This window comes from Vicugna pacos, chromosome 20 (assembly GCF_048564905.1).
Source record: "Vicugna pacos chromosome 20, VicPac4, whole genome shotgun sequence".
Taxonomy (NCBI): domain Eukaryota; kingdom Metazoa; phylum Chordata; class Mammalia; order Artiodactyla; family Camelidae; genus Vicugna; species Vicugna pacos.
Window position 1 is genome coordinate 19,254,800 of NC_133006.1, and position 274,214 is coordinate 19,529,013.

The 274,214-nt window shown below is 42.8% G+C and overlaps 7 protein-coding genes, 1 long non-coding RNA gene and 1 pseudogene across 10 annotated transcripts; 5 read left to right on the plus strand and 4 right to left on the minus strand.

The window, feature by feature from the left end:
- Positions 1-10,196: 10,196 nt before the first annotated feature.
- On the plus strand, positions 10,197-29,556 carry CCDC167 (coiled-coil domain containing 167). The gene is made up of 4 exons (XM_031688488.2): positions 10,197-10,277; positions 27,355-27,449; positions 27,656-27,708; positions 29,201-29,556. The coding sequence occupies exons 1-4, from the start codon at positions 10,236-10,238 to the stop codon at positions 29,302-29,304; spliced, it is 294 nt and encodes a 97-aa protein (XP_031544348.1). The 5' UTR covers positions 10,197-10,235; the 3' UTR covers positions 29,305-29,556.
- Positions 29,557-30,727: 1,171 nt separating this feature from the next.
- On the plus strand, positions 30,728-41,709 carry LOC140687706 (uncharacterized). Its single transcript, XR_012062171.1, has 3 exons — positions 30,728-30,826; positions 39,377-39,565; positions 39,660-41,709. It is a non-coding gene; the product is annotated as an uncharacterized lncRNA (long non-coding RNA).
- On the minus strand, positions 31,179-83,855 carry CMTR1 (cap methyltransferase 1). Of its 2 annotated transcripts, none has more exons than XM_015237484.3 (24): positions 83,667-83,855; positions 81,544-81,681; positions 73,096-73,247; positions 71,457-71,615; positions 68,807-68,899; positions 67,257-67,328; positions 66,086-66,180; positions 65,897-65,969; positions 60,833-61,031; positions 59,939-60,057; positions 57,908-58,004; positions 57,459-57,591; positions 56,409-56,588; positions 41,070-41,126; positions 40,247-40,304; positions 39,673-39,741; positions 38,583-38,714; positions 37,579-37,701; positions 36,807-36,898; positions 35,920-35,988; positions 34,562-34,609; positions 33,610-33,722; positions 32,897-33,005; positions 31,179-32,259 (listed from the first exon to the last, which is right to left on the minus strand). In XM_015237484.3, exons 2-24 carry the CDS (start codon positions 81,674-81,676, stop codon positions 32,127-32,129), a joined length of 2,508 nt encoding a protein of 835 aa, XP_015092970.2. In that variant the 5' UTR covers positions 81,677-81,681; positions 83,667-83,855; the 3' UTR covers positions 31,179-32,126. The 2 variants fall into 2 exon arrangements, with proteins under 2 accessions (XP_015092970.2, XP_015092971.2); XM_015237485.3 differs by having other exon boundaries at positions 83,324-83,855.
- An 11,726-nt stretch (positions 83,856-95,581) lies between these two features.
- Positions 95,582-130,580, minus strand: RNF8 (ring finger protein 8). 2 transcript variants are annotated; one of them, XM_006202050.4, is made up of 8 exons: positions 130,335-130,580; positions 122,338-122,466; positions 113,873-114,613; positions 111,606-111,668; positions 109,314-109,403; positions 107,368-107,475; positions 104,855-105,059; positions 95,582-96,071 (listed from the first exon to the last, which is right to left on the minus strand). In XM_006202050.4, the coding sequence occupies exons 1-8, from the start codon at positions 130,443-130,445 to the stop codon at positions 96,055-96,057; spliced, it is 1,464 nt and encodes a 487-aa protein (XP_006202112.2). In that variant the 5' UTR covers positions 130,446-130,580; the 3' UTR covers positions 95,582-96,054. The 2 variants fall into 2 exon arrangements, with proteins under 2 accessions (XP_006202112.2, XP_072801187.1); XM_072945086.1 differs by lacking the exon at positions 122,338-122,466 and having other exon boundaries at positions 130,335-130,565.
- A 5,767-nt stretch (positions 130,581-136,347) lies between these two features.
- Positions 136,348-194,598, minus strand: TBC1D22B (TBC1 domain family member 22B). Its single transcript, XM_006202051.3, has 13 exons — positions 194,386-194,598; positions 182,891-182,947; positions 175,080-175,387; positions 172,663-172,842; positions 172,042-172,112; positions 170,543-170,671; positions 169,267-169,332; positions 166,236-166,350; positions 154,131-154,237; positions 153,595-153,670; positions 151,219-151,346; positions 150,834-150,929; positions 136,348-138,336 (listed from the first exon to the last, which is right to left on the minus strand). The coding sequence occupies exons 1-13, from the start codon at positions 194,439-194,441 to the stop codon at positions 138,208-138,210; spliced, it is 1,518 nt and encodes a 505-aa protein (XP_006202113.1). The 5' UTR covers positions 194,442-194,598; the 3' UTR covers positions 136,348-138,207.
- A 99-nt stretch (positions 194,599-194,697) lies between these two features.
- On the plus strand, positions 194,698-218,788 carry TMEM217 (transmembrane protein 217). Its single transcript, XM_006202052.3, has 2 exons — positions 194,698-194,791; positions 218,106-218,788. Exon 2 carries the CDS (start codon positions 218,207-218,209, stop codon positions 218,783-218,785), a length of 579 nt encoding a protein of 192 aa, XP_006202114.1. The 5' UTR covers positions 194,698-194,791; positions 218,106-218,206; the 3' UTR covers positions 218,786-218,788.
- Positions 218,789-227,966: 9,178 nt separating this feature from the next.
- Positions 227,967-228,749, plus strand: TMEM217B (transmembrane protein 217B). Its single transcript, XM_006202187.3, has one exon. It carries the CDS (start codon positions 227,967-227,969, stop codon positions 228,528-228,530), a length of 564 nt encoding a protein of 187 aa, XP_006202249.2. The 3' UTR covers positions 228,531-228,749.
- An 11,831-nt stretch (positions 228,750-240,580) lies between these two features.
- Positions 240,581-241,111, plus strand: LOC102536478 (ferritin light chain pseudogene; annotated as a pseudogene).
- Positions 241,112-253,656: 12,545 nt separating this feature from the next.
- Positions 253,657-258,289, minus strand: PIM1 (Pim-1 proto-oncogene, serine/threonine kinase). Its single transcript, XM_072945087.1, has 6 exons — positions 257,796-258,289; positions 257,582-257,688; positions 257,423-257,473; positions 256,963-257,329; positions 255,231-255,407; positions 253,657-254,471 (listed from the first exon to the last, which is right to left on the minus strand). The coding sequence occupies exons 1-6, from the start codon at positions 257,875-257,877 to the stop codon at positions 254,314-254,316; spliced, it is 942 nt and encodes a 313-aa protein (XP_072801188.1). The 5' UTR covers positions 257,878-258,289; the 3' UTR covers positions 253,657-254,313.
- Between the last annotated feature and the right edge of the window lie 15,925 nt (positions 258,290-274,214).

Genomic DNA, 274,214 nt, shown 5'->3' on the forward strand with positions numbered 1-274,214 from the left:
TAAGGACATACACTATGCACTAGATAAGTGTCTGAAGGTAGTGGGTCCCAAAGCTAGTTTAACTGTTCACAGGTGTCATCGAGGACCCAGGCTCTTCTAATTTTTTAACTCTACCATCTTCAATGTATCTTCTCATGGTGACAAGATGGCTGCTGCAGTTCCAAGACTCACACCCTCTCCCAACATCTTCTCAAGTAGAAATGAAGGGGTGAGGCAGAGAAAAATGTGTGTGTAGAGTGAGAAGACAGGAAGACTGTTTTCTCATATGTCTCTTAACAAGGAGGAAAACAGTTTCTGAAAAGTCCCATCATACTATCCCTTAAGTCTCATTGCCAGAAGGGGGTCACATGTCTACTCCTGAGCCAGTTACTGGAAGAGGGGACTAGATGGTCATAATTGATTTGTTTCAATCATGATTTATCTCGGGGCTGGGCACATTGACTCCTGAGGAGAACTGGGCTCTCCTACAAAGGAAGAGGAATGCTGTGGCACAGGTGATGGATGTTGTCTGCCCCGCCCCTCCCAATTCCCACTGCTCCCCTCCGGAGCACAAAGGAAACACAGAACTTCAGGCTCCCTTGACCACCCATCTGCCCTCCCACTCCATCTATCTTCCCTTCAGCTACACCTGGGAGATCAGCCCCCAGGGCCACTGCTCCATTGAATTTACCACTGTTCTTCCAAAATCTGCCGCTCTGCCTGGCTTTCCTGTCCCAGCAAATGGCAACACCATCCACTGGTCCGAGGCAGAGAGGTGAGTGGCTTCCTAGACTCTCCCCCTCACTTACCCTCCACATGCCCTCTCATCACCTCCTTCAGATCTGTTCAAGATGTCACCTCCTTTCCATCCCTACTGTGGCTGCTTTGGCTCAGGCCCTAGACCATGGCCACAGCCTCTTAACCTGGTCCCTGCCTCCAGTTTTACCCCCTTCCAGGCCAGGGCTGGGAGTAGAGGCAAGTGAGGCACCTGGGGACAAGGTGTAAGGAGGTGCTCAGTCATATCACGTTGCAGCCCTGCTCCCTACCACTTCAAACTGCAACCAGGCTCTCGCTTCTAAAACATGAATCTGATTAAGATGCCATGTACGCTCAGAACTGCCCAGGAACTCCCTCCTGTCTGCCTTGATAAAGAATTAGACTCCTTAGAATGGTCCAAAGACCCCACCTGTCTTCCCAGCCTCCTCTCTCTATGCATTTCATGCTTCAGTCATTCTATTCTTCCTCATGCCTCCATCTTTGCATCCTGGGTCCTGGGCCTAGAACAGCCTTCACTCATCTTCTGTGCTCCCCTAACTCTTTTTTTTTCTTTTATGAAATATTTAGGATCTACATAAAAGTTATAAATAATAATGAAATTAGTACCCTTGTATGATCAACATCACTCAGCTTAAGAAATAAAACATTACACACACAGTAGAAGTCCCCTAGGCACCTGTCCCCAGTCACACCCACCTCTCCAATAATTGAGATAACCGCTATCCTGCTTTTGATGTTTACTATTTATACAGCATGTGTTTGAATAGTTGAGCAATACATAGTATTGTTTTGAATATTCCGCATGTTTTGAAACTTTAGGGAAATGGTATCACATGGTTTATGTTCCTCTACAGCTTGTTTTATTTCATACAACATTATGTATGTGAGATTTATCCACGTTGATTTGTGTAGCTCTAGATCAGAGGTCGGCAAACTTCTCTGGAGGAGACAGATAATAAATATTTTAAACTTTGTGGGCTGAACAGTCTGTTGCAACTACTCAACTCTGCCACTATATTGTGAAAGCAGCCATAGACAATATGTAAATTATGAGTCTGACTGTGTTCCAATACAACTGTAATTACAAAAATAGGCAGCAAGCTGGATTTGACCTGTGGGCCAGAGTTTGCTGATCCCTGCTTTAGACCATCATTGCTGTATAACTTTTTATTGAAAGGCTATACTACACTTTATTGATCCATTCTTCTATCGATGGGTACAGTTGATTGAATTATTCTTCCTAACTCTTTACTCCACAACTATATAGAACTATGCATTCAAATCCTTTGCCATGTAGAGTAAACAGAGAACGTATCCCTGCCTCAACTTTGAGTTAACTTTGAATTTGGCCTAATGGAATTTAACCAACAGAAGACTAGAGAATGTGGTGAAAACAGAGGTTTAAATGGTTTAGCTTGGCCTCTTGCAGTCCTGCCATTTGACATGAGACAAGCATGCTCCTAGCAAGCCTTTGTCCTTCAGCCTGAGTCCCCAGTGAGGGGTACATGGAGCAGATTCAAGCCTAAGCAGAACCACCCCAGCTAATCTGAAAGCCTGTGAGCAAGAAATAAATGTTTGTTGTAAGTCACTGAGATTTTTTTTTTAGGATTATTTGTTACCCAGTATTATTTCAGCAGTAGCTAACTAATACAAGGGACATTTAAACTATTTCCAGTTTTTTGCTATTGCAACAAAGTACATGATTGTAATATGTCAACTGCAAGTACATCTTCAACTTTTCTAGTTAATGCTGATTTGTTTTCCAAAGTTTTGTACCAATTTACACTCCACCAAGAGTGTGTCAGAGTTTCCATGGTTCCACATCCTTGTCAACACTTGATTTTGTCAGATGTCTGCTGATCTGATGGGTGTGAAATTGCACTGCCTATCTAACTCTTACTCATTCTTTCCTTTTTCTGAGCCTCCTTTCCTAACTCCCCAGTCTGAACTAGGGCCACATTCTCAATGCATCCAGAGCTCCTTATGCTTGCCTCTCTCACAGTGCTGGTAAGATGGCATTGTATTTATCTTTTAGTCTGTCACCTCACAGAGAGCCCCTGTACCCCAGCTCCAGTATAAAGAACACAGTAGGCACTTACTAAATAATTGTTGAGAATGAAGGTTTGATGAGAAACTTGAATCAGGCTGGTCAGCTCTTGCCCTAGGGGAGTATACAAGCTGAGATAACTAACTCATCACAGATACAACACACACATCAAGGTGTATAAAAGGTCAGAGACTGATTGCTTTTCATGTGGGTATCTCACTTGGGCTTTGAATGCTACTTGGTTTTATGCTAAAAGTGTGATCAGACCAAGGTGGGTCTCAGGGGACTAGCAATAGCGAGAGAAGTGAGTGAAAGCTAAACTCTACTGGTCCGAGAATGTTTTGTGAGCAAATGCAATCTAAAAAAGCAGGTTACTTGCATAGTAAATAGCTAGCATTTGTTGCACACTATTCCAAGCACTTTGCACATATATGGAGCTTTATATCAACCCCATGGAGGTAAATGTCAGTGGAGGAAACTGAGAAAAGCGACTTGCCCAAGGTACACAGCTAATGAGTGGAGGAACCTGGATTGATTTGCACTCAGGCGGTCTGGCTTCAGGACCTGCACTTTTAATCACCATCCTTTCCTGCTGTTCTGAAAACCATCACACACACACCCAGGCAATAGAGATCAAGGGGCTTGGCCCCTCCAAGAGACCCCTTCTCTGAACCCCTTTGGATGGCATGGTTTTGTTTGGTGTATCCAAAGGCCAGAGTTTTGACAGATCCTTAGGAAGGCATTTCTGCTGCCAGTTGGCATGATGGAAAGAACACAGGTCTGGGAGCCAGGAGACTTGAGTTTTAATCCAAACTCAGCCAAGTCTTCATTTAGGTTATTTCTGTCACAAAAAGAAAAAAAAATTAATAACTTCAAAACTCCCCAAATGAAGAGGGATGGGTGGTACTGATGGGACACCCAAGGATTGATCCAAGAACTAGACCATGCATTCATTCTGTCCCTTTCTCTCTGGGCTGAGACCAGCATCTCATTCCAGGGTCAGATTCCTGGGAGATGAAATCTGATTGGCCCAGCTTCAGTCAGGCGTTTTTTTCCTGATCCAATAAGCTGTGACAAGGAATGTGAGATCACATAAATCTCAGGAAAGAGGGCCTCTGTGAGCTAGGCAGATATCTCTAGAAGGTGTCTAACAAAGTTACTAATTCACTGTAGACCTTAGGGAAGCCATCTTCCTGGGATTTGGTTTTCTCATTTGTAAAATGAGAGATTTGATCTGTGTCTTGTTCACCATAATATCTTCTATGCCTGGCACATAGTAGATGCTTAACAAATGTTTGTTGAATGAATGGACTTGAGTTATCTCTGTATTACTTTCTAATTCTGATAGTCTGTTTTCTAGAATTCTTACATGTGAAATGTGTGGGTGCTGGGAGATGACAGGGAGGAAAAAGAGGAAGAGGAATATAGACAGACAGTTGTTGGAAAGCCAGCTTAAGCGGTCTTTTCTCCGGGCACCTTTCCAGTGCCAATCCTCTGTCCTCAGGAAGGAGGCTTCTGGATGGAATTTGGCTTCTCTAATGGACTCTGTCCCTGGAGGGATAGTGCCCCTTATAAGCTGTTAAAGTGACTTCCTTACAATAGCCAGCAAAGTACCATTTGGTTTGGTAACATGGTCCAAAGGAGAGAACCCTGGATTTGACTCCAATGTCTAGAATCCAGACTCTTCCACTTATTACATGACCTGGGTGGGTCACTTAACCCCTCTGAACATCAGAGTCTTCATTTCCAAACAGATATGAGAATATGAAGCTCTACTTCATTTATAGGAATTCTCAAGGGATAGTACGTGTAAAATTATCCAAAATAATTGAACTACATTTATGGTGTGTGAGGCACAGCATTATGTGCTGAAATGGATTATTTTGTATAATCCTCACAAGAATTTTATCAGGTACCTACTATTTTATTCCCATTTTACAGATGAGGGAACTGAGGCTCAGAGGTTAAGTAACTTGCACAAGGTCTCCCAGTTGATGAGCAGCAGAGCCAGGTGCCACACTCTGAACCACTAAGCTCTACTGCCTTTATTTACCGCCCAGCAACAGACAGATACATGACAACGTCCTGATAATTACTACTATTATGTCCTGGGGCCTACGCTCCCTTGGATAAGCTAAACATTGAGATTCCAAATGTGTGGACCCAGGAGACCAAAATTTGGAAATAGAACTTAAGAGTTCCCTCAGAGAAAACAAAATAAATAAACAAAGAACCCCTTAATCTACAAACTATATGAATTAAGAAATCTCTGGGCTGTAAGTGAGAGAAGCCCAGCTCAAAACTCAAAAAGGGGGATTTATTGGCCTTCATCCTGGGAGGGGCAAAGGTGAGGCACCAGGAACCTAAGCTCCATATATCCACTCTCTCACCATCTCTCAAATCTCTCCTCCCTCACAGCTGCTGCTTTATGCATGCCACCTGCCTCCCCTCTTACTCCACAGGAACTTCTTTTCACAGAAGAGGGCATAGCCACTGGCAGTTCCAGGATCACACCCCAACAGCTCTGCATCCAGAGCTGGGATGATATTTCATTTCCCAGCTAGAGGTTAAGAATCTCAGTGAAGAACTCCTGTTGGTCTATCTTGAGTTATGTGTTCTCCCCTCCTAAACAACCGCTATGGACCGGACCATGTGGTTCTATGATTGGCTGCCCAGCTTGGGTCATAAGCCCCTATGTGACCAGTGGGAATGTGTCTGTTATCAGAAAGGAGGGGGGCAGATATAAACTCTGGAGGGATCGCTGAAGCCAATGGTCACCTCAATTTGTGTCCTTTCCAACTGGTGACCTCAACCTTTCCTCCTTCTCAATCCACATCTACTAGTAAAAAGTCACCTAATGGGCTATTAGTTTCATATTCCTGTCTCCTTCACAGAGCTTCTGGTGGTCTTTATAGATGGAGGGGTGGGCCTGGCCTCTTCTGCATGCCAGCCACTTCGTTCATGGATGTACCTCAGCTTCCTTGTCTGCAAAGTGGGGGTGACTTAACCTGCCCGTCTTTCCTTTCGTTGCTGTGTGAGGCCCCATAGAGCTAATGGATGTGAAAATTGCCTTAGAAAGAACAAGGTGCCATATTTACAAACACAGGATATATTTATTGATTTATTTATGCACTTTTGTGTTCCAAACAACGATTTGAGGTAGTTTATCAAAATGTACACAATACAGTGGGATAAAAATAGATAAAGTGACAGAGCAAAGGGAAAACAAGGGTAGAAAAAAAATAAAGCCAAGGAGCATGCTAGTACATGGAAACCTATGCTCAAAATCCCTGAACAAGTTTGGATGTACGCTTCCTCATGAGCAAAAAAGTGAGATGCGTGATCAGTTACAAAAGGTACAGTAGCCATAAGGTAAGAACATATATCAGCATTCCGGGAAAGGCCATGTGGCTTTGCTCGGCAGTAATGTCCGATAGAAATTTCTTCCTATCAAGAAGATATTATGGGATGGACTGATCTGCACATTCATTAATATTTAGATTCCTGTCCTTTTATTTCCATGATGTCACCTGATATCTACTTCAGGGTCTCATGTGGGTTCATAATCTATTTATGACTTAATTTAATTTAGCTAAAATTACTGGATACCAAATAAATAGTTAGCAAAAACATTATTTTCATCTCTTTTGCTTTTCTTTCTACTTATGGGAAAATGAGGTGGAGTGCAAGGAATGGTACCTGAGTTCCCCAGTGAAGTATATATGGGACAAAAAAGTTCGAGCATCTTGGCTTAGCTGAAACATATAAAAATCACTAAGACATAAAACTGATCCAAGCAGGCCATAAAGGCACCGCTGCCTTTGCCTCAGAACCTGGGCTATAATCTGCTGTCCTGGAACAAAATTCAAACATAAATCAGTCTCCACTGTATTTTTAACCACCTAGGAAATTCTTCATTTCCTGCCTGAAATGTTTTTGACAGTGAACGATTCCTCTCTCCCCAACTCCTGCTCTGAGAAGGTGCACTAGGGGCAGTGGTGGGGGTGGTGGTTCCAGGTCTGCGCCCCAAGTCAGGCAAACCCAGGATAGGGCAAGGGATAGAAGAATTGACCTAAGGGTCTGCATGACAAATAAAGCAGGGCTGTGGCTAGCCTATACAGTGCTTTTGTCCAGAGTTTGAAAAGGGCACACCCCTGTAGGCACAGCAAGCCCTTGGGTTCCCATCTCTCCTCTGTCTCCACGTAACCCAATCTTGCCTATCCTCAAGGACCTATAGCCTCCACAAAGCCACTCCCAATGTCCACAGCATTCTCTGTTTTTCTGAGCTTCTAATGCATCAACAGTAAGTATCAGACAGCTGGCTTTTAATTATATGATGTCTGACATTCACTATTTGATGCTGTCAGTCTGTCTCTCTAACTAGATTGAAGATATCTTGAGGGTTAGTGATTGGTTCTTATTTTATGTGTCTACCTTACAGCCAACGAGGGTGCCTTACATCTGGGTACTTTACAGATAACAAGGTCACTAAAAACATAATCCTAGAGTGTCTAAGCTATCTTGTTCTCCCACTGTGCTCATTTCACAGACAAGGAAGTTGAGAGCCAAAGTTGAGACATGACCTGCCCAAGGTCATGCAGTGAAAACCTGACCTAGCCAGGAGTGAACCCAGTTCTGTCTGTCAATGCAGTGCTCAATTTCCCTTAAATTAAGCTCTGAAACTCCCAAATAGACAGTTCAGGACCACAGCTCACTGGAAGACAAAGACAGGCAGACAGACAGCTGGCTCATCACAGTAATCCATTTGCGTGTGGGCAGAATTTCCAGCACAAAGCCAAGCAAAGACGCGTTAGGCTCAGCAAACAGTCCCTCTGGGAATCAAAGTTGACCTTTGTATGTACCGGGGGATGGAAGGACTTCCGTGGGTTTCTTGGGGCTCTTTCAGCCACTCTAGCACCACGGGGCTCACCACTGTCTGTAATGACTGGGCACATGAAACTCAGAATTGATGGTCTCAGCAAGAGTCAAAGAGGTGGAGAGGGTGTCACCTCTCTGCGGAGAGAAACTTGTGTATGTTGGTGGCTGCCTTTTGCAATAAACTACGCACACTTGATAGCAGGAAACAACCCAAGTATTTGCCCCAAACTCCTTATGACAGATGCTTTACAATAATGTCAAAGCTGATAGAAACCAACATCAAAACAATAACAATATATGTACAGCAACAATTGCTAAGCGAAATCGTATAATGAAAAGCTGGCAGCAGTCGCATCAGTCCTGCTGAGTCTCTCCTGGTCACTCACAAGCTGTAGAACCGATCACTTAGTAATTCTCACAACGACCCCATAAGTCTGACATGACGAGCTTGTTTTACAGACATGGAAACCAAGGCTCAGCGAGTTTAAGTATCTTGCCCCAAATCACACAGCTGCTAAGTGGCAGAGCTAGGACTGGAATCCAGGTCGGCCTCACTGCAAAAGCCCCCCCCTTTCACTAGGACCCACATAGGCTCTTATTCCAGCTCCATTTCAAGTATTTTGTCCCACTATCAGAACCGTGGGACAAGGTATGGTTTGGAAAATCCAAGGCTCCTTGGGGAGAAGGATGACAGCTCAGCCATCATTTCTCAGGGAATGGGGGAGAAAGACAAGGGACTAACATGAAGGGCACCCAGATCTCTGCGGCTTTTTCTCGGTGCCAAAATGCAGAAGGAACCACTTTTAAAAGAACACAGTGTTTTTCCTCCTCTTCTCACCTCCCCTGGGCCTGTGCCTGTGATAATTGGGAAGCACACAGTCTGGTTTTCTGGGATTGGAACCAATGCTGTGAAGAGTGTTCTGACAATAAATGCTGTTGATTGACAGTTGATGGACAATGTTCTTGGGTAAGTTCTTTTCTGGGCTGGGTGTTAAGCTGAGAGCTGCACTAAACAACTGCTCAGCAGCCTGTTTCCTGTTCAGATAGAATTTACTACACTTTTCCTCTGTAGGCCTTAGCCAGGCTGCCAGGCGAGATGGTATCTCAGGTCCCCTTCAGCTCCATCATTCCATGACTCTATCAAGAAGAGAACACAGATCTGAAAACGTTTTTTTTTTTCCCCAAACACTGAGTTGGGGTTATTATTCATACAGAGAGCTAACTGGTCAGAAAATAAGGAGCTTTGATTCAGTCTCATAATTTTTTTTTAATTGAGTTTTAGTCATTTTACAATGTTGTGTCAAATTCCAGTGTAGAGCACAATTTTTCAGTTATACATGAACATACATACATTCATTGTCACATTCTTTCGCTGTGAGCCACCACAAGATCCTGTATATATTTCCCTGTGCTACATAGTACAATCCAGTCTCATACTCTTTGACTCAGTAATTCCACTTGTGCAAATTTATCTTAAAGAAAGAATTCAGAAGGACAGAGCTTTCTACACAAACATGTTTGCTTTAGCATTATTCACAGGTACTGTCCAATAAAATAGTGTTCAGTACAAGAATGTGGTGTATTCACTTGGTGGCATATACAGCCATCACAAAGGATGATTTCGAGACATGGAAAAATGTATATGACAATGTTTTTCAAATTGCAGTTCAATATTAATGACTCATGAAATAATAGGTCTCCTGCTACCAACTTATGTTTTAATTAAATAGACTAGATTAGAAAATATCTGAGCGCATCACAGGTGGTAAAGGTGTTTATCAGGAATCAGTTATATGAGTAACTGGGCTATGACACAAAATTGTATCTTTTTCATCAGATCATAGTCAAAGCATCTCAAAGGATACGGGTCTACAGCGTACTGTATAACAGAATTACCACAGCATCAAGTACTATGTCCGAGACCAAGACTGGACGGGAATACACAGAAACAAAGACAGAAACTGTGTTGAGTGGTAGGATAAAGGATGGTATTTTTCACTTAGAAGTTTTCTGTGATGTTTGTGGGCTGTTCTTACAATAAAACAAGAAAAATGATAAAAAGGAGGAATAAGAACATAAGCTCATCAGATCCCAAAGAGCCACGGAGCTCAAGATGGGACTTCGGGGAGGAGCAGTGCTTTGGGACGGGCCTTGAAGGCTGGAGAGATCTTGACAGAATGAAGGGGGGGGGAACTGGCCTCAGCTGGGCGGGGTGGTCACTAAAAGGATGAAGAGCACAGAAGACGATGGCGTGAAAAAAGTCTCTCTAGGCTGTTAAGTGGCTTTGAATTAGTAAAGAAAGAGGCAGCTCCACCCCTGGGCGGGCCACCGCTCCTCCCGGGCCAATCTAGTTACTCTCCTCTCACGGCCCGCTAGGCGGAGGCTTCAAATAGTGATTGCCCCTCATAAACATGGCCGCGCCAAGATGGCGACTGCCAGCAGCCCCACCTCCCGCCACCCCGGCGGCCAATGAGGAAGAAGCACGAGTCTTTGCGCATGCGTGGTGCCACTGGTGGGCGCGTCCAATAATGACTGCGGGATTCCGGCAAGTAACATGACTAAAAAGAAGCGGGAGAATCTGGGCGTCGCTGTAGAGGTAAGGGGAGAAATTGGGGGTAGGCTACACCGTTAACTGCTTTCTCCCTGCGGCGGGGTTGTGGTCGGCCAGGCCGCAGGTTGGAGGTAGAGGTGAGGGGAGAAAGCGAAGACGACGTGGGTTTCGGAGAGGAACGCGAGGATCGTGAGAGGGCCGGATGGGGGAACCGAATGTTGGAGAGCCGGACGGCGGGGGTGGGGGTAGGGAGACGAGAGGTGGGAACAGAAAGTGAGGGGACCTCCAGAGGGAAGAGACACGGAGGTGAAGGGGAGCCCCAAACGGTGTGGGACACGGAAATCGTCCCTGAGGGAGACGTTTAAATAAAGGAGAGTCAAAAGGGGCAGGTACTCGGAGGTAAAGGGGATCCCAAAGGGGTAGAAACCTATAGATGAGGGGCCCTCCAAAGATGAGGAAGACCATACTGTTTAATATATTACCGGTGGGTTAAATGTCCCCTGAGATGGGAAATTTTTCCTCTGGGGTCGTGAAGCGTGTAGCTTGAAAATTACTCTGGGGACCTATGGGAATTTGTAGAGAATTCTGGAATGATGGTGTTCCCAAAGAGCTTACAAATAATTATATTTGGAAGGGAAAGAAAATTGATACGTATTGAGCAATTGCTATGTTATTTACACTCTTGGTTAATTCTCATTACAAGCCTATGAGATTTTTATGGATGAGGAAGGGAAATAGGTTTCAAGTAGAGCCCAGGTTAAAGTGGTTGAGGCGCTGAGAATCATGCACAGGTGATTTGCTTTCTGGTGCATCTTGTTCCTCCTGTGTTACAGTTCTTTTAGATCACTCTCCCAGGGGTTGCAAGAAAGATACGGGGTAACAGTCTTCTTGAGCTTTTTGCCAGTTCAGTGATTCTCAAACGTAAGAATATATTGAGAATTATCTGTGTTGTTAAAAATGGAAAGTTGAATTTTCCCCCATCCTGAGTAATTCAGTAGGACTTGGGTATGTAAATAATTTAACAAAGAACCTGCATTGTAGACAAGTAACACCCATGCTTATGCAAGAGGTTTTAGTACCATCCCTTGAGAAATATTTACCTACTTGATAGGAAAGAAGGTTGATGGAAATGTGAATCCCCTTGTAAAAGAGAATATAGATGGTAAAATGAGATGGCACTATGAAGTGGGAAGAGCATAGATTTTATAGCCTGTATTAGGATATGATAAATTGCTATAAGAGGGAAACCCTAGCATTCAGTGGCTTCAAGAATAAGATTTTCTTTTTTTCCGACACGCTGAAGCAGGGATTGGCAGATGTTGTCTAAAAAGGATCAGATAGTAAATATTTTAGGCTTTTTGGGCTGTATTGTTTCTGTTGCAACTGCAGTTGATCCTCATTATTCAGATATTTTGTATTTGTGAATTTGTCTACTTGCTAAAATGTTTGTAACCCCTACTTCAGTACTTGAAAGACTTGTAGTAATTAACAAACTGAAAGCAGTGAGATTTGATTCACCTGAGGCCCACGTGTCCACTTAAGATTGAACAAGGCAATGCTGTGTCTTTCAGTTCTTCAATGTGCTGTAAACAAGTGTCCTTTTTCTGGTTTATTTACTACCATGTTTCTTGCATTTTTTTTTTTATTGGTGATTTTGCTGTTTAAAAACAGCCCACAAGTGTAGTGCTGAAGTACTGTTAGCTTTCCAAAGTGCAAGAAGGCTGTGGCATGCCATGCAGAGAAAATGTATATGTTAGATATGCTTTTTCAGGCATGAGTTTTTGTGCTGTTGGATGTGAGTTCATTGTTAATGAATCAACAATATATATTAAATAAGGTCTCTTTAAATAGAAACACACACAAAACAAGATTTTGTATTGATTAGCTGATAAAAATACTGAGACCAGAGGCTCCTAGGAACCTAACCTGGTTCAGTATTTGCTAATTCATTGTTGGCATCTTTATAAACTATCGCAAATAATGAGAGTCAGCTATACTCAGATAGGCTGTCTTAGCACAAAAGCAGCCATAGACAGTATAGAAATTAATGAGTGTTCCAATAAAACTGTATTTATAGAAACTAGTGGACTGTATTTGGCCCACAGACCATAGTTTGCTAACTCCTGGTCTAGAGTATCAGGACAGTAGTGGTTCTGCCATATTCCTTCCATCTTGTGGCTCTGCCATCCCCCAGGACCTTGTTGTCACCTCATGAATGAAACTAGGTTGCACACCATTGAGGCGTCCACTGATAGGGAAAGAGTGGAGGAAGCACACTCACTGCCGTACTGGGCTCCAAGTGCTCACTCTCTGTTGGTTAAAAAGTAGCTCAGATGCAAGGCCTCACTTACTGCAAGGGAGGTGGCATTCATCAGCTAGGAGGCTGCGAGCCCTACTACAGGGCCATTACTGTGGAAAAAGGGGTGAGTGTGTTTTAGTGGATGGCTGGCAGTCTCCTTAGCAGACTGCATCTTACCTCACAGTGTAGGTTTGAGGATTAAATGAGACAATGTATGTAAAGTGCCTAGAACATGCCTACACACAGTGAATAATCAACAAACAGTGCTTTCTTATCAGTAGCCTTTGTAGTTCTTTTGCGTCCTTCCATCATGGCCCCTTGTTTGAACTTTTGTTTCCTCATCTGTAACATGAAGGACTTGAACTTCACTGGGGGTTACAGACTCACTGACTATGGTCCAAATATGGATCATAGATGATCATAAGTGTCTTTTGTTTGGCTGACACAGGTTTTGTCCAAATATGGATCATAGATGATCATAGGTGTCTTTTGTTTGGCTGACACAGGTTTTAAAAGTGTTTTAATTTGGTGGAGTACATGCTCTCCTAGTGCCTTGTATCAGTCACATTTGCTCACTTTTTTTTTTTTTAGCTTGTCTGATACCAGTATAGATATTTACATTGGCCATCTTGATATCTAGATTACTTTTTGCTTGTATATTCTAAGATTTGAGCTCTGCAACTGTGCACTTGAGGAAAAACTTGGCATCTGACTGTCTCCTCACCTTGTTTCTCTGTTGCCCCCTGCGGATCTCAGTGTTGAATGTGCGTTGGTGCTGGGTAGCAGTAGATACTGTCCTGTTATTAAAAGTCGTGTGCTCAGAGCCAGTGAAGTGGCTTTTAATCAAAAATGTTTGTTGATCTGATGAGTGCAATAAAATCCCCACAAGTGAGTGATCTCAGCACCTGCAGTCTCCACTTGTAATGAAGCAATTACTGAGCAGGCAGCACTCCCCCTGAGGGCTGACTCAGGCCAGGTATATGGGGCAGTCACCTCACAGTACACCCAGGCACCTCACAGCCTTCCCCACTTGTGGCTCCTCTCAAGGCCTTTACATCCAACTCATTTGTCAGCTTATGAGATCTCAGATTTGAAAAAAACTAGGTTCTGAGAGTTAATTCTGAATAGCAGGAGAGAATTATAATTCAGATGAGAAATCACCAGCTTTGGTACTGATTTTCAAGTTGTGTGGAAAGAGGGTAAAGTTGTATTTCAGTCTAAATTGATAGGAGAATTCTGGCTGAGGGAAAGGTTTAATTTCAGTCTAAATGCTGATAGGATTTTGGCTGATGTGAAACCTGTTTTTTAGTCTGATAGTAATGAGCTGTTACTTGGTCATTGTACTTTTTTTGTTTTTAATTGAAGTATGGTCAGTTTACAATGTTGTGTCAAATTCTGGTGTACAGCACAATACTTCAGTCATACAGGAACGTACATATATTTGTTTTCATATTCTCTTTCACCAGATGTTAGTACAAGATATTGAATATAGTTCACTATGCTATACACTATAAGCTTGTTGTTTATCTTTTTTATATATTAGTTAGTATCTGTAAATCTTGAACTCCCAATTTATCCCTTCCCACCCCCTCCCCTAGTAACCATAAGTTTGTTTTCTGTGTTTGTGAGTCTGTTTCTGTTTTGTAAATAATTTCATCTTTTTATTTTTTAGATTCCACATATAAGTGATATCTTATGGTATTTTTTTTCTTTCTCTTTCTGGCGTACTTCACTTGGAATGACATTCTCCAGGTCCATCCATGTTGCTGCAAATGGCATTATTTTATTATTTTTTATGGCTGAGTAGTATTCCATTGTGTAAATATACCACAAGTTCTTTATCCAGTCATCTGTCAGTGGCATTTAGGTTGTTTCCATGTCTTGGCTATTGTAAGTAGTGCTGTTATGGACATTGGGGTGCATGTATCTTTTTGAATTAAGGTTCCCTCTAGATAGATGCCCAGGAGTGGGAGTGCTGGATCATACAGTAAGTCTGTTTCAAGTCTTTTGAGGAATCTCCATAGTGTTTTCCATAATGGTTGCACCAAACTACTATCCCACCAGCAGTGTAGGAGGGTTCCTTTTCTCCACACCCTCTCCAGCATTTATTGTTTGTGGACTTTTGAATGATGGCCATTCTGACTGGTGTGAGGTGATACTTCATTGTAGTTTTGATTTGCGTTTCTCTGATAATTAGCGATATTGAGCATTTTTTCATGTGCCTATTGGCCATTCATATGTCTTCATTGAAGAATTGCTTGTTTAGGTCTTCTGCCCATTTTGGGGTTGGGTTTTTTCCTTTTTCTTAAGTTGTATGAGCTCTTTGTATATTTTGGAAATTAAGCCCTTGTCAGTCTCATAGTTTGCAAATATTTTCTCCCATTCTGTAGGCTGTCTTTTTGTTTTGCTTATGGTTTCCTTTGCCATACAAAAGCTTGTAAGTTTAGTTAGGTCCCATTTGTTTAATTTTGCTTTTATTTCTATTGCCTGGGTAGACTGCCCAGGGGATCATTGCTGAGCTTTATGTTGGATAATGCTTTGCCTGTATTTTCTTCTCAGAGGTTTATAGTGTCTTGCTTTATGTTTAAGTCTTTAAGCATTTTGAGTTTATTGTTGTGTATGGTGTGAGGGAGTATTCTAACTTCATTGATTTACATGCAGCTGTCCAGTTACCCAATACTGTTTGCTGAAGAGACTATCTTTACTCCATTATATGTTCTTGCCTCTTTTGTCAAAGTTTAATTGACCAAAAGTTTGTGGGTTTATTTCTGGGTTCTCTATTCTGTTCCATTGATCCTTATGTCTGTTTTTGTACCAATACCATGCTGTTTTGATTAGCTCTGTAGTATTGTCTGAAGTCTGGGAGGGTTATTCCTCCAGCTTCATTCTTTTTCTTCAGTAATGCTTTGGCAATTCTGGGTCTTTTGTGATTCCATATAAATTTTAGGATTATTTGTTCTAATTCTGTGAAAAATGTCCTGGGTAATTTGATAGGGATCACATTAAATCTGTAGATTGCTTTGGGTAGTATGGCCGTTTTAATAATAATTCTTCCAATCCAAGAACATGGGATATCTTTCCATTTCTTAAAGTCATCTTTAATTTCCTTAGTCAGTGTCTTGTAGTTCTCCACATATAGGTCTTTCACTTCCTTGATCAGATTTATTCTTAAGTATTTTATTTTGGGGGATGCAATTTTAAAAGGGATTGTTTCGTTACTTTCCTTTTCTGACATTTCATTGTTAGTGTAAAGAAATGCCACTGATTTCTGTATGTTGATCTTGTATCCTGCTCCCTTGCTGAAGATTTTATCAGCTCTAGCAGTTTTTGTGTGGAGCCTTTAGGGTTTTCTATATATAATATCATGTCATCTGCATATAATGACAATTTTACCTCTTGTTTTCCAATTTGGATCCCTTTTCTTTCTTTTTCTTGTCTAATTGTTATGGCTAGGACTGCCAATACTATATTGAATAGAAGTGGTGAGAGTTGGCATCCTTGTCTTGTTCCAGATTTTAGAGGGAAGACTTTCAGCTTTCACTGTTGAGTATTAAGCTGGTTGTAGGTTTGTGATAAATAGCTTTTATTATGTTGAGAAATATTCCCTCTATACCAACTTTGTTAAGAATTTTTATCATAAATGGGTGTTGAATTTTATCAAATGCTTTTTCTTTATTGAGGTGATCGTGTGATTTTTGTCCTTTCTCTTATTAATGTGGTGTATCACATTGATTGATTAGCATATGTTGAACCATCCTTGTGTCCCTGGGAATGAATCCAACTTGATCATGGTGTATAATCTTTTTTATATGTTGTTGGATTCTGTTTGCTAATATTTTGTTGAGGATTTTTGCATCTATGTTCATCAACGATATTGGCTTATAGCTTTCTATTTTGGTAGTGTCTTTGGCTTTGTTGTCAGGGTGTTGGTGGCTTCACAGAATGAGTTTGGAAGTGTTCCCTTCTCTCAGTCTTTTGGAAGAGTTTGAGAAGGATTGGTATGAGCTCTTCTTTGTATGTTTGATAGAATTCCCCAGTGAAGCCATCTGGTCCTGGACTTTGCTTTGCAGGAAGGTTTTTTTTTTTTATTGCTGATTCTGTTTCACTTCTAGTGATTGGTCTGTTCAAATGATCTATTTCTTCTTAATTCGGTTTTGGTGGAGTCCTTTTTTTTTTCCTGCAGCTGGACCATTTATCTTGGTGTCTTTAGATGTTTCAACAGCTAGTTGATCTTAAGTTAACAGATATGCAGTGTCTTAGCTGACATCCTTTTTAAAGGGGATAACTTGGTTGGATCTGGTTCCTAGTACAAAAATCTATCAGGTTAGAAAGCTTTTCACTACAGGTTACAGAAAACTGACTTCTGTGACCTAAACAAATAGGAGTATACTTTTTTTTCTCATCCCAGGAAATCTGGAGGGAGGTGGTTATTGGCATTGATTTCAAAGCTCAGCTTTGTCAAGGCTGATATTTCTGCATTATCTAGCTGTTTCCTCCTAGTCGCAAGATAGCTGCCACAGCTGTAGTCGTTATATTCAATTTTAAGTCAGAGAAAAGAAAAGGAATCATAATACTCCTTGTCCCTTTTATCAGCAAAGAATAAGCTCTCCGAGGAGTCTCCCAGCTGACTAATGGAACATCTCATTGGCCAGAGCTGGGTCATGACCACGCCTAGCTGCAGTGAGGCTGGGAGAGCAGCTGTTGAGCTTTTCTAACCTCTGTGGTGGAGGCAGACAGAGGAGGAGGGGTTGGGAATCTATGTTGTGTTGGCCAACTGATAGTATCTGCTAGAGGGAATAAAAGTTAATAGGAGTCACTTGAAATTCACTGGAATTCTTATCCGAAAAAGAGGCCAGGATCAGTGACAGTGAAGGAGAGGTGGTAGGTTGAGAGGAGAAAATGAGTGAAACAGGATGAGCACCAGGAGGAAAGGAGCCTGGACACTTGTAATTATTTGTGTCATGTCAGCCACGGCTGTGAGCTCCCTGAGGGCAGGGAGGGACAGAAGCACTAAGTATGGATGGAAACAGTCTCAGTTCTGGAACAGGCTGTGTACAAGGCTGCTGGCAACCTACCATTTTCTGAAACCAGAGATAGAAGCAGCCTAGTGGACTGTCAATAAATATTACAGAATTGGCTTGAGTGGCTGGAGGAGGCACTTGAACTCTCACCCCTGTCTTCTGGGCCCAGTTGAGTGTTTTGCTGGTCAGAGGTCAGGGGGCCACAGTGGAACAGGTGGCTGGCCGCTTGTCTTGCTGGGGAGCCACCCTGCCAGGGGCTGGGAGAAAGGCTTACGGTGTGCGGACACTGTTCAAGGACAGCTGACCATTAAATGAGCCTCACCTGCTGCCAGGCACAAGCGACAGGTCGCCACTGGGCAGGTGATTTCTCTCTGCAGCCAGCGTCTGGTTCCACTCCACTTGACGGGGGTCAGGAGACTAAAACCTCATTACCTATCGCGGCTGGATGTCAGCATGTGTGGAGTGGCTGTTTGCCAGCATCTTAATTAATGAATTCATAAGGCACGGGGTGGATGCCAATTCTTGAAAAGTGCTTTGAGCCCTTCAGCAATGAAGAAGCTTTTGCTAATTTATCAAAAAATATATATTGGAAAAAAGAAGAGAAAACAAACCTTAGACAATGTTCTGGTCCAGGGACAGCTGAAGGCTCCAGGTGAGGACTGCTTGCAGAGCTGCTCAGCAGGCCAGAAGGTCTCAAGGCCTCAGAGCTTCCACGGGCTTTGGTAGGGCCCCTCACGTTCCTGACCTGGGGCAGGTGGTGACTCTCCAGAGAAGTGACAAGCCCCTTGGCTCTCTGCTTTTCCTGAAAATTGCTCATGGATTAAAAACGAGCGGTGTACTGTCTTCATCTCCCCAGCTTAGGAGAGAAATTTCTGCTGATTTTGGAGCCATGGCAGAGGTTTGTTTTCTGACCCCCGACAGATCCTCCTCCACAGAAGAACATCCCTTAAGCAGTATCAGGGTAATTGGTCCCTTGGGGTTCGAGGCTAGTCACCTGGAAAATCGAGGCCCGTGACCCCCATGTGACTTGGCTGTGTGGCCTCAAGGCCCCCGATGGGAAGCCCCTTCACTTTTGCCAGAGACCATCTGGGCAGGCAGTCTGGCTTCTCTACCCATTACGGTAAACGTCCTGGGGCCTCCCTGACGTGTGAAAATGAGTGGATTTCCAGAAATCCAGTTCCCATGCTGCTGGGGCTGGAGATGAAACAGCTGACACCACTCTCTGGGCTGTGAATTGTTAGCAAGTGAAAAGAAGGCTGTAGGGAAAGAAGGGCTTATCAGGCCCAACTAGCCTACTTTTTTCCTTCTTGAAACCAGGCCTGGACTGCCCTGTGTGTGTTTTGGAGGGTGCTGTGGCAGTGTAAGTGATCTGGGGGTGTAGGCTGGGGTGTCTGTGAGACCGGGAATTGGAGGGTAATTGCCTTCACTGTGAGGACAGACGCTGGGCTCCCGTCTCACTGTCTCCAAGCAAACAGATTTCAGTCAGGTTCTTCCCTCACAGTGAGTATCTGTTATGTGGACAGAAACCAAGCAAAGCCCTGTATAAGATTATTCAGGGTAGAGAATCTGTTAAAGCCAGATCAACAAGCTTATATGAGCTTTGACTGGGATGTGGAATGATTTTGTTCCACAGAACTTTTGTCGTGAATGTTTTCATGAGGGATTTCGGAGAAAGAGCTTGAAGTGGTGGAGAGAGCATATCTCTGAAGCAAAAAAACCCAGATTCAGACCCCAGTTCTGCCACTTCCCATCGGCACATCCTAGGGCAGGTTGCTTAAATTCTCTGTGCGGGAGTGTGCTTCTCTGTGAAATGGGGACAGTCTCTTACTTACAGAGTTGATGCAGACATTGGGGAGCGTGTGGGAAGCTGCCCACAAGCTGCCTGGCTCAGGGTATAAGGAGCAGAGGTTACGCCCAGGAGCTAAGAGTGGCTCAGAGCTGGTGGCTCTGTGCTTTCCCCATGTGGGCGGGGAGCTCCCACTGCCCGGCTCCCCGGGTACTGGCTGTGTGACCCTGGACAAGCTACTTCGTCTCCATGGCCCGAGTTTCCTCATCCACAAAATGTGGACGCTGATGCTACTGCTCAGCTGTTGTGAGCGTTCTGTGAGGGAATCGTGGGAAGCGCTTAGAGCAGTGCCTGGCACGTAGGCCCACTACAGAAGTGTTCGCTGCTACTGGTATTATTGTGGACTTTGGGCTTCTGGATGCTGCTTTGACATGTGCTGTGCCATCCAGACACGCGGAACTCCGTGATTTTAGTTGGGCTCGGGTACCTCAACGCTGTGCTCTTTATTAGGTCTCAGTGTCCAGCAGGAGCAGTTAATGCTCCATGACTGCTGCTTGACTCCTGAGGAGAACTCATTCCCAGCCACTTCTTGTCACTCAGTGCCCAGAAGCTCCCAAGAGCAAGGCCGGCAAGACCGGAAATGACTCCCTAAACGAGAAGGCAGAGTGGCTTGCCTGGCAGTGCCAAGCCCCAAGGGTGCCTCAGCCCTTTCCCAGGAGAAACTCTACCCTGGACAGTGGGTCCTTAGGGAGTAGGCAGGGAGCCACCTCCCAGGCTGTCAAGATGTTCATGGTAGCATCATTCAGCCACCTTCAATAGGAGAGTGACAGCCTGTGGCTCGTGCTTGTCGGCAGAATAGAAGCTGCTGGTGAGGCCTGGGCAGCAGTCAGACCTGGAGCTGGGCCCCTGTGGGGCCCAACCAGACCAGTGTGCTGGGCAGTTATGGTGTGGGAGCTGGCACTCACCTTCCCTGCCCCCAAAGAGGCCTCAATTGGGACTTCCATTCCAGGAGGCTCCACACTCCTGAAAAGACGCCTCCTGGGGTTTCTGGGCGAATTTTATAGTTTCTCTTAACTCAGTGGTTTTATGGCATATAGGACCCAAGGGAGACTTCCGTGAAGCTCTGAGAATAGGGTGTTAGTCCCCAAGTCGGGTGGCAGAGGTGATTTTGCTTAGTGGGCCTGGGGCTACTGAACCGCCTGTGGACGCTTCGGGGAGCACAGAGCACTCAGAGCTGTGTCTGAGGGAGGGATCCTGGAGGAAGGCAGTGGGAAGAGACCCTACCCCTGGTGACTGGAAATGAAGAAGCCTTTCTTCCCTGGGCACGTGCCAGCAGGAGCAATGGCCCCACTTGGCCGGGGTTGGGACCTCTGCTGGCCTTTACTGTCAGTCTGACAGCAGAGTTTCACATTCTTCTGCAGAAAACACCACCTCTGTGGACAATCTTTAGTCCTACGCTTCTCCTCACTGAGCCTGTTCCTCTGCCCACTCACAAAGTCACCCTCCAGGCTCCGATCCCCAAGTCCATGCTTCGATAAGAAAGCCAGCTCCCATCCTGAGTGTGGAGGAATCCCTTGTGGATATTTCCCGATAAAGTACAGATTTCCTTGATTCTGTCTCCTGGGCCTCCCCTGGGCCCTCAGCTCCCTCCTACTTGAAGGATGCTCCTTCCCACTCCCTGCCTCATGTACCTTTCCTCCCTCCCTCCCTCTCCTTCACTTCTTCCCTGTGGGCAGATTTTAGGCACTGCTGGTCTCGAGGTCAAAGGTAGACTTTCCCACCAGGACACCCCGCACACTCACCACCTACTTCCCAGTCCCCTGAACTACTTGCCCACAAGTTTACCCAACACCTACCGCATCCTTGGCACTGTGTGACTTGTCAGAAGGCAGTTTGCTAACTGGTAAGAACTCACACCACTGCCTTTCGGATTCCTTGGGTCCCTCTGCAGCCATGCATCACCTACTGACTGTCATCTCAGTGACTTAGACACACTGTTCTTTTCCCTGTATAAACACAGACACTGGGTGTTCTGAGTATAAACGTGATGCATGGACACTTCTTTTATTCGTGCTATTGTACATCGGGGGCATCCTCTCTCTGACCCCACATTGTGCCTGAATGAGTGTCTCTCTCAGTCCTTACCTGGGCTGTTACTTTACCTATGACAGTCACAGCCAGCAATGCTCCCTCCCTACAGCTCCAGGGAAGTCCCAGCACTGAACCAGTTGGGCCAGCCATGCCCTTCCTGCCAATTGACCTGCTGTCCACTGAGTCTGTTCTGCCCTTAGATGCTGCTCTAGGCCTCTCATCCTCGGCTTCCACCAGGCCCAGTCTCTACAACTTGGCACTGGTTCCAGAACCCCACTCCAGCTTCATCCCCAGGCAAGACCATGAGGTTCTGAGCATGCCATGTCCCGAGCCAGCTGGAGAGGCCGGCTTGTAGAGGCATTACTGTTCTGATGGTCTACCCTGCAGGCCCCACCCCTGCTGAGCCCCTCCACAGACTCAGGATGGCCATATCCGAGTCAGAGGGACTCCCCTTTCCACTGCTGCCAGCCAGTGACCAATAGAGATTTCTCTGCATCACACACCACTGCTTCATCTCTTCTTACTCTTGCCACAAATGAACTCAATAAAAAAAACCCTCCTTTTTATTCCCTAAAGATCTAGTGAAACCCATTCTCTGATAATAATGATAGCAAACAGTGGGGAGGGTGCAGCTCAGTGGTAGAGTGTTAGCTCAGCATGCACAAGGTCCCAGGTTCAGTCCCCAGGACCTCCATTAAAAAAATGTTTTTTTAAAAAAGAATAATAGCAAACACTTGTTAGACCCCCCACTATGTGTGTTAGGCACTATTCTAAGCACCTTACATGTATTGCTTCGTATTGTCTGCACAACAAAATTTTTTTGTATTATATATTTTTATTGACGTGTAGTCCGTTTACAGTGTGTCAATTTCTTGTGTACAGCATAATGTTTCAGTCATACATGAAAACATTTATTCATTTTCATGTTCTTTTTCACCAGATGTTACTACAAGATATTGAATATAGTTCACTATGCTATACACTATAAGCTTGTTGTTTATCTTTTTTATATATGAAGTGTCTGCCAATCTCCAACTCCCAATTTATCCCTTCCCACTCCATTCCCCCTCTGGTAACCATAGGTTTGTTTTCTGTGTTTGTGAGTCTGTTTCTGTTTTGTAAATAAGTTCATCTTTTTTTTTTAAGTTTCCACATATAAGTGATATCTTATGGTATTTTTTTCCTTCTCTTTCTGGTGTACTTCACTTAGAATGACATTCTCCAGGTCCATCCATGTTGCTGCAAATGGCATTATTTTATTATTTTTTATGGCTGAGTAGTATTCCATTGTGTAAATATACCACAAGTTCTTTATCCAGTCATCTGTCAGTGGCATTTAGGTTGTTTCCATGTCTTGGCTATTGTAAGTAGTGCTGTTATGGACATTGGGGTGCATGTATCTTTTTGAATTAAGGTTCCCTCTAGATAGATGCCCAGGAGTGGGAGTGCTGGATCATACAGTAAGTCTTTTGAGGAATCTCCAAAGTGTTTTCCATAATGGTTGCACCAAACTACTATCCCACCAGCAGTGTAGGAGGGTTCCTTTTCTCCACACCCTCTCCAGCATTTATTGTTTGTGGACTTTTGAATGATGGCCATTCTGACTGGTGTGAGGTGATACTTCATTGTAGTTTTGATTTGCGTTTCTCTGATAATTAGCGATATTGAGCATTTTTTCATGTGCCTATTCACCATTCATATGTCTTCATTGAAGAATTGCTTGTTTAGGTCTTCTGCCCATTTTGGGGTTGGGTTTTTTCCTTTTTCTTAAGTTGTATGAGCTCTTTGTATATTTTGGAAATTAAGCCCTTGTCAGTCTCATAGTTTGCAAATATTTTCTCCCATTCTGTAGGCTGTCTTTTTGTTTTGCTTATGGTTTCCTTTGCCATACAAAAGCTTGTAAGTTTAGTTAGGTCCCATTTGTTTAATTTTGCTTTTATTTCTATTGCCTGGGTAGACTGCCCAGGGGATCATTGCTGGGCTTTATGTTGGATAATGCTTTGCCTGTATTTTCTTCTCAGAGGTTTATAGTGTCTTGCCTTATGTTTAAGTCTTTAAGCATTTTGAGTTTATTGTTGTGTATGGTGTGAGGGAGTATTCTAACTTCATTGATTTACATGCAGCTGTCCAGTTATCCCAATACTGTTTGCTGAAGAGACTATCTTTACTCCATTATATGTTCTTGCCTCCTTTGTCAAAGTTTAATTGACCAAAAGTTTGTGGGTTTATTTCTGGGTTCTCTATTCTGTTCCATTGATCCTTATGTCTGTTTTTGTACCAATACCGTGCTGTTTTGATTAGCTCTGTAGTATTGTCTGAAGTCTGGGAGGGTTATTCCTCCAGCTTCATTCTTTTTCTTCAGTAATGCTTTGGCAATTCTGGGTCTTTTGTGATTCCATATAAATTTTAGGATTATTTGTTCTAATTCTGTGAAAAATGTCCTGGGTAATTTGTTAGGGATCACATTAAATCTGTAGATTGTTTGGGTAGTATGCAACTTATTGAAACGTGAAACATTGTCTTTGTTTTATACATGAATAAACTGAGGCACCAAATTAAGGAAGTCACCTCACACGTGGCAAGAGTATAGCCCAGACTCCTTGTTACCACACTTTTCAGGAACTACAATTTTAGGCTTCCAGGAACTTAGGCTTCCCAACTGCTTGCCCAGCTTTGACTGTTATTACAAAATCTTCTGGACATTTGTCTCATTCTGTCCTAACCCATGTCTTCTCGTCCTGGCTGTCTTGTCCTGTGTTGCCTTCAGCCTGGTGGCAGAGAGAAAGCTAACAAAAAACTATAGATTTGTTTCGGGAACCTGCAGAGTGCATAGTCCATGTGCATGTCACTGAGAGTTGACTGATACGCCAACTAGGGGCTTCCTTTAAGCCCCACTTTCTGGGTCCTCTCCCTTATTTCTTGGTTACCATCTTTCTGGGCCAGCTCTGCTCTGTAGACACAACTCCTCACTCCAGCCACAACTAAAAGATGCATCCTGACCCTCTCTCCCTGCCTTCTCTGCAATCAGGTCATCAGCATCTTCTCACCCATTATTATAGCTGCTTGACAACTGGCTTGTGCTTCAGCAGATGCTGCAGGGTGTTTGACTGGCAGTGGGATCACTGTCTGAGGATGGGCTGGTGGCCTACTGAAAAGCCTCCAAACAGTCCCAGGCTCCTCTCACTCAGCCCACATCGAGCAGCTGGGTTATAAAGGAGAACTCGCTATTTAGAAGGGAATCAGGGCTTCAGCAGGACATAAATATTCATAGAGGGAGGTTAGAACTTGAGTTCCTAAAACCTTGATTTGTGTTAGTCTATTATAAGCTCATTAAAAAGTGGTAAGTGAAAGTGGGGTATTTGTGGAACTATAGTTAAATTGGCCTTGTTCAGATAAAGGCCTCCAGCTGCCAGCTCCACAGGCCCTGCCCAGAGCACGACAGCAGACTAGCTCGGCCACCTGTGGTCTGCCAACCTCAATTTAAAGATTTTGCTTAGCATGAGTTCCTGGCCTCGCTCTGGGCCAATTATCCCTTGTTTGGGTCCTTGGTAGCCTTCTAAAGCTGTTTAGGGATGGAAATCCCCGAACTTCCTCTCCAGAATGACATGCAAGCCAGGGCCTGGCCCAAGGGGCGGCAAGGAGAAATCTGGCTGACCTAGGAGTAACACTGGCATTGGGTAATCTACGAAGTACATAATCCATGTGCTTCTGTGTAACTGCTTCTCCTACCTTCCTCCAGCTTCTGTGGGCATGAGGGGAAGGTTTCATATGAGGCCTAGCCCCTTAGCCCCACCTATGCTCAGCCCTACTTATTCCTCCATGGCTACAAACAGCAATTACAGCAGACCAGGCCTTGTGGTGGCCACAAAGGGGAGACAGATGGCCACTAGCCTTCTAGGACGGGAGCTACAAAGGCATCCTTAGAGGCCAGGCAGTCACGTGCACAAGTGGAATGGGCCAGTCTGGGCTAGACTTGAGACCCTTGGGCTTCAGGTTTACATCATCTGCCTCTGGGACTCCCAGAGTTTGGCAAGATGAGGTTGGGACACATAACTGGATGATATAGTATGTCCGCAGCTTCATGAGAGAAGGACTGGTTAATTGGCCAGAAGGAGGCAGTACCTTCTGGCCAAGGACAGCAGAGAAGGCCTCATGGAGGAGATAGAGCCTCAGGAATTAAGCTTTGTGTGGGACCCAGCGTGGAATTTGGTGCCGATTGTGGTTTCTACACCAGGAAATGGAAACAGCATGTCTCGGGGTCCTGAGGGACTGGGCTGTGTGTGTTGGGGGCACTGCTGTGAAGGGTAAGCCTCATGGCAGCCCGAGGCTCCACTAACCGTCACATCAGGCGGCTGCTGTTCCCTGAGCGTGGCCTCCCAGTGCTCATTTCCCGGCAGCGCAGGTTCCTAGATGGCCTTTGGCTTCCCCAGGCACAGGCCCCATCCCTTGGCTGGGGCTGTTTCCCAGGACAGCCCTCCCTTTGGTACCCATTAGCAGGGAAATGACACAACCAGGCAGTTAACTCAAGGCTCTGCAGTTGCTCCCTCCCACAGGGCCCTGCTTCCAGAGCTGGAGTTGCAGTAGGCTGGGGCTGCAGGAAAGGGGGTAGATGGTGTGTAGTTTGAGCTGGGTGTTGGAACAAGGGAAAGTGGCTGACCCAGAAATGTCCAGGATGGGTACTGGCCAGGGAGAGTCTTCAGGGGCAACTCTGACACTGGCCCCAGAACACCTGCCTGGGATTCAGGGATTCATACTTGGCAGTTGTTGATCATCTGCACAGGGGCCACTCCAGAAAGGACAGGAGCATGGAACTGCCTGAGACTGATAAGGGGAGGGGTGTTCCACTCTGAGTCCTCAGAAAAGTCATTCCATTTGAGTGCCCATTCTCCGCATTTGTGAAACAGAAGTTATATTTGCTATCTCTCCCAGGGATGTGGTGAGAATGAGTGAAGTCAAATGGAAAATCAGGTATTAGCGGGACACAAGGCACTGTTCAGTCTGCTGCTGTGAGGGACGCAGGGCCACTGAGCTCCCATCCACTGAAATCTAGGCTCCCACCAGCAGGGCGGCGGTACAGGAAGAGCAGGCCCCAGGCCCAGGGAGGCGGCTGATTGGACAGACACCTGGAGACAGATGAACTTCCAAAGCCAAATGTGTGATGTCAGGACCTTGGGCAATCCAGTCCAGTATTTTATAAGTCATTTCCCCACAACTCAGATTATTTCCCCAAGAACACACCTCTGAAACTATAATCAAAACAAATGGGAGAACTGATACCTTTGGCATCCAGCCTTTCAGGAGCTTTGCTGTTTTGCTCCACAAGTTACAGCTAGCTTGATGATGGTCAATGCTTTTGCATAAGAACCAAATCAGAAAGAAATAAAGTGTCTCTGAGCCTTGTTTTCAGGAATTTTTATTGAATCTCATGGAAAAATGTATATTATTACAACTTAGATTACTTTAAAATTAAGTGTACCAATGTGAAGAAATGGCTCTGCTTTTTGGCCCCTTGCTGTCTGATCGTATGAGGAGTGCTTTGGAAAGGCAACGCCTTCTTGCATCATCTCATTTCACTCTAGGACACGCCTGTGTGGCAGACACCTGCCACATTCAGGGCTCTAGTTGCTCCTGCTGTGGGGCCCAGCTGGGGCGTGTGCTGGGGCGACAGCTGATGAGGGGCCACTCCTACCTGCCTCCAACCCATGTTTGGCCCAGTGGGGTCAAGGCAGCGTTGAGACCCTGGCAACCACAGCTGTTTCCACTGGGGCTCGGGCTGCACCCCGTGGAGATAGAAGACAGCAAAGCATAGATACTGGGGTGGAGATGCAGTCCAAAAAGAATCCTAGAGGCTCCCTCCTCCCTATCCCAGGATCCCAGCTGTTTTGAAAATTGAAAGACTCTGCTCCCCATCTCTGTGTCTTTCAGATTGATGGGTTGGAAGAGAAGCTGTCACAGTGTCGGAGAGACCTGGAGGCTGTCAACTCCAGGCTCTATGGGGCGGAGCTGAGCCCAGAGGCCAGGTAATGCTCCCCCCCGCCCCGCCCCTGTGCCCTGACCCCTATCTGTCCTGGGGCCCTAGCCTTCGACTTCCATCCCCCCATACCCCCTGCCACCAGAGACCTGGGCCCTTGTTCCGTCTGTCCACCCTGCCCAGGTGTGCCAGCTGCCTCTTAGGTGGGAAGAAGGAAAAGGGCTTGAGCCATTTTGACCCCCTCCCCCCTCACAGGAGGTCTCTGGAGAAGGAGAAAAACAGCCTGATGAACAAAGCCTCCAACTATGGTAAGAAAGTCCCCTCCCATTACCAGCCCCGTCCTCCAGTCCCAGGGTCAGGAGAGGGCAGACAGCCCAGGGAGCCCACAGTGATGAGGGTCAAGGGGATTCTTCAGGAGGGAGCCAGCCCCCAGAAAGTTGCTGGAACCCACTGCAGGCTCAGCAGCCTGGAAGAAAATCAGTTTTGTCCCTCTGTTTCAGGTAGACGCAGAGGCCCATGGGTCTGTTCTTCCTCTGTGGGACAAAGGGGGATGGATGTAGCCAGGTCCAGAAGAGATCCTCACATCCACCCTGACTTGGAAGGTCTGCCCTCCCTGCCCCCTCCTCCCAGACCTCCACTCCCTCCCAGGAAGACCCTGGAGTGGGAGTGATGGGAGAAGTGGGATCTAGGGTGGAGGCTGAACCTCCCACTTGGGTGCTGTGAAGGACTACTGTGGGTGGGACAATGCTGCCACCTTCTGGGTGTCCGGGGCAGAGCCAGGTAAAGCCCTGGGAGGACGTGGAGCTGAAGGGCAGTTGTAGGACCTCCCCCCCCCCGCCATCTGTAAGCCCACCCCCCCCCCAGCAGCTTGGGAGGAAAAGGGTCTGCAGAGGCTCTCCAGACTTGTCTTTTTCACCCTGAGGGTCCAGATCTGGCCAAGAATCAATCATAGAATAGTTCAGATGGCAGGCAACCTCCCAGAGGAACCAATTTGAATCAACACTGTAAGCACAGTGCATGTCACATACCCCTAGCTGGGTCCCATCTGGCCTGCCCAGAGCTGGTTCGTAGGTAACCCCCCCCCCCACGACACACACATAGGTAAGGGTGGGACATCAGTTACCCCTCAAACTTAGCAATGTTCACATAAAATTGTAGCATTACCAGTTTAGCCTTCACAGAACACCGGCCACCAGTGTGTCACACGAGGATGGGTACAGTGTGGCTGTAGAAGAACAGTAGGACTGTTCCCTCTGGAGGGGAGCCTGACTACCTTGTGGGCATGGACTGTCCTCTTAGCATCCTAGTCCCTGCTGGGCTGGGCATCCAGCAGAGGGCAGGACTGGAAACACTGGTGGTGTGGCCTGGCCCTGTACCTACTCCAGTGTCAGGCCTAAGGAGGTCCCAGCTGCCCTCAGAGTGTCTAGGTGGCCAGATGAGACACTCTGGAAGGAGGAGCACCATGGAGCCCACCCAGTGACAGGCCAGAGGACTCACCTGGTGATACCGTGCCACCACCTAGCTTGACTTTCAGGTGTGGCCTCTTTGATGACACCCTTTCCTTATACATTCTGTGTTCAACTGCGTTTGGCGAGAAATGGCTGAGCAGCATTGGGTGTTGGAATTTTTTGGGCCAGAATCTGTAGCCAAAAGGTTGTGAGGGTCTGGGCAGATCAAGGAGGACATTTTTATGGATAAGAAAGCGGCTAGGAGTATGTGTACCTATTTGTGGAAGAGCCAGAGGAAGAGGAGAGTAGCAGATGAGCCTAACCACCTGTCTACCACCCTGTTTCCTCCCAGAGAAGGAGCTAAAGTTGCTTCGGCAGGAGAACCAGAAGAACACACTGCTCTCTGTGGCCATCTTCATCCTCCTGACTCTTGTCTATGCCTACTGGACCATGTAAGCCTGAGATTTCTCCACAGTCGGCGCAGGTTTCCCTTCAGCTCCAAGGTCATGGACAAGCAGGCCCGTCAAGCCTCAAGAAGACCAAGGTACAAGGCCATTTCCCCTGACTCAGACACTGGAGCAGGGCTTCCTGTCAGCCCAGCCTCTCCTGCCTCCCAGTCCTGCTGTGGGGCTGTCTCGGGACTCCAGAAGGACTTTGTGCTGGCTTAGGCCAAGGGAAAAGCAATAAAGAACACCCTGGCTGCTCCTATGTGCTGAGTAAATGTCATGGTCTGATGGCAGCTGGGGGCAGTGGGGTGGCACTCAGGAATCAAGATAAGCTCTTGGCCTAAACTCAGAAGGGAGGGAGAAGAGGGGCTGTGAAGGGAAGCCCCCAGCTCAAGTGGGGGAGAAGGCGATAACAAAGTACTTCTTAAGCCAGAACTGTGATGGGAGCCATTTCCAGGGCTTGGGCGCTGCTGGGGCCGAGACAGACCCCACACCACCCCTAGCAAACACTGTCTTGCCCTCTAGTCCATGCCACACTGCCTGTGACTATGGCAGAAAAAAATCTGGCCTGCGCAGCAAAGGGCAGCCTGGGGACTTGAAGGGCTCGTGTGGTGGACCCACAGGAGTGCAGAATTAATCCATCTTTAGGAGGCAGACAAGGCTGATGAGGCCTGGCAGAGCCAGTGAGCAGCAAAAGCCATGGTAATGACCAGACTTAAGGTAAGTGGCCAGTAAACCAGGAGGGGTTTGCAGGGGGGCAAACACAGACATCATCTGCTGCCCCTGAGCACAGCCCCCAACTCTACTCCCAGCACAGGGGCCAGGAGGGCAACCAGAAGGATGGAGGGGCTTGGGAGCCAAGAGCACACCAATTAAGTTAGTAAAAGCATGGAAAGGGGTTACCCTGGGAGCTAAGGCTGTGAAACGTTAAGGGAAGGACACTCAGGGTCAGGGTGACGGAGCCAAGCAATACGTAGATACCAGGCTGTAGGGGAGAACCTGCACCAGAGTGATGGGACTGCTGGAGAGACGCTAGCCTAGAGCAGAGAGGGAGAGAGGCGCCAGGCGTAGAGCGGAGGAAAGGCTGGCCGGGGTCAGGGAAACCGTCCCTCCCCTCCCTCTCTTTCCCTGTCTAGTGGCACTAATTGGTCTGACGCTTCTGTTATTTTAGTAACACAGACTGATCCTGGATTGTCACAGTGCCACATGGAGTAAGCTGTGCGATTTATATAAAGGGGAAGGTGCCTCCCTGCCCTGCTGGGCTGTAGAATCATTCATTCTCCAATCCCTGCTCTGACCAGGTGCTGCATCATTCCCCAGCTCTTCCTTGGGCCCCTCTCTAGCAGCAAGCAGCAGCCTTGGGAGTCCTGAGCTTGGACAAGGCTCTGACTAAGCAAACCGTCTTTTCTCCCCTTTTCTTTAAGTAGCGCTTCCTCCCCCTCACCTCCAGTCCAAGCTGTTTCATCCAAGTGAGTCCCAGACCACAATGCACCAAGGACAAACAGCAGCAGCCCCTGTACAAAGCCACACAGGTATTAAAAATATGTTTATCTTTAATGAGCTAAGATTCTGCAAGACACACTGATTTACCCAGAACTGGGTGGAAATACAGCATCTCAGCTGTGCTGCTGACAATGTGGGGGGAGGGGCCAGAGACCCCTGAGGTGGAGTCAGTTCTAACCTCAGGAGCCTCTGTGCCCTTTCTCCATGGAAACCAGTCTAGCACTGGGATGGGGCCCTAGGGAGCCCATATGAGCATCTCTGAGAGGTATTTCCCATTAAAAACAACCACAGGTGCCCCACCCACCCACCCAAAGCTACAGCCCAGCTTCCCCTCTTCCCCTTCTGCCTGCTGAGACAGAGGAAATGGAGTGACCACGCAAGGACAAACAAAAGCAACAGTATCTCTTATTGGGGAAGAAGAACAAAGGGGGCGGGTAGCAAGGTGGCTGGGGAAATGGGTGCCATGACTGGCAGAGGACTGAGTGCAACCCAACCCTTGAGGTACCCTTTGTCATGGTGAGGCCACTGCTGCTGGCATGTAGAAAGATGCAGGTCTTCGAGGGTGCTTCCTCTCCTTTGAGAGCTGCCCAAAGTTCAGATCAAAAGGGGTGGGGCCCAGGAAGCAGTCACATCAACCACCAGACAGCACTACCTGCATCCTGAAGTGGGGTCCTCATGCCTCCCTTCCCGGCCTGCGGGACTGTCAGAGGTCCAGGCTGGGAAGAACTCCAGGGAAGACCAGGACAGGGTAGGGGGAGGAGACACATCTCCAACTTGGCATCAAAACAGAGCAGGTTCAAAGAAACAAAACCTTGGTTTGTACAGCAGCTGCTCCTGGCCAGCTCACAATGGTGGGCTTCCACCCACTCAGGGTTGGCCCAGTAAAAAGTTGGGCAAAGCAAGGGCATGGCCGCCCTCAGGGCAGTGCACAGAACTCAGAAAAGTGAGTCTACAGGATACAGGAGAGAACAGAGCCAAAGCCCTGATCTCTCTGACACGTCCTCCACTGGCCCCACGTGCCCTGGGCTCTGACCTCAAACCTGCTGGAGGAGCTGCATCCTTCAGGCTGAGTCCAGGCAGGGGAGACAGTTCCCAGGCAGGTCTCTGGGGAGCGAAGTCCAAAAAAGTGTCCCAGAAGGAACTTGTGAGTGTCCTCTGAAGGCCCCTATTGAGCTCTTCAGAGGAAATGCAGAGGTGGCCACCCATCCCTCATGACCAGGCTGCAGTGACTGTGCTTCCCATCCCTCTGAGAGGGAGAAGGAACCAGTATGTGGGCCCAGGTGCAGGGAGTAACAGGGCATTTGGCAGGGGTGGGTGTCCCCTGGACCCTCAGGCGCTGTGCGTCTGGATGAAGGAGAGGACAGCCTCCTTGGACAGCTTGTCTGGGTCCTGGGGCTTCTGGGAGTCATGCACACGGATGCCATCCCCCCACTCCCAGAACAGCCGGCTGGAGTAGCAGATGCTGGGGAGGAGAAAGGAGGTCAGAGGGCAACACCCCCTGGAGCAGGACCTAGAGACCACCACCCACCCTGGCAACTGTTCTTAGGAGTCAGTCTCATCAATGACTCTAGTTGAGGGTCTCCCCTCTGGCAGCCAAAATGTACCAAGTAGGCCCTGCTCCTCCCTGCCTTCCAGAATCAGCTTTCCTAACACATAGCTGCTGCTAATTGCATCCTACTGGACCCTACAATTACTGATATTCCTGGTTTATCTGTCTCTGCTACTCTAATAGAACAGTATTAGTGTGGTGACACACTAGTGTCCGTGGCTAATTACAGGCACAGTAGGGCTGCCGGCTGCTGTTGAAACCTACAGCCAACAATCTGGCAAATGGACACTGGGTCCAAGAGCAAGGCTGTGGGCCCTCAGCATGTTCCCACGCCCAGGCCAGGGTGGGGCCCTTTATTCCCAAGACCCCCAACCTGGTCCTGGGGGTTGGGTCCCACCATCACTCTCTCCATTTCCCCTTGTGGGGAGCCCCTGCATGGGCAGCAAAGGGTCTCAGGGTGCAGGTGTGCCCCAAGAGGATGGGCTGACATCCTGGCAGGAGTGAGTACCTAGGGCTGCTGAGGGGGCAGGCCTGGAAGAGGGCTACTTACTGAAATGGAGCAATGGAGTCTGCAGGGAGGTCAAAGGTAGATGTCTTGGTTTTCTTGTTGTAGAAGAACTTCCTCTTGAAGCTTTTGCTGAAACCCATGGTCCATGGCTCTGATAGGAGGAAAGGGGGGAGAAGCCCAGAAAGGACACAAAATACCCATGAGGGGCAGGTCAAGCCAACGTAGGGCATGCCTCCCTCCACTCCCGTTCTTCCACTCCCCTTTCTCCCACCCAGACAGCAGGCAGGGAGCCTGTGAGAACACAGCCTTCATCACCAGCCCAAAGAGGCTCCAGAGGACGACTAAGATAGTTCTCAACAACCCTACCCCAGTCCTGCCAGCCTGCTATCGGGCGACACCTCTAGGACCCTGGCTGAGGGAGCAGGACTCTTAACCAGAGAGCACGAAGGAAAAAGGATGCTACAGGGGATGCAAATGGCCAAACTTGACTTTCTGGATCTGCTGCTGCCGCTGCCCACTAAGAAGGCCCCTTTCCTGCCAGGAGGACACCGTGTGTGCGTAGACAAGCTGGGCTCTTGTCTCTCCAGCCCCAACACCCAACCCCTAGGACCCACCAAAGAACAGAAGAGGTTCAAGGACATAGTCCTCCTCAACATACACCTCAAAGAAGTGCCAGCCTGTCTGCTGCCTGGCTCAGGCAGGGTGTGGGCCAGTCACCCCGGCTGAGCGTCAGGGAATGATCGCTCATCACCCACCATTCACCGTCCTGACGATGTAGAGGCCAGTGGGCACGAAGTGCCGGTCGTCCCGCCCCGTGTAGCTGAGCTTCGGTGTGTTACTGGAGCCCTTGATGATCTTCATTTCTAACCTGATCTCCCGAGCAGGGAAATGTGCAGGCAGGAAACATGAGAGAGAAAGGAGGCCCTAACGTCAGTCTCTGGCTAATGTCAAAATCACCCAACCACAGTATTTTTACCTCCGTTCAGCATAAGAAACTGAGGCAGAGACTTGAAACGCTCCAGGCCTCATGTCAAGTGGGTGAGTGCAGTGCTGGTTTTAAAGCTCAGGCTCTGAACTAAGCAGTGGAGGCCAGGGAGTAGCAAGTGCCCCTGCTATGTTGCTGCTGTTTGGGGATGTCATGGTGACACCGCTAAGGATAAGATCTGAGACCACGAGTGCCACGGGTCTTAGCCACTACCCATGGCATCAGTGTGGCCACCAAAGAGTTAACGTGGGCGCACTGAGACCTGGCCCAGCTCCTGTGCCCACAGTGGCCACAGCCAGGATGAGACCTACAGACCTGAGCACCCCACACACCGCTAAGAACAGGAAGCAGCAGTTATGCTCCCCCTACTGCCTCCAGGCAGGACCTCTGTCAGCACCAGGAGCTGGGATTTATAGTGTTTCAAGCAGCTTGCTGCTCTGCCCCTCGCAGGGACAGTCATAACTATTACAGTGCCAATGAGCCCATATTTCTGCCTGACACACACCTGCCCTGCTCCCCCTGACAGCTGAATCAGCTCTCAGCCAGGGGACTCTTGGCTGCACGGGCAAGGGAGGTGAGGGGATAGAGGCAGCCCACCAGGGCCAACTCACTGCCACATCCCCAACCCATCTACATACAGGACAGCAGAGAACAAATCCTGGACACTGCCACGGCCCATCCCAGCTCCTCAAATCCTGAGCTACCCTGGTGGAGTCACTCACCTGACAAAAATCTTCTCCATCTCCTCCAGCCTGTACACCTCCTTCACCCTGTGGACAGAGGGAGAGGGGATAAAGGCTTCCTGGGGAACATTTGTCTGGGCAATAGCTGGTAGGCAGGAGGCTGTGCCTGTCCTCACCTGCTGCCTCAGGCCCTCCACCACCCAACCCACCAAGAATGAGGAGCCCCAGCCTGCTACACTGCTGTCCTGGACAGACAAGCCCTAGGTCTGAGCTGCCAAGCACCCCCTCGGGCTTGCCCCAGGGCAACTGGGGAGTGCAGCTACGGTTGTGGAAGACAGGAGGAAAGAGAGAGGAAGATCTGGCAGACATGACTGCCGGCACTCCCAGCCCAGGCCACCATCACCATCACGAGGCCAGACCACCACGGGCCAGGCTCTTGCCCAGGTTCTGTCTACATGGATTTCAGGCCTTTCTGTAGCAAAGTTACTTCCAAATCATCCTAACAGGTCAATTACCATCAGGGGTGGAGGAACCGCTACCCAGGATGCAGAGCATGTTTGACGTCCAGCCCTCCACCTCCCGGGGCCCTTGAACACACTTTTGAAACCACTACTGGGTGAAGCGCAGCAGAGGCAGGGGCCCTGGAAGCTGCTTCTCAGGACCTGGCAGACAGGACACTAAAGCACAGGAAGAAACTACTTAAAGACTTTCCGAAGATGTCTATAAAGTACAATCTCCCTACTGGATTTAATTTTAAGTAGATTTATATTAAAAAGTAATGAAAATGACTTTGATAAAGTATAAGTAGATACCTCAGTCTCTAGTTGTGTGAAGCCCCAAAGATGATAAGCTCAGCCCTCAGCCCAGCCTGTCTGCCCCGATTGCTGTCCTCCTGCAGGGCCTGGAGCTTCCACACCACCTAACATGGCAGAACCCTGGCCTTCTTTCCGTGCACCAAGGATCCCATTATCTCAAACCACCCTTCTCTTTTTCATGTTCAAAAACTCCCGTTCCCTCAGTACCCATTTTTTACCTAAAAAAAAAAAAAAAGAAAGAAAAGGCCAGTATTGATATGCCAATGATCCTCAAGTGTGAATGTGTAGTCAGGTGCTCTCTGAAGCATGTGCATCTACAATGAGGACACTAACCCCTAGGAGTGAACCTCTCCTGTGGAGGTTCGCCCACCGTGACAGGCAGGGCGGCGAGGAGATACCTGGGGCAAAGGAGTCACGTACCTGGCACCCCCAAGCAAATCACTCATCAGTGGCAGTCTTATCTCTAATGCCAACTATGCCTAGTCTCCCCTGAGCCCTCCCACCCCTCACAGGACAAGGGCAGGCACTGGCCAAAAGAAGCAATGAGGAAGGAGGATTTGGGGGGAGAGACGATATGCTCACCTTATGGGATTCATGTCAGGCCGACTGGGCTTGGAAACAGCTTTCACGAATTTCTCAGCAAGCTGAATTCTGTAATCCAAACAGGCTCTGAGAGGCAAGTAAGGGTACCTCTACCAGCACCCCATCCCCAGGACACCAGTGGGAGTATACTCCTGAATCTGCAGCAAAACTGCTCCAACATGCAGCACTCATGTCCACCAGGAAGCCCACCCTGCCCTTCTCCACTGATGTCTTCATGGACGTCCTCACCCCCTCTCTGGATTCTGGCCTCTAATTTCACTATATCTTGGTTGGTTTTCCTTAAATGAAACTTGACCTGTGCTCGGCCACCTCCACCAGAACTTCAAGTATCATCTTGATTGTGTGTGTCTGCTCCACCACCCCAAACCACAAACACCACAGCACACCCACTCAGATCAACCAACTTAGGAGTGACGTCAGCATCACAGCAGTGTAAGACGTTGCTCCTTTTTGTCCCCTCTTTTAAACTGATTAGGCATCATCCACAAGCAACAGTACCTCTGTGAGTTGTGGGGTCCAGATGAACTGACTTAAGTGAGACCACCAAGCACAAAACAAGACCCTCCCTCTCCCCATAAGGCCACCCTCTTGGCTCAACCTTAACACAAACATCACCTCTGATCTGAACAGCTGAGGCAAAGTGGAGTGGGCTGGTACCTATGAAATCAAGGTCCAAGCCCTGGTAAACTAAAGTGCCAACATCAATTTCTCACCCTGCCCTTGAAACCAGTTAGTGGGGAGGAGAGGGGAAACTAAGGATGTCCTTAAGCAGAGAAGGCCTTGGTGAGGGACCAAGCCATGGAGGCTACTGCCATAGAGCTATCCTGGCCGACCCCACCCTCCCTCCCCCAGGGCCCAGGTCAGACCGCTGGTTAAAGTGCTGCTCCCGCACGTCACTGCCATTCAGCACGAGGACATCAAGGATGTGGATCGCACTAATCTTCCGCTGGGCCTTCCCCTAGAAGGATAAATACACTGCCCATCCTGCCAGGCATCAGCCTGGGGCCCCCTCTGCCCACCGTGGCAGGCAGACCACCATTCTGCCTCATCTAGGGGAAGTGAGGGCTCTAAACACAAAATATTTCTCTTGCTTGCCTCCTAGCTGATTCTCAGCACCAGACTGGCCCGTGATTCAGAGTGGACAGATCTGAGGTACTGGGTGATGAGTCCCCTAGAAACTCAAACCCAGCAAGGCTGCTGCCATGGTGCTCCAGCAGGGCCTGGCTTCCTAGTCCAGCCAGCTGCTCCCACTGACTGTCCTGAAAGTTACCTGTATGGCTGTAACAGCCAAAACTCATGGGAAATAATAAGTTGCTTCTTTCTAAGGGATCGTTGGTCAAAAACAGTCAGCAGCTGAAAATACCAGCAGGTCCATCAAGGCCTCTGATGCAGAGATGGTTAAGACCTCCTACACATAAGGAGACTATGGTCCTTCCTACCCGAATAACCATGGCTTAGAGCAACTACCAGAGGAGAAGGAATAATCACAAAGCCGCCTCCCTGTCCTGGGCCCCATCAAGCACCACATACAATGTAATTCAATTAGTTCAGGGTGGCATGGTGTGGGGGGAGGGCCAGGCTCAGCCTGTGGCCCTGTTCCCTAGATAGCAGGGCCATAACGTGAGAACCACCTCTGACCTCCCCTTTCAGCTCATGAACAATTTCCACAGAGAGCAGAGTGTCCCGGGGTAGCTCTGTCTTCAGGTCCAGCTTGACCCAGCGGTCTGACTGGCGACCATCCCACGTGTAGATCTGGGACTTCTATGGGCAGAGAGAAAGGGCCAGGTCAGGCAGGCATAGAGATAGAGGGGTGAGAGGCTCAGTTCTCAAAAGGGCTATCAGTTGGTGGCTACAAGCCGATGGGGCCAGGAAGTGCCAAAAGGAAACGTCAGGGAGAGATTAGTCAGGTATACTTCAGTGATAATGAATAGTGTCTTCCACTGCCTCTGACTCGGTCCTCATGGGTGGGTACAGGCCCAGGGCACCATTCAAGAGGCCTGAGTCCATGATTAGAGGCCCTCAAGAAAGATCCAGCTTGGTGAATTTCTGAAGTGGGTTTGGTCAAGGGTCCAGAGAACAGAGCAGAGAAAGTAAAAAGAGGAAAAGAGGAAATGTGAGAGCACACAGAGAAAGTGAGGAAGAAGAGAGAATACTATACAGAAAGACAAGGCAGAGTGGAAAGAAAGAGCAATGAGGACTTTACCCAATTAAGGCATAGAACCCCCAAGGCTTTCCCTCATCTCACTTTAGACTCTACAGCACCAGAGTAAGGATAGGTGGTATCTCTGCAAGACAGGATGACATGAGGTGGTAGTGGTGTTGCAAAGAAATGGCTGCACGGGCTCAGGCCAGCTTGGCCTGCTGACCACTCTGCTAGTCTAGGAAGCCCCACATCACAAGAAAAAGGCAGTGTTCCCTTGAGCAATGCACAGAGATGAATAAATGAAAGAATGAATGAATGACGCTTGGCTATGTTAGAGGAAGAAAGGAAATGAAGTTTCAAGAAATACCCTCCCTGGAGTCACAACTCATTGTGCCAAGAGAATATGCACTGACTGTGGCCAGCAGTTGTCCAGATACCCACAGACAGAGAGCAAGGTTCCATCACCCCAAGCTGGGTAGGAAGCCAGCTGCAGACTTACCCCCAGGCCGATGAGGAACTTCTGCTCACTGCCAGATACCATGCAGCGGTAGTCGAGCACTGGGCGGATCTTCTCCAGGGTTTTGGAAGTAAGCAGTGTGGGCTTATAGCTGAAGATGTCAATCTCAGTGCCCTGCAGCCCCAGGTCAGAGAAAACACAGCTGGGTTGGGGGAAGGGACAGGCGCTCAGTACAGGTGCCTGTGTAGGGGGCTGGGAGAGATGAGGGACAGGAAGTACTTGCTCTCTGAAACATGCCCCCTGCGCTACCTAACCACGCACTAACTGGGATCTAATTCTGTCTGCTTGGAGTGTTCCTTTAGGACCTATCAGGAGAGGCTGGGAAAGGAAAGAACACCGAGTCCCCAAATACAGATCGATTTACCAGAGCTATAAGGAAATGTCACCAGAATATAAAAGCCTCCCCGCTTCCCCTTGAATAAAACCGAAGGCAAAGACTCCCAAGCAGTTGGTTTGAGAGCAGTTACGTGGTATCTTCACCCCGTTCAGAAAAATTTACACGTGCTATTCTTTTGAGGCCATCATTCTGCAGTTCCTGACCCCACAAAATCAGCACAATGGCCCATGATCTGGGCCAGATTTAAATGAAGCCCAGGGAAAAGTCAGGTGGTAGGAAAACAGAGGCAGAAGAATTCTGAGGACCGCTCACCAGAAATAGAACAGGGAGCCTAGGTTTAGGCAAGCTCCGTGGTGGAGCTTCCCCTGGGCAGCCCCTCCTGGCCCTCTGACCAGCTCCCCTGTCCAAGATCATCCCATACTTCTTCTCTCCCCTGCAGGTACATCTCACAGATTCCTGAACTTGCCAGGCAGTGATAGCCACCACCATCCTTTAGGTGGCAAGAATGCTGAACACAACACATCTCAGGACAAGAATCGTCAGGCAGCCTGGTGGGCTCTCGGGGAACTCAACACTACACCAAAAGTTCCCACCTGTGGTGGTCTCAGCCCAGCCCCTCAGAGCCCAGGTGGTACTGACACAAGCCCCTCGGAGGTCAGGCTTCTGGGGGTCTCAGTAATACCACATCTAATTAGGCCTCTCTAACTTTTTATTTTCACCAGATACCAAACTTGCCTGGATTAGCTCGAAGAACTTAGATTTTGGGTCTGTGGAAGAAGGAGCAACTCGAGCCTGGTCTGGGATCTGAAACAAGATAGCAAAGAGCTTTGGTTTTCAAATGCACTTTGACCAAGGCTGTGTGTGAGTCTATGTAGGCGAGGGGGAGGACTCAGACTGGGGAAGAGAAAGTGGCGTGCAACAAAGGAAGATGGAAAGAGGGGGATGGAGGTGGCTAACTGAGTCACTGCTCCCTTTCAGGCCCTGTGGTAGCACACCCCAAAGTCCACTTCCCTTTCTCTGGGGCTCTCTGTGGTCACTTGCTACACAGGGCCACCAGCAGAAAAATGAGGCCTGTTCACTCACCACCCTTGTCCTTTCTGACCCAGCTGCAGGGCTAACCTGGCAGTGAAAAGAACCAGGGAGGTAACTTCCAACAATGCTGAGCCATCCTGCCCTGGAACGCTGTGAGGGTAGGCAGACATTTTCATGTGTGTAGGGGGGACCCTAAGGTGACAGGGCTGGGATTCGATCCCATTCTTCTGTAAAGCCTCCCTCTCCTGGAGCAACAGTGGACTGGAAAGACACTCACCCCCCAAAGTCGGAGGCACTCTTTCCGGATCTCTGCCTGCCGAGGCTCACTCAGGGTCCTGGGAAAATGAAGCCAGTAAATGATTTAAGCCTCTAAGAGGTATGGAGCATGCCTCCTGTGCACCCTTCCGAACCCTAGAGAGAGAAGTCCATGTGAATGAACGGGCGCATGCGCACATGAGGCCACGTTGCCATTAGCACAGGGTGCTTGTAACACTCACACGGCTCTGCTTCTTGGAGATGGGAGCTCAGATGTACAGAAAATGAGATGACCTCTTCGTCCCACCACAAAGGGAAGGGAGACTACCCTCCTGACCACCGTGGATTCCAGGGTCCCTGCACACCCTTCTTCCAGTTACCCATCAGCACATGCTGGTTCCCCTCTGCTGTCAGAGGCCACATTAAGTCCATCTGGGTGGATGTCACTATGCCCCAGAAAGCTGAATAAGCTTATGCTCGCCCCCTCCCAGAGGTTTCCCTTGACCAGTCCTACCTCTCCTCTCTAGATCACTCTTCATGTCCCCTGAATATTCTGTTTTCTACTCAGGCTATGCCACCCTACATCCTCTGTAACTTAATAACTTTTTTCGTGTATCCTTTTCCTGGGTTACTCTTATCTGTCCAAAGACAAGGTAAGGTCTTTGAGGGCAAGGTTCATGCAACATGCTTCCCTGGCGTCCTGCACCGACTACAGCAAAGTATAAGATAAAAGAGTAGACATTTAAACAATGTTTGTAGAAATGAAATAAATAGCTCAGGCAGAGGAACAAAACAAAAAGATCTTCCCTTGAAATAGGTGAATTTTGGAAAGGGGCAACACTCACGTGTCTTGAACAAAGGCACGGATTTTGGCCAGAGCTTTGATCTGCAGGCTACAGTGGCTAGAAGAAAAAAAATAATTTGATCTCAGGATTATCACAAGACAGCCAAAGACATGAGGACAGAGTTTAGCCAGAGCACTGGCCATCTATGTTTGGGAGGGGCTTGGAGAGTCAAGAGAATCCCCTTGACAACACCCTAAGGTACAGTTACGTGGGACGTGCTAAAGGCTGAGGGTAAAGCAGAAGAAAGAACTAAGTCAAACCCTCCAGACACTCAGATCCCAAGTCCGGCTAAAGGAGGGTTCTGATCTCATCTTTAAAAATTTGAAAGCAGTTGTGAACCGATTCTACCTAACTAAAGCAACAATAGAGCCCAGATCCAGTTCAACTACACACTAAACTGACTCACCTACACTAACGGCTGCCCTTTCCACTTTAGTCTCCACAACTCTTTTAGATACAATGTCTGGCTTTTTATTTAAAAAGTGTAAGATGTGATAGAGGAAGAAAATGTGACCCACTGACAAGATGGGGAAACTGTTCAATAGAACAAGACTCAGAGGTGGTCCAAATGTTGGAATTATTAGACAAGACCTTTAAAATAATTGTGAAAAAGGTATATAACATGCATAAAAAGATAAAAAACTGTATTTTAAAAAAACAAATAAAAATTCTAGAAATGAAAAACATCAGCGATAAAGTTTTATTTATTTTATTTATTGAAGTATAGTTGATTTTTAATATTATATTGGTTTCAGCTATACAACAGTGATTTAAAATTTTTATAGATTATACTCCATTTAAAGGTATTATAAAATACTGGCTATACATCCTTTTAGCTTATATATTTTATATATGGTAGTTTGTACCTCTTAATCCCCTACCCCTATTATCTTAGCACTCCCCTCTCCCCACTGGTAACCACATTTGTCCTCTAAATCTGTGAGTCCATTTCTATTTTGTTATATTCATTCATTTATTTTTTAGATTCCGCATATAAGTGACAACATACAGTATTTGTCTTTGACTGATTTCACTAAGGTTCATCACTCCAGATCCATCCATATTGTTGCAATGGCAGGGTTTCATTCTTTTTTATGGCTGAGTAATATTCCGTTGTATATATGTACTACATATTCTTTATCCATTCAACTGCTGATAGATACTTAGGTTTCTTCCGTATCTTGGCTATTGCAGATAATGCTGCTATGAACATTGGGGTGCATGTATCTTTTCAAATTAGTATTTTTGTTTTTTTCAGTTATGTTCCTAGGAGTGGAAATGCTGGATCACATGGTAGTTCTATTTCCAGTTTTTCGAGGGACCTCCATACTGTTTTCCACAGTAGCTGCACCAATTTACATTCCCACCAGCAGTGTACTAGGGTTTCCTTTCCTCCACAACCTCACCAACACTTGCTACTTGTAGACTTTTTGATGATGGCCTTTCTGACAGGTATGAGGTCATTTCACTGAGGTTTTGATTTGCATTTCTCTGATGATTAGTGATGTTAAACATCTTTTTATATGCTTCTTGGCTGTGTATCTTCTTTGGATAAATGTCTATTCAAATCTTCTGCCCATTCTTCAATTGGGTTGCTTGTTTTTTTTTTGATATTGAGTTATATGAGCTGCTAGTATATTTTGGATATTAACCCTTTATCAGTCATATCACTTACAAATATCTTCTCTTCTCCCATTCAGTAGGTTGTCTTTTCATCTTGTTGGATTCCTTTGCTGTGCAAAAGCTTTTAAGTTTAATTAAGTCCCATTTCTTTACATTTGTTTTTGCTTCCTTTGCCTTAGAAGACTTAACCCCCCACCCAAATTTCTACAATTTATGTCAGAGTGTTCTGCCTAAGTTTTCTTCTAGTTTTATGGTTTCCAGTCTTATATTTAGATCTTTAATCCATTTTGCATTTGTTTTTGTATATGGTGTGAGAAAATGTTCTAATTTCATTCATTTACATGTAGCTGACCAGTTTTCCCAGCACCACTTACTGAAGAGACTGTCTTTTCTCCATTGTATATTCTTGCCTCCTTTGTCATAGATTAACTGACAAAAGATAAAGAGAAAATCTTGAAAGCAGTCAGAGGAAAAAGGACACATGATATACAAAGAAACAATGATAAGAATAATGGCTGACTTCTCACCAGAAACAAGAGAGGTAGAGAACAGTGGAACAGTATCTTTAAAGTGCTGAAAGAAAAATACCTCAAATACTAAATCCAATTAAAATATCCTTCAAAAGAGAAATGAATAATTTTCAAAAGTCAAAAGCTAAAGGAATTACTCTCCAGCAGACTTGTACTTAAAAAGTAGGCAAAAAGAAATTCTTCAGGCCAAAGGGAAATGATTCCAAATAGAAACCTGGTTCTGCAGGAAGGAATGAAAACACCAGAATGGGTAAATATGTCAGTAAATATCAAGGACATTAAAAAAAATTAGATGTACATATATAGGGTGTGTATCTTTAAATCTCTTGAAAAGACCATAGACTGTTTAAAATTTAAATTAAAAGAATTAGATGTACATATATGTGTGTATTTTTAAATCTCCTGAAAGGATTATAGACTGTTTAAAACTAAAATAACAGCAATGTAACATAAGGATTATATAAAACAAGAACACAAGGGCAGGAGTACTATAAACACATTTACTGTAGTAAGTTTCTTACATTGTTCATAAAGCAGAATACTTTTCATGGTAAACTGTAATAAAGATGCTTTCTGTAAGCTCTAGAGCAACAACTTAAAACAACACAAAAGGAATAAAAAAGAAGAAGCCCAAGGAGATAAAAATACTGAATTTGCCACCCAAAAAAGGAAGGAAAGAAGGAAGGAACAGAAAAACAAAGACAGGAAAAACAGAAATCAAACAACCAAGATAAAGTATTTAAATCCAAACGTATCAATACTTACATTCCATGTAAGTGTACTGAACACCCCAAATAAAAGGCAGAGACTATCACACTCGACAAAAAGGTAAGAACCAACCATATGTTATTTACAAAGACAAAGACAGGTTGAAAATAAAAAGACATAAAAAGATAAGCCGTGCTGATGTGGCTACATTAATATCAAAGTAGACTGCAAGACAAAGAGTATTACTAGAGATAAAGAAGGCTATTTCATAATGACAAAAGATCAATTCATTAAGAAGACAAAACGGGGAGGGTGTAGCTCAGTGGCAGAGTGTATGCTTAGCATGCGTGAGGTCCTGGGATCAATCCCTAGTACCTCTGTTAAAATAAAACTAACAAATAAATTAAATAAACCTACTTACCCCCCCCCAAATTTTTTTTTAAAAAAAGACAAAACAATCTTAAATGTGCATGTGTCTAATAACAAAAATCCTAAATATATGAAGTAAAAATTAATAAAATTGAAGAAACAGACAAATCAACAATCATAGTTGAAGACTTTAACAGCCCTCTTTTAGTGACAGACAGAATAAGAAGTAAAAAAATATCATCTAAGATATAGACAATTTGAAAAACACTATGAACCAACTTGACCAAGTTAACATTTATAGAACATTACAGTCAACAGCCACAGTTGGAATACTTGCCAAGACAGATCATATGTTGGGGTCATAAAAAAAACTCAATAAATTTCAAAGGATCAAAATCATACAGAGTATATTCTGAGTACAGGGGGACTAAATCTAATAGTTATCTTGAAAATCCCAAACTATCTAGATATTAAAAACCACAATCTACATAATCCATGAATCAAAGGACAAATCATAAGGAAAACTTTCAAAAATATTTCGAACCAAATAATAATAAAAAGATAACATAACAAAATGTGGGAGATTCAACTAAAGCAGTCCTTAAAGAAAAATATATAGCATTTAAATATATATGAATACATATTTATTGATTTAAATGCTATAAATAAATAAATGAAATTAAATAAATAAAAGCAAATTACTATGTCCTTTATTCTCCTTACTTTGGATTTGCTCTTCTTTTCTAGCTTCTTTGATCTTAGACCCTTTCTTCTTTATATGTATTAAATAAATATAAAGAAAAGGCCTTACATATATATGTTAAAGAGAGATTAATAAAGGAAAATTTATAGTATTTAAATAGAGATATTTTAAACCAGACAAAAACTTCAAAAGAATACAAATGTAGAGATTAATACCCCTCACGAACACAGACACAAAACTTCCTAATAAAATATTAGTAAATCAAATTTAGGAATATATAAGAGTGATACTCATGACCAACTGGAGTTTATCAAAAAATGCAAGATTTGTTTACCATCTGAAAATTATTCAATGTACTGTATTAAAGGAATAAAGAAGAAAAATAATATAATAATTTCCATAGGTGCAGAAAAAGTACTTGACAAAATTAAACATCCATTTATAATAAAAACTCCCAGCAAACTAGGAACAGAAGAAAACTCTTGTCAATCTGATAAAGGGTATCTACAAAAAACCTGCCTCCAGTTAACATCATATTTAATGGTCAAACACTTTATATGTAAAATCAAGAACAAGGCAAAGATGTCTGCTTTCATTACTTCAATTCAGCATCATACTGGAGGAACCAGTCAGTGCAATCAAGCAAGAAAAAAACCGAACTACTTTTTTTGATCCATATGATCCACCAATTCTACCTCTGGGTATTTATCCAAAAGAACTGAAATTAGGATCTCAAAAAGATATGAGCACCCCTATATTCACTGCAGCACTATCCACAATAACCAAGATTTGGAAACAACCTAAATGTCCATTGACAGATGAATGGATAAAGAAAATGTAGTATATACATACAAAGGAATATTATTCAGACTTTAAAAAAAAGAAATTCTGGAATATGCAACAAGAATGAACTTTGAGGACACCATGCTAAAATAACCCAGTAACAAAAAGACAAATACTGCATCGCATTATACAAAGTAACTAAAATAGTGAAACTCATAGAATCAAAGCATGAATGATGGTTGCTAAGGGCTGGAGGGAGGGGAACATGTGGGAGTTACTTAAATCAATGAGCATAACATTTCACTTAAGCAAGATGAATTAAGTTCTAGAGATCTGCTGTACAGCGTAGTAACTATAGTCAACAATACTATATTGTACACTTAAAATTTTGTTAAGAGGGTCTGTCTCATGTTAAGAACTCCTACCACACATGCACACACACAAAAAAATACAGTTGACCCTTGAACAACACCAGTTTGAACTGTGCAGATCCACTTACATGTAGAGTTATTCAATAAATACATACAGTAATACACAATCCATGGGTGGTTGAATCTACGGATGCAGAACCATGGATACAGAGGGCCAATTATGGGATGTGAGCATCCATGGATTTTGGTATCTGTGGCGGGTTCTGAAACAAATACCCCATGGATACTGAGAGATGACTGTAATTTTTAAAAGGCATACAAATTAGAGAGGAAAGCATAAAATCGTTTATTTGCAGAAAATACAATGGTTTTATATGTAAAAAATCTTAAAGGAATCTACCAAACTACTAGAACTAATAAGTAAATTAAGCTTTCACACAAAATACATCATCAGTATACATAAATCAATTGTATTTCCATATACTAGCAATGAACAATTAAAAAAGGAAAATTTTAAAATACCATTTACAACAGCATCCAGACCCATAAAATTCTCAGAAATAAATTTAACAAAAGATGTGAAAGACCTCTATACTGGAAAAGTATAAAACTGCCGAGAGACATTAAAAAGCCTAAATAAATGGACTTTTTTTGTTCATCGATGGGAAGATTTAATATCTTTAAGATGTCAAGTCTCCTCAAACTGACCTATAAATGTAAACTCCACCAAAACTCCAGCAGGCCTACTGCAGAAATTAACAAGCTGATTCTAAAACTTATATAGAAGTACAAAAAAACAAACAACCCCCCCCAAAACCCCTAGACTAGCCAATATAGTCTTGAAAAAGAAGAACAAAGATGGAGAACATACACTATCTGATCTCAAGATAACTTTTTTTAAGGTATACTCATCAAGAGAACATAAAAAAGGATAGACAAACAGATTAATGGAACAGAACAGAGTGCCCTGGATAAATACCACACATACACAGTCAAATAATTTTCAACAAGGGTGCCAAAGCAATTAAATGGAAAAGTATTTTCAACAAATGGTGCTAGAAAAACTGGGTATCTATAAGGGAGAAAAGAACTTCGACCACTGTATCACACCACACACAACAATTAATTTCAGGTGGACTACTGACCTAAACCTATAAGCTAAAACTATAAAGCTTCTAGATGAAAACAGGAGAATATTTTCATGACTTTAGTATAAATGAAGATTTTTTTTTAGAAAGGAAATAAAAATCAACAAAAAGAAAAAATTGATAAACTGGATTTCAGCATCAAAATTTAAAACTTCTAGGCAATCAAATTGAAAAGGAAGAAATAAAATCATCTCAGTTCATAGATGACATGATTTTTTATGAAAAACCCTGAAGATTTCACAAAAAAAGCTGTTATAACTAAGAATCAAATTCAGCCAACTTGCAAGACACAAAATCAATAGGCAAAAATCGGTCACATTCTATACACTAGCAATGAACAATCTGAAAATGAAATTAACAATTCCATCTACAATAGCATCACAAAGAACAAAATACTAAGGAATAAATTAAATCAAGTAAGTGAAAGACTTGTACACCGAAAGCTACAAAACACTGCTGAAGGAAACAAAGAGAGGCATTAAATAAATGGAAGGATATTCTGTGTTCATGGTTTAGAAGACTTAATATTGTTAACGTGACAATACTACCCAAATCTATCTACAGATTCAAAGCAAATGCTATCAAAATCCCAATGGCAGTTTTTTTCAGAAATAGAGAAACCCATCCTAAAATTTATATGGAAACTCAGGGGACCCCAAATAGCCAAAACAATGCTGCAAATGAAGAACAAAGCTGAAGGTCTCATATATCCTCATTTCAAAAATCTTCCTACAACAGTACAGTAAAGCAGTGTGATACCAGCATAAAGACCAATGGAAAACAACAGCGAGCTCAGGAAAAAACTCTCTCATATATGATCTAATGATTTTCAACAAGAGTGTCAAGACCATTCTGTGGGGAAAGGATTTTTTTTCAACAAATGGTGCTGAGGAAACTGGGTATCTACATATGAAAGAATGAAGTTAGATCTTACTTCACACTGTCTATAAAAATAACCCAAAGACCTAAACGTAAGACCTAAAACTATAAAACTCTTAGAAGAAAACACAGCACAGAGGAAAACTTTATGACACTGGATTTAGCAATGACTTCTTGAATGACACCAAAAGCACAGGCAATAAAAGAAAAAACAGATAAACTAGACTACATCAAAACTTAAAATTTCTGTGCATCAAACACAATCAATTCAGTTAAAAAAAAAACCCCACAGAATGGGTGAAAATATTTTCAAATCAAAAGTCTGATTAAGGGATTAATACCCAGAATGTATAACGAACTCCTATAATGCAACAACAAAAATCAAACAAACCAACTTAAAAATGGGCAAAGGGAGGTGTGGCCCAGATGGTAGAGTAAGAAGATCCTGAGCTTATCTCCTCCCATGGGCATACCAAAATTAGAACTATTACAGAGCAGCTATCTATAAGAACAACCTGAAGACAAGCAGAAAAGATTTCCCAGGTATAAAGAAGGCGGCAAAATGAGATGGGCAGGAGGAGTGGAAATATGGTATAGTCAAGACTTCTACCCCTGGGTAGGTGACCTAGAAAAGGGAGGTTAATTTCAACTGCAAAGGTTCTCCCCAAGGACTGGGGCATCCAAGCCCCAGATTGGGCTCCCCAGCCTAGGCACTCTATACCAGGAAAATGAGCCCCCATAATATTTGGCTTTGAGGACCAGGAGGGCTGGCTTACAAGAGAGCTGGAGGGCTATAGGAAACAGAGACTGCTCTTAAAGGGTGCATGCAAATTCTCACACACTCCTAAGTCCTACCACTCAAGCAGTAATTTTAAAGAAGCCTCACCTGACACCCACTTGCTGATCTTGGAAAGCCTCCCAGGGAGACAGAAGGCCACTGGGACTTCCCCTGGGAACACAGATGCTGGCAGCAGCCATTTTGGGGGAGCTTGTTCTACCAGAGGACACTGGTGCAGGCAAGTGCCATTTTGGTGTCCTCCCTGTACCTATTAGTGCTGGGGGCTTACCTGTCAATAATGGGCCAGCTCCAGTCCCAAGAACCCTCACACCCTCAGACAGCTCCCCCAGGACTCAGCCCAACCCATCAGAAGGCTGGCACCAGCCCCAAGACCCTCCTGGGACTGGCAGCCAGCCACAATGGGACCCACCCCACCTACTAGGTAGCTAGCAACCACCACACAAGGCAGGGCCTGGCAGCCAACTGGGTAAGGGGCCAACCCTGCCTACCAGCATGCCCACAGTAGTCAACCATGCCACAACAGAAGCACCCACGCTGCCATACCCCTAGAGCCCATAGCTCTGGTAACCAGAGAGATGTGTACTGCTGTGTCCCATAGGACATCTCCTATATAAAGTCACTTCTCCATAACAGGGAAATGTCACCAACCTATCTAATACACAGAAATAAACACAGAGAATTAGGCAAAATGAGGAGACAGAGGAATATATTCCAAATGAAGGCACAAGAAAAAAAACCCCAGAAGATTTAAGAGAGGCAGAGATAAGTAACTCAATAATAGTACGAAACACTTCACTTCCATCAATGGACAGATCATCCAGAAAGAAAATCAATCAGGAAACACTGGCCTTAAGTGACACATTAGACCACACTGACTTAGTAAATATTTATAGAACATTCTATCCAAAAGCAGTAGAATACACATTATTTTCAACGATAGATGGAACACTTGCCAGGATAGATCACATGGTAGGCCACAAAACAAGTCTCAATAAACTTACAAAGACTGAAATCATATCAAGCATCTTTTCCAACCACAAGGTATAAGACTGGAAATCAACTACAAGGGGAAAAACCTGCAAAAACCACAAACACACAGAGGCTAAATAGTATCTACTAAACAACTTATGGGTCAATGAAGAAATCAAAGAGGAAATCAAAAAATACCTAAGAGACAAATGAAAATGAAAACATAGTAATCTAAAATCTATGGGACACAGCAAAAGCAGTTCTAAGGGGGAAGTTTATAGCAATACAAGCCTACCTCAAGAAACAAGAAAAATATCAAACAATCTATCCTTACACCTCCTTTGGGAAGTAGAGAAAGAAGAAAAACAAAACCTGAAGTTAGTAGAAGAAAACAAAGATCAGAGCAGAAAGAAATGAAATAGAGACTAAATAAAACAACAGGAAAGACCAATGAAAATAAGAGCTGGTTCTTTGAAAAGATAAATAAAATAAATAAACCTTTAGCCAAATTCATCAAGAAAAAAAAAAAAGAAAGCCCAGATAAATAAAATCAGAAATGAAAGAGAAATCACCACCAATACCACAGAACTGTAGAGGATCATAAAAAATTACTACAATTACATGGACAACCCAGGAGAAATGAATAAGTCCCTAGAAACATACAATCTCCTAAGACTGAATTCAGAAATAGAAAATATGAACAGAGTGATTACCAATGACAAAACTGAATGAGTAAAAACAAACAAAAGTCCAGGACCAGCTAGCTTCTCAGGTGAATTCTAGCAAACACTTAAAGAAGAGTTAACACCTACCCTTCTCAAACTACTCTAAAAAACTGAAGAGAAAGGAATGTTTCTGAACTCATTCTACTAGGCCAGTATCAACCTCATACCAAAACCAAAGTTTCCACAAAAAAAGAAAATTACAGGCCAAATATCACTGATAAACACATACAAAAATCCTCAACAAAACATTAGCAAACTGAATTCAACAATACATTAAAAGGATCATATACCATGATCAAATGGGATTTATTCCAGGGATGCAAGGACATAATACCTGCAAATCAATCAATATTAATATACCACATCAACAAACTGAATAAAAATCTTATGATCATCTCAACAGATACAGAAAAAGCTTTCAACAAAATTCAACATCCATTTATAATAAAAATTCATTGGTAGCGACAGAACATACCTCAACATAATAAAGGCCATATATGACAAACCTAGAGCCAAAATTATACCCAAGAGTGAAAAGCTGAAAGTTATTTCCTCTAAGATCAGGAACAAGACAAGAATGGCCACTCTTGCCACTTTCATTCAACATCATATTGGAAGTGTTAGCCACAGCAATCAGACAAGGAAAACAAATAAAAGGTATCCAAATTGAAAATGAAGAAGTAAAACTGTCACTGTTTGCATATGACATGATACTACATATACAAAATCCTAAAGATGCCACCAAAAAACTAGCAGAACTAGTAAGTGAATTCAGTAAAGTTGTAGGATACGAAATATACTGAAGTCTGTTGTGTTTCTGCACACTAACAACCAACTATCAGAAAGAGAAATTAAGAAAACAATCCTGTTTACAATTGCATCAGAAAGATAAAATACCTACAAATAAATCTAACCAAGGAAGCAAAAGACCTGTACTCAGAAAACTGTAAGACATTAATTCATTCAAGAAATTGAAGATAACACAAATGTAAAGATATATTGTGCTTATGGATTGAAAGAATATTGTTAAAATGACCATACTGCCCAAGACAATCTACAGAGTCAATGCCATCTTTGTCAAAATACCAATAGCATTTTCCACAGAACTAGAATAATTCTAAAATGTGTGTGGAACCATAAAAGATCCCAAATAGCCAAAACAATCTTGAGAAGAACTAAGCTGGAGATGTCACACTCCCTAGTTTCAAACTATATTACAAAGCTATAGTAATTAAAACAGTGTGGTACTGGCACAAAAACAGACACGTAGATCAATGGAACAGAACAGAGAGCCCAGAAATAAATCCACATACATATGGCAATCTATGATAAAGGAGGCAAGAATATACAATGGGGAAAAGACAGTCTCTTCAATAAACAGTGTTGGGAACACTGGATGGCTACATGCAAAAGAATCAAACTGGCCTACTTTCTCACACCATATATAAAAATAAACTCAAAACGGATTAAAAACTTAAATGAAAGTAAGACCTAAATCCATGAAACTCCCAGAAGAAAACATAGGCAGTATGCTCTTTGACATCCGTCTTAGCAGTATTTTCTTGGATATGTCTCCTTCGGTAAAGAAAACAAAAGCAAATGGCACTACATCAAAAGCTAAAAAGTTTGTGCACAACAAAGGAAACTATCAACAAAACAAAAAGACGGCCTACTGAATGAGAGAAGATATTTACAAATAATATATCTGATAAGGGGTAGATAATCCAAAGTATACAAAGAACTCATACAACTCAATATCAAAAAAACCCAAACACCTCATTGAAAAATGGGCAGAGGATCTGAATAGCCACTTTTCTGAAGAAGACATACAGATGGCCAACAGACACATGAAAAAATGTTCAACATCACCAATTATCAGAGAAACACAAATCAGAACCACATGAGATATCACCTCCCATCTATCATAATCACTATTATCAAAAAGACAACAAATTAAGAAGTGTTGGCAAGGATGTGGAGAAAAAGAAACATCTGTGCACTGTTGGTGGGAATGTAAATTGGTACAGCCACTATGGAATATACAGTATATAGGTTCCTCAAAAAAACAAAAATAGAACTACCATACAATTTAGCAATTCCACTTCTGTTTATTTTTCTGAAGAAAACAAAAATGCTAATTCAAAAAGATATATGCACCCTTATGTTCACTGCAGCATTATTTACAATACCCAATATATGGAAGCAACCTAAGTGTCCATCTACAGATGAATGAATAAAGATGTGGGGTATATGTGTGTATGTGTGTGTATATATATATCATATACCTATGTGAAGGAACATTATACATACCTATATAAAGAAATATTACTCAGCCATAAAAAAGGGAGTGAAATCTTGCTATTTGCAACAACATGGAAGAACCTAGAAAGGATTATACTAAGTAAAATAAGTCAGAGAAAGATAAATACCATATGATTTCACTTATATGTAGAATCTAAAAAACAAAACAAATGAACAAACATAACAAAACAGAAACAGACTCATCAATAAAGAGAACAAACTGGTCGCTGCCAGAGGGGAGTAGGAGGGATGAGTGCTATTAAAGAGGGAGATTAAGAGGTACAAACTTCCGGTTATAAAATAAACAAGTACATGGATGTAATGTACAGCATTAGGGAACACAGTCAATAATATCAGAATAACTCTTATGGTGACAGATGGCAACCAGACTTATCCTGGTGAATATTTTGTAATGTATAAAAATACTGAATCAGTATGTTGTACACCTGATACTAATATGATATTGTAAGTCAACTTACTTAAATAGAAAATAAATAAATTTTTAAAAATAAAACAAAATAAAAATGAGCAAAGAACTTGAGTAGGTATTTCTCCAAAAAAGATACACAAATGGCCAATTTGCACATGAAAACATACTCAAAATCATTAGTCATTAGGGAAATGCAAACCAAAACTACTGTGAGATACCAATTCATACCCAAGTAGGATGGCTATTATGAAAAAAAAAAATCAGAAAATAACAAATATTGGTGAAGATGTAGAGAAATTGGAACCCTGATGCGTTGTTGGTCAGAATGTAAAATGGTGCAGCTGTTGCAGAATATGGCAGCTCCTTAAAAAGTTAAACAGAACTACTAAATGATCCAACAATCCCACTTTTGAATGTATACCAAGAACTGAAAGCAGAGACACAGTTACTTTGCACACCAATATTCGTAACACTATTATTCTCAATAGCTAAAATGTGGGGGAAACTCAAATGTCCCTCACAGATGAATGGATAAATGAAATGTGGTACATATATATAATGGATTATTACTGAGCCTTAAAAAGGAATGAAATTCTGACATACGCTACAACATGAATCTTGAAAACATTACGCTAAGTGAAATAAGCCAGACACAAAAGGACAAATATTGTATGAATGCACTTGTATGTAGTACCTGCAATAAGAAAATTCACAGAGATAGAAAATATAACAGAGAGTACCAATGGCTGGGGATTAGGGGAATGGGGAGTTCTTGTTTAATAAGCAATTTCTGCTCTGGATGATTAAAAAGTTGGAAATGCATAGTGGTGATGATTGCACAACAAAGTGAATATACTTAATGCCACTGAATCATATTTTGAAAAGGGTTAAAATGGTGAATTTTATGTTATATTTTGCAATTTAAAAAAAGGACTCAACAAATTTTAAACATCTGCTTATCAAAAGACATCATTAAGAAAATAGGCAAATCATAAATTGTGGAAAAATATTCACAACACATTAGACGTGTATTCAGAATATACAAATAATTCCTACAACTTAATAAAAACACAAATCAATTTTTAAATGGTCAAAAGACTTGAAAAGATAACATTAAAAAAGATGCAAATAGCCAATAAACATAAAAAAGGGCTCAACATCCTTAATCAGCAGAGAAATGAAAATTAAAACAATGATACAAACATTACACCCCACCAGAATGTCAAAATGAAAAGACTAACAATACCAAATGTTGATAAGGATATAGAATAATTAAAACTCCATACTTTGCTGAAGGGTGTAAACCAGTACAAACACTTTAGAAAACTATTATCAAAGAGTTAAATATACATCTACTGTATGACCTAGGTTTCCAGTCTTGGGTATTTACCTAAGAAATGAAAACATCGGTCCACCTGTACAAGAATGTTTTAGTAGCTTTATTCATGACAGTCCCAAACTGGAAACAGTACAACGGTCCATCAACAGAAGAATAAATATGGTATATCCATACAGTAGAGTATGGACCCTACTACTCAGCAATAAAAAGGAACAAACCCATACAACATGAATGAATCTCAAAAAACATTACGGTGAGGAGAAAAAAAAAAGACACAAAAGTGTATATGTATGATTCCATTTATACAAAGTTCTAGAACAGACAAAATTAACTTATAATAAAAATCAGAAGAGTGGTTACTTCAAGGTTGACTGGGTAAGGGCACAAAGAAACTTCCCAAAATGATGGTAATTTTTTTTTAATCTTAATAGGGATGTAGGCTACAGGAAAAGATGCATTTGTCAAAACTGACTGAAGTGTACACAGAAGATCTGCATTTCACTTATGCAATTATACCTCAATTTTTTTAACAGAAAGAAAGAAAACTGGTTATAGGATTGCTTAAACACTTTGCATTTGGGAGCACTAAGAAATCCATGCATTTTTTGCCATGCATCCCACACATACTTGTAGCAGATGGCAACATGGCTCAGCAAAAAGAAGTCCAAAAATGTAACAAAGCCTTGGCTTTGCTGATTCAAGGCTGGTCCCGGGGCCTGTTTGTTCCCTCATGTACAACATGCTGAAACTTACTATCTGCTCCACCTTGGTGCCCAGCCTTACATCAACGTAAGAGAGTTCATGTGGTTAGTACTATGGAAAGTTAAAATACTGGGAGATGGTAGATAAGATGGATAAAGACTTCCTCTCCTTCTGATTCTAAGGGCCACCTATACATTCAAGCTCCTCTGAGAGACTTAGGGTTGCACCCTTAGAAATGACCTTTCTAACATCTGCTTGACTCCCTAAGAAAGCATTGCTACTGATTCATTGATACTATGCAATTCTCCAACCTATCTCCAAAAACTTCTCAGTAAGGCTTGCCCACTTAGAAAACTGAGCCAACCGTCACAACTTTAAATTATCATCACTAACAGGGAGTGGGGGAAACAATTAAAGAAGGCTTAAAAAAAAAACAAAAAAACCCCAAAAAACAGAAAACCAGCATTCAGACCAATTTAGAGAACTCACGGACTGGCGAAAGCTTTGGTACTAGAAACTTCCAAAGCATGTTATACACTTGCTTTTCAGCCATCTCTTGCCTCCAAACAGGGGACTTCATAAGGCAACAAACTATGATGGCCTTTTACAAACAGAAGCAATTAAAGGGAAATTACTCCTGCCTCCGAGGACACAGGATGTCTGCTCTCTGTCAGATTTCACTATCGTACTCAGGCTCCCATGGGTAGGGAGGGCAATGCCAGCCAGACTCCTACCAGCCACCCTTGTGACAGTTGAGCATAGGAGCAGGATGAGGGTCCCCAAGGTACCCAAAGTCCCCAGGAGCCCTGGAACAAGCAGACCAACCCCAGTAACCAATTTTTCAAAATTGAAAAAGCGATTATCAAGAGGCAGTCATTCAGTCCTTCATTCTCTGGTCTTCCTTGATACCCTAGTGGTGCCAGGAAAATGAATAAATAAATAAAACACCGGTTTGCTTACCTTTCATTGGACCGTATCATGTAGTCAGTAAATTCATGGTCTCCCTTGATCACCTCCAAGGGGACCACAAGGTTGACATCGGAATCGGTGTTCCGCAGCTGGTTGAGTTTAATATTGACTGAAAAGAGGTACCGTCGTACGTCATCTATGCCCACCTTCAGGCCCTTGCACACCACATACCTGGCAGGAGATACCCTGTCACTTTGCTGAGTAAAGGCTTCTCCCCACATTTCTCCTCCCCAAACCTCTTGCTGAGTCATGAAGCTCAACAGCCTTGTCTATGCACAAACAGCACAGACTGTGTGCTGCAAAGTTCACCTCAAATCCTTCCTTTTTACATTGGGCTGTATTTCAACTATGTCCTGTGCCAGGTTGACTGTGTCACCATCACCTGGGGAGTCTGTGAAGTTAAAGACAGACTCTCCAAGGATGAAGCCCAGAAATCCGTGTTTGTAACAGGCCACCTAGCAATTCAGACAGCCCCATCTTCTCTCAGATCATGCATGGACACTGTGTGCCACTTGAGATGCCAACAATGCCTCAGTTGATGGCCCCCTTGACCTTTCTCAGCCCATGTCCCTTCAGGTGACCAACCCTTCTCTTGATCTCCTTCTCCCTCCTGGGCCAATCCAAGGATCATCCACATAAGTGTGGTGAATAAGGTTTGTGGAGAAGTAGGCAGAGGCTGAATCAAAGGACAAATAAAATCCAAATCGTGACTCCTCTTGGTTTCAATCACTTTATTAATTTTATTTTTTGTTTGTTTGTTTTTTAGGGGAAGGTAATTAGGTGTATGTATGTATGTATGTATGTATGTATGTATGTATGTATTTATTTATTTATTTTTTAACAGAGGTACTGGGGATTAAACCCAGGACTTCGTGCTCACTAAGCACGTACTCTACCTCTGAGCTATACGCTCCCCCTCAATCACTTTTTTAAAATGAAGGTTTTTTACGTAGCTTCAGTGGTCATGCCAGAGATGCACCAGGATTTGCTGTTCTGACATTTAGCCAGCTAGTCTGATTAAAATGGAGAGGAAAGTCTCACCTCTCTGAGTTGGCAGGACGGCTGGTAATCGGCTTAAAGAGACATACTCGTTCAAAGCAGCAGTACAGCAGGTAGATGAGCCCCACGCTGAACGGTGTGAAGAGGTCAAAGGTTTTACAGATGAAGTGGCCTCCTAGATTAGAGAGAAAACACCAACAGTAATCAGCAGCTTCTATCCCAGGAAGTGGGTAAGGTAGTCTCAGGGAACATGACAACGTCAGGGACCCAGCACCTGGGTCTAATGAAAGTCAGAGGCAATACGAGAGAGACAGTTTCAGAGGGGATTTGGGGAATTCTATAGCACTTTTGGCCCTAAATTCCTCATTCAGCCACCTGTCACCTAAATAAGCAGATTTTTTTTTTAACTTCCAAGCCAATCCCTATACATGATCTTGTCCAACACGGCTTCTGGTGGGTCCTGGGTGGGGAGACAGCATAAGAAGTGTCACCTGTCCGGACAACAGACAGCGCCATGAGGAACTGACAGAGCAGCAACTGCTTGCTAAGGATCTCCTGCAGGTTCTCCTGTCCCTCCACGGAGAAACCCTGAAATGAGAGCACATGAATCAGGGTAGAAAAGAGAAGTGGTGAGGACTAAAAAAAGGAATCCCACCTCATCTTCCTGGAGATTTCTTGAAATGTCATTGATCTCCACCATCTGACAAAGATACAGCTTGGTGTTTAAATTATATGGCACGGTCACAGGGCTCATTATGGTGAGATTAGCACCAGGCTCTGGGCCTGACCACCGGGCCAGTGCTGTTTTCCTGCTCTATCACTCCCAGGGATGGAACCAAGTCTGCTCCTCCAAGGAGATGGTCCAGCAAATTTTAAAACTCATGTGGGAATCCAAGGGACAAGTACAGCAGTACAGAGGCAAAATGAGGCTAGTCACAGGCCAACTACAAGATAGGAAACTGAATGCCCTGGTGAGTCCAATGACCCAGGGTGCACAAGTGGCCTGAATACTCTGCATGAGCTCACTCAGCCCCTGGGCTGACCACTGACCAGGGGACCCCAGTCTGGTAACAGGAGAAAAGTGAGCACAACTCTGACAGTCACAGTAATCACTCTCTCTCTGCTGACCAAGGATTTATTCACAAACCCCCTTTCCTGTCCCAAGACCATGGACCCTCTCTCTCCAGTTGGCAGGGTCTCCGGCCAGGGTGTCTGTTCAAAGAATCTGTGCTGCTATTCCTGGGATGGTCTCCCTCCCTGTAAGATCCCAAGAGGGAGCAGACAGCCAAGTTCATACAAGTAAAGGAGGCCAGGGGCTATGTTAGGAAGAGAAGGCAGTTGTTTAATGGGTATAGTTTCAATTCTGCAAAATGAAAAAGTTCTGGAGATGTGAATAGATTCAACAATACTGAACTGTACACTTAAAAATGGTTCTAGTGGTAAATTTTACATTATGTGTTTTTTACCACAATAATTAAAAAAAGAGGCTGGTCTCCATTAAGCTGGCCCCAGCCTAGACAGGTCTCCAGAATCAAAAATGTTAAGCAATGTCTTTCATTTATAGACGCTTCTTAAAATGCATGCCTGTTTAATAGGGTAAATCAAAAAAACAGATGAGGGGGCACGGGTCACCAGTCTACACTGCCTAAGCAGAAGGACAATCCTCGAGTTTGCCACTCGAGCTGACACACTACAAGGCCGCCTCCCAAGCACTATTAGACCCCCACATGTACAGCTAGAGCAGCCCCCCCCCCCGCCCAAGTCTGTCAGTTACTCCCTGCTGTGCACAAAGCTCTGTTGAGCCAGGGCATGTTCAGATCCTATGCTGACATCCTAAACATTTCTCCACCTTTCCACACAGCTACAGCTTGAGAGACCACCCGAGGAGCTCCAGAGGCTTTTCTCAACTTGGCCATGTGGCCCTAGAGTAACTGCCATGTTCTCTGACTCTCTATGTTAATGGTGGCTCGCTCCAGAAAGACGACCTGCAGCATCAGACTACAGGGGGGCTTGCCTCTATGCATCAAGCAGCTGCCCAAAGAATGGGCAACTTGAACATTCACCTTAGCCCAGCCACTAACAGAGTTTCCAATGGATTCCCTGAGCTGCTGCCTCTGGCTATGTGGTCACCTATCAGCCTAACTAGAGGCTTAGGAGTGGCCATGTATAGAACAGCTTCCACCAGAAGCAGCGCCATGGGGACAAATGATAGAAATGTTCTTCCTGGTCAGTTTTGCCTAGCTCATCTTAGTCATGGTCCTCCCTTCAACAGGTCTCAAGGCCCTCTGAAGAAGTGGGCTGAGAAGGCCCACTTGCTCTAAGGTGTCTACATTACAGCCTTGACAAAACTACCACTAAAAATATGTACAAAAAGAATAAAACATACATCATACACTCCTACAATCTGAACAGAGCTACCACCTCCCGGGGCAGCTAAGGGACCCAACAAAACAAAATCAATCCTCAAGCCTCTAACATGATAAATCGCTAAAGCATCACCCTATAAAAAGCAGATCACCTACCCCATCGGCCATCAGAAAGTGGACACCCTTGCGATCTGTGTTATCCAGGACAAAATTCTGAAAAGCAGAGATGTTCTCCGGGCGGGTGATGTCTCCATCTCCATCGATCCCACCCTCGCCTGAGTGAACACAAGATTCACATTTAGCTCACCTGCCCTGTGCATCCCAGGAGCTGAGACACAAGCTCTCTGGGGCTGTGAACACAGGTATCAGGCAGGCCTCGAGGCCCAGGAGAAAAGACCCTGTGAGAAGCAATTCTCTGAAGGACCTGCCGTGTAGTGATGGACCAGGAGGCAAAAACAGGGCCCTGCTGTAATAAAGCAAAGTTTAAAAGGAGTTGACCAGCCAAGAGTCATCAACTAAAACAGGTCTTCATGTTCAAGATTAAAGCTGTGTTTAAACACCTGCATTTAGGAACCAATATCAATTTCTTAGAAAGAACTGTTAACAAAGGACTTAGGGTTTGCTGCCAAGTCATAAAAAGCAAGACACAGTGGAGGGAACCATTTGGGGGTTGCTGAGCTGTCTGCTATGCAGGGCACGCCACACTCAGGACACAGGGCTGGAGATGGGCATGGGGTTAATAACCCTGCCAGTTCTCAGTCGGAGATCAGGCAGTTTCATTATCTCCTATCACCACAAGAGAAGAAAGGAGCAATTAATATGGCTTTGATGAGAGTCTGCCTAGTGAAGTGTTTAACTTGTATCCCCTAGGCCTGGGGTAAAAAGGGACAGTCTAGAGGGAACCAAGACCTTCATGACATGGACTGGGAATCCCAGGCTGAGAAACCTAGGAAAGAAAACATGGCAAGTGGATAATAACTACTTCTGACCTAAAGTCCCCACAGAGACCTGTCCCTCATAGCCCCTGGGTACCCTTCTCCATGTCCCTACCATAGTAGGGTTCGAAGAGTTCACTGGAGGCAGAGTAGAAGTCCTCCAACTTAAAGTCATTAGGGCCCTTCAGAGTCATTCCAAAGCCCTTTGCGTGCCACTTCTTCCTCCACAGCACATACTCCGAAAAGCCACCTGGGCCTGCACAGACGTCAGCAAAGTACAGAAGCTCAGCTTCCCGGTCCTTCACCAGTGGTTTCTGCAAAGACAAGTGGAAGACAGGGAAGGAAGGGAAAAAAGATGGCTCAATGGGGAGCATGAAAGAGAACGCACAGGAAGTAAACTAAGTCTTTCAGCAAGCACAATGCAGAGTTCCTGCCAGGGCCACAATAACCAGGAAATGTATCCTCTGTGATCATTGCTCTCTGGAGTTGCCCATCTCGACCTCAAAATACCCAACACCTTTCACACCACCAAGCCTAGCTCAGATGCCTAATAAAAATATCTTAGTCAGCATCTAAGTGTGCATTTTTTAGTTTCTCAGCATCTTTTCCTTACCATAATCTGCCTGACAAGAGTCCTACTGAGCAGAATACATGTTCTACCCTCCACATTACAGACAGAGAAAAAGAGACACCGAGACCTAAAGTAATCTGTTCACAGCCAGTCTGTAACAAAGCTAAATCAGAATCCTATCAGCCTGACTGTCAGACTCAGGTCTTTCTGTCCAAAGTCTGAGGGGCTCTAACATCACCCCCTCCCAGCCACAGGGCCTATCTTTCCAGACCAAAGCCTCTGCTTCCCTTCTCCCCTTTCTCCTAGGCTCTCCCTTTTTTTCTCCCCCAAGTAACTTTTTATTGTGGAAGAATTTCAGATTTACAGACAAGTTGCAAGGACAAAGTTCACATATACCCTTCACCCAGTTTTGTTAACATCTTATATTGTCATTTGTCAAAACTAGGAAACTAACACTGGTATACTACTATTAACTAAAACCCCAGATTTGATTCAGATTTCACTAGAGCCCTTATTCTGTTCCATGACCCCATCCAAGAAACAACAGTGCACTGAGCAGCCTCCTTTCTCATACTTCCTTCCTCTCTGGCCTCTGCGCCTCTGCTAGCTGGAGCCTGGGGTGGTGCACAGCTGGGAGCTGACAAGATAGAACAGGAGACACTGGTGTGCAGCGTTCAGGCAGCCATCAGAGCACCTGCCCACCTAAGGAATAACTAAATTACAATAATCATTTGAATTTTTATTGGATTACAGTTTTGGCCACTTGAGTGGCTTTAACTCTTAATCTAAAATTTATACTGAATGTAGCACTGGCCCATACTGTGTGTTTATACACTTCTCTTCTACACACCTGGGCCCTAGATGGTGAATTCTACTTGTCCCAACCCTCCACAGCAGATAGGATGTATCATTTGTACTGGTGACAAGAGGCAGGGCTCTAGAGGGGGTAATTGCAGGGGACCCCGATGAACATCTGGCAGGAAGTGGCTGAGACAGCTCAGCCTTCCCTGCAACAGGTTTGGCATGGCTGAGTGCTTGTCCAGAGCTCTGCAACTGCTGGATAAAGATCAGAAAACTCCAGGGGAAACAGTTTTAAGAAAGAAATACTAATGTTCACAGTCCAGGTACTTTCTAGGTGACAAGGGCCTTGCCTCTGATGATAGTTATCTAACTTTATCAAAACAGTAAAAAAAAAAAAAAAGTCTCTAGAGAAAGTGACTTCAGCTAAAAATAAACTTCATCATCCCATGACAAGCCCATGCGGTTTCTGGGATACATCAGTTCTTTCTCCCTTCCCCGCCACTTCACCCCAGCATTCTTCGTTCCTGAGCCATTAATTATTCATATTTTTGGATCACATTCATTTGCACACAAAAAAAGACCTAATGGCAATTGCGAGAACACTATGTAGCACTTCCCAGGCTGCAAAGCGGTCATGAGGCAGGGGTCACAAGTTTAAGGCCTGCACACACTGCAAAGAGGGAAAATCATTTTTTCACCACTGGCCATGCCCTGGCCTGAGGTTCCAGCCTCTCGGGGTGAGCCGCTGGCCCAAAGGAAGACTGGGGAAAGGAAAGGGAATGAATCAATGAAAGTATCTCACCTCTAAAAACAGAGCATAAATGTGATCTTGTTCTGCGATTTTAGGATGTGTGCACAGCCAAAAGGTCTTTTCATAGAAAGGACAGCTGGGGTTCTCTCACCTCTGTACTTACTGGCTGTGCAGTCAAAGGCTAGCACACAATTTATGTCTTTAAGCTTGAGCTTCCTCAACTAAATTGGGACTAATGTAGGTTATTTCTCAAGGCTGTTGTAGGATTAAATAAAATATCCTATGTCAAAGAATTTTATAAACTGTACAATACTAAACAAACGTAAGATGACATTATATTCAACTAGATCAACTTCTTTAGTCAAAACTCCTGTCCTTTTCCATCCTTTTTGCAATGCCTAGCAGTGTTCTATATGCAGTGGGCACTTTATAAGTGTGGTCTAATTTCTTCTAAGATAGCACTAAAAAAATAAATAAATAAAAATAAAAGATAGCACTGAAACTTAAAGATCTACCTTCAGTTTTTTTCTCCTGTTATACTTCACAACCAATGTTTTCTTACCTCAACAATAACCCCATGCACAGAAATCCCTCAAGTAACATTTTAGTTTATAATATGCTTCCATAGACCCAAAGAATCTAAATGCCCTTCTTTCCCTTGCCCCTTCCAATTCTTGTTTACAATGTACTTCCCTACCTGAGCCTCTTTTCTCCTTTTACCACAATCTGCAGAAGCAGAAACACATTGAGAGACCCTCTCTCTGGCTTCCCACCTCTACCCTCTCCACACTTCCTCAAGTTTCAAGTTCTCTACATTCTTATTCTATAATTTGCAAGATCTAAGAGCCACTGAGACCCTAGCAAACCTGGACATGTGCCTGGGGCTTCAGCCACTCCTGAATCTCTACTAGGAACTGCTCTAGTGTCTCTGCTCGCCCTGGAAAACGTACCAAGCCCGCTGGGCTTGGCTGTCCCTCTAGTTCTCAGGGGAAAACAGAGGTGAAAAGAGAAAAAAATACTAAGGGCTGAAGAGAAATCACTTTTTATAGTGGAGTGTAGAAGAACATCTCTGAAAGGGCAATTCTCCACGGCCACCATCAATCAATTGAAGTCAAGAAGCTGCCTGAAGCATTACAAACACAGCTGCCTTTTCCTATGTAACAAACATCTCCACCCTCGATCTGAATGGTACAACCCTGGTGCCTACTTCATTTTCATGACAGCAGAAGACAATAACCAGATACCAGCTGCTGTAGGCGTTTACATTAGAAAGCCCAAAATGACGCTGTGACTTCCCATCAGCTTGACAGAGCTCCTCTGCCAGGCAGGGTTTAAAGGAAATCATTTGGAGTTCAGAAAATTAAATCAACATTGTATCAACCTAATTTTCTCAAGATGTTAATTCCAAAAGCCCTTTTGTGCAGCCTACTGGTACTGGAAAATGGGGATGGAGACCTGGGAGAGAGAAACAACTGAAGGCTGGAGGGGTCTAACTGCCAGTTTTGCCATCATGGAGGAAGCAATTAGGGAGATGAAGCTGAAACATTAAAGAACTTGGAAAATAAGTTTCTTTAAGTGGTGGATAATCAGGGGCCTAGTGGAAGGAGGATGAGTGAAGCAGAAACAGGTTTGGGAACAGCTGTTTCCAGGCCCCTTCACTGTCAAAGAGAACTAACTTTCTAGGACTGGGTAAAAATACTTTGAAACCCTGAAGGGAATGCTAGAATGAAATTTCCTTTTTTCTTTCTCTATCATTATGGAGGGTCAGAAAAAATGAGATGTAGCAAAGCAGAAAATCATTTTGCTCCACCACTTCTTGAGATGGGCCAAAACCTGGTAATTATGATCCTACACAAAGCTTATTCAGAGAGGCAGAAAGGGAAAGTTGGCCACATCTGAAATCACAGATCTTAGAGCTAGAACAAATGCTAAAAACCTTTTGGTCTTACCCTAGCCCTCTGGCAGGTTAGTAAGGGCTAACTTCAGAGATGAGGCAGCTGAGACCGAAAGAAGGTGTGAACCTCAGTGGCACCCGCCTGTGATCTAATTGCTGCACCTCCTGAGCCCCGACCCCTCACTGAACACAGCCCAGATCTTTAGACATGATACTGATTTTAAACAGACCAGTGAAAGAATCAAGATGCCACATTCCATTCAACATCACCCCGAGTACTGCCCTCTAATACCAGAAATAGCAACCAAATCAGATGATGCCTCAAGTTTTGATTTGGAACATAAGCTCACAGTAAGTACTGTATACAGGCATCCATCAGTATCTGTAGAGGGTTGGTTTCAGGAGTCCCTGCAGACACCAAACTCTGCAGATGCTCAAGTCCTTTATATAATATGGCATTATATGGTTGGCCCTCTGTATCTATGGACGCAGAACCTACAGACACGGAGGGCTGAACTGTATTCATACTCTTCTTCATTCATGGTAGGAAGAAGGCAGGACAAAGCTCCGCTATGGCGACTGGCCTCCACACAGCAATGAGCACAGAAAAGCCATACAAATATCTAACCCCTTACAGCTCTCAAATCCACCAGAATGTCCAGAACCTAAGCACACGGGGAAAGGAATCACATCTGTCTCCTTCAAAATTATACTCCTTGTGCTTAGCACTGTGCCTGGCACCAAGTAAAGCCCTGGATAAATACATGTTTAATGAATGCTGAAGGGAGGCCTATGCTGTAAACTCACTGCCTCACGTCCCTGCTCCCTAGGCCTGAATGTCACAGCTGCTGATTTTGTCAGGAATGTCCCTTCTCCACTGCTGCATGCCCCCACTGCCTCCACTTGGAGTGAGCAGTAGGATCTACGGAGTTGGCGGCTGGGACTTGGGGCCTGTATAGACAGCTGCTTACTGGGATACTCCTGGGACCACAGGAAGCACCATGGAAGCCTATCTTGTGGAGCAAAATATATCTCTATCACAAAATACATCTCTATCACATAGCAAGATACTCTTCTAGCATTGCACAAATGGCAGTTTCTGAGCCAGTGGAGCTTAAGCCCATTTAGCACTATGAATTCAGAAGTAAAATCTTGTTCTCACCCCGTAAGAGTCCCGCGGATTTGTAAACATGCGATCAAACACAAAATCTATGTTAGCCATCTTCATTGCAGCCCTGCAACAAAGCAAGACAGAAAAGCACACCTGAATACCAGACATACGGATAGCTGAGGCTCTACTGAAAAGGTGGAACAGTGCACATCAGGGGAGGGGAGGGAAATGTCAGCAAACCTGTTTAAGAAGAAGACTCCTCGGATCATCTCGTAGGGATTGGCCCGGGTCCGAGCTCGCCGCATCTCCTCCCCATCCAGGACATCAAACACACTCTGCCCAGAGACAATCACAGCCTCAAGGTGAGTATCACCCTCCAGGATGGGACAGGAGCCTTAAGAGCATGAGAAGCCCAAGTCACAGCTCTCTAAGAACTAGGCTCCAGCTGTCTCCCAGCTCCGAAATGACCAAATGTGCAATCCTAGACAAACTGCTCAATCACTCTGACCCAACTACCTCACCTATAAAGTGGTTAAAAATAAAAGGGAAGTAAGCACATGCCTGGCACATGGTAAGCAGTTAATAAGTGGCAGAGCCACCTCCTGACACTGCTAACCCTCACAGCAAATCTGCTTTTCCACTCCAGCAGCAACTTCCCAAGGGACCTGAGTTCTGACATAAAGGCCACCAGAGAGAGGGAAGACAAACAAAGACTAGAGTTTTCTGAAGGCATCTGCCTCTCAGTAGGAAACCCTTCTTCCCTAATTTTCTCTCTGAAAAAAGAAGCCTCACTTTGCCTGAGTTCTAGTCACCTTAAGGATATTCCCAACACTATACCTTCTAGAAAAATAAGCTCTGTGAGGGTGGTCTGAGACCTTGTTTTTTCTCCAACCCATTTTCTCCTCAGAGGTTCCCTGGTTCATTCTGCCCCAGGCAAGAGGAGGCTAACATTCAGGGCAGTGTGTCAGGAGCTTCACGCCAACTAGTTCACTTAATTTTCATAACAACCCTGGGTGGTGAGTATTTTCTCCCCAGTTTACAGATGAGGAAACCCAAGCTCAGAGCAGGTAAAGAATCTGGTCCAAGGTCACATGGAGGGGGGAATAAAGCTGCAAAACTAGGATCTGAATTCAGGTCTATCTGATGCTAAACAATGATTCCAAACCTTTCACTACGCCAGGATTGTAATGAACCAATCCACTGAAATTAAGTGGGTCCTTTCATGGCTACTGGCCATAGGACAGTACAACACCATAGGGCAGGACAGTCACCATGAGCTACACCTGCTCTCAGGAAAGAGCTTAGCTAAATTTCAGCCACCCCACAACTGACTCAAAAGAATGGGAAAAGCTCACCACAGCCCATCACACAAAATCTTCAACTCCAGCTCTAGCCACAGAGCCTTCCTTACCTTACACTGCAGCAGACTGTGAAGCAGCTCTTCCCCACAAAACTCTGTTTCATCTTCAATAATCATCTTTCTCTAGAGGGAGAAGAAAACAATCAATAATGACCACGTGAGGATGTATTTAGGGGATGAGTGGAGAAACTAGGGTTCTGAGTGAGTAAAGCAAAAAGGGGCTTGAGTCCTTGCCAAAGAACATCAATTCCCGAGGGGCGGGAAAGAGAAAATCCTAAATCCCTCTGGCTTTACTCCAGATGGCTGCGAGATGAAACAGCCCCCTGGGGTACTCTGACTAGACCACCATATGGAGACAAGACTTACGAACACTGCGGCTGAGAAAAGCAAACAGGAAGGAGACATCCAAGCTGTCTGTCCCTATAGCATGGAGGCAGAAGGATGGGGAAATGCCCCAAGTGACAGAAGCCTGTCCTTCAACCAGGAAGCCTATTCCTCTGTGATCAGTACGAATGCAGGACACCAGGCACTGACTGTGACACTGGTAGTGTCAGAAAACAAGGGTGAGGGAGCATCATGAGATGTCAAGTCCAACCTCATGTCTGAGCGAGGCTACCTCTAAACCACTGATGCTCAAACTTAAATGTTCTAAGGTTTTACACTCTTCAGAATCACTGAGGACCCCCAAGTGCTTTTGATTATGTGGGAGATGTATACACACACACACATATATATCGAGGTTTATTATTAGAAATTAAAACTGAATAAAACTAAATATTTATTATTTCAGTTTAAAAGAACAATGTTGTATCAACATAAATAGCGTATATTTATGAAAAATAACTATATGCACCCCCCTGCAAATTTACTGAGCAGAGTGGCACTATTTTCCATTTCTGCCAACCTCTTAATATTTGGCTTAATATGAGATGGCTAGACTCTCCTGTCCATATCCGCATTCAGCTGGTTGTGATATAACATGTCACAGCCTCTGGAAAACTACTGGACACTTGTGAGAGACTTAAAAGCAAAAAAGGCAAATAACTTTTCAGTATCATTATGAAAATAACTTCGACCTTGCAGATTCCCTGAAAGTGTCCTGGGGATCCCTGGGGGCCCCTACACTAGAAAGAACTGCTCTCTAGACCATGCTGACTTGGTATAGCTATCTACTTTATTCTTACAATTTTCCAGAAGGAGATTTAACAAATTCCCTCTATAACAACTCCCTCATTACTTTCTGAGGACACGGATAGTGTCTCTTTATCTACCTGGAACAGTGCCCAGCAGTGACCAGAATATACACAGATGTATAATAAGCTATTCTAAAAAGGTTCCATGAGGAACACAGAAATTATGCATTGTGTGCTGCTTTGCAAGTTAAAAGACTAAGAGAAAAAAAACCTGTCTGCCACATCTCCCAGGCGCACATCCATAAAGCCCTTGACACACCCTCTTGACACAACTTTATTCCTGCCAGAATGGTCAGATTCACATTTTTCTTAAACTGTGAGTATACAGATGTACATAGCAGACTTGAGGAAGAGAAAAGTCAGGAGATAAGGGTCAAGAACTGGCAGTACATTTTCCCGAAATCCTACCTTTCCCACAACCATCCAATCAATCACTTCCCAAGTGTCAGGAATTTCAGTGGTACATTCTGGGAACCATGACACCTGCTCACAGGCACTGGGCTGCAAAAAAAAAAGAGAGGCAAGTAAGTCAGGAAAGACAGACCCTCAGGGCTATGCCGCAACTCAACAGGGCTTCCCACATCAAGAGGGACACAGAGTGAGAAAGGTCCAGGAAGCTGAAGCCACATGCAGTGTCAGACATGAGAATTGAGAGGCAGAATTCTAAAGTTTAATTTCTGAAGGCCAGCTCCAATTCTGGTTTGAATCCTTAGGAACTTCCCCAACTTCCAAGTTCCTTTCATTTGTTCCAATATTATTTGATGAATACCTACTATAGGCTAAGGGCTCAGAATGCAGAGTTACAAAGACACGGTCCTTAACTCAAGAAGCCTATAATCAGAGCAGAGAAGTACACATAGGATATAAGTCTGTGAGAAGGTAATTACATCAGGAAGACTCAATGCAATCAGTCTCACCCCCTGATGCCTTTCATTCTAAGACAGAGCAGATACTGGCATCTCTAATGCTGCTTCCTCTTAATTTTTCCATTACTTTCCTTTTCAAGCTAAAACAGTGGGTTTTGTCCTAGCTATACATTAGGATCATCTACAGATCTTTTTTAAAGTATTGATGCCTGGGCCCCACCCTCAGAGTGTATGATTCTGTTGGTCTGAGGTTGAGACTGGGTATAAGTACATTTTTGAAGCCTTCAGATAATTCTAATGTGCAGCCAGGGCTAAGTTCACTGGGCTAGAGAGACACGGCTTATAAAAACTAAACAGGTGGCTAACCTGCATGGCAGCTCCACATATTCCCTCCCAAGCAAGTGTGGAGAAGAGATTCACCATAGTGAATTGAAGCAATGAGATTAAAGGTAATATTACATGCTCTGAAAGGCATAAAATGGTATCACAATGCAAGGTCTTGAGGGCAAGCCAACCACCATCAACAGAGAAAAAGTTAAAAACAAAAATTACTGAAGACTTTGTCAATGACTCTGGCAGTGAATCATGGCTTCTCCCCTAATCAAATCCATCACCTTTAAGTATAAATGGTTGTGAATTATAAACATTAAAGAAACAAAAAAGCTCATGCACACTTTGAGTGCTCCTTTGGAGAGAAAAAGCCAACTCAAGACTCCTCATGAAAGTCTGAACATTAAGGCTACCTACACAGTGAACTTTGTCCAAAGCTTCACACCTTGCACTCCACATTCCCAGGCTGCAGTGGTCACTGAGCACCCTCCCTGTGGTGACCCCAAGAAACAGATATTCACCTCAGGTCATCCAGACTCATCTACCTTAAAGAAGTGGCCACCAACTAACAGTTGAGCCAAACTCTTAACCGAAAGATAGGGCATCTTTTGTAAGAGAAAAAGTGAATTATGGTAAATGGTAATTAGGACAGCCTTCCTCAAAAAGGAGTTTCAATAGCTCGCCTCCATTAAAACAGATTGTATGAGCAAATTTCAGATTTCAAGTTTAGCAAAGTTGGTTCTAATTCTGCCCCACTGAGAGGATCAGGACTCTTTACTTGTTTTCACACAAATGAGGACGTGGAAAACACCAAGTATTTCTGAGGTAATAACCTACATCTAGTACCCAATTACAAATGTTTACCCGATTCCACACTTTACCATCTGCAATTCGCTGGTTCTCATCTCCTCACAACTACAAGGTAACATAGCAAGATCACCCCCAGGACCCATGAGATCCTGGCTTGTCAGCATCTTACTCTGACACCTTTTTAGGCTTTTATCATGCATGGATTCACGGGAATTCTTTCCTGAACTGGAACATCAGGGAGACAAATAAAATATCAATTTTCTAGAGTTCAGAGCCACATGTGAAGCTCAACTACAGCAACTATGGCAAAGACGAGACATTCGTATTCTATTTTCTCTAGTTTCAACTCTATAATGGTAATATTTCACCATTATTTTTAGGTGCTTTTATTATACCTACTTCAAATCCTTTGTAGAACAAAGTAGGGTACAAATAAATGAATAAAAATAAACTTTCAACATTATCTGTGCCATGAAAAGAGACATTCTCTTTTCAAAGGGATTTGGGGCTAAAACAAACTGATACCCAAGAAGATAAACAGCCTAAATCCACAATATAAAAGCTATATGGCATAAACAAACAACTATTTAATACTGGGATGTCATAAACCTATGGAGGTGCAAGGACCTTGGAGGCCCCCTGATCCAGTTACTCACACAATGGAAGAGTGGTCCCATTTGGCCCACTTGAATCCTTTCAGTGAGGGAGCTCACTACCTCGTTAGGTTCCTTAGTCACTGGTGGAAAGCTGTATCCATTTATTAAAGTTCTTTGTGGAGACATACTCTGCCCTCCAACATCTTCTACCCACTTGCCTTAGACAGTCCTACATGAAGCAACAGGAAACAAATCTACATCCCATCATACCTCCCCCAGGCTCCTGTTTTCCATTCAGGACACCCCTAGTACCTTCCACGTAAGAAACTAGTTCCAGTCCCCACTACCCTGATCATACTGCCTCTGAAGACTTCCAGTTTGTTAATATAGCTACATAAAGCCACAAATCAAAAACACACAGGTAGCTTTCTTGTCTCCTCCTCTCCACACCGTTACCTCTGGCTCGTCTCGCCAGTCCACATTCAGTTCTTGGTCAAAGCCTTGCAGCGTCAGACCCAAGCCTCGTCGACCTTTCTGATTAGAGGCCTCAACGATGTCCTTCCGACCCTGGCTGTATTTACCCAATCCTTCACCTTCCTTGAAGCCCATCTTAGCCTGAAAAAGAGAAGTAATGAGCATTTATATAAATAAACAGACAGTAACAGAGCACTTAGATAAACAGACATTTATTTAGCCCTTATCATGTGTCACACATTATGCTAAACCCTGAGAAATATAGCTGAGTAAGGCCTAAAGTTTCCTTCTAGCCTAATGAAAAGCAGCAAAAATAAATAACTGCAGTTTAACTGTGGGCCCAGTGGCTGTCTCTTCTGGAGGTGAAAGTCTAGGGCAACCAGAAGTTGGATAAATGAAAGAAGACCTCAGAGCTGTAATTAAAGACACCAAGAGCACATAATGAATCTCACTGGACATTTGCACAACTACCCTTCCAGCTAGTTTGTCTGATGAAGTGAGAAGTGGATCTATAGCAGAGTTGACAAATAGAACATAGTTTAAAACGGAACCGCTTCGAGCGATAACGTCTACCTTAACCTTAGCCAGTCAAATGGGCTTACTAGGCAAGGACAGTGAGGGCTTGTAGGAGCCCTCTTAATCAAGAGATTAATTGAAAAACCACTGTATATAAAACTGAAGTATGGAAGGTACTATAAGACTCTGGAAAGAAACATTTTTTAAAACGTTACAACTAACTAAAAAGCTTACACTAAACTCTAGAGTCACTGGGCCCAGGTACGTACCCCAAAACCCACAGACCTTTGTCTAATAAAAGGGATCCAATACTAAGACCTGATTTCCCCTGAAAGGTCTATATTCCCCATGGAAGGGGTATTACCAGTTTAAGAGCTGGATGAAATTCCTACAGTAGCCACATATCCTTCCCTAGGTCAGAGTCTGACTGAATCACAAACCTCCACATCTTCCACGTCCCCAAAGTTTCTGGCCCCAAACCAGAATTCTGATTATAACTTCAAAAGTGACAGTTCTCATACATAAATGAATCCAACTGAAAATGGAGGAGTCAATTATAATATTCTTGAAGCTAGAAAGAAGGCAAACTTGGATTTCTCTACATACACTAAAGTCTGATGAGGCAAATAAGCAGGTCTTCCTTTTCACCTCCTTCTTGTGATACATCAGTGGGGTATGGAAGTGGGGAAAGCGAACTGGGCCTTCCCATTTATTTTAGGGACCAGGGAGTGAGCAGGATTTTAGTCATTTCTTTTGAAGTCACTCACTAGAGCAAAAATCACAGCATGAAGCCTCTTTATCCACTGACACACATGTAGGGAAGTATGTTCACATGTGCTCCTAAGAATTCATTACTTAAGGAGACCAAAGGGTGATCCAGCTCTGGACAGAATGGGAGAAGCAGCCCTGAGCAGCCACTTCCTATGGATGATTCAAATGTGATACTTCTATCAAGCAGGGGTCACACTCTCTCCACCAAATTGTAGTAGCTGGAAAGCAGAGGGAAAACTCATACCCTAGCTTTGCTTCTTTTCATACCAATACAATTTCTCTTCTCTCACTCTGCTGATGGAGTTTTAGAAACCCAACCCAAGTGCTGACATACCATAAGCTTCTGGGACACACTATTATACATGGAATATCGAGAAGAAGTTCCCTCCACAAGAGAGTCTGCTTTGAATGCATCGTCAAAAGAATCAGAGCTGCGTTGCTTTCCCTCAGTCTCGCTGTCAGATCCACTCAGGCTTATAGCAGATGCTGAAAAAGAAAAAAGGAAAATGTTTTCATAAGTTTATGGCACAAAATAACCTCTAGAAATCTAAGATTCATTTATTTGACTAATGTTCAGTACATGCATTGCACACATAAAGTTCATTAAATGACCCACGTCAAATGTATTCTCTATCTCTTACTAACAGTGTAATCTTGGGCAAGTCACTGAAGGTTCCTAATGGTACCTGACACAAAGTGGGAGTTCAAAAATATCAGTTTTCCTTTCCCATCCTTTCAATTTCTTCCCTTACAAAACTGGGATGATAATACCTTCTTCACAGGGTTGTTTGAAGAAGATTAAATGAAATAATGTATTTTAAAGTACACTGTCAAACATAAGGTGTATTTACTGAAGATAGGATCATTATTTCTGCTGCAGCTGCTGTTTATTATTTGAACATCAATTTCCAAATACTGATACCTGGTTTCATTTTCAACAATTCCATCATGGGACTAATAGCTTCTGATTGTTTAATCTCCTAGTTTCAAGTTTTCACAGTCCTTCAAACTCATAGATAAGAGGGTGGGTCTATAGTACAGCCCCAGGAAAGAGCAAGCTAGCCCAGGGAAAATGGGGGAAGAGCAAGGAAAAAGAGAAGGGGAAGAGGAAGACAGGGCAGGAAGGAAACAAGGAAGAAAGAGAGGACAGGGAGGAAGGGTGCTTCAGGCAACAGCACCAGCTGAAGTGGAGAGTAGAGGAGCTGCGCCTGAACCATCCAGGAGGGAGCTCCGGGCCTCAGTGAGCCAAACCTTTATTTGCATTGGCAACAACCTTGTTGCCAAAGACTCCCAAAAAACCCACCTTAGCAGCTGCCAAAAGTGGTGGGCTACCTGCCTCCTGGCCAAAAGTGGGATGATCCATGATCTAGATAGTGTGACGGGTCTTTCCCTCTCTTTAATAGATACATGAATCTCTTAACTTGAAATATTTCAACCCAACCTAATTTTATTCAGGTAGTTTCTCAGGCAAACCCACACAAATTTGGAAGTAGACTGTATCTCAAAAATTTGGTAAACACAGGGAAAGGGGGTGGGAAGGAGTAAATTTGAGACTTTGAGGTTTACAATGTTAGCCACTATATATAAAAATAAATTTTAAAAAAGTTTCTTCTGTATAGCACAGGGAACTGTATTCAGCATCTTGTAATAACCTTTAATGAAAAAGAATATAAAAAATGAATATATGTATGTATATGCATGAGTGGGGCATTGTGCTGTACACCAGAAACTGACACACTGTGTACTTCAATTGTAAATAAATAAATAAATATTGGTAAACAATTTGGTAAATATTCCCATTGAAAATGGTACAAATTGCAAGCCAGGAGGAATACAGATCAGGAAATAATCCTGATCCTTGATCCCAAGGCTTGAGAAGTTGTACAGTGCTCAACAGTATACAAATCTCATTAATAAGTAACTGTGCTTATTTAAGAATATAATTTTTAAAAATGTCTTCAGTTTATAAATGCTTGTTACTTAGACCTAAATACTTAATAAATTAAACTGTTAGGCATTTCTTTTGGTATTTTAGGGGCATGGTGAAAAAAGTTAGGGCAGCACTAAGAGTGCCAAGAACCAAGAAAACTTGGGAACCTCTACTCTGTACATTGAAATGGTGAAATCGCCAAAGCACATCGTCAGCTGAGTAAGAGAAGACCTTGATTATATTCATGAGCATGGCATCCTAACTCTTGTGTGCTAAAGAGGGACAGTTAGAATATACATTTTTATTTCTTGTAACTGCAAAAAGAGCTTTTGGAAGAAAAGATATACAAGACCAATAAAAGTGATTATCCACACATGTGAGGGTGGAGGCATCGAAACAGAATACAAAAATGATTGCTTGGAACAAGTGAAAATGAAAGAAGTGAAACTTGATATTCAGTTGATACATTTTATATCATTAGCGTTTATACTGGCTATCTTTTTATATTTTTAAATTTATGAACCATGTGAATCTATTATCTATTAAAATCTAAAATAAATGTTAGAAAAAAAAAAAAAACTAACTTAGCAATGCAGCACAATTTCTTTATGGAAGAAAGGAAGTCCCTGAGAAGAGATACTGAGTCAAAGCTTGGCTGAGGGACTGAGGAAAGACAGAGAGCAGCGTGTAAAACAAGTCTTTATATACCCTACGTGGCCACTATACAGGTACTGATAACTTGAGGATTACATCATAATTCTAAAGCCTGTCTGCCCTGGTCCATCCATTTCCCTATGAGAACACAGACTCGCTAAGGAGTGACATTCAGAGAAGAGTAAAGCCTTCCCCAGCACCCCAGGCCTGATTCTCCCTTCCACTGTGCTCCAGCAGCCCCAGAATTCACACCATCAGCACAGCACACATTGCACTGCCTGAAAGCCACATGCCACCCCACAGGACAGGGTCACTCCTGAAGAGAAAGGACTATGTCACAATCAACTTTCTATCTCCAACACCTGGACTGCGGCTTTGCATTTAACAGAAATTAAGTGTCCACTATAGTGAATTTAAAGAACTGTCACCCAGTTGTCATCTTTGCTAAGCACCTACTGAGTATACAGTTCCTTAGGAAATTTCCTCTTACAACACCTCATACATGTAGTGCAAGATGTTCAGCCCTCAGAAATATAAGGAAGGATACATGTCATTATGCATGTGTCCAAATCCATACAGAGTACACCACCAAGAGTGAAGCATAATGTGAACTAAGCACTCTTGGTAATGATGAACTCTGGGTGATAATGATGTGTCAATGTAGGTTCATCAGTTGTAACAAATGTACCACTCTGGTGGCAGCAGGGGGTGTAAGAGTTACCTTTGCACTTTCCTCTCAATTTTGCTGTGAACCTTAAGCAGCTCTAAAAAAATGAGGTCTTTAAATTTTCTTTTTAAAAAAGGCTCAATGACAAAAACAACAAAAAGTTTACGCATGAGGATGGAACACCTACATCCTAAAAGACAACTGAGCTTCCCGGACCATTATTTAGCACTCTGCACACCAGTAGGCCGAAAGAGGACATCAGTCAGGTCTGTCAAAGAACCACAGATATTGTTTAATATATCAGACAACAACTTTGGTTCAGGACCTGTTTTATAAAAGGTCCATGCTATATACAACAGAGTACTACCCAAAAGTAACAACCCTACCCTCAGAGAGCTTAAAAATACATTATCTAAGGTAAATATGCATTTTTAAGGATATAACATTTTGCAAAAGAAAGGCAGATGAACATGTGTGAAAAAATCAGAATAAACTTAAAACCAAAATTCTGGCTCCTAAGCAGTTAACAAGGAGGAATTATGGGTGAGAATATCCCTGAATGAGAGGCATCAAATCTGCCTTCATCCTCTTAAGGTGGCTGTCCAATTCCATCAATAAAGAGCTGACTTGCTAACCAGCACACATCACAGTGCCAGAGAGTGTCACTCAGAAGGAAAGACCCAGAACATTAACAATGAGTAACCATGGAAACGGAGAGGTACGGTGATATTTACTTTCTGTTTTGCCATTTCTGCACCTTCTGGGTGAGAAATAAGAATATATTAGTTTAAAAAAAAGTAAAAAAAAAGCTATAAAGAAATAAAGTATCGTACTAAGCCTTGTGAAGAATTTGGTTCCTTTCCAGAAAAATTTTCAGAGGACAGCAGATTTGAGGGGAAAGACTACTTGAGTAGCTCAAGTCTAACTAAGCCTGGGCCTCTCATCTCTCATTGCCCATGGGGAGGAGAGATGTGCTCTGCAACAGAGAGTTCACATGCTAAAGAACTGTGCTTCCAAAGATGCAGAGTCTCTTCACTCAGTTGCTTCCATGGCTCCAACCTGTACTGCTTAGTACAGGAATAGGGGCAGTTCCCTGAGCACTGCCCTAAAGTTTCCCCAGGGAACCCAGGGATCCAGGGTCCTAGAAGCAACAATGTTAAATCAGTTGTTCTCTCTTTCACTAGCTAACTGGAGATTCACTGGTCTATCTACATGAAGATTAGGAAAGCCTGTTTCCCCCCCTCTTAAAGGACAGTATGCTCTTGGTCCAGCTCTAAGGAGTTGCCAGGCTGCTAGATTTGCTTGAAGATCCATCAGCAGATGCCCATCAATGGTATAAATTTTCCTGGGCATGCACAGTTCCTGCCACCCTCAGATCTCAGAGAGAAGTCTTTTGTTTTCTTTGTCTTCACAACATTTTTGGACCAAGACGACAGGGAGAACCAAATCTGGGTGCAAGGCTCATTATACAAATCATTGGTGGCTCTGGTGCAAAATTCCCAGACCAAACTCTGGCACAAAGATCTTTCCACTCCATTCCTCTTCCCTAGGTGTTACCTAGTATACAGCTGTCCTGTCCAGGTTCTGAGCATGAGGTTGATGAGAGCTAAAATATCATCCTACTTTGTAAGATCAAGAAGAGTGCTGGATAAGCAGATAAGCCTTATTTTTCTTTTATTTCATATGGTATTTGAAGTCAAGTTTTAGCCTGACATGATTTAAGACAAAGTTCCCTAGATTAGTCCTAATGTCCACAGACTGCCATAGCCACTACTCATTTTCACCCCTGGGCCTTTGGGGACACTCTTTTCAGATAAACAGGAGACAACTGTCTTGGCTGCAGCAGAAACTAGAGAGAAGGTTTAGCCTCCCAAGACTGATAAGAATTTAGCAAACACTGAGCAGACAATCTTGTAATGAGGATATAAATTAACAGGAGTAATAAGGTCACTCTATTAAACATTAGTTTCATTAAGAATTTGCCAAAGCTGGGTGGCATTCCCATTTACCTCCCCGGGAGCTCCCCTTCTAAAACCTACGAGAGCGCCCAAAAACATTATTTAGAGTTTTCATTTAAGATTTCTTCTCTACCTGATAGAAATCATTACTCTTTAGTCATTTTAAAGAAAAAGGGCTCATTTTGCAGAGAATGAGAGGTTTCCTAGCTACTGGCAAAATTTTTCACAACAGAACAGTAGGTCAAACATGCCAAGATTAAAAATGACAGTGACAACACACAGGAGGGGCAGCTCCAACCACTAATGGCCAAGGTGAGCGGCACACAGACACAGAAGAATAACTTATGGATTTTAATAAACATCACATCCTGCCTAACAATTGCTGTGGAATACACTCATTCCTGTTTAAACACTCAATTTCTCCTTCATGCTGGACAAATGGTAACTCGTTAGAGCAATTTAAACAGATACCGATAAAGGAAGTTTTTGATTAAGGTCATGAATCTGGGCTGGCAGGAAAACGATGGTGTTTCAAGGAAAATAGCCTATTTAGGGAAGAATTAAACCTGGTAGAGGGGAAGGCACTTTTAGTGTGCTGCCGGTGAAGGAGCCTGGCAACTTCCAAAGCAACATGCTGTGGGAGGCCAGGAGCCCACACCAGAGGCACAACTAAGGAGAAAAGTAAACTGTCTTGGGGTCTAGGCCACAGTTTCCCTGTGAAAAACAAACCAAAAAGAACAAAATGACCTCCATCTGCCTCTCCGTGCTTCAAAAGGTTGTTATTTAATAGCAAATTTCCAAGAGTTTATTTAGGCTTGAAAATGCTTTCAAACTCCTCTTAAAATACTCAAAAGAACATATGATGCCCCAGTGGCCATGACAACATCCCTTTCCTTCTTTAGTCTGATCAGATGTCAGTCTCTGATGGGCAATGCAGCTACCTTGTCGATAATGTAAAATAAACAAACTGATTAAAATAAATAGATCCACTAATGAGTCATCACATTGATCCAGCAGAGGAAACACAAACAAGACCCAGACACACAGAAATAGCAGCTACTGTTTTTTGGGTTTTCTATTTGTACTCCCTACAGAGCATTTTTCAATCATCTGTTCGACAGTATGTTTAGGCGGAAGTGGTTGAAGCAAAAGGAAACACATCTGCTTTAATGCAACGACTTGAATAGGAAAACTATATACAGATCTCAGGGGATACGTAGTTTCTGGGAATACAAGTAAACTACCAGGGCACACTGTCCAGGAGATGCCTAAAAGAGGCGAATACAGAACGGAGGTGGTATAAATGGTAAGTACTTCATGAAATGATCCTCTGTAGACTGGAGGAGGGCTGGGCAAAATGAAAGAGGTGAAGCATTTTAAGCTTCTTGGAAAAGATACTACTGTTGCCTTCTATCAATTCCAGTCAGTAAATATTTACTGAGCATTTACGCCATGCCAGACATGGGGTGGTAGGGGAGAGGGAAGGAGGTACGAAGGGCAGTTGATAAAGACACCAGACTCTGGCCCCCAGAGTTTCTGTGTTAACGTGGAGCTGCCCCTTCCTAGAATTAGCTGACCCAGGGAAATCTAGCAATGCTTGTTTGCCTCTGCCTCCTGCCTCATTTTCTGCAAATGAAACGGACCAAATGGCCCATTGCCAGACACATACAAGGTCCTACCACCTCTAAATTTCCATTCTGTACACACAACAGCAATAGTCAATCCTGACTGAGTCATATGGTGCTACTTCTAGAAGAGGTTAAAGCTATTTGGTACAATGAAGGGAAGTTTGTGGGAGGGAAGGGGATAATCTCCATTTACAGTCACATTTTTAAAAGCCTGAAATTTAAATTATACTGATTCCCTTGAAAGATCCTTAACTATACACCTTCCTCTATCTGGGAGTCTCCCTCTTGAGAGGAAATATCTCCCTATATCTGCTTAGAATCAGATACCTCCACCATTTAAGTATCATTTATCCCCTCAGACATGCTCTCCTTTTCTCCCCTGCAGGCCATTTCTCCCATTACCCTAGAGCACAGCCCAAGGAGACACTCCTTCTTCAAGTTGCTCAAATCCCTGGTGAGAAGCAAAACTCCCTTTCTTCAACAGTCCCTAGAACCAATACGCCCAATATATTTTTGGCTTCCCACTTAATACGCTCAACTACATACACTGTCTTTCTCACCTACCCTAGAATCTACCATGACAACTTTTAAGGTATGTACATCTCCACACAGGTTGTAAAGAGTCTCTCATTCTGCCGGGACCACAGCCGCACCAAATACATCATTAGCTGTAAGGCCTGTTAAGCTTTTCTCTGGACCTGTTTCTCAGTACAGCTGAGTAACTGCCCTTCAATTAGCCTACCACTTGAGAATAAACTGTATTTTCTACCACTCTCAAAGGATGATTCACACTCTCAGTCACCAATCTGTTACCAAATTTCACTCCAATTTACCAATGATCCAGCAGAGGATCCAAAATGCAAGACTACTAGTAAACTGGGTTAAATAGTGTCCAAAAGGTCATGTCCACCAAACACCTGGGAACATGGCTTTTGGAAACAGGGTCTTGTAGATGTAATCAGATTAAAATGAAGTCATAGGGCGGGCCCTCACCCAATGACTGATGTTCTTTTAAGAAAAGGGAAATCTGAACACAGACACACACAGAGGGCAGACAGGCAGAGACTGGAGTTATGTTGCTACAGGCCAAGGAACACCAAGGAATGCCAGCAACCACCGGGAGCTAGAAGAGGCACGGAAGGATTCTTCCCAAGAGCCTTGGGAGGGAGCAAGGCCCTGCTGGCACCTTGATTTCAGACTTCTGGCCTCCAGAAGTGTGGAGAATAAACCGTTGTTTTAAGCTTCCCAGTTTGTGGTACTTTGTTACAGCAGCCCCAGGAAATTAATACAGCTGTCAAGTCAAGGTAAATGCAAATTGAACTACTTCTAATTGTTTGGTATTTCAGGCAAGCTCCGAGATACTTTACCATTTCCACAGAAAGCACCTGTGGAAACCATGGACGTCTATAAGCCTAAAAAACAGGCAAAGCAAAATCCTAGTTTAAACCAGGATCAGTGAAATCCTTAGAGCTTAACATAAACAGTGAACACCGGGATGCTCTAATTCATTCGGTGTTTCTGATCAAAACTGCTAAGGGAATTGAGAAAACAAAAACGCTAAAACCTAAGGGGAATTAGGCCAGATCATTGCAGCAAAGAGCCCAGCCCCGTGAAAGGAGCCCAGGATCATTAACAGCTATTAAGAGCACAGGGCGCTCAATGCACATCACTACCTCCACCTGGTTTAAGGCAGCAAGAGTGCCACCTACTGAAGGACCAGCAACAGAACTAAGACATACCTATAAAAATTCCAATTTTTTATTTAAAATAAGTTCCCCATTCCTAGTAGGAGAATGGCAGAAGGGAAGAGCGTCTATAGCCAATATCTCTGTAAAATTTGATTAATTTTCTTCAAAGGGCAGGGGACTGTATTCTGCCCAATTCAGGCATCAGGAATTCAAATAACCAGATCATCAGTGGCCTCTGACCACACAGGCAAGCTTACCTTTTGCTGCATGATTAACAGAAGATGGAGGTTCATCATCAGATGTAGAGCTGAGGTTCAGGGCAAGCTCTGCAACTCTTTTTTTCTGTTTCTTGATAGGGGCAGTGCATTCTGAATCATTTCTCCTCTTCATTGTTACTGCAACCACAAATCCAGATAGTCAGCTGCCCTTGTCAGTGCCACAGGATCACAGCAGGGATTCCAAAGTATATGCCATCAATGGGATGAAAGTTGGCAACTCCAAACAGCTCCCAGTGCCAGCACTTGAATAGCTTCTTCCTCAGAACAAGGTCCAAGAAGGATGCTAGCCAAGCTCTGGTTTTCAATAAGAGCTGTAAGTTTTACTGGAAAATGTAGTGCTCACAGATCCAGAGGCCTCTAGGCCACTGGTGTCAGATACCAAAATGTCATGGATCAACTCCACAAGCCATAGGGATAAAAAGATCTTGAGTACTTGTTATTCTACACTTTTGATGCAACATTGGCTATGTGTAACAACAATGTATACTGGAAACTAATTATGAAACCTAATGAATATCAACAAATATTTCCAAAGTGAAAAAAACATCCCAGAATGACTGTTTCATCACCATTATTATTTTAACAGGACATTTAAGAGATTACATAATATGATACAAATACTGGTTTTCAGTTTACACCAGGATGTTTGAAAACATGAAAGAATTGGCAAGTTTTTAAATGGAGTAAGGAATGAAAGCAGTGGTTGACTTAGGACTGAGAAAACAAAGAGTGAGAAAGTTAACAGAACCAGAGATAGCCATATTATAGAACTCAGGTACAAGAACAATAATTTTAAGAACAAGAACCCACCTCCACAAAAAAGAATGGAAACAAGCAAGGCACCATGTCCCCATCATCCATGCCCACCGGTAAGCATGAGAGGCAAGCACGAAGAAGAAAAAAAAATGAGATGGAATGAAGTGATAATAAGATTCCTGAAATATTGAGGAATGATCAAATTAAAGAACAAGCAAGAGCAGAGGTGAATACAGTGTGGTTTAAACACCACTGATTGGCTGTAAGAGGACTCAGAACAGAGAAAGGACTCAAAAATGGGAGCAAACAGGTGGGGAGATCAGCTAGGCTGCAATCCCTTGGGAAAGGAAGATGCAGGAGTACAAATAACAGGCTTACAGCACAGGTCACAACAGCAAGAGAGCAATGAAATCCAAAGATACCACTGATCCCCTCATGATTCAAACATGAATCACATATTTCACTTCTTTCCAGCTCAAGGATGAGCCAGTCAACCCAACGCCTAATCTCATCCTTCCTAAGGAGGCAGCCTTTTAAGAGGCACAGGTAGGGGCTACCCTGGGGAAGCAAGAAGAAAAGGAGACGCTGAACCAACAGAAAGCAAAACTAGGCTGAGAGACATTTCACTGTAAACCACGGTCTTAAATCCCAACCTGACCCCTAGAAAGGCCCATAAGATAAGCAAAAAGCGGCCCTCTGATTCTTAGCGACTCTAGGGGAGCCTGGAAGCACCGTAAACTCAACATGAACTGCGTTGGGGTGAAAAGGGGAGGAAAACAGCGTGTGAAAGGCAGGAGATACTAATGCTCCTCCCCAAACCACCTTAGATTTAGGCCTTCCAACTCGCCTCATCCAACCCTCTCCTTTTTCACTGCAGAAAACTGAGGCCCGTGTGGGGAAGACCTCACAGCTCAACAGCACCCAGCTCAAATGACCTACACAGGCCAGAAGAATGTTCCCTGGAAAGGAACTTCTAAGTGGAAGGCAGAAAGCTGGGTTCTACCTGCTGCTCCCCCAGGGGAGGGGTTCCTATGCCCTCTCCAATCTTCTCTTCCTGGGCCTCGGTTTCGCACTGCCACCCCTATTCACAGAGGGAAGAGAAAGCTCCCATCTCCCCGGGCCAGTCTTTTCATTTGAAGATAACGTGTGAGAACGTGTGCGCAGAGACGTTGGTCAGCGGCAACTCCGGATGCGCGGAGCTGGAGGTCTGGCGTTGTGGGGCGGGAGAGAAGCGGCTACGAGGGTCACGACCGCCCGTGGGGAGGCCAACGCGGCGGCGGAGCGGAGGATGCTGAGCCCGCGCGCCCTCCCGCTCGCTACCCCCCCGGCCGCACGTCGGCACTCACGCTGAGGGGAGAGGGCGAGCTGCCAGGGAGCGGAAAGGGGGATCGGGCCGCCGATGCCGCCACCACCAGGCCCTGGCCCTGCCGCTGCCACAGCTTCTTCCTCCCTCAGTTTCGTTTCCCCAAGCCAGCCCGGGTCCGCCGGCCGCGCCGTCGCGCTCGAGCCCCGCCCTGCGGGGCGCGCAGTTTGATGACGTCAGGGAGCCCGCTTTCTCTACGCTCCCAGCCCCTGGCCCCGGGGAAGACCGCTCGGGCTCTGGCCCGCCCCACCCCCTGCCCCGGGCAGTCTAGGGCGCCTGCGCAGAAGTCCCAACGGGAAAAGGATACAAAAACAAAACTAACCGTGGATCTTCTCTTCCGGCTCTAGGGACGAGAAACAAAAATAAAAATCAGAAGGGCCAGGTTCCATCACATCACCTCATCTCTCTTAATCTCATTATTGTCTTCACTTTACAGATTAAGAACAAGTTTAGAGAGGTAAACGGTAAACTGGTTGAGGGCAGAAACCCAGTCTTCTCGTTCACTGTTGTAACCCCAACATCCAGCTCGCATCACATCCTCTACAGATACTGAAAGATCATGAGGAAATAAGGAATGCCGCCTATCCGCCTATGGCGTTTTACCATACGGACACAGATGGCTTCCCATTCCCAACTCCTCTTCCTATCTTCAGAGCAATACGGCCAAAAGTCTGCCGAACATCTTCACTCAGTCACTTCACACTCAATAAATCTTATGTTCTCCCGTAAACCTGCTCTTTTTCCGGTGAATGGCACTACCATTAATCCTGTAGGTCCAACAAGAAATCTGAGGAGGCCCCACCTCCCTCATTCCCCAGAGCCTCCAATAAACACTTTATTGTTTACCTCCTTATTGTCTTTAAAATCTATCCAATCTTCTTCATCCCCATTGCCACAACCCATGCACTCACCCTCTCTCATCAGAATTTCTCCAGTAATCTCCAGATCATTATGCCTGTCTCAGGTTGGGATCCCTCTAGTACATTCTCCACAAAACCAAAGTGATTAAAGAAAAAACTAAAACAAAACGAAAAATACTAATTTGATTCTGCCACAACCTATTAATGATGAAAGCCCATCAACAGCTTCCCATTTCTCTTCAGATGAGGCTAATGTTCTTAAGAGGCCTACAAGCCCCTGGAGTCTGATCCCTTCTGCAGTCATGCCTTGTGCTACCACTCCCTCCTCTCCCCATCCTAGTGTTCTCTTGGTTTCTCAGATATGCCATGTCTCTTGAAAGGGTTCATTCCCCTTCCTAGATTGCTTCTTCCTCTCTGGATAACATCCACTTTTCCCTGAAGTCTGTTTAGTGTCCTTATCTCTGGAAATCATTCCTGACGCCACAAGTCTGAGTGGGGAGTTCTCCTGAGCTCCCGCAGCCCTCCTCTATCGTTGCTATCAAAGCATTTACCAGTGTTGTATAATGACCCATTAATTCCTCTGCCTCCCCACTTGGTTGTAAACTATACAAGAAAGGTAATGTCTGTCTGTCTGTGTTAAATCCGTAAGATTTAATACAGTGACTATTAGGTGCTCAATGGACATTTATTGAATCTGCTGGAAGGATGGCAGATGAATGAAGGATAAGTGATGTGCCCCAGGTCACAGAGGTAGAAAGCAACAAATGAACATTTAAACCCAGGTCTCTTTGGTTCTGAAGCTGAGTGTCTTCCCACCTCACCAGGCGTTCTTAACATGTGTTAAGACATTATTCTTAACATGTATTGGATACCTTTGGTAATTTTATAAAGCTTATGGATCCATTCTCAAAATAATAATTTGAAGGGCATAATATATAATGTATAGGATTACAAAGGAAATCAATTATACTGAAATACAGTTTTTTAAATTATGATATTTTTAATGTAAAGCATTAAATAATGATAGAATGCATCTAAAATATAGGAAAACACTGATTTTAAAAAACATTGATAAATTGGACTGCATCAAAGTTGAAAACTTGCTCTGTAAAAGATACAAGAAAATGAAAAGAGAAGATACAGCCTGGGAGAAAATGTTTGTAAATTATATATCCCACTACAGACTTGTATCCAGAATATATAAAGAACTCTCAATATTCAACAGTATGAAAACAAACAATACAATATTTTAAATCGGCAAAAGATTTAAGCAGATAGCTCACCAAACAAAATATATGGATGGCAAATAAGCACCTGAAAAGATAATCAACATCGTTAGCCATTAGGAAAATGCAAATTAAAACCACAGAAAGACACACACCATTAGAATGCCTATGATTTTTTAAAAAATCTGACAACACCAAGTGCTGGTGAAGAGGTGAAGCAGCTGAAAGTCTTCTCCATTGCTGATGGGTAAGCAAAGTGGTACAATCACTCTGGATAATAGTTTGGCAGCATCTTATAAACTTGAACATGTACATACCGCATTACCCAGGAGTTAAACTTAGCTATTTGCCCTATATATGTGAATCTTAATGTTCACATAAAAACCAAATACAAATATTTATATACAGGGCAGTTCTATTTACAATTACCTAGAAAGAACTCAAATGCTCTTCAGTAGGAAAATGGATAAACAAACGATGGTACATCTATGTGATGGAATACTACACATGCAATAAAAAGGAAGAAACTACTGACAAAAGCAACAACATGGAAGAATTTCAAATGCTGAGTGAAAGAAGCCAGGCTCCAATGGTTACATACTGTATGATTCCATCTATATAACAGTCTGGAAAAGACAAAACTATAGGGACAAATAGCAAGTCAGCGATTATAAGGATTTAGGAATAGGGGAAAGGTTTGATCATAAAGCAAAGTGGGATTCATTCATTAAGGGATTGTTTAGGGTGATGGAACTGTTTTGTAACTGATTGTGGTGGTAGTTACACAAATCTATACATGTGTTAAAACTTATAGAACTGTACATCAAAAAGCCAACTTAACTATGTTTGTTAGTTATCAAGAATATGCAGATTAAAACCACAATGAAATACTTCATACCCACTAAAATGGCTAAAATTAAATACACGGGAAAAAACAAATGTTGACAAGGGTGTGGAGCAACTACAACTCTCATACATCACTTGGAAATCAGTATGGCAGTTTCTCATGAAGTTAAACATCCACTTACTCTAGGACCCAGCAATTTCACTTCCAGGTTTTTTAAAGAGAAATGAAAACATATGCACACAAAAAGACTTATATATGAATGTTCACAGCAGCTTTACTCGTGATCATCTCAAAAATAGGATACTACGTGAAGAAAGTCGAGCATGGGAGAGTATACATGCTATGATTCCATTTATGTGAAGTTGAAGAACAGTCAAAACTAACCTATGGTGATGGAAGAACAGTGATTGGCTCTGGAACAGAGGAACTGACTGAAAAGGAGTATGAGGAAACTTTCTGGGGTGCTGGAAATGTTCTATATCTTGATTGAACTGGTGGTTACACAGGTACATACATTGTCAAAATTCATGGAACAGTTCACACTTAACATCTATGATTTCACTGGATGTAAATTTTACCTCAATTAAAAATTTACATATATGTGTGTGTGTGTGTGTGTGTGTTGTGTATACATGAAAGCAGTAGCTTGGCTTAAATAAGAAAACTAAATTGTGAGATGGTCTTCGACATGCATGTTTTGTTGAAAATTCAATTTTTAATTTTTGTTTTGATGGTCAGAAGTGTTGAAAACCCCCATTTGAGATTCATAGTGATTCATTTTTGCAAATGGAATTATAGCTTTTAGTTTTTTTCTTTTTGAATCAAGGTAAGAATAATGCTTTCTCGAGGAATACTAGAATTCTTCAAGTATGCTTAAATTAAACTCCAACTATTTTTTTTTGTTCTAAGATCAATGAATTCATCTTCAGTTAGGTCAACATCTTAACATCTCTGATTCAGTTTATATAAGAAAGAAATGGACTTCTTTTAAAGACTTCTGAAGTGTTTCAGAAATTTGAAGATTTCTCTTTTCAAAGAAACTGACAGAATTTTGTATTACAATCCCATCTTGGAAAAGCATATCCTCCAGTTTCTTGCATATCAATCACTTAACTGAGAATGTTTTTAAATTTTTTTAGGAAGCATCTATTAAAGTGACCCCATAACAATGAACTGAAAGATTTAACTCAGTCACACGACTGCAAGTATATGCCAGGTAAGCCAATACATGAAAAAAATTCTTTTTCTAGTAACGTCCCAAGAGTGGATTTTCTTTTCATTCTTTCATTTTAAAATTTCAGTTCAAGTAAAACTTCTGCCCTTAGTTTGTAAAAGCACTTGAAGGCATATCTTTGTAAAGGCCAGCAAACTTCTGTGTGGTAGAGAAGGAATTTATATTTTGCTCTCATATCTTTGCAAAAAAATTTTAAATGCGTTTAACTCAAAGATCTGCCTCTGATGAGGTTAATGACATTTATGTCTGTTGACAAAACTTTCTTTTTCAAAGCTGTGAGAAGAATCTTTTTGTCAATGCATGTCTGTGTAAAAAGACAATGAGTGATGCGGAGAGTTTCCTTTCTTATGAAAGTAGCAAAATTAGATGCATTACCAAGCGTCTCAGGTGCTCCTTCTGTGCAGAATATGAAGGTTTCTTTTCAAAGTTTTATTTAGCAAACAATATTTTTACCGTTTTCAAAATGTTCACAGCTTTGTAGTTTCCAAAATAACTCACAAAGTAAGAATTCTTCCTTGATAGTATCAGCATGAGTACAGGAAACAAAAAGAGGGAGCTGGCTACATTGACAGATATCTGTGGAGAGATGTATCTTATTTAGATGCCTTTTTAGGCTAGGCAAATGTAAGATGCTCTTTCAATTTTGCTGACATTATATATCAATTCACATTAATTTTTACATACGCACACTCCACTCTGGCTTTCGTGTTCCAACACATCCGATAATGCAAGTGAAACAATATAATACATGGCTGTCATCATCATTTCCTTTTCTTTGACACTTCATTTTATGTTGGACTTGTGAAAAAAAATACACAAAATAAAGCTAAAATGAAACTTTTGAATCAATTTACTTTCTTAATATTTTTGGAAATAATTTCAGAATTATATAAAAGTTTCAAGAATAACACAAAGAATTCTCAGATACTCTGGACTGGATTCCCCAATTGTTAAAATTTTACATTTACTTGATCATTTTCTCTCTACTTATACACATATACATGTCTTTACATATATGCAATTTTCTCTATTATCATTATACACACACACACATATATTCACCTCTCTCTATAAATACATATTGCTTTTATGAACCACTTGAAAGTAAATTGAAGGCATGATACCTCTTTATCCGTAAATACTAAAATGTTTGTTTCATAAGAACAAGAATAGTCTCTTATTTAACCACAGTATAATTATCAAAATCAGGAAGTTAATAATTGATATGATACTTTAATCTACAGACCTTATTTATATTTTACCAATTGTCCCATAATGTCCTTTGTATTTGTAGTAAATATTTTTTGAATAAATGGATAAAGAAAATGTGAGATAGAATAAGGAAATCCTGCCATTTGCAACAACATGGATACAACTGGAGGGCACTATGCTGAGTGAAAAAGCCAAACAGAGAAAGACGCCCACACGTGGCCAGCAATCCTTCCTGGTTTCCCTCCTGAGCTCTCTCCTGTTCTCTGCAGTAGTTATTTCACACTTTGTCCACCTTCTTCCAACCTCTGATCCCAACACTCCTCCCTTCCTTCACTCTGATCAGAAGATCTTTTCCAGATGTGGTAAATATATATATACACATATATATACAAACACATACACACACACACACACACACACACACACACACACACACACACACAATGGAATACTACTCAGCCATAAAAAATAAAAATAATGCCATTTGCAGCAATATGGATGGACCTGGACATTATCATACTAAGTGAAGTAAACCAGAAAGAGAAAGAAAAATACCATATGATATCAGTTATATGTGGAATCTTTAAAAATGAGACAAATGAACTTATCTACAAAACAGAAACAGACTCAGAGACATAGAAAACAAACTTGTTGTTACCCAGAGTGGGGAAGAAGGGGATAGAGGGATAAATTGGCAATTCAAGATTTGCAGATACTAACTACTATATACAAAATAGATAAACAGCAAGGTCCTACTGTGTAGCACAGAGAACTTTATTCAATACCTTGTAATAGCCTATAATGAAAAATATGAAAAGAAATACATATATGTATATATAAATGAATCACTATGCTATACACCAGAAATTAACACATTATAAACTGACTATACTTCAATAAAAAAACCTAAAAATAAAAAAATACCATAAAACAAGATCCTTTCCAACTTCACACAATGAATAGAAACCAACAGTAGAAAAATTCCTCACCTTTTCTCTCTAACCTATTTCCAGACTCTTCTCTCCATCTATATTCCATTTTTTTCCACTTTTCTCCTGAAATATAACTCCTTATTTCTTATTCACTTCCTAAAGCAGAGCAAATGGTTGTTTTTGCCTCCACTATGGCACTAAAACTGCTCTTCCAATGATCTGGTTGCAAATTTTTAGTTCTTGTCTTACCTGACCAAACACTAATTACCTCTCCCCACAAAACAAAAACCAAAAATAAAACATATGACTGTGCCTACCTGAGCTGAAGTAGTGTCACTGGAGGGTCCCTCAGTGGTCTCCTGGGTGCCTGCCTGCACAGGACTGTGATGTTCTTTTATTATTATTATTATTATTATTATTATTATTGTATCATTGATGTATATTAGTTTCAGGTGTACAACACAGTGATTCAATACTTCTTTCTAAACATCATGAAATGATCATGGTAAGTCTAGTTACCACCTGTCACTACAAAGCAATTACAGTATTATTGACTATATTCCCTATGCTGTACATTACATCCCGATGGCTTGTTTATTTTATAACTGGAAGTCTGTAACTCTTAATCTCCTTCACCTAACTTCCCCCATCTCTCCCATCTCCCCCATTCCATGTGGCAACCACCAGTTTGTCCTCTGCATCTGAGTCTGTTTTTGTTTTGTTTTTCAGATGCCACATATAAGTGAAAACATACAATCTTTGTCTTTCCTGAGGACTGTGGTGTTCTTGTGAAGTGCCAAGGAGCCTTCAAGGCCTGTCCCCTATGCTGAGGACCCATACTTGCCTCCAAGATGCCCTTGAAAGTCCCTGGCTAGAGCTGGATAGAGCCCAGGAGAGTGTGATCTCCAAAGACCTGGTCCCTACATCCTAAAAAGGGGAGGTAAAAGGAGAGGCAGACCAACAAAGCTCTGGCAACCCAGGTCCTGGAGGTGTGCAATTCCAGCTTTGTATCTCAGTGTGAGTCCAGTGTAGCCTACAAGCTCTTTGCCTGGAGATGGAGGAACATGAAGACGCACCCAATATGCCAGGCAGCACTGCTCAACCACTCCCACAGAATGTGATAAAACCTTTTATCAGAAGCTTTGACCCTTTACTAAAATGTAGCTCACAATAGCTTTTTTGTTTTGTTCAGGGTATAAACACTTAAAGCAGTGCCTAGTGAAAAAAGGGTGTCCAGTAACGATTGCTGAACTGAATTTATGGGAAATACCCAGAATTCAAATAGCCACTATATGACAAAAAAAGTCACACCAGATTAAAGTATTCAGAGAACCCAAAGGGAGGTAGACAGCAGGGACAGTGGTTCTAGAAACTGGATCTGAGATAAGGATCTGGGTTAGACTTCTGTAAAGTGACAACAAGCAGGAAATACTACTCCAGAGATTAAATTTATGAGTTCAGGTAACCCCTAGTGAGTACATTTTTGGGGGATGCTGTACACGAAGGAATTCCAACATCTGAGCATTTACTGTACAGGATTCATAGGCCCTTCTAAACTGAAGAAATCAGCTGAACAAGACAGCTATTTTTCATTAACACAAGGCCTCATCTTCTACTCCAGGGCCCCTACTCCTACTGCTTCAACCCCCATTTACAGCAAAAGCTAAAAGAGTTGACCAGGTAGGAAGTTTTACTGGTGCTCAGAAGAACAAGCCCTTGGTCTACGGTTACCAATGGCAACATTCTGCTCAAATCAGGCCCTGCACCTGTTAACAAGACTGCTTCTCTGGGTGCGAGACAGTGATTCCAGGATTCTAATCTTCTTAGGTTCTTCTTAGGTTAGCATCACAATGCAAGTTAGACGTTCCTTCTCTTAATTTCTATGTCAAACAGAGTTAACTGTAGAATTTTTCAGAGGCCTGGAGGAACGAGCTGTTGAGACAAATATACCTAGGGCACCCCTGAGTTACCCTTAGATATGAAGTGAGGAGATCCTACACAGAGTTGGGCTATAAAAAGCAAACAGGCAGTTGGAGAGAGCTGCCCATCCCAGACATTCTTGAAGCTGTGGTGACTGCCTGGATGGTTGTTCACAGAGCAAAGAGGAGAGAGATGGGCTGGAGATAATGAGGGGATTTGGGTCTTTCTATAAAAACAGCAGTTTCCAATCAGAAAAACAGATGACAGGTATCCAGCTAGCCAACCCACAAAGGGCACGTCCCCCATCCTGGCAAAGTCTGATTGCTGGGATGAAGCCTGCCCAGAGGTACAGTGAGCCCTTTCTAGGTTAACGTAATCGGATGGATATGGGACACCTGCCACTCACTGCAAAGCGCTTCACAGAGCTAACTGGCTGCATTCATCTGCTTAATAAAGCCAGAATCTGAAACAAATCCTCTACCCAGTTTCTCACAGCCGTATTGTAGAGAATGCGCCTTTAATTAGAGCCAGACTGCACAGTGGTGGGGCTCAGCTATACTGTGGTTTGGCACTGCAAGGCAGAAAAGTTACCATGTATTTTTCTAGGCAAGCAAAATAAGATGGTGTTTAATATCAGATATCCCTCCAGGAAAAGAACATACTGTGTAGCTCAGAGAAATGATGTAAAAGTTTGAGTTAATTTTTGGCTTGTGTCTTTTTTTTTTTTTTTAAATTAATGGAAGTACTGGGGATTGAACCCAGGACCTCATGCATGCTAAGCATGCGTTCTATCACTGAGCTATACCCACTCCCCCATTTGTCTTTTAATAATATTCAAGTTTATGTTTGTGAGCAGTGCAATAACTGGAATAATTGTTGCTCCATTATTGTGAGTTAGGCCTCACTATGATACATCAGGGTATTTTAGAGATGAAGAAACAGGCTCAGAGAGGTTGAGTAACTTGCCCAAGGTCACACAGTCACTAATGGCAGGGCTGGGATTCAAATCCAGCTAGTCTGACTTAAAATGTTGAAGTTTACTTTTGCTTTGCTTTTCTTTGTTTAAAGTCTGTATTTAAAAGCTCACCTTCGTAACCTGTGTGACACACTTGAGAGGAATTTGGTGTCCTGAAATGAAAGGTTGCAAGTCATTCTGTGTCCAGCAGCCAAGGGAGAGAAGGATCGGTCTGTGAGCTCAGTCTCTGCAGATGGCCTTCAGGCTCTTTGAGTTGAGATGTGTCTCCTTTGAGGATCTCTACTCTAATGATGTAGAAGGGTGTTCGCTGCAACACTGTCTTAAAACAAAGAGTAAAAAGTGGGAAGCACTGGTCCCTGACACGGTAGCCACCTGGCTATGCAAAAACCAGTACTGTACAAAACTACACAGCTCATTTATAGTCACCTAAACATAATTACATGTCACCTAACATAAATTATAAGGACTTCCACGGCAAGGACACAAATCTTACTAGAAATGAAGTTGATTTTCTCAAGCCTATATTTTGTCAAAATGTAAATAGCTATTCATACAAAGTGACAGTTGCACTTTTTCTTGGATGGTTTGGAAGAAGATTGACTTTATCTAGGATACTCTGCTTGGGTTTACTGAAGTTTCATACTGTAGGGTTTTGTGGAATTGGGAGTCTAATTGACTTTGTTCTTATTTCAATGCAGATTATTGGACTTTAATATGGAAGTAACTGCAGATTATTATGGAACCAGACTTACAAGACCATTACTAATGAAACACTTTTAAAAAATTATATCTGTAAATATTTCAAAAAAGAAACAGATTGAGTCTCCTTGATTTTAACAGAGAAGTCCCAGTAGGTGGATTTCCAGATTTTCCTTTTTTCCTTCTACACATTACCACTTTATGGGCTCTGTCATTTTTGTTATTTTGTTTTGTTGTTTTAGTTAAAAGTATATATTCTGAGATTTATTTAATAGGACTTTGAGAGCTGTATGAAAAAGAGTAAAAGGTTTAAAGCAACCCAGATCAAAAACAGACTTAAAAACCACATTATGGTGCAAGTACATAATGGAATAACAGGCGGCTGTAACAAAAAGGAAATTCCTATGTTCTGACACGGAACTATCACCAAGATAAAACTGAAAAAAAAAAAATCATGGTACAAAATAGTGTACAGTTTGTTATTTGTGGAAAAGACAGTAAAGGACTACATGTGTGTTTTGCTTGGACAGACAGAGAAGATATCTGGAAGAACATACAGGAACCCGCAACACTCATCATCTCTGTACAGAGAAGTGGTCGCTAGGGGACAGAATGACAGGCTTTTCACTTTAGGTCCTTTTGTACCTTCTGATTTAAAAACATGTGACCCAGGGGGAGGGTATAGCTCAAGTGGTAGAGTGCATGCTTAGCATACACAAGGTCCCGGGTTCAATCCCCAGTACCTCCTCTTGAAAAAGAAAGTAAAATAAGTAAGCAAACCTAATTACCTCCCCCCAAAATAAATAAATAAAAAATAATAAAATAATAAAAAAAAAAACATGTGACCATATGACCTATTCAAAAAATGCATATCTGAACTCTTCTAAAAATGAATATATGCCCATGCAACTATATAAACACATGTATAGGGGAAATATAAGATTATTACATCAAAATGGTAATTATCTTTTCCTTCTTTTCTCTATTTCTCCAGAATTTTTTAATTTTGTTTCAATGGATATTTTTTAAAGTATTGTTTTCTATGTTTAACTTACTTCTTCCTTGACTGTACCAGTATTTCAACCAGCAATCCTGTTGAGAAAGATCAAGATGAAGACAAGGGACTCCAGAATCCCAATATTCACAGGACTCAACAAAGGAAAAACCTACCACCCCTATGAAACACACGAGATATAAATAAAAAACTACAAAGAATGGTGCTCTAGATGGGCAGTAAAAACTGAGAGGAAAATACCTTTCCATCTGGAAGCAATCACTGAATGACATAATGCACAGCCAGGTTCACAATCCTACTAGAGACAGCAGGATTTCAAATGACTGCTCTTAAACTTCCTGTGTTTTCCCTCATTCTCATTACTGGTAACCAAGGATACCACAGGTTTTCCTAAACTTCTATTTCCCAAACATCAAACTACCTTCCTTTGTTTAAAAAGGGAAGGTAGTAGTGGGGAGGGTATAGCTCAAGTAGTAGTGCGCATGCTTAACATGCATGAGGTCCTGGGTTCAATCCCCAGTACCTCCACTGAAAAATCAAATAAATAAACCTAAACACCTACCCCCTGCAAACAAAACAAAATAAAAGGGAAGGCAGTTTAAAAAAAAAAAAAAGAAACAAATTTTGATTAAAAAAAAAAGTGTATCATTGTCGTGTTTCCTGACATTGGGTAAAACAGAGTTGGAAAAAACCTCAAAAACCCAGCTGAAAGAAGGGAACTCACCTCATCCTGAAACCAGGGAGCAGTGACCCATCCATGGAATGAAAAGCAGACATGCCAATCAAGGGCTTATCAGAGCCCCTCAGCTATGGTGATCTTGGGCGTGGCTTCTTAGGCTGACATTCACTTGAGTCTATCATCTGACACAGTCATTTTCTTGGTTGCAATTTATGAGCTGCCAGTGTTTACTTGTGAGACTGTCTGGAAGCTGGAAGGGAAGGAAGATAAATGCACCAAAGCCCAGCTGAGCAACCGATAGGTTTTACATTTTATTTCCAGGAAATGACACCTTATTTTCACAAAGAAGAGGTATGCCATGCTCTCAAGTAGAGGCTGCCTTCGCCTCTGAGGGCAACCAGGGATACCCAACCTGCCCAAAACAAATGTTAACAGAGGTGCTTCTGAGGTACCAAAACAACAACAACAACAACAAATTTAAAAAGCAGAACAGAAATATATAACCCATTCAACATGTAGTGAAGCAGAGTCTCCTAAGTTCCCTGAAGCAGTCGGTGTGGTGAGTACCGGGGGTGCTCAGACAATGGTGGCAGCAGGGCTGGCCAGCACGGAGGCTCGTGACGGAGAACTTCTTAACTCAGTCTCTGTCCCATGTGGCTCTATCCCGCGCTCTGTCTCAGAGCGGCTGAAGACCTGTCCAGAGAGAATCTTCCACACCGTCCCAAGCTCCCATCGCCTGGCAGTCTTTCATGTGCCCCTGGAGCATGGTCTTCAGGACAGTCTCTTAGCTTTGGAGAAAAAAAAGTGAGATAAAGGAAGAGCCTACATTTCCTTCCCTGGCCTCCCTGCTGCCTCCCTCAGTTTCTTTCCCACACAGCAGCCAAGATGAACCAAGAAAATAGATGTCAGATCTTACGACTCTGCTCCAAGCCTAGTCCTCATTTCTCCCAGAGTAAGAGTGAAAGTCGAAGTCCTTCCAGAGGCTTATAAGGCCCTAGATGATCTGCCTAGCTACCCAACCTCCTGATCTCCCTTCCTACCCCCTCCCCATCACTCACTCCACCCAGCCACACTGGCCTCCTTGCTGTTCCTCCAACGGCCCTAGCACGCTCCCCATTCCTATTCCCTCTGCCTGGGACACCCTCTCCCCAGATGGCAACACGGCCACCTTAAAGCATAAGTAGAGCATTTCTGAGCTTTATTTTATATCCCGTTCTCAGTGATTACCCTCACTACCCTATCAGAACTGCCAACCCTCTCCCCATCACGCCCTATCCCTATCTTGCTTTATTTTTCTCCACAGCACAAACCACATCTAACTGATCAGATCTGCACTTCTCTTTCTATTCCTTGTACCTAGAATATTTCCAGGCACAAAGCTGGCCTTCAATAAATACATCTGCTAGAGGAAGGAAGGAACTAGGCATACAGCAACAGGCGTATGAGAGGTGTGATTCCTCCTCTGTCCAGCGGGAAGGGGTAGGAGATCTATTATTCACTTGCCTCTAGGGTTTTCCAATCACTTCTGCTTCCTTGATCCCAGGGAAGCAGGGATCTTGGTTTCCACACGGGGCACAATAAAGCCACCAAGGAGATTTGTTCCCGCCCTTGAGATTAAGGTCTGGAATGCTCTGGTAGGCAGATTGAGAGGATTATAAAAGTCACTTTTTTCCCACTTCTGGGCATCCTCTGAGGGAGTGGGCCTGGAGCTGGCCATACCTTCAGCCTTGGAACTGAGAGAACCACGCAAGGCTCCCTTCCTCTCCGACAATGGCCTCACCTAATAGCTCACAGGAAAGTACAGAAGCTGCAAGTTCTCTTGACTCCCCTCAAGCAAATTTCCTTGCCCCGCCTCTCACACTAAACTCTTCTCTCTGTAGACAGAGGGTGTATCCGCCTACGTTTAAAGACTAATTCCTCCAGCTGTGCTCTGCATGCCCTCCCCTCCCCTGCCTTCCAGAGAATCTTGCCCTGTCTACTACCTTGGCCTTTCAGTGTCTCCTCTACAGGGTCAGCAACTGAACATGTGCAAATCTCTCATGTTCTTAGAAAACAAATCAAAATGTCCTTTTACCCCACTTCCTCTTCCAAGTACAGTCTTCGCTTGGTGCTGCCGCCTGCCATCTTAGTTGTGGCCAAATTTCTTCAAGAACTTGTCTATTCTTACTCTCCTCTACTCCCTCACCTCAAACTCATTCTCCAGTTCACTGAAAACTGGCTTCTGACCCCATCAGTCCCCCAAACGTGTACTAGATAAAGCCATCAATGTCCTCCACACCTGCTACATCATCCCAAGGGCAATTTTTCATCCTTATCTTGTTTACCTTCTCAGCAGCATTTCACACTGACTCCTCAGTTCATAACCATGCATTTACTGAAGACCCACCAAACACTCTTTCAGGCCCTGGGAAAGAATACCACATAGAGAATGCCTGCCCTCAACTTTAAACATCTAGGGACAATAACACACTAACAATATAATTTCAATCTGGTAAGGGTTTGAAAGAAGTAATAGGGAGGTGTCTACAAGGCAGTGAAGGGGGCGCTACCTCAGACAAGGTTGTGGTCAGGAAGGCTCAAGGCACACCACTCTAATGTCTCTGGATGCCTGTCCCACACTGCCTTCTTTTTCCACCTCTCTTCGGCCACTCCTCATCAGTCTGCCCGGCATACTATTCTTCCACTATCTACCCTTACATGTAGGTGTTTCTCAGGGATAGGGACTTGATACGTGACTCTCATCACCCACAGAGAGGGTACAAAGTGGCTCATTCACTTTCACAGCTCATGATCCCCAAATCCAGTATCTTAACTCAGGTCTGTCTTCTGGGCTCCAGATCCACACACTGAAAAGCCCACTGAACAGCTCCAGTGATGCCCTCAGGTGTCTTCAACTTAATTTTCAGTTTAAAAGTAAACTTATCTCCCTGCCAAACTGCTCCTTATTTCAGTGAATGCACCACTATCCACCCAGCTGCCCTGACCCAAGCCTGGGAGTAATCCTGGACTCCAAGCTCCCTCTTATTCCTCACAGTAAACCAGTCCCACAAACCTGCAGATCTGCCTCCTTAACCACCACTCAAGTCCATCCATCTACGTGCTCCATCACCGCTGCTGCTTCTCTAGTCCAGCCACCATCATCCTTGGTTGGGCTGCTGCCTCTATTCTTGTTTCCATCCCCATTTATTCTCTTCACTGCATCCACATTCACTTATCCAGAAAAACATAAACATGGACAGTCACATCTCCACTTAAAATTTTTTGATAGTTTTCCCACTGCTCCTAGGCAAAAATCTCCAATGCTGTCTAGAAGACCTTCACAATCCAGTCCTGCCTACTTTTCCAGCCTCACTGCTCAACGCTGTCCCAGCACTCTACAGTCCAGCCACAGGGCACTTGTTTAAGCCCAAAAGTCCCCTTGCTTTCCTACTTCTGGCCCCTATTACCTACACATACACCCACATCCCCTTCACTCCCCTGCCTGCCCTTGACCTTTACCAGGTACCCTTGATTTCTCTTATGGTAGCCCTTTACTGTAAGCAGCTTAGGTCTCGCATCCAGACCAAAAGCTCCACGAAGGCAGGGGCTGCATGTGCCTTGCTCACTTTTATCCCCAGCACCTGGCATTTGGTAGATGCTAAGAAGGAAAGGCTGAGAAGAGAAGGAGCGAGGAAGAGGTGTTTCTTTGGGGTTACTTTTGGTTCAGGTTTCATGGGACAAGGGTGAAAGAGGTCCAAACTCTTCAGGGTAGGAAAGCACACAGGCATTCAAGCGTAGCCCTAGCTAGGAACATGAGCATGTCTGGTCTTATCAGAGTTTCTAAGAACCACAGCAGATGGCAGTTGGACAGGACATATACCCAGCTGATGCAGATACCACAATGATGATGTACTGAAGTCTGTGGTGTTGGGAGTAGGAGGCATAAACAGTGACCCCAGTCACTCTCCATGATCAGTCCATGGAAATCTAGAATACCAACTTATTTGAGCTTGCTCTAAAAATATTCTTTATCTAGAGTTAAGTATAAGAATCAAGAAACTCTCGGGGGAGGGTATAGCTCAGTGGTAGAGTGCATGCCTAGCATGCACAAGGTCCGGGGTTCAATTCCCAGTACCACCATTAAAATAAACAAATAAATAAAAACAGAAATTACCCCCCACCCAAAAAGAATCAAGAAACTCTCAAGGGGAAGCTGCTCTGGTTAATGACACCACTCTGTATTCACACATGTGGTCTTCCCGTGGTAAGTTCTTGGAAGTATATCTGAAAAGTAAATCATAAAGTTATGGGGAGGATCCACTTTTTAGAGAGCCAAAATAACTCTCCTATCATTAAAAAAAAAAGAAGAAGAAAAAGAGGGGAGGCATGAGAAAATTCTGCTGTGGAAAACAGTAACAAATAATCTGAATAACCTCCCACTGGGCCGTCAGGGATAGCCAGAGCTGCTCACGCCTGCTTCTTCTGATGCTCCAGCGTGTATTCGTGTTCCTTCTCCAGGCCCTGTTGCCCTGCCTGGTGGCCAGGACTAGGCCAGCAAGTACTGGTCTTCCCCTTCATGATAACATGATGAGGGCTCACCAGAGTTCCTGACTCAGCAGGCAGGAGGTCAAGATCAGCCCTGGGTCTCTCACGCTGGCTTGCGTGCTTCCCTCATACCCAGCCTATGCATCTGGGGTACACTGAGGGGTAATTATCGCATCTAGGAAGGTCATTCTTCTAAGCTGTGAAAGCTTTTCCAGGTCCCTGGGTAAGGTGGTAGCTTTTGGTGAAAGGGAGGAGACACTGCACTACAGAGCACTAAAGTCGGGAGCGGGCTTTTGACCTTCAAATGGAAGGACCATTCGGAATTCCCCAGGACTATGGAGTCAACAAGAAATTTGAGGTTCTAGGACTTCCTGCGTGGCCACTTCATATATTCCAATTAATTCCATAGCTGACTCCTGCTAAGATCACAGTTTCTTCCCTGACTGGGTTAACAGTTCCCATGCTGTCCTTGCCATTTCCAACTGACCATTCGGACAATAAGGGTTACGAGGCAGACACCCATCAAGGGACAAAGCAAGGAAGGACAATAAGAGACAAGAGAAGAGACAGGAAGGAAAAAAGGGAGGGGCAAAAAAAGACGGGTGGTGATGGAGAATTAAGAAAAAAGCTTCTATTAAAAAGTCTGCTAATTTCTGATCCCATGACAGTTTTGCAAAGGATGAATTTTTAAGTCAGAATTATTAGAATCCAGTATTACAAACTATTTGAGTGCATGCATGTGGACACCCCATCCCATGCTGACCTTGCTGAGAGCCACTGTCTCTTAGACAAACAGTGTACTCTGCCAGGCAGGCATGCTGACTTCATGCACATGACCCTCTAGATTCTCAGGGCAGGACTGGGTGGATTAAAAGTATTTGCTAACAAGTATTTTCTCTGGATGACGTCAAATTGCCAGGCACTGTTACTGCTGCCATTCTCCATATACTCCGTTACAAGGCTCTGTCTTCTAACAAGGGATGATGGGTAATACCAGGGAAAGCCTCCCAGGTGGGCAGGCAGACACTCTCTTCAGAGTAACTGAGAGTTTCTCCCATCCCATATCTGGATCACCCTCCTCCTAGCCTCCAGGAGGCTGGCAAGAGCCATCAGCCACACGATCCTACCTGGGCCAATCTTCCAAGAGACCACCAACCCCTGAAGGGGCCTCTGTCTTACAGATTCAGGAAAGCTGTGGTTCATAAACCTTTCTCCCCATCTCAGCACACCTGAAGGCCATGGCACAGGCCCATGAGTAGCTTTGGTTCAAAATTACAGTATCACAGGAGCTGGGGAGTGTAGTCTGAAAAAGCCCCTGGACTGAAAATCACTGTTCTCAAGGACAAACAAGATTTTATTTCCAGATAATTTTCTTTTTTCTCTTCTGAGCACAACCCGAAGAAACTGCTAGGGAAAGCTTAAAGTGAGAATGTTAACACTCTTGTCAGCCAACCAACATTTAATGAGAACCGAACAAACAGGGAAGGGGGAGCAGCTGACTGAACAGAAGACTCTGCTCCAGCACCTCAGCAGCTCCAGAGGGAGATCCTCTATAGCGGATGTCAAAAAATGCCTTCTCCTCAGAAAAATCTCACGTCAATATCCCAGAGAGCCACAATTACTCATGCAACAAACACTTACTGAACATTTGTTATCTGCCCCAGCTCCAGGGCATCCTCCCTCCAACACAGGCTCTGGCATCCTAACACTCTCCTCCTATCCTCTCCTCTGGATAATCTGGCCTCACAGACTTTACAAAGAATCAATGGCTAATCAATTATGAGGCTTTACTCCTCCCATGGGATATGGGCCTTGAAGACAACAACCAGCCAGGGAGGCCTATTGCGGGGCTGCTTTGGGTGGAATCAGAGCCCCATGCTGCCACAGACAGGCAGGTCTCCCTCTCCGAACTTGTGATAAGAGCAACCCCTGCCCAGGAGGAAAATGGCCCTGCCACAGTGTCAGAACTGTGACAATTACAGGCTTGCCAATCCTAGTTCCCAGATCCTACGTTTCGTCCTTTTAAAAATTCCCATGCACTAGGGATTAAGCCAGCTTTCAATTGGCAAAGAAGGTTGGTATTGGAACTGAGAATTTTCTCTAAATCCCATGCTGCAGCCCAGTGAAGCTGCTGATGGCTCTGGCACATATTTCCCTAAATCGAGCCTCAGAACCTTCTGTCTGCCTCTAGGGAAAACCTCAAAGCTGCACTCACTGCGATAACTGCAGAAACTGAACCAGGTGCCAGAACTGCTCTCAGCCAGTGGATGCAACAGGGAGGCCAGCTCGGTTTACTGTGGCGGCCCCTAATGTTACCAAAAAGGCAGCGAGGCACCCTCTTAAGCCTTTGCAGAGAAAAGAGGGGTTTGATATTACTTACTCTGCAGAATTAACTCTGTGTAAAGGGAATTAGAAGTGAAGTTAGAACACACGGCTCCTCTTTCCCTTTCCAATGCTGCATGAAGACATCTACCATGCCTGGACTTGCGAGAAGAAACCTAGTCAGTGGGCTGGGTGAAGAAAGTACATGAGTGTGGGGAGAAAAGGGAACCCTCGTGCACTGCTGGTGGGAATGTAAACTGATACAACCACTATGGAAAACAGTATCTCGTTTCCTCAGAAAACTAAAAACAGAGCTACAATACAACACAACTATTCTACTTCTGGGTATTTATCCAAAAAAAATTAAAACATTAACTTGAAAAGATACATGCACCCTCAATGTTCACTGCAGCATTACTAATAACAGCCAACATATGGAAGCAACCAAGTGCCCACTAACAGATGAGTGAATTAAGAAGATGTGGTATATACTCAAGAGGTGGAATATGACTTAGCCACAAGAAAGAATGAAATCATCCCATTTGCAAAAACATGGATGGACCTAGAGGGTAATATGTTAAGTGAAATAAGTCAGACAGAGAAAGACAGTACCATATCATTTCACTTAAGTGTGGAATCTAAAAACAAAACAAATAAGCAAACATAGCGAAACAGAAACAGACTCATAAATACAGAGAACAACCCGGTGGTGGTTGCCAGAGGGGAAGAGGATGGGGGAATGGGCGAAATCGGGGAAGGGGTTAAAAAGTACAAACTGCCACTTACAAAATAAATTAAGTCACAGGGACATAATGTACAGCAAAGGAAGATACTAAAATATTGTAATAACTTTGCATGGTGACAGATGGTAACTAGACTTATCCTAGTGATCATTTCATGACATATGAAAATATCAAATCACTGTAAGTCAATTACACTTTAAGAAAAAAAAAGAATAACAAAGAGAAGAAAACAGAAGCATTCACACAACACTTCAGCAGACACTTCTTAAAGCTTCGGCTGTCCTCATGCTCCTCTGGAAACATGTAGACATCCTGCCTTGTCTCGGCCACCAGGGAGACACTGACAGGAAAGGGCTTCTCATGCCTCTGTGCTTTGCTTGTACTGATTCCTCTGCCTGGAAAGCACAGTCCTAGCTAGGGAACCTTTAGGACTTAATTCAAATGGCACCTTTTCTGTGAAGCTTACTCCCATACCTTCACCAGCCCAGGCCAAACTGAATGTTCTCTCCTCTGCAGTTCCTAATGGAGTGATGGGAGGCAGAGAGGAAGAGCAACGGATTCTGCCAGAATCAAGTGGCTCCTGGGAGGTGAAAAACCTGTGGGAGCTCAACACTGGGCACAAAATCCAACGGCACATAGTTGTCAAAAAGTTGAAAACACTTCGGTTTTGAAGGACCACAGGGGGGCCATGCCACCCCAAGCCAGAATGTCCTCCCTGGGCATCACAGGCTTAAGCCCACTTCCTGCTCAGCACCCACACCGCCCAGTCCTGTGACAGGCTTGCTGCCTGGCTCTAGCTGACCAACTGATTGCCAGTTCCACCACAGCTGCTTGCAAATCAGCATCAGATTTCTGGCCGTACTCAAAGGGGCTGACATTTGTTGAAGGGCTAGAAGAAAACAAGCAATAGACAGAAGAGCCTATTCTTAGCACTGTAGCTTTTATTAAGCCTTCGGCTTCCCTGGGCTTAGAGAAGGGTACACCCAAAGACATACATGATCATGGGTCACTAATGGCCAGGTAGTGGGAAGCTTTTAGTTCTTCTCTGATGAGCCTTTATGTCCAACCAATTGACATCACAGCACTCTGGCTCTGAGCATTCCCAGAAGGTACTGCTGTACTAGATTTTTAAGGGAACTGAACATGATAATCGGATCCACCCTGCTTCTATGCACTCTCATCACTACCCGATAACCAACCTTTCCTATCCAGTAGCTTCCTTATGCTTTGCCCCAGGACACATCCTTTGCCATAAGAACATTCAAGTCTCAGAGTGGCTCTGCAACCCTCAACACAGCAGGCCTAAGTGTGATGAAATCATTCAGTTAAATGAGCAGATGTTCACTATGCAAGTGTGGTTCTTCAGCAAAACATACACCCTTCCCCAATCTCTTTATCCAAACTGACTGGGAGACTTGTTTGTAAATATATTAGGATGCCCAAAGTCAACATAGTAGAATTAAATTGATCTCTTTTTGGTTTAATATTTTATACCCAATTTGTGTAATTATGCTGTGTCTCTTACAGATGGCACCAATAAATATGTTTTCTTCACATTTCTTGGCATTCTCCAAGTTGTGAATCTTTGACTTGTACACATCCTATTTATAATTTATTGTATACACAACCCAAGGTTTTTGCGACACCTAGACAGCAACTAAACTGTCTTGAACAACGGCACCATCTACTGAGCAGTACAGCAAACTGTCTGACAGTGTTTTCTAACCACATTTTTTATCCCCATAATCAAGACACAAACACGTACGCTTCCCGCTTCCCTGATGCTCAAAATAACTGTGTTAATTCTATCTCAACTCTTTCTCGTACGTTCATTTTCTTTAAGCCCCTTTACCTTTCCCCATTTCTTCTAGCTCTTCCTTAGCTCAAGAATCATGTATCTGACTCTTCCCCGTTCAAAAAAACCTGCCTAGGTTTCTAAGTTCTTTATTGAGGGGACTCACCTCTTGTTCATACCCACTCACCTTTTCGTTCCCTGATGAGGACAATTCGTCGTTCTTTAACTTCTGAGCTCAGATTATCTACCATTTTATTAATGCAATTGTCCAGAACCAGGGAGTGGGTTTTAGACTTGATGTCCTTCCGACAAATGGGGCATTCTACCTTCCGCTTCATCCATTCATTGATACAGTAGGAGCAGAAGCTATGGGCACAGTTCAAGGTGACGGCCTACGGTAAGAACGTGAACACACACATCAGAACTCTCTTGCTTCCCCAGAGCGGCTGTGATCTCAGAGCTAGGACAAGAGTTAATTCCCAAGGCCAAGTGGAAATTTAACCATAACCTCACCTAGAAGTCTTACAAGGGGTATTAGAATCATCTTCGGAATGGGAAATTTTAAGCTTCATGTTAGATGATTCATTTTCTCTCTCTAAGTTCAAAGACTCAAAGGCTGACTCGTCTATTCTGTTTCACCAACTCAGACCACACTGCCAACATGGGTTAGGTACCTTGCATACAACTGTCACTGGACACAAGTAGGACTAGCAAGCGTGTGAATGCTGGTATAAATAATTCATTATTTCTCTTACAAAAACAAATTTATGCCCTAATTGTGAATTAGAACCTCAAATTTTAGATAAACAAGATTATACTGTATAGCACAGGGAAATATATACAAGATCTTGTGGTAGCTCACAGCGAAAAAAAAAATGTGACAATGAATATATGTATATTCATGTATAACTGAAAAACTGTGCCCTACACTGGAATTTGACACAACATTGTAAAATGACTATAACTCAATTTAAAAAACCCCTCAAATTTTAATATACAAATGGGAGCACATATGAATACTCAGTATACAGAATGGAAGGAGGCATCCTCTCTACTGAAAAGCTAAAAAAAAAGTGTATGTAAAAGAGAACTTAGGCTGGAGAAAAAAAGAACTAAAAAGCGGCGGGGAATGTAATGGGTTCGACTGACAGTGCCTTAAGTAAACAAGCCTATGAAAAGAGAGAAAGCAGAAGGAAGCCTTTATTTGAGGGGCTCCTCTGAGTAACCACAATGGTCCACTTTCTGCCAGGGTCCTTTTCACTCCCCAGAATATAAACCATTCTCTTCATTACTCTTGTGTATGCATCCCTCCTACGATACAACTTTTTCTGTAGCTCAAAAAATCTTAATTCCTGCTTTTAGGATAACAGTGGAAAATAATAGATATTATATATTTTCCAAATGCCAAGCTAAGGCCAGAAAGCCATCTAGGAGACATTCTCAGTAAAGGATGAAATGAATTCTCATAAACAGGACTAAAAACCTGTCTGATTAAAATGAAACCTCTTCCCTACACTAATTTTAAGAGGCTACCAGTAGAAAAGGTCAGGCACATGCTGTAAGCCAAACACAGGTCAAGTTGTCTCTTGAATGTCATGCAGATGCTTTAGGTTGCCTAATCACCAGTTCTAACCCCCTCTTTCCTTGTCTTCCAGGTCCATAAGCCCTGTCAAGACAGCACTAACTGAGCTTCTCCAAAGGAGGGAATCAAATGACTGGAAACTATGGGGGAAATTATGAACTGAAGTCAAAGTGCGTCTACAGCAAAAGAAACAGGTCTGTCTAGGACTTTTCAGGAAGCTAACAGGCCCAATCTCCCTAAAGAGCACCAGAAAAAACGAAGCAGTATGTGTATGTGTTTCCTTTTTTAAAGGAGTCTGAAAAGCACTGACATTTAACAACTTGAGTTTAACACTTGTGGTGTAAGATGAACTGGTCACAAATGGTAGAATTTATGAAAAATAAAAGAGAGCGTGTGCAAAGGCAAGACAGGATAACAAATGGTAACCTAAGAGAGGTGTTTCATTTATCATAAGGTGGCTCAGAGCACCTGAAATATGTTCCACTTACTTGGCAGCTGAATTCCCAGTGACTGCAAATCAATGGCATTTGCCCCCCATTTAAAGGCTGCACTGCATGCCCACTCACAGCACGTGCCCATTCAGAGGTAAGAAAGAGTTGCTTTATTGAGCAGCTTTATTCTGATACTTCAAAAATCTAATGCCATCTAATTCTGGATTCTGCCAGAATCAAGTGTCTCCTGGGAGGTAAAAAAAACCTGTGGGGGCTCAACACTGGGCACAAAATCCCACAGCACGTACTTGTCAGAAAAGCATGAAACAAGACATTCTGACCTGTGGGAAGGTGGGGGTGGCCCTCTGGTGGTTCTTTGAAACCAAAGTGTTTTTTCTCTTCAACAACAAAGAGATAAAGGCTTTATTACAGCCAAAAATGTTGCTTTTAACAAATAAACACTCAAAAACAAATGAAGTAAGAAAAAGGACAGTGAAGGTAAAGAATGTTGCAAAAACAAAGGAGACACGGCCATCTCCAGAGGTCTCTTAGAAGTCAAAAAGCTACAGTAAGTTCTTGGAAGAAGAGGCTCTGCGGAATGTTTCCTGGAGCAGAAGCAGCCTGTGCAGCCGAGGCTCGGTTCAGGGCTGGGAGGGTAAGAAGACGTGAGCCACTGCTTGCAACTACCTCAATGAAGTACTCTGAGCAAATAATACACTGGAGCTCGTTCTCTAGCACGTCATTCATGTGGCTAAGAACTTCCTCCTTCTGTGCTTGCACCTTCTCCTTCTCCTCCTGAAAAGACACACAATCCTCCGTCATTCGGGAGAACCAGCAAGTATGCAAAACAGGACAGCGAGCAGAGTTAATCACCTGGAATAGGATTCAGAAGGAGCCAAAATTAAAAATTCAATCTGACACCGCAACACGAGAATAAAACTCTTTCCCCAAGGGTTACTTTTCCTCAGAACTGCTTTCTACTATGGGGCACTACCTTCCTTTCTTTCCTTTCTCCACTTGTTCAGTACGTATTTGCATTGCAGTTTCTGTCTCCTTCCCAAAATTAACCAAATGAGAAAAACTGAAGGTAGCAATATCAACCCCACTAACCACCCACAACCAGAATGATACATTAAGTATCCTACAGAAAACTGAAGTTCAGAGGTGATATAAAATCATCCTAACCAACTAAGAACTCACTGGTTAAGACGTGAGGAATAGTCCATAGAGGCAGGAAGCTCGAATTATAAGGTTCCTTATGTTCTCTGCAGCTGCCTCTTCTATAAAATAAGGATAATACCTAGGCTCCCTGGAGGCAGGAGACTAGAGAGATGGCCTCTTGAAGTACCTTCAGGCCCCACTCTGTGATGCTTGTCACTTTCCACTCCTGCAGTGCAATTACCCTGTGTGTTCCCCAAGAGGAAAGACCACTTGTGGACACACTTTTTAGGGAGGATATAGATGTGCTCTCTTGAAGGAGACATTTATTAATTTAGCACCTCATCCCCAAACAGAAAGGATTAGGAGCCCCTGAAGGGGAGAGGAAAGCCATTTAGGGTATATTTGAGTGGCTGATTCATTTTTCATCTTTTATTTTCCCTTCTAATCAAAGCAAAGACTGTCAGACTGCTTAGGGCAGTTAAGAGGGTCTGGATCCATTTCTAACTAGAGTCAAGTTCCCTGAAAACTTTTGAATTGCTGGATTTAAAATAGATTTGGTGGTTTTTCAGTGGTTGGGGGAAAAGGTAGTATGTGATTTTAACAGAGGATAAGGATAGCAAACCAATTGAAAAGAGAGTCTCCCCATTTCTGTACTCCATCAGCTCCAGGTCTGTACATGAGGAGACGTGGGCTGAGAGATGCAGTCAGATGCAGGCATTAACTTCAGGTCAGAGGTTGCAAACTGGTGGTCTGTGGACTGGATCCTGCCTGCAGACTTTAGTTAGGCACTAGTGGTATCAAAAAACTGAATGAACTGTTGCCAATACTTGAAAATTGGAATATTTCACATCAACATTTGGATTTCCATCTTTTGTGGAAGACTCAGATCTGACAACACTAGGCTTGCATTTCTGGATGGCAAAGACTGGCTGCAGCAGGGAAGAGCCGCCCCTGGGGGTGGCAGTGAGGGTGGTGGTGGTGCCCCCTACTAATGCTTCTCTGCCTCGCAGCTCCCTACTGTGTTCTCACACCCAGGCCACTTTACTCACTTCTATTATTGGTCCGACCCCAGTGGGCATCTCAGTTTATAACCCCCTAATTTAAGAGTTCCACTGATTTGATGTGGGAAATGATTACATAAAAGCGTCAAGATGAACTATTTTTTATTTCTACTACACCACTCCTTAGCCTATGTCAGTGAGACACTGAGAAGAAACATCTCCCATAGACAGTGGACTAGGCTGCAGGATGTGTCTTATTCCCAGCACTTCACTTCCGAATGAGGGAAGGAAACAGATGTTGCCTTATAGGTAGAACCTTCTACAGGCCTAAATAATTTTATAGATTATTTCCCCTGAGGCAGGGAACGGCTATAATTTCCGCCTTCATTCACCAGAGCAACCCTTGCACTGTTGAAAATGCTGAGTTGCACGTACTAACCAAATTCTAAACCTTCATCTTCCTTCCAGTACCTTAGTCTGCTCCAATTCTTTGTTCTTGGCCTGGATGATTGCTTCGAAGTCCTTCCTGCTGCGATCTAGCTCTTGCATTAGAGCCCGATACTGCAGAAACACAGCAGATACATACTCAAGGTGAGCTGTACTCATCGTTCCTTTCAGCCACACACACACCTGTCCCTCCCTCCATCGGCAGGTTTGGTCCAAGAGCTCAATGGACTGGCAATTTCAAAATAATGCTTTTTCTCCTTTAGGACATCCCATGTGCATGCAGCTTTTTTTCAGGGACAGGGACAGATAGGGAGGGAGGCCATCAAATCATTAATCCCTCTGGGAATAACTCAAACTCTGTGGCCATCCAAATCAGCTAAAGAATTTACACTGCCTTCCAGAGAGTTTGATCCTGTAGGTTTGGCTTGGGGCCCAGGGAGGTGCATTTTTTAACAAAGCTACCCAAGTGATTCTGGGAACCCGTGCAAAAGAACTGGTGACTCTGAGGCTACCCAGCACTGGGAGCAGCTTTTAAGAAATAATCAGGGAGAAGTGGGATTCAGGAAAACTAGATAATGATTTTCATTGAAATAAAAAAGACCTTTAACTTATTCATTCTATAAATTACACACTACATGTTCATAAGGCAATGCTGCCTGGACCGTGCCTGGGTCTTCTGGCACCCAAGAGCTAACAGCTCATTCATTGTGACTAATTGCCTACACCGAATGTCAAGAGGTTCCATTTCAATGAAACATAATTTCTGAGCTCCCTCATGCTTAAGTATAGCTTATACTTTAAATCTCATTTCAAATCCTTTTTTAAAGAAGGTAGTATTTCTGAAAAGACATTACTCAAGAAATAAATTTTAAAATGTGTGGTCTCCTGAAAAAAGCAGTTATGCCAGAAGGCCTGAGAATTCATCCTGACCACTGATTACACGAGTGTGCCTTAACTTTCTCATCTATAAAATCAGAAAGCAGGTGCCCCTACTACATCAGTGTTATTAAGAAAAAAAGGAAAAAAAAATACGTGAAAGCACTAGAAAAGTTTTTAAAGCTCCATGCAAATGCAAGTTATAATTATAGGCCTGGTAAACAAAAAAGAACATATTCAGAGGGACCAACAGGGTGGAACAAAAAACCATGTTTCATTTGAGCGTGGTACGCCCCCCCAGGCATGCTATTATAGAACCATGACCTAAAAGTATCCCATTTTAGGCTAATGAATGGACATTGGCCAAGTACCTCATGCTAAAAGACAGTGTGTTTTCCTATCTGCCCCAGGAGAGGGTGAGGAGTTGTGAGTGCATGGAACTCAAGACCCCTCAGGGATTTCCAAGTATAAGAATCTTACTTTTTTTCAGTTAATTTCAAAACAATGTCTGAATATTAATTTAACAATTCTCTAAATGGAAAACAAACTAGAAAATAAACGAGCTTAGAAAATGAAATTTCAAAATGATTAGATTTTCACCTAATTCTTTCCAAGGCTGTTTGTGCAACCCTTAAGGAAATCAAGGCAGGTACCCTCCCAAGCACACAATAATATGACTGTTAGCACTGTAAGAATGGTGGGAGGCAGGTATGCAATAAAAGAACCTAAGGATAAATTCTCTTGAACAAATTCTAATGTGATTGCTCACTTTTCTCAAGGAGATATAAACCATCCCACTAACCTCCTAACTTATAACAAACTACTTGTCATTACACATAAAAGACAGAAGACAAAGCAGGTTTCAAAGATGCAAAAGAACTTATAAAAATAATCAGAGAGAGGTAGTTAGGTTAAATTAAAATAAATTAGAGGCAATCTTTTTGGAGAATTTTATTCCTGTGAGCCTTGCCCATTCAGTAAATTGATACATTTTGCTGACTGTTAACTACACATTCTAAACCTAACCTAAAATGCTTAATTGGAACATTCTTGAAGGGTTTTAGGATGGCTTCAGCTCAGCCATGGTGATGTAGTAGAGGCCCTTGGCCCTGGTGACCAAGTCATAGCTCACAATTCTCCTCTGCTGCCCTCACCTTTTTGGAAGTGCAGCCACTTTCCCAGAGAGCCTCCTAACTGCTGAAGGCTCCATTCCATCTTTCCTAGAGCAACCTGGCTCAGATGAAGATGTAAGTTTCCATGCTGAGGTCTGGCATGTCTGTGAAGCTCCAAACCTCTGACCTGATGGTGTGAGCAGCTGCCACCTGCTGTTTACAGACTGGAGATGCCACAGAGGTGTGTGCTAAGCAGCAAAGGCAGCCAGTGGCCATGCCAAGCTGGCTGCCTCCCCACCTCTAACCTCAGGACAATGGCAAGAAATACCTCCTGCAGAGCCTGGGCCAGCTGTTGCTTCAGGTCCTCTTCTCCTTGCTCTTTCTCCAAACCCTGCAAAGCCAAAAACAAAATGGAAGGTTTCCCTGCAGGGAGGGGAAAAAAGGAACAAAATCCAGTAACAAGCAGAGCGACCAGCTAGCGTGAGCATCTGGAAACAACAGGGAGCAGGGAACAGATGCAAAATCTCTCGTTTTACTTCAAGCTGTTGGCAGTAAAGGATTTAAGCAGAGTTAACCTGCTCAAATACTGCACACTTCAGGGCTGTCACCTTCAAGTCACCACTCTGCTTGTTCTGGAGAAACTCTGGATTAATACTTCAAGTCTCCTTCACTGGCTAATGCTGTGACTCCCAAAAGGATGTAAACTGAGAGCTTTTGAGTCATCAACTATCTCACCTGAAATACAATCCCCTAGGCTGGCACTCCAAGCTCCACTGTGCTTCTTCCATCGATTCTGGCCACTCTGTCTCTCACTCTAAGTCTCTTTACCACTTCTAGCCCCCAAACCGCTCCTCCTCCTGCCTTACCTGAGCTTATGCTATATTTCCTGCATCAGCCCCCTTCAATGTGGATGCCTTCCACATCATCATTCTCCTACCCCAGCTCCTTCCACAAGAACCTCTGGGCCCTTCCCTCTTTAAGAATTACCTACGCATTTAATACGCCAACTGGAAATTGTTCTCTAAATATATTGACTTGAAAGTGTTCTGATTATTTTGTGTGTATAATACATCTTGTCTCCTCAACAAGATACATTCCATAATGGCAAAAACCATTAAACATCTTTATAACCAACCAAACCCAAGTATGTGGGTGTTCAAAAAAATGTGTGTGAACCAGCAAGGGTTAAATGAACTTCTGAGCAAGCAGGCGGGATAGGATAAACCCCTAGGATTTGGTGGCAAAGGGAAATGCAGCTAATAAACAAAGGACTAGATATACTTCGCTATGAGCAATTTATGTATGACCCTTTCATTGGAGAAAGAACCTAAACTAGTCCTTTTTGCCTTTCCTTACCATTTTGGTATGGCAAAAGGTTTTACAGCTATATCTTGAAGCATGCCCAGAGCAGCCACAAAAAATAATTAACAGTAACTCTTGTTCCTGAACATATTAGCCTTTAAAGAAAGTTCTGCTCTGGTCAAAGTGTCATACATTAAACATGTAGAGATAAACCTCCCTCTATTAATTTCAGGAGCTAGTCCTGGCTGGATAGCGCAGCAAAATTTTAGGTACACGTAAGCAAGCAGTGTGTACCCTTAAAAAGACCTACTTAATCCATGGCCTTTGCTAAGACTACCAGTTCAAGTGGATAGCAGAGATTAGAATGAAATCTATAAACTATTCAGAAATAAGCCAACATGACTGGTTGTTTCTTGCCCTGAGCAAAGTAAACAAAAGATAAAAGCTTATTCACTTCAATCCTGATTGGCCCTTCTTAGTTCTAAGTCAATAATGGGGAATTCTTGACATTCAGTATTACCTGAGCAAGTAGGTGGGAGTAAAACGTGTGGTTCTTGCCAGGTGAGAACTGATATTTTGAGCAGGGACCAGGATCAGCCCTAGCCTAGAAGCTTTGTGCAAGAGCTTGTCATCTAAGCAAATGAATTGGCGATGTGGACACATTTGCTCTCATCTGGACACAGCTATGGCAGTCATTATTTTACCTACTAAAGGCCCTGTGCAAGGTGGCTTACCACTCAACCCAACAATTGAGTCATGGTGTACCTGTTCCCTCCCATGCTGGCTTCCCTCCCATGCTGGCTACTCAGGAGAGAAACTAACATTTTCTGCCTTTCTAGCCTCCCACTTCCTCAGTAGCTATAGAGCTAACAAGTTGCCAGGTAAATCAAGGGCGGAGTAACTAGCTGGTCTGTACCTGCCCTGAGTACAGGGATTTGGCTTTGACTACAGAACAGAGAAAGCCAACTACTTGTTTAACTGGGGTGTACTATGGGCATCTTGGCCTCCATCCAACCTCTCCCTCAATTCACCTCAGTTCTGAGGATCCTCAGCTTTATATCCTTTTACATCCTAGCTGGCTCTGCCAATCATCTTTTCCCATCTTGGCATCCCATCGCTGGCTCTTGGTCTGATCACCACGCTGAACCTCAAAGTTTTCTGTTCCCACTACATCTCCTGTCCCTGGCACTTGGCATTTGGTCCCTGACCCAGAAACAGAGAGATCTGGACAGAAGCTCACAAAGGGCCTGCCCACCCCAAGGGGCACTCTTGTCATTCCCTCCTGTGTGGTACCTGGAGATGCTGCTGCTCTTCCTGGAAAGTCTTCTCCAGCTGCTCCACTCTGGCCTGCTGTTGGGCCTGCTCTGCACACAGCTGAGTCTGTAAATCCTGCAGTTCCTGCTCCATTTTCACAATGTTCTTTGAGTTCCCTTTTCGGGTTTGCTTTTTCACATTCAGAACAGCTACCTGTTTCTCGTGCATCTGTGTTTTCAGCTTTAGAATCCTGGACATGGTTGCCCTAAACAGCTCTAAGCTGCTCTGAGATGCTGAAGGGGTTGAGGCTTTTTGCTTCTTATGATGAAGCTCTACAACTTTTGTGGGGCCTGAGTAAACACGAGCCCCCATGGTTTTCCCCCTTAGCTCAAGAGGAGTCAACTTAGGATCCAAGAATTCAGGAGGCTGACTAACCACTTCACCTTTCCCATGTGACTTTACTGGTTGACCAGGTTCACAAGACACTTTACTCATTTTGGATTTCAAATTCGAGGGGCCTTCAGATCCAGAACCCTCTAATTCATCCAAACTAAATTTCCTTTTAGTTCTCAAGCCCTTATTTTTTTCCATCATCTGGTCATTCTTTGGGGAAAGACAAGGATAAATCCTCTCCCAGTCTTCTTCGGTAACTTCATATTCATACTCTGCATTCTCCTTATTTTCCAGAGGCACCCCAAGCTGGATGTGGTCTCCTTTACGGATAGAATAGACCTTTAAAGGCTCTAGACGTTCTCTGTTCAGCCAAACACCATTCAGACTCTGGGAAAAGGGAAAGAAAGACAAAATAAACTTCATGATTTTCTTCCTCTTAATAGAATTTCTCTCCTGCTGCTGCAAAACCTTCTGTCCTTTCAGAAGAAAAACCCTTGAGAACAAATAGGAAAGAAAGATATATAAACCACCATCCTTAGAAATAGCATTCTTCAAACAGCACTCTGGCTTTTTAACCTGTATTTCGTTCATGCCTCCAGAGAACTGCCTGTATAACAGGCAGGAATCACCTTATTCCTGGTGGATGAATTACTCAAATAAATGCAGTAGCATTAAAAGCAGCTGAAATCTGATAGTTCCTATTGACCTAAACTGGGGGCAATGGCCCAAGACTGGAAAAACTGCGATCAGGGACAGAAGTAGCATCTAACAATGAGGTTCCAAATGCATGCTTGGCCAAGAAAGTCATGCAGGCACTGTCTCTGGATGTGGCCCCTGAGCAACTGGTGAATGAGAAAACACATCTCAGTACACATAAACCTAAAATGTACCAATACCTTGTACTGGAGTCAAACTGCGGGTGGGAACTGATCCAATTAATAGCACCAGAGGTCCACGGGCAACAGAGCACAGTGGTTAAGAGCTGGAGCTCTGGACTCAGGCAGACTTGGGTTTACAGCCTGAATGCACCATCTTGGGCTTATTAGTTACGTGGCCTTCAGTAATTTTACTTATCCTCCCAGTACCTCAGTTTTGTCTGTAAAATAGGGATAACACAGTTCCCACCTCATGCTGCTTCTGTGAGGAATGAATGGGATAATACATGTAAAACACTTAGCACGGTGACTCACATATAGTCAGTGCTCAATATTTACTTTTGTGGTTTAAATTAAATCACAGTGTGGGGGTTAAGAGCATGAACCCTGGAGTCAGACTGCCTGGGTTTGTAATCTGGCTCCATTACTTAATAGCTGTGTGATTTAAGCAAGTTTCTTAACCCCTCTATGCCCCAGTTACCACATCTATAAAATGGAGGGTAATAATAGTCTCTCCCTTATGGTGTTTGTGTAGATTTAATGAGATAACATATGTAACGTACTTAGAAAAGTACCTGGCACATGGTAAGCATTATGTAAGTGTTCACTACTATTATTATGTTCTGGCTCAACTGATTTATCAACAATCACTTCAATTCTGTGCTCAGCATCTTGCAAGGTAAATATACGGAGTGCAAAAGCAGAAGATACGAAAACAATTTTTAGCAGCTGACTGTCGAAAGGAAAACACAAGGGCATATTTAAGCAAATGTGGGATTACATAGCACAGCCTATAAATGCAAAGGGGTATCATGTAGAGCTGGATAAGCTAAGAGATGCTAAATGGGTTTGACACGTCCTAAAATAGATTTGAAACAAAGGCAGGATTTAAAGTTTGAAGAGACAAGTGGGCACTTTAACCCATATCAAGGACTTAACTTTGGGGGACAGGCCAGAGATGAAGCTCACATCTGAACTAGAACTAAGGCTGATATTTATGCTGGTAACAACAGCTACCTAGAAAAAATACCTGCTCAACCCAAATATAAGGTACAGAGTCTTGGCCACAAGGTATAGGAGATGAAGGGCAGTAGAGAATGGATCTTAGCTCTAGTCTGGTGTTAGGCCCTTGTTTCTGGTTCTACAATATTTGGCTCAAGTGAGGAGAGGCAGAAAAAGACCAGCACAGATACACACAGAAAGACTGTTTTTAATTCACTGCCTTGGGCCTAACTTGGCTTATCTATCAACCTTCTGCCAACCCTTCCATTCATGTTCACCCTGAGAAATTACAGGGAGTGATCAGTTCTGCGGACGTCTAAAACAACACGTGGGGAAATAACAGATGAGGCGGACAAAGGTCAGAAGAATCTATTTGAGGACAACTTTACAGCAGAATAGTCGATTTTGGATTGTACACAGGAAAAAGGTCTCAGGGAAAGTAATATGACACAGGAGACCACCTAACGCAAAGGTACAAACATTCAGAAAATCTCAAAGGCAAAGATAAGGTTAAGTAAAGAAAGGTTACAGAAGCAGCCCAACACTAGAGAGAACAAGGAATTCCTAAAACCCTGGGACAAATTTTTAAGATACATGGCAGCCCCCCACTAGCCCCGCTTTGTAGTAACCTGCCTCCTTCAGAGTCCTTAGGTCTGAAAAATAAACTCAGCATTTTCCCAAACACATTTTACCCCTGGGATCCCTTTGTGTTTACCCGTTAATCACTTCTTGGTGACACCTAGTGGTAAAATGTGGACCACAAGCCTGAGTCGGGTAGAAAAGATGAAAATACCATGACTATATAAGAACAATCAAGTACTGCCCAGGATATGATCTCAAATACAATGGTCTAAATAAATCAAACTGTTCAGCACTTTCTTGATGCTGGTTTTCATAATCACCAGTTTGAACAATGCTGACAGCAGCAAAGTGATAACCAAAGAAAAGCCTGTTTGATGTCTCAGTAAAAAGTTGGGATAACTCACACCCCCTTAAACACTAATTACTTCACTTGATGCTCAATCTCGGTCCAGTGTTTTTAACTGGCTCTTTAGCAGAGTAGAAATGCAAAGCCAAAAGGCAATGTTTTCTTGTAGTTTTCCAGAAGATTTATGTAGCTCAGTGGTTCTCAGCCCTAACTGTAGAGGGAAGTCATCTGGAAATGTTTAAAAACAAATATTAGTGCCTGAGTCTCACTCTTAGACCAAATTAATTGGTCTGAGATGGGAACTAGGCATCGGGATTTTTAAAGTCTGGTTTACACACAAACACGTGTGTAACTGTAACAAGACACAGGGCCCCGCTGCACTCAGCCCTTCCCCCATTCCCAGGCAGCTACTCATCTGTTCTCGGCCCTGTACAAGTCTGCCTTCTTCAGAACGTTGTATAAATGGAATCGTACACAGTTATGTACCCTTTTGAGTCTGGCTTCTTTCGCTTAGCATGATGGCTTTGAGATGTGTCCACCTGGTTGCAGTAACAGTAGTTTGGTATTTTTATTGCTGAGTAGTATCCCAAGGTATGATTACTGGCTTCTTTCTCCGATTCCCTAGTTGTTTGTTCCAATTTTTGGTGACTGTAAATAAAGCCACTATAAACATTCACGAACAAGCTTCTGTGAGAACATAAATTTCCATTAATTTGAGGTAAATACCTAGAAATAGGATCGCTGGGTAAGTGTTATGTTTAACTTTGTAAGGAACTGCCAAACTATTTTTCAAAGTGGCAGAACCATTTTGCTTTCTCACCTGCAGTGTTTAAGAGTTCCAGGTACTCTGCATGCTCACCAGTACCTGGCAGTGTTTTATTTCAGCAATTCTATTATGTGTATCAGTCAATATTTTAAATTCTTTATTAAAAAATACAAACAAAAAAGTGCACAAATCGTAACTGCACAGTTAGATGAGTATCACAAAGTGAACATTTCAATTTAACTATCACAAAGTTAAAAAAAAAAAGACAGGAAAAAAACTCACATTATCAGCATCCCAGAATCCCCGCTGTGCCCCCTTTCCACTAAGCCTTCCCCCACCAGAAGGGGACAACTAGCCTGGCTCAACATCACACATTAGTTTTGTCTGGTTTTCAACATTATGTAAATGACATCATATAATATGTATTCTTTTGTACTGTCTTCTGTCACCCAATATTATGTTTGTGATATTTATCCATGGTGCATACAGTAGTTCATTCATATTCATTACAGTATACAGTATAGTGTTTCATTGTAAGACTATTCCACAGTTTATTTATCCATTCTACTGCTGACAGCTGTTTAGGAGTGAAAATATTATTATGATAAACATACACTTTAATGATGCCAAATTTTCCAAAACAATTGTACCAATTTACACATCAACCAAAAGACTGCTTGCTCCATATCCTTGCTGATACTTGGCATCATTAGTATTTAATTTTAGTCACTCTGTGACCACAGGTGTGTAGGGGTATTCTATCATGCTTTCAATTTGCATTTCCTGGATCATTAATGAAGCTGCACAACATTTCGTGGATATTGAACATTTGGAAAGAATCTTTTGTGAAGTGCTTGGCTCTTGCCCATTTTTAAAACTGGGTTATCTTTTTTTTCTTATTAATCTAGAGTTCTATATACAGCTGAGTTTAAGCTCTTCACCGATTATTTCCAGCAAATATCTTCCACTCTGAGCTTGTCTTTCACTCTCTTAGTGATGTCTTTTGATGAATGGACATTCTTAATTTTAATGTGGTAGCTTTTAAAAGTACCCCAGGTATGGGCAAAAGTGGAAACAGGGCTGAGAACCACTGCTCTAGCTGCTGGATGGCCAGCTGAACTGTCCCAGGCAGCAAGATTTGTTCGCATAGGGTGTAACTCACCAGAGACTTCAAATTTCAGAGTGTATAGCAGGATGAAGGAAGGAATCACTAGCTAGCAGGTGAATAGCAATATGATAGAAGGCGGGGGGGATGCGAAAGGCTCAAATGATATACCTGAGCCTCTAGGATGTAGAAGAGCAAATGCACTATGCCATTTCAGACTGTGCCTTTGGAACAAGTGATTTTCTGAACAAGCTGGGTATCAATACATAGGATGAACCATCTGAAGAGCTTCTCAATTAACTGAAATCTATACAATAACAATCATCTTCATAATCTGTGTGTCTAAGGTTGGCTTTTCTTTTTAACCCAATTTTAAATCAAAATACAATTTGTTGTAATTTTTGTATCTGTTTAAGCTTTCACTTTCTGGCTGTTCCATCATATAAGAGAGATCATTTTATGAAGAGAGAATACAGTCTTGAGTGTTGAATTATTAGAAGTATCTACGTCTTGAAAAGACTTGGCAAATGACCATAACAATAATGTCCTGTACCTGAAATTTCAATCCTTCATCAGCAAAAGAGAGCTGTTAAGGCATCATGCCGGAGGCTGGGGGCAGGGGGGTACAGCTCAAATGGTAGAGCGCATAGCTTAGCATGTATGAGGTCCTGGGTTCAATCCTCAGTACCTCCTCTAAGAATAAGAAAATAAATAAACCTACTTACCTCCCCCCCCAAAATTAAAAAAAAAAAAAAGGCATCACGCCAGAAGGGAGACAGAAAAAAAAGGAGTATCTGTTAAGAAAAAAAAAGGTGGGGTGGGGAGCGGGGTTCTACCTGTAAGTACAGTTGCTCCATCAAAACCAGTCGTAGCTTCTCTCAAAAATCAGTTACCTCACACACTGAATCAAAGCTAAGAAGCTTAAACCAATTACACAGAAAAGACTTGAAAGAATCAGGAACCTACCTTTCCTTTATCTTATCTGAGACCTGTAAAAGGAGTCTCATGGTAACAACAGCCCTAGAAGAAAAGGTACGAAGCAAACATTGGAGAAGGACCCAGGGGCACAGTCATGACCTGCTGTTGGCACAGGCTGCCTCTGTGCCCGAGGCTGACAGTCAAGGAACACTAAAATCAATCAGCTTGAGGCTTTCCCAACCTCTCAAAATCTGCTATCCCATAAAGACAGCACATCCATACTGCACATAATCAAGGAAAGAAGCAGCAAAGAACTAATCTCTGTAATAGTATAACCCCAGCTCTGAAGAAACCATCTTTTCCTAAGGTATTGTGATATAAGCCATTGCAGGAGTTTTAAAGCCTTACAGCCAAATCTTAAATATGCTTAATTTTTAAAAAATCATGCAGCCATTGTAGCAAGTTGCTTGTGTCATTTACTGGTATTTGACAAGAGGGCATAGTAGAGAGATTTATTTCAGTTTGAGCCCTGTACTCACTCAGTTACGTAGAAGGCCTTAGGCAAGTCAGCTTCTCTCTCTAGGACTCGGATTCAGCTGTCCACAGAAGGGGTTAAACTAGATCATCTCTGAGGTCCCCTTTTTGGTGTCAACTTCTATTCTGCTCATAATGCCTTGCCAAGAGTGCTGAACCAATTTACTTAGCATTTATGCTCTCTCCTTCAATACCATGCCAACTCAACTTAATCCTAGTGCAGGAAGGTACTTTCTCCAACAGCTTAAATCTATCAGTTTATGCATGCAAAATGAGGCTGCCAGGCAGGCCTGCAGGATACCTGTGATACTGTGAATTATAATAAGAATATACATATTTGGTATTCATCCCCATTTCTAGCACAGAGCTTCTAAAACTCTTGAAATTTCCTAAGTGGTGAGAGAGCTATAAGGTATCTTTTGTTATGTTAATGAGGTGACTTTTGGAATGCCCCTGGGTCATCTATGGGGGCTGGATGCCAGAGGAACCAACCCTGTGACTGGAGGGTTGGAACTTTCAGTCCCACCCCTCAACTTCCTGGGAGGGGAGAAGAGCTGTAGGTTGAATTGATCACCAACGGCTAGTGATTCAATCAATCATGCGAATATAACAAAGCCTCTATAAACACCCAAAAGGGTGGGTTTCAGAGAGCTTCCTGGTTGATGAACCCTTGCAGGAGCTGGAAGAGTGGGACATCCAGCCAGCACATGGAAACCCCATGCCCCTTCCCACACATTTTGTTCTATGCATCTCTTCCATCTGGACGTTCACTTACCATATCCTTTTATAATAAAATAGTAAATGCATTCCTAAGTTGTGAATCACTGTAGCTAATTAACTGAATCCAAAGAGGGAAGCCCTCGTGGGAACCTCTGATTTATAGCCAGTCAGTCAAAAGCACAAGTAATAACCTGGACTTGTGACTGGCACCTGAAGTTCAAAGAAAAGGTCCTTGGAACCTCCAATCTGTAGCTGGTTGATTAAGAGCACAGGTGTTAACACAGGGCTTGTGATTGGCATCTAAAGTGGAGGACAGTCTCATGAGACTGAGCCCTTTATCTGTGGAATCTGATGCCATCTCCGGGTAGGTAGTGCCAGAACTGAGCTGAATTGTAGGACATCCAGCTGGTGTGTGCCTTGTTTGCAGTGTGTGTGTGAACCCACATCCCACCCCCTACACATTGGAATTGGTCTCAGAACCATTTTAATACCCTTCCTTCTAACAGGTATCCTTAAAATCCTTCCAACCAGAGCACTGCAAAATGGCGTCTAAAGACATCTCACTCTTCCCAATCCTGAACTGTTTACATTAGAATTTCTCTCACCTCATAATCTGCATTTTCACTATAATCCTGAGTGTTTGTATGGCTGCACTTTAGGTACTTCCTAATTGCTGGGCTTTATATACTATTTCACCTCCTTTACTCTTCGCACTAGATCTGTGGTTTTCAAAGTTGTTCCAAGCAGGAAAACCCTTATACTCAAAGGAAATCTTCCTTAAAGCACCAATATGTGAAACAGGTTAAAAGTGAGGGGAGGGTTTTACTATGATTGAAAGGAGCGGGGAAGGGAAGGAGCTAAGTGCAGTCAGCTCGATCCTTCCGTCCTCCCTGTGCCCTGAATCACAGGCGTAGTCCAGCACCTTTGTCAAATTCCCAAGGTCTCTGGACCTTTGACTCACAAGAGACCAGGTCTCCAAGTAACTTAGTCTAGTTTCTGGGACAGGACCTACTGACCCAATTCAAGTGTTCCCTTCAAAGTAACTAACTTCAATTCAAGTCATTAGAACTTACTTTGGCATAATCTAATCACTGGTAGCATAGAGAAGTGGTTGTCTCTGGGGAAGACAATGGGTAGCTAGGAAAAACATACTATTTTTTAATCTTTTAGTTTTATACCATGTATTTATCTATGCAAAAAAAAGGAACTTAAAAATAAACAAAAATTCAATAAAAATCATTAGGTTTCTGTGGATCCCTGTACCTTGTTGTCCATAATCGTCCACTGGCCCTCGGCATTCTGCTTCAAAACACAGTGGTTTCGGGAAATCATCAGAGGGCAGATTTTTGATACCAACTGGTATGTGACACCAAATCCTCGCCCTACAGTCACCTAGGAAGACAACAACAATGTAAGAGACACAATCAGCCACTGTACTGAAAAGGGAGGTCCTTTACAATCTTGTCAACCAGCAGTGTCCACAAGTCCTGACTTAACGAAACCAGACTCTCATGAAACCCAAACAGATCATCAGCTATCTCTTCCTAGGTAGAAAAAGGCAAAAAGTTGTGACAAGAAGAGACAGCTGAACAGAGTTAATCACGGAATGTCAGGGTTGGTAGGACCCTGAAAGGTCACCTAGTACAGCCACCCACAGGATGGAGGAATTCTTTCTAAACATGCCCATCAACTAGTCTTAAACACTGCCAAGAACTATAGCTTTTGTACAATTTTTTTAATGGCTCTGACTTGACATCTTTCTAGCTATAAATTCCATCTATTGGCACTGATCCTGCCCTGGGCACCAACAGAAAAATCTCCAACCCCCTTTCACATGACAGCTATAAAGTCTCTACCAAATCTTCCCTTCTCTTGCTTGGCCTTATGTTCCCAGTTACTTCAACCTAACTCTATAGCATAGGTTTGAGTCTTTTTGCCATCCTGATGGGTTTGTGAAGAGAATCCTGGTTTATTTTCATTCCTGGATGCTGTTTTAAGAAACATAAATTTAATTTTTATTACACAGTCAAATGCAAGTATCACTTTCCCAGTTCTAGATAGTATCACTGGAGCATATAAATTGCATCAGCTTTCATAGCAGATCTATCGCATTGCCAATGTATTCTTAGGCTTAGGAATGATTAAATTTCTTGGTCTAACCTTCCCCTTAGAATTTCCTATGCTAAGTCATGTCCCTTCTTTCCTGTACTTGACTAGTTGGTAAATTTGGATTCAAGTGCAGGACCTTACATTGATTCCTGTTAAATTTCATCTTGTTAGTTCAGTCTGTCATGAGCTTGTCAAGACCTTTCTGAATTTTTAAACCCCATCAGACATACTCAATATCCCTCCCAGCTTTGAGTCATCCACCAAACTGATATGATGCCCTCTGTACCTTCCAAGACACAGATAAAAAGATTAAAGCAGGATGTAGCCAAAGGCAAAGTTGTCAGAAAAGCCTAGCAAACATTCTACCACACAATCTGGGTACAACTTCAATGAGTTATAATGCAACCAAAAGATGAAAAAGTCCATATTGTCCATCTTATCCACAAGGACAGCATGAGAGCCTCTGGAGAAGGTTGCAAAGAAGCCGCAATTCACATCAATCATATCTTCCTAATGGACAAGTCTAGTGCATAATAACCCTGTCAAGGAAGGAAGTGAAATTCTTCTGGGATCCAGATTGTAGAATTCCCTGTTTATTCTTCTTGGTGCACAAGCCACTCCTATAATGACCCATAACCCAATCTTACCTGGGAACATTAAGCCGAATGGTTCCCCTTGAAACAAAATGCCCTTTTTGTTCCTCTTGAAAAGCTTTCAGAATCATGCCTGTCCTCCTCAGTCTGTCAAAAACCACCATGACTCTTTGCCCCCATCTATGCCTCCCCCCAAACTCTCACCTCACTTACTGGCACTACCATCCAACCTACTGCTTCGCTCAATACCTAGGAAACATCTTTGATTCACTCTATGTCCCTCAACCCCACATTCAAATCATCAGCAAAATCTACTGGCTATAGTTCAAATATATCCTAAATCTATTCACTTCTCTCTCTCAATGGCCACTACCTTAATCCAAACAACAATGCCTCCTCCAGTTATGCTGTTTTTGCTTCTGTGCTAGCCCCTTATACTTCACACAGTAGCTGGGGTGGTAATATAAAAACTTTAAACCAGATCATTTCCCTTCTTGAAATTCTCTAATAATCCAACTTCCTTCCACAAACTCTGAAGTCCTCAGTGCCCTAACCCCCTCTCCCTCTTTAGTCTTACCTCACATCATGATCAGAAACACTCACTGATACCTGAGGGTATTTCTACCTGTTCCCTCTGGTAGAACATTCTTCTCTCAGACATTTGCATGGGCTTCTTCCATCTTTCAAGGCTCAGCTCCTCAGAGGCCTACTCCGATTACCTGATCTAAAGTTGCTGCCTGCTCCCTCCCCATTGCATTCCTTCACATTATTAGCATGCATTTACCACAATCCAAAATTATCTTACTAGTTTATTTTTGTCTATTTTCATTTATTTATTCTTCTAAATTTATCTTTAGAATACAAATTTCATGAGCAAGGTCCTTATTTTTCTTGTGTACCACCATATTTCTGTACTCCTCTGAGCCTCTTTCTGCTCAGTAGACATCTGTGAATAAACGAAAGAATAAAGATATCGTACTTACGAGTCCTCCCAGATTCTAGGATGGGTTGTTTTTTTTTTTTTAGGTTAGAAGTTAGAAAATGGGTTATTACCATTTTCTCTGGAAACCACGTAGCAGCACCCAGGAACCTTACAATCTCACTTACTCTCCTTTAAAATGTTGTGGTGACCACCTCCACCAAAACCCTGAGTCTGAAGTTTCAATGCTTTGACAGTTTGGCAGAAGTTCCATTAATTATAGAAGTTCTTCTGAATTAATACATATATCCTTTAAAAATGGAATGTTCAGACTTAATGTGATTGCTATCAAATTACCCATGACATTTTCCATAGAACTAGAACAAAAAAATCCTAAAAATGTATATGGAACCACAAAAGATCCAGGATTGCCAAATCAATCCCAAGGAAAAAGAACAAAGCTGGAAGCATTAACTCGTCTACGCTTCAGACAATACTACAAAGCTACAGTAATCAAAATAGTGTGGTACTGGCACAAAAACAGACATATGGATGAATGGAACAGAATAGAGAGCCCAGAAATGAACCCACACACCTATGGACAATTAATCTTTGACAAAGGAGGCAAGAATATACAATGGAGAAAAAACAGTCTCTTTAGCAAATGGTGCTGAGAAAGATGGACAGCTGCATGTAAATCAATGAAGTTAGAATACTCCCTCACACAATATACAAAAATAAACTCAAGTTGGGGAGGGTATAGCTCAGTGGTAGAGCGCATGCTTAGCATGCACGAGAACCTGGGTTCAATTCCCAGTACTGCCATTAAAATAAATAAATAAACATAATTATCTTCCTTCTGAAAAAAACTTTAAAATTTAAAAATTTAAAAATTTTTAAAAATAACAAAAATAAACTCAAAACGGTTTAAAGACCTAAATATGAGACATGACACCATAAAACTCCTAGTAGAAAATTAGGCAAAACATTTTTACATAAATTGTAGCAATGTTTTCCTAGGTCAACCTCCCAAGGCAAAAGAAAGAAAAGCAAAAATAAACAAACAGGACCTAATCCAATCTATAAGCTTTTGCACAGCAAAGGACTGGGAGAAAACATCTGCAAACAATGTGAACAAGGGCTTAATTTCCAAAATATACAAACAGCTCATACAACTCAATATCAAAAAAACAACCAACCAAATCAAAAAATGAGCATAAGACCTAAATAGACATTTCTCCAAAGACAAAGAGATGGCCAACAGGCACATGAAAAGATGCTCAACATCTCTAATTATTAAATAAATGCAAATCAAAACTACAGTGAGGTACCACCTCACATTGGTCAGAATGGTCATCATCAAAAAGTCTACAAATAATAAATACTGGAGAGGGTGTGGAGTAAGGGGAACCCTCCTGCATTATTGGTGGGAGTGTAAATTGTCACAGCCACTATGGAGAACAGTATGGAAGTTCCTTAAAAAACTAAAATAGAGTTACCACATGATCTACCAATCCCACTCCTGGGCAAATACCCCCCCCCAAAAAACTCTAATTCGAAAAGATACACACATCCCAAAGTTCATAACAGCACTATTTACAATAAGCAAGACATGGAAGCAACCTGTGTCCACTGACAGATGAATGGATAAAGAAGACGTGGTGTGTGTGTGTTTATAAATACGTATAAAATATATAATGGAATATTACTCAGCCATAAAAGAGTGACATAATGCCATCTGCAGCAATGTGGATGGAACAAGGGACTATCATACTAAGTAAAGTAAGTCAGACATAGAAAGACAAATATATGATATTATTTGTGTAATCTTAAAAAATGATTTAAATGAACTTATTTACAAAACAGAAAGAGACTCACAGACATAGAAAACAATCTTATGACTACCAATGGGGAAGGAGGGAGGGAAAAATTTGGAGTTTGGGATTAACAGATACATACTACTACATATAAAATAGTTAAAGAACAAGGACCTACTGTATAGCACAGGGAACTATAGTCAATATCTTATAATAACCCAATACGGAAAAGAATCACAAAAAGAATATATATATATATATATATATATATATATATATATATATGGATAACTGAATCACTTTGCTGCATACCTGAAACTAATATGTCACTGTGAATCAATTATCTTTCAATTAAAAAACATTTTTTTTAAATTTTTAAGTGGAATGTTTAAGGATTTATCTGTCACCCATACTCAGTAAGAACTTCCATTTAGGTAGCCTTATTTCTGATAAAGAAAGTATTCAGTATTCCATTAAAAATTTTTTTTTTCTTTTTTTCAAATTGAAGTATAGTCAACTACAATGTGTCAGTTTCTAGTGTACAGCATAATGTCCCAGTCATGCATACACACACACACACACATATTTGTTTTCATACTCTTTCATTAAAGGATATTGGAAGATACTGAACTCGGTTCCCTGTGCTATACAGAAGAAATTTGTTTATTATCTATTTTTATATATAGTAGTTAACATTTGCAAATCTCAAACACCCAAATTTATCCCTTCCCACCCCCTTCCCCCACCCCGATAACCATTAGATTGTTTACTATGTCTGTGAGTCTGTTTCTGTTTTGTAGATGAGTTCATTAGTGTCCTCTTTTCTCTCTTTTTTTTTTTTAGATTCCACATATGAGTGATCAATATCCCATTTTAATACTTGAGGAGAGACAATCAGATTGCCATCGTGGGTAGCCTGGAGAAAGTAGTACAAAAAAAGAGATGAGCACCTTTTTCTGAAATTGCCTCCTTTGAACTCTGAATCCAGAAAAAGAAGAAAACACTATTTTTTTGTCCTTCCCTTCACTGTCTGGTCCTAGAATTTACTGTGATACTACTGATACTTCACCTACACCATGGTTAGAGTCTGTATGAGCTTATCTGAATATCCCAGCACCATTCATAGCATAAAACTAAATTTTGCATGGGAACTGAGTGCCAACAAACTGCCAACTCATGGTTGGGGGTTGCTGTCATTTACAAGTTTTGTAAGCCTTAGAGCTTACTGACATTACTGGTCTACAAGAGCATCTTGGGTGTCTTTACCCACTTTCACTAATGCTTTCTTCCTGGGCATGACATGTACTGTTTCCATGATGACCAAGAAATCCCCAAGAACCATCCTTTCCCTTTTTCCAACACTCTTAGGGCAGAGAGCTTCATGAAAACCAAATACAAGAGAAGAAAAGGAAACAAATGAAGATACTATGGTTTCCCCCAAAGGCCTAGATATTTCTTGGGCCTGGGGACTAGGTGAAGTGCAATAAATCTCTAATTTGTTTTTCTAAGGAAACTCCCTGGATTGGTTTAAGAATTTTAAAGACAGCCATTCAGGCAGACAGTTTACTACAGTATTCCCTTCAGTGAAATCAGAGGAACTCTGTTTTATTATTATATGAGACTTTGAGGGGTACTGGGAAGGCAAGAAACAGACTTACTCTACTGCTGTTAACTAAATGATATTGGCATACCTCCTAAAATCTTTTGCACACCAGCCTGTGCTATGGTTTGGGGACCATTACAATAAGCAAGACTTCCTCTCTTGGCTTAACTCAAGCCTCTCCTCACATACAATGCAGGCTATGCTGCAACTACTTCCTAAGACCCAACCTTGTAGACAAGCAGACCAAGGCAGACCTCTCCTCCATACAGGCCTCCAAGGCAAGCCACTCTTTCCACTATGTCTTCACCATTCAGTCTGGTTTGTATGGCTCTCTCCTCAGAGATGCAGCCCCACACAAGATTAACCAATAGTTTAAAACATGTGCAGGAGTACTTTATAGTCCTCTTGCCCTTGCTTTAGAGGCGGTAATTCTTTCTGCCTGCCCCATCTCCCAAGACTCCTAGGGCTTCCAAGCTATGCAAAAGTAATGAGTTAATAATCCATAGCAACTGAATCTGAAAGAATTAATTAACATGACCACGAAGTGGGGAGAGTATAGCTCAGTGGTAGAGTACAGTACAGGCTTAGGATGCACAAGGTCCTGGGTTCAATCCCCAGTACCTCCATCAAAAAAATAAAATTAATTAATTAATTAATTATTTATTTAAAATTAACATGACCACTAAGTTCCTTACAGGGTTGTTTGTGAGAGTGTGGTACATGTGCAGGACTCAGATTAAGTAATGTATGTGAAAACCCAAACCCTATACAAAATAAGGTATAGTTATTATTGTTCAGATGTTAGTATCTTCATTTGTTCAAGCTTCCCAAAAGTATATGCTTTTGAAAAGGGCTGTGCAGGGAATGTCAATGCTCAAGCTAAAAGAAGGAATGCCTAAAGTGGACTTTCAGGCAGTGTTACCTACACAGAAAAAAGATTTGGGGGCAGACGTATCTTCCTCGTGTTTTTCAATTCACAGCATACAAATAACCCTGTAAAATCCCCAAATCTAGCAACATGTAAGGCTGGACCTGAATCCCTCCTCTGACTTGAGGAACCACTGCTCTTAGGCAAGTACTAAATAGTCCACAACTTGGCACCTGGATCATACAGTCTGCATGGATGGTCTCAAACTGCTTCATTATATAAAATCCTCTTTCCCCATTCAAGCAATAAACACTTTGGGAGCAGAAGTCATTATTATTTGTCCCTCTCACACTACGCCAATGTAAGTAACGAATGAATGCCTCGGAGACTGAACTGAGACTGTAACTTATAGGGAAAATCTAGTTAAACATACATAATAATCAAAAGACTTATCTTTCACACAAATCCTTTCCAAAACCCAAACGGTTCCCAGTCACCACAAGCTGACCTCTGATCTAGCCCTCATCCTCAAGCTGACTGCACTCCCTCTCTCTCCCCCTCTCTCTTCCATCTAGTGGTGTCTAGAATCACCACCCCAGTTTCAGTGGCCTCCAACAGAAACCGCGCCTCACCTGTCCTTTCTAAAATTTTTGTTTTGCGTTTACGACCGCATACCCCAACCCATTTCAGGGGGTGCTGATTGGCAGCACCGAGACTCAAGATAATTGTGACCCAAACCAACAAGGCGTCAATTCTCCCCCAAAAGTTAGAAAGGAAGGAGACATCTTTACATTAAAGTTTGAGTATTTTAAGGGACATGACCCCACACTCACAATCGTTTCATCGTTTTCAAAATAAACTTGAGAAAGTTCACGCTCTCAGCAGCCCTCCCGGCCCCCTGCCTTGCCCCGGGCTGTTCTCGACTCGTGGATATTGGGGCAGCTCTGCCTCCCGGTTCCGCCGCCGGGGCTGAGCACCATTGGGCTCCGTGCGACCTTAACAGGGGCTGTCCCAACCCCTCAACCCATCAACTCAGTTGCCTCCTACCCCCTCGAAACTCCAGCAGTCCTCATATCCCCTACGGCCGCCTCTTGCTCTGCTTCTCTACCAGGCTCCTTTACGCAGCCCAGCCTCCGGCCCCAGCTCGCCGCTCCAGCCTAGGCCGCTCTCCTACGCGCTCCCTACTTCCCCCGTACACATCCCAGCTCAGAATCCCCAACCACTCGCACTAGACTTTCTCCCTCCCAAAGAAACACCCTTCACCGCTCTCTCCTCTTCCTTCTCCCACCTCCTCTTTTCCATTCGTCCCTCCCGCCCGGACGCCGGGCCTTCCTCTGGCCCTCCCCCTCACCTCGTTTCCATCCTCCAGCAGCAGCCACCCGGCGCTCATCCCCACGCGCCGCAAGCACCAGCTCCGGCCACCGGGGCGGTCTCCCGTGACCGAGGAGCCGGGGTCCCCCATAGCCCACTCGGCCCGGGGCGCAGTCAGCACAGAGCGAGACCCGGACCCGGGTTCCCGCCGCCTCTTCGCTTCCTCGCGGGCACCATACCTACACAACAGGCGGAAGCAGTCACTACGCGCTCGCGATCTGAGCGAACTCTCGCTCGGGCTCCGCCCCAAGCCCGCCCCTGGCCGGCAAGCCGGAGTCTTTGCGCCTGAGCAGGAGGAGGGCTGCGGCAAGGGAGGAGCAGGTGTGGGTGGTATAGCCCAAGGTCTGGCGCCTCTGGCCCGAGGCACTCCAATTCTCCCGTCGCAACTTCACTGCTCTCTCTAGAACCGCCACCCAGTCCAAGATGCCCTAAACGAGGCTCTTCTCACTTTTCCTCTTTTTTTCAAATTTTGCTTTACGATGATTTTCATGTTTTTTAAAATTACAGCCAACTTTTTAAACAACTTTTAACTTGTGATAATTTTTAAATCTATTGTCTTTATAAATTGCATCTCTTTTGCATGATCTTTTACAAGTGAATTTTTAAAAACTTATACTGTACTTGGCAAATCTATCAGAGGCAGAAAGCATAGTTATCTGGGGCTAGGTGTGAAAGCCAGGAGTTGAATGCAGACGGACTTGAGGGAATTTTGGGGGCTGATAGAAATGTTCTAAAACTGGATTGTGGTGAACACCTGAACATAATATTGTAAACTATATTTCAACTAAAAATGAATGAAAACAAAACTGAATTATAGTAATGATTGCACAACCATATAAATTTACTAAAATGTCCTCGAAGCATGCACTTGCAATGGGTGAATTTTACGGTATGCAAATTAGCCTCAATAAAGCTGTTAATTAAAAAAACAGAATAAATTCAGACTCTTTTCTTTGATTCTCCAGTACAGTCTGGTAGTTTCTCCCTGTAGTGACTATGTCGGTAATAAACTAATGCCCTCTTTTGTTTTTTCAGTTTTCCAATACCTGGTTAACAATTTTCTTAAATTGTGTCAGGAGAAAATACATATACTAAGTGAATCATACAAAGTGCAATAGTTGATGGCTAACATTTATTGAGGGCCAAGTGCCAAGTATTAGGCCAAGCATCCTATGTACCTTATTCTATTTACTCCTCACAAACAATATGACGATGGGGATTACAATTATAATTCCTACTTTAGGAATGATGAGAAAAGCAGCACAGAGAGTTTTAGTAATCTTCCCAAAGTAACAAATTAAATAGTGGAGGAGGTTGCCAATTCAGATCTATTTCCAGAAGCTACTTTCCCAACCATGGTTGCAGTCCCAGCCTGGAGCGTTCTGTCTGTGTGGCATTGTCAGATCAAGAATTTCTACAGAGAAAAAAATGTGACAATGAGTGTGTATATGTCCATGAATGACTGAAAAATTGTGCTGAACACTGGAATTTGACACAACACTGTAAAATGATTATGAATCAATAAAAATTACTGAACCTCTCAAAAAAAAAAAGAATTTCTGCCTTTGTTGTCACAGAGAGTCAGGAAAAACACACTTGAAGTGAAGGGAAAGACAGAAGTTCTCAGCAGAGAAACAGAAAATATACACAGAATCAAATGGAAATGTTAGAATTGGAAACCACAATATCTGAAATAAAAATTCACTGTATGAGTTTTAGAATGGAGATCACAGAAAAGGAGTCAACGAACTTGAAGACAGATGAAGAAAAAGTATCTAATCTGAAGAACAGAAAGAAAAAAAAGATTAAAAAAAACTCCAATGAACAAGAGTCTTAGAGACTGCGGGTTCAACATTCCTGTCATTAGAGTCCCACAAGTAAGAGATTGGTGCAGAAAGAAATATTTGAAGAAATAGTAGCTGAAAGCATCCAACTTTGGTAAAAGGCATGAAATTACAGATTCAAGAAACTAAGTGTAACCCTAACAGGATAAATGCAAAAACAAAAAACAAAAAAAACCCTCCAAAAACCAAAAAACAGAACAACCTACAGACACATAATCAAACCCAAAGAAATAGAGAAAAATCTTGACAGTCTGAGAAACAATATGGCAGCTCCTCAGAAAATTAAAAATAGAATTACCATATGATCCAGCAATTCCACTTCTAGATATATACACAACAGAATTGAAATCAGGGTCTCAAAGAGATATTTATGTACTCATGTTCATAGCAGCATTATTCAAAATAGCCCCCCAAATGGAAGCAAGCCAACTGACCATTGACAGACGAATGGAAAAACAAAATATGGCATATATATATACATATATATATACACACACATATACACACACATATATACAATGGAATATTATTCAGCCTTAAGAAAGAAATTCTGATATATGCCAAAACATGGATGAATCTTGAGGACCTTATTATGATAAGTGAAATAACACCTGTCACAAAAAAACAATACTGTTATTATTCCACTTACACGATGTACCTAGAGGGGTCAAATTCATGGAGACAGAAAGTAGAATGGTGGTTGCCAGGGGGTGGGGGCAGAGAGAAATAGACAGCTATTATTAGTACAGAGTTTCAGTTTTGTAAGATAAAAAGAGTTCTGGAGATAGATGGTGGTGACAGTTGCACAAAAATGTGAATGTACTTCACACTACTGAACAGTATTCTTAAAAATTAAGATGGCAAATTTTATGTCATGTGTGTGTATACTGTGCTATAACTTTTTAAAAAGCAGTCTGAGAAAAATGATTAATTACATATAGAACAATGATTTCAATGGCAGTGGATTTCTCAACAGAAACTGTGGAAGCAGGAAGACAGCGGGACAGCATCTTTAAATTGCTGAAAGAAAACTGTATCCAGAGAAAATAAATTCAGGACTGAAGGCAAATTAAAGATAATTCTCAGGTGAAGGAAAATTAGGAGAATTGTTAGCATATTTGCTATAAGAGAAGTGCTCAAGGAAGTTTCTCGGGCTGAAGGGAAATAATAGCAGAGGGAAACTTGGGACTTAAGGGATCAAGGAAGCACACAAATGGTAAGTGTCTCCTCTTAAATTCTTTAAAATATGTGTAACTATTGAGAATGAAACTTAGTATCTGGTGACATTTGCGAAGTATCTCAACATAATTCACACAACAACTATAACATAAAAGGGGAAGGGAACAACAACTATATGGTTATGAGGCTTCCACATTTTACCTGAAGTGATAAAATAGTAACTGTAAGTAGTTAGATATGTATATTGTAACCCTTAGAGCAAGCTCTTAAAAAATATGAGATAATAACCAAAAGCCAATATATGTATTAAAATAAAATGCTAAAAATAATTCAAATAATCCAAAAGATGACAGGAAAGGGGAGAGACAGGAACAAAAAACAAAGGGAACAAACAGAAAACAAATAAAATAGTAGACCTAAATCCAACCATATTTATTTTATTTGTAAATGGGAGAGGGAAGGTATAGGTCAAGGGGTAAAATGCATGCTTCAGCATACACAAGGCCCTAGGTTCAATCCCCCAGTACCTCCTCTAAAAATAAACAAATAAGTAAACCAAATTACTTCCCCGCCAAAAAAACAAATAAAAAATTTTAAAAATATATTACTTGTAAATAGTCTAAATGCCATCAGTTAAAAAGAAGAGACTGTCAGATTGGATTGGAGAACAAAACCCATCTATATCCTGTCTCTATGAAACCCACATAAACATAAAGACAAGGTTAAAAGCATGGAGAAAAACTTTGCAGACCAGAGGTTTGAAGAGCAGGTCTGGGTTTTCCTCTTGGAGAGCTGGGTCAGGTGGGACAGGTGTGTTAGGGTCACTATAGAGACAAGCTTAGTATCCCAACAGCAGAAGTGGTGAGTCCCCAAGGTCTGGCTCCCAGACTCCCCACCTCAGCTGTCAATTCAAGCAGGGAGTTTCACACTCATCACCCAGAAGCCACAGCTCAAAACCACCTGCGGAACCACAGTAAGCAAGGGTTCTCCTTGCTTCCAAGAATTCTAATTCAGCCTTTGCCAAAATAGGAAGCCACTCCAATTGGCTGTAGCTGTGGCTACCCTGGCAAATTGGCACAGGCTCCAAAGAGCCTGGTTTTGTATAATGTGCTTTATGTTCTCTGATTCTGTGTGAATCTCATCTTTTCATCGTGAGTCTAATGTATCCTCTCCTTGGTGTCCATGGCAGCTTTCAAAACTGTCTCCAAACAGAAAGGGAGTGTTGGAAGTCCTGAGGAGAGAGGTATGACTCTAACCACGAAGATTTACAAAGCTGTGCAACATGCAAAGTACAATCTAAGACAAGCCAAATGCTGTCAACAAGAGGCTCATGCCTCTAGGAGCAGAGGTCACTATTTGAGGAATCTGGGACATTGTTCCTTCACAGATGAATAAAAACAGAGGTGGGGCTGACTTAAGTAGAATTGTAGAGATTTTGATTGCAGAGAGGTTGGATAAATTATAGATCAGACTATGCCAGGATTAGTTTGAAAGTTTTCACACATTTCCTAACCATGGTCAAACATATTTCAGAAAATGCTTGACATCCCATGTACATGAAAAACAGAATTTTTGAATGAAGGTAAGTCCAGGTCAGTTATTTTCTCTACCAGGCGCAGGAACAATTAATGGCCTCAGTCCAAATACTATCACGTAGAAGTACTGTCCATGTTTTATGAAAAAGGTTAAATTCCAAGGTTACTTGTGAACAGTCACTTGAAGTTCAGCCAGATCCATCACCTACTCCCAGATGCTTAGGGGAAATCTGGTCTTTATTTTCATAAGTTCTTATTGCAAAGATGGCTACTTGAACCCTAATGATCTATTTTCCCCTTCCTCCATTGTATAGAGTCCTGATTTTGAGCCAAGCATATGGCTGCATGGAATAGACTAATTCCCCACCCTCTCTTGCAACTAGGTGTGACCTACCATGGGACTAAGCTCTGGCCTGTGAGTCATCTCAGAGCAGGTATTATGAAGCAGCTTTCCGGAATTGTCTATAAAACACTACTTGCACGTTTCCTTCATTCTTTTTTGGCTCCTTTCTTTAATCCACCCAGTTGCTTGGAACGTAGATGTAGTAGCTGAAGTGCTAGCTGCCTTCTTGACCATTCAGACCTGAAGGAGTCCAGGTTCCTGAAGACTCTGTGAAACAGACTCATCACACCAGCCCTGGGCTGCCTACTTTTGGACTTTTATGTGAGGGAGAAGTAAATCCCCATGTTGTGTCAGCCGCTGTTATTTTTTGGTATCTGTGGCATCTTGCTAAATTTAATCCTAATATAGCTCCTAATGACTGAAACCAAGAAACATTCTCCAGTGAATCCCAGGAAGACGTTCTGGGTGGAGAAACCACCATTCCAATCTATTCTTTGTAGAAGAAAAATGCAGTCAATTGCCTTTCCTGAGACACTTCACAGTAAGGTTACCAAGAGAAAACCAACCAACAACCAGAACTGAAACCTGAATGAAGATCCTAAATGGAGAGCTAGTCTTTGAACACATTTTAATTCTACAAGGTTTGGTGCAGGAAGCCGGAAGGCCTGCCCTCTAGCTCTCGCTCTGATGCTCCCCTCCTTAGCCTTGGGTTGGCTTTTCCTCTGCGAACAATGAGGTTGTTGAACTAGGTATCTCTAGGCTTTCATCCAGCACTGAAATTCTAGTCCGTTTTCTAACCTCCATTGATTATAAACCCCTGTTGGATAAAGGAAATAATCCCAAAGTGTTCTCCTCAGTGCTTGGCACACGGCAAGGCGCCGTATGGGTGTTAGCTATGAGGAACCAGGTTCCTTGCTGTTGTAGTTTCCAAAACATCCTTCACAGAGCAGGTACTCGCCAATGTTGGCTGCCTCCTGATCTTCTTGCCCTACAGAAAGCTTGTCCGCCATACTGGTATTGGCAAGAAGAATCTGAGAAAAGGAGATATTAGGTCCCAGGTTACACAAATCCGTAAGAGAAAAACTAGCAGTGGAGGAGGAAATACACTATTTATTTACAGTTCTTTCACTTTATCCACAATTTCCCATACAAACATAAAAACTAAAAAAATAAAACCACCACTTGGGAACACAAGTGTCTTTCTTTAATTAGTCCAGTTGAGGGAGGGTCACAGCCCTCTCACTCTGTGAAGGAGACTATTGAGGCACACTGAAGGGGAAAAGGAAAGGGCTGGAAAAAATGCCTGAGAAACAGTTCCCGATGAGAAATGCCACAGGCCAGCGGGGTGGGCTTCACTGGCAGACTCAGGGCGTTACCCACTGGGGACGCTGCCTGGCTTTCCAAGGGCATGATGGCAGCCTACCACCACCCCCCTGCCTCTCCACCACCAAACACCCAACATCCAACATGGGTCACACAGCTCGTGAGCTGTGTGGGGTGCAATGGTGCCAATGGGGGACACTGAACGCCTCTCCTTGAGAAGAGCTCAAGACCCCAGGGACACACAGGAAACCCCTTTCCTTGGCACTAACCGTCAGTCACAGCTTCTGTCTTGAACACAATGCTAACTTAAAAAAATGTAAAAACAAAAGCCCTCCCCAGATTCTGGGGGAAAGGCAGCGGCTAAAAACATGCAGAAGGGCTTCTGCCTCTGTAGTCTTCTCTCTGGAAGGCTGCTAGGGGTGAAGGGGGAGCTCTGACTGGTGCAGAGGGGGAAGGAACAGGGTAGCTGCTCCACAAGGGCCTGGGAAGGTGGGGAGAGGGCAGGAGAGAAAACTCTGGGACACTGACTCTGGGGATGGCTGCCCCGGTCAGCAGGGCAGCTCCACCTGCTGAGCTGAGCTCGCTCCAGCAGACAGGCATTCACTTCCCTCATAGGAGGGCGCCCAGAAACCAGCCTGGAGGTGCTGAGCCACCTGCCTGGCAACTTCATCTGTGCTAGTGACCTAGATTGCTTTCACGTGTTGATGCACATTATAAATATAAAATCATATCTTCTACAAAGAGGACATATATTTGTACATCTTTACCCATATACATAATAACACAATTTACACATAATATCTTGGAGTGGGTCATCATGGAAAAAGGGTTTGGAGAGGTAAAAAGCCCCTTCTCCCTGCCCTGCCCTGATCCTTCTCTAGGGACTCTTGTATACTTGGTCACTGGGGCTCTTCGCAGCTGGTTGTGAAGGAGCTAGTCTGAACACAGGTTATTCAGACGTGTAACTAAATGCCAATGGGTGTGTCTGCCCACACACACAAACGTAGGCACACGTACAGACATCTGGTGAGAAAAGGAAAAATAAAATTCCTAGCCCTTGGGTGTAGGCCTCTTCCCAGAGTCATAAGCATCAGTGCCTCGTCCATCTGAGAACAATGGTCTTAAAAAGCTGCCCCTCACAGGCTCAGACTTGGGCAGAAGGGGAAGAGCTAGGAACTGGGGAGAGGGGCCCGGAGTCTTTTGAAAACATAAGGCGTTTCTGACCTGCGATCAAATCAAACTATGTCACAAAGAAGCAACAGTATCAGTTGGGGCTGGGAGGCAAGAGACAGCCAGTCCATGTCGGGCAATGTGAGTGGAGACCCTGAGCCTTCCCCTTCTTGGGTCCAGTTTCTTTTAAAGGGGTAGACAACCCTGTACCTCCTTTTCTGTCCTCTCCCAGTGCTGGGCCCATCCACGTGTCATGGAATACTGACAGTGGTCCAAGAGACCCATCCAGAGACGTGGAGTCGTGGACAGGCACGCCAAAAAGTTAAGACCTGGGCGGCAGATGTGAGATTTTTACAGCAGGAGTGGTTCCTGGCCAGAGTCCACGGCTCGCACAGTGGCCACGGTGATCAGACTGCCATCAGAGGTGGGGGCAGTCTGGGTCCCCGCGGGAGACAGCACCTATCGGCGGTAGTGATTGGGGGCGTCGGCGAACATGTACTTGAGTCTATATGCCTCAGCAAGGAGCAGCCCAATCTCTTCGTTGCCCCAGTGTATCGTGGGTAGGTTTTGCAGCAGCATGAGGAGACCCTGGAACGCAAGAAAGGACTTGTATCATTGCAGGACTACAGACCAAGGGAGCCTTGTGTCTCCTGGATCACACATCCCAAGGGTTTGAACTCCCTCCTCCCAGGCAGCCCACCGTCCTTGGCCCCTAGTTCACCTTTAGGAAGAATAGAAAAGCCTCTGCTGAGTCTCTGAGCCACTAACACCCACCTTTAAAAATATTGTCAATAGAGAATGGTAACAATAAATAAGAATATAAATAAGGATATTTAAAAGAGAAAGAGAATCACTCATCATCCAAATAAACCTCTCAGTTTCAAAGTATTCCTTTTCAGTCTTTTTTCACATACAGATTTCTTTAAATAGTTGCAACCATAATTATGATTTTATGTGCTTTTTAATCATCCTTTACTATAATTTTTGTGCTTTTCCATGAAGCTTTCAAAAATAATTATTCTCAATGTTAGTATTCCATGATGTGGCTATATCCTAATTTACTCAATCATTTCCCTTTTATTAATACTTGATTTGTTTCCTTTGAAAAAAAAAAAAAGCCCTGTAGGGGAGGGTATAGCTCAGCGGGTAGAGCGTGTGCTTAGCATGCACAAGGTCCTGGGTTTAATCCCCAGTACCTCCATTAAAATAAACAAACAAACAAACCTAATTACCTCCCTCCCCTCCCCCTAAAAAAGCCCTTTATTGATAAGACTGCTGCATTTGACATCTTTGCATTTTGCATCCTTCTCTAATCCCAATGTTCACTTGTAATCACTGTCTTACTTATCCTCCTTTCACCTTGTTCTCCTAAGACTGTCCTCAACCTACCTTGTCCAGCTTATTTCCCACTGTTTCCAGCATACATGCCTCATGTAGCCAGGTCCACTTCAGCCACGTTTATTTGTGCTCCAGGGTTTAATCTATGATATCTGTTTCACTTGGAATATCTTCTCCTTTCTCCTCTACCTATCTAAATCCTATTCAGTTTTCAAAGCCCAGGTCCCTCCAATAGCTCCATGAGAGGATATCAGAATAAAAAATGAATGTGAGGTTTTAGGTTATCTCTGTAATTTAGTTATCCATGCGGTTGCTGCTGCTTTGTGCTCCTTCTCTGTCTCTCTTTCTGAACTGGATATTCTTACTTTTCTGATTGTAAAAGTGATAGTAGCAAGACAAAACTCAGAGACATAAAGAGGCTGACAGACTTGAAACAATTCTGAAATATCAGTATGCCAAGAGGTACAAAAACAAGGTTAAAATATAAGAAACTGACTATAAGAACATATTTATAATACTTATAAAAACCAAAAGGTTAATATCCAAAATAAAAAGGAGTACTTATAAATCAGTAAGAAAAAAAGGAAAACAACCAAATGGAAAAAACGGATGTGAATAGGTAACGTACAAAATGCCAATGGCCCAACAACATGCTAGAACGCTGCCTCTGGCTGATCTGCACCCTCCAGCAATGTTTTACAATTGTCAATGTGGAGGTCTTGCATATATTTAACGAAATTCAGTAAATCCTTCCCTCAGTAAAAGAACATCTAGCTGGGCACAAAGCAGCCTATGCACACCACTGCTATGTCTGGCCACTATGATTAAGTTCTGGCCAATTTAGGGGACAGGGTAACTCTTCGGTTCTGCCCTAGAAGTCTCCTTCTCCCTCTCCTAGAAAATGGGTATGAATGGACGAGTGGAAGCAGTCATCTTAGACCATAAGATTAAAGCTATGTGTTGAAGATGGCAGAGCAAGAAGAGAGAAGAAATTCGAGTCCCTGCCACTCTGGAGCCGTAATGTGAGCCCTGGGCTGTTACACTTAGACTGTTAACTGAAGAGAAGTAAACAACTACCTTGTTTTAAGCCACTGCTATTTTTAGGTCTTGGTTACAGGAGACAAGTTTATATCATCTTAACAAACACGGGCCATATCTATCAAAATCAGAAACGCACATGGTCTGTGATTCAGCAACTCTACTCCTATGCTCCTCTCCTAGGAAAATACTCACACTCCTGTACCAGGGTATGCACTGCATCATTGTATCACTGCTTCGAATAGTGGGGAAAAGGACACTAGGAAAGTGTCCATCAGAATGGGAATGGTTAGATAAACCAGCTATCCACATCATGAACTAGAAGGCAGCACCTATAAACTGAAGCAAAACTACATGTGCCAAGGTGGAAAGATACGAAAGACATTTGGGGGCGGTGGGTAGCAAGTTGCAGAAAAATACTTCTAGTAAGATCCCACTCAGGCAAAAGAGAAAACACAACATATATCTGTATATACATATATGAATATAAAAATTTTAGATAGTTAGGTGGTAAACTGTTAAGAGTGGTTACCTTTGGGGACGGGAGACTTTCACTTTTTTCTCATTATACTTCTGTACCTTTTGAGCCCCTTGTTTTCAATTATTATAATAAAGTCTTTGTATATTACTTGTATGACAGGACATTTCTTTTCTGATTAATACATATTCTGTGGAAGTTTTGTTTATTTTGTAAAAAGTGAAAAAGCAGAAAATAAATTACCCTTAACTTCATAATCAAGAGGAAGCAACTTTCAAACATTTTGGCGTATTTCTTCCCAGTCCTTTTTCTGCACATTTTATACAGCTGAAACATTTTCTCTAAATAATTTTGAATCTGTTTAGCATTTATCATAAATATTTCCTCTAATATTAAAAACTCCTTTTAGACATTTTCAGCAGCCAAAGAATTTTCCAGGATGCAGATGTACCATACTTTACTCCGTATCTTCCTGTTTTGAGCATTTAATCATTTCTGGCTTTTCACTGTAATGAAATTATAATGAACAGCTTTGTACATAAAGCCATATTTCAGATTATTTCCTTGAGCTAAATTCCTAGGAATGAAATTACTGCGTCAAAGGGCATGAACATTTTAAAGATACTTAAGCTCATCCAGAAAAATACTCATTTCCCTAGATCTCCACCAGCACTGAACACTCTCACTAAACAAACGTCGTTCATTGTAATTCCTATCCTTGAGGTTTCCAGGCCTGAGAACAGAACTCAAAGCCACAAGTCAAAATGGTGGTGAACCCATAAAAGAGCACAGTGAGAAAGCAACCAGGCCACGAGTTTCTCTATACATCTCACTCTCCCCATCCACAGATGCTGGCATCCACTTGCTCTCTCTTTCCGACACTCTCCAAGTTAACACCTCCTCCAGTACATCGCTGTTACTGAAATTCACTCAGTGAGACCAGCTACCCAACCACTTGCCGATACTCACTGAGCCCACCCAGATGTTAACAATGCTTTAAAAAAAAACCCCAACTTTTAGCTGCTCTGAGCATCTCTGGAGTGTGCATTTCACACAGTACCCAATTCTCACTGGGTTCTGCCTTGCCTCAGTTCTTCATCAGCCTCAAAGCTTTCTTTTCTTCTTCTTTTTATAAAGAGAACCACAATTTCTGTTTCAATGTATTTTTTTTAAATGTTGCCCTTAGAATAAAACCCTTCCTCGGGGACTCCCTGAACTTTGGCCCTTTTGATTCTTCTCTCCTGCTTCCTATTCATCCCCCCAAGTGCCCCACTCCCACCCAAACTGTTAAAGGTATTGCCTCTTTTTGCCGGCCTCCATCTCAGGGAGTCAACTTTTATTCTAACTTTGGCAGGCTCTCTATTATCCAGGCCTTAACCTTTCCTGTACCTCAGACTCTCCGACTGTCTGATGTCGCCTATGGATCCCTTCTCAGAATAAGGGCTTTAAAAATATAAAACACATAGTACCACAAAGAAGACAGGTTGAATTGAACTATAATTCTCAAAATATTTTAAAAACAAATTTGTGACACTACAACATATGTACGTTATTAATATATTCTATAACAAGACTAATGGCAGATTAAATAACTACCATAATTTCAAAGAAGTAAAGAATGGAAACAATGTTTTCAGATAGGATATGAAACAACTTGATAGGATATGAAAATACTTGCAGTCAGTGAAAAAGACAGGCACTGCTAATTTTACTGTTTTGCTGTCTACAGTCATTATTGTAGGAAATACTAATGTTGAATTAGTGGTCATTGAAAATAAAACTAATTATTTTTCCACTAATGTCCAGGGATCCCCAGATTTCTAAACATGGGCCTTACTTTAAAGTGCCCTGGCTCCTGTAGCTTGCCCTTCTCTTGATCCATACCACAGCCAACAAGAAGTCTTAAACTTCCCTTTAAACACCTAAGTGTCCACATTAACATTAACATTTTAAGCTTTATTCGTTCATTGGAAAACTTTTTTTTTGGTGCAAATCACTTTTGTTGGCATAGAAATTCCTTTGTTTTTAAATTTTATGATTTTTTTTTATTTTGGGGGGGAGGTAATTAGATTTATTTATTTATTTTTAATGGAGGTACTAAGGATTGAACACAGGACCTCATGCATGCTAGGCATGTGCTCTACCACTGAGCTATATTCTCCCCCGACATAGAATTTCATTCCCACTTTCAATCAACTTGCTGGGTGAAGTCAAACTGCAATCCTGTTTCTTGAGGATATACCATATTGACTCAAAACCAGGCCCCACCTTTCAAGGAAGGGGAGCTGAAGGAATGATACTTGCTTAGCCTCACCCAGAACACCAGTAAGAAGATTCCAGGGCCCTGGAGCCTCAGTGAGACTCTTAGGGCTTTAAGTGATTGTCTCACCTGTCATCACAGCCACTGGTTCCAACCACACTGCAAGAGCTGAATAGATGGCAGGAACTCTTAGAAATACATGGACCCAAGTCTCATTCCTGGAGTTCTGGATTCTAAAAATTTGGGATGGGACCCGGCAGTCCACAGCTTTTACACACTCCTCCAATAATTCCAACAGGCAAGCAGGTCTGGGGTTACCACTAGAGGGATTAAAAAGCCCTTGAAGGATTAAAAGCACATCTGAGATGCAGACGTAACAGTGAGATCCTAAGGAAGGAAACCCCTAGGCATCACACAGAGTGACCTTTCATTGTATAAATTTGGATAAATCTGTAAAATGGAATACTCTGCAGCCAAATTATTTTAATGTTTTCACAATTTCTGCACAAGCATGTACTCATGTAATGAGCAAAAATTATAAAAATGAAGGAAATTATGTAGATCTGTATATATATATTTTGACATTATAGAACAACCACTATATTTTGTACAGTAATAACAAGAGATTACAAAAACAAAATATACAAAATGTTTCCATTAACATATGTACAGTAGGTATTTATTCATATAGATTAGTATGGCAAAATGTCTAAAAGGAGATCTATTACCTTTGTGTGGTAAGATTTCAGGTACTTTTTTTTTCTTTTTCCTTATTGGTATTTTCTAATCTTTCTATAATCGTTATATATATTTGCACAATTGGTAAACAAAAACAACCAACAAAGGGGTGATCTCTCCAGAAAATAATATTTTTTGCTAAAACAGGATCTCCCTGTAATTTCCAACTCTTCTAGTCTTGCTAGAAATCTCCCAGAAGCCGTGAACTAATTCTACCCTTGACTAAGGTAACCTTCCCACCTCCCCCGACGGCCATGAGACTTAGGTGTGAGGAACCACTCTGCCACCTGGTGGCTATGCCTAAGAACTACACCTCCCACGTAGAGCTGCAGCAATGGAAAACCCTGCCCGTTGGTAAATTTGGGATAAAGTAGAAACCAAATAATCATGAGTGGGGAAAGAAGGCATTAATTACAAATCAAGTACTTTAATCAAGGGGTACAGAAGAGACACACTGCTGGGGCAGGGAGCAACTGAATATTGTTACAAAGCCAGCTCCTAGGAGCACTAAGCATAACATGCAGTCAGTTGAAACACTGCAGCCATGAGAAGATAGCTCGTGGGACAAGCAGCAGAGAGTGACTGTAAGTTAATGGAAGGGGCAATGGCTTTCACAGAATAAATGCTGTGAATGGCTGAAAAAGCAGAAAAGGGCCAGTCCCTGGTACTTGCTGAGAATCTGGATCCCAGAGGAAAAGGAATATGGCAGAGGAAGAATTTGAGCCATGTGTGAGGGGGTGAGGGGAAGACAACAATTAGACTAGGGGCCAAAGGAGAAGGGGTAGTAGGCAATATGCAGGGACCCTGGTAAGAAAAAGTACAGGGAAACCTCATTAAAGAGTGTCCAACAGATGGAAGAACTGGTGAGGAAGAGGGAGATAATGAAGGATACTGATCATTACAGCAGTAGTTATCACTTATTGAGCACTTACTGCTTTCCAGATGAGGTCCTAAATGCTTTACATGTGCACTGTGTTACCACAGTGAATCCTCACATCAACTCTATGAGGCACATTTTATTACCTCCATTTTACAGATGAGGAAATTGAGGCACAGAGGTTAAGGAACTTGCCTCAGGTCACAGAGGAGTGCTGGGTTGCGATCTGAACCCAGACCACCAGGTTCCAGAGCTGGTGCTCAGGACCACTATACGATATACTGCCGACCTGAAGTAAGTTAAGGGGAAGTGGGCATAACACAGAAGGAATGAAAAGAAAAGAAGTCACAGATGAGGCTGTTTGAAGGAAATCTGGAGGAGTGGTTAATTTTACTCAGTGATAAGGTCCAAGCACAACCATCAGGACATGTAATAATTAACAGCAAAGGAACTTAAAGGCTGCATAAAATGTATACTATTAAATATGATACTGTGTGTAGAATCACCTTAGCACACTGGAACATTCTTTGCAAAGGTAAAATGTATTCAGGCAAGTAAAATACTTTCCTAGTCAAAGTACTTTAAAACAAATCCCTCGTTTTGAGAATCAGTGAGGTAGCAAAACAATTCCCTTGGTCTCAGTAAAAACTTTCAAAAACAGGTCCTTGTATGTAAACTTTTTCAGACTCTAAGTTATTCATTGGTTTCCCTGGCGTCAAAGCACCTAGTGCATTTAGCAAGTTTGCCCTCAGAGACAGCCATGTCGAGTCCCCCTCCACGGCTTGTTTGCTTTACGTGTTGAGGAATCATGCCTGTTCTCACACCAGCTTGCTCTGGGTGGACGGTTGTTAGTTCCCAGGGTTCCCTCTGAACCCTTCTTCCGGGCAGGATTCAAACTGGCAATTCAGCGGGTATCTGTGAAGATGGGGCCGGCGTTTGGACAATGTTCCACAATCCCACCCTTGAGTTCCTGGACAAGTTGTGGGTGGATGCCATCTGGTTCAAGGGATTTATATACATTTAGTTTGTTATTTAGGACTGGAAAATCCCACAGGCTTAGCACTATTTTCATTTAATAACTCTGACCCGTCACTTTCAGAGTGGGCATCTCTCCAAGGTTTTCTTCCATAAGGTTAAAGCAAAGGATTCTGAGAACAGCTGCTACTTTGGTTTAAGATCATTACCTGGTCCCACCAACTCCCCTGCCAGTTCCCTTTTCATGTATTTAAAGGAACTTTGATTATTGGTCTTGGAGTCCCCTGCAAGGGGCTTCTCAGTAGCACTTCAGAGCCATCTGAGGGCTTGTTGGCACCTGCCTCGACGTCTCTGTGGGGTCCCAGGCTCTCCTGGACTCTCAGAGATGCTGCTTTTGCCAAGGGGACTTTTTAGGCTGTAGATGGCCAGGCATTTGCTCAGGTGCCTGTTCTCTCTGACTTACATAAAATAATCTAGCTAGGAAATTATTATCTCCATTTTACAGATGAGGAAATTGAGGTAGAGATTAAGGAACTTGCCTGGGGTCACAGAGTAGTGCTGGGCTAGGATGTGAACCCAGGCAATCTGGTTCTAGGGCTGGTGCCCGTAACCACCATACTATAGACTGCTTGCCTCGAGTAAGAGAAGTGGGGCATAACATAGAAGAAAAAAAAAAGAACAGAAGAGGCTGTGGAAGAAAATCTAGAAAAGTTAGTTAATTTTATTGTAAAGTGGAGGCAATAATTTTCTAGATACATTACATTATGGTCAAGTGATTTTCATATTTCCTGTGGGTTACTTTATTCTCTACAAATATTCCTTTTTTGCCTTTAATACCAATTAAAGGTTTATTATAAAATGAAAAAATGTTAGTTTCTCATTTCAGTGATTCAGGAAAACAAGGCCGTGAGCCCTGGGTAGACCTAGGTGCCAAAAGCCAGGCCCAGGAGTGGTCAACAGGCACCGGTTCACACCCTCCAGCAGATGGGTGTCTCCAAGGCAGCTGCCACCTGCTCCCTGTCTTCGAGCTGCTTGCTCACTGTGCTCTGAGGCCTGGGCCCCTGGTGTAATATGCATGTGTATCTTGAAATGCTAGGGAAGGGATCACAGAACTCGACCTTGACGGACTGGCCAATAAGGATGGCCATGCTGCAGTACAGAATGGTGTGAAGGCCATGGCTACTGTGCTCTTGGGTCGCTCCCCTGAACTTGAACTTGCTCTACTACGTTTGATTCCTCTAATGTCGGTGGATGCTCCGGGTCACTGATGGAGCATATCAGATCAAAGATCTCGTGAGCCAGTGCGGTTGGGAACCTGCTTGTTCTCTTTGTCCAGGGTCACAGCTGCTCCCTGGAGCACTTGTAGGTGGTGGGGGTGGGGGGTTGTTCTTCAGGAGGCCCTCCCCACTGTCACAGAACCACTGCCAGCCTGAACACATTTTCTCTCTGCTGGTTTTCTGAGTGCCCATTACTTGGCATAGCTCATGCTCCTCTAAATGCAAGACAGACGTTTGAGTTTTGGAGGTGTTTCCCTTCTCCCTGCCAGCAACTCCTTTTGTTCTGGTTGTAAGTATGTGGTGGTACACTGACCCACAGAAGGCCTGCCAAAAACCCCCTCTGAGGCTCACAGAACTCACTCAATGGTTTACTGCCCTCCTAGGTTTTACATTAACCTCCCCCAAAGTCTGATGCCCACAACCTGCCTCCATGGAGTGTCAGGAATAAAAACATGTCTTCCAGTGACCTAACTCTGTGGCTCTCCCAGTCTTATCTAGCATTCAGGTTTAGCCTTGGCCAGGGGGTGGGCGCTGAAAGTCCTCTTTCATTGCTGTGATGTACAATGGCATGTACCCCACTGCAACTCCCTAGTTCACTCTGCTGGCCTTCTAGGGCAGGGCCAAGGCACCCCTCCTCACTCCACCTCCAAAGAGACAGCAGTGCAGGTCATGGTCCAGACATTACTGAGCCAGGCTTTAGGGCTGGGGGCTGCTGATGTGACAGGGAATGGGGGTAAAGTTTCCCTCCTGTTTTAGAATCAAGCTCAATCTCTTTCCCATGGTCTTCTCCGAAAACAGTCCTTTCAATGCTCTCCTCTCACCCTGGGACACTCCAGCCACACTCCCCCAATACCTCAACCTTCTACCCCTGCAGAGCCTTTGCTCTGGCTGTTTCCTCTGCCAAGAAAACTCTTCCAAGATTTTTGCACACTGGCTGCAGCCGCAACGTTCTCCCCTCTACCTCTCCACCAGGAAGACAGCGCCCAGCAAGTGCATGCTGGGGCGAGGACAGATGGGCTCACTCTCTCACCTGCTCAGCCTAGTTCCCCAGAGAGTCCCTTTGCCCACCTCCTCCTCCCAGGACCTGTAGTGCAACAAGAGGCCTTGACAGACCCCTCAGGCAGGTACAGCCCTCTGCAGGCTCACCGCTGGGTAAGCTGTGAGCTGTCAATACACAGTTGCACATGGAGGCACTGAATGGAGGTTACAAATGAGGGAACTCATGTCCAAGGCAGACAGCACTCTACCTGACCAGCATTAAAGGTACCCTTAAGGGTTATAAACGGCAGGTCTGCTGAAACTGTCACAACTTTCATTTCTGCAGCTGCTTCACCTGGTTTTTCTTTGAGTGACTCAGCTTTTAACCCTAGAAGTTTCTCTCCCCCCGGCCAGTCCTGTTTGGCTCTCTAGGATCGAAGCTTCCTTCGCTGTGATTCAGCTGCAGGCAGCCCTTTAGCAGCTGGGATGCACGGGCTTCTTTCTCTTCAGAGGTCTTGGGCCAGTATCTCACAATCCTGCACAAAGCTCTTGTGTCCTTTTTCCTCACACCTGTGCCATGCTTCTGTCTCCCAAGGGACATGGCTTGTCTCTCCTAACACAGCCAGGCACTCTTCTTCTTTTATTATTCATAGAATTACAGAACTATGGAGTTGGAAGGAACTTCGCAGATTATCCAGTTTAATCACCCATTCTGTGTAGTCTAAAAGGAGGTGAGACTCCTCTAACGAGTGGGACTAGCCGAGGTGTTAATGAAGCAGACAAAAAGCCCCACTGTTATTCTGCGGGTTATTGCAGAAAGACCTCAGATCCACCAGATAATCCAGTGTGCTGCCCAGGAAAGAACATCTCTGAGTCTGACACAGTTTTAAAGTCACAGACTACTGCCCTACGTTCTGTCAACACCACGAACTGCTGAAAGCCATACCGAGCTCCCTGCACTAACCTGGGAAGCCCTTTTATCACCTGTGACAGGGCCTGTAAGCCGGGCTCATGATAACCAAGTCAGACTTCAGGCTTTTGATATCCTGCTCTACCTCAACCATATTATCAAAATTGATAGCTCACCCAGCTCCTGGCCATTCCGGCCCCTTGTCCTCATTTACCCTAGGGCGTCACACATGCTGGTTGGCAGAAGCCGTGGCTCCACATCTGCCGCCTGCCGCCTGGGCATCACAGCCAGCACCTACTCACAGAAGCCCACTCTTTCCTTTTCTTCCAAAGCCCTTCCTCGGGCAAGTCAGGTCCTGTCTTTCCATCTATGTGCTGAACAGGCTTCTGCACTTTCACCACCTGACACCAGTTACAGAGTGGGACTGCCCGGGGGGCACGTGGGGATGCTGCTGCTCTTGAGAACACCTACGGTATCGGTCAGAACTCAGAAGAACATTCAGCCTTCTCTGGCTTTTCCCCCTCCTGCTTTTAGAAGAGATATATGCCCATTAAGAACAAACAAACAACCCCCAAACTGCTCAGTTCAGAAATGTACAAAGCAGAAAAACAAAAGCCCACTGCTGCCCAGAGAGATAACAACCAGGACCCAGCTCCAGGCCCTTCTCTCTGCAGACCACAGAGCCTAGCAGTCTGTCCCCTCAGTCCCCACCCACCGGCCCCCTTTCCTGGGCCTCCTGCAGCAGCTGCCCGGGGTCCCACCACCCTTCAAGCCCCTCTTCAGTCTCCTTCCGTCCCCACCCCAGGCTTCCAGGACTCTGCGCTCCTGTTGGCCACCCCCTCTGCCTCCTTGCTCATCCACCTCTTCAGGTAGGAGTGTGCCAGGGCTCAGGCCTGGCTCTCTTCTCCCTCCATCCACTCACACTTCCTGAAGATTTCCGCCAGTGCCCTAGCTTCAAGGTCGACCTAGCCAAAGGCTCCTAAATATACATGTCCAGTCTAGACTTCTCTCTCTTTCGACTCCAGCCTCATCAGATTTAATCTGCCTGCTCTACCTCTCCACTTGGATGTCCAACAGCATTTAAAATTTGACGTGCCCCAAACCGAACTCCTGGCCTTCCTCCGTAAACCTGCACCTCCTACAGCCTCCTCATAAACCATAAAGTCATTGTGACTCATCCTCAGGAATTTCTGTTGACTCTACTTACAAAATATATGCAAGATTTGGCCATTTGTCATACCTCCACTCCACCACGCAGGCCCAAGCCACCCTCATGCCTAACCTGGAAGACCACAATAGCATCCTGGGTGGTCTCCCTGCTTCCAACTTTGGCCACATCTACAGTCTACACAGAAGCCAGTGACTCTCTGAAGCTGTGAGTCAGATCATGTCCCTCCTCTGCTCATGGCTCCCCTTCTATTCAGAGTGAAAGCCAAAGTCCTCACAGCTCTCAGTGATCTGGGTTCCTTAGTAAGTCCTTATGACTTCTCTGGCCTCACCTCTTCCTACTCTTCCCTTGGACCACTCTGCTCCAGGCCACCATGGCCACCATCATGATTGCTCAAACAGCCCAGGCATGCAGGCCTCAAGGCCTTTCCATGGCTGTTCCCACTGCCTGGACACTCCCTTCAAATGTCCACATGGCCTCTCCTTCGTCTTCCCCTAGCCTTTGCTCAAATGTCACCTTCTCCGTGAGCCTATCCTAACCACTTTATCTGAAATTGCAACCTGTCCTACCACCTGATAATCCCTTTAACCTGCTCTTTTAAAAAAAATATTTATCACCTTCTAACATTGCTTTTAATTCACTATTTACTATGCTTTTGTTTATTGTTAAGTCTCTCCCCGACTAGTATCCAAGTTCTATGAGAACAGAGTTCTCTGTTTCACCTTCGATAAAACCAATGCCCTCAACAGTGCCTGGCATGGGGCAGACATTCAACAAATGCTTGTCAGCGAATGACTGAAAGGTCTTTTAGCCCTGCCCAGGAGCTCTGCAGCCTTTCTGGCATTAAGATCCTTTTCACACTGAAGAACTCTAGGCCTCAGTGGCTTCTTGCCACTGCAGAGGGCAACCTCTTCTGAGCATCCTTTCTCCTTTACTCTTTCCCAGCCAGGGAGCTGCTGTGGCACCTTTTATCCCCACAGCTCCACTAGAGAAACAGCTCCCGTTCTGATGCTGATCCCCAGCCCAGGCTGAGCTCCGGGCCACTCACCTGAAAGTCCTCCTCGTCCAAGATCTCCTTCCTCCACTTGATCAAGAAAGCTGCACACACGTAGAGATGAAAGTGGGAGAACCCTTCCGGTTCAGACTGGGAAGGGAGACAACAGAGTCAGGTCTCCAAGTCCTGACAAGGAGCCACGCCCGCCCTCTCAGTTCCAATCCTTCTGCAAGGTGGGAAAGCAGAGTAGCACCCTTCTCATGGCTGGGCAAACAGAGGCCTAAAGAGATTTAGCAGAGGCCCTGCCCACAAGGCTAAGGCAGACACAGAGGTAGAACGGAGACAGGGAGAACTTGGGAGCAGCTACACCACACACCAGGGCAGGGAGCGGACAACGCAGGGACAGACTGCTGTGGAGAGGGCAGGGGTCTCTCGGTACCTGGTATGTGTCCCACAGGCGGATGGTGCAGCGAAGGGGAAGCTCCCGCATAAGAAGGTTGTTCATCCAACGAAAGGCAAACTGTAGGTATTCGACCTCGTACCTCCTGAAGTGATTATGTACCTGCTCTGAAACAGAGAAGGTGCCATTGGTCCCCTGAGCACAACCTAGGGGACTGGACCCTGAAAGAGTCACATGAGCCCAACAGGTAGTTTCTGTTTCTCATCCCCCTTCCCCACCTGGGGAAGCCAGACACACAGGGGCCAAATCAGCATCTAGCTATCCTTTATGTTTGATTCCACCACCTCCCAGCAACACTGCATAATTAACTCAGCCCCGCATGTAGCAGAATTATTTTAACATCCCAGTGATGCTCCTCCGTAGGGCTGCTCTAGTCGTAAAGCAGGAGACATAAAGCTCACTTGGCTGCGTGACCTTGTTCCTCATTAGAGAAGGAGCCGGAATGGAAAGGGACAGTGGGGGTCACCTTGGCCACCCTCCTACTAGGGAGGGTTTCTCTTCGGCACCCCTGACAGATGGCAGCCGGCAGCCAGCAGGGACTTAAACAGTCAGTGAAAGAGGTTCACCGACTCCACTTAAGGGCAGCTCTCCCACTGATGCACGAAGTGATTCACCAGAAACTGCTTCACCATATTCAACAGACACTAACTGGCTCCCTCCTAACCTCCAAACCTGTGTGTTCTGAGCAAACCCCAACAAACCTGATCCCATGTGACAGGACAGCCCTTCAGACTGCTCAGTAGGGTTTTCTGGTAAAATCACTGTCCTCCTCAGTTTCCTAATCTATAAAATGGGGACAACTATTCACATCTCAGAAAGTCTGGGGGAGAACAAAGTGAGAAAATAAAAGTGTTCACAATAGCATCTGGCATATGTAGTAAACACTTCAGACAATTTTTCAAAGAGTAGCTATCAATAATGGTTTATTCTGGGGAGTAGAATTTGAGGAAGGAGGAGGATTTTTACCTTTTATTTTTTGTTTTTCTGAATTGTCTGAACTTTTGTAATGAGTAAGTATTATTTCTGTAATTCAAAGCATAAAGATATATACATTTAAAAATCCACTATCCTAAAGTATTACGCCTTTATTTAGTAGGTACTTGTGAGGGCAGGGGGAAAAAAAGGACAGGCCAGACAGTGGCAAAAACCACAGCCCAGGCCCTCTGGAACCTGGCCCCTGTCAGACAGCTTAGTGCAAGCCCTGTACCAGGATCCAAGTGAGGGGTGCAAGTGAGCTGGACGTGGGCCCCGCCATGGGGCTGACAGCTGGGTTGGGGCAATAAGGCAAACAGGAAATAAAGCACCCCAGATACAACGTATAGGAAACAATAGTAAATAAGCAAACAAGTTGGGAAGATCGAAATCCTAAGTCATAAAAAGAGGCTGGAGTGAGCAGAACAAATCAGGGAAGGTTTTCATGGAAAGAGAACATGGGGAAGGAGAAAGAGGTGCAATTTCAGTCTTGGGTGGGGGGGATGCTTTGGTGAGGCCAAAAATCCATGACAGAAAACCAGGAAATGAGATTTAATAGTCATGCAGTAACAGGTGGATTCCTAAAGAAGCTTTGCAAGTTAACTGGAGCTAGAGATTCCGCTTAACAGGAGAACTTGCTGTTCGACCTCCACGTGATCTTCATGAAATTGAACTCTGACTTCTCTCCCTGGGCCTTAATTTCTTCATCGGTCCACAGCAGGGTTTCCCAAGTGCCCTTTAGTTCTAACATCCCGAGACTCCATGCCAGAGCCAAGGAATTACTGGAAGCCTCCTGTTTCTCGCCCAGACAGGTCATAGGGAGCAGGGGGAGTCCTGCTGGGATATCAGCCAGACCTGAGGACCCTGCAGCAAGCCCAAGAGTCCCGAGCCACATCATCGCATGAAGGACAAGGTCAGACTACAGACCTGATGCTAAAGGCAAAGGAGGGCTAGGAGGTTTCACAGCACAAAGGCGACATGACCAGGACAGTGCTTTAGAAAGATGTGGGTGTGTGACAGAAGGTGTGGAAGAGGAAAGAGTACGGAGAAGGCAAGTCCTTCTGGAGGAAGCTGCAGACATCCAAGCATGGCTGGACCAGAGCTGTGGCTGGGGAAATGGAGAAGAGTGAACCTGAGGAGAGATGCTGATGGAGGACTGACAGAACTCGGTGAGAGAAGAAAACTAAGGAGAAAAAAGAGCTGGAGATAACCCCAGAGTTCTCACCTCACCTGAAATGTGGAAGGGTGCAGGGCCATCAGCAGCAGAGGGAACTGGGAAGGGTCATGGCCAGGATGGGGGCTTAGAATGCGACCCACAAGTGTCACTGGCTTGCGTCAGAATCGTACTGTGCTACTACTAGAGAATTCCTCCTCTGAACCTACCATCGATCCGGCTGACAAGCTCTTCCAGCGCCTTGACCTTCTTCTGGATCCCTGGTTGTGCAAAGGTGTAGTTATCCTGCAAATGACACAGAAGCCAGGATGAACAGGGACACCAAACAGTCATGCTACCACCTCTCCAGTTTACTGAAACATGTTTAAAAGCAGAAGCTGTTTTTCCAAAGCTGGTGCCAGTGTTTAGGGGAAACAAAGGAATCTTACAGAACAGCAGAGCGTGGGGAAGGCCTGATAGAGCCCTGCACTGTGCAGACACAACATGTGGCCCAGGAGCACAGCAGAGAGACAGGGCAGGTCTGATGACAAAGGCAGGGCAACAGGGAGACTTTCCCGACTCCAAGAACACTAGACCATTGCCTTTCAAAAGCTGTAAAGCTAATGAAAGGGTAAAGTTGGATCACCCAAAGAGAAGAGGAGCTGTGCTGGGTGGGGAACCCCATCTGATGCAGAAGAGCAAGGAGGAACTTAAAGGCCTGCAGGAGCCCTGAGCCAGGCAGCCCACGAGGGCAGAACCAGCGCACCTGGATCCCATCCAGCAGCTTGCTCATGCACCAAAAGCTGTCGGCTTCAATGCTTCGCAGCATGTCCTGAGACAGATTGGTCACATCAAAGTTCTCTACGTCCTCTTCTGTAAAACAAAAGGTGAAGAAAGTCCAGAAGTCCATTTTTCCTCTAAAAATGGAGAGAGAAAGATAGAGTCTAGTATCTTTAATGGGGTCCTTATGGCCAGGAGAGAGCCAGGCTAACCTAATGCCAAGGAACGAGGGCCCGCCCTCCTCCCCACCTTGTCGGGTGGGCAAATGTGTCCCAGGAAACTTCTTGAGGATCTCATTACAACACTGAAAAGGTAATTTCTCACACCAACTTCGCTGGGTCCAACCTATCTTTCTCTTCTTCTTTATTTGTTCATTTAGTTTGAGAAAAAAATGCTTCAGGTCTAATGCTCAATGCATTATATCCAGCCCCCTGGAGATGGTCTGGAAAAATTCTTTGATTTTAGAAATTCAGTGAACTGTCTAGCACACTCACACTCACATGTAGTGAGGACAGCTGGGATCAGTTAGCCCCCATAGTTCATTTTAAAGATGGATTCCCCCAATTCTGACAAGGCAGATCCATGGCCTCACCACTCAGAAGTGAAGACGAGTGTGTGAAGGAAGATGCGGGAGCTTCCAGGATTTAATTTCACCAAGTTGGTAGTTACCAAGATGGGTTCTGTGAAACCTCAATCCTATAGGACACTCAAGAAAATAGAGGTTCCGGGGACAAATACGGCTGAGAAATGCATCCCAGAGATTCACAAACCCATACAAAAGGACTTGAGAAGTCATTAGAAATTGTGCTTTAAGTAAATCTCCTTAATCTTGTCTACCCACCATTTCCCCAGCTTCTTTAGCCATGGGACCTCTTTTAAAAGTTTCTCATGGAAACTCCACACTAAGTGACAGGAGTGAGAAGTTGTCTTCTCTGAGTCTGAGATGCAAGTGCGGAGAACACAGGAGTCCTCCAGAAACCTGAGGAAGGAAGAGGCCATGCGATGTTTCCTTCCTGACAGAGAGGTGGACAGGGCAGGCCGCCCTGTCCACAGGCCTCTGCGTGCCTGTCAGAGGCCACACATGGAAGTGTTCAGGCCCTTGAGTTCTGTGCCAGAGGCAGCTTAGCTCCTTACAGCCCTGTTTTGAAAACAGGATGTTCATTGCAGTCCCTGGTCCTACAGAGAGACACAGGCATTTGACAAAATGTATTCAGAATCTAGCCCATTCATTTATGAGAATTATTACTCTATTAAGACCTACAACTGGACCTTCTTGGGACAATGTGTAACAACTCTTGAATTTGCATCCTGTATCAACAGTGTTTTAATAATGGACAAGGGCTGTAAAAACCCTTTTGGGAAGGGTAGGGTGATTTGTCAGAAAAGCTACAACCCTGGGAACTCGGAGCAGAGCCACAGTTAATACAAGTAAAGTGCGAACAACAGTGCCTGGCACACGGCAGGTGTGATATGGTTCATTTTAGATGACGTTTATTAGGAATTTGTAATGACATGGGGAAGCATGCCACAGCGTTAAGGGAAAAGAGTAAGGTGCAAAATTATCTATGGTACGCTCTCAACTGCACATACAATATTTATGTGTTTGTATAAGCACAGAGGAAAGACAAAATACCTCACAAAGGTTTACAGCACTTACTCCCAGGTGGTAGGGATGAAGAATTTTTATTTTCTTGAAGTCTTACTATTCAAAATTTCTACAATAAGCATAATTTTTATAGTCAGGAAAAAATGCACATTATTTTAGAAAAACGGGGCTACAGCTAACTACATCTGCCTTTTACCACCAAATAACAAACAAGATTTTGTAAAACACTAAGCCTGCAGAAATGAAGACTTCGGATAATATATAAAGGTCCATTCGAGAAATCACATTTAAAAAAATCCCTTCCGAGAAATATCATCTTTATTTTTTCCCTACCTTAAACACTTATTATGTAGTGTTATTGTTTGTTTGGGAGGGGGGGAGTGCATAAACACATACACACACCTGATTTAATTAAATGACACTGGGCTCTAAGACACAGGCTCAGAGTCTTTCTTCTTTTTGCTTCGTATTACATTTCTAAGATCTTTGCACGTTGCAGTACATTCTCTAGTTCACTGTCTCACACATGCCACCATCCCTTTACATATCCATTCCCCCCAGGGATGGATGCCCAGGTGCCTCCGACTCCCACTACCACACACAGTGGCCTGAGGAACCCAAAGAAGAACTACTCTGGGCCACAGGTTCAAGTGACCTGACCATAAGGACTGCCAGGCCACTCACTCTCCAGGACCAGACTCCCAGCAGGGCACGAGGAAGAGCGCTCCCTCCTTTTTAGCAAGTGCAGTTGACTACACTAACCATCCCAGGCAGTAGCGCCCTCTTTATGAAAATAGGGCTGTAAGAAAAAAATGAAACCCACAAGAAGGCTCAAGATGAAGCCACTCCCACTATTCATACATGTTTCCCGAATGAAGATCCAGAGCTCCACAATAATTTGAAGGGTCTTTTCCTACCTGGGCGCTCTAGCATTCCAGAACACTGCAGCAGCAATGACGCTGGGAATGGAAACCCCACACAGTGGAGTAACAAGGAACAAAGAGCCCGGTTCCCTGAGAAGAACAGGGAGCACAGATGCCACATCAGCCCCGGGGACCTGTGGCTTTTCTGTCGGACAGAATAGCATGCAGTTAAGAGCAGAGACTCTGGAGCCAGCCTGCGTGACTCAAATCCTGGCTCTGTTATCTCGAGCTACTATGAGGCTTTGGGCAAATGCCTTTACCTTCTGTGCCCCAACTGCTCATCTGTTAAGGTGGTAATACCCTACCAGTGTCAACGGATATTGTAAGGATTAAACAAGTTAATACACGAAAAGTGCTAACAATGCCAGGCATACAACAAGCATTATGTAAATGTTAGCTAGTATCATTTTTATTAAACGAGGAACAAATAAGCCTCTACCCTGTTTAAGCCGCTGTTATTTTAGAGCTCTGTTATTTGTAGCCAAACCTAGCCTAATTCCAAATGTACCTTAAAAATAAAAGTCAATTTTCAAAGCTTTCCATTTCTACGTTTTGGTCTTCAGGAGAAGAAAATCCAGTAACATGAGGTTTAAGTTGGTACAATGCTGCTCTCAGTAACTGTTCCAGTTCCAACCCTTTAGCTGTCCAGGGAGTAAAGGGCCCAACAGACAGGATGCTGAACCCTCTTCTGGGGCCTCGAGTTGGGGGTTGTGCTTTCCCCATGTTCTGCCCTTATGCCTGGCCTCCCCGCTAGCCCTCTGCTTTCACGGACAGTGGGAGAGCTCACCAGCACTTCAGAGAGTGGGAGGAGAGTGTAGCTCTGCTGTTCTGCCTGCTGGGAGGATGACATTCACACATTCAGTCAAAAACTGTGAGCTGAGTGCAGCAGAGAAAGGGAGGCCCAAATGCTCTCTGAAGGACTTCATTCAGCATAAACAGTCTGTTCAGAAGGCTCATTACACGTCCCAGTTGAGAAAATTCAACATATAATTGAAGTTGGAACGGGAAACCACGCCAGCAACACGGTCTCGAATGAGGGCAGCGTCTCTGGTTGTCATTACAGAGCATTCAGCAGCCAGGACTGGCTGGAGGGAATGAGATTTTAGGGGATATTTTATGGTTGCTTTAAGAGGCAAAGCATCCAAAAAGAGGAAAACCAAAAGCTCTTTATAAAAATCAAATTGCCCACTCTGGGCTTGACAAGGACATGCTGTCATGCCCAACGTTACTAGCCGATAAAAGGTACCTGAGTGGTGGCCCCAGTCAAGTGTTTATTTTTCTGAGAACTCCAGGTCCTGGGCCTCAAATTAGCTTCACACATGCCTCAAAAACTCCCTGAAAGCTTCGGAAGAACCGGTTTTGCTGAAACTGACAAGAGTAACTTGCCCATTCACTGCTCCAGGCATTTCCCAGGAACTATCTGTGATCGCAGGGCAATTCCTAGATTTCTGATCTGTTGGGTCAGAACCAATCACCCCGACCAGCAGGTGAGAGAGGATTCAAGGCATCAGAATGTGGGCAGCCCGTCTATTTTCCAAAGCCTCTAGCTTACCTGATTCCTGTCTTTGTTTTTGTTTTTTGTCTTTTTTAATACTGGCCTCAAACGAACACCTGACGTAATATTTTCTGATCACAAAAGTAAACTGAGAAAAGGAAAAAAAAAAAAGTAAGTCTTTTTAGCCACACTTCTAGAAACCCTCATAAAAGAGGAATTAAGTATTTCATCCAGAAAAACACAATTTTAAGAAAAGTGTCAAGGAATTGATCTGATCACTTGTATGTAGTAATTTTTAAGTAGCTCAAGTGCTACAGAAACTTATTGTTGGTGGCATTTTCATGAAAATATCTGATGGCAGCAGCTGAGACAAAGACACAGGTGAGCACAGACAAGGTGATCCCAGAAAATCCAAACCACTCAACAAAGAAAGGACAGTGAGGAGAGCTGGTTTCCCCCAGGAGGTGAGAGGGAAGACTTCTTCTGAGGTTCCTACAGAGCAGAGATCCACGGGGAGGCAGTTCTGCTTCATAAAAACCACGTTCCAGACTGTGTGAGAGGAGACACGCTGCTTCAAAGACACAGGGAAGCAGCTGACCATGGAGCCCTTCCTGACCCTGTGCCTGTCAGTCAGGGTGGTGACTAAAAGGTAAATATTGAGTTGGACTGAAACCTGCGTCCAACTCCAGCCGTCCACCATCCGGTGCAGAGTAGCCTGGATGTGTATGTGTCATGATACCTTGGATGAAATTAAATTTAAAAAACCAACATACCACCAAATTGTCTCTGTTTTCCTGATGTTCCTCTATTACTTTTACTTTTATTTAGCAAACATTGGTGGCTGCCGGTTAACTCAGTCTCTTAGTGGTGGCTATAGGACACCAGATTATATGAATACAAACTATATGAGTATTCAGGTTTGAGGGCAAGGGAAGGGCCAGGTCGACCACACACTTCACCTTCTAGGACCTGCCCAAAGACCACCCACAGAGAGAGGCAGCATGCCACCATGATACTGTGTGCGTGAACAGGCTCTGGCGAGTCCAGGGCAATGTCAGGGCCCAAAGGTGCCTTGTCTAGGCTCAAACATGTTGATTATGTTGGCTACCTCAGTTTCTCTTCTGTTACAATTTCTCACTTATTCTTGCATCAGATGAGAGAGAGCAAGTAAACACATGTGTCACTTGGCTCACTGACGGGGAAAGAGCAAGTGTGTGCTCTTACAGTCCCAGAGATGACAGGTCACAACTTGCCCCTGGAGAACTTACCTCCTACATGACAGCAAATCTAGCACTGGACATCCCACCAAAGGCACACACTGCTCTCAACTGTTAGCTGAAAGCAGCTCAGCTCAGCACGCTGACTAGGCGTCTCCATATGCATGGCTGTTGCTGGAAAGAGCCTCAAATATTCCTCAACTGTCTATCACATGTGAGGCTGCTTCATCTGTGAAGAGGGGGCCACGAGGCATCTTGAGGAAAGGGGTAAAGACCCAAACAGGGTAAATGCTTAAAAGTTCAGCACCAGCCCCATCCCCCTCCAAACCAATAGCATTAAAATGGGAAGTGGCATATCCTCACTCCATGATATAATTTATATAAAGTTCAGAGATAGGCAAAACTCATCGAGGTGTGAGAAGCCTGTATAACCATTACACTTGTGGGGGTGAGGGCTGGGGCTGGAGGGAACACAAGGGGGCTTCTGCAGTGCTGGAAATGTTCCACATGAGCGCTGGCTACTTAGGGGAAATTTACTGAGCTGTGCACTTATGTGTACATGTACTTTTAAAACTGCATGTTACACTTCTATGTAAAGTTTACATTTTAAAAAAGAAAAAGGGAATGTCCTCTCAAGACAGTAATTCAAACCCACCATTACTATGGAAGTCTCTCCAGTTTTATCTCTGGCCCGCAACACCTTGCCAGACAGGGAGGAACAGGACGGCAGGGTGAATATCATTAGCAGAGTCAGATCTGAGACAGAGAGTGAAGCGTCCCAGGGAGAGAACTTCTGGCTCACTTGGCACAGTGTCAGAAGACTGTGATTCACTGCCCTCCAGTGGCCAAGCTCAGCAAAGCTGTACTATTTCCTGAATATATTGCAAAGTTATCATGAAATTTTCATTCTCTCATTCATTTAGACATGTATGGAGTGCTCATTTTGGACACCAAAATGTAGGCACTGGGAATATAAGGATATTTGAAATACTCTCTGGCCTCAAAGAATCATACAGCCTGGCGGCAGAGGGCAGGAGGGAAACGCACAGAGTAATCAGTGTGGTAATGTCCTACAAAGGGAAAGGTACAGGGTTACAAAACGAGTACCACTGGGGTGGCAGGGACAGGGAGGATGTCTCAGGGAAGGCTTCCAGGAGGAAGGAGAGTCTTAAAGGATACACAAGGATGAATCCAGGGGATAACGAGATGGTACAGGGCAAGGTTTTAGATTAAAAATGTCAATTTTGGATTTCTGAGTTTGAGGTGACGCAGGAAGTCGAGCACACAGGGCCTTGCACAACAAGCTAGACACTCTGGACATTTTAACCTGGAGGTGATGGGATGCTACTGAAGGGTTTTAAGCAGAGGAGCTACATGGACAAATCTGTGGAAGATGGGTTTGAAGGGGATAAAACCAGAGATGGTAAAACACATTTGTCCACTTCAGCATTTTGCCTGAGCTAAGGCAGTCATAGGAGGAATGGAGTGGGAAACAGATTCAGGAAATTTTTAAGACATGAAATCATCAGAGCTTTGTAACTGACTGGATATAGAAGAATTATGAACAAGTCTTAGCATTCCTTATTTAAGTGACAGGAAATGCTGCCTACTGAGAGAAAAAGGTGGCTGGGTATGGGAAGGAGAGGATTTAGTCAAACAGAGTCTGAGAAGCCTGGGGGCAGCAAAGCCTGCTGTTGTCTGTAAATAACTGTTACCCCTTCCTCCTTGGCGAAAGGACCCTAAAGGGTACCGGCCACCTGGGATACAGATTTGTTTTCAGGCTCACCTGCAGGTAGGAATGGCCGTTAAGACTATGTTCAGACAAAAGACATTCAAAACCAAGTGTCATGTATTTGGGAAGTGTCCTTAAATAGAAGGAGTATGTCCTTCTTCCTTTCCTGCTCCATACTGACCGGAATGTGGATGTGATGGCTAGAGCACAAGCAGCTGTCCTGGATCATGAGAAGGAAACCACATGCTGAGAACAACAGGACACCAGAGAGAGGGGCCTGGACCCCTGATATGTTATCAGATCATGGAGCAGCATACTAGCCCTAGACCACTTACCTCCTGACTTTTTTTTTTTTTAACCTCCTGATTTTTAAAGTGAGAGAAGTAAGCTTAAGGTACTGGTATTTGGAGTTCCCTGTCAATGCAGCCAAGCTAATCCTAACTAATCATCTATGACATATCCAAGTGGAAATGTCATGCAGGGAACACGAGTAAGAGGGATAGGAAAGACTTCCCTTCTGGGAGTTCCACTGCCATCATGTGTCTAAGTAAAACCTGAAATGAAAATCCTACTGTACTGCTTCATGCAGAGAAGAGGGAGAGTTAGTTGATACTGTTTCATTTTGTAATGAAAAAAAAAATCACTAGGCACCACTCTTCCTTTGAAAGCAGAACATGTCATGAGTCCCACTCTTCTTCATATGTATCCCTTAAATAGTTGCTGTTAAGCAACTTATTCTGGTGATGACCATTAAATTACATTTGACCTTAATATGTTCAGAGCTAAATCAACAATGTCATCTAAGCCCAAAAGGTTTTGGAGATGAGAGCCTAGTGGTATTCCACAGCCTCAGGGATCACAGTCCAGAGACTGTATCTTCCCAGGGGTGACCCTCCAGCCCTGTCACCACTGGACCCAGACACAGCTGGCTTATCCACAGAGGACCCACTTCTATGTGAGGAGCTGGTTTCAGTAGATAAAGAAGCTCCTGGGGGCGGCGAGGAAAGCTATAGAAAAATTCTCTAGCAACTCAGAGGGTAGTCACTAGATCTCCCTGTTTTCAACTATTTTACAACAGACATGACACAAAGCATGAAGCGAGCTCAGGTACTAATTTATAAAAGTGATAGAGAATAGACAGGTGAGAAGATATGAGAGAGGCCAAGCAATGTTCCGGTGGCATGTGGACCCCACAGCTCCACCAGGGCACAGCCCCACGCCACAGCTCAGCAAGATTGGTCAGTGGGCTAAGGCTGCCTGGTGATACCTGCCCAGGGTGACGAGGGCAACTGCCTGGCCTGTTCCATAGGTGAACGACACCCAGGGCCTCCTGTGGTAGGGACAGTCATATCAGGGAGGCCACAACAAAGCACCTGTCACAGCAGCTGCCTGATTAGGATATGGCACCAGCAGAGAAGGGGAGAAAAAGAGCACTATTACTCAGACAAGAGAACTATTCTTGAAAGCCACAATGTTGTATCTATGTTCAAGAACGGCCTTGAGACTGGAGAGCAGACTGTATGCCTATTTCTCTGAAGCTTAATTTATAGTCGTCAACCAGTGAACAGATAATGTAGTAAAACCTGAGGAAAATAAATGTAATTGCTGAAAACAATGAGGTAGATCTGTATGTCCAAATGTGGAAGGCTGGCCAGACATGCGAATGAAAACAAGCAAGACATAGAAAAGTAAGGATAGTGTGATCTTATTTTTCTGGACACAACAAAGAAAAATAATATACGTCAGTCTATCCATACACAGGAAAAGGACTGGAAAAATACACACCAAAAGGTCAACAGTAGTTATCTCTGGTGGCGGGGGGTAGGGTGAGATAATAACACTTCTATATTGTTTTGATTCTTTTTAACGAGCATTCACTTCTACTGTAATTTTTTTTTTTCACAAATTCTCATCTGTTAATTCAGTAATAATGTGCCTTAACACAGATCATGACATTCTTTGTATATCATCAAATATGTCTTTCAGGCATAATTTTCAAAGGCTTCTGTCTCTTCCCAACACACATTTTTATCCCAACCTCCATTGCTGCCTTTTGTTTATATTCAAGAAAGCTGTGATGTAAATTCCTTTGTAATCCTGGTCTCTGAAGATGGAGGCGCCTTCACTTGCTGATCTTGGAGAGTCTCCTAGAGAGGCAGGAGGCAACCGCAGCTCACCCACACAGACGCTGGTAACAGCCGTTCTGGGCACTTGTTCTTTTCATACCAGAAGTGTGGCCAGAATTTCTTTGCCCTTCCAGAAAGTTGCAGACTATACCCCTTCCTACCAACTTCCCTCTACTCTGGGAAGTATTGTGGCTGTACACTTTCCCTCTTCTCCCTGGATTTCTCTTACATCCTCCTCTCCTGACTTCTTAGACTATTGATACTTGAGCCTCCTTGCCTCTGTAATTTTTTTTCTTAAAGCAAGGAGCAATAAGAAATGTGCTGCCTGCTTTGGAGCAGAGAATGGAAAAAAAGGGAGCCATCAGAAAGATCTAAGTTGAGATACCACCAGGTCGTATAAAGAGCACAGGTACTTAGGTCAAAAGATCTGGTTTGAGTTGGGAAAGCTCATTAAATCTCTGAGCCTTTGAGTCCTCACCTGTAAAATGGGTTGATACAACTACCTTAAAGAAATATTGGGGGCTACTAAATGAAATCAGGTAAGTCAAAGTACTTTGCAAATGGTAAAGTGCTTTAAAAATCAGGGTGATATTAGTGGTTGGCATGGCAAAGCCCTAGTCTGAAAATTGGAAAAACAAGGGCTAAAGCTACAAACTTCTAAAGAAAAGAGAGATGGATGGGAACTGATGGATCAAGAGAGACTTCAGAGACATATCAACCAATCAGAAGAATGTGTGGACCTGATTTGAACACTGATTCAAACACATTGTTAAATATACTTACGGGAATCAAGAAAATTTGAATACTGCTGTATATTGTATTAAAGAGCTAACTTTTTAGATGTAATAATTGCACTATGGCTGCAGGTTTCTTTAATCATTATTTTCTAGAGACACATATGGAAATGTTTATGGATGAAATTATATGGTGCTTGATACTGAGATTTGCTTACTCACAAAGTAAACTCACAAAGATGATGGGCTGAAGAACAGACAGGTATAAATGAAAGGGGACTGGTGGGAGAAGTCAGGTGGCAGGTATATGAGGATTTAGGTATTTTTTTTTCTACTTTTACATATGTTTGAAACTTACCATAGTTAATTAATTTTGTTAAAAAAAAAAAAAAAAAAAAGAGTGAATGGGCCCCACCTTCCTAGTCCTAGGAAAAGGTACCAAAGACTCATGTGAAGTCTGTTGCAAATGTGAAACTGAGTGTGGCCTTGCCAAGGAAGGCTTCCTTGCCGAGGAGGGGCAGGGAAGCCCACAGTTTGCTGTGTCAATGCTGTGGGTCAGCAATGGTTTCACTGGTCAGTAGGTGAGGTGACGAACTAAGCACCAAGATCTGAAATGCAGTCTCATCTATCAAAGAAAGACACACTGCCTGGTGGGGCTGATGGGGTTAAGGAAGCAATGGGATGGGTGCCTACGGTTGGTAAAGGAAAATTTAGCACAAAATATAAAAGCTAACAGGATAACTAAATATCCAATTAGAACTGCAGTTGCTGAGGAGTATTCTTAACTGGCATAAAAACTGGTAAGATTTCATGCCAGCATTGACCTCAAGTGCAGATTAATGAGTGGATTAATACCTTCCTAGGCTCATCCTTTAATGCCATTTCAAAAGAGTAATACTGCAAGAATCAACCCCTAAGTCCCAACAGCTGCACTGCTCTCACTAAAGTTAAACACACAGAATTAAGCTGCCTCCCAAAACTGACCTATTAAATGTGAGGGGAAAATGAAAGTTCTCCAGTAGAAGCTCTATTTATATGCTTTTGGCAGCTAAACTTTACCTAGTTTTGCTTTTGCTTATGATCACTTGACAGAGTGGACAAGGGTGACCTTCCACCCTTACTCCCAGTTCTGCCCTAGTTGTCACTTAAGGGGAATGGGGATGGCATCACTGCAGTGGCTCACTTTTTGAGTAATGAAAAAAAGGCTGCCTCATGAAAGACCAAAACACCATCCCTTGGAGTTCCACCAGAAAACCTGAATGGGAAGGATCAAGTGAGACATTTCTTATTCCCTCCCCTCCAAGGGGCTCCACCCTAGTTCCCGCTCACTACGGTCTTACCCCTGCAATGGCTTCCCACAAAAAAGCCAACCCACCACCCTCAGAGTCTGAAGAAAAGGGTTCTAGTCCTAGCTCTGCCACTAGTAAGGAGGCAAGAAATCTCACAACCCATCTGTGAAACGAGGGGAGCAGTAGGATGGTTCTCCAAAATCCTTTCCAATGTTCTGATTCCCACATGAGCTTCTCTTTAACTGAGAGAACAAAGCATCAGGCCATGACAGATGGGTTTTCGTGTGACTCTCTAAGCCCAAGGGATTAAGGAAACCAAAAGGAGAAATGGAGGATCCTCAACTCCTTTCAAGACTCTGCCTGATTTAGGCCTGGCCTTAGCAGGCGGCTGGGACTGTGAGAAAACCTAACCATCACCATGACAGCTAATCACGCCATGCAGAGTGACAAGAACCCGGTGGGGTAAGAGATGAAGGAGGAGGGGGAGAAATCAAGGTCCCTGAGCTCCTCGGCCCATTCCATTACCTCCCACGTGAGCTGGATTCTAGCACCACAGCCTCTCCTACCCACGTGTCCACACCCTGCTCTGAAGAGACATCATGTGAGCTCAAGTGTGAAGTACTGACGTGTAACCTAAAATTTCAGCCTTCGTGGATGAGGCCCTGTGCTTGAGACAAGTTTAAAATAATCCTAAAACAACCTCAGATAAACCATCAAACCATGTTTATGGCAGAACATAAATATATCAGTTTGGTCATTCTTGTGGCGAAGCAGGTCTTTTTAGGTGAGATCTGCTACCATCTCAAGAGATAAATTTCAGGCTGCTACTGCTGTTAAGACAGGTTTAGCTATGTATTCCAAAGCTACTATCTATTTTTTAGCTGACGTGTCTGCACTCTTGGGAAAAACAAACAGACCACAGATAAGAAAGAGCAATAGCTTGTTCAACTTGGTACTCGCGCTTCTTACCCACATATTCTGAGAGGAAGACGACAAAGAACGGAGTGACCAGGTCATTAATTCCCTGGACGTACCCACTGGCAGGGTGTCGGATGGCCCAGATAAACAGAATTCTTTCGAAGATCTAGGAAGACGAGAAACACGACATGACTGTTAATTCACAGGGATACTCGCCCTCCCTCCATTTGCCTACCTCACAATTTAACTCAGGGTTGCTGCAGAATTTGTAGGAAAAACCTAGAGATACTGCAGGACAAAAGAAGTCTATAAAAAGTCTCTAAGACGCTAGCTGTTTTTAAGCAGGGGTAGGCACTTCTTGCCCTTTATTTCTCTTTTCAGTATCTAGTCACTGTGATATTAAACTGGGAAAAGGAAAGGAAAGTGACACAAACGGCTTAGAAAAAGATTTGCCATGTCATTAATTCAGGCCACCACGTTCATTGGTAGATTACTGTTTCTCTATTTCCAGGAGCAAGATATCAGAACATCTAAGTCCTGTTACATTTTCTAAGTCTCTGTTGGTCATTATAGGATTTAGAAAGGAAGCGCCTTGTCTACCACCCTCTCCTTTCTCCCTGCTTAGACAGAAGCTCTAGATCTGGATTTAGTTATAACCCAGCCTGACTAGGAACGAGTGACAGACTATGACTGCAGGAAGTCACTTCACATATCAGGATGCAACCCAGATGTTTGCTGGGGATAGGAAGTTAAATAAACCCAAAGCTATGGACTCCTAGAGCTGAGAATTTGAGAACAGAGAAGTCAGCCAGGGTTTCCCTGGGAAAGCCTCTGGGATTAAGTGTATTAACGACAAGAGGCCGGTGGCCTAGACTGGGAAGAAAAGATCTTTATGGTCCCTTTACAGAGCCCGGCCCTGGCTCACTCCACTCCACTCCTCTTTGCTTTCACGAGGCCTCTTGAGCTTTCCCCCATCTTCTCTCGGCCTGATAATACTCATTCCAGGCTTCATCCTGCTGACCACAACCCCTGGGCATTTTTAGACTGGCTGTGACTGGGCTGCCTCATGTCTCTGAACCACACCAGAGGGCCTGTGTCTGGACATCTCTGTTAAAAGTTCCTCTAAGTCAGTCCTTCTGAAGGACTTATCAGGGCTTCTACTCCACACTATCAGCCCCTTGTAAATACACAAGTCCCTAGTGACTGGCTTTAACTATGGCCAAGTGCATGGAAGCTAGTCATTCAGAATCAGGAGCTCTGCAGTAGTGTCTCTCTAGCAAGGATGGGACGATGCAGACGCACTCACACTGTACAAGTGAAGATGCCAAAGAGATGGAAATTGAAGAGTACCAAGCCTGGTTACCAGGGGAGACCATGGGGTCTTTAGGACAGAAGAAGTCTGGGACAATCTTGCCTTGTAGAGTGGAATGGACAGGGATAATCCCTGAAGGTTTTTCCTATACCTCTCCTACCAATGTGGGTAATTCTGACCTACCACAGTCAATCTCAATTATCTTGCAGGTTTGCAAAGCAATCTTTCAATAGTCAGTGTTACCTAGTTCTCTGCTCCTGGGTTGGCAATTTATTCTGTTTAAGGTAACTACAGTCTGCTAGATGGAAAGGTGAGTCAAGAAAAACTGGAAAGATCATAGTCTGAATTTCTTTCTTTGCAGGTTCCACTACTAGAAGCCTTTTAAACAAACTACTTTCCCCTGTCTCCAAATTTAAGGATGTAGAGGTAAATGATAAGTATCTGAACATCTTTAACTTAAACTGAGAAATGAGCAGGGCTGAGCCGTGGGAAACTGAATGGGAGACACAAAGAGATCCCGAATGGGTTTTCAGCTTGCTTTGAGCTGACTCTTATGGGTAAAATAATGGTGTCCCCCTCAGAATCTTCTTTATGGCAGTGGTAAGTTATGAGGGATCCCAACGGTAGACACATCCATATTTAAACAGAATTATGAATGTCATCTAAAGGCAAGTAGAAATTATTTTGAGCATTTTTATCACATTCCTTGTCTGTTACAAGGATGAGTGAAAACATAATTCAAGGAGCACTCACATCCATGTCCAAGCTCCTAGGAGGCTGCAAAGGAAATCCCTAATCCTGAGGAGTTTACACCTACTGCTTGGTCAGAAGATAACAGTCTCACTGAAACCTCTCATGTGCTTTGCTAACTTGTTAGGTCTCAAAATATTAGGACTACTTTGACTTCTGGGTATATATCCAAAAGAATTTAAAACAGGAACTTAGATATTTGCACACCCACATTCACAGCAGCCTTATGCACAACACCCAAAAGGTGGAAGCAACCCATGTGTCCATGGACAGATGAATGGATCAATAATATGTCCTATACACACATAACGGAGCATCAGTCTTGAAAAAGAAAATTCTGACACATACTGCAACATAGATGAACCTCGAAGATATTATGCTAAGTCAAATAAGCCAGTCACAAAAGGACAAATACTGTATGCTCTCACTTATGGATGTGCCTGGATAGTCAAATTCACAGACACAGAAAGTAGAATGGCAGTTGCTGAGGAATGGAGGAGAGTTGCTGTTTTGTGAGCACAGAGTTTCAGTTTGGGAAGATGAAAAAAAGTTGTAGAGATGGATGGTGGTGATGCTTGAACAACAATATGGATGTACTTAATGCCACTGAACTGTACACTTACAAATGGTTAAAATGGTAAATTTTGTTATGTATATTTACTAAATACACACATATACACACACACACACAATCACCACTCCCAACTTGATAAAGCAGAACAAACACAGTACTAGGAAATCTAAGGTGTGGGTTCTAGTCTTCATTCTGTCACCAGGTAGACTCGCGACTCTGGGTAAGTCCCTCAACCTCTCAAGGTGCTACTCAGCCCACAGGTTTATTATGAGAATCAAATGAGAGTGCAGGAGAAAGTGCTCTGAAAGGATCAAAGCTCCATCTGTGAACAGGAGGTACTATCACGATCAGCCATAAACTTGCCTGGGGTTAGAGGGCGGGCTAAGCGCTTAACCACACAGACAGTGTCGGGGGAGAAGGGCCAGAAGGTTAAGTACTTTCCTCACCTCCTGTACAAGTGGTTGCTGGAACAATGGAATGAGAGGATTTGTCCTTGGAATGTCAATGTGAATCTGAAAGAGAGAAGTCATATCTGAAACCACAAATGCCAATTTGTTCTTTTGAGAAGTTATTTATTTCCTTAAGAACTTGGAATCAAGAGAGTGAGAGAGAGAGCACAATTTGTCTTTAGAAAGAACTGACTGATATACAAAAATGTCTAGCTGACCCTACCCGTCCATCTGGAATACAGCTCCACAGCAGCAACGCTTGCTGAACGGAGGAAATCTCCCCAATAAACCACTTATACCAAATAACAACAGGCTTCACTGGCTTCCTCCTGCTGCTCTGGAGTCTGTCTCACTCCGGGCTGGTCCTTATCTAACACATATGATCAAAATGGGTACGCCTCTTTCAGATCCTCATTCACCAACAGTTTCCAAGAACTAAAAGAGCTCTGACAGCTGCAAAAATGTGCCAGGACAGGGAACTAGAGGGAGTGGCCTTAGTAACTGGCACTGAAAGTTCTGGCTTCTGCCATGCAAGAGGTCACTGCGATTGGTTTTGGCCTCGGGACTTCCCAGTGTCTGACAATCCTAAGGACTTGTGCCAGCAGCAGCAGCAGCAGCAGGGACTACGCCAGCTCTCGGGGCCTGTTGTAGACAGCTGCCTCCCCCAGGATTTTTCCCTCTGCAACCACCAGACTCCTCTTCACTCCTCCCCCTCTCCAGAGGTGGTGGGGACCACTATGAGCAACAATGGAACACTCCCCACCAAGGCTGCTGATGGCTACAGCTCCAGCAGACAGTCAAACATGGGTGCTAAAGAGGCACTGCAGCTGCCGGGACACACTGATGTCCCAGTCCAGAGGGAGGGACCACTCTTGAGTGACCTCATCTAATCTCGTGTCCCATAACCCTTACTACTCACAGTGTGGTCTGTGGACCAGCAGCATTGCCATCACCTGAGAGCTCACTGGAAGTGAAGGTCTCAACTCAAATCTACTGAATTAAAATCTGCATTTTTATCCTAATCCCTAGGTGGGATTTTATTAAAATCCTAGGTGATTTGTATACACATTAAAGTTTGAGAGGTGCTGCCCTGACTGGGGGCAAAAAAAATCTATTAAAAATGACTAGAATTAGAAAGAGGGGAAGTAATTCTGGGAATAAATTTAATCCCATAGCCTGAAGACTTGGAAAACCTGTACCCCGAGAGCACTTCCAGGAGCCACACCCTAAGATTATGACTAGTAAGCAAAAAGGCAGCAGGTGAGGACTGTACCTGTCTGTAGGTGTCCTGGTGATGTTCCTCATTTCGAGAGTCATAATACTGTTCAATGAAGCCAAAATATTCCTCCCGCTTCCGCTGCAAGGTCAACTTCCTCCTCTCGGTGTTTGCTGGGAGATACCCCTGTAGACAGCACTGCTAGTCAGATGGGGACACGCATCGCTTGGGTAAATCCTTAGTTTTTATTTTAGCCTGAGCAATGGCTTGGAAACTATCAAAGGAATAAAAACAAAACTACCAAGAGGACAAGGGTAAATCCCTTTTTGGTTCTGGCCACCCAGTGTTGGCCCTCTCATTCAGTGAGAGCCACGCGTGGGCAGATGAAGCCCCGCCAGCTCTCCCGGGGTTATTTACTCTCGCGGCCCTGTACTGCGATCGGAGCTGGTGCTGCTGGGGAGCCTCCAGAGCTGTGGAGCTGGCATAGTAGAGCAGTGAATATAGGTCAGCGGGAGAGAACTGGACCCAAGTCAAGACCTCCGAGGGCTACGTGTGGGCAAGGCAGTCTCTCTGAGGGACACAGGGAGGTGGCCGCCTCTATGGCATGTCTCAGCAGTGTGCTGTGTGAGTCTGTGCCAGTTACACATTCTTCTCCACTGTCACATTAGGAATTACCAGCTTAGGAAGCTGAGTGGAATCCGTGACAATGCAGCTGCAACACCCACACACAGAACTTCTGGCAGCAGCCCCCCTCCCAGCCACAGCTCCAGGCCAACTTCCGTTCTTACCCCAGGTCTAGATCCGCTCTCAATTCTTGCATCTCCTATTTCCCTTCTGTTCTCACCACATCTACTCTTAATAGCATTCAAACTTATTAGAAGTGGTGGGGCAATGATGACACAGTTGCAAGACTCGGGGTGAGAACAGCTCCGGCAGGCAGCTGAGAACACAGCCCACAGCAAGTGCCTGGGCAGCAGGGGCTGTGGGGTGTTCATTCTGTACATCCTCACAGCACCTGGCACTGTGCCTGGCAAACAGCAGGCCCTCAATAAATCCTTATTAGATGAATGAATGAATTTTACAGGCTCCGGAAATCCAAGTGTTCCTATCACAGGGGCTGGCACAGTGCTCTGTGCTTAGTGAAAATGGGCCTGGTGCAGGCTTCTGAGGGAGGCCCATTTATCAACTATTCACAGTTGGGAAGTAAGTTTCAACCACCTTGGTCAATCCTACTGAAAAGGAGGGAAGCACAGGGAATATGGGAGCTTGCCCAAACAAGTGCTGGCTCACCCTGCCTCACTGTATTCCTCCTCCTCAGGCTGAGAAGGTGAGATTATGACTGTAGGCACAAACGTGTGCTCTTCTCCATGTGTGGGAATAAAGTCTCAAGAATGTGTTTCTTTATGCCCAGAAACAGGACTACATTCCCACAGGTCTGTCATATCTAGTTGGCCTAGAGAAGTCTACAGAGCAGGACTAATGTGCCCAGACTAACCTCAGCAGGTAAGAAGGGCTGTGTGAGGCTCAGGCTCCCCTACACAGTGGGTGGAACTCACCGACAGGAGTCTCCAGGTTACAGGCCGAACCTCCCTGGGAACCCCTGGCCAGCTACACTTCCTCAGTTCATCTGCAAACAGATAACAGCTTTGTTGGATTTAGCCCTTCCCACAAACGCCCTAAAACAGCCTCAGCCAGCACTGCCTGGTGCCTCCCACCGTTCCAGTAAGATGATTGCCTCTGCCGCCGCCGCCACCACCACCACCACCACCAGCTACTGACAAGCACAGGGGAAAGCCCAAGATGGCAGCCCTGAGCAGCGAAGTGCCAAGGACACGGCTCTGCAGCAGTGATCCAGTCAGCTCAGAGATCAGAGTCAGACCAGAGAGAGAAAGACCAGCGGGTGTGGATTTCAGTAAGAATCACCTTGAGGTAGGGGAGACCAAAGCCAGAATAGCTGCACTATGGTCTACAGGCCACAGAATCCAGTCCACCTAATTTGGTCCCTAATTTCTAGCAACGTATTTCTGACTTAATACCTGCACGTCACTTCAATGGGCACCAGATCAGGAGATGCTGGAAAAGTAAAAGAAGGAAGAACAAAGAGTAATAGCTTCCAGGTCTCTGAGAATTCCAGTCACCAAGAGGTCCTAGCTTGTTCAGGGCTCACAGGGACTCACCTAAGTCAGTGTTGTGGCTGGAGAGAAGCTGACGGAATTTTTCTAGGCGGGTTTTCTCCCGGACAGTCATCGGGGGTGCCCCAGAAGCGTTCTGGTCCGAGATCCGGGCAACGAGGGGGATGATGGGTCGGAGAGGGAGTGACTGCTGTTTGTGGAGTGGGTTCCGTAGGCATGTATCACCTGAGACAATGTGAAAGAGAAAGAGAACAGGCTGTGTGAAGAGCACAGATCCTGGGAAACCTTAAACCTGATAGTTCAGCATTGGTCTCCTCCACTAGGTTTGTCCGCTGCCTGCAGGTGCCCAGTGCAGGGTGCAGGGGATGGAATCCCAGCTGTGCTTCACTCATCCACCCAGGGTAGGGCTGTGTGTTTATCATACATACTGAGGCACTTTATGTACAGAAAGACTCCAGCTGCTGTGCCAACTCTGACAATTTTTTTGGTGACTCCAGGGGGAAATCAATTATTTTCTTTCTACCCCTGGAACTTTTCTTGGTGCCTAACAGTGAGTTTGGGAGTGTTTGCCTTCCGTTTCCACATCACAGAGCATGTAGAAAATGATGCCATGATAAAAGGAAGCGGCTGCTCTCCTCAAGCCCCAGGCCCCAGCCAGCTGCCCCTAGGGCGGGTAAGATCGGTTTCACCGGCACAACTGTAACCTGCTCTTGGACTACCAGCGTGCCCCGCACAAACACACATGGGGTGAGAGGTTCTGGTCTAAGGTAGTCCTGCTTTTAGTGGCTGCATTTCCTCTGTGCTGCCACAATTCCAACTAAAATGAACCAGCTTTTAATTCTGCCGGGATATGACTGAAATAACAGGAACAAGACTCAAGCAGAACTCTGTCTGCTTCTAGACATTTCTAAACTAGATGGTAGTAGGAGAAATGAGCAGTATAGGACTAACATTCATTGAATGCTTAGTATGTATTAAGGCACTGTGCTGGTCATATTTACATATGACCTCTCATTTGACCCTTAAAACTTACTGTAGGAATTTATCACTATTTTAGAGATGAGGAAACTATGGCTTAGAGAGGTTAAGTAATTTGCAAGGGAGAGCTGAGACAGCACCTTAGGTCTGCCTGACTCCCAAACCCTTACTTTACTACCTACCCCAAACAAAACTCAACTTTAAATTCTGACTGTCCTTGCAGGAGTGTTTCATACTCTACATATCTGGGCTTTAAAAAGTAGTGGTCACAACAAGAATTAATCAGTGGCTACTCAGTAACCAGCACAACTAGAAGGTTTACAGAAACAACTGCTACAGGGCACTTGGCTTGGGTGCCTACTGTGACACAGGGTCCAGAAAAAGCAGACCACACACTGCAGGGCTGAGACCAATGTGCACCTCTGATGTCAGTGATTAACGGTCAGATGCTCACAGGAGGGAACTTCATAATGGGAATGCTCTGGGCGATCCAGCCTGCACAAGGGATCATGGTGGGGCCTTCCTCACACTAGGATTCCCTGAAGACCCTCCATCACGGAGTGAAGACACTTTCCACATCCCGCGGCTGTGGCCAGCTGGTCAATTGACACCGAATGCAAGTCTGGGCGTGGCACTGAAGGTTTGAACTGAGGCTCGAATCAGTGATGGAAAGTGACTCTGATTTTAAAAGCCTCACGGCCTAATTTCATAATCACTCGCTTAGTCTGAAAGTGTAAAAGACGTTCTCTTAGAACGTGAGCCAGGACGCACTCAAAACCTCTGACATTCTACTTCCCTTTCACCCCTCACCAGTCAGCTGTTTGAACTTTCACTAGAGTAAGGGCACTTCCCTCTCCAGCTCAGAATAACTGGCTTTCATAAAACCCTTTAGGGCAACATTAAATACAGCAATGGATATTTAAAAGAGCACAATGAGAGTGCCCAAACATCTGATAAAACCACCATCATCTCAACCAGGTACTGAAGCCAGATTCCTAAAAAGAAACACAAGGGGTATCTCCTCCCGCCCCACCTGACACGAGGACTCCGTCCCTCAGGAACAGGAGAAAGACCACCTCATGCTAGTGGTTGTTCCCCACAGCTGAGGGGGCCAACCAACAGTGCCAAACACTTGTGAAATTCAGCCACTGACAAGTCTAAACACATTTAGTTGGTATTCTTCAACCTGACCCGGCCTGGAGCACTGTGAAGCAATCAAACCACAAACGTTTGGACCCCACCACAGAGAAAGGAAGAGAATGGCAGGGAACACGTGGTTCCTGGGGCCAAGCAACCAACCAGGCGGGAGGAACAAGTTTAGCTCATGACCAGTGAGGCTCACTGACGTCATACCTCAGGCTTGAAACTACTCATTTATCATCCATTGGAAGAGCTGAGGAATGTCCTAAAAAAAAAATTGTTTTTCTTTAAAATGCACTCTGCTGAAAAGGCTGAGCCTCTGGAGGGGAGCGGGATGGACTTACTGGAATTTCTGGACAGCTGGGCATCGCTGCTGGACTTTATGACTTTGTAGCTGGCCGGAACATCAGATGTCGTTGACTGGGACCGTTCTGGTTTCACCCTCAGCTTGCTGTGGTTTTCCAGCACTTGGGCAGCGGTTGCCAAGGCAACTTTTGAGTTCAGCGTTTGGAAAGAAGAGGAGGAAAAGTCCTCCTCCTCATCATCACCAATGTCCCAAGCATCACTGGTGTTCCGGGCAAACTCATGAAAACTGGAGGCCTTCTTACTCTTCAGAGGAACCGTGTTGACTTTTGATCGTTCTTTAATGAAGCTTCAAGAAAGGAGACACCATTACCAAGGAATGGTCTGACACAGCTGACTGCCTTCACTTGCTTAATATTAACAGTATTACAAATGTCATGCAAATCATTACCTTCTTCAAACTAAAAATATCCATATCCATTCCTCATCCAGATACATCTAGACCAGCCCTATGCTGCAGAGACAGATGAAGCAAAGAAAGCTATGCTCTCCAGATATTCCATGTGCAACTCTGTACTCCCCAGCCCCTTTGTACTTAGGCGAGACCGTATGACTAGCTCTGGTCAATGGGGTGGGAAGAGAAGTGAGGTAATCACTTCCAAGCCAAAGTAATAAAAGAACAGGCATGAGTTCTCCATAAGCTGTCCTCTGTCGTGGTAACTGGTGGTGCCTCCCTTGGTCTGGATAAGAGAGTGACTGCGTGCAGCAGAGCCTGCCCTCCACCCCAACCCTATTCTACTTTGGACAGGTAGCACGAGCAAGAAATAAACCTTTGCTGTGTCAATCCACTGAGATTTCAGGGTTAATCTGTTACGGCGACATAACCTAACCTATTTTTTGGAGTAGGACAGCAGCTACTGGTAGAACAAGAGATAATTTTAGGTAGCCCATGTATATTGTTAAACACCAAGTTCCAAAATGAAGAAATTGTTCCCTTTTTATTCTGTTAAATCTTTCTGCTGGAGAGATCTGAGTTTGGTGCTACTCTGTCTTTAGGACTAATATTTTTTAACAAAGTGAGGGCAGCCTGAGGACTGACATTTTGTAATGTCAGTGTCAACAGGATCTGGCTTAGAATTTAATAAGACTTTTGTTTTTCATTGTAATTATTTTTAAGGTTAATTTCTATCTTTGGCAAATAATACTAGTTTTCCACTTACAGAAGTAATAAGGTTTATTTTAAAAAATAAATCTAATTGAATATACAAAATGAGTTTCTTTTCAAATGGATTTAGCAAATAATAGTAGAGAACATAGCAAAAAATCGTGAAGATGTTACATGACTGAAGTTTGGGAAACACTAAACTAACTTGTTAAGGAAAGAGAGCCTAGTCCTAAGAGTCATGTAGACCATTCCTATTTCCTGAACTTTTCCTCTTTATATCTCCCTCTAAAGGTCTGGGGCCCTTATTCTGGTTCCAGTGTTTGGGACATTTCTAATTCAGTCTTACCTAGTATCCCTCACCCCAGGTAGGGAAGCAGAGGATACAGCCTCGTGTAAGTTTATACCTGAGGACTGGAATGCAATGGGGTAAAAACATCATTAAAATGCCTCACTGTTTCCCTCAGCAAGACAGGGAAACTCTAGAGTAAAAACAAGGCTCTGCTAGAAAAGCTGACGCTCCCCCATTCCCAACAGACATTTCTTCCCTTTGGGTAGGGGTGGGTGGGCTAATACCCATCCCATCTCCCTAGATGAGTCCAATACTTACTTTGAAAGATAACAGTTACTAACATTGATAAATACAGACTGGTAGCTCACATAACTCATTGGAACATCCTTTTTATTAACATCAAAAGAGAAGTAAGATATCACTGAGACATTATTTTCAAACGCTAGTTTCACACATCACACAAAATGCAAAATGCAAGAGATAACATAAATTACCAGATAAAACAGTTCAAATGTGATGTGTTTCCAACAAGAAACATGGTGCCATTTTCTACTCACTAAAGTAGCAAAGATTTAAAGGAGCATTCTCTTCAGGGCTGACCAAGGTACAGAGAGACCACCTCTAATACTACGGGGGGTGTATGTTATAGAACCTTCTGGAAAACAATCTGGCAACATACACACCACAAGCCTTAAAACGGTTCATCATCTGTGACCATAAGAAAATAATCAGAGTCAAACAAAGAAGATCTAAAACAGTTTATAATGGTGTTATTTATTTTGCTTAAAAGCTACAAACATCATAAATATCTAGAAATTGCAAATGATGAGAAATATATTATGCTTTGGCCACCAGATGGAATGTTATGCAGCCATCCAAAATCACATCTTGAAGGCTAGAAAATGACCTCAATAAAGTGAAAATTAAACCAAAATTATACATATTTTATGATCTCTATATTTTTTAAAAAGTATATGCATAGAAAAGACCAGGAAGAAAAACACATCAAAATGTTAACACTGCTTATCTGTGGGCTGTGGAATTACAGGTAATATTTAATTTTTACACTTCTCTGAATTATCCATACTTTCTATAATGAGCATATTATTTTTATTAATCAGTAGAAAAGGTTGTTTTGTTGGCTTTTGTCAATCCCCAAAGTACAAGCACTCATAAACCCACCGAACAAACATTTAGAAATGAACTAGTTCCCAAATGAGAGAAAATAAAACTGAGGCAATGAAGCGCAAATATCTCCATGTCAAAAATCCATTCCCTGAGCCAGAGACAAACTGCTCCTCTGCAGACCTGCTGAGGCTGTATGTTCTGGACTCATTACTATGACTGCTTTTCCTCCATAATAGGGGATCCAGGATCCACCACTTCAGCACAGTGTAAACGCGCACAGCAGCACACATCTCAGAGGGCCCAATGTCAAGAACAAATAGGCAGATGTGTAAGATCTGCCATCAACAAAATGCCGCAAAGGAGTACGTGGTTATTATTGGTGTTTTCCTCCTTGGTGGCTACGTGTACCCCAGGACTGCACGTCATGACTTCATTTCAGTGATGTGGAGTACTTTGGATCCCAAAGTTAATTATTCCTTTTTTCTGGTTGATGTTTCCTAAATACCCTCTTGATATGTTAAGAATTCTTTAAATAAACCATGAATCAAGAAGCTGCATTGTAAGTCAGGTCAAAGAACAGACTGGATGCTGATAATCCAACACTGGGTGAAGCCCACGCACACCCTGGAGTAAATTAAAACATTACACCAGGAAACGGGCCAGGCCGAGTGCTGGGGTCTAACGGACACCAAGCAGTGGGGACAGGAGTGTCTGTTATATTCTTCTTTACAACTTTTTATGCATTTAAAGTATTTCATTATATTTTTTGAAGCAGATGAAGGTTCAAAATAAGTGAACTAGATTAAGAACTGGAATTTTACTCAAATGAAGACTTTTGCAAATAGATATTGGAAGGACATATTCCAACTCAGTGAAGAGGAAAGAAGGGAGGGAAGGCTGTCATTTTCTGTGATGGGAAGATACAAGAGATTTCAAGCCGAACATTATGAGGCTGCTAGAAATTACTTTAGGGATAACTACCTTACAAAACCCCAAATTCACCTAACTAACTAGTTTAAAAAGTCAGCTTGGTCCTGAGCAAAGAGGCCTTCATGGAGGAAGGGGTTTGTATTGCCTAGAAGGGTGAGAGTCTGGGGACAGAAGAAGGTTGTGAGAACAGCTCACAAGAGTGACAGAGGGGAGTGAAAGTGAAAAGGTACCTGGGTTACCACTACTACAGACCAGCAACACTGATGGGAAGATTTAAAGCTTTGAAGCTTTTCCATGTTTGTTAATGTTGTTCGCTCCAGAGGAGATCACAGAAATGCATACATACAAGAGTTAACATTTATTGGCTATTCACTAGGTGCTAAGCTCTGTACTAGTATTTATATATACCCATTTTCTTTTTTGTTTATACCCATTTTCTTATTAACACTCATTCATAAGCGTATGAGGTACTATTATTATTATTCCCATTTACAGATGAGAAAACAGGCTTACTGAGGTCAGGAGCAGGCTGCGAAGCCTGAGCCCAAATCCAGGTCTATGGGACCACAGAGCCCACAGGCATTCTCCAACTACCTTACTTGGAAAAAATGGTTAAAAAGAAGAAGGTTGAGGACTAGTAAGATCTGCACCCTGGGAAGGAGTTGCCAAGCAAACTGCACAGAACACCACAGCTGTAAGTTCCCACAGTGTGCATGGCTCGTAGCCCTAACTCTCTTGCCTTGTAGAAAGAATCTCCTCACAACACAAGATGGGCGGCATGTGCTGGCAGCCAGAATGGGAAGAAGCCACATCTAGGGATGTGGTCCCTGGAGGAGAAATGTCCCTCTTCCCCTCTGACCCCAACAGTCACAGTGAAAAATCAATCCAGGTAATTCTAGCTGGAGGTGCCTCTGGCTTACAGGTTGCCTCATTTTAACACAATCCCAACTAATCTATAACTAACCCAAGGTACAATAATGCCACAGTGTGGCTTGAAGTTTAACCAAAATTACTTAAACAGAACTATGTCAAAGTTATGACCAAACTGGTCTCTGAGAGACAACTTCACCATACTACCCTCCAACTATATGCCAAATTATAGGTTAAAAAGCACTTTCACAGATACCTCACTTAGTCCTCACAACAACTCTGGGAAGTGAGTCTTATTATTTCCATTTTACAGATACGGAAACTAAGGATCAGAGAGGTTAAGTAATTTTCCCAAGATCACGGAGCTAGTAAGTGATGAAGAAAAAGGAATTCAAGAAGTGCAGGTGACACTAAAAACTCACAAAAACACAATAAATGGCACATTTGAGAAAAAGTTAGTTGTTTGATGAATGATAACTTGTTAAATGGTAACACAGACACCTAAGGATATTTTGCAAAAGAGTGGCTGCAGGTTATACGGGTTAGGAAACAAAAGAGCGATCATTCTGTAATTTGATTAACACTACTTTGTTTTACTGATATGGCTGTTCACTTAACAGAAATACAATACAAATTTGTTTAGAAAATATAATACTTGACACTGGTAAGGGATGTGAAGCAAGTGGGGAATTTGGTAAATCCAGTCATATCAGTAACTAGTGTGGGTTCCTGTGAATGAGATTTATAATTCAGAAGCAGGATATCAATTCAGAAAACAATAAACTTAAAAGCTTGTCATACCATCAAGTGGCCAATGGGGCTGCTCTGCAGTGAGACGAGTTTTATCTGAGCTATAAAAATTATTGCAGGCAATATTATCACTAATGGTAATAATCTGGCAAATTGAAGTCAATATACACAGACAGGGAATGACTTGCTGTGCTTGTGCAGTTTAGATGATTGAAGACCCAAAGCACAAGCTTCTGCAAGTTGGGGATTAACCACACAGTAATTAATGGCAGCCTGAAGTGGAACGATAATCATGTGGCGGAGAAAGTAATAAAAATGTCCCAACAAAGGTACTAAAATAAGGGCGATAAATGTTTTATAGTAACAATCTGGAATTGTAAAATGGTCCAGTGCAGATCTAGACGCTGTCCCATATTGCAGTGTTAACACTAAACCACCACGTGCGTGAAAAGGGGATGCAATTTATTCAGTGACAATTACATTCCTCCTTAACTGCAGAGCTAAGTAACTACTTCTATTCAAAGTACGAATGCAACTCTGCTGAATGATCAGTGGAAACACTCATGGTTTTATATCATTAATAGGTGGGAAAAACAAGAGCATTTAAACTTTGCCTTGGCAGTTTAAGATATGGTGATAGTTCTCAAGACCAGCCCTAAATACAGAATCAGGGAAAACTCTGTTGATGACAGGTGCAGATTATGACCCAAACATAAAATAGGATAGCATACCCCACTACCTTCTATACATGTGGGCAGCAGATTTTATGCTAGCCGTGTGTTTATCAAAGGCCATTATAAATTATGCTGGAAGGATCTATTACCGATCAACAAATCCTGGCTGTAAACAGAACCGGTTACAAGGAATAGAATATTCAAATGATGCTTAAATTGTAAAGACCATGATGTCAGGGCACTGAGCTGCTGTCTCTGCAATTCTCTTCTTTCCCTCAGGTTACAAGTTAGCTGGTACAGTTTTTAGCATCTCATTTTCACACTACCACATTCAACAGCAGGAAATGTGAGTGGAGGCAAAAAGTGGCCTTCTTCACAAAATGATCTCTCTCTGATCAAAAAAGAAAATCCTTCCAAAAACCCTCCCTAAGGAGACTTCCTTTTACATCTCGTTGGCCAGAACCAATGAGATGAGCCCACCAAAGACCAGCCACTGGGATTACCAAGGAATTATAATAAAAGGCTTAAACTAATCCACATACCCTGTCACTGCTCAAGAGCTGAATAAAACTACGGTTCTTGAGCAAGGAAGAAGTAGGGGCAGGGAAGATTGTCGGGTAGGTAATTAACAGTGCCTGCTACACTGGCCAACAGACCAGAGAGTCCACTATTGGTAAAACTAGGAAATAGAATTCATTATACTTAATGGAAATATCACACAAATAGCACAGAAAACATGTTTCCCTTAAGATCTAATACAAGGTACAAACGAAGAAACATGAAAGAAATATCCATTGTCTAAGTAAACGCAATGATTTCTTCCTTCATTCCATACATAGGTATCTACTCAGTGCCTACCACGTACCCACACTGGTCTAGGTACTAAGGGTCTAGTGGTGAACAAATCAAAGTTCCTGCCCTCAAAGAGTTTACATTCCAGTGGTTTCTGATATAAAAACTACATCTCATAGAAAAGAACAGCAGTCATACTTCTAGAGTAGTTCAGAAGATTGTACCTTCTGCATATTAGCCAAATTGCAAAAAGAATGAGTTGGTAGAGTTACAGAAAGTTCACCACACATTTAGTTATTAAAAGAATATTAAACTTTTGATAATGCATGTTTGATAAGGCATTTTTCTAGATATTCAGAATACTTTAATGTACATTATCTTTCCTTCCTCACTGACTGTGAAGGAAGAAAGGGTAGATATTATTATGCTGGCCCCAGAAGGATGACAACCCAGGTCTCCTGCACCTCTCAAATCATTTGGTTTTCACTACAAGTGACAGCTTTCCTAGAAATAAGTCTCTAAGAGTAAACCTGCCCAAAGATAGAGGCCATGTGAGAAGATGACCCATCTCCTTGTTTAAATTTACTGTGGCTGAGCGATGGTTCACGAGAGAAAGGTGTGATAAAGCAATAATTGGAGGGTTAGAATATACACTCACACATCTTGGATTTAACTAGGATCTCTGTTGTGTTTGAAAATAATTTATTAGAATTTTACTAGAAGAAATAGCCTCCAGGGAGATTTCAACTCTACTGTCTGGCTGGGTTTCCTTGGGCGTGTCAGAGAAAGAGGACATGAAGAATGCCAGCCCCACAGTTCTGTCCTATTTGCCCTACTTCTCAGAATATGTGTAAGTGAGGAAAATGGCAGATATATACATACACGCACACACACACAAACACACACACAGAAGCAGTAAGCCCCAGAAACCAGATCTCCTGTTAGAAGGTCATCAACCATCCAATTCTGGGAAAATATTTAATCAATAAAGACCTTTCCACCACAACAGAACAAACAAACGAGAATCTCATACAAACCCTACATTTACCAACTTCCAATGTGAGGGAAAAAAAAATCTCTGATGTGATTTAACTTTCCAGTTAGAAACGAGGTAAGACTGCTCATCTTCTGATCAAAACAGAGCAGAGGAGAAGCTAGAAAAGGTCAAAGTGGAAATGATCATTTCAACAAAGTAGGGGAGGATTCAGGGATTTTAGAAGAAGTATATGCATGAAAGGAAATATCCTGACTTACTTTTTGGTGAGCCGAGGGTCCAGAGGAGGGTGCTGTGCTCCATACACAGGCTGGATGCTAAAAGCAAGAAAAAAAGGAAGAAGTAAGTTGTCAGGAAAGTAAATATGTTGGGTAAATACCACCTGCATCACAAAACTGGAAGGAACTTTGAGAAACAGGTTACCTCCAAGAACAACTATATCCAAGCCAAAGGATAGCAGCCTACTTTTTTTAAAAAAGTTCTTGAGAATGGTGAGGTTTCAGTGCCCTACATACATGCCTGACTGTCGGGAGGTCCTATCCCTAAAGAAGGCAGCATGGACAGGCTTCAGGGCTGGAGAGGGCAGCGTTCAAATGCCAGTTCTGGCACCCACTACCTCTACAAACTTGCACCAAATTACTTGATCACTTTGAATCTGCTTTCTCATCTGTAAAAATGGGACTATCATCTACCCCAAAGGATCACTTTGGCTATAAGAAAGTGAAGCAATACCACAAATCAAGAGAACAGTGGCTCAAGGGACTCACTCACTGCTGGTAGGGATATAAAGTGATACGACCACTTCAAAAGCAGTTTGGCCATATCTAGGAAGAACAAAATATGCATTCCTTAAAACTCCGTATTTTCATTCCCAAATATTTATCTTAAGAGAAATACATACATATTGTGTATCAGGAAATACATATAAAACTATTCATAGCATGATTATTCCTTTTAACCCCAAACTAGAAATAACCCAAGTGTCCATCAACACAGAAATAAACCATCATATGTTCATGTAATAGAATACTTTACAGCAACGTAAATATATGGAGTAAGGCTGCAAGCAATGGGAATAATATTACAAATGTCATGTTGAGCAAACAAAACAAAACAAAAAAACAAGCAAAGAATGAAAGAGTAAACACCGTGTGAGTCTATTTATATACACTTCAAAAACTGGCAAAAAATGATTTCTGTTGTTTAGGGATGCATCCACAATCGTAACACTATAAAGAAAGCAAGGAGTGATTAACATAAAAGGATGTGGTTATCTCTGGAGGGGAGGAAGAAGGTGTGATAGAGAAAAGACAAAAGGAGGCTTCAGGGGGAGGGGTTCACTTTGTGATTACTCAAGTTATTGTACCACACAATTGTTTCATGTACTTTTCTGTAATAGAGTGACCCGAGAATAATATATCAAGCCAAAGTGTTGTTTAAGTACAAAGATGACAGAAAAGCATGTTTCAACATGTAAGAACTCAGGCAATATACTCTCCTTGACTCCTTCCTGATGAAACTACTAGAGGAAAAATGTCAATGAACAACGAAATAAATGGAGGAATGATGGCAAAAGGACTGATGGAGAGCACTTAATTGATTTAACCTTAAGACTAAGTCTTAACTTTGAGGCTTTATGGTTGCAGAGGAGAATGTAAAAATAATATAATTGGCAAATGTTAAAATGGGAAGGAAGAAAGAAATAGACAAATAAGTACATGGATTTCTTCATCTTTCACTGACAAGGCTCAAAAGATATTTAAAGCTGACAGCTCAAGTAATATAGGTCTAAGTATATTTTAAGATACAAAATAAAACTAAGAAAAATAACATAATCAACTAAAAGCAGATGGGAAGGAGGAAGGAAATATAACTACAAGTTTCATCATTGCTCATAGTAGGGAGTCAATAGACATTATCTGAAGAAACATGGTAAAATTTACACAGTATCACTAGAATAAAAAGATAAACCTTTCAAATCATCAGAATATAGACATGAACATCCACCTTCCAAAGCAAGTACAGTCCTTACAGTGAAAGTTTTTTAAAGAAAATATTAAAAATAGAACTAAAACCAAAGATAGTAGTCATTTCAATAAACATAAATGGGCTCAACTCACCTATTAAAAGAAAAAGGGTTATTAACAACAGGATTAGTTAAATAAATTATATATGTCTGTTAAAAAGAATGAGGCAGTTCTATATCCACTGACATAAAACATTTATTGAAAAAGATGCAGAATTGCATGCATAATAATGCCTCCATTTTTGTAAAAATCTTTAAAATAAAGCATATCCACATATTTATGTATGATTAGGTCTATGTATTTATAGAGCATCTTCGAAAGAACACACAAGACACCAGTAGCAGTGGTTTGAAAAAGGAACCAGATGACTGGAGGGCCACGTGGCAGAGACTCAGTTTTCAGTGCAAACCTTTTTGTACCTTCCTGAACTAGTATTGTGTATATGATCATCTTTTTAAGAAATAAATTAAGCAATCTTAAGAGGGTTGGGAGGCTTCAATGGGACAATGTGTCAAAAGCCCTTTAGCACAATTCCTGCAGGTAGTAACACTAGCAGGCAGTGAGGTGAATGCTGCCTGACGCACACTCAGTGCTCAAGAAATGTTGGTTTTCTCCCTCCTTCCAATTTTTATAATTTATTCCTTACCCAACATTTAGAACATAGAACAAGTTCATCAAGTACCTACCTTGACATAACAGATGTGATCCTAAAGTGGCTTTTAAATAAAAATGTAGTCAATGCTATCACTTTCACATTGATTTCTACTAAGATTCCAAAGAGAATATTCTTGTGTACAACTGTTAGTTATAGATACGGCCCTGAACTTTTCAGCTGTAAGAATCTCTATTCCCTATACTGCTCTGGAAGGTCAAGTAATTTGTAAACAAACCATTATATATACTACTACAGAAGTACAAACAATACAACTTGAATGTGTTTATAGTTTCCTAGGCAGAGGAAAAGGAGCGAGAAAATAAGAGGGATCAAAGAATACAGGAAAGCTGGGCTCAGAGAGAAAAAGCTTAGCCAAAACAAAAAGCACAAACAAACTAGAAAACCCAAAGGGCCACTGATTTGTATTTTAATGTTTGCAAATACTCTAAGGTGAGTACACTTCAACTCTCCAAGTCCACAAGCGTCTATGTAAGTAAAATACAAAGATCAGAGGATATACTTTGCAGGAAGATCTCAATGGGTCAGTTAAGTCAGGTGACTGAGTAGAAAAATAAGAGAGGATCCTTAGGTTCTCTCCATAAAAGAGTATTGCCACCTTGCTAGTAATCCTTGCAGGAAAAAAGCAATCCTAATTGTGCAGGCTTAAGAGCCAAAGACCATGAATTACTTTCCAGGAAAGGGATCTTAAAATCATGGTAGACTATTTTTAAAGATGTCAGCCCAATGTGCTGGCACAGCCAGAAAGGACAAGATAAGTGATGGACTTCATCAGCAAAGGGATCAGAGCCTAAATTGAATTTGTTAACATATTCTTGAACTAAACCATAATGTATCTGTACCTGGAACACTTTGTATAATTTATCAGTTTATTGAATTTCAAAAAGGAGAGGAAAGAAGTTAAAAAAGGAAGAGAAACCAGGATGATCACAGAGATTAAATGAAGACAGACAGAAAAAGCCTGGTGATTAAGGTGCTTAATTTCCTGGCATTTATAATTCACCTATCAGTCTGTACCATCCCATTCCTCCCAAACCCAAACTCAACTCTAGGGCAGGCTGGTCTCCACTTTGCCTTCCAAACATACCTTAAATACTAAACTCCATTTTCAAAATCATATCCATCCTGAAACATTCCCTTCAAATTCTACACGCCCCTCTATGAGACCTCCTCCAAGCCTATCCCCAACATCCACTACGCCATGCCTTCTCTGATTCCCTAAAATACAGAAATCAGGGCTTAGATTGCTTTTTAAAAAACAAACTATTTTTCAAAGTAAACTAGACTTAAATCTTAATATAAGGTACACCCAGGTAAGTGCTCAACACCTACGAAGGAAATAAGACATTATGGCCTTGAAATAGTAGCAGAACCTTCCCTCCCTTCCTAGGAAACCATTTTGTTGAATCTGGTATTTTTCACACTTTTTTTTACATTTTCTATGTATGTATCCCTAAATGATATACAGTATTATTTTCCGTGTTTTTAAACCTTTATATAAATGGTATCACATTGTATACATGACTTACTTTGATACTAAATCATAAATGCTACTTTAAATATGACTTAATTTCATGGCTGGCTGATCTCTCCAACACAAATTTAAAATACATTTGCTCTACCAAAAGTGTAAGAAGAGTTTAATTCACATTTTTCAAACACAAAGAAAAGTACAGAGAAAAATATAACAAACATCCATGAACCCATCATTCTTTTTTAACAAATGTGTTAACACTTACCACATTTCTTTATTTTTTTTCACACTTCTTTTTTTAAGAAAATAAAGCATCAGAAAGACTTCTAAAGTCCCAGTTGCAGTTCCCAGTCCCATTCCCCTATCTCCCCAAGAGATAATCACTATCCTAAAGTGGGTATGAAATCCTTCCCATCTGTTTTTATACTTTTACATATATTCATGTATCCATAAACAACATACAATTTTTTTTATGTTTTAAAACTTTACATAAAAGACTGTACACTGTACATATCGGTCTACATCTTGTTTTCCTCACTTAACAATGTGTTTTCACCCAGCTCTGCTTAAGTCTTCCTGATTATGAAAGTAACATATGCCAAGTGGAAAAACCGGAAAGACAATAACACGCAGCATCCTCACCAGGGGAAGCTGCAGTGCCAAATGGATTTTCAGCTTCTAGAGAGCAGTGGTGGCGCCACATCTCTTTCTGGAGTCCCCTCACCACCTGGCAGAGTGTGACACACACCAGCAGGCACTTAACAATACCTAGTGAGTCAAGACTGGAACGCTACAAAACCCAGGCCTCTGTTTAAGCTGACTCCTGTCTGGCTAGACCTGAAAACAAGAGGCAATCACACTGCATATGCAGAGAAAAGAATGCCACGGCTGTGCTGCAGCTAAGACAAAATACAGCAAAAACCCGCGTCAACCTCCATCATTCTATTTAATATTTTTCCTTATTTATTTATTTACCATTGTATTATTTATTTTATTTTGGTAAGGGTGGGAGAGGTAATAGGTTTACTCTTAGAGGAGGTACAGAGGATTGAACCCAGGACCTCATGCATGCTAAGTATGCATTCTACCACTGAGCTATACCCTTCCCCCTCATTCTCTTTAATAAACCAACACCATGGTTTATTAAAGAATGTATCGGCATAGCTGGTTTACATAGTCGGAACAGTGCAAAAAGCTTGATAGGAAAAGTCAACAGGTGTTTGTTCAGTGCTGACAGAGGAGCTAAAGCAAACATGGGAACAGAGCTATCCAATTTAAAGCCAAACATGCTGCCAATCAATGCAGGTTCACATCCTCACTCGATGGAAGTCTTCCAGAACTGGGGATCTATGCTGTTTCAGTGATAATTTAGCATCACCCAGTCACTGACTTTATTAGTAAAGCATTTCCAAGCTAAGACTAGGTTGTGATATATCTGCCCAGACAGGCTGAAACCATTACCCCAAGTCTATCAGATTCATCAATGCTATGAAAAATGACCAATGACAGAGAAGGTTTCAGTTAAAAATCTATGGGCTCCTAAGTAATTCAAGTATTACTCTTCTCAACTTCACTGAATGTTAAAATAGCTCCTTGACTTTAACAATAAACACTTTTGCTTAAAACGAGGGAGAAGCCCTTCTCAGAAGGACCGGAAATAACAACGTGGGAAATGAACCAGGCTTTGAGTCACATTTGTCTCTCCTATTCCAAGTCTCAGCCACATCATTTCACTGAAGCGTCCGCACACACCTGGACAGAGTGCATCTTAATCTTAGCAGAGACTGAGGGAAGGGGGAAGCAGTATTAGGAAGAGTGTGGACCAGAAGTCAAGAAATCCGCAGTGTGATTTGGGGCAAGTCATCTTCCCTCTCTGGCCTCAGCTTCCTCACCGGCAGTGCTCTTAGAGTCGAATTCTAACATTCTACAGTTTCATGACACTCATGATGATCAGCGAGGTCAGCAATTCACTACTTTCAAAAGCACTAGATGGAAAAGCCCACCTTTGGTGTCCCCTCCCCCAGTCTACTCCCACCTATCAATCATGCCTGTGTGAGTGACAAAGCAAAAGAGAATTATCCACTGATTCGAGCAGGTGTTATTAAGTTCAAATTTAACACACCTTCAGAACTGGGAAGAGCCTTAGAGCTCACTTAATCCAAACCTCTCATCTCATAGATCAGGAAACTGAGCTTGCAGTAGTTAGTACTCTGTCCTAAAACATGGCTTCTTCTCTTAGGATATGACACCACAATCTTAGCTGATCACCTAAGCCAGGAACCTGAGACACTTCTTTGGCACCTCCTTCTCTCTTACTTCCCAAATCCAATTATTTACCAAGCCCTGGAGATATTCCCAAATTTGTCCTCTGTTGCCATTGCCCTATTCCAAGCCATCATGGCCTTTCCTTCTACTAATTGCAGTAGCCTCCTAACTACAGTTGACCTTTGAACAACGGAGGTTAGAGGCACCAATTCTACTCACAGTTGAAAATCTGGGTATAACTTTACAGTCGGCCCTCCATATCCATGGTTCTGCATCCATGGATTCAACCAACCGACGATTGTGCAGTACTGTAGTATGAAATCTGTGTATAGGTGGACCCGCATAGTTCAAACCTGTGTGGTTCAAGGGTCAACTGACACTCTGATGGGGGACAAGGGGATTGAATGTTTGGAAATGTGTAAGTGTATGTGGAAAGGATGTTTGTCCCAATGACTGATGGGCCTTCTAAGGGCCAGATATTAAATACAGCCTAGTACAACCCAGAATTCACCCACCTAAAACACCAGCTGTGTGTCCCCATCCCTGACCATTGAAAACAATGGTCCAAGCCATTTTCCTCAGGGTATGCAAATTGGATTGTGTCACAGCTCCAATCTTCTAATGGCATCCCACTGCTGTTGGGAGAAAGATCAGTCCTTAACTTGGCCTATCTTTCCAACCATGAAGGGCCTGGAAGGCTTAAGAGTGTTTGAGGTGTCTGTAGAGGGGCAAGAAGAGAAGCAGGAAAACCAAATAGGAACATACAACAGTATTCCAGGCAAGAGAGGACTCAGTTTGATCCTGGTCGTAGGGGTAGAAGTGGTGGGAACAGCTCAGATTCAGGATATATTTTGACGAGCCCACAGGACTTACTGATGACTTGGATGTGGCAGAGAGAAAAAACAATCAGACATTAGGATTTTTGACCTGAGGAACTTGGTGAATGGTGGCACCATTAAATGAGATGGAAAGAATAGTTTTGTGTGAGTAGGCAGACATGGAAAACAAGAGTTCTGCTTAGATGTGTTAAGTGAGAGATGCCTATTAGACAGCAAAGCAGAGATGCATTAATTGTTTAGTATCCAGACGGCAAAAGCTCCCAGCACCAGAAATCAGGTTTCTTTCAGTCTAACTCACGGCTCTTTTCTCAGTGGTTCTCAAAGTGCAGCTCCCAGATTAGCAGCAGCAGCACTCCTTGGGAACTTCTTAAAAGCTCAGCTTCTCAGGTCCCACCTCAGACCTGCTGAATCAGAAATTCTGGAAGCAGGGCTTAGCAATCTATGTTTTAACGAGCCCTCCAGGTGACTCACTGAAGTTTGAGAACCACTGCTCAAAATCATACTTCTCATCGCTAATGAATACCTGACAGCCACAGTGACCCTGCATTAGACTTCTTTGTGCCTCCATAAACCCTCTGCCTAATTAGCAATATGTGGTATTTTTTCCACTCAGGACTCATCAGGGGCTCTAGTCATATCACTGATCAAAGCTTTTCAATTTCTGTTTCAGAAACTAGAGAAAGTAGGAAAAACAAATAAAAATAAGAGCTACTGTAACCACAGCTATCATTTTCACAATGGCTAATATCATTGAGTACATTCTATGCACTTTCTATGCATTATCTCATTTAATCCTCATAACAGCCTTATAAGGTAGATACTCTGTCCCCATTTTACAGATAAGGCGACTAAGGCAGAGGTTAACTTGCCCAAGGTCACACAGTTAGAAAGTGGCAGAGCTAAGATTTGAAACCAGGCAGTCAGGTTCCATAGTTTGTATTCTTTTCCCCTTTTTTGGAGATATAATTGACATATAACATTGTGTAAGTTTAAGATGTATGTTGTGTTGATTTAATACATTTACATATAGTCAGTCCTCCTAATCTGCAGTTGGTTGAATCTGCAGATGGGTGCAGAACCCACAGATATGGAGTGCCTGCCACTTTATATAAGGGACTTGAGCATCTGCAGCTTTTGGTATCTGAGGGGGTCCTGTAACCAATCCCCCACAGACACAGATTGTATTGCGATATGATTACCACTGTAGCGTTGGCTAACACCTCTGCCATGTCACATAATTATCATCTCTTCTTTGTATTGAGAACAATTAAGATCTAGTCTCTTAGCAATTTTGAAGTTTATAACACAGTGTTGTTGACTATAATCACTATGCTGTCCATTAGCTCTCCAGAACTTATTTATCTACTAGTTTCAAGTTTTCAGAGACTGATTCTTAACTACATAGTACATACTGCCTCCTGTCTTCCTAGGCATCCACACAAGGACCATTTGATGTACTAAGTACATGGAGCTCTTATGAATAACTGAGAGAACTTAAAAAGGTGCTTAATTCCATCAAAATACCATATGGCCCAGCAACTCCACTCCTACATAATAGTCAAAAGAATGGAAAACATACATTCATGCAGAAACTGGCACATGAATTTCATTGTATATTCATAATAACCAAAAAAGTGGAAACAACCCTAATGTCCATCAACTGATGAATGGATAAACAAAATGAGGTACATCCATACAATGGAACGTTATTTAGCCGTAAAATACTGATACATGCTACAACATGAAGAAGCCTTGAAAACATTATGCTTAATAAAAGAAGCCAGTCATAAAAGGCCTCATATCACATTATTCCATTTATATGAAATGTTCAGATAGGTAAGTCCATAGAAACAGAAAGATTAGTGGTTGCTAGGGGCTGTAAGGAGTGGAGGATGGGGAGTGACCACTAATGGATGCCAGCTTTCTTCTGGGGGTGATGAAAATGTTCTGAAATGAGTGGCGATGGCTGCACAAAACCAGCTACACTCTAGACAAACATTTTAAATACCACTGAACTGTACACTTTAAAAGGGTGACTTTTTATGACATGTGAATTGTATCTCAATAAAGTTGTTATTTTACAAAAGGATGTTTAATTCATTTTGAACTTTGGCTATTTTACTACATAAAATTCCCATTTGTTGTAATTAAGGTTACTGGATCATGACCAAAGAAACTGAAAGTAATCTGCCACTACTTTGAATTTTTACCTTTCAATTTGCAAAGAATAAACTAGTTTCACTTCTAGGTTGCCATGGACCTAGACACAGTTATCTGTGTCATTTCCCCACTCAGAGAAAGTTTTCCTTCACTAAGACTGAAAGGGTACGAACGCAAAAGCTCTATTCTTGAAAAAATCTCCTAATAGTTTCCTTAAATCAAAGCACTTTCTATCTAAAAGAACTTTAGTTTTTCTCCCATAAATAGGGGCTCCTGGGACCTCCCTGCTAAAAGCACACCAATAAACAATATCTCTCTTCAACAAGCAAGGTACTAAAAACTATTATGCATTGTGGCAAAATTTTAATGCCTTAAGATAAACAATGAACATGCCTACTACTGGAGTAAGGATCAGAAAAACATTCTTTCAAATGTTTACTTTCTCTAATAACAACAGTCATACTAATAACTAGTATTTATTGAGCAACTATAATGTGCTAAATAAACACTGTCCTAGGTTCTTTGCAAACAGGATGTTTAATTCAGCCCTTACAGGAACCTTGAGGAAAGTATTTTTGTCCTTATTTCACAGATAAGGAAACTGAGGCCTAGAGAGATGAAGTAAATCATTTGTCCTTGGTCACACAGATAAGAGTCCAATAATAATCCAAGTCTTCCTGAACTCAAATGTTCTCTCCCCTACCCCTCTACACTCTTCTTCAAAATTAAAAAAAAAAAAAGGAAGCCAGAAACTTGAAGAAAGTGAAAAGATTCCCCTTCCCATCTCACAAAAGTAGTGCTCTGCAAAAAGCTGACTGTTCCTATAGTTCAAAAGGGGAAATGTGGAAAACAAAAATTGTTAATAATGACCGGCAGTCAGAAGGCACAAAAGAACATGCCATCTCCCACATCTCAAACACTGCTTCCTGATTTAACAGTTTTCCCATAGATTCTGATTATAACTTTAGGATATCAAAATTTAATGATCTCACCATGGAAAACCCCAGAGAACATCAGTTAGTGAGACTGGAGAGCTCCCTACACCAGGAAGGAAAAGGAATCAGAAGGCAGGAAGTGGTGCCTATCTAAAAACACAGAAATCTTTAGCATTAATATTTTATTTTATTTTATTTTTTTAGCATTAGTATTAACACTGATTCTAAAGCACTTTGATCTGAAGCTATTTCTGCATTCCTTTGCACCGTTTTAATACTGTATTACTAAAAACTGATTCCCATATTTCTAATAGGATCCTAAATAAGACTGTTATATAGCCACCACTGACCCTCATGTCTCTCTTCCTGGTTAAAAAAACAAAAAACAAGCCACAGGTTTAAAAGATTATCCATAAATCAGTTAGGAAAAATAGCACGTGGGGCCAATCAAACATGAATTTCATCATCAAGTAGACTGTGGCTGGCAGAAATCTTGAATTTAAGACTGAAAGATACACTCCTCCCTTTACTTCTCAGATCTGCCCCAAACAAACTGAAACTATAAACCAACAGCAGATTTATGAATGTACAATTCCTAAGGGTCTCAACAGATACTAAAAAGGGGGTAGGGGGTGGGAGTGTAGAGTAGAAGTCTGCTCTCCAACTAAACAACTCCAGAACGAATTTAGTGCAACTGCACAAGAAGAAAATTACAACACAGAGGGGAAGAGGTCACTCGGGGTTGAACAAATCCTTAGAAGATGCTAAAGAAATAATCTCAATGCTAGGTCACCCTGTAATAATTCCTAATGGGAAAAGGCCCGCTCAAGATAAAGTAAGGTCGGGCTTAAGAATTTTCCTCACTTTTCTTGTCCAGATGGTCCCAAGCTCCCACCAGAACCTATTGGGAGTCCAGGAGAAAAATTCATACGTGCAGAGCTGGGGGAGCGAAGGAAGGCGCATCCTCGTGCACAACCACCTGTGCGTGACAGAGACCCCCCCACCCCCCACCCCAAGAAGGAGTTCTGTCTAAAGTGAGAAGCAGCTCTGGGAATGGCCTTCCCAACCCAGGACCGACACTGGCTACTCACTTTTCAACTCCACTGTTCCGTTCTCCCTGACTTTACCAGCTCTCGGCTGCGGGCAGCCCCTCCAGAGCCCTGCACCCCCAGACCCAGGTCTGCTCCCACACCCAGGCATCTCCAAAGCTTCTTTGCCTGACAGCTGTCTTGTCGTCACCAGGCAGCCCCAGCTTCCCCACCGCCCAGGTTCCCCAAACCAGCCTTCCTGGGTAGGTGGCGCCCCAGGCCCTCAGGATTTAGGGCTTAGGATCTGGAAGGGTTTGGTCCAATCCCCTCTTCCCCTCAGCGTCCTGGGCTCACCTCCCCGGCAGCTTGGCGCTCCTCTTCCAAAACTGCTTGCTGTTGTCGGCGGCCATTGCTCTGGCCGTGGGAAGGCCTTGCAGGCGGGCCAGGGGGTTACCCAGCGAGATACCCCCAGGACCCCGCAATCGGAGGGCCAGCCCAGGCCGCGTCCCTGCCGCCGGTCACCCGCTCCCAGCTCCCGGGGGCGCCATCTTGGATGTGGGCACCCTCCCACCCAGCGTCGCTGCCATTGGTGGGCTACGCAGGCCGTGGGCAAACGGACCAATCGTGAGCTGGAATCCTGCAGGCCGCTGAAGCCGAACGGTAACGTCAGGGGCTGGGCGCACAGGTGAACCGGGAAGGCGGAGCTTGGAGGAGCAGGGAGGCGGGGCTGAAAGTTCCTTAACCCAGACTGGAGAAGCAGGTAAAGAAAGGGATCTAGGGACAGGAGGAGAGGGTACTATTTTCTTTGGGAGAAATGAGGTTCTTCAGTCTAATATTTTTTGAAAAGAGAGAGCATATGTATTTATATACATATGTCTCTGACCTAAAAATAAGGGCTCATGTGTTTGCTGCGGCCCATTTTTAACGTCCCCCAACTCGATGACACTTTGGTTATTGCCCTCTCCCCTCCTCCGTTCCATTTGGACCCGGATAATTTTTAAATCTGTAGAGGAAGATCAATATGGTCCGATGGCAGAGAGTTGCTAACTGTTCAACATGTGAGTAACGGTCGTGAGAGGTTCCTAAGAACCTCTCTCTCCTCAGGTAATTGATCACTATTAAAGGACTAGAGCTATGGGTGAAATTCAAATGATCGAATCCCTGTTTCAACCAATTACTGTCACTTTCTGACTGTGAGAACCCAGATGCCACAAGCTGTTTAGGAAATATTTTATCCATTCAATTCAGACTACCAAGAAACATATCTTGAGAGGACATAGAACATGGCGAAGACATTAATTACAAAGACTAAAGATGTACCCCCAAACATCCTTAATGGCCCTTATTAATCTATTATAAGTCTTTCACCCTTGAATTTATTTTCAATCTGGTTTTGACTCATAATGACATTTAATATTAGCATTTTGAATCCTCTGAATGTCCTGTTGGTGTTTTTTGCTCTTTTTAAGTTTCTGTGGTACTTAAGTGATTGGGGCAGGGGTGGGGGGTTGGGAGGCAGGGAGCACAGCTTACTCCAGGATAGTTTTTTGTCCCAACAAAGAACTGTTGAGGTGGGCTGGTTGTTCCCCACCACTACTCCTGGTTATTGCTAGCACAGTCCTTCCACGTATTGGAAGGTCTAAAGGACCTTCTATATGCCCTCTAGTGGCCTCTTTCTACACAGACATTCCCCTCATTTTCAAGCTTCTTTTGTCCCCAGATTTTACAATCATGAGATTGTATGAAAAGGACTATTACAATTTTCTCTGAATTTTTCATGTTTTTATAGACTTTCATCTTGTCTCAGGTAGTCACCTTTATGGGCATTTACTCCATCAAACAAAATCCCCTCTATCCTTTTAGTTGCCTTTCTTTGGCTCTTCTTTTTCTTTGGATTCAGTGGCTAGCACTGCAGAGTGAGCTCCAAAAGGGATTTCCTGAGGTTTTGTCTTTATTCTGATGAGTAAAGCTGATGAAGCTCATGTTTTGCTTTTTTTCTGGATGGTCAGAACTTTTGCTTGCATTTTCGACTTTTCAAGAGCTGATGTCTTGAAGGGATAATCTACAGCAGCTTCTAGATCCCCTTCCTCGGTGGCAACTGGCAGCTCAGAGTTCATTATCCTAAAGACATCACTCAAATTGTCTTCCCCTGTGTGAGCTGTCTTACACTTGTCCACATGGCAAGTCACCTGCCACTTTCCAGCCTACTCACATAGCTTTAGAAATGTTCCAGAAGATGCTCTCTATTGACTTGACATTTTCACTATGTGGAAAGCAGAGTGTAATTTGTGTACCTAGAAATGTCTCAAAGTATTCCTTTTTCTTAATCATTTAAGAAATGGTAAATTACACTGATTCCCCAGGGATGCTGTTAACATTGTTCAACCCAGAGAAGCCCCAATATTCCTACTCTTTATTTTCTATATCTAAGCTAGTTTTTTATTCAAGATAAAAAAAAATCGTTTTACGCTAGCTGTCTGGCGATAACTTTTAAAATAGTCCCTGTCAGGGAAATTGAGATGGTTGGGCCCCTTTTCACCACCACCACCATGACCATCCAAACCTAAACCAACTACATACTTACATCAGCCTACTATTCAGCCTCCTGCTTCCACATTTGCCCACTTAGAGGCTATTCCCCGCACAGCAGACAGAGAGAACATTTTAGAGCATCAGTCAGATTGTGTCACTCCTCTGCTCAGTACCTTGCAATGGCTCCATCACACTTGGCATAAAATTCAAGCTCCTTAAAGACCCTATATGATTTGGTTCCACTCTCTTCCTTGCTTAATCTGTTCCAACCACACTTACTGCCTTTTTGCTGTTCTTTGAACAATCCAAGCATGTTCCTACCTCAGGGCCTTTGTGTTAGCCATTTCCTCTGCTTGGAATTCCCTTTCCCCAAGTATCTGGATGGCTTGCTCCCACATTCCATTCAGGTATATTCCCCAGTCTCTTCACTCTGGGGATGCCCTCCCCTACCACCCATCTTAAATAGTGGCCTCCACCACTCTGTTTTTCTTTAAAGCATTATCCCTACCTGCCCTATTAGATACCTGTTTGTTGCCCACCTCCATCCCCTAGAATGTAAATTCCTCTAAGGCAAGGATTTTGTCTGTTTTGTTCTCTGCTATTCTCACTTAGAATAGTACTTGGCACTCAGTAAGTGCTTAATATTTACTGAGTGAGAGAATGAAGAGTATAAATTATTCTTGTCTTTTGGTTCTATGTTGTTCATACACAATTTTTGTTGGACAAGATGACACGAACCATGTTTTCTAACCCCCAGCAAAGAGTTTTAAGCTTGCCTGTACTCTTAGTTGAAGAATAGTCTCCGTCTCCTGGGAAAGACTGTCCTCTTCAAACCGTTTTGCAGCTTCAGAGGAATGAATCTGTACCTAGAATAATGAGGGAGGGAGGCCACCCACCTGGCCACCTGGCTATTAAAGGGTGGCAGCTGTGGCAGCAAGACTACCTCACACCAAACTTTGTCCAACTAAAGGTGAAAATCATCGGTTTGAGGTTCCCAAGAGGTCCTTGGAGCACTTTTGATGGAGACCCTTAATGACAGGCACTCACTGGTCCCCCTTACCAGTGCTTCTTATACTTTAATGTACATGTGAATTGCCTGGAGGGCATGTTAAACGTCTCCATTCTGATTTAGTAGGTCTCAGGGTGGAGCTTACAATGATGCCGTCTGACAAGCTCCCAGGTGACACTGATGCTGCTGATTTGTGGACCTCACTTTGTAGACTTTCTGTTACTAGCGCAAGACGGCCTATGATCCTTAGATGGACCTCAAAGATTTGATTATTTTGAAACTATAAATAGAAGACTCTCATTGTTGCCTGCAAGTTTTAAGCTTTTCCTTCTTTAACTTCATCTTCATTCAAAGGAGAGTAAAACAACTTAGATTGGAGCAAAGTAGAGTTCGGAGCATAGGGAATGAGCTTTGCCTGGGTTGCATGAGAACTCAGAAGAGGTGGGCATATCCCAGTCCTTAGAGAAAGTTCCAGGGAAGAGAGAAACCCTGAGTGGCGACATGCAGGAAAAGAAAGAGAAAGACCCGAAGGACTGTAAGGAGGTCCTTTCAGAGCAGCAGCTCCTGGGGAGAGATAAAATCAAGAAAAAAGCCTTTGGACTTAGTTACAAAGAGATCACTGGCAGACTTTAACCTCAGTGTAGGAGAGGAGTGGACCCTGTGCTGAGAGGAAGGATTAAGAAATGAGAGCAAGAATCAGCCCTCACAGTGCACTGCAGAATGTTGGCCCACCAAAGGGATGGTGAGGTCAAGCTGGGATCTAAAAGCAAGAGAGCTTTTTCGGTGCCTAAACAACCATTAGAAAGAGCCAACTGAGAGAGCTGAGTTATGTTAGAGAAGGCAGAGGGCTAAGCACAAAGACTGAAGAAGGGAGAGGTTATAGGAGTAAAGGAAGGGAGAGTAGAGTTTGAAAGGGTGGAGGGAAGATTAAGAATTTCTTTCCTAGAAATTTATTCTCAGAAAGTAAGTCAAAAGGAAGGAAAAGAAAGCTCTGTGTACAAAGATGTTCTCTGCCTTGTAACCAATAATAAACAGGGGGCAAATCAAAAGGATATAAAGGTTTAAACATAAGAAGGCAGTTACACAAATTATGGCTTGCGGTTTGTAAACCTGCAGCATGCTGAACCATGCTGTGTCATTAAATCGTGCCAATTCGAATGCTACATACTGCATCAGAATGGTTTATGAAATGATGTACAGCGAGGAAAAAGCAGATTGCAAAATGTCTTCGCCCGATTTCAATAAAAATAGTGTGGGTTTTGTCAAAGAGTGGAACGGAACGTGGGAAATTTTAGCAAATTTTGTTAGCTAGTAGAACTAAACATTTTTTTATTTCCAGACTTTTTCTCTAATGCTGCCATATTTTTAATTATTATAAAATATATATCAAACAATAAATTAGGAGGTGGCAAACTTTTTCTACAAAGGGCCAGACAATAATGACTTTTGTCTTTGCAAGCCATACAGTCTCTGTTGCAGCTACTCAACTCTGCTGTTGTAGCATGAAAGCAGCTACAGAGAGGATGGAAGTAAACTAGCAAGGCTGTGTGTGCTTCAATAAAACTTTATTTGTGCCATGAAAATTGGAATTCTATGTGATTTTCACATGTCAAAGGTATTACTCAAATATATTCTTTATTCTTTATTGAGAAGATTGGCAAGCTACCACCCATGAGCCAGATTTGGTGCACTGTTTTTATATGGTCTGTGAACTAAAAATGGCTTTTACATTTTTTAATTGTTGAAAATAATTGAAAGAATAATATTTTGTGACATGTGAGAAAGGAAAAGAAAAATACCATATGGTATCACTTACATGTGGAATCTTTAAAAAAAGACACAAATGAATTTATTTACAAAACAGAAACAGACTCATAGACATAGAAAACAAGCTTATGGTTACCAGGGTGGGAAGAGGGTGGGAAGGAATAAATTGGGAGTTCAAGATTTGCAGATACTAACTACTATATATAAAACAGATAAACAGCAAGTTTCTACTGTATAGCACAGGGAAATCTATTCAATATCTTGTAGTAACCTATAATGAAAAAGAATATGAAAATGAATATATGTATGTATATGAGTGACTGAAACATATTGAACCCCAGAAATTGATACAACATTGTAAACCCGCTATACTTTAATTTTTTAAAAAAAGTCAAGGCAAAAATACAGATATTTGCAAACAAAAGAAAAAAAAAGAATAACGTGTAAGAACAAGGTTAAGAAACAAGCAAAAAAACCTTACAGTACAATAAAGTCCCCTTTTCGCCCCTCCCTTATCCCATCCCCCTCCATGTCTCCAGTGGAAACCACACTCCACTCTCGCCCCTGCTGTAGACTTTTACTATATATGTGCATATCTATAAACAGCGTGTGTTTCATGTTTTGAAACTTCGTAAATAGCAACACCTGTACACATGCTTCAGCAACGGGCTTTTTTCACTCTGCATTCTGTTGCTACAAGGAGCTCTGGTTTGTTCATCTTAACTGCCCTATTGTCTTCCACTGTGTAAATATTCCTCAGTTGTCATCTCCAGTTATTTTTATTTTGAACTGTGCTCAGTTAACATGCTTTTTACACATTGCCATGTGCAAAATTTTCTTAAGTGAGATGTTTTCAAAGTCTAGTTTGTCCACTCTTGGTGAGTTGAAATAAATTTAAAGGTTGGGACCTTTAATGAAATAGACAGGAACATTTATACCTTAAAGTTATACAATGTTATGTCAATTATATCTCAGTTTTTTAAAAAAAAGAATAGACAGGATTAGAAAAGATCAGAGTGTATTGCATGTAATAGGAAAAGGCATTGTTGTGCAAAATTTTTATTTCAACTTTATATGCACTTATACATTCATGTGTTTGGGTGTGAATGTGTGTATTTGATTGTAATGTAAAATGTATTTCTTTGTTGTTGTTGTCAGAATATTTCAAAAATCACTGCTTTAAGGTACCTAGGAAAAACACTGCTGGATCACAGGATATGAACAATTTCCACTTACCTAGATATTGCAAAATGCTCTCCAAAATGGTTTTTCCAATTTATATTGGTCCTCACCTCAGTGAGAGTTTCCATTGCTTCACAGCCTCACCTGCGGTAGGTTTTTCTCATGGGATTTTAAATATATCACATACACTTAAGAATTTATAAAACTAATAATGTGCAGTTCAATGAATAATGGTAACATTTGCACTCATGTACCCATCCCCACACTGTGCAACAGGACATCACCAGCTGGGCATTCCCCTTTCTCCCCACTTCAAGTGTAACCACTGTGCAGAATTTTATATTAATCATCCTCTGTTTTTAATTTTCAATTTATGTTTGTAAACTTATGTAATGTATTGCTGGTATTAATGATATTGTATTGTATCCATTCTCCTGTTGTTTGCTTCTTTTAGACAACAATATGGTTTTGGGATTTACCCATGTTGATAAGTGTAGCTATAGTTCACTCAGTTTTCACTGCTATATGATACTCCATTTTATAACTAACACAGTTTATCTATGTTACTCCTGGTCAGCACTTAGTTGTGTCAGGCCGACCTGCAGCCTGAAGCATGAGTGACACAAATAGATGCTTATGGTTGTAAACCACTGGATTTTGCATTGATAGAGTGGCAATAACTGATTATTACAGAAGTGAAATGGAAGAAAAGTAGAAGAGAACAGTGAGCTAGGAGTACTCTTTCGAGAAGCTTAGCTGTGAAGAGGTTGAGTAGTGAGTGTCCTCCTCCATGTCCTTCCCCTCATCCTCCTCCTCCCCCCATCACTCTTGTTCTGCTTTAGTTCTTTAGCTGTCTAAAATATAAGCTCCTTTCCCATGTATGGAGAATTTTTCATTCTATGAAATTTTGTGGGAAACAGAGCCCATCTCCCAGGATTATAGCTTAAAAACGGCAGCTACTCACTTTCCCACTGAGGCATATGCCCCTGTCATGGGCTCTGCTAATAAAATCTGCCCAACATAGACTTTGAATCAGGAGGAGCTTATGATGCGAAGGAAAACCAGCAGAAGAGAATCCACTGTGTTGGCGCACAGTGCCAGCTGTGACAGCAACACCAGAGTCTGGTGCCAGAAGGCCTCTCAGTGTAACTGCGGCATCAAATGCTCATCACTGGAGATAACAGTGTCTCCAGTGGCCCAGCTCTGTGCTGCGGTATTGGCTACCATGCTGTAAGCCAAATGGCCCCTGCATTAATGGCCGCAGTTCTCCACCTCTCCCTGCATCCGTGTCATCTTGTGGGACCTTCCTATTCTAACTCTAACTCACTCTTGTGATTTGCTTTGATCAATGGCTGTTAGCAAACATTGCACAAGCAGAAGCTTGCCCTCTGTCTTGGTCCATTTGTGCTGCTATGACGGAATACTACAGACTGAATGGCTTGTAAACAGAAATTTATTTCTCACAGTTCCGGAGGCTGGAAGTCCAAGATCGGTGTGCAAGCCTGGCTGGGTTCTGGTAAAGGCTCTCTTCTAGGTTACAGACTGCCAACTTCTTGCTATGTCCTCACATAGTGGAAGGATCCAGGGACCTCTCTGGAACCTCTTTTATAGGAGCACGAATTTCAGTCAGGAGAGCCCCACCCTCATGACCTGATCATTTCCCAAAGGCCCCACCTTCTAACGCCATCGCCATCGCCTTGGGCATTGTGTTTTTAACATACGAATTCTGGGAGGACAAAAACACTCAATGGATAGCACTCTCACTGTTGTCCTCTGCCACTGCCATGACACCATGTCTAGGCTTGCCTGCTGGATGATGAGAGACACATGGCACTAGACCAAGTCTCCCTGAGTTACCCCAGCTGAGGCCATCCTGGATCAGCCAACAGCCAGTTGACCCTCAGGCATATGAATGAGCTCAGCCAAAATCAACAAAACTGTCTAGCCAGACAGCAGTTGACCCCAGACACTCAAGTGAGTCCAGCTGAGGTCAGCCCAGCTCAGCTCAGCCCCAGATAAGCCAAACCCCAAAGACTTGTAAACTAAGTACTGTTCATTGTTACATGACACTGAGGTTTTGTGGCTGTTTATGTAGCATGGCTGTGGCCATAGACAACTGACGGTTCTCTGGCCCTCTCCACAGGTCTATGAGCTCTGCCTCTTCTGTGTAAATCAGCCAACAGCTGGTATCTGCTGCTTGCTCTAACACAGAGAAAAGACTGAATGTAAATTAGAAATGTAGAATCAAAGGAAAGATTGTTTGAGCTGGAAGAAACTAAGCATGCTTATGGGCAGAGGATTGGAGGCAGCTGTATTTATTAGGATGTAAGTTTGACTGCAAAATAACAGTGCTTTAAACATGACAGAAGTTTACAGTTTTCCTCTCTCATGTAAGAGCCTAAAAGTATGACAGGTCTGTTCTGTGAATCTTCAGAGGCCTAGACTCCTTCTGCCTGTGCTCTATCTTGTCCTTGCCCAGGTGGTCTGAGGTGACTCCCCACGACACCGGCATTTCAGCTACTGGGGAGAGGGAAAGGGAAGACAGGACTTTCTCCCTAATACCTGATGGCTACATTCACTTCTCCCCCCTTTCAAGCCATTCTCAGAAATTGGCCACATGCCCACACTCAGCTGCAAGGGGGGCCAGGAAAGGCAAACCTGACTCTGGCCACCCACGTGTGTATCTAGAAAGTCTGCTTCGGTGGAAGAAGGGGCGAACAGTCGCAGTTCTCGCCTTGTCGATGGAAAGGCGGGATAATTAGTGGGGCCGGATCTCTATGGCAGACTTTACTACGCATTTGCTTCCTTCTTCCTTGTTAAGGGGACTCATTTTTTGGAGAAGTGGGGCAACCCTGTTCACAGTCTGGGCATACATCTTGTATGCCTAAGCCAATTATGGCAATCCCACTTAGCTTGGCAGGAACTGACTCCCTCAGCCTGCCCTGCAGCTCAGGGCGGCCATGTGACCCAGCTCTGGCCAGTGAGTCGAGAAAGGAAGACTGCTGGGGAGGCAGGGGTGTTCTGGGAAATGATTTCCTTCCCATAAAGAGACAAACGCAGAGGAGAGCTTACCGGCACACTCCTGCTTGTGATACTGGTGTGAGGCACTCTGGCAGTCAGTTTATGACCACAGAAGAAAGGCCAAGAGAATTGCAAATGCCAAGCTAGAGCCTTGCACCTTCCTGAGGATTCAAATGACCATGAGGGATGACTATGAGTGAGCTAGTGGAGAAAGGGGAGAAAAGATAATTTTGTTTTATTATTATTTTTTTTTTATTTTGGAGGGAAGAAGGTAATTGGTTTTTTTTTAGAGGAGTACTGGGGACTGAACCCAGGACCTTGCGCATGCTAAGCATGCGCTCTACCACTTGCCCTATACCCTCCCCTGAGAAAAGATATTTGAGGAAGTGAGAGCATTATGTACAGGAGAAGGAATGCTCAGAGACATTCCTCAAAAAGTTGGATTGGAGTCAAATTGTGAGAACTTTGTATCCAGCAGTATGATTTATTGTCAGAATTGCCTCATTAGAGCTGGGGCTGGTTTCCTTGCTTGTCAGCTGATTCACCAGCAAAGTATGACAGGCATTTTCTCTTCCCCCATTGGAGAGTTAAAAGACATTTGTTTTGGAAAATCTAGGCTCTTGGTGAAGGCAGAGATCTAGATTATATGGGTGGCTACAGGTGTAGGTTAAAAAAATGAAGGGAGTAGGACTCATTCCCAACCCCCGACAGCAAGTGGGATTTCCCCACCCTGGGGGAATGGAGAGGTGCCTGGCCCTGCCCGCCTCGGGGTCTGTGCTTGACTCCCTCCCAGACCCTGGAGTGACAGGATGCCGGATGGGCTGGCTGCGTGGACCCAGGCTGAGGACTGAGCTGTAAGCCACAGCCTTGGGGCTATGAGCAGTGGGACCACTGAGGCCTGAACATCACGCCTCTCATTGTGATCACAGTGGCATGAAGTCCAGAGCCCTTCCCTGAGGTTTCAGGATTGGATAAACGGAGTTCTGTGTGACTCCAGCAAGGGGAGAGAGGGGAGTGAAAAAAACTGATTGAGAGGGGGAGGGTATAGCTTAAGTGGTAGAGTGCTTGCTTAGCATGCATGAGGTCCTGGGTTCAATCCCCAGTACTTCCTCTAAAAATAAAAAAACCTAGTTACCTCCCCCTGACCAAAATAAAATAATTCAGTGATACAATAATAAATTTAAAAAAAACATAAAGCTATTAAAAAAAAAGTGATTGAGAAAAAGTTTTTCCCTAACTCCTTGAGGAAGAAGGCTGAGTCTGATTTCATATTATTTTTTTAAATTAAGATAAAATAATAAAACCACTTTCTTGCATTACAGCGTTCAATTATGGTACCAACTCATTCTGTAGAATACAAAGCCAAGGGGAAGGGAGCTAGAAGAGGCACCAATTATCTCGGTAGCTTTTCTTTTTAAGTTGATGGATTTTTTTTTAACAAGAGAATGTAGATGTGTCTCTAAAAACTCAAGTCCATATATATGCAAAGTATCCATTTTCATTTTTAAAAAATCTAATTAAATTGGCCTGATACTGCCAGGCTAGAAGGAAATCCAGTCTCTATCATCACCAGGGCTCCTCTGGCTCTCAGGGATGCCTCAGAATCCGGAGGTAGAACCTGGTGCCAGAAACCGGGTCCAGCCTCTTACCCGTGGCCGTCAAGGGGGCTGCTGGCAGCTGCCTCCTGCGAGCCCACGGAATGCAGCCTTGAAGCCCACCAGCTCCTGCCTGTAGCCACACGTGAGGTGAAGGCATCTTTACTGAGATGTTAAAGAAAAAAAATTATTCATGCCATCTGTTAAAGACTCTAAGGATAACTGTCTTCAAAAGGGACTATTGCAATGGAGGTTCAGTGTTTAGGGGGAGAGAGGGGGCCCAATCCTGAACACAACAAGAATAAGTGGAGATTTATAGATGAGTAGCAGGGTGGGGGCAGTGGATGGAAAATAACCAAGAGGAAACATCAAGGCTAGGGGATTCTTGCCGAAGGCAGGCCATGGTTATCAGACACCAAAGGTGGGGGATTTTCACTCAAATCACTTGGCAGGATTCTTGCTGAAACTGGACTAAGTGGACCAAGGACAGAGCCCAAGGAGTGGGTCTAGTCAAAAAGAGGGCTCAGCTTGACTCAAGTCTGATTACAGGGAAAGTTTCTAGCACTAGGGGTCCAGCCCCTCCCCAGTTCAATACTCAGACATCCTTCTGAGATCCTGCTCCCTCCCTGCAGCTCTGCCAGTGAGGACTGCAGGGTCTCAACACCCCCTGCCACCTATGTGGCCACCTTGATTTTTTCTTTTTTGACAAAGAGCAATACCTTTAGGGAACTCATACAAATTAAAAAAAAAAATAACATCCTAATACCTGAATGTATTAGGTAAAGGACATAAATAATATGGAAAGGGCAATAAAACTAGTTAACAAATACTTCTAAAATATTCAACCATAGGAATAATAAATAAGATGCAAATATTAAAGACTTTTCACGTACTCCATAGGTTAAATGGAAAGAATACACCAAAATAAGGGGCGAGGGTATAGCTCAATGGTAGAGTGCATGCTCAGCATGCGCAAGGTCCTGGGTTCAATCCCCAGTACTCCCATTAAAATAATAGTAAGTGAATAAATAAATAAATGAACCTAATTACCTCCTCCCCCCCCAAAAAAATAAACAAATAAAAATTTAAAAAGCATTTTAAAGAATAAATCAAAATAGAAAAGAATTTTAAAATAGTAATACCAAATAATGACAAATCTATCTTAAAAAGGTATGCACATATACTTCTGGTGGAAGAGAGAATTAGTAACAACCATTCGGTGTTTTGTCTGTATCTATCTAGAGTTTTTGTAATTGTTTATTTTCTTATTTTAAATTAACTTTATGCTTTAAAAAATACATATACACACACATATAGTTGTGGTAGGCACTCCAAGTCAGTCCTCAATAATCCTGTCTTCTGGTACGTACACCCCTGTGTAGCCTCCTCCTCATGGGCCCTCCAGGGTGCCATGTGTGACCAGCTGAAATGATAGATGTCACTCTGGAGATTAGGCTGTAAAAGGCACTGCAGCTTCCATTTTGCTCTCTCTCTCTCTCACTTGCTCTGGGGGATGCCCACTGCCATGCTGTAAGGACACCCAGGCAGCCTATAGAAAAGCCCACGAGGTGAAGAGTTGAGGTCTGTGCCAAAAACCAGCAAGAAACTAAGGTTTCCTGCCAACAACTAAGTGAGTGAACTTGAATGTGGATCTCCTCCCCACAGTAAAACCTTCACATCACTGCAGCCTGAGCCATCAGCTGAACAGAACAAGAGACCCTGAGCCAGAACCACCCAGCAAAGCCACTCCCAGATTCCTGACCCACAGAAATTATGAGATAATAAATTTTTGTTATCATCAGCTTCTAACATTTGAGGTCATTTGTTATAGAGCAAAAGATAACCAATATAATAGTTGGTGGGGGAGTAGTAATGTACACTTAAAGAGGTTTTTTTTTTTTAAGTTTTTTATCCTACCTCTAATTACACCCCCAAACATCCCCCCAGATGCCAGTGCCCAAAGACTGGACTGCCACTGCCAGACTTTTTGTTATAAAAAGAAATCTCTTTTTAAAAAAGGGCTACTGCTGTTTGAGTCTCTGTTCCGTGCAGCCAAATGTACTCTTACAGGTGCCTTAGGCTCTTACAATGTGCTCATTGTCATTGTTTTCCTCCCTCAACCCAGTGATATAAGAGCTCCAGCTGAAGGGAGCTAGCAGCAGCATCCTCTGCTGGGATCACGTCTCAAATTGTGGAAGGAACTGAAAATACGAAGTTCTTTCCATAATCTAAGACACTGCAAGATGCACTTTTATTTCAAGTACCACTGAGAGAAAAATACCAGTCATTAAATTATACCTCAATGCTTTCTCATCACTTTGAATTTTTATTTTCTACTTAACAAAATGATCTTTTTAGATCTATTTAGACAGATTTTTAAATCACATATTGATGCCTATAAGAATACTCAACTTCAGGAGAAATCAGTAAAATGCAAAAAGGCACTTTCTCTTTTTCAGTAGTGCCATCATCCTTAACATATTTGCTTTTGTCTTCATGCCTATTGCCTCACAGTAACAATAGCTGCTGAGACTCTGTGCATCACACCACATTCAAGTTAAGAAGAAAGAAGATGTAAAGATAGTAATAAGATCCTCACTTATCAGAAAAAATTAAAGTCTTCCTAGAGCTCCCAGAAGATTTCTGCATGTGTGTCATTTGCTAGAACCGTGTCCCATGGACATTGTTGATACAAGCAAATACCTGGAAATGCAAATATTTTACTTATGTCTAAATTCATTGCCATTCTAAGCAAAAGCAGACTTCTGTTAGCAAAGAAGAAGGAAATGCATAATGCAGAGGAAGCTAATGGTGTCTTTTGCAGCATAGCTTAATAAATAGTAGTTTTACATGTATAATAAATAGTAGTTACCCCCGGTATAAAGCAAAAATAATGATAGCAAAAATACTTGTGTAGTACAATGCTTACCATGTTCCGGGCACTGTTCTGAGTGTTTTAAATAAATTAACTAGTTTAATCCTCACAGCAACTTTATGAGTTATTGTTCTTGTTTTATTGTAGCATTTTTTGTTGTATATGCTATGCTCATAATTAGATTTATAATCCTTGGTGCATAACATATTCCTCATTGATCCATGCATGGCTCTTTTATTTACTTTTAAAATATTAGTTATTTTTAATAATGTAATAGGTACCCTCATATCCTCCACTCAAAATAAAATTAAGATCTTCTCAGTAATTCGGGTCTGACTTTATGGTCTGCTCAACCCATTTCGCTTCCTCCCCTGACTGGAGTTGATCATCATCTAGAATCCTAAGTTCATCACTCCTTCACTTTCCTGATGTAGTTTCCTTATACAGCTTTATAGTTTTATTGCATCTAAAATATGTGTGTATGTGTATAATATATATCTGTAGTTGTCTTTAATTGTATATCTTCTTTTGGTACTTTTTTTTACTATTACATTGCTAAGATTCATCCAAATTGTTATGTGTTGTTACAGTCATTCAATTTTTATAACCATTTAACATCCCATTGTGTGAATATGTAGCAGTTTATTCATCCTCAAACCATTCTCAATTGAAGTACCTATTATGTTCTTAGTGATTTTTTTATTTTCTGGCTATTAACTGGACTAAATGTGTCACATCCATGTTTGCTAATAGCTTCATATGATTTGAGTGGTTCTCTTCATCCTTTTTAAAGGCTGCATGAGATCCCACCTCTTCTGCAAGACTTGCAATCATGCTTTGCAAATAATTTGCCTTATGTGATCAGTTATTTACACTGGGCTCCCAGAGAGGTGCTGACCAATAAAGACTGATTTGATGGGCCTGGTGCACATAGAGGGCCCTTAGTTTCAGCCAAGAGGAATATTGGGGAGAAAGGGGAAATTGGAAATGTCAGTTCACTGGCGAATAGTTAGCTCCTTGTTATGGTCACTTTTGCTTCCCTGGACAACCTTGCAAATGTGGAATCTTGGATTTTTGACCACTGTGATAACCAGAAACCTCTGTGCCTCAGAAAATTCCTTAACACTCTTCCCACAAAAGGTAGAATCCATTTCCCCTCCCCTTGTATATGGACTGGTGACTGAAGTGAAGACACGGTGATGCAGCTTCCCCTGGCTCACCCTTTTGGGGACAGTGGCTTTGGGGAAGCCAGTCAGCAGGCTGTGAAGAAGCCCAACTGAGACCACACAGAGAGACCTCATGGAAAGTCTTATATGGAGAGGAACCGAGGCTCTCAACTGACAGCCAGCAGCATTCGCCAGACATGAGTGAACGAGTCTTCATGGAGAGGACCCCAAATTTGTGAGTGGTGACAAGCTATCTTGGATGGGCCCTGTCCAAATTCCTCATCATGCAGTGTTAAGCTAACCCCCTGTGTTGTATCCGAAGTCCTCAACCCCCAGGACCCATATGCATAATAAATGGCTGTCTTATGCTACTAAGTTTTGGGGTAATTTGTTATGCTGACTGGTAATATTAATGGGGGAAAAAAGTAACTGGTAGTCCCAATTTAAAGATGTGGGAGCTGAGGCCTGGAAAGGATAAGTGCAAGTAAATGCAGAAGCCAAGGTTTCAACTGTAGCCATTTGTTTTGAAAATTTGCTGTTCTTAACCCAGACGCCTCCCTTAGATTGTCTGTAACCTATTTCTTCCCTTGCATTTTCAGGATACCCTTGATGGCTCAGACCATGACTTATTAACTTGCTCCCTCAATGCTGAGATTGAACCTGGGAGGGCAGCGCTTCCCAGAAAAAAAAAAAAAATTCACACTCCATGCCCTAAATATAGCCCCACTCAGAAAGGATTAGACTGATCTGCAGATTGTCAAATGCGACCTGCCCAAGTAAGATAAAGGCTTAGATCAGGGCTAAAAAACAGAATATTTTAAAATAAACATAACACACTTCTATTGAGTTCAAAAAGGAGGATGTTAAAGTAAAGTGGAAGAATAAAAATCAGCTTTCTTTCACATTATTTTGTTATATTAATCATTTTTTATTTTTCTAGTAGTTTGTTTAAAAATCTGCATAGAGATATCTTTAACTTAAACACTATTTAAAATGTTATAAATATTCAAAGATGGAATCAGAATCTCTTCTAGTTGTGTAGGAGTTGAAATGATGTATCATTTTTAGTAAATTTCACAAATAAACAAAAAAGACTGCACTGTCACCAACTACTTTCCATGGTAACATTTTTAGCTCTTGGTTCCAACTAGGACAGAGTTACCCCGCTATCCTTCCACGATGCCAGCTTAACCATTTCTGGGGCTACAAAGATACTGTGTTAATGAAAGCTACACCAGCATAAAGGGAGCCAATGGGATTTATTGAATGATCCAGATTTACTGGGAATTCATGGAATAATTATATTTTCATAAATTTATTTTTATTAAAATTGTGTATGTGTCATAATAATACTTAAAAGCTTACAATAAAAACTACAGTCCTCTGTACCCCTCCACCCCTAGTCATACTTCCCACAGGCAACCACCTCAGTTCTTCTGTTTCCCCTCCTATGTACCTCTTTATCTCTAAATTATATACTTATACCAATATTTCTTGATTAATCATTTTTAGACGTTATCTATCGACTTCCCATCATAATAGTGAGGACTTCTTATCCCCTACACACATACGCACTGCCTTTCCTCCCAAACTCCCAACATGGCTGTATCATCATTCTCGGTTATATCAAGACTACAGCTGCACAAATAGTGTTAGTCATAGTAGCTCAGAGGAGACACGGTGGTGATTGGAATCTGGCGGTGACAGTGGAGATGGAAAAACAATGACTGATTCAAGAGATATGTGGGAAGGAGAGTAGATGCAACTCAGTGGGGGTTTCTGAATGTAGGGGATGAGAGAGAGGTTAGTCCATGGGCAAATGGGCAGGTGCATGCTGGTATTTACCGAAATAGGAAACACCGGAGTAGCAGCAGGTAGGGGTGGGGTGGGAGAAATTGTAAGCTCAGTTTGAGACATGTTGAGCTTGAGCGGTCCAAAGGGAGTTCCCAAATGGAGGCAGAAGAGTTGAATGTGCTGGGTTGGATCTCCACACAGAAGACTGGACTGGCTTTGGGAGTCGTCAGCACGTAGATGGCAACTGAACCACGGGAATGAACGAAGTTACGTAGGAAGAGAGGATAAAGTGAGAAGAGTGTCTTGGTTTGTTCAATGAGGAAGACCAACATTTAAGAATAAGCAGAAAGATGCCAGTAAAGGAAGGAATTGCCAGAGAAGTGGAGAAAAACAAGGTGAGTTTGCTGTCAGGAGCTAAGAGAAGATTTAAGAGGTAAAGAGTGATCAGCTGAAGCGATAAACATACGTTTCCAGAGATGATAAGAACACAGATGATGTAGAGGGAGACAGATGTTTCTTCATTGTAACAGAGGAAGGGGGTGTGTATTTGGAAATGGGATTTGTGGATCTGGGGGCAGAAATCTGGGGATAGATGTTGCAGAGAACACCCAACAGGAGAGGAAGTTAACCAGAGAAGTGTTGTAGAGTTTCCCGTCAGTGCTGAAAGCCCAGCTGAAATTGGTGACCATGAATTAATAGTGGTACAAAACTATCTCGTAGGACTTTGGTCTAGATTATCCTTGGAGGTTTGGACAAAGAATATGGAAAATCCATATGGGCAGAAGACTTTTGGTGGAGAGTTCTGACTTTTGCTATTTCAGCATGTTGTTTGTGATCTCTAATTCTGTTTGCATCAATTTGAGGAAATGTTATTTTTTAGAATTAGATTATCTGGTCATCAAATATATTAGCCCAGAGTCAACTTAAGGACAAGTACTAGAAATTAAACCTATAGGTGCCTTAAACTTAGAATGAGCCAAATAATAAAATGAATCACATAAAGTTATTAGTAAAATTGAAGGTTACTTGAAAGATGAATCAAGACCTCTTCAAAGTCCTGTTGAAGAACCAGAAAATTAGCAGAATGACCTCCCATAAGGCAGGGGTTGATTCTTCTCAGGTAGAGTTAAGAGCTTCATCCTGAATTGTTGTAAATAACTATGAATGAGTCCTCTCCTGACAAGAAAAAATAATCAATATCTAGGAGTCTGAATGCATAAATAGTACAAATATATACCCCCCACCATCAACGAAGAAATAAATATATACAAGTATAGCTATAAGATTGTAATTCTAACACAGTGCCTGGCGCAAGGAAGCTTTTAGTAAGTACCTATTATTATTATCAGTATTATTTTATTCCCTTATTTCATTTGACTGGCATATTTCTGAGAAGTAAATGTTTTAATTAACAAAATAAAAGCAAACTTTTCTATTGACAACATACAACTCGAGAGAAAGAAAGAAAAGCCCACACAAAGATTTTAAAAGTCACGTGTAAGAATACAGAAAAAAAATGTTAATAGCAATATATTCATGTTACAGAAAATGTTACATCTGCTCTATCAAATGAGATGAAGAAACTTCTAAAGCAAGAACCTCAAACTCCAAGGCCTTCTGGGGTCTGGCAAGTAAAATAAGTGGATGAGGTTCAGGGGTATAAAAATAATAGGGAGTGGTAGAGTCTGTAGCAACAGAACAGTATCCACCCTGTCGGAAAGCATTTTAATTCAAGTTCTTTTAAAAGATTGTGCTGTTGAAACAAAACATGTTTGAGGGCCATGTTGCAATTTTTCACTCCCTGCATTTCTTAGTCCGTTCTACTTTGCCAAGTTAAAGACCGTCCCCTTCTTTTACAGCAATCAAGAGTTCATCCTTAAAAGTTTTACTGTGTAGGATATAAGAAGATGGGGAGGGAAGGGAGGAAAGGAGAAAGGCTAGGAGAGACAGGGAGAAATGGCCCTGAGAGTTCCTGAGAACACATGGCTAAGACAAGGGACAGTCGGGGAGTGGTGGGGGGTGGTAGTGCCAATATTGGTGAAGGGTCTGCTCTAATCAAGGCTCTTTTCTAGTCGAGGGCCTGTTAGGAACTGTGTGTTAAATGGAGTCTCTGGGCTCACTGAGCTCACAGATTTCTGAGGCAGACAAGGCACAAGTGGGTTGAGTGTTAAGATTGGTTTCAGAGCCATACAGATGTGAGTTCAAATCCTGATTTTGCCACTGATCAGATGTACAGCTTTAGGCAAAATTAATCTTAATTTCTCCAAGCCTAAAGTCCTCATTGGCAGCCATTAGGATGATTATTATACATATAAAAAATAGCAATTTCAAACAATGTAAAAGATATCACAAGACAATATATGATTTATTATCAAACATAAAGACAATAGTGGCCCTGAGATTAAAGGGAGACATCTTTTTATAAGGAGATGGTAAAAACCATAGACTCAGCGAGATAAGCACAGAGAGAGAAAGGATCTGCTGGTTTCTTTAAAAGGGCAAAGTCAAGAGAGGTACTGGATCTGCAGTGGACGGCTGGTCCTCATTGGCTTTAGCTTCAGTGAAGATTAGACATATTACAGCACAGGCTAAGTGACTGTAACGAAGGAACCACCAAAGGCAGTGGCTTATTTGTGATAGGAGTTTACTTCTCTCTCAAGTAACAGTGATGCATGCCCTAGAAGGTGTTTCCCATTTTCAACAAGGGCTTCCCATCAGCTCTGATCACGGCCAAGAATCAGAAAGGAGGAAAAGCAAGGAGAGAGAAATTGATGTTGGGAGACAATGAACAGTCTTTGCCGTAGATAGACCAAGGGAACCAAAACATTTTATGAGATTTTTAAAGAATAAAAAGAGGAGTCTACTCTAAATAGAAAAGAAGCAAGATGCTACAAAAATGAGAAACTCGTAACTGGAAAGGTGATAACTACCATGAATTACAAATAGAATAAACACAAAATTGTAAAAGAAGACATCTAAATCATTAAGAGCGGGAGAGGGAAGCAAGGAAAGCCACTGTGGAAAACGGTATGGAGATTCCTCAAAAGACTAGGAATAGACTTATCATATGACCCAGGAATTCCACTCCTGGGCATGTATCCAGAAGGAACCCTACTTCATAATGACACCTGCACCCCAATGTTCATGGCAGCACTATTTACAATAGCCAAGACATGGAAACAGCCTAGATGTCCATCAACAGATGATTGGATAAAGAACAGGTGGTATATTTATACAATGGAATACTATTCAGCCATAAAAACCGACAACATAACGCCATTTGCAGCAACATGGATGTTCCTGGAGAGTGTCATTCTAAGTGAAGTAAGCCAGAAAGAGAAAGAAAAATACCATATAAGATCACTCATATGTGGAATCTAAAAAACAAAAAAACCCAAAAAAACCCATAAATATAAAACAGAAACAGACTCATAGACATAGAATACAAACTTGTGGTTGCCAAGTGGGTGGGGGGTGGGAAGGGACAGACTGAGATTTTAAAAAGTAGACTAGATAAAGAAGATTATACTGTATAGAACAGGGAAATATATACAAGATCTTGCGGTAGCTCACAGCAAAAAAAAATGTGAAAATGAATATATGTATGTTCATGTATAACTGAAAAATTGTGCTCTACACTGGAATTTGACACAACATTGTAAAATGACTATTACTCAATAAAAGAAATGTTTTAAAAAAAAGAATAAAAAGAGGAAATCTGCTATATGTTTCAGGTAGGTGGGAGGCAGTAAATATAGCAGGGCCCATTATGCCACAGGGACCTTTGGTATGAGATTAATTGTCTTTTTCCACCCTAGTTTTTCCTTAGAGAATTCAGTTGTATCAAATTGGATTACTTATAGTCCTGTGTCATAAAAAAACAGTTGTCATTAACACAATGCATGGTCCACTTTTATTTACTAATTTATTTGCTTTTTATACCATATTGATCATTTGTGACTATCCTCATTCAATCCAAGAAATAGGAAATTAACTATAATTCACATTCATCTATACATCCCTTCCCTATCCTTAATCCCTGTACTTCAGAGGTAACCACTACTATCCCAAATTTTGTATTAATTATTCCTTTACTTTTTATATAAAACTTTATCCACATATATATTTAAGCCAAACAATATATTAATTAATTTTCATTATTTTTGAATTTTACAGAAAGGTTATCATACTATATGCACTCAATCTTGAGAAATATTTTAGCTGGTATAGAATCTTAGGTTGACAGTAATTGTATTTTAGCACATTTATAATTCCTCTGGATTTTGGTTTCCCTTAGAAGCCTAACTATTGCTTTTATGAATAAAAAGACCCTTGGCTATTTTTGAGATTTTCTCTTATTATTTGGTGTTCAACAGTACCATATGTGTAGATATAATTTCCTTTTATTTATTCTACTAGAAATCAGAGGTCTTGAATTTGTGGTTTGTTGTTTTTCTTCTGTTGTGCAAATCCTCAGCTATAATCTCTTCAAACTTGCTGCCCTATTCTCTATCTTCTCTCCCTCCCTCCTTTCTCTCTTTTTCTCTCTGAGTCATAACATCTTTTTTTTTTTTTTTGGTAGGAGGGTAATTAGGTTTATTTATTTTTAGAGAAGGTACTGGGGATTGAACCTAGGACCTCATGCATGCTAAGCATGCGCTCTACCCTCTCCCCTATAGCATCTTATTATAGCCTTCATGTCTCTAAACTTCTCATCCATATTTTCCATCTTTTTGTCCCTCTGTACTACTTTCTGGAAAATTTCTACTGAGTTATGTTCTGGTTAACTACTTATCACTTCATCCGTGTCTAATCTGCTACCAAATATGCCCACTCAATTTTAAATTTCAGGTATTGAGTTTTTCATCTCCAGAAATTCTACTTGGTTCTCTTTCAGATCTGCGAGGTTCTTTTCTTTTTATATTGAATGACAATTTATTAAGGATCAATCACTGCGTTGGGGTTTGGTTTGGGGTTGGTATTTTTATTTTTTAATGTATTTTTATTGACGTACAGTCAGTTTGCAATGTTGTGTCAATTTCTGGTGTACTCACAACACTTCAGTCATAAAGGAACATACATACATTCATTTTCATATTCTTTTTAACCATAAGTTACTACAAGATATTGAATATAGTTCCCTGTCCTATAGTGTATAAACTTATTATTTATCTATTTATATATAGTAATTTACTAGGTTATTTTCTATGATTCCTTATTTCTACATATACTTACAATATTATCTCATTTGTTTAAATATAGTAATCAAAGGAACTTCTGACACATGCTACCTAATGTCCTTGAGAACATTATGCTAAGTAAAATAAGCCAGTCACAAAAAGATGAAAACTGTATTATTCCATTTTGCTATTCTGGATTCACCATATCCAGATATGTATCATATCCAGAGTAGTAGAATTCATAGAAACAAAGTAGAATTGTGGTTGTTGGAGGCTGGACATAGGAAATAGGGAGTTGTTGTTTAATGGGTACAGAGCTTCAGTTTTGCAAGATGAAAAGTTCTGGAGACTGACTGCATAGCAATGTGAAAAGAGTTAACACTGTTGAACTGTACATTTAAAATGGTTAAGACGGTAAATTTTATATTATGTGTATTTTACCACAATTAAAAATAAAATAATTTTTTAAATGTAGTAGTTATAAAAGTGGTATTTTTGCAGTTCTTTTTCTGCTGTCTGTATTTCTGCTGGTTCTCACAGTGCCTTGTTCCTTGTATATTCAGTTGTTCTTTTTCTAGTGTGTACTAGTCATTATCCCTGAGAAATGACTGATGGTGATTCTTTGAGGACCATCATAAAGATGCATTCCTCCAGAGAGGATCTGAGTTTGCTTCTGCCACGCACTTTGATACACTTCCAGTTCCAGACTACTTTAAACTAGATTTATGTGTTTAAAGTTTTCTCAGTATTCATGTAATCTAGGCTAGAAATCTATAAAAAGGTTAGCTGTGGTTACAATGTCTCAAGGAAAGTTCTTTTCCCCTTATGCTCAGTGCAGTACTGAGTTAATTTCCTTTGGAGTCTCTTAGGAGAAGTATGTGCGGGCAGGGTTACATGTGATTCCCCTTTACTCTAATCATAACCTTTTGGGGGCCACGACTAATATAGAGAAAGCCTTGTAATAGACTCCTCACCTTGGTAGACCCTGAGCTTTAATTTCATTCCTCCTTACCCTACAGAATTCTCATGATGAAGTTCAAGTTTTCCCAGAACTGCAAATACCCTCAGAGCAAATTTGACTTTCATGCTTGCTTATCTGTTCCAATTCCTGAACTCCTGTAGTCTTTGGTCTTCTACCTCCTACCTTGTCAGAACTTCTGTGCTTTCAAGAATATTTAAAAACTATTTTATCCAGCAATATTAGGTTTGTTTTTTTTTAAGCAGCAAGTTGGCCCCCATAACCTAGCAATCAGAGGCCCTACTTTATTTCCTTTTTATTGATTTCTGTTCTTTGTTCTTTATTTTCTTCCTCCAATTTTTGTTGTTCTTATTGTTGGTTTTTTTTCCCCCTAACTTCTTGAGTTGAATGCTTAGCTCATTATTGATTCTAAATTTCCCTTAAAGTACACCTTTCATTATATTCCTTAAGTTTCGATGTGTAGTGGAGGAGTGATTGCTCAAAGCCCAGCTGTCTTCATCAACTCCTCACCCCAGCAGGGCTATTGTGCTACCCCAGTTTCTCTCCTGAGGTACTTGCACACAAGGTCTGCACAAATGCAGCCAATTTTCCCCATCGGGGCAGCAATGGTTGCCCAAAGCGATGCTAAGAGATAAGAGCATAATTTAAACTAAATTTTTCTACTCAATGTTTTCTAATACTGGCTACATATAAAAATCACTAGAAAGTTTTTAAAAATATTGATAATCTGGGTCCAATCCAGAGAATGTTCTGATTGCTGTGGGGTGGGGGGTGGGCATGGGCACTTTCAGTGATTATAAAGTGAAGCCTCAGTTGAGAGTCACTTTTCTAATTTATCTGCTCACTGCCTCCAACCCCAGACCACTTCCAGCCTCCTCCCCACTCACATCCCCAATCAATTTTAAACAGTTGTGTCACATCTCCCCAAAGCTGCTGCTGCCTGGTTTCCATATTTCTGTCTGTTGTTTTTCCAGGTGAATTTGGGGAAGGAGGCAGAAACCCTGGTAATTTACCTCATCATTGGCAGGAACCAGAATTCTCCCACATATTGTTTGTCTTCCCAGAGAGGCTCAGCATGAGACAGCAGCACTGGTGTGGGATGACCGCCAAAATAGGCACCATGTTATCAGGGGTCTTTACCATCATGGCCACCAGCTTGTACCTCATCTTTGAACAGAAATACTTACAGGGAAGCAATTGCACTGAGGTTACCTCGCAGACCAAGAGTACAGACATCCTCATACAACAGTTAATCATCTGCTGGAGTTGGACTATCATCTTCTTTCTGTCTTTCATCACCATCATCATCAGCTGTTTGCTCATATACTCAGTATATGCACAGATTTACAGGGGCTTGGTGATCTACATCATCTGGATCTTTTTCTATGAAACTGTAAACGTTGTGATACAAATCCTTACCAACGACGCCTCTAACATTGGAGAGGTCAGAATCATGCGCTGGTTTGGTTTGGTGTCCCGTATACTGACGCACTGTTTCTGGATGTTCTTTGTCATCACCTATGCCTACATGATCTACAAGAATCAAAGCCAGCGCAATATAATTTCCTACAACAGACGTATTTCTACAGGCAGTGGAGAGTTCCCACGGCGGAAATCAAAGATAATCAACTTTACCCACCACTATACTGAGTAACATCAGCCCTTTACTCTCCTGTGAGAGGCAGCTCTCCCAGGTTATCGTGGTGGTTCAATTTCGATCTCTTGCACTTTTCAGCAAGTAGAGACAGAACTACCACCCTTTTGGGGGAATGTGGAGAAAAATGTGATTACAGTCACAACTGGAGCACCTGCTCATTGAGGATGTTTAGTTAAAGGACGTTATTTGCCAAGCACTCCTTGAGTTCTTCTGGTCAGAACCACTTTATTGGTCAAAATGAAGAGGCATGGAATGAAATGAAGCTGAATTGCAGTCTGACAGTCCTGTCACCTTGGTATGTCTTCACCACCCTTCAACCAGCAGCTAATTTAACTCTGGGACAGGCAAATTCATATTAATATTTCAGATTGTTGTAGCACAAAGAATATTGTTGGTGTCTTGAGGTGGCTTTGTGCTATGGTTTTTCTCCCTGTCTTCTACACTACAAAAATAGAGAAAAATCATACTTCATTTTCTGTCTCGAGCCCCCCTCCTTCCAAATTTGTCAAGGGACCCAAAAGGCACTTGGTTAATCAAAAAGGTATTTGTTACACTTTTATGTCTGTTACCAGACACAGAGGGAGGTCACAAAAAAGTGTAAGATATGAGGCCTGCGCTTGAGGATTTTGCACTTTAGTGGGAGAAACTAAATCACCATTGATGAATCAATTAGCCTACTACATAACAGTACGAGATTACACATTAGCACCTATCACCATACTTCACTTTGAGCTCAGGTTCAGAAACTGTCAGACGCAGTTTAAGCCAGGATGGAAGACAAACAGCAAACTTCTTCTTCAAACATTAGACACTGTGTTAAGCGTTTATTTAATAGCTTTCTTGAGGTATAACTGACATATGATAAACTGCACATGTTTGAAGTATATAATTTGAAAAGTTTTGATGTATGTATATCCCGTGAAACCATCACCATAATTGAATTCATGACCTCATGTACCACCCCCAAAAGTTTCCTCCTGATCCCTGCCTCCTGCCCCTTCCGGTATCACCCTTCGCCCTCACAAGGCGCTGATTTGCTGTCTCTATATATTAGTTGGCATTTTCTAGAATTTTACATAAATGGGATCATACCATAAATAATCTTTTTTTTGGCCTGGCTTATTTTGCTCAGCCTAGTATCTTTAGGATTCATCCACGTGTATGTGTTTTGATAGTTCGTTCTTTACTGCTTAGTATGCCATGGCATGAATGTACCATAGTTTATTCACTTGCCCGTTGAAGAACATATAGTTTGTAGTTCAGGGCAATTATGAATAAGAACATATAAACATTTGTGTACAAGACTTTGTATGGACTTATGATTTCATTTGTCTTGAGTAAATACCATTTTAACTTTTTAAGAAACTGGCAAACTTTTTTTTCCAGAGTGTATGTTCCATTTTATATTCCCACTGATAGTGTATGAGAATTCCAGTTCCTCCACATCCTTGCCAGCACTTGGTATTGACAATAAGTTTTTCATTTCAGTCATTCCAACAGGTACGTAGTGGCATCTCATTGTGGTTTTAACTTTCATTTCTCTAATAACAAACGATGTTGACTGTCTTTTCATATGCTTATTTAGCATCCTTATATCTTCTTTTGTAAGGTGTCCAAATCTTTTGCCCTTTTCTCATTACATTCACTAGTTTGTTTTATTTTTTAGATTCCACATATGAGTGATAATATACAATATTTGTCTTACTCTGACTGATCTCACTAAGCATAATACCCTTCAGGTCCATCCATGCTTTTGCAAATGACAAAATTCCACTCTATTTTTATGGCTGAAGAGCATTCCATTATATATGTTTATTATTGTATCTGTATAGTCCACACCTTCTTTATCCATTCATCTGTTGATGGACATTTAGATTGTTTCACTATCTTGGCTGTTGTCAGTAATGTTGCTGTTAACATTGAGGTGCTTGGTTTTTTTCGAATTAGTGGTTTTGTTTCCTTTGGATATATACCCAGGGGTGGAACTGCTGGATCACATGGTAGTACTATTTTTAGTCTTTTGAGGAGCCTCTCTATTGTTTTCCAGAGAGGGTGCATCAGTTTACATTGTCACCACCAAGGTACAGGGGCTCCCTTTCCTACACATCCTCCCCAACATTTGTTACTTCTGTTCTTTTTGATGGTAGCCATCCTGACGGGTGTGAGGTGATATCTCATTGTGGTTTTGATTTGCATTTCTCTGATGATTAATGATCTTGACCATCTTTTCGTGTGCCTGTTGGCCATCATATGTCCTCTTTGGAGAATGTCTATTCAGGACTTCTGCTTATTTTTTAGACAGGTTGCTTATTTTTTTATATTCAATTGTATGAGCTGTTTACATATTTTGGACATTAATCCCTTATCGGTCATATCATTTGCAAATATTTTCTCCCAATCAGTAGGTTGTCTTTTTGTTTTGTCGATGGTTTCCTTTGCTGTGCAAAGGCTTTTAAGTTTAATTAGGTCCCATTTGTTTATTTTTGCTTTTGTTTTCTTTGCCTTAGGAGACAGATCCAAAAAATTATTGCTATGATTTATGCCAAACAGTGTTCTCCCTATGTTTTCTTCTAAGAGTTTCATGGTGTCATGTCTGACATTTAGGTCTTTAATATATTTCGAGTTTATTTTTGTATATGATGTGAGAAAGTTTTTTAATTTCATTCTTTTACATGTAGCTTTCCAGTTTTCCCAGCACCACTTATTGAAGAGACTGTTTTTTTCTCCTTTGCATATTCTTGCCTCCTTTGTCACAGATTAACTGACCGTAAGTGTGTAGATTTATTTCTAGGCTCTCTGTTCTGTTCCATCGATCTGTGTGTTTGATTTCTCCTCTTATCTTTATCACTTTCTTTCGTCTACTTACATTGAGTTTAATTTGCTCTCTTCTTATACTTTCTTAAGGTAGAATCTGGGGTCATTGATTCAAGACCTTTCTTATTTTCTAATATAGACACTTAGTGCTATAATTTCCCCTAAGTGCTCCTTTTGGATTAATTTAATATTTCTAATATCTCCTTTGCTACCTTATATATATCTAATTCTTTGCTGTGTATTTTTGTGGTTGTTTTAGAGTTTGTGATATATATCTTTATTTGCCTTCAAGTGATATAATACCACTCCGCATATAGTATAAAAATCTTACAATAGTATATGCCCAGTTTTCCTCTCCTATTTGTGATACTGTTTTACTTTTTACCTCATCCTCCGTTGTTATAATTTTTACCAATTAGCTTATAAAGAGCTTTAAATAACAAGAAAAACATCTTTATTTTTTATTTTTACATTTACCCATGTTATTTCCAGTGCTGATCATCCCTTTGTATAGGTCCAGATGTCTACCTGGCATCCTTTTCCTTCTGCCTGAAGGACTGTAACATTTCTCAGAGTGCAGGTCTGATGATGATAAATTCTTTCAGCTTTTGTATGTCTGAAAAAGATGATTTCACTTTCATTTTAACTTACATATTTCTAGTCTTTTAATTGTGGTAGAATATACATGATGTGAAGTTTACCATAATAACCACTTTTAAGTGTAGAGCTCAGCAGTATTAAGTACATGCACACTGTTGCACAACAGATCTCCAGAACTCTTTTCATCGTGCAAAACTGAAACTCTTTACCTATTAAACAACAGCTCCTCGTCCTCCCCTCCTCCTAGCCCCTGGCAACCATCATTCTACTTTATGTCTTTATAAATTCGCTATTTTAGGTACCTCATATAAGTAGAGTCAAACAGCATTTGTCTCTTTTTGGTTTATTTCACTTAGCGTAACGTCCTCAGAGTTCATCTATATTGTAGCATGGGTCAGAACTGCCTTCTTTTTAAGGCTGGCTAATATTCCATTGTATGTATATATCACATTTTATTTACCCATTCATTCATTGATGGGCATTTGGGTTGTTTCCACCTCTCGGCTTTTGTGAACAGTGCTGCTATGAACATTGGTGTTCCAGTATCTGTTCAAATCTCTGCTTTCAATTCTTTGGGGTATATACTCAGGAGTGGAGTTGCTGAATAATATGATAATTCTATATTTAACTTTTGCAGGAACTTCCATACTGTTTTCCACCACAATGGTACTATTTACGTTCCCACCAACAGTGCATGAAGGTTCTAATTTCTCCACATCCTCCTCAGTACTTATTATTTTGGCTTTTTGATAGTAGCCATTCTAATGGGTATGAGGTGGTGTCTCACTGTGGTTTTCATTTGCAGTTCCCTGATATTTAGTGATGTTGAGCATCTTCTTATGCATTTATTGGTCCTCACATATCTTCTTTGGAGAAATGTCTATTTACGTCCTTTGCCCGTTTTTAAAATCAGGTTATTTGTGTTGTTACCGTTGAGTTGTAGAAGTTCTTTATATATTCTGATTTTCACATATTTGATTTGCAAATATTTCCTCTATTTTATGGTTGCCCTTTTCACTCTATTAATCTGTTCTTTTATGCACAGGAGTTTTTCATTTTGGTGTGGTGTAATTTATTTTTCTATTTCTTAAGAAAATACTGTTGGGATTTTGATATGGATTACACTGAATCTGTAGGTCGCTTTAGGTAGTATTGTCATCTTAACAATATTAAGTCTTCCCATCCATGTACACAGGATGTCTTTCCATTTATTTATGTCTTCTTTAAGTACTTTGAGCAATGTTTCCTAGTTTTCAGTGTAGTCATTCACCTCCTTGGTTAAGTTTATCCCTACTTTATTCTTTTTGATGCTATTGTATAGACTTGTTTTCTTAATTTCCTTTTTGGATTGTTCATTCTTAGTGTATAAAGACACAACAAATTTTTATGTGTTCACTTTGTATCCTGCATCTTTGCTGACTTTTTATTTGTCCTAACAGGCTTTTTTTTAAATGGACTCTTTAGGGTTTTCTGCATGTAAGATTATGTCACCTGTGAACAGAGAGCATTTTACTTCATCTTGTCCAGTCTGGATACCTTTTGTTTCTTTTTCTTGCCTAATTGATCTGGCTAGGACTTCCAGTACTATGTTAAATAGACCTGGCAAAAGTAAGCATCTTTGTCTTGTTCCTGATTTTAGAGGAAAAGCTTTCAGTCCTTCTCCATTGAGTATGATGTTATCTGTGGGGTTTTCACACATGCCCTTTATTATGTTGAGGTGGTCTTCTATTTTTAGTTGACTGAACGTTTTTATCATAAAAGGGTGTTGAATTTTGTCAAAAGCTTTTTCTGCATTAATTGCAATGACCACGCTTTTTTTCCCCTTCATTCTGTTAATGTGGTGTATTACAATGATTGATTTTCATATGTTGAACCATCTTTACATTCCAAGAATAAATCCCACTTGGTCATGGTGTATAATCCTTGGGGTTTTTTTATGTTGCCCATGTCTACTTAAGTTTTTGAGCATATGTAAAATAGTTACTATTGTTTTAGTTTCTTTGTCTGCTCATTAGAACATCTGTGTCAATTCTGGATTGCTTTTTTTTTATTTTTAATTTGGGGGGGGGAGTAATTAGGTTTTTTAATTTATTTTTTTATTTTAATGGATGTGCTGGGGATTGAACCCAGGACCTCATGCATGCTAAGCAAGCACTCTGCCACTGAGCTATACCCTCACCTCTCTGGATTGCTTTCGATTGATTTTCTCCTCATTACAAGTCATGGTTTTTGCTTCTTTGCATGTCTGATTTTTTTTCTTTTCTCCTTCTCCCTTCTCCTTTTTTTTTTTTTTTTTTTTTTTTGATGCCAGGCATTGTGATTTCTGCCTTGTTGGATACTGGGTAATTTTGCATTCTTATACATATTCTTGAGTTCGTTCTGGGATGCAGTTAAGTTAGTTAGAAACAGCTTTATCTTTTCAGGTGTTGCTCTACTATTTGTTATTCTCAGTCTAGGGCTAATTATTCACCACTGGGACAAGACTTTTGGATGTTCTACATAATGCCCCATAAATCATGAGGTTTTCTAGTCTGGCTGGTAAGGAAAAGCAGTATTTCTGGCCCTCTCTAAGCAACAGATGGAGAGTTGTTACCCCTAATCATTTTGGTTGAATAGTCACAGGGAACTCTCTGCAGATCACCAGAGTTAGCTCTCTGTGCATCTCTCTCCTCTCCGGTACTCTGTCCTGTGAACTTCGGCAACCTCAGTCTCCTCAGACTCTCCGCTCCTCTTGAAATCAGGGCTCCTCCTGGATTCCTCCTCCCTGCACTTCAGCCTGAAAATTCTCAGAAGACATTAAGCTGGAGTAATCACAGGGCTCACTTTCTTTGAAGACCAATGTCCTTCACTGACTGATTTCCAGTGTGTTTCATATATTTTGTGAATTTTTGTTTTTTTCCAGGTAGGAGAATAAATCTGGTCTCTATGACTCCATCTTGGATGGAATCAGAAGTTCATGTTGAGTTTTTATTGGTAGTAAAACAAGGGACTCAGCCCAAGGTGGGAATAGAAAAAAGAAAAATATAAACTAGTGAGCTCATCATAAGTTCATTTATATCTCAAAGGAGAAGTGACTGACAGCAGGAACAATTTATGAACTGTAACTTCTATACCAGCCATGTCTGATAACTTCCTGCAATTAACCTAAAATATGTTTCACAAACACCGAACACATGCAAACCAGAGTTTAGGAATTACATTTTAAAAGAGATAAAGACAGCTCAATATACTTTTGATAGATTTTTATCTTCTTGGACCATTGATATCAGAAACCTTCAGGTAACTGAAAACTCAAGTGAAGCAAGAAAGTATAGCACATTGCAACATAAATGAGGATGCTTGATTTCAGCCCACCTGAGATAGTCAGGTGCTTGCTATCTGACAAGGTACATGTTTTGCAGTAGACAACATTTACTGCAGTGAACCCAAGTTAATAAAAGGCACAAGAAACTGATTCCTGGCTTTTCCTTAATTGAAGTTGATTCTCTTCTTAAAGGGAGTGCTGTATTTCTAATTTCAGATTTTTCCTTCTCAAAGACGGGAAATTTATAATATTCTGTTTGCAAAAGCTAATGTGAATTTTTAAAAACTATAACTGCAATAGGAGTTTTTAAAGGAGAATTGAGGAAAGAAGTCTGCATAAGAAGTCAGGGCTGCAGTAGTCACAAATGACTTCAGTAAGGAGATTAAACTTGGTATGTCTTGAAAAATGAATGTGATTTTAGTATGTGACAAGGAGACAAGACAATATTCCACAAAGTATTTATGATGTACCAAAACATCACAGCCACCAGGGGTCCCTGATCCTTAATCCTTAGGCTTTGCTCTGTTGGTTTTTTTGTTGTTGTTGTTCTAGCTTTATTGAGGTATAATTAACAAATAAATTGTGAAGAGGCTTTGCTTTCTTTTGGATTAAAAAAAATATGAAATGCTAATAGTCTCACCCAGATAAATTAAACACATTTTCTCCCATTTGCCGTCCCTTTCTTCCTCCCTCCAAATTTGTTTTAAGTTCCATGTAAATGGACATACTTTGTACTTTTTAAGTTTGTTTTATTTTAGGGGGGAATAATCAGATTTATTTATTTAATGGAGGAACTGGGGATTGAACCCAGGATCTTGTGCATGCTAAGCACACACTCTACCTCCGAGCTATAACCCCCAATACTTTGTATTTTTGAAAAAGCCAAGTATATGTCAGTAAACATTATGGGGAGATCAGCTTCTTGTACGACAGTGGACCTACTCCCCAGTGAAACTGGTAAAAATTATGAAAACACACACCCTTGTATACCATCTATAAAAGGTCCTAAGGGTGTACAGCAAATGAAGAAACATCTATTCAGGAAAATCAATGATGATTTGTTAAGAAAAGTGAGATTCTGTGGTATCTGAACCAAAACCACTTCCTCCCCTCCCCCAGCTCAGCCAACCAAAAACTCCACTCCAGCCTGGTGCGGCCAAGAACACAGGGCTCCCTCTCCCTCATCCTCCAGTTAGGGTTTTCTTCCCAGGAGGAGACAGACATTGGCATTTCTCACCCCCTGTCCCAGGAACCTGTTGCTGAGGCTGAGAGGTGGGGGCTCCCTGCTGGTGCGTTGCCCCTACTCCTGGGACGGCTGTGGCACCACTGGGAATGCTGGGGCCCCAACTGTCTTTGCCCTAGGTTGTACAGTCATCGTTCCAATGACAGGATAGGCAAACCAAGAAGACCTCAGACTACTGTCTACCCTTTCCCACAGAGCACTCAGCTCCTAAAGCAGGAGTGTCACTAAGACAGAAGCATACAATTGTTCTCACCCACAGTTCCAGAGCCTGGATCAGAGGTTTTGGCTGGGGCAGGGGAGAAGCCATAAAACAGATAGCTTGCAGTATCTGCCCAAAGGAACTGGTTTTCTTTACAACAGAGCATGGAGAAATTCAAGCCTAAAGGTGCTCTAAAAAATTGTGAAGGCTGGGGCAACAGGCAACTGAGAGGAGATGTGTAGATCACAAATGAAGATTCAGGCTAACCTGTAGGCTAGCTAGTTTTCAGGAGAGAACTCGGGAAAGAAACAGTTGGAAGAAGCCCTCTTGGGGTCAGAACAAACATGGAACACTGACTTCCAAAACTGTTCCTTCAGAGGAGCCTGGACTTGATCGGATAATCTGCAGAGCAATTGATGCCCCAGGTCATTACTGGAAACAATCGAACAATTAGTAGAACTTTACAGCTGGGGTGTGGTCAAAGAAGAAGGGAGGAGAGCTCTGGCAAAAACCACTGTTACCCTAGAGTGACTACGGGCATGTGTTAAACCGCTCCTCCCTGAGAGGCAACATCTGAGGCTTCCCACCGAGGTGTTATGGGGAGGGCGGGGGAGGAGAACATCACTTACAAAAATAATCCAGCCAGTCCCTAATTAAGTGAACAAGCAAATAACAATAACAAGCCTGGTAGAGGGTTGGGGGTATCCTCGTACTCAGAGTTTCTACAACATAGTACATAAAATGTCTGGTTTCCAAAAAAAAAAAAGAAAAAAATCTGTGTCCCAGGTCAGTGACGCCCTCACTTCCCAATGATGTGATCACCTGTGCTAGGGAGGCCAGAGCAGGAACCAGAGCCCAGGTCCCTTGACTTCCAACCCACTGCCTGTCCATATTCCATGATTACTCTTAGCTCTCCCATTTACAACCAGTGGTTTGAAGAATTTGTCTAGGGCTACCTCTGCCATCTTGTCATGTATCTCTGTGATTTTTTTTTTCTGCAGCAGATGCTCTGGTGAATATGTATAAAATGAACAACAAGAAGTTTTCCTTCATGCTGGGCATCTTCACTTTCCTCAACACCATCCAGTTGCTCATCTTTGAGGTGAACCAGGTTGCATTCATTGGCTCCAAGGACAAGTTCAGCATCTACAAGGAGACAAGTTCTAATCTGGTCTCTTGGGCCACGAGCCACAAGAAGAATGTCAGCATCTGCCTGTCCACCATCACTATTGTGGTCAGCTCCTTACTCCTCTACTGCATCCACACGAGCAACTACAAGGGGCTGATTGTCTACACTGTGTGGATCATCACCTATGAGCTCACCAGCTTCTCCATGGTCCTCATCACCAACTGGACCATCAAAGAGCAGTTCATTGAGCTGAGGTACCTGCACTGGCTCTTCCAAATCTCCCGGATGCTCCTGCACTTGTTCTGTCTGCCCTTTGTCACCAAGCACGCATATGCCCTTTACAAGGACCTCAAGATTTTAAGCAAGTTAGGCTGGCACAGACACTCCTCCATCAGTACAGTTGACTCATGGCCACCTGTCGGGCTGAGGTCCTTGCACCGCAAGTTAAACTGAACTGTGCCAAGAAGAAGGGAGAGAGAGGGACAGCACTCCCCAGTGATGGCTCCCCTCTCCCTCCCTGACTTCTTTTGATTCTGCTTGTCTTCTCGGGGTGCTCGAGTTTTATGCACTTAAGAACAACTCTTGGGGGAGGAAGGATTGCATGGATCAATTATTGTGCATATGTGTGTGTGACTTGTTTTAGCATTTAATTATAGATTGCTTTTGTGCTTACTTAACCATCTCATTGGTGTATGCTGTTGTTTCTCATGGTACCCTCTTCTCTGCAACATCTTCAGTTTCTAATTTTTCTTTTGTGGATTGCTACACCGATGCTTGGTTCTGCCAAGTCCCTTATGAGCCATGCTGATAGAAGCTTCTGTGCTGATGGAACTGTTTACATCTGTGTTGTCCACTCACCACGTGAGCACTCGAGATGTGGCTATTACAACCCAGGAATCAAATTTTAAAATTTTATTACATTCTAATTAATTCCAGTTTCAATAGCCATATGCGGCTGCCTTGTGGCTATCATACTGGATAATCTGCAGCCTTATTTTACTTCTGCCTATAACCACAGAGCTCTTTTCCAGCTTCACACACCACTATGCTTCCCTCGTACTTTTTGGAAAGCAGTTCCTCATGTTGGTTCATAAAATGGCAAGAAGAATCCTCATTTAAGAAAGCTCCAAGATTTCTCAGGTTAAGCACTAATGACATTTCGGACTGGAAAATCCTGCCTCATAGGGGGCTGTCCTGTGCACAGTAGGATGTTTAGCAGCATCCCTGGCCTCTACATACTAGATGCCAGTAGCATCCTTCCAGCCTTGTTAGAAACAAAAATATCCCCAGACATTGCCAAAAGTCCTCTGAGGGGTGGGGAGCAAAATTGCTCCCTGTTGAGAACCACTATTTTAAAACAATACACCCCCAGCACTGAGAGCCAGAATGCCAGTACTAACTAATGGAGAGCATCTTTTACTGAGAGTTCTTTATATTCACCACCTTGTATAGTTTTCATCCTAATGTTCCCATTTCATGGTTTGATGAAACTGAGACTCGGAATGCTTAAGTGATGTGATCAAGATCATATAGTAGCAAAATCAGGATTTGAATCTAGATCATCTAACTTAATATGTGAATGAACTACTTGGTTCCCTGACACATTTTTTTAAAGGGAGGTACTGGAGACTGAACCCATGACCTCGTGCATGCTAAGAATACGCTCTACCACGGAGCTACACCCCTCTCCCCGAAGAACTTTTACTTTGACCAAGATAAGAAGAGGGACCTCCTTTTAGGATATTTCCTTTTCTATCAAAAAGTTGGGAGTGATGTCAAAGGACACTGTTTTGACCACGCTCCTCCAAACCATGAGCATAATGACATAGCCCACTTGTACTGAACACAATCCACACCAGGTACTCTTCTAACCATTCCCTCAATTCTTCCCACACACCCTCTGAGGAATAGATTTGGATCCAGGTCAGTTCCCCAAAATGACCACCAGATGGCAGTCAGCAACAAGCTTTTCTTAGCGCTGATATCCTTCTAAACCAGATCCTCTAGGGGTGGCAGATTGGGGATCTAGGGAGCTTCAAGCTGATGATGGAAGACTAATGCTGTGTGACCCCGCCCTAGCTTCACAGGGTTGCCTTGATTGATTGTGACTTGCTGGTACCAGAAACAAAAAATAAAACAGGCTAACTTCAGGGTTCTAATCCCCCATCCCAGATGAGGTGGCAGCAGGGAGTCTGGAAGACTGGAGCCCTGTGAGTGGAAGAGGTAGAGGGAGAGCAGAGTTCCAAGACTTGGCTCACCTAAGAGTTAACCTGGTGTTCAAAAGCTTAAGGCCCTCAGACCCAAGGCTGTATGCCCCCTCAAGTGTCGTGTCCACATCCACTTCTTGGCCTCCCATGCTCTCTAGAACCCCCTCTGCTGCACTGAGACTGCTCTTGTAAAGGTGATCTCTGCACTGCCCAATCCCAAGCTCAGGCTTCTCTTGCCAGACTGCTCCATGGCTTCTGACCAGCTGATCCCTCCCTGTCCTACCAGCAGGTCTGTGGGACACCAGGGCCACCACTCTCTGCTCACCACCTACCTCGCTGGCCCTCCTCCTCCTCCTCCATCTCCTCTGCATCTCATGACCTCCAAGCACTGGCGAACTCCCAGGATCAGTCTTTGGTCCCCTGCTCTTCTCCATTTCAGTCACTGCCAGCTTTCCTCGCCCAGGCCCATCTCGGATAACCCCTCCAGGGACATATCGGGTCTGGAACTCTCCCTGAAATCTGCACTAGTTGGTCCAATTGCCTCCTTGCTGTGGCAGATGCCTCTACATGGTTCCCAAAGGTCCCTGCCAACTGATATTCACATTTGTCACCTCCCCTTGAATGTGGGCTGGACTAGTGACCCTCTTCTAACAAATCAAACACAGCAGAGTGATAGGATGTAAGATTAGGTTACAAAACCACAGCGACCTCAGTGTTGCTCACTCTCTCCATGGGAAAGCAGCTGCCACACTGGGAGCATCTTGATGGAGAGGCCGACATGGCCAGGAAGTGACATCTCAGCCAACAGTCCCTGAGGACCTGGATCCTACTAACTGCCTCATCAGTGAGCTTGGAAGCAGATCCTCCCCGAGTCGAGTCTGGAGGTGGCCACAACCCTGGCCAGACACCTTTACTGCCAGTGAGAAACCCTGGATCAGAGGACCTGTGCCAGCCGTGCCTGGGTCCTGGACCCACAGAAACTGTGACAAAACTGTATGTTCTCTTAAGCTGCAACATTTTGGGGTAATTTGTTACAAAGCAGTTGATAACTAATACACATGCCCAGTAGCCATCTCAGAACACGTCCCAATCAATACTCGTGGTTTTCTCCCATAAACCTGCCTGACTCTCCCTTCTTTCCCACCTCCGCCCCTCCAGTTGCTCAAGTCAAAGACCCAGGAATCACCCTTGGGTTCTCTCTCTCAGACTTTATCCAACCCCTCAACAAACCCTACTAGCGCCCCCTTCAGTTGCATTCAGATCCCACCACTGATCAGCTCCCTGGGCCGCCTGGGCCGCCTGGGCCGCACTGTCTTTTGTGCCCAGGCTGCTGCAGTAGCTGCGTCCTACCTGGCCTCCCCGACACCTCCCTTGTCTGGGCTGCAGTCAGTCCTCCACCCAGCAGCTAGAGGGGTCCCGCTGAAACCTAAACCATGGCACGTTCCTCCTCTAGTCTGTTACTCATGTCCTGTGGGGCTCCCCAACACCCTGAGGGGAAAATCCCCAGTCCTCACAGCGTAATGTTGGGTGCTCAGCGACCCAGGCCCCTGTCGTCCCTCCCACCTCCTTTCTAACCACTCTGTCCCCTCTTCCTTGCTCCAGCTCCAGCCTCCTGGCGGCTCCTCTTACACACTCCGCACACTCCAGCCTCAGGACCTTGGCACGGGTCCCTTCAGCCTGGAATGTTCTTACTCCAGGTGTCCGCTGGCTTCCTCTCTCGTTTCTTTCAGGTGTCTGCTCAAAAGCCATCAGAGAGGCCTTCCCCACCCCACCAACTTAGGGCAAGCAGCCCCTCCCCCTCCCTCTCTGACCCACTCACCCTGCCTTGTTTTTTCCTTAACACATTATTGCCTGACTTACTATATATAGTTACCTCCCCCACCCCCAAAATATAAGCACCACATTCTCTTCCTTGCTATCTTCCCAGCACCTAGAACAACACCTGGCCCACAGCAGGTGCTCAGTAAACATTCGTGGAATGAATGGACCCAGACCCTCAGCAGAAGAGAATGGCGGCCCGTTGTTCCTTGTTTTCCAGATGATGCTTGTGGTAGGTGGGCTGGTGAGGGGAAATCCCTACTCCTCCTTTGGCCTCCTCTTCCTACTCCTTTCTTCCGTCACTCATGTCTGGAGTTTTTGGTGAAGACTGTAGATAGATACAGGTGGGAACATACCCCCAAAGGTTACAATTTCAGCCTGTTCATCCCCTCCCTCCTCCCCTAATCCTTTTCCCTGCACCAGCTGCCGGCACTGGAAACACCACCCATCTCCCAGCGCCGCCTCACCCTGCCCGAAGCAGGCCTTCGCAACAACGCGGGAGTCCCAGGGAAGGGCGATACTCTGAGAGCTGTCACCCACAGCGGGGAAGGCCCCTGGCCCCCCAGCCTCCCCTTCTTCACTAGGTTTGCTGAGTGTCTATGGGGCAGCAGGCCCTGAGCTGGGAACTGGGGGATACCCTGAAATGTAAGACACAGCCCACGGTCCCAGGGGCTCTCAATCAAGGGGGGCAGGAGTCATTCAGGGCCATTTGCACCCAGCGTGACAGGCCCTGAGGGAACCACTGGGGGCCACAGGAGAAGCCCCAACTCTTGAAGGTTGGAGAGTCAGGGAAGTCTTCCTGGAGGAAGAGACCTTTAAGCTGAGTCCTGGAAGAAAGTGTGATTTAGCCCTGAGAAGGGAGGAGAGGAAATGGAAAGATGGGAGCCTGAGGAGGTGCAGCTACCCTGCGATAGTAGAGCTGGACGCCCCTACTCGTCATTTCCACCTCGCGGGGAAGGAAGGGGCTCCGTGCAGGGGAAGGATGGCGCTAAGAGGAAGCAAGCACAGGCGAGCTTCCCCAGAGAAAAGAGGGACTCCCCTCTTCCCACAGCCTCTGCCGCCTGCTCCCAGAAGGCGCTTGCTCATAAGTGCACAAGCACTGAATATTTCTGAGCATCTTTCCCACCTCACTGCTGTCACCTGTAAGTGCAGTGTCCCACGGAGGACAAACTGTGGTGACTTCTCCCCATCGTTTTCAAGATGCATAAACGTTTTCATATGTCTTACTTCTTTTTTCCTCACAGCCTTGGGTCTCCATTTCCCCTACCTTCTTTCCCCTAGAGGTCTCCACATCAATTGCTTCAGTTCTCAACCTTTGAAGCCCTCTTTTTCCCTTTCTTCCGTCTCTCTGACTGTCATCAGTCGCTACTTACGGACCAATGCTATACTTTTCTTTTTTCAGTCAACTTGCCTGCCCAGCAAGTGGTTAAGGATGCCCCTGAGAGCCACCCCCTGGGTGAGGCTGCCCTGGCGACCAAGGCTGAGCTCGTGACTTCTGAGGCAGCCTTTCACACGTGCAGGAGGGCGGATGGGCTGCTCAGTGAGACCCTCCTCAGCTCCCCTCCCCTTCCCTCTGCCCCTCACCAGTTATTAGGAAAATCGTTTTTACTATTTTAAATGTTTAACCTTTTTTTCATGAATGAGTTATATTTTTCTCCCCTGGGAAACAGGTTTTACAATGCCTTCTGACCATATTAATTTGTGTCATAAACAAGTTCTTTGCTTTATGTGTATGTATGTGTGTGTGCATGTGATGGTGTGTGTCTTGTATCTGCTTGTGGATGTGAATGCATGTATTTGAGTATGTGTGTGCATGTATATATTTGTGTATGTGTGTATTTGCACGTTTGTGTTTATGTAAAAGGCTGAGTTAAACAATTATTTGATGATTGTCGGAAATAACTTACATATTACAAATATTAAAAAGTCAAAAATTTTTTTCAGATGTTATGTTTTTCTAAAATTCCCTTATGCCTCCTACCAAGGCTGCCTTTTCCCTTCAGAAACATATGCTATGAGGGGCAACACTAGAATGCATTTGATTTGAAAGGAATGTTTGGTTTTTCTCTTGCCCCAACAGCACAACACTGACAAGACATAATTACGAATGATGTGGAGAATGGAACTTACAGCCATCTTGCTTCTCAAACAGAGTGTTAGGGGGACAAAAGGATCCCATTCAAAGAGATTGGGAGAAAGCAGTTGTAAAAAGCGCCCAATCAACTGGAGATCCTATCAATTCTGCAAGTAGACCCTCGGCAGGTCTTTTTCATGGACCCTTAGCTTCTGGCATCTTCCTCTGCCCAGGATGAGCCTCCTGCCATCTACCTGGACCTCAGCCTGATCCCACCTGCCCCCTGCTCTAATCCAAGGATCTTGTGCATTTTTTGGCCTGATTAGAGATGATTTTATTTAGCATTTGATTAACTTTGCACAATAGCCACCCTCCTTCCCCACCTTCTGACATCCTGGAACACACCTTTGCTTCCTAAACATGTATATTCATGCTGTCTTTCTTTCACTTACCTATTCAACAAAACACAAGCCTGTCAACTATTTACTTGGTATTGTGCTAAGAAGTGAGTCAAAAATTAAAAACAAGATGCACTCTAGGCTCTGAACCAAGAAGGGTGCCTATGAGGGAGTAATTACAATATTGTATGTGGCCATTGTTAAAGGGTCCATGAACGATAAATGCTGGAGAGAGTGTGGAGAAAAGGGAACCATTCTCCAGTGTTGGTGGGAATGTAGTTTGGTGCCACTATGGAAAACAGTATGGAGATTACTTTAAAAACTAAAAATAGACCTACCATATGATCCAGCAATCCCACTCCTGGGCATATATCTGGAAGAAACTCTAATTCAAAAAGATACATGCACCCAATGTTCAGAGCAGCACTATTTACAATAGCCAGGACATGGAAACAACCTAAATGTCCATCAATGAGTGACTGGATAAAGAAGTTGCAGTATATTTATACAATGGAACACTACTCAGACATAAAAAGGAATAAAATAATGCCATCTGCAGCAATATGGATGGACCTAGAGATTGTCATTTTAAGTGAAGTAAACCAGAAAGAGAAAGAAAAATATCATATGATATCACTTATATGTAGAATCTTAAAAAAAGACACAAATGAACTTATTTACAAAACAGAAACAAACTTAGACATAGAAAACAAAGTTATGGTTACCAGTGGGGAAAGGGGGTGGGAAGGTATAAATTGGGAGTTTGAGATTTGCAAATACTAACTACTGTATATAAAATAGATGAACAGGTTTATACTGTATAGCACAAGGAACTATATTCAATATCTTACAGTAACCTATAATGAAAAAGAAAGCGAAAAAGGATGTATGTATGTATCTATATGCCTGAAACATTATGCTGTACACCAGATATTGACATAACATTGTAAACTGACTATACTTCAATTTTTAAAAATATTATATAATAAATCAGGTAACAGAGGTAAGTCCAAAGTGCTATGTTTATCTCTTTTTCTCAGTGGTTCATTCAACAAATGTTTATTAAGCACATGCTATACATCAGGTGTATTCCAGATATATACAGGGATGGGGAAAACAAAGTTCCTGCTCTCATGAAACTTGCATTCTAAGGAGGGAAGACAACTGATAAGCAAGTGAACAGATAAGTATATATAATAATTTCAGCTAGTGACAAGTACTGAGAAGAAAATAAAACAAGTTGATATAATGGACTTTTATCCCAGATAGTGAGAGGTAGCCATTCCTAGTAATTCCATCCTGTGATTGACCGTTTCAGGAACAGGCCCAAGACCCCGTGGAGGGGAGCATCTAGGGGGCCTCTGGATAAGGAATGTCTCTCTGGGGAGGTGATGCTTAACAAAACTGGGAAGATCTGTGGGAAGAGCATTCCAAGCAGCGGGAACAGCAATTGCAGTTCCAAGTAGGGGAAACAAGTCTGATGTGTTCCAAGAACAGTCAGAAAGCCAGTGAGTGGAGCACAGTGAGTAAGGGCATGGGAGGATATGGGAGATTAACTGGTCCAGTATCCCTCTCCACCCTTCTAATGTACTTTCCTGCGTCTCAGAGGGGAAAACTAAAACCAAATGCTCCAGCCTCCCTTGCAGCTGTGGTCCTGAAGGCTGGACATGGATTGTGAACTTGGGAAGGTAGAAGTGAGGCAGAAGCCATCTTCCTGCCATCTCTGACTGCTGCTGGCAAATAAGGTCACAGGGTCATCCTGTTTCTCTGCAGCAATGTTCCAATGATCGTTCCCTAGCCTGTGAGCAGCTGTAGCTTCCTGATCTCTGGGTTGCTATTGTGGTGGTGTTTTCTGGAAATCAACAGTTCCAAAGGTGGCCTCCTGATTCCCACCTTCCCAAGGGGGGCAGTGGCAGCAGCTCTCCTGGCAGTCAGTCAGGTACAGCAGTGTTATTCTAGAAGTCATCCCAGAGGCTTAGCACAAAGCTTCTTGTACCCTTCCAAAGATTTTGAAGGAATTGCCTCAAATTCCTGGAGTAGCCTCTGGTTTCCTGCAGCTGGTCCTGACCGATATGGGGGTTTTGGAGACCCCGCTGTCAGCCTTGGGCTACCCCACCGTTAAACAGAGATGTACCCATCTAATCCTACCTTCTGTTTCCCAGGGCAGAGCCAACTTCATGTTCATAACAACACATTTTCCCTCACTACCTCGGGGTGGTTCAAACGTGGTCAAAGAATTGTTGGCAATCTTAATAAGCAAGCCCACAAGTTTCCCTTTGTCTGTTGTGCTTGTTGAATTGCTCAAAGAATTTGAATAGCTGTGGCAGGCTTGGTTTCCTTTGGCTGTGTCTCCCTGAGTGGTTACACTTAGCCAGATGTTCACTTTATTACAACTCCCATAGGCTAGCCAGCTATGGAAATGATACCGATCTGGATTTCCAGGTGACTTGCCAGTTAGAGTCAACATTAAGAAGTGCTACTATGAGCAAAGTTTGTACAAAAAGCACCAAGGAAATATGTAAAGCTTCCCTTCAGGTCCTGACAGTCTAGTAGAGAGAAATACAGAGACAGAGCATAATAACTTATGTTGATAGTGTGTTGACAGCTATTGCTCCAAATGAATGAACTCATTTAATTCTCACAACAACCCTAGGAATTAAATCGTACTGTTTTCCCCATTTTACGGATGAGGAAACCGAGTCTCAGGAAGGTTAAGTCACTTTTCTAGAGTCACACATAAAGTGACACTGCTGGGACTTGAACCAGGCAGTCTGACTCCAGAGCCCCTGCAGTTAATCACAACCAATGTGTGAGGCTCACGGAAAGCATTAGGGGAGCAAAGCAGAGGTAGAAATAATTTAGCCGAAGGGAATCAGAGCAGGCTTCCCCTCCTCCGAAAGAAATCTCCCTTTTATGGTCAATTCAGCAAATGTGCACTGGACCTGGACTTTGTGCTGGGTCTTGACAAAGGTGCTGGTGATGTAAAGATGAATGAGACCTGCCTTCCTGCCCTTGAGGGGCTCACAAATAGGAGGAGAAGCTAACAGCTAAGAACATTAATTGTGAGAGAGCTGGCCAACGTGGTGGAGCAGGGAGGCCCTGAGCTCAGCTCCTGCCACGGGCACACCAAAATTACAACCATGTATAGAACAACTACCTATGAGGACAACCTGAAGCCTAGCAGAAGAGACTTCTGCAGCTAAAGTAATAGAGAAGGAACCACAATGAGACGGGTAGAAGAGGCGGAGACGTAGTATAGTCAAGACCCACACCCCTGGAGAGGTGGCCCACAAATGGGAGGACAGTCACAATTGCAGTGGTTCCCCTCAAGGAACAAAGGGTCCCACCTTCACATCGGGTTCCCCACCCCCGGGTTTCTACGCCAAGAAGACAAACCTCCAGAACAACTGACTCTGAAGGCTGGTAGGGCTTACTTTCAGAAGAGCTGGAGCAATGTAGGAAACAGAGATGCCGATTTTTTTAAATGCGTGCAAAATCTCACACACTCTGAGTCCCAGTGCACAGGCAGTAATATGAAAGGAGCCTGGGTCAGACCTACTTGCTGACCTTGAGAGCCACCCAGAGAGGCAGGAGGCAACTAGCACTCGCTCTGGAGTCCTAGGCACAGCAATCAGACAAGAAAAGAAAAAAAAAGGCACCCAACTTGGAAAGGAAGAAGTAAAACTGTCACTGTTTGTAAATGGCATGACACTTAACTATATATAGAAAACCCTAAAGATACCACCAAACAAACTATTAGAACTAATAAATTCAGCAAAGTTGCAGGATACAAATTAATATACAGAAATATATTGCATTTTATATACTAATAATGAACTATCAGAAAGAGAAATTAATAAAACAGCACCATTTACAACTGCATCAAAAAGAATAAAATACAAAGGAATAAGTCTAGCCAAGGATGTAAAAGGCTAGTACTTGGAAAACTATAAGATGCTGATGAAAGAAAGTGGCAACACCACAAACAAATGGAAGAGTATACTGTGCTCATGAACTGGAAAAACTTCTATTGTTAAAATGACCATAATACCAAGACAATCTCCGGATTCAATGCAATCTCTATCAAAATGCCAAGGGCATTTTCCACAGAACTAGAACAAATAATTCTAAAATCTGTATGGAAATACAGAAGACCTCAAATAGCCAAAACAATCTTGAGAAAGAAGGACTAACCCAGAGGCATCACACTCCTTGATTACAAAGTATACTAGAAAGCCACAGTAATCAAAACAGTATTGTACTGGCACAAATACAGACACATAGATCAATGGAGCAGAATTGAGAGCCCAGAAATAAACCCACAATTACATGGCCAATTAATACACTACAAAAATGTAGAAATGGTAAATTATAAATAATATCAATAAATGGTGTTGAGAAACTGGATCACTACATGCAAAAAAATCAAACTGGACTACTTTCTCACACTATATACAAAAATAAACTCAAAATGGATTAAAGACTTAAATGTAAGACCTGAAACCATAAAACTCCTAGAAGAAAATACAGCAGAACAGTTTTGACATTGGTCTTAGCAGTATTTTTTTGGATCTGTCTCCTCAGGCAAGGGAAAAAACAGCAACAATAAACAAATAGGACTAAACTAAACTAAAAAAGCGCTTGCAGAGCGAAGGAAACTATTAACAAAATGAAAAGGTTGCCCACTAAATGGGAGAAGATATTTGTAAACAATATATCTGATAAGAGGTTGATATCCAAAGCATACAAAGAACACATACAACTCAGCATCAAAAAAATAAACAACCCTATTACAAAATGGGCAGAGGACTTGAATAGACAGTTTGCCAAGGAAGACACACAGATGGTCAACAAACACATGAAAAGATGCTCCACATCACTAATCATCAAGAAAATGCAAATCAAAACCACAATGAGATATCACCTTACACCTTCCAGAATGGCTATTATCAAAAAGATAACAGATTACAAGTTTGGCACAGATTTGGACAGGGCACTTTCCTTCACTATTAATGTTGAATGGTAAATTGGTGCAGCCACTGTGGAAAACAGTATGGAAGTTTCTCAAAAAATTAAAAATAAAACTGTCATATTATCTAGCAATTGTACTTCTGAGTATTTATCCGGGAAAATAAAAATGTTAATTCGAAAAGATATATGCACTCAATGTTCATTGCAGCATTATTTACAATAGCCAAGAGATGGAAGCAACCTGAGTGTCCATTAATGGATAAATGGATAAAGATGTGGTATATGTATATATAGGATAGATATATCATATCTATCCTATATATACATATATTTACACACAATGGAATATTACTCAGCTATTTTAAAAAAGAATTCTTGTCATTTGCAACAACATGGATGGATCTAGAGGATATTATGCTAAGTGTAATAAGTCAGACAGAGTAAAACAAATACCGCATGATCTCACGTATACTTAGAATCTGAAAAACAAAACAAACAAGCAAAAACAGACTCACAGATACAAAGAACAAACCAGTGGTTACCAGAAAGGATGAAGGTGGGGGTGAAATAGGTGAAGGGAATTAAGAGGTATAGATCTCCAGTTATATAATAAATAAGTCACAGGGATATTATATACAACACAGAAAATGTGGTTAATAACATTGTAGTAACTTTATATGGGGACAGATGGTTGCTAGACTAATTGTGGTAATCATTTCATAATGTATGCAAATGTCAAATCGTTATGTAATACACCTGAAACTAACATAATATTGTATGTCAAACTAACAAATAATGTATTTTGATTTTTAAAAAGTAAAGACAAAGAGGTAGACTGCTTGGGGTCTTGAACATTTGTCTGTCTCTTCTTCAACAGTGGCCAAAACAGACCCAGGGGGTTCTCTTGTTCCAGCCTCCCATGGCCCTTAAACCTTTTTTCCAGTCGTGACCTTCGGAACCAGCGCCTCTGCTACCCTCGGCCTCCCGACTAGCCAACACCATTTTCTGAACTTAGCTCCTTATTACCGATCAACCATGAGCTCCCCCATTGGTCAGAATTACTACACCGAGGTGGAGGCCGAGGTCAACCTCCTGGTCAACATGCATCTGCAGGCTTCCAACACCTACCTCTCTCTGGGCTTCTATTTCCAGCATGAGGTCAGTGTGGCTCTGGAGGGCAGGGGCCACTTTTTCTCGGAATTGGCGGAGGAGAAGTGCGAGGGCACCCAGCGTCTCATGAAAATGCAAAACCAGCGCAGCTGCCTTGCTGTCTTTCAGAACATGCAGAAGCTGTCTCAAGATGAGTGGGGTAGAACCCAGGATGCCACAGAAGCCGCCGGGCTCCTGGAGAAGAACCTGAACCAGGCCCTTTTGGATCTGCCTGCCCTGGGTTCTGCACGGGCAGACCCTCAGCTCTGTGACTTCCGGGAGAGTCACTTCCTGGATGAGGAGGTGAAACTCATCAAGAAGATGGGCGACCACCTGACCAACCTCCGCAGGCTGGCTGGTCCCCAGGCGGGGCTGGGCCAGTATCTCTTCCAAAGGCTCACCCTCAAGCACGACTAGAGCCTCTGCAACCCAGCGGCCTTTGAGGAGCCCCTCTGGTGTCAGTGCTTCTGCCTGAAGCCTCTCTCTGCAGCCACTAGGCAGCTTTTTAACCACACTGGAGCCCTCTCTGAAGCCTTGGACCAAATGGAAACAATAAAGCTTTTTGCAGCAAAAAGCAAACAAACAAAACACACTAAAAAAACAAAACGTTATTAGAACTGGTTACTCCTACCTCCTACCAATCCTGGTGCAGCTAAGTAATGCAGCTCACTAATGTGGCTTTCCACAAGCAGAGTGAGAAAATGAAAAATCCGTAGTTAACGTCTTTTTTTTGTTAATTGAAGTATAGTTGATTTACAATGCTGTGTTGGTTTCTGGTGTGCAAGCATAGTGAATATAGTTTCGTGTTCTTATAGTAGAACCTTGTTTCACAGTTTACTTTTTATAAGTGAATATCTGTTTCTGGTTTTTCAGTGTAATTTTACCAATATTATAATAAAATCAACCCCCCCCCCCAAATAAAAGAACATGAATTGTGATACAGGATAACAAGGAGTTCGGAGACAGCACCAAAGGGCAGGTCAGCTCTGCAGGTGACTCACAGATAAGAAAAGGCTTCTTAGAGGAGGGGACACACAAGTTGAGCTTTGAACAGTGAAGGTGGTTTGCCATGCCAACAGTCTTGGAGGAGAGTGGAGGCACAGGTGGAGGAAGGGTGGAAGACATCCCAGAAGGAGGGAACAGCAAGTGCAAAGACAAGGAAGTGGGGACGCGCTGGTGTGTCTGAGGAGGTGGGAGCTGGGGGTTGGGTTGCTGCAGTGCTAGTGGGCAGCAGCCAGAAAGAGGGCTGCAGAGTGAGTGGCATGTCTTGAAGCGGCCACCATACTGTGCCAAGGAGTTTGCGCTTCGGGGAAGCGTTTTTCAAAATGAAGGTTGTAACCCATTCGAATATGATGAAGTCAATTTAGTAGTTCAAGACCAGTATTTTAAAAAATAAAAAGGAAAGTAAATGGGATAGACTAGATTAGAAGTCTTCGTATTAAGGGTAAGCACCATTTTGTGAAAATGTTGTTTGAGTTTTATATATTGTGGCAAATTCTACAAGTTTTCCATCATTCCGGTCTCCTCTTCTTCATTTTAATAATTGGATCCCCACGTGTTGAAACATGGCTGCCCATCTAGAGACTATATTTTTCAGCCTCTTTTGCATTCAGATGTGGCCATGTGCCTAAGTTCTGGCCAATGCTGTGTGAACAGTGGTGGTGTGTGCCACTTCTGGGTCCTGTTCCTAAAAGAATGGCATGCGCTCCTTTATGTCTTTCCCTTTTCCCACTGGCTGGGATACAGACATGATGGTAGGAACGAGAGCAGTCACATTGGGCCCAGAGTATGAGAGGGTTAAAGCCTTGAACAGTATACCCCTAGACCATAAAAAAGAAGTCAAGGGGAGCACCATTCTACTTGTTACATGAGATGCTGCCCAATTCACAAATTATTGAATAATGCTAAATAGACTTTCAAAAATAAAAGAGAGAAAGAGAGAAAGAAAAGTCAAGTTATGCAAAAAATAAATTTCTAATTTAGTTAAGGCACACTTACATTTCTGTTACATTATTTCAGACAAATCCCCAATATACAGACATGTGTATGTATATATGTGTGTGTTCACACACACACACACACACATGCCCCAGGCCAAATATAAATTATTTAAGGATTATGGTTTAAAAAAAAAATAGAGAAACTGCCTGCCCTTAAAATGTTTTAAGCAAGTGAGAAATGTGATCAGATTTGTGTTCTGAATTAGGTCCATAGAGGTTAGGTAACTGATTCAACAGCATTTAAGCTAAGTAGCAAAAGCTGGTCCTTGAACCCTGACCCTTGAATCCAAGACTTGGCCCCTTCAGTGTCACCAGTTGACAAAGATGTGTTTATCTTACTGTCTTTCAATCCTTGAACACTTTTCTCCATCACATTGTTCTCCTAACTTTCTAGTTACTTCAGTTCAATTCAGCAAATATTTATTGTAAACCTAGTACCTAGTACGTTGTGAAAACGTAAGAACCACCTTCAAAAAAAGATCCTTAACTGGAATTGTAAATAGATACATAAGTAGATCTGCATTTAGGCATGAATCAGTGTATAAACATACCTTTCCTAGCTCTGAGCCCTGAGGTGGCGTAGAAGCAGTGATGCCCTAGGAGCAACTGAGCACTTCTGGAACCCAGATTTGGTTTTTAAATACCATTCTTCCATAAAAGGAACCAAAATTCCTTGAAAAAGTGGTTGATTGTGGGCTGGGGAGGGAAAAAAACACAAGGTGAGCCTGAAGCATACTGTGGTGGGCAGGAAGTAGGAGAGGGCTCAGAAAAGGATGGGATCTCCTCAAAAGGACACAGGAACCACCCTGAAAGTGCTCCTTATGGCCAAGCTGGAAGAAAATAGTAACAACAGTATTGGCTTTTCTAACCCATAGAATAAAATAAATATCCATTAGTCCATACTGATACAAATAAAGAATTGCATGAACAAACGACTTCCTTAACTGAGTATCTAGATGACTAGAAATACAAAGGTGTCAGAACTGAGGAGCGGTTGAGTAGGCTTGAATAATTACAATTTGTGGTAACTCTAACTAAAACCCACTTGTAATTGGACCAAAGATTAAAGACCTCGTTCTTGTCTTGTCTCTGCCACTCAACAGTCTTGTCACCCTCAACATCTGTAAAATGGGGATAAGACCATCTACCTTGCTGACCTCGTGATTCTCCAAAGAAATAAAGTATATGAAAGAAAGGTTAAATGCAAAACAAAAACAAAAACAAATCCCTCCTTAATCACCAAGGATTTTGACCATCCATTTCATGATACAATTGCTCTCTATTATTCGTGGATTCTCTATCGGTGAATTTGCCTTCTCGCCAAAACTTATTTGTGACCCCCCAAATCAATACTCACAGTGCTTTCATGGTCATTGTAGACATGTGCAAATCATCAAAAAAACAAAATCTGTCACCACCACGCATGACTTGCCCAGCATTGCCAGCTAAGGTGGGGCAACATGACACCACCTTCTTCTTGCAGCTCTCAGTGTAAACAAGTGTCTTTTTGTGGTATAGTTAGTGCCATGCATTTTTGTGCTTTTTGTTGGTGACTTTGCTGTTTAAAACTGCCCCCAAGGATAATGCTGAAGTGCTGTCTAGTGTTCCTCAGTGCAAGAAGGCTGGAACATGCCTTACAGAGAAAATACGTGTTAGATACACTTCCCTCGGTCATGAGTCACAGGGCTGTTGGCCATGAGTTCGATGTGAATGAGTCAATAGTATATATTAAATAAGATGAAGCACACATAAAATATTCATGACCAAAGACTCACAGGGACCTAACCTTGTATTTCCTCTAGGAACAGTGGTTCACTATCCACTAATTCAGTGTTTGCAGCAACTTTATGGAGTACAGCTACTGTGAATGACAAAAACTGACAGTATTTCGTAGCACTTTCTGTGTACCTGGCCCACCCTATACTTTCTTTGACATAGTCTCAAATATTCCTTACAATATCCTAGGGAAAAAAGGCTTTTGTCTTAGGCACCTGTCAGTCATTTAAGGGTTGAACTTTGTTGGCTCCTCTGCTGTTTTCTCAGCCTAACAGCTGTCTGATTAGCTGAGTACTTGTAGTCACATTTTTTTTTCAAGTAGTCCAATAATTTTTCTTGATTGCTGTATTCAGGCTTTACCAATTTCAGAGAGAAAATGTTTACTGAGGTGACAATCACTTGAATTTTTTCCCCCAAAAGTTTCCTGCAACATTTTAGGAGGAAAAACTTCAAACCGAAAGAAAAGTTGAAGAAAAGTAAAATGAACACCCATAAACCCTTTGAAGACTTGTCACATGGTGATCAGATTCATGTAGAGTCACAGAGTGAAGCTAGGACCAAGGAAAGGAAAGCAGCTGAAGACAAACTCCAGTTTGAAACAAGGAAGAATTTTCTCTCTTGAAGGCGGATGGGCTCAGCTAAGGCACAGTGCCTACAGCCAGGGATGTGCTGGAGCTGATCCCTGTACTGGATAGGAGGGAGTCTAGACAACAGGTCAAGTTGTCTGTGAGTCCACAATCCACTGTTTTGTCTGAGTTCTAAACTGCCACAGGATTGTTTTTATAGCGGTTGTATAGGGTTTCAGCCACCTCATGCTAACTCAGCATTTCAGGGCGGATCTGAGAGCTCAGCCTCCATTTGTAATGTGGTTTCTCTGGAAAGATGTGTTGAATTTCAAACATGTGGTACACAAACAAACTTTTGAAACATGACCTCGTAGAAGCTGGAGAATTGTCTGTTCTTCTTTTGACTGGTCCTTAAACTCCTTGAAGCATCCCAGCTGCCCTCCTAGTGCTACTGTTCCAGGACTTGGGAACTCTGCATTTGCCTTATTAAATTATGATATTCTGAACTTCAGATTCCAACGTGGATTTGACCAGACAGGACGGAAGAAGACCTGAGATCTGGCCCCTTTTACTCAGATTCTCCCAGCTCAGCACCATGATTTTGTCTCAAAAATGCACCAGGTGACAGATTGTAAACCTTGACCTTACATCTGTCCTTATATTCATTTTTTAGGGCCTCCCTGAAACCGAAGGCAGGGGCAGTGTGGTGTATATGGAAGACCCTCAACTTGGAGAGAGATAAACTTAGTCAAAATTCTACTCTGCCCTCCATATCCATGAGTTCCACATCTGAGGATTCAAACCAATTGTAGACTGAAAATATTTTGGGAAAAAAACTTCCAGAAAGTTCCAAAAAGCAAAACTTGAATTTGCTGCACTGACAACTGTTTCCATAGCATTTACATTGCATTTATCACTATTTACAGAGCATTTGCATCATATTAGTTATTATAAGTAATCTAGAGATGATTTGAAATATACAGGAAGATGTGTGTAGGTTACATACAAATACTATGCTGTTTTCTATAAGGGACTGTGGATTTTGGTATCCGAGGGAGGTCCTGGAACCAATCCCCCATGGATGCAGAGGGTCAAATGTACTAGCCATGTGACCACGGTAAATTACTTAACTTCTGTCTTAGTTTTCTCATCTCTAAAAGGGAAATGATTATACGCTCGTAAGTGTCTGTAAATGTCAACGAACGGTCATTCTCACAAATGACATGATATATGACACCATTTAAATGAAATACTAGAACAGGCAAAACTAATCTATAGTGACAGAAAGGAGATCAGTGGTTGCCTGGGGCTGGTGGGGGCGGAATGGGTGATCGACTGCAAAGGGCCAAGGGAACTTTTGGGGTGGTGGAAATGTTCTATATCTCAATGGTGGTAGTGGTTACCTGGGCATGTACATTTGTCGAAACACATCAAACCGTGAACTTAAAGTAGGTGCTAGCTAGTGTATGTAAATGACCCCTCGATAAAGTTGGTTTTAAAAATAATATTCATTCCCTTCTTCTTTCCATCAGTGAAAATGTGTTGGATTACGGCACACATTTTCCAGAGCCAAATATATATTTTATCTTTTATTTTAGACTATTCATATTATCATATAATTTCCACCATGGATCAACGTAAATAAATGAGACCTGATTTGATATGAAATCTCACTTTTTAACTGACTCGTATTACAAAATTGGAAAGATGTGTCATGAGGGGTGTTGGGGGGACAGGTACTAGGACCAAGGTACAGTTAATGTATACTTAAAGACACCACGCATTTTTTAAAAATCACTAACTTACTGGGAATGTATTTTTCTGGTAAACTATTAAAAGCTTGCCATAAAATAAGACAATAGTGATGCGGGCTTGGATGAATGGAGTTGCCTGAGCAAGCTTTTTACTTTTGCTTACTCAATAACCCTCTTCCCCCACACCACCCTCTTCTCACAACAGCTCCTCCCATCCTCCAAGGGGGAAGGGTGCATACTAGACAACTTCTAAGGAATTTTCCTGCTCCCACAACGCTTTTGTTTGCTTACATTTCACTGGGACATAACTTTGTCCTGTGTCCACACCTAGCTGCAAGGGAATCTGAGGAATTTAGTCTTTATTCTTAAGGAAAGCCATGTGACTAGCTAAAACTCAGAGCTTCCATTACCAACGGGAAAAAAATAAATAATAGAAGTTGACACAGGCAATGACTCATCTCTGCCCAAAGCCATATCTAGTAACAGAATATTTCATATATAATGGTGGAAAATTAGGAATTACCAAAATTAATCATGTACTATGGCCATATCAAAATGCTATGTTTACCCATAGTTCTCGAAATGAAAACATTTCAATAGCACGTTGTTAAATGGGAGGAAAATAGGTTACCAAAAATATGAGCTCTGTTCTGCAAAATTATATGTAGATAATATGTACGTATATGTAACTATATAAATAAAAACAAATATATATGTGTGTATATGTATATGGATGTGCTAAAAGTATTTCTCTCTGGGGTGGTAGGGTTACATCATATAACTTTAATTCACCTTATACCATTACTTTCACTAAAAAGCATGTATCATAAAAAATATGTGGGCACCTGTGTCTCTCAGGAACTTCATGAGCGGAGCTGAGAGGCGATCAGTGGCAGGGTGGAATTCAGGGGTGGGAAGGTCCCAATCATTTTCCTTCAGGCACACAAGTGCTATTCAGTTCCTGGGTTCCTGGGAGCTCCCAGGCAGTGGTATCCAGAAGGCTACTGATCTCCAGGCTCGAACTCAGGAGAGAGGTCTGGGCTGGGTTATGGGAATTACTAGGGAGAAGATGGTCCCTGAAGCCAGGAGAGGCAGCACAAGCTGTGGTGGCCATGCTGCGTGTCCTCCCTTGGCCTCCAGAGACACTCCTTACCCTTCCCCAGCTGGCTCTGTGCCGGAAAGCCTGACCTATGTGCACTGTCTCACACCAAACTCCCTGCCTTCTGACTTTCGGGTGGGTTCAGTCAGTGGGAGGCCCTAGGAGGAGATCAGAGGGTGGGAAGAAAGAAAAGCAGGGGTATTTCTTTCTCTGGGTTCCTCCATGAGGGATTGGCACAGGCAGACAGACTGCTTCTCCCAAAGAAGCTCAGGCAGTCTTCTCTGCCAGCCCCCCGGAGACAGGGTGTGCTCCCACTGCGGCTCGCCCCAGGGCACAGCACTGCCCCGGGGAGTCTTCCTAGCACCTGCCCCACACCTTTGTCACTAGGTCTTTTCCACACTCTCCCGCATTACCCAATCTGAGTGTGCCATCTGTTTCCTGCCAGGATCCTGGCCAACTCAGAGGGCTTGGGGGTGAGGGAGGGAAAGAACACCTAAGGTTAAAGGGCAAGGAGAGGAGAGGAAACAGGTTCAAGTGGCAGAGGAGTCAAAGGAAGTCCAGGGGTTATGAAACCAGGGGAGGGGCCAACAGTTTTATGAAGATTGCAAGGAGGTCGAATAAGGACGAGATCTCAAAGGTATATTGGGACGGGCCACCTGGAGGAGGAGCTGGGAAGAGGAAAAAAGAGAATTGGGTGTGTGGTTATGGGAGGAGGGATATGAGTTGGAGATAGAAAAGATAAGAGATGATGAGAGGTGAAAGAAGGGAGTAGGGCAGAGGAGAGAACCAGAGCAAAGGTAGGGGAAGGAGGCAGCCAGGCCCTGGAGTGAAGAAATCTGACTCTTGGGTCCAGGTGGGGAAGCAGGTAGTAATTCTAAGAATGACTGTGTCTGTACAGCAGCACAACACACACCTACACGTTTACAACACCCATTCCTACACACACATACACATCTATGTACACCACCATGCTTCATCACACACATCAAAGATACACGTATTTGCACACGTGCACATGGCATCACCATATCTTCATCCCTGTACCACACCACATACACAGCAGTCATGACAGTAACTACCAGACCCGTAGACCTCACTGGAGCCCACGCGACACTGGATCTTCACTTTGCTGTGACACTATTCACTAGCATCAAGTTGAACCCTGAGAAAAGCCTGGTTCTGTCTACCCACGTGTGAAAAAGGAGTGCTCAGTGTTTACAGCCTGGTGCCTGGTGCACAGTAGGTCCTCTGCAGATAAATCTGTAATGGCTCCACTGTCACTGGCCCTCACCCTGGGGTACTGGGCAAGGGCTACACCTTGCTGTATGTGCTGACCTCCTAAGCAGTTTAACCTAGGGAGCCCCTAAAGACTGACTTCCACTGGCCACAACCCAAATGCCTGTCCATACAATGGAATATTCTAGACTGAAAATGAACCACATGCTAAAACATGCATGAGTCTTTATACCATAATGTTGAGTAAAAAGAGCAAGTTCCAGATCACTACATACATGCCTGATAATCTTCATAATTTATGAAGCTCAAGAACAACCGAAACTAAACACCACATAATTTAGGAACACATGCCTAGAAAATAAAACCTTTTTTAAAGAAACATAAGCAAATGCTATACACAAAGTTCAAGACAGCAGGTTACATCTGGGAAAGGCAAGGAATGGACTAAGAAAGGATCATATAGATAGGTGGATGCCATTGTTAATATCCGTTCCTTGAACTGGGTGGTGGGTTTACCACCCAATATAATATAATGATAACAGCAGGTCTTGCTTGGACCAAGGATGAGAACCAAGGACTATGATTACTCCAATTCTGTACATCGGATATCCTGTTACGATAAATAAAAATAAAGACTGTCCTCTCAGCTTGACCCTAGTTCTGCTTATTTTTGCACTTCCTCCCACAGCGATGCTGAGGGGTCACTGCAACCTTGCTCTTGGCAATCGAGGTTACTAGCGCAAGGCTGGGCAGGAAATGAACTGGGGGATGAGGCCATATCTGCTTTAACACTGTTCTCGATGGGTCCTTTGTGGTAAGGGTTTCCAAGAACCAGCAGAGCAGTTGAGGGAGCTGAGTAACACTTACAAGAAATGAGTCCCTGCCCCACCCCTAACTGTCCCACCCCATCCTCTCTCTCCTCCCTTTACTGCCTCCAACGCTGCCTAAGTGAAGGGTAGCTCACCAGGGCCAATAGCGAATATTTCCGCGGAACAGAACTGCTTACCCGACTCTCTGGAGTCAGGGGAAGAACTGCCCTGACCTCCATGCAGATCCTGGGCCCTGAAGGAACCTGGAGATGACTGACTAGTCCACCCAAACATTAAGAAGCAGCACAGCAGAGTGGTAATGAGTGTGGACTGCCTGGGCCCAGATTTTAATCTGGCCACTTGGTAGGTATGTGGCCCTTGACATGGTACTTTCCGCTCTACACCTCGGTTCTCCCCATTTGCAAAATGGGGATAAATAATAACATCTCTCTGGTGGAGAGATGTTACAAGATTAAGTTAAGACACACTGCTGGGCACATACTAGGTACTGAATGAGTATTAGCTATTATTGCTAAGTGTTAATGAAAGATGCAGTTGAATCAATGAGACCATGGACTAGCGCAGGAGTTTGCAAACCTTCTGGAACGGGCCAGATAGTAAATATTTTTGGCTTTGTCAGCCATTAAGGTCTTTGTCGCAACAACTCAACTCTGCATTGCAGCATGAAAGCAGTCATAGACAAGTCATCAATGATGCGCTTCATTTAATACTGATAATTGAATTTCATATAATCTTAACCTGTCACAAAATATTATTCTTCATTTGATCTTTTTTTTTTTTTGGTCTTTTTTCAACCATTTAAAAATGCAAAGCCCGGTCTTAGCTTGCAGGCTGTACAAAACCAGGTGGTACACCTGATGCATTCAGCAGGCTGTAGTTTGCCAACCCCTGGTCTAAGCGGGGGGAAAACATTAGCCTCTCTGGATTTCTTTGCTTGATCTGTATGTTCGCCTTACAGGTGAACAAACTGAGGCTCATCTTTCAAAGGCCAGTTGAACTGCTGCCTCTTCTTTGAAGCCTTCCCAGATTACTTCAGCCAAGGGCAATAACAACTCCGTCTGCTGCCTCCTTTGTGACAAACACATATTTGTTCATTATTTTTAAAATTTTTATCATGAAATATTTAAGACAAACCAAAAGCTATAAAGAATAATACCAACACCTTTGTCTTTACCAACCAGTTTGTGAAATAAAGTTGAAGGCCCCTGTGCTGATACTCCGCCCCAAATCACAACCTCCTTTCCTCTTCCCCAGAGGTAATAACCACCGTCCTAACTCTGGGAATTTATTGCCATGTACTTCTTAGTACTTTTACTACATGTAGAAGCATCCCTAAGCAGGAGGTAATATCTGTTTGCATGTATGTACACCCATTATTTAAGTGGAGTTTCTTGATAATCTAATTAAGGATGATCTCTTTTTAGAGATTAGTCTCAGACGGTGTAGTAAGGCCCAAGACATCCAGGTAAGTAATGGTGGTAGGATCAAAGTCCAAGGCTGATTCCCAAATCATGCTCCTAACTATTGCTCCCCTCCTGTGGCCACACAGTCATATTCGTTATCTGACCCCCTTTCCACACTAGATTTTAAATTGCCCATGAGAAGAGTGTATGATCTTTCACCCTTCCTATGCAACCTTAAAATATTGCACCTAATATCTTGCACTGCTCCCCAAGGAGACACTATCTTCTGTCACCCCGGCAGTCTAATAGAGGATAGTGCCAGAAACTCACTTCAAGAGCAAGAAGGGTGGGACTTTGGGAGATTTCGTTAGAAGTTTGGAGCAACTTTTAAGTCAAGTGTTAACTTTACTAGAAAGGATGGGGCATGCAACACTCATACTCCAAAACATAGGAGTTTCTGTGTGTGTCTGGCTGGGGAAGAGCAAGGGGGCTAGAGGAAAGGGGAACTGAGAAAATTAGCCCCCAGAACCAAGAAATCCTTCCTTCCTCTCTGGCAGCCACTTGGGGGACACATGGGGGCCAAGCGAGGGTTTGGGATCTAGTCCAAGCTTAAGGGTAGACGATGAGGAGTGAGAGGTATTGTGGCCTGGACCCTCGAAACCACCTGACAAGACAGCATCTGGGCCAGTGTCCAGAGGGTGTGCGCGTGAACCGAGGGGCGGGAGCAAGGTGACCTACGGGGAAGGAAGAATGTTTTAGACTGCTGCTGCTTCTTCTAAAGGAACAAGAAACCGGTATTTACAAATCCTTGATACTCTGCTCCAGTGTGCTTTTGGTTTATCAGGATGTAGTCAGGCCACGTGCACTAAGTGGATTCATGGGTTCTACCATCCAGTTTAAACTAACTCAAAATGAACAAGGGGCTTAAACAGATCCGTGCAAAGAACTCATGACTAAAAATACTAATTATCCCAGCACAAGCAGTAAGAAAATGGCGGAGCTAATATTTCACCTACTCTCATAAGCCTCTTGTCAACCACATTGTAGAGGGAAACTCTACTCACGTAAAAAGGTACATTTTCCACACATTGTTGTCAATGACTAAACCTCACGCTGAAGGCGAGGGGAACTTGAATCAGGAACTGAGAGTAACGCAAGTGTAGTTTCCCAGTAACCTTAACACGCATCAAGGGTACGTGCTCAAAATGTTTTACCGGTGGGAGACTATTGGAAAAAGCTTCAGCTGGTGGTCAGCCTTGTCCAATGGAACTTTCTGCAATGATCGAAATGTTCTACAGTTCCACTGCCACTAGTCACAATGGCTATTTCATAAAATCTACCTAGTGCTGGGAGATAGCCACATAGGCCATATCAGTGCAGCTCTAGAACTTGCCTTGGAAACAGGCTGGGATTTCATTGGGCCCCTCCAGCCAAATCTTGTCTACATAAAATTGGCTCCTTTTTGGACATATATTCACAAAGTTGGCTATCTCAGAAATCCTACTGAAGGAAACCAGATTTAGGCCAAAAGATCTTTTTCCTCCCAGGACGTGTTTGGCACTTATCAAGTATTCAGTCAACACACATTGGCATGTCTCTGCATGGACAACACTTGAGCCACAAACTAAGACAAAAGGTTTTTATTCAAAAAATGCCAAGTATAAAAAAAAAATAAGATCTCTTTTATTCCCCTGTACAGTATTTCACTCAGATAAAACCAGCAGGCTACATGCTGCTCAAAACACAGCCCCAGAGAGGATCCGGAAGGCACACCATCCAGAACTGCTTTTCATATATCTATCCTATATACACAAGCCAGCAACGCCCCTCCCCCATCACCCATGGAACCCATACCCACTTGGGTAATCAGCAGGCGAGGGGGCCCACAGCAGTCAGGGAGCTGCAGCAGCTGTCCTGCCTGAGTCCCGTCACCCTACAAACGAGCAGGCGTTGCAGTCCTCCCCAAAGGTCCCCAAGTCAGAGGAGGAAAGGAGAAAAGAAAACTATGGCAGCAGCCGTGGAAGCTTCGAGCAGGAAGGGAACCAAATAAATAAATAAATAAATACATAAGGTTGACCTCCAGGTTAGAATGCGCATCTTTCCCCCAAAAAAGAGAAAAAAACAGGTAAAATAACTTAAAGGCAAAATTAAAAAAGAATTAGATCAACTACAATCCTTTTGTACACTATCATGCCAACTGTACACACATTTACAGTTTTTCTGTTGGTTTGCATTGTTTGTGCATTTCTGTGTGTGTGTGAGGTCTTGGCTTAGAAACAGTAAAAACCAAAAAGGAAGACCAGTTCACTTGGGAGTTTTACTAAAGGAAGTGGAAAAAGGGCAGGTGGCTCAGCATTTGGCCCTGTAGCCTCTTCCATGGCACCTTTCATATGAAGGATTTGGGGGAGGATGGGGAAGAAAGGGGGAACCAAACCCAGGCAGATTTTTGGAGAAGCAGCAGGTAAAAGAGGCAAGTTCAAGTATTTCTCCCAGCACAGCCGGAGTCCCCACAGAAGGCACTCAGAAGAGTCGGAAGAGGTGACAGGGACTTAATATGGTGCTAGTCCTATTCCACCCCAATCCATCTTCCCCCTGCCCGACCCATCGCGGCATTCAGCAGAACTCTTGATGAAGGGAACAGTTCCATGGCAGGATTCTGACCCACTCCCACCCCACCCCCCACCCCAGGGATTTTGCAGAGTCCAGCAATGCCAGACACCTACGAGGAGAGCATCTATGGGAGGAGTTGAGGCCTAGGATGCCTGGAGTAGAGTCTCTTCCTCCCATTGGGAGGCAGCCTCCAGGGGCCTGGGGTCTGGAATGAGTTGTAAATGTTGTTCCTGTATCAAGCACTGTCCTGCTTGGAGAGAACTGTCACTGGTATTTGGGAGGCTGGAAACAGACACTTTCCCTCCCTTAAGCATCTGATAGAGAGGGGAGAACTTGCTGGAAAAGCTATTTGCTGGGCCCTGGCGACAGGCTGTGGAGATGGATCTCAGCAGTTTCCTGGGGCAGGAGAACATCTTGCATCCATGGATGGTTCTGGATTTCTTCGAAGGATGGCCGATCTGAAGGTCTCAGGGCCAAGCACCATCTAATGAGATGCTGACACTCTGCAGAAAGCAAGATTGAGGTTATGAATGACTCAACTTGTTTTTGCAGTGCAAAGTTCTTCCCAACTTGCTTCCCAGGAGCCCACAAGTCAGGGATTCAACAGAGACCCTGCCCTTTCTAGAACTCATTGTTCAGTGAGAAGGTAGTAACTACCATCTAGATCCTCCAGTCTGCTTTCAGCTAAAAAACAGCTCCCTTGTTAAACCTGTGGTTTTCAAATTTCAATAGCTGTGGCCTTTCCCACGACGCCCACTCACCAGAAATAGGAAGGATGATGACAAGAAATTTTGATGAGACATCACTAAGCTCAATGAGATGACTCAATTCACCTACCTACCAACTTACAAATATAAACACCACCCATAATGAAGTCACTGGAATTGCAGTATTTAGACAACTTGCCTTAAGGAAAAATGCTCAAAGAGCCCTCAACTTTTCACTCCGTGGCAAAACAGCCAGGAGTTGAGGGATCAGGATTCTTTGGCGTTAAAAAAAACAAACTTTCAGTGAAACTAAATGGTCTTAATATTCGCACATGTGTCCATTCTCTGAGCCCCCGCCAAGGTACCCTCAAATGCAAACCATTTGATTCCTGGGGGCCATCTCTCAAGTGTGAATCATCGGCCTAGAATTCGGCTAAGCCAAGGGTCATGATATCTGCGAGACAGTGAAGCTCTCTGGAATTCAAAGACTGTCCTTGAGGACTAATAGCCTTGTGATTCCTGCTTTTACTCAATAAGGGGCTTCCCAGGAGTTACCTGAAGAGACCCTCTGCCTGAAGAAAACTTGGCCCCTGATGATCTCCTCATCGTGCTCAAAAGGAATATCTCCACAGACCATATCGTACAGCAGGATCCCCAGAGACCAGACAGCTGCCGACCTGCCATGGTAGCGATGGTAGCGGATCCACTCTGGAGGACTATACACTCGGGTTCCTGCAAGCCGGAGGGAACAGGAAGGAAAACACACTTTTGGCAAAAGTAAAACACAAAGCAACTGAGTGGTATGCTGAGTAACTCCTGAAAAAAAAAAACAGCACCACCCTACGCACCTCAGCAGCTGGATAAGTTAATTCCCCACCACCCCACCCCGGGGCTAAAAGGAGTGGCTGAGCAGCTTGTGGCAACACTCCCACCCAAAGCATTACCCCCACTTCCCTACCAGCCCAGACCATAAACTGACAATCTCAGAAACAAACAAGACTGGTCAAAGACCCAAAGCCTGAGGCCTGTACCTGGCAGAACCACCTGCAATGGGGTGAGGGGATGAAAGTCTGAACAATCAAGGGAGGTATTCCAGAAACTATCTTAAAATGCACTAACCATCATTCCCCAAGAGCCCAGGTGAGAGTCTCATCTCAGATACCATCCAGACAAAGACACTTGCACAATACTGTAAGTCAGGGTGCCCTTTGAAAGGCCTTCCTCCCCACCGTCTAAATGCAGGGGCAGATACCCACACCCCTTCCTCCCCACACTGGAAAAGTAGACAGGGCTGCAGGGCTGGCTTCACACCACGTGATTCCTGTTTACAAACTTTGAGTTGTAAAAAAAAAGTGGGGGTCACCACGCTGGTGCTCACCAGGGGGCAGCAAAGGCTCAAAGGAAAAAACATGGGAGGACCCCGCCAGCCATTAACTGTTAAATACAAAAAAAAAAAAAAAGGCAGCCCAACCCAGCGTCCTCCAAGGGCAAATAAACACAAACCACAAGCCCCAGTCACAAGTTTTGAAAGGCTGTCGTTTGTTAGGTTAAGCCGCTCAGATGATGACCCACCCTCCAGTGCTTTGATCTCAAGCTCTCCATCCCATCTCTTCTGAAAGAACACACTCCAAGCCCCTCCCTAGGATAGGTTTTCATCCTCTCTGCGGAGACACGCAACTAATTTTCAAACCAGCAAGAGATCTTATTTCACAACATTCATTCCGGACTCTCACCCCACAACACCCCCAAAAATAAAAAAAGTCAACAAAATGAATTATTTAGTGAAACTACTGTTTCTATTCCTTATCTGTCCCCCAGATCAAAGGGGAGAAAAAACTACGGCTCTAAAAACTACCTTACTGAAAACTAACTGCCTTATAAAACAAAACAAAAATTACAAAACCGGCATCAATTTTCATCTCTCCCGCTCTCTACTCCCCTTTTCCCCCTCCCACCTTTTACTGGCGGGGAAACTGGGTCAGACTTCAGAAATCTGGGCTACGGCCGGTTGCCCACAACCTCTTATTCATCGGGAAAGCTTGGAACCCACTGAATTCCACTTAAAAAATAAAATCATGCCAGAAACATTACAGGTTCAGTTGGCTTCAAATCCCCGGCTTTCCTACGCTGGGAAGCTCTCCTTCGCCCCACCCCTGCTAGCATCGAGCCAGGCGGCCCGATGACCTTTACAAAGGGCCGGAGAGGGAAGCCTGCTGAGGCCTTCCAGGCCAGGCCGAGTCACCTGGGCAGTTCCCTCCCGGGCAGCTCCCGCCCAGGCCTAACTCACCATCGAAGTCCGTGTACACTGTGTCCTTGAGCAGCGCCCCCGACCCGAAGTCAATGAGCTTGAGCTCGCCGCGATTGAGGTCGATGAGGATGTTCTCGTCCTTGATGTCGCGGTGGAGCACCCCGCAGTTGTGGCAGTGCCGCACGGCCTCCAGCACCTGCCAGAAGAAGCTGCGGGCCAGCTCCTCCTGCAGGGCCCCCCTTTCAGTGATAAAGTCGAAGAGGTCTTGCACCGGCTCTGGTCTCTCCAGGATCAGGACGAAACTGTCGGGCCTCTCGAACCAGTCCAGGAGCCTAATGACGCCGGAGAAGCCCGAGCTCACCTTCTTCAGCAGAACCACTTCCATGGGCACTCGGGTGCCATTGGGCTGCAGAGGAGCGAGCGGGCTGCGTTAGGGAGGGAGTCGGAGGGTGCTCCTCATCCCACCCATCCTGGGGGTCGCTGCCTCCAGGATACTCACCAGTTCTCCCCAGTCGGAAATCCGATCCTTCTCCACGTGCTTGATGGCCACCTGGAAACCCCCCAGAGAGTCTGTTATCTGTTAGGTCCCTTAGCCGGGGCCAAACACCCGTGCGCCCCGCGCCTGGCGCGCCCTCCTCGCGGCGGGGCGCCCACTCACCGGCAAGTTGTCGGCGACACGGATGCCTGAGTAGACCGAGCCGAAACCGCCGCTGCCCAGTAGCGGGCCCACCTGGTACTGCGACTCAAGGGGTTCCTTCTCCTTACCTAGTAAAAGGGGAGTCACAGGGGACTCAGTGTCGGCCCACGAGCTCCCAGCTCCCACCCTGGGGGTCCAGCCGCCCCTCCATCCACAGGTCGAGGGGGGCGCTCACCGGGCGCCAGCTTGGTGGCGTGCAGGTCGTTGCAGGGCGCGGCGCGCAGGTGGGCTAGCGAGTTGATTTTGGACAAGAGCATCCCAACTTCCAGGGTGTCGGCGTAGGGACTGAGTCTGAAAGAGCTGCAATAGGACCTGGGGCTGAGGTTGTGCGGGTGGTTGTGCCTACGGCTGGGGCTGAGGCTGCGGATGGCGTTGCGGCTGCGGCTGGCGCGGAAGGCCGAGGGCGAGTCGGAGGACGACTGGGGTCGCTGCCGGGGTTGGCGGCTGGTGGACACGCCGGCGGGGTCAGGCAGCGCCAAGGGCGGCGGGGTGGGCGTCTCGTGAGGCTCGTGGGGTTCGTACGGCAGCGCCGCGACACAGGGAGCTTGTAGCTGCTGCTGCTGCTGCCGGTACCGCCACCGCCGCCGCCGCTGCCGCCAAGTCTTCTCAGGCCTCCTCCGCCGCCGCGGCCGCTGCAGCAGACGCCCGGCTCGCCCAGCCGCCAGGAGTAAAGGGGCGGAGCACGCCGGCGGGGGGGCTCGCGGGCGGGCGGGGATGGGGCGGGGCCTCTCCGGGAGGCCTAGGCGGGGAGCAGATCTGCCGGGTGGGCAGAGGGAGGAGAGGGGGTGGGGAAGCGGCGGGACAGGGCGACTCCCCTCGGCCCCCGCCCCGCGCGCCCCATCGCCGCGCCCCCGCCCCGCCCCCGCCGGCGCGTCTCCAGCCAACCAGAAGCCGAGTGATCTGCATAACACGGTTCGCCCCACCCCCGCCCCGCCCCGCTTTCGCGGTCAGAATGGTCTCTACGCCGCCACGACGTGGCGGGAAGGAAAAGGCGCCAAAATGGAGGGGGAGGGGCGCGGGGCGGGAGGGGGAGGTAGGAGCTGGGTGTCGAGCCGCGAGGGAGGAAGGATGGGGAGGGGCGTATCGATTCAAACCCAAACAATAACAAAGCCATCAAAGGCCGCCCGAGGCCGGCTCTGCGGCTCTCTGTTTCTCGGGGTTTTTGGGTCAAGGGCTCGAGCTGGAGCATAACAAGTTGCGCAGACGACGGGCGTGGTGTATCAGGCGGGGAGGCCGGGCGGCCGGCGCGACGGGGTGTGAGGGACGGGGGGGGGGGTGTGATGCCGACGAGGGTGGTCTTTCTGTGTGACTCAGACGCGAGACCTCCAAGTCGGCTTGGGCGGGTTGACCACGCGCTGTGGGCTCGGGTTTGGTCCTCCGAGGTTTGTGTGTTGGGGGCGCGTGGGGGGCGAAGGGTATGCAAGATGTGAGTCACGGCGGCTTCACGGAGGGAGTGGAGGTGTCATAGGCCTGGAATAAAACGGGGAGAGCTCCCCTCACTCGAGGGGAGGGATCCAGATCACAGTTAACACATCCCCCAGATTCCCTAGCAGATTTTTATTTTTAAAATGCAGAAAGGTTCCAGTGAATCGGTCCTGATTCCTAAGAAGTGATGTGTGTCAGAGTGCCCGATAAAGAGGAAATCACGAAACAAATGTTAGTATTGTGATGCCAGATGCTGTTGCAGGCCCTTCTGAGAGGGCGGGAGAGAGAGGAAAATTTCTCATCTATACCGAGGGTGGAAGGACTCGCTTGATTTAATCAGGGTTTTCACGTTATATTCACCTTTTCATCAGCCTGTTATTACCGGTCTGGCAATACTAGCAATTATTGGCTGCCCCAAGTCTTGATTCAGAGTATATCTCCCCTCTCCCTGCTGCCCCCTTGTAAATAACACGGAAAACTGACCAATTCGACTTCCATCCTTTGTCCTTTTAAACTTCACCTAGAGTTGATTAAGACGTGTGAAATGAGTAAATTAAAATTCTATGTAATCCATAAATTGAATTGTCAGGGCCCAAGTAACTGAAAGCTAACTACGTCTAATTTTTTTCAAGTTTCTGCCATTTAAAGGAAAAATAAGGAGGTCTGAGGATCTGTATAGCTGCTGTCATGAATGAATTTAAATGTTTCATTTAAAGGTTTCCACAGTGCTTGTTTTATAAAGATGCCCAAATATTTCATAACTTTTATGAATTTCTCTTATAAAATATTACATATTTTCCTTTTGTTTGTGTACTGTGGCCTAACTCATTCATTTTTGATGACTAGGAGAAAACCCAAGGGAACAAAAATGATTCCCTTTTTTACAGATAGGAAAATGAAACAAATAGGATGGCACAGGGTCATACAACAGCTAAGGGAGGAAGAGATGAGATGACCCAAATTCAGCTCCTGAGCGTTCAAAATATTCCTCTTACTAGGGTCTAAAACTGTCCTTGGTACTAAGATATCAGGTATAAGTGTATGTGCCCACTTCCATCCCCTCTGTGTTCCCTTTTCTTTCATAAGCCCTCTAGGACTATTGTCACTTGTTCCCACTCACCTGGCACTTTTCAGACTTTCTGCCTTTGTAGAGGCAGTCAACCTGTTCTGAGAATGCCCTCTTCTCTTCACTTTTATTTAAAGTCTTTCCAGACTTCAGGACACAGTTGAAGTTCCACTCCAGTTTGCTAAACAAACTCCAAGCATTCTTTTTTTTTTTTAATTTTTCATTGACGTGTAATTGATTTACAATGTTAGTTTCAGGTGTACAGCACGTGATTCAGTTATACATACATGTATATTTTTCCTTTTCAGATTCTTTTCCATTATATGTTATTACAAGAAATTGAATATTGTTTCCTGTGCTATACAGTAGGTCCTTGTTATTTATCTGTATCATATATAGTAATGTGTCTGTTAATCCCCAACTCCTAATTTATCCTTCCCCACCCTTTCCTCTTTGGTAACCATAGTTTCTTTTCTATGTCCTCCAAGCATTGTTTCACTGTCTATTCCACTTATCTGACAATCATGTGTTTGCTTTTTAATTTTTTTATATTTTCTTTATTAATCAACTTTTCAGTTATTTATACCTTGTCTCCCTTTTCCTTGGATGAATACTTTATCCAACATTTGTTGATGAAGGAAAAGAACAAAAGTCCCAACAAAAAGGTCATGATTAAAGTCAATTTTTACCAAATTTAAGTGAATGAAGTGGGCTTTAGGCAAAATAAAGGTTAGCAATAACCTCTAAACCGAATTAGCCTGCTTTCAAGTCTGGGATCTGGCATCTACTAGTTATGTGACATTCATCAAGTTACTTAACCTTTCTAAGCTTTAGGCTCTGAATGGAAATAGTAATAGCGCCTACTTCATAGGGCTGTAGTAAGGAGCAAGTAAAATTCTGCATGAGCATGAGCGCGTAGATAAGCAGAGTAAACTTCTAAATATTAGCCATGATGGCAATGATGCTGATTGTAGTTATGACAATGATGGTGAAAAAGAAGAATTTTGAATGATCTTGCACCTTGAAGGTTTCAAAGATAAAATGCTATCTAGTTTGATTTTAGTCATCTTGGGAGAGACTATGATTCAAAATAGTTATATACATTAAATCAATTCAATCTTTTTCACTTTCTCTAGATCTTTGTAGGGCTAAATATTTAATTAGTTTGAGCTAAAGTGATTAACATTTAATGTATCTGCTTTATATGGTGAGTGCTTCACAGCTGGAAGTTTCAAAACATGGACCTTGTTTGGCAAAGAGCTTTTATTTACTTAAAACTGCTTTTACAGATATTTATTAAACATTCAGGTATGTTTTGTATGAAAAGTTACTCTTTGACGGTAGGGGACTTGAGGTTTTGATTCATCAAACTGTCGTTTTAATAATAAAAACAAGCACAATCTGTGCTGTCTCAAAGATTCTAACAAAGAATCAGAAAAAATTACACTAATAATTAAATGACAAGTGCTTTTGGAAAGATAAAGGCCATAATTATGCTAACAATTCTCTGGAAAGAGGAGAATTTACTCATGTTAATTTGAACAATAGACAAATTAATCCTTAGGTGGTACCCATATTCTACCTGATATGGACTTAATCAAGTCATTGTCAATTTCTGTAGTCAGAATTTAGAAGTTTGAAGGAAATGCCTGTATACTGTTTTTTAAAGTAACTTTGAGTCTAGTTGATGAACTTGTATAACTAGGTCTGTATTGCTTTTTCTCTATAAGCTATTTGCAATTAATCTGATAGAAATAATCTAGGTCTGCATCTCTTATTTCTCTCCTAAAAAAAGAATTACTGCAGTTTTAAATTTAAAGTTTAATTTTTAAAAATTTACCATTTAAAAAAATGTTTACTCTCTACTTGTTTGGTGAAATAAAAAGAGAGGGGAGATTTTGGAGAAAGTCAACTGGAATACACTTCTTTCTGTATCTTTAAATATCTCCAATTACCTCAGCAGTTGTAAGATTATTTAGAAAAATTTTAACTTCGCATGTATTAAGAGAGTATGACTCAGTGGTAGAGTGTGTGCTTAGCACTCTGGGCTCAATCCCCAGTACCTCCATTACAAAATAATAAGTAAATATATAAAAACAACAAAAACAAAACAAATAATTAATTTAAACATCACATGTATTTCATGTAAGACATGAAACAGTCTAAATTTTAAAAGTTGTAATAATTGTGGTAGTGGTGGACAGCTAGAAAATCCAGTGTATCCCAGCTCCAAAATATATCAGGAAATCTATGTAGTCCAGTTAGAACTGGTTCTTGTTCTTGATAAGATGTGACATTTGTTTCAAGTTTATAAATCTCCTGTAGTCAGCCTCCAATTTCCTTAGCAAGGTTGGAAAAAGAAAAGGTTTTTATTATCCAATAAGATACATTTAAATTCATTACCAATTCATTTGTTTTTTTTAAAGAAATAAAAATAACATTGATTTATTTTTGGATTTTTACACATTTAGTACTGACAATTTGAGTAAAAATAATCAATATTTATTGAAGGTACTATACACAAAGATTTTATAGTTCCTGAGTATTACTGGATAGGAAAAAACAAAAAGGAGTAGCTTAGAATGTATAAAGACTACAGGAAGCCTGGAGAGTGTTATAAAATACCTTATTAGAAGATGAGGTACCTCAGATCAAAAAGACCAGGCACATGCACAAAAACCTTGCATGTTTGACTGATAAAAGGGGCTGTGGGGGTGGGGGAGACAGAGATAGAGAGAATTCATATATTTAAGAACTGATGAGGGGACTATCTGCCATTTTCTAAAAAGTAAAATAAAACTGCTGATGCAAGACTTGGAAAAGCCACAAGTGCATCTAAGTAAAAGGAAAAAAAATTAGGTCAAGATATCATGGAACCTCTTGCTAGGCACTAAAAAGATGCTAATGAAAACATTTGTTTATTGCGTATCTCATTTGTCATTTAATAGTATACAGCCTAACTTTTCTATATTTGTTTAGTCTCTATGACTAGATTATAAAAGTACTGAGGGCAGAAACCATCCTTTTTTGAACATACAGGCTCAGTGCTGACAGTGAGTCAGGCGAAAGGGGCAAGAGAGACACTGTGGTGGCAGCCAAAATTGACTGAGCAGCAAAGATGTGCTGGGCGTTTTGCTAAGCACGTGATATGGATTCTCATATAAATCCTGTGACATGGGCAGTTTTACTATCTTCGCTGGTTTACAGATAAATAAACAGAAACAGAAAGAAATAATTTGCTTAAGGCAACATAGCTAAGTGGCAAAGCCATCTCCCACCCCACCCCCCACCATGCCAGTCTGCTTTCCCAAGGAACACAGGATGAGTTTAAGAGATTTAACAAGATAAGCTATGATTAAATTCTAACTGAGAGTATCATCCACAAAGGCAGGGCTGAAAAAGTCAGGGAAGACTCCATGAAGGATGTAGAACTTAATGTGGATCTTAAAGGATGAGTAAGAATAGGTCGAAAGGAGAGAGGGAACAGGGGGAGCAACCTCAGGAATTAAAGTAAAATATGCTTTATGTGATGTTCTTTGTGTTCCCCAATACATGGAAAATGAATGAATAAAAGCTTCTTTAAATAAATCGAAAGCAGAAAGCCTGAGGGAAAAATCAGTAGGACCTCCTGATGTCAGGAGGCAAAGGTGAAAGAGATGAAAAAAACCATAGACTTTATTTCAGTCTTTATTGAAGAAGAAACTAGGAAGATTCTCTATTCAAATCATCTCTTGAAGTTTATGGTTTGGAAATAGTAGCTTACACTGTGGTTAACACATAGGGTGTTCAAGATTCAAATGACAAAGAAGACATGCATTAATATGATTGGATGAAATCCACTCAATAATTTGGAGAAACTTACATTTTCAGCATATACTTCCTCTTTTCCAACTCTGTTTTAGTTCTCCTTTTAGGTTGGGTGCTGCTAAAACAAACATGGACAGCTCACCACAGCCAGAACTAGAACAACTGTACTACAAATACGGAACCATTTTTTATGGCCTTCAATGTATAACCTTGTCAAAGTTTCTTTGAATGTCTAAAGATGATCTTGCTCACTCTCAAGAACTAGTGAGCTGTGCTGTCCTCTTTATGGAAATAGTATTACTTTTCCCTGGGTAGGTTAAGCTTATTTCTGTGTTCAGTGACGCTACATTATTAGAGACACCCACTCACTAGATGAGAAGCAAACATATCAGCAGTCATCAGAATTATCTCTGAAGTCACTCTTAAGAATGGGAGTTATTTTGGCAAAGAACCAAACCTCTTGTGCAGGGCTGTGAAGGCAAACTACACACATATTCCTGAGTTCAGTCTATCTTTACACACCAACACAAAGCCATTTGGTCTTCTCTCAGCTTTCTCTGATCACTCCAGCCACTAGTTTTTAAACTCACAGCAGTTGTTTGTACTAGCAATCTGACAGAATCATATTCTTCTGTTACTTAAGTGTTGACGTCATCATAGCATCATCTTTAAGAGCAGCAAGCATTGTGTCCGTCATGAAAGGATCCTTGTATCCCCAATGAAACTATAAGCTCTTTAAGTGTAGAGACTGAACTGTAAATTTTTTAAGACCACATACCTCTCTTTGGGAGGTACTAAACCGACACTTAAAAAAACCCCACAAAACTGAATTGAATTAAACCCAGAAGAAAACATATCTAAGATCTGTGAATTTCCCCTGCCCTAATCTTTGCCCTTGTCACTTTTATTATATATTATAATGAAAGGACAGGTGGCTGTTTGCTCTTTCAAAAATAAAAACTTCAGAGCAAATTTTTGCCTTTCTCAGAAAAGCACACTTATAAATTAAGATTGCCAAGCTCCCAAGCCAAAGGCTTAGAGAATTAGGTACAGTCTAACTTATAGGGCTAATATCTAATATTAATTGAGCATTTACTGTGTGCTAAGCACTAGTCGAATTAATCACTTTATGTGCCAAATATACTGCACATACATATTAATATACATATGATAAATATTCATATTGACACATATATTTATACTTTTTTCTTTAATCCTCTTAATTACTATTATAACCAGGAAGGTAAATAACTTGCTTAAGGTCCACAGGTAAGAGAGGCACAAGCCCTAGTGCATGGAACATACTGATTAAGAAATAGACAATGTATAGGGTAGCTCTTTGTGTGTTACAGGTCACACTCAGAGCACAGAGGGCCATGAGCCAGATTAAATAAAATCAGGAAGCAAGGTAATGAATGGAAAGACAATAGAGTCAGTGGATAATTTCCTTCAATATTGTGCCCAAGTGAAATGAATGGAGATTGGAACAATGTTAAAAGTTAACAGTGTGAATGAGTGGTGACTAGGGGGAATGGCTGCTGAAAATGAGAGGTTCTGGAAGCTAAGCATCTGGGATAAGGGTTAGCTTTAGGGTGAAGGGAAGTTATACTCTATGGCAGTGAGACAGGAATCTCTTGTGTCTTGCAGTGGTATCGACTGATTCAGTCAAGTGATCAATACACATTTGCTGAACAGCTACTATGTTCAAGGCACTGTACCACGGAGATATACAGAGACCCAAGACATGGTCCTAGTTCCTGCTTATGAATCTTTTTATTCTGATAAGGCAAGATATATAAAATCATTATATAAGCAAGTTATATAGAATCAGAAGATTGAGCTGGAAGGAAACTTGAAGATCTTCTCATCGAATCACTCTAGTGTTACAGATGACCAAACCCGAATCTCACACAGGCAGGGAGTGACTTGCTAAAGTTCCCATAGAATTTTTAAAGCAAGGATAGAAACCCAGACTTGATTACCACCCCAGGCTCTTTCTATTTACTTATACAGATATAATTAGTAATGAAAGGTAGTATTTTCCAAGTAGCAAATTAATGGTATAGGCAATGCCTCGCTTCTTACCATAATATGTTTACAATTAAATGCTAAAATTTTTTCTGGGGAATTTTCAGGTGCAGAGGGACTTTCCCAGTTGTCTCCTCAGCTGCTTTAGCATGAAAACAGAAAATGGCCCCTCCTGTGTGCTCTCCAAGCACCTGTGCCACCTCAATCATACACGTCACATGTGATCTTGATATGTCTAGCCCAGTAGTTCTGAAAGTGTGTGGTCTCTGGACCAGCAGCACCTGGAAACTTGTTAGAAATGCAAATTCTTGGGCCAACTCCAGATCCACTGAATCAGAAACTCTGGGGGTGGGGCCCAGTGAGTGCCCTCCAGGTGACACTGATGTGCTTTTGAGCTCCAGAACCTCTAAATGGCTCTCCAGAGACTGTGAGCTCCTTGAAGTCAGAGACCATATCCTCCATAGTTTTGGTTCTCCTAGCTTAGTACCAAGCCTTGAATGTAGTGGATGTTCATAAATGTTTCTGAAACAACTATAGGAGTAAACATGGTAAGGCAAAGCATCTTATTATCCAATTCTTTTCATGTAATTATTAGCACCTTTAGCTTCACTTTATGTTATGGGCTGACTAGTGTCCCCTTAACCTCAGAATTCATATGTTGACGTCACCCTGCCCTGTACCTTGGAATGTGAATTTGGAAATAGGCCCCTTAAAGAGATAATGAAGGTAAAACAGTCACGTGGGTGGGCTCTCATCCAATATGACTGGTGTACTTATAAGAAGAAAAGATGAGTACACAGAAGGGTTGCAAAGAGGAGGGAAGACCGTGTGAAGACAAAGAGAAGAGAGTTTTCTATAAGCCAAGAAGAGAGGCTTCAGAAGAAACCAACATTGGTGACACCTTGATCTCAGACTCCAAGTCTCTAGAATTGTGAGAAAAAATTAATTTCCATTGCTTAAGCCACCAGACTGTGGTACTTTGTTATGATAGCCCTAACAAACTAACAAATTTTGTAAAAAAATTTTATGAAAACACTGGCTTTGAAATCCAGGAACTCTCATCGGAGCCTATGAAAAGACAATTTTATTTTTAGATGACTCTATAACCATCTTTAGATGTTAACCATTCAAATGTTTGTTTAAGAAATTACTCTTTCATGATCAATATGATCACAGATTTTGGAGTCAGACAGAAATGGGTTTGAATCCTGAGTCAGCCACTTATAAGTTGTATAATCTTAACCTCTAAAGACTCAGTTTCCTTGCCTGTAATTTGGGGCTAATAATAGCTCCCTCCTAGACATAACTCAATAATTGGCAAGTGTATTGTAGGCACTCAGCATATGGTGACTTAAAAATGATAATTAACCAAATTATTCATGTTGGCCTTCTCTAAGAGATGGAATTATAGCAAAATTTTACTGTAATGTTTAAATCAGTTCAATAAACATAGTGCTAAGGTGACTTTTTAAAAGCCTGTATAAAATGATAGCTTAAGTATTTTCAGGAGAAATGAAGAGTCAAGGGGAATAAAAGAATAAGAATGCTAAGAATCCAGTAAAAAGATGCAACAACCAAGGATAGTTGGATTGTGTCAAACCAATGAGCAATTAGGCTGTATGAAGGTAGGAAATGCTGATTTTGCTTTGTGTCCCCAGAGCCTAATATGGCAACTGGCACTTACAACTTTTGGCTCAACAACTTTTGCTTGAATGAAAGAATGAATGGCCTTCTGCAAGGACAATTGCACAAATTATACAAAGATATTTCAACCCAAGTATATTTATACTGAACTGGTGGCTCTATAGCATTTTGATGTCATGGAATCAAAACTTTAATTTTAACCTGGGAATTCCACTTTGGGGAAATAACCTGAGAAAATAACCCCAAAGGGGAAAAAAGTGTTTTTTTCCCCCATGTCTAGAATTGTAGTAATAATCAAAATAGAGAAGTACTGGAATAGTGTTCAGAGCCTTTCCAGCTCACTCTACATCTCCCCTCTCTTGCCTTTTGACTGGGTCCTCCCAAACTGTTCTGACCATTTTCAAAGCTCCTCACCTGAGTGGCCCTGTACCCCATACTTCTGACCCTTTGAGATCAGTTTCCCTCATTAAAACGTGTTTGTCTCTTGCCTGCTTATCTTTGGGACTCTACTCAACCAGCTAATCTGATAAATTAATTTAAACCGAAGTACTAATGAATGATAATGGCTGAATGTGAGTCCACTCCTGGATAACAATTGCATTTCAGCAGCATCTTACTTTGAAAAATAAGTAATACATTTCAGGCATGTGTCCAGGCCATTGGGGGAAGATATTTTAAGCAGGGGGATTTCCTCAGCCCCCTCAAATTACATCATGTAGACAGCTGCCTATCCCACATGATCTGGCCAACTCCTTAAAATCTAGTTATCGGTGCTCAGAGGACACTAGAGGAAACAGGTCTGTTCCTCTTCTTAACAGACCTTGGAAACAGTGACTGGACTATTTATGTCACTTAAAGGAAAAGGGCATTTACCCTGGAACCTACCCAGAAGGCACACATTTCCTGGGCTTAGAGGTAGACTCTTCTCTACCTAATCTCTGGGGATGGCTGAGTGACTGGGGTCTACATTAAACAGAACGAGTGAGCTCAGGCATGGAAACACTGAGAAAGGACTGACAGCATGGAGTTAAGCTTCACAGGTGAAGAGATCCTAGACATCCATGGGAATTTACATGGGCACACACATGAGAAAACACTGAACTCGATGATAAAAAGAGCTACCTTTTACAGGTGTTAACTATATTAACTATGGTAAAGTATTTATATATTCTAAAAAAATTAACCCTCTGATATTGATGAAAATATGGGTCTTTGTCCCTATTTCCAATAAAGAAATCGAGGCAAAGATAGGCTAAGTGACTGTCCCATAGTCAAATGGCAAATCTGGGATTTGAAGCCAAGCTTTTGAAATCATGGTTGTAGTAAATGCTTAATAGCCTTTTTTTGGGGGGGCGGTAATTTGGTTTATTTGCTTATTTTTTGAGGAGGTACTGGGGATTGAATCCAGGACCTTATGCATGCTAGGCCTGCGCTCGACCACTTGAGCTGTACCCTTCCCCTGATGCTTAATAGCCTTTTATATTTCAGAATCAAGAATCTTAAAGCTGAGGATCCTAGAACATCATTGTTGATAATCTAGACTCTGATTACTGCTACTAAAACAGACTTTGCTGCCTCAAGAGCAAGCCTGTTTCATTCAACTATGCTGATTTGGAAGCTTTTAAAAGTTAAATTAGAATCTGTTTCTCTGTAACTTCCCTTCATTTGATATTAATCCCTGCACTCTTGAAGAACTCCAAACAAAGCTACTTCTCTCCATGAAGCCATTCTGGTATGGAGGTGGAGATCGTACACTCCCCTTCACCTTCGTGGTAGTCTCAGTCCCAGATCTCACTTGGTACAGATCAACTGTTGAACTGTTTGACACTTCAGTAACACAGAAAAGCTCCAAAGTGCCACCTATGTCTTTCAGAAATCTTGAGTATGAATTTGGGGAATAGATTTGATCCAGTTACTTACTCAGGTGCCTGTGAAACATCACCTTGGTAAGCCATACACCTCTTCCATGAAAGCATGGAATTGATCTAATACAGCAAATAATAGATAACATTTATTGAAGCCCTTTCTATGTGACAAGAACAGTGCTAAGTGCCTTATATAACACTTCCCCTGGGACTACTCCGTGAGGCAGGTACTGACGTTATCCGAGTTTTACAGATGAGGAAACTAAGGCCCAGCTATTCTGAGGTCTTCTGCTCCTAACTGCATGTCTTCCTTTCCATATGAGTGTGAGGGAGGGTGAGGGCAGGATAGAACTTGCTGTCCCCAGAGTGAGACTTGCATTTTCCCATCTTTCTATGCTTAGTCGTTGCTTCTCCTTTTTGGTCCATGTCTTCACAACCATTTAATGAGCACCTCTCACACAGTTCAACAATTGTTCTACAGTGATTACAGTTCGGGCAGAGTATGCAAAGAAAGCAAAGACACCCTCTAAATCTGACTTTCAGGGTCAAGGAAGGCTTCAGAGAGGAGGTAGCACCTGATACGGGTCTTGAAACATAAATAGGAAGAGAGGAATCAACCAGTCAAGGACAGGATGGGGAAATTCAAATTTCAGCAAGAAGGAACAACATGTGTCAACACCCAAAAGCACAAATTTGCATGGACAGGAAAAACACATCATATCGTAGTAAGTAGGGTCCAAAAATTTTGTAAGTGTAAAATCAAGAGAAAGTTTGCATTATTGTGAGGTTAAAGAAAAATAGTTATTTTTCAGGTTGGATCTGTGCTGTCACAAAAAGCACACGAAGTAAGAATAGTGAAACTCATTATGTACACAACTGACCACTGACTGAAGTAAAGTTCAAAGGATCATGAGGCAGTCATTTCCCAGTCGTCCCCCACAACACCCCCTCCAAAGAGATCTGCAGTCTTTGAGAAAAGGGAAGGGTGCTAGGTAGAGGATTGATGGTCAATTGTAGTTACCTCTGAAATTCACAGTATCACAGACTTTTACCTTGTTGCTGAGTATGGCCCCTGGGGTGAAAAAGGAATGGAGAGAAATCCAATTGGACAGGTAACCCAATTGGACGTAGGTGATCATAAAGAGCTGTGTGTGCCATTCTGTCGAGTATGAATTTTATCTGAAGGGTGATAGGAAGCCACGGAAGGATTTTGAACAGATCCAACTCAAGCGCCACCTTTTGTAAAGCATCACCTGGCCATCACACTTGGTGGGGAATTCCTTTACCTCAGATGGTTTGTATTATTTGGTCTCAATCTCCCCGTAGATTCAATACCCTGTCATATATTTTGTCACACATATAGCACGTGCTCCAAAAATATTTGTTGTTTGAAGGAAAGAAGCAAAGAGAAAGGAATCATTTGGGTTCCTCTTATTTCACAATTCAATCCATCAGAATTGAGTTCACCATGTGGTTAAACCAATGAAGTTGTGTAGGGGTGAAACAAACTTTTTAATGTGTTTATAAATGTGAATGTGACTTATGCTATCATATTTATTCAAATGAAACCTGTACTTTTTTATTTGCCTAACTCTGATTGAACTCAAAAGTACTTGGGACTGTGGGGAACACAAAGCAAGCGTATTTGTTATAATGTTAACCAGGGATGGAACTGATTTATCAAGTTAATTATGTTTTGTAAAATAGGTGAATAGGTCATTTCTAGGGCTAATTCCACAGTTAAAATCTCAGTCAAAGCCCTTAAACCTCCCAATCTCCATACCTTATCCCAAGGAAAGGTGCTTAGATTCTACAGAAACCAAACCAAATTGTAGAATGACCCCCATCTCCAGGCCAGTGGTTCTCAAAGTGTGGTCCCTGACCCAGCAACAGCAGCATCTGGGAACTTGTTCCAAATGCAGAAATGCAAATTATCAGGCCCCACCCCCGCAAGCCTGCACAAGCAGAAATTCTGGGGATGGGGCCCAGCAAGAGTTTTAACAAGCCCTCCAGATGATTCTGATGCAGGAAGCTCAGGTTTCAGAACCACTGCTTCCGGTTACTCTGGCTAGCTGCCCTTTGCCAGGGAACGGTGGAGATGGGGAGTGCGGGAACCTATTCCCAGCTCTTCAGGCATCTTTATTATCTATTGGTTTCCCTTGCCATTACCCTCATACGGATGGAACATAAGGCCCATTAGACAAAACATGAACCAGACCTGTTCCACAGAACTCTGAAGTCAGTTTTCCTTGGCTTTGCCTGTGGTCATTTTTTAATAAAATGATTGCTTCATGAGCCACTCCAGTCTCTGAACTTTTCCCTTTTCTAGTAAAAGTACAAATTCCAGCTGGAGTTCTTGACTAACAACATCTTTCTACAGAAGTTGCTGCCTTCGATGCTTTGCTGAGTTCCAGAGATAAGATAAATAATTTACCAAATGTAGGTTTCTGATTACTCACTGTATTAGCATTTAGAGCAGAGAGCTCTGGCCCCTGGGGAGTTTGATTCGTTCAGATGCAGCCCATCTGCTTTTGTTTTTTTTGCAGGGAGTTTTTTTGGGGGTGGGGTTGCCTGGAAAAGCCAGGGAGCTCCCAGCATCCCACACATACTTTAGGGATGAACTGCCTAAATCTTATGGGTTTTACTGGAAATTCTGGGGAATGCTATTTTCTTATTTAAAACACACACACACACACACACACACACACACAGCTGCTAAGACTCTTTCCTCCCCCTTCTCCCCTCCTTTTTTTATGCTGAGTAAAAACAAAACTTCACAATTCATTTTCAAATACTATACAAAATAAGATAGCTGAAACGGTATTTTCATCTTGTGCAATTTATCCTAGATTCATGCTGCTCACTGCAAGAGTAATTTCAGGGAATTTTATAGAAGGGATTAAGTAGAGTTTCTCCTAAATCAAGTAAAACTGAGGGAAAAAAGGAACAGCCTAGTACATCAAAGCATCATTCTTTACTCACGATTTCTGAAGTAGAGTAGCAATATCAAATAGTGATGGATGCAATAGAAGTTTTGCATCTGTAGTTATTCCATGGACTCTTTCCTTCATGGTAAATACATGTCATTATTATTTTATACAAGTCTTAAGAGTAAACTGGAATAACAGAAGAAATCACAGCAAAAATAACTGATTCTGTGGATGGTCCATTACAGATGTAGAGGAGGAGCTTGAGAAATCCAAGAAGTGGTGTGTTGGATATATAATATATGTTCTTTTAATTCTTCCAGGATAACTTCATCAACAACTTACTTACCCCTTTTGAAAAGAAACATTGAATTAAGTGTCTGGATGGTATAGTGGGTCTCATTTTGGTAATCCCTATGAAATAGAAATCGCATTTCATTTCCCAGGTTAGATCTTTGTGTTTTCATGGACTTTCTTAATGCAAAAGCAAGATTGCACATCCTACTTCCTATGGTGAGCACTTTGTGAATATTAAAACAATAACGAAAACTTCATCGGCTCTCAATACCAAGTTGTATTGAAAATCCCTTGCAAGAAGTGAAAGTTGTTGGTCGCTCTGGGGAGGGCACCGAGCTGAGCAATCAGCTCAGATACAAAAACTGTGTTAGAACAGGGGATATCCCTAAAAGGCTGAGAGAGGTAAGGTAAGGACACAGAAGGAATTCCTTGCACTTCACAGCCTTGGTTTGAAGCAATTAAAGAGTGAAAGGTGTAAAAATGCTACTTGCTACCTATTTTGTGTTTCTCTGGGAGATTAACCTACTTTCGTGGCTCATTTCCTTCTCCTTCATCAGTTGGTATAAAAGCTGTGGTAGCTGGCAGCCTCAGCTGACTCCATCCGCATCTATGATCCTAGTTCTGGGCCTCTCAGGAACACAGTCATTTACTTCTGTTTCCTTTGCTTTCTCCCCACAGCAGGTTAAAAAGGCTGCCCTGAGTTTAGATGCGTTCTCTCCCTTGTCATAAGAATCTGCTAAGCTAAGGATGCTGAGTTAATCGTCGGAGCGTGTGCTCCTTCTCTCTTTTCCTGTCTTCTGACAGATCCAAGATGCTGCAGCGGTAAATCTGAGAAAAGCGGCATTTAAGAACACACGCGCGTGCACACAAACACACGCTCCACGAGGAGAACTCGCACCCAGCCACTCACTCTCCTCTTCAGCTTACCGTACGCTATGTTTTAAAAGGTTTCATGTTGCTCCTGCAACATTTTTTTTGGTTGGGTGGATGGCTGAATGAAACATAACCTTCCCTGCAGACATCAAAGCATGTCTCCAGCATAGCAAACTCTCCATCCAGCCTTTCGTCTCTCCGGCTACATTCCAATTTAACCAGGGCTGCCTTGCATGATAATCAGGCCTAATTACCGCTTCATCCCCTGATTGTTGTGCTGAGTTTTGGAACTGCAGAGTTCTGTTCTCAGTTTGGTCCTGCCGTCCCTTACTCTCCCCCTGTTCCTTAGCAGACCCATCTCAGATTTAGCCTTTATAATTAGCAAATAGGTGACAAGAGCAGGACTGTGCCTTTGGGATATCAGTGCTCCGTTCACTTAGTAAACCTAAATTCCTTTCACAACTGTGGGAAGACCTTGCCATGTCCAGGATATTCTGAATACCACAGGAGCTTTAAGAGATTTATTACCAGGTTAAAGAGTAAAACAAAGGCCATGAGACAACATCCTCATGCCCCAGAGGTATTTTCCTACCCTCTCCCTTACCACACACACACAGACACAAAATCTTTTTTTTTTTTTTTTAATGTTGAGACTAGAAGGA

What these genes read in the sequence shown, in the direction of transcription:
- PIM1 (XM_072945087.1), bottom strand. Translation starts at nt 257,877, where the DNA reads ATGCTCTTGTCCAAAATCAACTCGCTAGCCCACCTGCGCGCCGCGCCC. An exon ending in GTGTCGCCGACAACTTGCCG is followed by an intron (nt 257,474 to 257,581) that starts GTGAGTGGGCGC and finishes GGGGGTTTCCAG; the next exon opens with GTGGCCATCAAGCACGTGGA. An exon ending in AGTGTACACGGACTTCGATG is followed by an intron (nt 255,408 to 256,962) that starts GTGAGTTAGGCC and finishes TCCGGCTTGCAG; the next exon opens with GAACCCGAGTGTATAGTCCT.
- RNF8 (XM_006202050.4), bottom strand. Translation starts at nt 130,445, where the DNA reads ATGGGGGACCCCGGCTCCTCGGTCACGGGAGACCGCCCCGGTGGCCGG. An exon ending in TGCTGGAGGATGGAAACGAG is followed by an intron (nt 122,467 to 130,334) that starts GTGAGGGGGAGG and finishes TTGTCTTCCTAG; the next exon opens with GTGACTGTAGGGCGAGGATT. An exon ending in TGGCCCAGGCTCTGCAGGAG is followed by an intron (nt 109,404 to 111,605) that starts GTATTTCTTGCC and finishes GTGTTTCTGCAG; the next exon opens with TATCGGGCTCTAATGCAAGA.
- TBC1D22B (XM_006202051.3), bottom strand. Translation starts at nt 194,441, where the DNA reads ATGGCCGCCGACAACAGCAAGCAGTTTTGGAAGAGGAGCGCCAAGCTG. An exon ending in CTTCCTCTCAGAATATGTGG is followed by an intron (nt 154,238 to 166,235) that starts GTAAGAAGCGCG and finishes TTTGTTTTACAG; the next exon opens with AAGAGGACGTAGAGAACTTT. An exon ending in GCCTGTGGGACACATACCAG is followed by an intron (nt 150,930 to 151,218) that starts GTACCGAGAGAC and finishes CTCCCTTCCCAG; the next exon opens with TCTGAACCGGAAGGGTTCTC.
- CCDC167 (XM_031688488.2), top strand. Translation starts at nt 10,236, where the DNA reads ATGACTAAAAAGAAGCGGGAGAATCTGGGCGTCGCTGTAGAG. An exon ending in ATCTGGGCGTCGCTGTAGAG is followed by an intron (nt 10,278 to 27,354) that starts GTAAGGGGAGAA and finishes TGTGTCTTTCAG; the next exon opens with ATTGATGGGTTGGAAGAGAA. An exon ending in GAACAAAGCCTCCAACTATG is followed by an intron (nt 27,709 to 29,200) that starts GTAAGAAAGTCC and finishes GTTTCCTCCCAG; the next exon opens with AGAAGGAGCTAAAGTTGCTT.
- CMTR1 (XM_015237484.3), bottom strand. Translation starts at nt 81,676, where the DNA reads ATGAAGAGGAGAAATGATTCAGAATGCACTGCCCCTATCAAGAAACAG. An exon ending in ACTGGCGAGACGAGCCAGAG is followed by an intron (nt 68,900 to 71,456) that starts GTAACGGTGTGG and finishes TTTTTTTTGCAG; the next exon opens with CCCAGTGCCTGTGAGCAGGT. An exon ending in GCTGTCTGTTGTCCGGACAG is followed by an intron (nt 57,592 to 57,907) that starts GTGACACTTCTT and finishes TCTCTAATCTAG; the next exon opens with GAGGCCACTTCATCTGTAAA.
- TMEM217B (XM_006202187.3), top strand. Translation starts at nt 227,967, where the DNA reads ATGTATAAAATGAACAACAAGAAGTTTTCCTTCATGCTGGGCATCTTC.
- TMEM217 (XM_006202052.3), top strand. Translation starts at nt 218,207, where the DNA reads ATGAGACAGCAGCACTGGTGTGGGATGACCGCCAAAATAGGCACCATG.